At 35.7% G+C, this 268,207-nt stretch overlaps 20 protein-coding genes, 2 long non-coding RNA genes and 6 pseudogenes across 50 annotated transcripts in view; 13 read left to right on the top strand and 15 right to left on the bottom strand.

The window, feature by feature from the left end:
- Positions 1-16,289: 16,289 nt before the first annotated feature.
- On the bottom strand, positions 16,290-16,628 carry LOC147292111 (uncharacterized). Its single transcript, XM_086236129.1, has one exon. It carries the CDS (start codon positions 16,626-16,628, stop codon positions 16,290-16,292), a length of 339 nt encoding a protein of 112 aa, XP_086092255.1.
- An 8,260-nt stretch (positions 16,629-24,888) lies between these two features.
- Positions 24,889-33,894, top strand: PAO1 (polyamine oxidase 1). 2 transcript variants are annotated; one of them, XM_086235589.1, is made up of 10 exons: positions 24,889-24,990; positions 25,118-25,367; positions 25,810-25,944; positions 26,148-26,209; positions 26,489-26,643; positions 29,099-29,242; positions 30,545-30,694; positions 32,103-32,357; positions 33,099-33,180; positions 33,281-33,894. In XM_086235589.1, exons 1-10 carry the CDS (start codon positions 24,939-24,941, stop codon positions 33,502-33,504), a joined length of 1,509 nt encoding a protein of 502 aa, XP_086091715.1. In that variant the 5' UTR covers positions 24,889-24,938; the 3' UTR covers positions 33,505-33,894. The 2 variants fall into 2 exon arrangements, with proteins under 2 accessions (XP_086091715.1, XP_086091716.1); XM_086235590.1 differs by lacking the exon at positions 29,099-29,242.
- An 8,215-nt stretch (positions 33,895-42,109) lies between these two features.
- Positions 42,110-46,378, top strand: LOC147292109 (putative glycosyltransferase STELLO2). The gene is made up of 3 exons (XM_086236602.1): positions 42,110-44,001; positions 45,357-45,483; positions 45,561-46,378. The coding sequence occupies exons 1-3, from the start codon at positions 42,317-42,319 to the stop codon at positions 46,032-46,034; spliced, it is 2,286 nt and encodes a 761-aa protein (XP_086092728.1). The 5' UTR covers positions 42,110-42,316; the 3' UTR covers positions 46,035-46,378.
- Positions 46,379-47,970: 1,592 nt separating this feature from the next.
- Positions 47,971-63,116, bottom strand: CYL1 (alpha-N-acetylglucosaminidase family / NAGLU family). Of its 2 annotated transcripts, none has more exons than XM_086236745.1 (19): positions 62,810-63,112; positions 61,693-61,766; positions 60,246-60,457; positions 59,740-59,861; positions 58,910-58,995; positions 58,608-58,702; positions 58,335-58,416; positions 57,949-58,055; positions 57,119-57,149; positions 56,581-56,698; positions 53,906-53,956; positions 53,155-53,264; positions 52,885-52,987; positions 52,510-52,608; positions 51,371-51,481; positions 50,072-50,304; positions 49,055-49,292; positions 48,503-48,581; positions 47,971-48,419 (listed from the first exon to the last, which is right to left on the bottom strand). In XM_086236745.1, exons 1-19 carry the CDS (start codon positions 63,017-63,019, stop codon positions 48,184-48,186), a joined length of 2,397 nt encoding a protein of 798 aa, XP_086092871.1. In that variant the 5' UTR covers positions 63,020-63,112; the 3' UTR covers positions 47,971-48,183. The 2 variants fall into 2 exon arrangements, 1 of the variants encoding a protein (XP_086092871.1); XR_015121187.1 differs by having other exon boundaries at positions 48,279-48,419; positions 49,059-49,292; positions 62,810-63,116.
- A 10,229-nt stretch (positions 63,117-73,345) lies between these two features.
- On the top strand, positions 73,346-78,051 carry CRR2 (Tetratricopeptide repeat (TPR)-like superfamily protein). Of its 2 annotated transcripts, XM_086237586.1 has the most exons (7): positions 73,346-73,629; positions 74,424-74,537; positions 74,687-74,824; positions 75,182-75,286; positions 75,368-75,490; positions 75,667-75,762; positions 75,919-78,051. In XM_086237586.1, the coding sequence occupies exons 1-7, from the start codon at positions 73,369-73,371 to the stop codon at positions 77,794-77,796; spliced, it is 2,715 nt and encodes a 904-aa protein (XP_086093712.1). In that variant the 5' UTR covers positions 73,346-73,368; the 3' UTR covers positions 77,797-78,051. The 2 variants fall into 2 exon arrangements, with proteins under 2 accessions (XP_086093712.1, XP_086093713.1); XM_086237587.1 differs by lacking the exon at positions 73,346-73,629 and having other exon boundaries at positions 74,436-74,537; positions 75,127-75,286.
- Positions 78,052-82,188: 4,137 nt separating this feature from the next.
- Positions 82,189-87,905, top strand: LOC147292106 (uncharacterized). Of its 2 annotated transcripts, XM_086235227.1 has the most exons (14): positions 82,189-82,278; positions 82,567-82,697; positions 83,207-83,326; positions 83,410-83,445; positions 83,576-83,617; positions 83,927-84,046; positions 84,223-84,368; positions 84,453-84,600; positions 84,714-84,797; positions 85,639-85,754; positions 85,887-85,945; positions 86,805-86,895; positions 87,059-87,282; positions 87,460-87,905. In XM_086235227.1, exons 2-14 carry the CDS (start codon positions 82,616-82,618, stop codon positions 87,503-87,505), a joined length of 1,314 nt encoding a protein of 437 aa, XP_086091353.1. In that variant the 5' UTR covers positions 82,189-82,278; positions 82,567-82,615; the 3' UTR covers positions 87,506-87,905. The 2 variants fall into 2 exon arrangements, with proteins under 2 accessions (XP_086091353.1, XP_086091354.1); XM_086235228.1 differs by having other exon boundaries at positions 87,059-87,905.
- Positions 87,906-89,399: 1,494 nt separating this feature from the next.
- LOC147292105 (phenylacetaldehyde reductase-like) lies at positions 89,400-94,225 on the bottom strand. 2 transcript variants are annotated; one of them, XM_086235230.1, is made up of 7 exons: positions 94,047-94,196; positions 92,960-93,129; positions 91,999-92,190; positions 91,286-91,442; positions 91,112-91,114; positions 90,460-90,640; positions 89,400-89,908 (listed from the first exon to the last, which is right to left on the bottom strand). In XM_086235230.1, exons 1-7 carry the CDS (start codon positions 94,165-94,167, stop codon positions 89,764-89,766), a joined length of 969 nt encoding a protein of 322 aa, XP_086091356.1. In that variant the 5' UTR covers positions 94,168-94,196; the 3' UTR covers positions 89,400-89,763. The 2 variants fall into 2 exon arrangements, with proteins under 2 accessions (XP_086091356.1, XP_086091355.1); XM_086235229.1 differs by lacking the exon at positions 91,112-91,114 and having other exon boundaries at positions 94,047-94,225.
- Positions 94,226-95,102: 877 nt separating this feature from the next.
- Positions 95,103-97,380, bottom strand: LOC147292104 (phenylacetaldehyde reductase-like). The gene is made up of 4 exons (XM_086236128.1): positions 97,345-97,380; positions 96,736-96,936; positions 95,954-96,071; positions 95,103-95,290 (listed from the first exon to the last, which is right to left on the bottom strand). The coding sequence occupies exons 1-4, from the start codon at positions 97,378-97,380 to the stop codon at positions 95,103-95,105; spliced, it is 543 nt and encodes a 180-aa protein (XP_086092254.1).
- A 1,389-nt stretch (positions 97,381-98,769) lies between these two features.
- LOC147292103 (uncharacterized) lies at positions 98,770-102,226 on the top strand. The gene is made up of 8 exons (XM_086236126.1): positions 98,770-98,845; positions 99,178-99,297; positions 99,474-99,619; positions 99,704-99,851; positions 99,965-100,048; positions 100,821-100,933; positions 101,535-101,732; positions 101,896-102,226. Exons 1-8 carry the CDS (start codon positions 98,770-98,772, stop codon positions 102,121-102,123), a joined length of 1,113 nt encoding a protein of 370 aa, XP_086092252.1. The 3' UTR covers positions 102,124-102,226.
- Positions 102,227-104,418: 2,192 nt separating this feature from the next.
- On the bottom strand, positions 104,419-111,299 carry LOC147292102 (phenylacetaldehyde reductase-like). 2 transcript variants are annotated; one of them, XM_086238219.1, is made up of 6 exons: positions 111,140-111,299; positions 107,983-108,152; positions 107,059-107,250; positions 106,275-106,437; positions 105,445-105,628; positions 104,419-104,927 (listed from the first exon to the last, which is right to left on the bottom strand). In XM_086238219.1, the coding sequence occupies exons 1-6, from the start codon at positions 111,258-111,260 to the stop codon at positions 104,783-104,785; spliced, it is 975 nt and encodes a 324-aa protein (XP_086094345.1). In that variant the 5' UTR covers positions 111,261-111,299; the 3' UTR covers positions 104,419-104,782. The 2 variants fall into 2 exon arrangements, with proteins under 2 accessions (XP_086094345.1, XP_086094346.1); XM_086238220.1 differs by lacking the exon at positions 107,059-107,250.
- A 2,605-nt stretch (positions 111,300-113,904) lies between these two features.
- On the top strand, positions 113,905-119,597 carry RAP74 (transcription initiation factor IIF subunit alpha RAP74). Of its 3 annotated transcripts, none has more exons than XM_086238213.1 (11): positions 113,905-114,073; positions 114,216-114,394; positions 114,527-114,706; positions 114,813-114,971; positions 115,322-115,467; positions 115,621-115,988; positions 116,605-116,723; positions 118,034-118,168; positions 118,452-118,655; positions 118,817-119,020; positions 119,332-119,597. In XM_086238213.1, the coding sequence occupies exons 2-11, from the start codon at positions 114,389-114,391 to the stop codon at positions 119,419-119,421; spliced, it is 1,611 nt and encodes a 536-aa protein (XP_086094339.1). In that variant the 5' UTR covers positions 113,905-114,073; positions 114,216-114,388; the 3' UTR covers positions 119,422-119,597. The 3 variants fall into 3 exon arrangements, with proteins under 3 accessions (XP_086094339.1, XP_086094337.1, XP_086094338.1); XM_086238211.1 differs by having other exon boundaries at positions 118,452-118,670; XM_086238212.1 differs by lacking the exon at positions 114,216-114,394 and having other exon boundaries at positions 118,452-118,670.
- A 5,454-nt stretch (positions 119,598-125,051) lies between these two features.
- Positions 125,052-155,392, top strand: LOC147292098 (putative serine/threonine-protein kinase PIX13; annotated as a pseudogene). The gene is made up of 7 exons (XR_015121119.1): positions 125,052-125,120; positions 126,585-126,659; positions 127,751-127,983; positions 153,506-153,641; positions 153,745-153,887; positions 154,403-154,526; positions 154,819-155,392. The product of XR_015121119.1 is annotated as a putative serine/threonine-protein kinase PIX13 (transcript).
- Positions 130,299-140,576, top strand: LOC147292100 (uncharacterized). The gene is made up of 9 exons (XM_086238210.1): positions 130,299-130,405; positions 132,013-132,841; positions 134,033-134,764; positions 135,514-135,632; positions 135,878-136,378; positions 136,772-136,915; positions 137,488-137,728; positions 138,823-139,323; positions 139,892-140,576. Exons 2-9 carry the CDS (start codon positions 132,298-132,300, stop codon positions 140,080-140,082), a joined length of 2,973 nt encoding a protein of 990 aa, XP_086094336.1. The 5' UTR covers positions 130,299-130,405; positions 132,013-132,297; the 3' UTR covers positions 140,083-140,576.
- LOC147292099 (syntaxin-132-like) lies at positions 140,167-151,384 on the top strand (annotated as a pseudogene). The gene is made up of 14 exons (XR_015121017.1): positions 140,167-140,230; positions 146,319-146,396; positions 146,579-146,682; positions 147,001-147,111; positions 147,294-147,350; positions 147,960-148,008; positions 148,610-148,696; positions 148,817-148,890; positions 149,188-149,230; positions 149,332-149,392; positions 149,504-149,529; positions 149,612-149,689; positions 149,923-150,003; positions 151,172-151,384. The product of XR_015121017.1 is annotated as a syntaxin-132-like (transcript).
- An 11,468-nt stretch (positions 155,393-166,860) lies between the features above and the next one.
- Positions 166,861-170,596, bottom strand: LOC147292097 (phenylacetaldehyde reductase-like). Its single transcript, XM_086238223.1, has 6 exons — positions 170,421-170,596; positions 169,518-169,687; positions 168,598-168,789; positions 167,899-168,061; positions 167,365-167,548; positions 166,861-167,228 (listed from the first exon to the last, which is right to left on the bottom strand). Exons 1-6 carry the CDS (start codon positions 170,536-170,538, stop codon positions 167,087-167,089), a joined length of 969 nt encoding a protein of 322 aa, XP_086094349.1. The 5' UTR covers positions 170,539-170,596; the 3' UTR covers positions 166,861-167,086.
- A 3,017-nt stretch (positions 170,597-173,613) lies between these two features.
- Positions 173,614-204,538, bottom strand: LOC147292094 (phenylacetaldehyde reductase-like; annotated as a pseudogene). The gene is made up of 6 exons (XR_015121361.1): positions 204,286-204,538; positions 203,380-203,556; positions 201,357-201,548; positions 200,662-200,824; positions 200,131-200,312; positions 173,614-173,763 (listed from the first exon to the last, which is right to left on the bottom strand). The product of XR_015121361.1 is annotated as a phenylacetaldehyde reductase-like (transcript).
- LOC147292096 (uncharacterized) lies at positions 185,974-189,220 on the top strand. The gene is made up of 2 exons (XM_086238214.1): positions 185,974-187,438; positions 188,519-189,220. The coding sequence occupies exons 1-2, from the start codon at positions 186,229-186,231 to the stop codon at positions 188,560-188,562; spliced, it is 1,254 nt and encodes a 417-aa protein (XP_086094340.1). The 5' UTR covers positions 185,974-186,228; the 3' UTR covers positions 188,563-189,220.
- On the bottom strand, positions 190,319-191,155 carry LOC147292095 (uncharacterized). Its single transcript, XR_015121363.1, has 3 exons — positions 191,022-191,155; positions 190,832-190,906; positions 190,319-190,451 (listed from the first exon to the last, which is right to left on the bottom strand). It is a non-coding gene; the product is annotated as an uncharacterized LOC147292095 (long non-coding RNA).
- Positions 204,539-206,413: 1,875 nt separating the features above from the next.
- On the bottom strand, positions 206,414-212,051 carry LOC147292093 (phenylacetaldehyde reductase-like). 2 transcript variants are annotated; one of them, XM_086238222.1, is made up of 7 exons: positions 211,854-212,051; positions 211,024-211,193; positions 209,954-210,145; positions 209,098-209,260; positions 208,285-208,468; positions 207,706-207,899; positions 206,414-206,614 (listed from the first exon to the last, which is right to left on the bottom strand). In XM_086238222.1, exons 1-6 carry the CDS (start codon positions 211,969-211,971, stop codon positions 207,752-207,754), a joined length of 975 nt encoding a protein of 324 aa, XP_086094348.1. In that variant the 5' UTR covers positions 211,972-212,051; the 3' UTR covers positions 206,414-206,614; positions 207,706-207,751. The 2 variants fall into 2 exon arrangements, with proteins under 2 accessions (XP_086094348.1, XP_086094347.1); XM_086238221.1 differs by lacking the exon at positions 206,414-206,614 and having other exon boundaries at positions 207,623-207,899.
- Positions 212,052-212,723: 672 nt separating this feature from the next.
- On the bottom strand, positions 212,724-216,855 carry LOC147292092 (phenylacetaldehyde reductase-like). Of its 3 annotated transcripts, XM_086238217.1 has the most exons (6): positions 216,714-216,855; positions 216,456-216,625; positions 215,903-216,094; positions 214,831-214,993; positions 213,575-213,761; positions 212,724-213,011 (listed from the first exon to the last, which is right to left on the bottom strand). In XM_086238217.1, the coding sequence occupies exons 1-6, from the start codon at positions 216,781-216,783 to the stop codon at positions 212,873-212,875; spliced, it is 921 nt and encodes a 306-aa protein (XP_086094343.1). In that variant the 5' UTR covers positions 216,784-216,855; the 3' UTR covers positions 212,724-212,872. The 3 variants fall into 3 exon arrangements, with proteins under 3 accessions (XP_086094343.1, XP_086094344.1, XP_086094342.1); XM_086238218.1 differs by lacking the exon at positions 215,903-216,094; XM_086238216.1 differs by lacking the exon at positions 216,714-216,855.
- Positions 216,856-219,547: 2,692 nt separating this feature from the next.
- Positions 219,548-225,010, top strand: LOC147292091 (uncharacterized; annotated as a pseudogene). The gene is made up of 13 exons (XR_015121118.1): positions 219,548-219,573; positions 219,694-219,722; positions 220,951-221,006; positions 221,329-221,382; positions 221,632-221,695; positions 221,896-221,952; positions 222,147-222,253; positions 222,352-222,390; positions 222,612-222,700; positions 222,820-222,898; positions 222,986-223,333; positions 223,497-224,278; positions 224,595-225,010. The product of XR_015121118.1 is annotated as an uncharacterized LOC147292091 (transcript).
- A 5,880-nt stretch (positions 225,011-230,890) lies between these two features.
- Positions 230,891-231,720, top strand: LOC147292090 (uncharacterized; annotated as a pseudogene).
- A 1,546-nt stretch (positions 231,721-233,266) lies between these two features.
- On the bottom strand, positions 233,267-238,640 carry LOC147292089 (phenylacetaldehyde reductase-like). Its single transcript, XM_086238224.1, has 6 exons — positions 238,458-238,640; positions 237,648-237,817; positions 236,278-236,469; positions 235,658-235,820; positions 234,185-234,371; positions 233,267-233,599 (listed from the first exon to the last, which is right to left on the bottom strand). Exons 1-6 carry the CDS (start codon positions 238,573-238,575, stop codon positions 233,464-233,466), a joined length of 966 nt encoding a protein of 321 aa, XP_086094350.1. The 5' UTR covers positions 238,576-238,640; the 3' UTR covers positions 233,267-233,463.
- Positions 238,641-239,073: 433 nt separating this feature from the next.
- LOC147292088 (phenylacetaldehyde reductase-like) lies at positions 239,074-243,212 on the top strand. Of its 6 annotated transcripts, none has more exons than XM_086238231.1 (7): positions 239,074-239,081; positions 239,947-240,062; positions 240,793-240,962; positions 241,414-241,605; positions 242,305-242,467; positions 242,733-242,916; positions 243,068-243,212. In XM_086238231.1, the coding sequence occupies exons 1-7, from the start codon at positions 239,074-239,076 to the stop codon at positions 243,210-243,212; spliced, it is 978 nt and encodes a 325-aa protein (XP_086094357.1). The 6 variants fall into 6 exon arrangements, with proteins under 6 accessions (XP_086094357.1, XP_086094358.1, XP_086094354.1 ...); XM_086238232.1 differs by lacking the exon at positions 239,074-239,081 and having other exon boundaries at positions 239,942-240,062; positions 242,733-242,788; positions 242,867-242,916; XM_086238228.1 differs by lacking the exon at positions 239,074-239,081 and having other exon boundaries at positions 239,942-240,062; positions 242,739-242,916.
- A 761-nt stretch (positions 243,213-243,973) lies between these two features.
- On the bottom strand, positions 243,974-247,130 carry LOC147292087 (receptor-like protein EIX2; annotated as a pseudogene).
- Positions 247,131-257,462: 10,332 nt separating this feature from the next.
- On the bottom strand, positions 257,463-258,384 carry LOC147292086 (uncharacterized). Its single transcript, XR_015121417.1, has 2 exons — positions 258,075-258,384; positions 257,463-257,990 (listed from the first exon to the last, which is right to left on the bottom strand). It is a non-coding gene; the product is annotated as an uncharacterized LOC147292086 (long non-coding RNA).
- An 862-nt stretch (positions 258,385-259,246) lies between these two features.
- On the bottom strand, positions 259,247-263,126 carry LOC147292085 (26S proteasome non-ATPase regulatory subunit 4 homolog). Of its 2 annotated transcripts, none has more exons than XM_086235711.1 (10): positions 262,831-263,126; positions 262,667-262,723; positions 262,186-262,300; positions 261,891-262,100; positions 261,226-261,544; positions 260,946-261,069; positions 260,051-260,154; positions 259,873-259,941; positions 259,626-259,703; positions 259,247-259,545 (listed from the first exon to the last, which is right to left on the bottom strand). In XM_086235711.1, the coding sequence occupies exons 3-9, from the start codon at positions 262,290-262,292 to the stop codon at positions 259,659-259,661; spliced, it is 978 nt and encodes a 325-aa protein (XP_086091837.1). In that variant the 5' UTR covers positions 262,293-262,300; positions 262,667-262,723; positions 262,831-263,126; the 3' UTR covers positions 259,247-259,545; positions 259,626-259,658. The 2 variants fall into 2 exon arrangements, with proteins under 2 accessions (XP_086091837.1, XP_086091835.1); XM_086235709.1 differs by having other exon boundaries at positions 259,247-259,521.
- Positions 263,127-267,711: 4,585 nt separating this feature from the next.
- LOC147292084 (uncharacterized) overlaps positions 267,712-268,207 on the bottom strand; it is a 5,031-nt gene continuing 4,535 nt past the window's right edge. For all 8 annotated transcript variants that reach the window (XR_015121518.1, XR_015121517.1, XM_086238663.1 and 5 more), the window contains one exon: positions 267,712-268,038. Coding sequence is in view for 6 of the 8 variants with exons in the window: in XM_086238663.1 (XP_086094789.1) it covers positions 267,914-268,038 (125 nt within the window). In the remaining 2 variants the exon portion in view is untranslated. The remainder of the gene's footprint in view (positions 268,039-268,207) is intronic.

Raw genomic sequence — 268,207 nt, 5'->3', positions numbered from 1 at the left:
CCTAAACGCTTATTTATCTCATTCATAAACTCTAAAACAACGTGCTTTTAGAGGAATAGGGTACTCTATGAGCAAAGAAGTAGAGGATTTTATTTGTCTTCCCCCACTTTATTTTGTCATCAAACACTAATTATTTCAATAACACTCAAAAAAGGTTCTACATGGCCTACTTTGATTAACGTTTACGTTGCTCTATTGCATACTTAATAATTGTATGCAACGTTAATTTTTCCTGTTTGTAAGAAATTAAGGGTCCGTTTGGTATCATTTCTCAAAAAAAAATTCAAAAATTGAAATACAATCCAAAAATATGAATTTTATTTTGAGTTTTTGCAAAAATTTGATAACCGTTTGGTAGTAAATTTGAAATTGAATTTTAAAAACATCTGTATTAGACAATCTTGCTATTTTCACTCAAGCATTTTATCAAACACCATCTAGATATTTGAACCAACCATCTCCCTTAATCTTCGATGAAAATTTCTGCTGATCCATATGTTAGTGAAAAAGATTAAGAAATTTTATCAGGCCCTAATCGATTCAAGCTCGATACACATCTCCAATCTTCATGCTCTGCATCTTCAACCTTCAAGCTTTGCATCCCAACCTTCAAGCTCACCAAAATTAAAGAGGATGGAGGTCTGGGCGGTTTGTGGAGGGAGATGAAGCAGAGTTGGTGGTGAGGCAGAGAAGACGTGCGACAGAAAAAAAAAAAAAAAAAAAAAAAAAAAAACACCTTTGAAAACAATGTTTAATCATTTTTAGAAAAGGGCTTGTTTTTGAATTTTTTTTTTTAGATATTCATTTTAAAAATAGTCTACCAAACACATTTTAAAATTTAAAAACAATTTTGTGTTTTTAAATACAGAAAATTGTTTTTAAATAGAATACCAAACAGGCAAACACACCCAACTTGTCACTCCTCCACTTGGCCAATTTGATCTATTTAGCTTTTCATTCGGGCATATATATCCGGTTTATATACTGAGAATGTCTTTAAAATATTTCTTTATGATAGATTCATATGTTGTTAAAATATTCTTTTCTCCTCCACATTCTACGCATAGAGCATCAAATTCCAAATTCTGGGTTCAAAGAGACATTATTGTACTTTGTCCCTTAGAAAAAGTGGAAACAAGAGAGAGAAGAACAATTTTCCAATCACAATGAAGGTGGACTCCAGAGAGAGAGAGTGAGATTAGGAGAGAGATGTACATTAATAAAATATATATTAGGTTCTTTTTATTAAGGGATTTTTTAAATAAAAATTATTTAAAAGATTCCTTATAAGGCCTACACCATATAGTATTTTAACGATATGTACCATTTATTTTTTAGGTTTCTCCGTCTCTATTTAAAAATTATTTTTACAAAAAAATTAGATAAATTTAAAACCATTAAGTTATTTAATTTGATCAAATAAATAAACGAACAAAATATTTTCGATAAATACCTAAAATGATGACAATTTAATCAAACAGGTAAATAGTTTCTAATTCAGGTAATTTTTTTAAAGAAATGGTTCTTCAATGAAACATGAAATGTAGACAGTCCAGAAGGTATTAATGAAGAATTCATTATTTAATAGTAAATAAGAAATCATTTATCAGACTTACTCCACATTATACTTTAATGTATAAACTGTTTATTTTCACAAGAAAATAATAGTGGCAATAGTCAAAGCTAACGTAATAGTGGCATAAGAATGCAATCCAGATGGCATATATATCAGTATATGGGCTTCTTAATCAAGAAAGAATGCAATACCAAAATTCGCATGTATTTGGCTATGGACCTATGGTTGTTAAAACCCAAAAGCTGAAGCCAAGTGGTTTAGATTATTAGCAAAAAAGAAAAAACTTCAAGTTGTCTAATTTTAAAATAAAAACTATCTCTTTAAATGTCAAATCAATCATTATTCCTATTATAAGTAAATTCTTTCCACATAAAAATGTACTTGAGCTATGTTAACTTATTTTTTATTTTATTTTTTTACAAAAGAGGATGAGGATTAGGACATGGAAAAGAAGAGAGCGATAATTGAATTATGGGCATGGGTATGGTGTAGGAATAAGTGATCTACCATTCAAACTATAATTTCTTGCAATGAGTTTCTGTAAAATCCATCCGATTTGTTTGGAGAAAACAAAAAAAGCATCATTCTATGGTTGCTTTGGGTTTGAGTTTCGTATCTGTCTTTGTCTAGCAAAAAAGAAATGCGAACAAAAACCCCCTTGCCATAATGAAGTTCACATACGTGTCTGCTTTAATTTGGGATACCATAGTTCCTTTGGAATAACAACGTACCCTCTTTCACCTTCCAAATTTTACAATTTCTTGTTGTTGTGTCCAAGCTCAACTATATCTACGAATTCTATTATTAGATCAAAAGTGTTGATGCAAATTCTCGTAAGGTAGATGCAACAACTTAGATATGCTGATCTGGCTGATCAAGTGCTTTGCTGGATGATGAAGTGGATGCTGGTTGAGATCTTCCTGTAGACAAAAACAAGATCAAAGGAGATGGACCGGTGTGGTACCAGCCAAACACACTCCGATGATGAAATCAGTTGTGGTGTTTGATGGTGGGTGATGAAGAACAAAGGAAGAACTTAGGAGAATGGGAAGAACAAGGCAAATGTTTTGGGTTATTCTCAGCAAGTTGGGTAGGCTCTTTTTGTAGAAGGGAATGCAAGTGTTTTTGCGTGTATATTGGTGGATTGCTAGATGCCTCATTTTGTGCATATCTGGTGTCTTATATAGGCAAAGGAAGACTTAATGATTAAGTTACCTGCATGTCAATGAATGGTTGCCAGAGACCCACGCACCTGGTCAGACCTAGTTGCATGCTCAGCTGCTTGCTTCCTCAGCATTCAATGCTGTATTGAATGCTCCATTAAATGCAAGGTTGGAAGGTTCAGGTAGACTGCTCCAACATTCATGAATGCAGGCCTGATATTCTATCTGTCAGAAGAATGTGTCAGGTGCATTTAAGTGTGGCGGTTCATCCTGGTGTGGCCTTCCTGGGAATGGCGGCGGAGAGCCGAGCCGAGCCGATCCGAACACATGTTCTCATGCGAAGACACGAAGCCCATGTATGGTCGGATCGGACAAGGGATTCCAGGCCGAGCCAGTCCCATAAATTGGGGGTCTTTCCGAGCCCTAACTGGTCGACGCCAGAACTCGAAAGGAGATCATCTCCCGTGCCGAGCCGAGCTGAACCGGGATGATCGTGGGAAGATGGACACTCGATCCCTTGGAAGATCATCGGTTCGGCTCGGACCCGGTAGGGAGATCCGGTCCGAGCTGGCAGAGGCGATGCTGGGTGGTGATGACGTGGAGGTCAAAGTTTTGACCACTGAGAGTCAACTCCGAGGTGGATGTCGACCAGCCACGTGTCGAGCTGTGATTAGCTGTTCGGATTGATGTGGATTTTCCCACAAACAGGAGTCCCCCAACTTCTGATCCGAGCGAGCAGTGGTGGATTGGAAGTTGAAGTGTAAGGACAATCCCAAAGGTAGCATGTTGCTTGATCCGAGCCGAACCTTGCGAGCCCAGGTTCCCGAAGATCCGAACACAAGACGACTTGTGATTAGTCAAAACATCTCAGGGACAGGTGAAGAGACGTTTGATTTCTGCATGGGGGAACGTAAGGGTCACCTCGTTATGGGTATTTTTGAATGCTTGACAGGTGTCAAGATCTGGCATGTGAAGCGCCAGAAATGAAGGGCTGAGATTTGATTTGCATGGGATATAAAAGTTGGCAGTTTCTCTCTCTTCCTCTTCACTCTCCCATTTCCAGTTTTTTCTGAAAAACTCTCTCTCTCTCGCCGCAAATCTCCTTCTCTCACCATCGTCCGAGAAGTTGCCCGATCCCGAATCTGACCACGCACGGCGGTAGACGAGGTGGTTCCGAGTGTGTTTGGGGCGGAAACTTTGGGCGGAGGAAAACCAGTAAGTGATTCTCCTCGCTTTTGAGTTTTTGTGTTTTCAGGTTTTTAGGCGTGTGTTCTTGGTGTTCTTGAGAGAAAACTGCTTTTTGATCCAAAAAGCAAGAGAGAGAAAGGTGAGAAGGTGTTTGTAATGTCTGAGACTGACTCGAGTGGCCGGCTCGGCTCTGGAGAAGCCTTTGAAGGAGATAGTGAGGCCGAGATGAGCCGAAGCCCATCTGCGAATGAGGCCGAGCCGAGCCGAAGCCCACCTGCGGGTGAGGCGAGTTGGGACGGCTTGTCCGAAGAATTGGACGAGGCCGGCTCGGCACTGAATCGCAATCCAGGTGGAGAGCGCCGAGCCCGAGGGGACCAAGAAAACCCCGAGATACTGAGTTCCGATCGGGAACAAGGGACGGCCGAAGGAGGCGACGAAGAGCCTCTCGACGTCGAGCCGATCGCGACTATCCCGAGCAGACTCACTTCAGGCTCGGACGAAAGGGATAGGGGTCACGAGGCGTCGACCTCGGCTCAGGGGGTGACGGGGAGTCCGATCGACCCGGACTTCTATGAGGAACTGGCATGGAAGGCCGATCAGATCCCCAACGAGATGACCGAGTACCATCTCAGGGACTTGAGGAATAGATACTCAGTCCCCGACTCCGTGCTGATGAGGTTGCCGATCGAGGGGGAGAAACCGAGCCGACCCCCGATAGGATGGGTGACCATGTACCCGGAGATGTTTGAGAATGGGGTTCGGCTTCCCCTGCACGCCTTCCTGCAGGACTGGCTCGCGACGATCGGCGCGGCGCCACACCAGCTGAACCCGAACGTATACAGGATCATCCTGTCCATGCATATCTTGTGGCACAAAGTGCACAAGTGTGTGCCACACAAGGATGTCCTGTTCTGCTCTTACGCACTGAGGTCGAAGAACACCGAGCTCGGCTTCTACAACCTGCAGGCCTACTCGGGGCCGTTGTTCTCGGGCAACCCCTCCTCTCAGAAGACCTGGAAGAGGAGATATTTCTTCGTCTCCGGGGATTGGGAATTCTCAGATCCGAGCAGACCCGCCATGGCTCGGGTTCCGAGAGCTTTTAGGATCCCAGGTGGGCAACGGAAGACTGGGGCCGATCCGAGGGCAATTTATATATATTTTGTAGTGATTGTATGTGTATTTTGTGGCTAACTCCTTTTGGTTTCATCCTTGCAGTCAGCTGGGGCAAATACAAACTCCGAGGCGAGCTGAAGGATCAGATCGCCGCGATCAGAGACTCGCCGACCGAATACCTGTCCACCAAGTTCCTGCTCGGACCGACTCAGATCAGTTTGAGTGGGATCTCCTGGTTTGTACCCAGGTGGAATCCGAGAGCGGAGAGAGGTATGAGTTCGGCAGATCTTGAGGCTCGGCTCAGGAAGAAGGCGGCGAAGAGCGTCCAAAGGAAAGCAGCGGGGCGGCCCCCTACCGAGCCGGTTCAGGCTCCTGCCCCAGCGGCAGCCCAGCCCAGATCTCCTGCGCCGAGACCGGTTCGGCAAGCAGAGAAGAGGAAAGCTCCCCAGGCCGAGGCCCCGGTGGAGAAGAGGGCTCGGGCCGAGCCCGGTGGTTCTGGTGCCGGAGCTTCTGGTTCGGCGCCCCTGAAGGCGGTGGAGGTAGACCCCGGCCTCGAGCCGTTCGTCACGGGCCTTAAGCGCGTGATGACCGCGAGGGTGCAGGAGGGGCTGTGGGCCGATCATGGCGAGCCGGGCTTCAGCCACCAGGCTCTGATCGCCTCCCGCCAGGCCATGTTGGTAAGTCTCTTTTACTTCGGGTTTCGTCCATTCGCTCGGTTCGGATTAGTAATGGATTTGTTTTTCTTTTTCTTGCAGCTCGCCATGAGGCAGTTCGAAGCTGCCAAAGCCGCCGTCGATGCCGAGGCGAAACTGGAGAGGTTTCGGGCCCGGATCCTGGAGCAAAGAGAAAAGCTGGCCGAGGCCGAGCGGACGGTCAATGCCGAGCGTGAGCGGTCGGAGGGCCTGCAGTCCAGGCTGGCCGGGAAGGAGGAGGAAGTCGCTCGGCTCGGCAAGGAGCTTGCATCCTCGGAGCAAAAGGTAGCCGACCTGGGGCAACTTGCTGATCAGCTTCAGCAAGATGTTGAGGAGGCGGAGCGAAGGGCGGCTGATTCTCGGCGTCGAGCTGGGACTCCAAGCGCGCAGGCACTGGCTGATGCCCACTTTGATGGGTATCAGGAGCTCTTGGAGGCGATCAAAACGAAGAGGCCGGACTGGGATGTCTCATTCCTTGGCGAGTCCGATGACGATGAAGACACCTAGGGAAGTCAACAGGATGAGCTTCCTCCTTCCAATCGTCAAGTCCGCGCCGAAGTCGAGCCGACTCCAGAAGATCCTCCACTGCCAGCACACGAGCCGACCCCGATTCCCCCAGTCCCCGAATCCGATCCCAATGATGAGATGCAGATCGGCGGGGTTGAGGTGGTGCAGCTCGGGGAGGAGACGCCTGAGGAGTCTACCGAGCCGATCCAGGAGGGCCCTGCCGAGCGATCTGCATGATGGCTGATTTTATTTAACTTTTATGTTGTCTTGTTTTTGTTTTTTGTTCCCGAGCCGAAGTGTGGCTCGGGTTTAATTGTTTTTGGAACAATTTGTATTTGGTTTTATGTTGTTTAATTTTATCAGAATTTTCTTTATATGATACAAGTTGCTGTCAGTTCGGCTCGGAAATTAAGCTAAAGACAAAAACTAATAACACATGGAAAAGAAAATGATAAAAGTGAAAACATAATAAGAACCAAGACATTTTGAGATCGGCTCGGCATGCCGATTAAAATGAAAATGAATGGTGATGATAAATTAGAACTTGTCTTCGGATCTCGGATGGGCTCGGCATACCCATTGAGATATTTAGGAATGCAGTTTTTTGAGAAAAATATTCAAACCTACTTTCAGATCGGCTCGGCATGCACGATGAAAGTTTTGGTTGGAGTGTATATTTTTCTTTTAGAAATATCCTGTTGAACGTTAGGACTGTAGGAAGTCGCTTCGGCTCAGACAGGGATTTTTATAGACCTGATAAGTCTGTACCATGCCGAGCATTGGGCCGAAAGTGGCGCGCTAGTTCGGCACGGGAGTTTATAGACCTGATGAGTCTGTAATATGCCGAGCATCGGGCCGGAAATGGCGCGCCCGCTCGACACATGAGTTTATAGACCTGATGAGTCTGTAATATGCCGAGCATCGGGCCGGAAATGGCGCGCCCGCTCGACACATGAGTTTATAGACCTGATGAGTCTGTAATATGCCGAGCATCGGGCCGGAAATGGCGCGCCCGCTCGACACATGAGTTTATAGACCTGATGAGTCTGTAATATGCCGAGCATCGGGCCGGAAATGGCGCGCCCGCTCGACACATGAGTTTATAGACCTGATGAGTCTGTAATATGCCGAGCATCGGGCCGGAAATGGCACTTCGGCTCGGCACATGGGTTTACTATTTTTTCGAAGGAAACACTTAGATCTTTCCTCTTTGCTAGAAGTGTATAGGAGTAGAGTCCCCAGTGTTTGCTTCGAAAAATAAGAAGAAAAATGAATAGAAATGTGTTCATCTTTTCATTGATTGGAATGGGTGTTAGGTCGGACAGTCCCCGATCCTAACTACATTTTTACTGGTAATAAGTCTTCAAGTGTTCAGCGTTCCAGCTATGCTTGAGAGGCTTACCAGCCAGAGTGGCCAGGTTGTAAGTGCCGGGCTTGACTATGCCCGTGATTCTGTATGGTCCGGTCCAGTTCGGATCGAATGAGCTCTCCTTGATGGCAAGAGGATTCTTTTTCATGACGAGATTGCCCAATCCGAAGCTTCTGGGTCTGACCCTTTGATTGTAGTATTTGGCTACCCTTTGTTGGTAGGCGGCTCGGCAGAGATCGGCGTCGGTTCGCCTCTCCTCGATCATGTCCAGGCCGAGCCGAAGTCCGGCGTCATTGGTCTCGGGATTGTACGTGCCGGTCCGGAATGAAGGAGTCCCCATTTCGACCGGGACGACAGCGTCAGTTCCGAACGCCAACGCATAGGGTGTTTCCTTCGTGGAGTTGCGATAGGAAGTTCGGTAGGACCAAAGTACCTCTGGCAGGAGTTCAGGCCAATTTCCCTTAGCCTTATCTAGTTTAGTCTTGAGGGTTTTCTTGATGATCTTGTTGATGGCCTCGACCTGTCCGTTCGACTGCGGATGGTAGGGCGCGGTGAAGCGCAAGTTGATGTTCAGACGTGAACAAAAACTCCTGAACTTCTTGCAGTCGAACTGCTTGCCATTGTCCGCAATGATGGTGTGCGGCATGCCGAACCGGCAAATGATGTTCTTCCAGACGAAGGTCTCCATCCGTTCGGCTGTGGTTGTGGCTAGGGGCTCGGCCTCGGCCCATTTGGTGAAGTAGTCGACTGCTACCACTGCCATGGTGACTTGCCCTTTTGCCTTCGGCATAGGGCCGATCAGATCGAGTCCCCACTGCGCGAACGGCCAGGGGCTGGATATGGAGGTCAGCAACTGGGGAGGTTGATGGGGAACCGCGGCAAATTGCTGGCATTTGATACAAGCGCGAGACAGATGATCTGCGTCCTTGTTCAGTGTTGGCCAGAAGTAACCCTGTCTGATCGTCTTGTAGGCGAGGGCTCTTCCTCCCGAGTGGTTTCCGCATATCCCCTCATGGATTTCTCTCAGCACATCCTGACCTTCTTGGGGAGTGACACACCGCAAGTAAGGCAGGGAGAAACTCCTCTTGTAGAGCTGACCATCGATCATGCTGAACCGAGCCGACCTCGTTTTGATGAGACGTGCTTTATCCCTCTCTGGGGGAAGGATTCCGGAGACCAAATAGGAGATGATCGGCGTCATCCAGTTCGGCTCGGCCTCGATTTGCATAACTGCGGCCTCGGTTTCGGTAGTGCTAGGTCTGTCCAGGATTTCGACTGGAACATGCCTGGCGGATCCGGTGTCTGTGGCCGAAGCCAGGCGCGCCAAGGCGTCGGCTCTGCAGTTCTCTGCCCTCGGGATTTGGGATATTCTGTATTCGCGGAAGTTCCCAAGTAGCAGACGAGTCTTCTCGAGGTAAGCAGTCATGCTGGGCTCTCGAGTCTCATACTCTCCCAGAATCTGATTGACGATTAGCTGGGAGTCGCTGAAGATGTTTAGTTTGGTCGCGCCGAGCTCCTTTGCCAATCTGAGCCCGGCGATGAGTGCCTCATACTCTGCTTCATTGTTGGATGCTTGAAATCTGAAGCGAAGAGCATACTCCATCACAACTTGTTCTGGGGAGATCAGAACAAGCCCGGCCCCGCTACCCATGGCGTTGGAAGATCCGTCCACATAGAGGGTCCAGGTGAGGAGATCAATCTGGCCGCGTTCGCCGATTGTGTTCGGATCGGCTGATGCGGGCATAGCGTCGGCGCGGGGTGGATCCTCCATCGAGGTGGTCGACTCACAGATGAAGTCCGACATGGCCTGACCTTTGATGGCCGTCCTGGGACGGTAGATGATGTCAAACTCGCCGAGCTCGATTGACCACTTGATGAGCCGACCCGAAGTCTCGGGCTTTGCTAGGATTTGTCTGAGCGGCTGATCCGTCAAGACAACGATTGAATGAGCCTGGAAGTAGGGTCTCAGTTTCCGAGCCGAGCTTACCAGGGCGAGAGCCATCTTCTCGAATTTTGGATACCTGGTCTCGGCATCGGCGAGGGCTCGGCTCGTGTAGAAGACGGGATGTTGTACACCGCCGACCTCTCTCACCAGAACCGAGCTGAGAGCCGAGTCTGAAACAGAAAGGTAGAGGAAAAGTTCTTCACCTTCCTCCGGTTTGGATAAGATGGGAGGTTCCCCCATGTGCCTTTTCAGATCTTGAAAGGCCTGCTCGCATTGGGGGGTCCATTCTATGCTCTTCCCTGCTCCCCTTAAGGCTTTGAAGAAAGGGAGGCACCGGTCAGTGGACTTCGAGATGAACCGGTTCAGGGCGGCGACTCTTCCAGTCAGACTCTGGATTTCCTTGCGTGTCCTTGGGGACTTCATGTTGATCAAAGCCTGGATCTTCTCCGGATTGGCTTCAATCCCCCGTTGGCTGACCAGGTAGCCCAGGAACTTTCCTGACCGAACCCCAAAGACACATTTGGCTGGGTTCAGCCGCATCTGATACTCCTTCAGGACTCCGAACATGTCTGAGAGGTCCTTGACGTGATCGTCCGCCTTGATGCTTTTGACCAGCATGTCATCCACGTAAACCTCTACGGATTTGCCGATGGAAGATCTGAACATGTGGTTGACCAGCCTTTGGTAGGTGGCTCCGGCGTTCTTGAGGCCGAAGGGCATGACCTTGTAACAGTACATGCCGCGATCCGTTATGAAAGATGTGCCTTCCTGGTCGGACTTGTGCATCAGGATCTGATTGTATCCAGAGTAGGCGTCCATGAAACTGAGGAGCTGATGTCCTGCTGTTGCATCGACGAGCTGATCTATTCTGGGCAAGGGAAAACTATCCTTGGGACAAGCCCTGTTCAGATCGGTGAAGTCCACGCACATCCTCCACTTCCCGTTGTTCTTTTTCACCATGACCACGTTGGCGAGCCAGTCGGGGTAGTTGACCTCCCGGATGAACCCGTTGTTTTGCAACTTGGTTACCTCTTCAGCCATGGCGGCGTATCGGACCGGATCGTATGACCTCCTCTTCTGACGGACCGGTTTGCATCCCGGGTCAGTGTTCAGCCTGTGGGTGATCACGTCAGACGATATGCCTGGCATGTCATCGTAAGACCAGACGAACACTTCCGCGTTGGCACGGAGGAAATCAATTATGGCGGAGCGCTGCTCGGGGCTGATCTGAGTCCCCACTCGGACGAGCCGATCCGGTGTCTCGTCAGAGATCGGCACTTCCTCCCAAGCCTCGGCGGGAAGGGGTCGAGAATCTGAGCTCGGCTCGGAAGTGAAGTCGAATGTCTCCGCCCTCGGCCACCTGCCGGAATCGGCGATGGAGTCAAGCTCCTGCGAGTTTGGCAGCTGACCCTTCTGCTTGATTGAAGCGGCGTAGCACGACCGAGCCGAGCACTGGTCTCCCTGAATGACGATGCAGTCGTCGCCCACCGGACATTTGATGAGGAGGTTGGCGTAATGGACGATGCAGTCAAGGTCGACCAGAGCCGGTCTGCCCAGAATGATGTTGTAGGCTGACGGTCGCTTGACGACAATGAAGTACGTCATGCAGGTCTTCTTGATCGGCCCCTTCCCGAGCGAAAGGGGAAGGTAGATGTGTCCGAGGGGCTGAACCACTTCTCCCCCGAACCCGACCAAGGCAGGTGTATCGGTCTCCAGCTTATCCTCGCCGATGCCCATCTGCGCGAACGCAGAGTGATAGAGGATGTTGACTGAGCTCCCTCCGTCGACGAAGGAGCGCGCGATGGTTGTCCCGGCCACCTCAGCCACTATGACGACCGGATCATAGTGGGGGAAGATGATCTCGTTTGCCTCGTTTGGCTCAAAGGTGACCGGTGCCCAGTCCTTCCGCTGTCTTTTGGAAGTGCTGGGCTGACCCGCCTGGATTGACAGGGACTCGTGAGCTTGAGCCGCCTGTCTGACATACTCCTTCTGGGATCGGTTCGAGTTCCCCACGAAGGTTGGTCCCCCCCCGATCGATCCGATGGCAGCATCCTGGACCTCGATGGTGTTGGTGGGCTTCTTCGGCGCGGCCTTGGGTACCCTAGGCCCACCGGCCAGGAATTGATTGATCTTACCCGCCCGGGCAAGAGTCTCAATCCCGTCGCGGAGGGCGTAGCAATCACCCGTGACGTGGCCGTGATTGGAATGGTATTTGCAGAAGACGCCCTCCTTGATTTTGTCTGGGGGTGGTCCCTTGATCTCCCTTGCGACTGGGAGTTGGTCCTTGACCTTGGAGTAGATTGTCTCCAGACCGGCGTTGAGGGGAGTGTACTCCGTGTACTGGACAAACTTGGGTCCCTTGCCCAGAAGTTGGCGTGGCTCCTCGGTCCTGGTCTTCTTGGATTGGACCTGGGGTTTGGGAGTTGCAACCTCTCCCTCCTTCCTCTTGGCCGAGGTCGGCCTGGGATTCAGGGCCTCCACCTGAGCATCCCACTCCTCAGCCCGCGCCCACTTAGTGGCTTCGGCAGAAAGCTCATCGTAAGTGGAGGGAGGATTCCTCATCAAGTGGGAGCGGAGTCCCCCGGCGTGCAGGCCTTGCATGAGGGCATTCTTAGCTGACCTATCGTCGCAATCGTCGCACTTCGTATATTCGATGTTGAAGCGGATCAGATAGGCCTTGAGGCTCTCCCCCTCCTGCTGCTTGATGAGCGACATATCGTTCAAGTTGTAGAGTCGTTCGGATACAACCCGATATCTCGCCAGGAAGGCCCTCCGGAGGTCGGAGAAGGAGTCGATGGAGTTCGGTTGGAGGGTTCGGAACGAACCCCGAGCCGAGCCCTTCAAGGTCGAAGGGAAGATTCTGCACTTCGTGGCTTCAGATGCCTGGCGGGCCTCCATGGCGTATCTGAAGCTGTCAAGATGGTCGTAGGGATCCTTGGTCCCGTCATACTGATCCATCTTGGGGGGCTTGGTGTCGCGGGAGACCTCAGCATCCATGATTCTGCTGGTGTACGGGAGGGGAAGTTCCTCCCCGTGGTCGGTTCTACCGGTATACCCCCTGGAGACCTCGACATGTCCGAGCCGATCGTGGACGCTTCGGATTTGGTCCTGGACCAAAGTCCGAACAAGATTTTCCACATTGGGCGGGGTCGGCTCGGCCACATTCTCCCCTGAGCACTCGGCCTGGTTGCCGAGCCTCTCGCTCACCGGCTGACGAGTGAGCCTCTCGCTCGCCGGTTGTCGATCCGACATGATCATGGTAGATCCCAGTCGGTCGCTCACTGATCGCCTCCCCGAGTGAGCTCCTGATGGGGAAGGATCCTGGCTGGCGATAGGGCCGAGTCTATTCCGAATCGGGCCCCTGGTTTCAGTTGAACCGGCCGGACTGTTGGCCCCCAATCTTGATTGGGCCGGGGGTCGTCGGTTTGTATTCGGGTCGGCACGGTTTCCGCCCGAATTCCTGGGGGCATGCTTCCCGAAAGCCGCCTGTTTTTGCTGAAGAAGACGGTGGGCGTTCAGGCATTCGGCCTGTTCGGCCGGGGGCATGTCTTCGAAGCCCGGGAAGACGTAATCAGGATCCTGCCGATCGGTCTGGTCGTTCGGCTCGGCAGGAATGCTTTGCCGAGAAGGAGACGGTGAAAGGACCTCCTGCTCGGTTCGGGTTCGGCGCGACCGAAAACCCGATCCCCCACTGTTCTCGAGCTGAGCACGATGGCGTGCAAGTTCCCCGGCCAGCTCGGCCTGTTTTGCGAGCAGCTCATTATTCTGCTTCAGGAGTGCATTCTCAGCGGCCAGGTGTCGCTGACTCTCCTTAAGGAGTTTGTGAGCGGCTCGGATTTTGGAGGAACCTTTGGACTTTGGCGTCCTGGGGAGTTGTGCTCCCCTCGTTTTCTCAGGTGTCTCAGGCTGATGTTGTTCATCATTCTGAGACGCTCCTGAAGAAGAACTGGTGTCCCGATAGACGGTAGCCATGATGACTTGTTTGAAGGAAGAGCTTAGCGCTTGCAGTGATGAGCACAACGGCTGAAGTCGATCTTCCCACAGACGGCGCCAATCTGTTGATGCAAATTCTCGTAAGGTAGATGCAACAACTTAGATATGCTGATCTGGCTGATCAAGTGCTTTGCTGGATGATGAAGTGGATGCTGGTTGAGATCTTCCTGTAGACAAAAACAAGATCAAAGGAGATGGACCGGTGTGGTACCAGCCAAACACACTCCGATGATGAAATCAGTTGTGGTGTTTGATGGTGGGTGATGAAGAACAAAGGAAGAACTTGGGAGAATGGGAAGAACAAGGCAAATGTTCTGGGTTATTCTCAGCAAGTTGGGTAGGCTCTTTTTGTAGAAGGGAATGCAAGTGTTTTTGCGTGTATATTGGTGGATTGCTAGATGCCTCATTTTGTGCATATCTGGTGTCTTATATAGGCAAAGGAAGACTTAATGATTAAGTTACCTGCATGTCAATGAATGGTTGCCAGAGACCCACGCACCTGGTCAGACCTAGTTGCATGCTCAGCTGCTTGCTTCCTCAGCATTCAATGCTGTATTGAATGCTCCATTAAATGCAAGGTTGGAAGGTTCAGGTAGACTGCTCCAACATTCATGAATGCAGGCCTGATATTCTATCTGTCAGAAGAATGTGTCAGGTGCATTTAAGTGTGGCGGTTCATCCTGGTGTGGCCTTCCTGGGAATGGCGGCGGAGAGCCGAGCCGAGCCGATCCGAACACATGTTCTCATGCGAAGACACGAAGCCCATGTATGGTCGGATCGGACAAGGGATTCCAGGCCGAGCCAGTCCCATAAATTGGGGGTCTTTCCGAGCCCTAACTGGTCGACGCCAGAACTCGAAAGGAGATCATCTCCCGTGCCGAGCCGAGCTGAACCGGGATGATCGTGGGAAGATGGACACTCGATCCCTTGGAAGATCATCGGTTCGGCTCGGACCCGGTAGGGAGATCCGGTCCGAGCTGGCAGAGGCGATGCTGGGTGGTGATGACGTGGAGGTCAAAGTTTTGACCACTGAGAGTCAACTCCGAGGTGGATGTCGACCAGCCACGTGTCGAGCTGTGATTAGCTGTTCGGATTGATGTGGATTTTCCCACAAACAAAAAGGATTGGTGATTTGGTGAAAAGAAGATATATATAATTAACTTCAATTAAATAAGAAACAAAGATTAAAAAGAAAAAAACAGTTTTAGACAATAAAAAACTTGAAAGTCATCTTGTTACCAACTTAAAACAAGTTGATTCATTTTAAGTCTCCAATGAAATAAAAGCGAATATAGCTAGAGTGTTTGGCAACAAAAAAAAAAGTATATAACTAGAGTGGCATGGACAATAAAAAACATCCAAGTAAATTACACTAATTTCTGTTAAATCTTATTTGCATTACTGTAGTCCTTAACTTTTAATATAACATATTTTACCTCCTAAACTTTTATTAAATTCTGTTAAAATAGTCCTTAACGTGAAATCTGCTTTACTATAAAAAAACGTAACATCTGTGCAATTCTTCATTAAAAATGAAAGAGTATCAAGCATGGAACCACATTTTCAGAAGTATAGCAACCACTCCAAAAAGTTTTAATACCTAGATTTTAAAATGTGCAACTTAATTAACACATTTAGACCTCTTAACGGTCCAACTGTCACTTCAATAAGAAATGAACAAAGATTAAAAAATAAGTTTGAAACATTAAGAATTTAAAAGTCATCTCGTTACCAACTTAACAAATAGATCATTTTAAATTTTTTGCCCAGGTAACAAATAGATCATTAACTTTAGGTCTTCAAAGTGAAATATTAGTTAGAGTTGCATTACGAATCACAAACATTAAAAAAAATTACCCTAATTTCTCTTAAATTTTAGTCCATGTCTCACAAAAATTTATCAATAACTTTTAAAATAATTTGCTTTAACCCTACCTAAACTTTTATTATGTGTTTTCAAATAATCCTTAACGTGACGATTGTAGGATTAACAAAAAAGAAAGTGACATGTGTGAAATTTTCCATTAAAAATAAACATGTGTCGAGCTCATCTTTAAGGGTATAGTGGTCACTCCAGAATCATTTGATGAGCCTAGAGTAAGCAACAAGGGATGACGAGTACCTAGATTTTAAAATGTGCTACTTGATTAACTCATTTACATCTTTTATCAGTGTAATTGTCACTTCAAAAAGAACAAAGGATTAAAACATAATTTTGAAACAAAAAAGAATTCGGAAGTCGGATTAGCAAGATCGTTGAAAGCATCCAAGTAAATTACATTGATTTCTCTTAAATTTTGATTTGTATCCCATTCCTCCATAAATTTCAAAGTAACTTTAGTCCTGTTTGTTTCGCGATTCAAAATCTGTTTTAAAAATTCTCTTCCTTATTTCATTTATAAATGACATATATACATGAAAAAAAAAAAAAAAAAAAAAAAGGTATCCTCAAAGGATATCAAAGACCTTTTACTTTACCTCCCCCCACCGTTAAAATTTTATTAAGTGATTTTAAAATAATATTTAATGTGACATCTTCTTACCATAAAACACACGACATTTGGTATTAAACCACAATTTTAGGGGTATATAGTCACTCCAAGCAAAATCTTTTTGGTAATTATATTTTAAAATGTGCTACTTAATTCACTCATTTAACCTCATAGCAATGTAGTTGTCACTTTTTTTTTTTTTTTTTTTAATGGGGAAAAGGCCCGTAGACAAATTATTCATTAATTTTTTTCTAAACGGTTACATCATGGGTCAAATAAGGTGAAAGCCACAAAGGACTATCTTCTACCCATATTAAGGGCTTGTCAAAATCGATGCTAAACTTAGCCAACTGATGGGCTACAGAATTACAAATGTGAGGTTGATAACCCAAAGAGATTGCATCAAACCCCAAAAGCAACTCCCTAATTTCCCCCACCAATTCTCCCTCAGAATTGAAGCATAAACCATCTTGATGAACCAAACTAACTGCTTCAAGAGCATCACTCTCAACTATTAGGTGACTGAAAGCCGCATCCTTAGCCATACAAAGACCATGTATAATTGCTAAAAGCTCAATGGGATAAGCCATAGCCATCATCAAATCCCCATCATGATTTCGGATGACAGAAACAAAAATTTAAAAAATAGGTTAACAATAAAGGATTTAAAAGTCATCATATTCTTACCAATTCGATCAACAAAGGGGGGAGGGGGGGGCTAATTACAAATAAGTCAATAAAACTTTTCACAATTACATTTTAATTAATGTACTTTTCATAATTTCATTTTAATCACTATTGACCAAAATGAAAAAAATATGAATTACAATAAATTAATAAACATATATTATTATTCATATTTAGATTTGTATTAGGTTTGTATTTAATTGCTATTCAGCAAACAACTTAGGGTTTTCAAAACTCGAGACCTAAACCCTAAGTCATAAGCTCTGGAATCCTAAACCCCATTTCTAAACTCTAAACCTCATTTATATACCATGCACTCCATTTTTATACCCTAAACTAAATTAAGGGCAACGTCAAAATTTTATGCCCATAAATAATGAAAAAAAGGAATGGGCAAATTGGTATTTTTCTAATGCACCAAAATACATGACATCATCAAGTGGATTGAGCTTAGTGACTAAAATGGATTGGGCTATTGACTAAAATATAATTTCTCAAAATATACCATTGACTAATATGAGATAGAAAATTTTGTATTGACCTATTTGTAATATTAAAACTTTTTATTGACTTTTTTGTAATTTGCTAAAAAAAACAAATAGAGCATTAATTTAGGCCTTCAAAGTGAAATATTAGCAAGAGTTGCGTTAAGAATTGCAAGCATCCAAGTAAATTACACTGATTTCTCTTAAATTTTGATACACGTCTCACATTGTTCTATGACTGTTAAAACAACTTACTTTTCATTCCCCCCCCCCCCCCACCAAAAAAAAAAAGAAACTTTTATTAAGTACTTTTGAAATGATCCTTAACGTAACACCTATGAAATTTTCAATTAAAAATAAACATGTCTCCAGCATGTACACACATTTTAAAGGGGATTGGTACCTAGATTTTAAAATGTCCTACTTAATTTTTTGGTATCCTTTAGACCTCATATATGTGTGAATGTCACTTCAATGAGAAATAAAGATTAAATAAATTAATAAGTTTGAAATAATAAAAAATTGAAAAGTCATCTTTTTACAAGCTTAACAAATTGATCATTAAATTTAGGTCACCAAAGTGAAAGATTAGCTAGAATTGAATTAAGAATCACAAGCATATATGTATATTACAGTGGTTGCTCTTAAATTTTTATGTATGCTCACTTAATTTGATACTTGACTATCAAAATTAACTTAGTATACCCCCTTCTAAAAATTTTATTAATTACTTTTAATATGGTCCTTAATGTGACATCGTTTTACTAATAAAAACGTGGCATTTTGTAAAATTTTCTATTAAAAATGAACACGTGTCACACATTTAACCACATTTTAATGGGTATAATAGTCACTTCAGAGTCGTTTAATTGGCACCTAGATTTTAAAATGTGTTACTTTTGTTTTTTGTTACATTGGAAAGAATCAAATATTTGACCTATTTTAATCATAACTCATTATCTCACCCTTCATCACTAGTTGAGATAATTCTGAGGGCTTTAAAATGTGCTACTTAATTCACTCATGTAGTCTTATTTTAGTGTAATTGTTACTTCAATAAGAGACAAAGATTAAAAATAAGTTTGGAATAATAAAGAATTTGAAAGTGACCTTGTAACCAGCTTAACAAAATGATCATTAATTTTAGGTATCCAAAGTGAAAGACTGGTTAAAGGTGCATTAAGAATTGCAAGCATCAAAGTGAATTACACTAATTTCTCTTAAATTTTGATATATATATATATATCTCTTTAATCCCTAAATTTGAAATCCTTTAATTTCACGCCTAAATTATTATTAAATGATTTTAATTAAAATGATCCTAGCGTGACATATGTTTTACTATTCAGAAAAAAAATGCCACATTTGTAAAATTTTGGCTCAATTATAAAATACACCTATCAACTATAGGAGATATTTCAGATTGGTCCATGAACAAAAAAATATTTCAAATTGGTTCATTAACTAATAAAAAACTACAAAATAACATATCCATTATGAATTCCGTCAAAAAATATAGTTAAATGTCACGATAACGTGGGTTTTTTGAATGATGTGGACACCAAATTTGCTCCACATGAATTAATAATGTCATATTGATTAAAAAATAAAAAAAACTAACAAAATTTTTAAACTTTGTAAAATAAAATTAAATATGACATCATTAAACGAGTGGTTTAAATTTGGTGTCCACATCATTCAAAAAATTAATGTCAACACTGCCTACACTGACATTTAATGTCCTTATTAACGGAATTTGTAACAGATATTTTATTTTGTAAACATCTATCAATTAGTGTACTAATCTGAAATATTTTTTTTATTCATAGACCAATCTGAAATACTTCATATAGTTGATGGGTGTATTTGTAATTAATTTTTTCATTAAGAATGAACATGTGTCCAGCATGTAACCACATATTTTAGGGGTACAGTAATCACTCAAGAATCATTTGGTAGCTGAAATTTAAAATGTGCTACTTAGTTAACTCATGACCACGTACTTATCAGTGTAATTCTCACTTCATTAAGAAATAAACTTATATGTGAAGTAAACGACTAAAACGCCAAATATATTATTTTCTTTAGTACTGCTTTCTAAGTTCTAACCCTAATTTTTTTTAGATCAATTCATGTATATAAAAGAAAAGAAAAACTTATTTTGAGGTGATAATAACATTCCCTGTGGAAATTTGAATGCTGTGTTTTATTAGTTGTTTCTTTGGGTGCAAATCTCAAGGACACTTTGACTCTAGGACTGCACCAAGAGCTGAAAAAAAAAAAATGAAAATTTTACTATTTCCAACATTTCGATTTAGGTGAAAAGTCACATCTGTTTTTGTCGAAATAACTTAGTTGGAGGGATCGTAAAATTGGCACCCAAGTTCTTTCCACGTGATAGTCCGGCCATACACCATGCTTTCTTTCCCCTTTTAGTATCGATACCCTACAAATATTATAAACATGCAATCAAACAATACCCTAATATATTAAATTGGTTACACCTTTTATCTTTTCTCTTTTTGACTTCCAAAATAGAATGAAAAGAGAAAATTGAAATTCACAAACATTAACAATTAATAATTTTATTTGTAACTTTAAACACTTTAAATATTATTTATAAGTTTTATATGTTTAAAAAAATTAATGAAAAATCACAACCAGTTCACTCATTACATGTCACAAATATTATTGATAAATTATATATCTCCTTCATTGTTCAGATTGTATATATCTGGATATGGGAATGGCTAAAGTTAGGTGATCATTTGATCCATATGGCTCCAAACTTGCTAAAGAAGAGTTATTCGATCCGGGAAGGCATGTTTCTTCATCATCATTTTTTGAAATTAACTCATTTTGACAAGTCATCGTGGATCGTTTCCGGCACGGTAGAGGGTCAGAGATAGCCTCCCAACATCTATAAATAGGGATTCAACCCCCTATTTTGGGTAACTATCTATAAAGCATTTAATTATTACATTTCTCCCTTAGATGTCTGTCTAATTCTTTCTCTTTTCTTAATTAAATAACTCAGAAAGAATATTCTAATTTACCTAGGAGTCATGATTCTTAATTGTTACAGTTAACCACATTCATAAGGAATCACCTCAGGTCGCCTGTTTGAGTTATTCTAATGGTTAATTTAGAAAGCCATGTGCTTGACAACCTACCATATATATTAAGTCAAATAAAGTCTTCCTATAATAAACAGTCTTCATAATCTTTTACCATTATAAATTTATCATATGTAAATATATATATATAAATAACATAATGTATAGGGCTGCCCATCGGTCGGTTCGGATCGGTATTGAGGCTCACTAAACTAAAACCAAAAAATTTGGTATTTTTCGATTTCGGTATTTTTCAGTTTCGGTATTTTTTTGGTTCGGTAATTTTTGGTAAATTTCAGTTTTCGGTTCATTTTCGATTTACTTCAGTATATTTTCGGTTCATTTTCAGTTTACTGATCGGTATATCTTCGGTTCATTTTCAGTTTAATTATAATAACACTAATTGTTATATACCCATATAAATTAAAATTTAATCAAATATAATGCATAAAATATATATAATGTTTGATGAATATATATTTACACGAGTAGTATTGGTAGTTTAGTATAGTACTAGTATTTTACCCTAGTAATAATATATACTAGTATAATTAGTTTAATAATATGTATTAGTACATATCTTATTTATTTAGTATGTATATATACCGATAAATATGAGTGTATATATATGCATTATTTACCTAAAGATGAGATTTTTATTTTCCTAAAAATAATAACATTTACTTTATTAGAGAATGACTCTATATCTTAACTCACACTTTTGATAATATTAATATGATAACATTATACAATTATATTTTTTATAGTTGTTTAAGATATTAGTAGTTTAATATTTATTGTACCACTAACATAATAGTATTATATAAGCATATATAACTAAATTTCGGTAATTGTTTCAGTTTTTTCGGTATATATTTTGGTTTTTTCGGTAATAATCGATTTGGTTTCTTTCGGTAATCGGTCGGTTTACCAACTTTTTTCGGATATTTTCGGTTTCTGATTTCCGATTTTTGAATTGTGAAAATCGGTATACCAAACCAAAAAAATTTGGTTGGTAGTCGGTCGGTTCGGTGAAAACCAAACCAAAGGGCAGCCCTAATGATGTAGCATCCAAGTTGTATTTGCTTGTTGTAACAAATTGTTTTATTGGCTAGAAGTTGTTATCTCGTTAAATTTTGGTTGAGCTTTTGTATATCAAGCCTACGTACACTAGCAGATGCAAGGTGGGGTCAATGGGGTTAATTGATCCCATGAACCCAAAAATACTGGGCTTGAGGTTGACCTCATGAAGCTTGGGTCTTGGTGGCAGGTGTAGGGGCAAGAATGCAAGAAAGATGTTTGTGTAAATGTCTTAAAGAGAAAAGAAGACCAGAGGAAGAGAAAGAAATGGTGAGTCACGTGAAATGCATTGTGAGCTTTTTAATCTTGACCCCATAACGGTTGATTTTTGAATCTATCACTGCCTACCCATGATATCATGATAAAGAGATACCTTAATGCTTATTGATTGTGTTATTTGTGTCATGCACTAACTTGACATAATTATACACGTCAATAGGTTATATCATTTGCGCATTTTAATATTTAAATTAATTTTGTGTTGAATTCAATTTGTATTGAACATAATCACCCAAATTAGGCAGGTACGTAGAACACAATAACACATGTAGCAAGTTGAATCAGCAGCAACTAGCTAGGGTAATGCTATACCAACTTGTGTTGGATCAGAGTTTGGACTTTGGAATTGTTGATATAGCATAATCTTATGCTTTGTTGATCGAGTTGGTTTTTCCCATTTCCAAGGGAGGAGAATTAAACTAGTTTGGACCTCTCTTTGTTTTGTTTTCACTCTGCCAATCGAACACACGACCAGCTGGGTCTTTAGATTTAACCCAAAGCCATTTCTCTTTAATTGGACCCTCTCTAAGATGTTGGTTAGACATACTATTAAATCAATAGCTAGTTCGTGCCTTATGAAGTAGCACTTACTGAAATAATTTGTGCTATGCAGTTTGCCAACGTGGCACTCTTTAATTAATTAATTAAGAATTGTTCGTACTTCCACACAAGGAATAAAATTTCGGGTTTTGAGGAAACTTCCAATTTCGACGGAAATTTCAAAAATTTTTAAATTTCGACAAAAATTAAATGGAAATGACGGAAATTGCTATAAAAATACGGAAATTTTGAATAAAACTTTACTCTATGTTTATTTAACATGTTATCTACTAAATTGATAAAAAACATTGAAGAAACCAAATTATATAGTAGGTTTCATGTGATAGAAGATGAATATAATGCGCGCTGGAGACAAATACTGTTAAATAAAATTAGTATAATGAATAAATAAAATTAGTATATTATTTATACTCTATAATCTATACACTAAACCCTATATATTTTATAATCTATATTCTATATTGTTTAGGATATGCTATATGATATTAGGGTTTATGCCCTTTAAAGTATTTTAAATTATTTTTTATATAGAAATATATTGGAGCTTACTAGTTTAGGGTTTAAAAACAACTAAACGAAACTCCAAAACGGCCAAACAAAAATCCAAATTATTTTTTTTCTTTACAATAGCCCAAAGGCCCCAAACCCCAATCAACCCTAAACCTTTTAATTTTTTTCTCTTTTTTCTTTTTTTTTTTTCTTCTTTTTCTTTCCTTCTTTTTCTTTTTTTCTTTTCTTTTTTTCTTCTTCTTTTTCTTTCTTTCTTTCCTTCCTTTTCTTTTTTTTTCTTTTTTTTTTCTTCTTTTTTTTTTCTTCCTTTCCTTTCCTTTCCTTTCTTTTCCCCGCGAGTCTCCACTGTTTTCTCCTTCTTCTTCAATTCTTCACTTCTTCTTCATCCCCTCCATCTCTCTCTGCATCTCCATCACCAACCCACCCTTACCCTCACCCCTCCTCTTTCTCCCTCCTCTTTTTCTCCCTCATCTCCCCGCCGTCGCCCCCCTACCGGCCTCTTTCTCCCTCGATCTCCCCACTGCCGCCCCCTGCTACCGCCCCATTTTTCTCCCAAAACCCAGCCTTCCAAAACCCAAAACCAATCCTGGATCTCACCGCCGAAAATTTGGGCGAAATTTCGATAATTTCGTTGAAATTATCCGAAAATTTAACAAATATGGGTTTCGATTTCGACACCCCAAAAAATCGAAATTTAACACCTTGCTTCCACGTTAAATTTTCTTGACGCAAGTAAGAATTAAGAAAATGAATGTTCGTGGTAAGCCAAAAGGGTTTGTAAATCCCAATTTAGTACATTCTAAAAGACCAAACCACCCTCATGCATCTTTCACCACCGGTACGACCACCATCACCCTGCTTACACCATCATCGGCCCAACAACACTTGTTTGTGGTACCGACATCACCTTCACCTTCACCTCCACACCACCCCCAACTGCCATCACCTCGCTTTCACCCCTGGTTATATTTTAGGCTTTTTTTAAGGTTCAAAATAAAAAAGGCATGATAGGCTGGTTCACTTTAATGAGCAGAGCACTCGCCAAATTTTTATTTTCTTATTTTAAAATAATATTATTGTCATTTTATAATAATGACTATCAAATAAACATGTCAAAAATTAATAAACGAATATAAACACAAAGTTTATGTTTATGGAGTCACATTCACTATAATTTCAACATTAACAATAATTGTTTGTTATTCTTTATTACTGTTAAACAATAACTATCTGTCTAGTATGTAAAAAAAATAAAATAAAAAGGATACTTAACCAAGAAGACTAAAATGAGAAAGAAACTTAACTCACAGTCTACATGGCCCAATATTTAACTTTCATGATAAAATTATAACCAAGCACTTGACAGCTGCAGTTGCAGCCTATATCTGCAACCTAAACATGTGCATCTGCATCTTATAAACTACATATATATAGAAGCTCAAAATGCCTTTAAAACTGCAAATGCAATGCATCTCAAAAAAGCTACATCCACCATACCTTCGGCAAGAATGTTGAGCGCTCGACATTTTTTTTTATACTGCCAACCGTGTGATGCAAATTTTAATGTCCTTCGGCTTTTTTTAAGCAGATTTTCAGTTAAGAATTTTACATTTTTTTGTCATTAAAAAAATTCATTAAAAAAAAAAAGACACGCTTTGAATTTGCCGAGTGCCTGCACTATAGCATCAGTAGTTCACATTTATAACGTGGGTTTCTCTATTATACTTAAAGATAGGTGTTAATCTTTTAAACATTGCAAATATTAAGCTTTTTTTTTTTTTTTTTTGGGGCAAGATTGCAAATATTAAGCTAGGAGTGTAATGTGAGTTTATTAATCATTTTCTCCAGATTTTGGATCATTAAGTTTACTCTTTAAAATGAGTTAAATGCCTTGTCCCCAAATCTGGACTTTATTTTCACTACTTGCCCAAGAATTTTCCCCTTACGGTCCACGCGTCAATGCCCGTCAAATAAGAGAGAATGAGAAAAGACGAACGAGTCACATTACTCGTCTACAACTCTCTCTCTCTCTCTCTCTCTCTCTCTCTCTCCCTACCTGAAGAAGCCCAAGAAAAAAACTATATAAACCGACTCCCGCTATTTCTGCTTCTCTGGCCAACTATACACACCAACACTCCCCTCTCTCTCTCTCTCTCTCTCTCTCTCTCTCTCTCTCTCACTCATGGACTTCCCTCATCGCTCCTCCGTCATCATCATCGGTGCTGGAGTTTCCGGTGAGCACCGCAAACACACTCTCTCAAATCAATCACCACCGTCGATTTCAATTACCAACTTCAGTACTCTCATTTCTAATTTCTGCCTTAGCTGTTTTTTCTTTTTAATTTCTTTTCATGAATTAAGGTCTGTCGGCGGCGAAGGTGTTGATCGAGAACGGCGTGGAGGACCTGGTGATTCTCGAAGCTTCCGACCGTATCGGCGGCAGGATCCGAAAACAAGATTTCGGAGGCGTCTCGGTGGAACTCGGCGCCGGATGGATAGTCGGAGTCGGCGGTAAAGAGTCCAACCCGGTGTGGGAGCTCGCCGACAAGTCCAGCCTCCGCACTTGCTTCTCTGATTACAGCAATGCCCGCTACAACATCTACGATCGCAGGTCCATAACGACGCCGTTTCGCTCTTTCATACATTTCGTGCCAGTGCAGGAGCATTTTAGCGAATTCGCTCTGGTTTTCTTTTAAACTACGCCGGAATGATTTTACTGGCGCAAATTAGCTCTTAACTGTATCATTTTATGTGTTTCCGCAAATTGCTACTCTGCGCCGTTGGTGAACGAGTTCCTTTCAGAACTCTCCACCGCAGTTTTAGCTATTCTGGCGCACTTTAGAATTTCTGTTGGGACAGTTTCTGTTTTCTCTATTCTGCGCCTGTGGCGAACTTTTGCTCTGAATTCCAAAACTTAATTCAGAGTGGTTTGTCTCTGCATTTTGGCTCCACCGGCTTAAATTAGCGTTCACATGGCTTTGCTACTAGAATGCGCTGTGGGTGGAGAGTATCATATACATAACTGATCGATGAGTTTTGTTTGTGTGCTGCAGTGGGAAGATATTTCCGAGTGGACTCGCCGCGGACTCGTACAAGAAGGCGGTGGAGTCGGCGATAGAGAAGCTGAGGAAGCTTGAAGCCGACCCTTGCTATGGTGGCGACGTCTCCAAAGTTACCGAACCGCCTTCGTATGCCTCCTTTCTCTCACTTCATTGTTTCGCTTTGGCTTCTTCTAAGTAAATTTATTATATTTATTATTATTTATGGGTGTTTTCTGCGAAATTTACCTTGTAACTGAATACTGTGATTTTCTGGATTTTTAATTATTTTATTTTATTTTGTTGATTTTGGGTTTTGATTTTAGTTTTTTTTTTGGTGTGGTTTTGTCCAGTACCCCGAAAACGCCGATAGAACTCGCTATTGACTTCATCCTACACGATTTTGAGATGGCAGGTCAGTTTTCACAGCTCATTCCGCGGCAAATTCTGTGTTTGGTTGCTGAGAAAGTGTAGGGAGAGTGTAGGAAAAGACAAGAAAAATAAAATTCACAATATTTTATTTTCTGGTCATATCCAAATATTTTATTTTAAGGGGCAGAGTGGAATTTTGCTATTATATTTGGGAAAAAAAAACGAACTTTCTTGTGTTGCCTGTATTTCTCTTTTCTTCTGGAATTCGTTTTAAAATTTGATTATGAAATATGTGAATTTGAGAAATGGGTTTTGTTTGCAGAGGTTGAACCCATATCAACCTATAAAGATTTTGGAGAACGGGAGTTTTTAGTTGCAGATGAAAGAGGGTATGAACATTTGCTATACAAAATGGCTGAGGATTTTCTTTTTACCTCTGAGGGTAAACTCTTGGACAGTCGTCTCAAGCTCCACAAGGTACAAGAATATTTCTTTTATTTTGTATTAATCTTATAAATGTATAGAGAATAATCTTTGTGGTCCAAAAAAGGACGTGGCATATGATTACTCAACTCAAATTATAATACATGCATAATTATTATAATGTAAAATTTTAAATTTTAAATAATATCTTAAAAATTGAATGTATATTATAATTTGAGTGTATTTGTAGAATCACAATACACGTGGTGTTATGATAATATATAATAATTTTTCTTAAATTTGGATATTAAATTATGTGAAAGTATTTCATTAATTTATATATGAATTTCAATTCCGAGTATTTTTTGGTGTTATCAATCACCTATGTTATAATATGTTACTCTAAAAATATAAACTTATTACCAACCTATCTTGTAACACATGAAGTAGAATATCACGTGATGTAACCATTATTACAATTACGAGAACAGAGAACTTGCATGACACGCAGGTGGTATCCCCATCCTTCCTTCTCTCTCTCTATCTCTCTCCTCTCTTTCTTCTCTCGACACCAGCAGACAAGTTTCTTTCTACAATTACACCAAAAGAATTTTCATAGTTCGCTCTGTCCTCATTTATTTTAAAACTACTGCCATCTCATTTAAAATCCAAATTTAATACACAAATTGAGGAACCAAGCAAAGTTCTTATTCTAATATTTTCAAAGGAAAATGTGGCTTTTTTGTTCTTTCTTTAGTTACCCAATCATAGGATGAAAACAAAGGGACAGATATGAGTAGGATAAAGGAACAGAAAGTGTGTGAGGAGAAAAATCCCGAATTCTGTTTTTTGTTTGTAAGCGCTGCTTTCCTTTTGCTGTTTGAGATTGATTGACCCAGCTTTGGACTTTGCAGATAACGACGTTTCTGAAAGCTGTTCTTCTTTTCTTATTATATAACAACTATCATTATTATAAAGCCTATTGCAAAATACACTTTCTTTCTTCAAGGGTCAACTAATACTTTAGTTTTATTTTGTATAGACGAGATTGCATCTTTTTATCTTTGCTGCATTATATAAAATTCCTGGTTGAAATTTGAGGCTTCTTTTTGTTTTAATCTCAAATAAATATAATTACTGGACATCGTTATCGATCCAAAACTGACAAAAAAAAAGTCTTTGGAAAACTTGATAGTGTGGATAATTGCTTTTAAAAAGGCAAACTTATGTTCTTCACTTTTTCGTGGGAAGTGGAAACGTGAAAATTGAAATTTTTTTTTTTAAATAAATAATTGATGGACTTTTTAGCTTATTAATTTGGTTCGGACTTCGGGGAATGTAGGCTTAAAATGAATATGAGCTGAAATTCATTTTTTGTAATCAATGTACAGATTGAGCTGTATTTGGCCAGTGGCCGGGTTTTCTCCCCAACCTACTTATTTTTCTTAAGCTAAACCTATGATTTATCTTCCACTTTCGGGTGGAAAGTTTTGGGTGTTTTACTTTTATGCGAATCTTGAAAGCGAAATTGTATGATCAACTTGAAATGCATTTCTTGCTATTCTTTTTGTTGATTCAATGCATTTGTTGCTCTTTTTTTTGATTCATTGAATTTCTTACTATTGAGATTGAGCAGTATTTGGCATATGAATATTTTCTCAGCATACTTTTTATCACTGTAATATTTTAACCCTATTTGATTAAATTATCTATTTCCTTAAAAGTTGAACCTAAAATTATTCATTCACAAGAAAGTACTAGCAGTAGGTGGTGTGACAATTTTAGTTTGAAATTATCCAGAAAAAAGTCGATCTCAAATTATTTGGGGATGACATTAAACAGAATTGGTAAAAAGGGATCTTTGAGCTTCGTTGCACATCTTGATGTGCTGAGACTCTTTTTTGGTTTTAATTTTTTTGAGTAGCTGAACCCCACTTGGTGGCATACATTTGACCCAGTAACAATAATCCTTGATTTCAATCCGACAGCCATGAAGAGACATGATCCTTGAGACCTTTAAAAGCCCTTTTGCCACTCATAAATTAGTAGGCCCCAAAGTCCAAGTTCCCATCACTCTGCAACAGTGTCCATCCATTAGGAACAAAGAACAATAAAGGTTCACGTGAAATGTCAAATCGGCTCCAAATAGGAACACCAAAAACAGGGAGTCCTTGTCACTTTTCTCCAGTTAATGGCTGTTGCCTTCACCTCCTCAATTGCTATAATTCACTGTGAAATCCCATAAATGGATAATGGGTCTGAATTCGGAACAGATTCTTCTTCAATAAATCTTTTCCCCTTTCATTTCTGAATTTCAGATTGCACAGTTTTTCTTAGTTTGACTGCTCAGGATCTTATGTGGTTGTTGCCTTGAACTCTTCACATATTAATTTTTTTCATGGTCAAATTGTTTTTTCTTTTTTTGGCCAAAAAAAAAAAAATTGTTTTTTCTTTCCTTTCATTTTAACACATTTATTACCAAGACGATTTCATGCATGATTTGGGGCAGGTTGTTCGGGAGTTGCAGCACTCGAGAAACGGCGTTACGGTAATGACGGAGGATGGTTGCGTCTACGAAGCTAATTACGTGATTTTGTCAGTTAGCATTGGCGTTCTCCAAAGCGACCTCATTTCCTTCAGTCCACCCTTGCCCGTACGTCTCTTCTCGTTTTGTTTATTTCATTCATGTCTTTAATTGCCAATTTTGCTATTCTCTATTTGGTGTCACTACCAATTGCCATAACTGCCCTTCTTAAGCATAAGATGTGGCACTCACCTATTGGTTCTCAACTTTTGCTATTCACACTGATTTTTATTTGCATTTAGTGGGAGAATCTTGCCCATTCACTTTGTTTGGTCCAACATAGTGGAATCTGAAGAGCTAGGTCCCTAGGTATGGGTTCTGTAGATGGAGTATCCCATTTTTTTTACTTCGTATTTAAGGTGTGGTCCACGGTATTAATTACAATTTAGTTGTAGTCAGAAATTTATGGATAGATGGGCCTCATTAAATAAGGTTCACTGATTGATGACGCAGGAGAAAGATTTTCGTGCTCTGTTTTTATATGCCAATACCATGGATCATAGAATCCATAGAGTTGTAACCCGCTGTCTTTCCAATAGGATGCTCCATGAGGTGCCTTGCTGGTTGGTTCACTACGTGTAGGTGTTGAATGCGGATCAGTATTTGAAAAATAGTGATTACTGCCCTTCGTATGCATAAACAATGAGATAATTGTAGTCTATAGCTTCTGCCTTAGCTTCTTATGGTTCACTATTCACATATTCTTATAACTTTCCGTTACTAATAGCCAGGAGAAAAAAAAGATGTGAGCAAGAATTTGGGAGTTTAAATTTTAAAACTGATCTTAAAATTTGCCTTACTTTATTTGTTAGTGGCTTAGTAGTGCCTTCATAGTTGGTAAAGTTTTGAAGTGACAATGGTTAGTAATACAAAAATCTCAGACAATTTATGAAAATTATCGAGTTTTGATTGCTTCGGGTTGCGTTTATAATGGTTAGGATTGTATTCAAGTGTTCGCAATATTTGCATAACAAGTGATTGAGGCCTTCGTTCTCAAAAGCATGGTTGAATTGTCAACTGCATGTTTTGTAACATAAATTCTTTTAGCAGCTTCTTTGAGGAGTTAGAAGTAGAAGTTATATGTTGAAAAGTATCTAATCTTAGAGCCGTGGCATAGATGCCCTTGAAGCCCAATGCATATGATTTGTGTATTTTCTCACTGGAGTATAAGACCTATATTTATGCATAGTATGGTCTGTTTTAGGCAGATTCTCTGTGTCGAGGATATAATTTAAACTTAACAAAATTGGCTAATATTGCTTATGATTGTATTTGATGGTAGTCCTTTGAAACCTATTAAAACTCTCTTTGGTATTGTTATTGTACTTCGCTTGAAATCATGCTAACATGATGAATTAATTAATGACACAGAGGTGGAAAACAGAGGCTATAGAGAAATGTGATGTGATGGTGTACACAAAGATTTTCCTAAAGTTCCCGTATGAGTTCTGGCCTTGTGGGCCCGGAAAAGAGTTCTTCATCTATGCCCATGAGAGGAGAGGCTACTACACATTTTGGCAGGTTGGATTAAATATCTTTCCTTATTGATGCCAGCTAACATATATATGAATTTGCCATGTTGCTTCCAGCAGATTAATACATTGAATATGTTGCTTTCTGCACAGAATTTGCTACTAGCCTGTCATATTTTCATGCCATTATTAACTATTTAATTTATTAGATATAACGTCCTCATCAAAGATCAAAAAATGACAAGCAATTGTTAATGTCAAGTCTGTGGTTCACGCACCTTGGGAAAACAATAAAAATTAGGATTGCTCAGTTACAGGATATGTGAACACAACCTTCAATATGTAAAATCTTGTTTTGCGCTGGCTGAAGTCTAGCTGCTTCCCTATCCCATTTTTAGCATAATTTGCATGCTTACATTTTATTTGTGTTGACCATTCTATAAACAATACACTAGGAAAGGAACTTTTTAATCAAATTTCATTGATATTATTGCATGCTCAGGGTATATTGCATCATTGTATATGTGGACCATTTTTGCATGGGCTACATGTATCTGAATCAGGATTTCTAGTTATGGAGTTCTCTTTTCTTGATTTGAAGAGTATTGATATGTCCAAATTATTAACCCATCTTCCTACACTATACAATATACATCAGTAAAATTTTGCTTCTGTGGATGTATTTCATAGTAACAGATGTTGCTTTTGCCAATTGTCATTGATCCCTCATTGTGAAATTAGCTTCATCTATATGACAAACTCATTGTGAAATGGGTAGGATCTTCTCATTTCTTTCAAGAATTGTTCTTATTTAAAGATAGTCAAGCTGAGCAATTAGTTGTTGACATTTTTTTTCTTCTTTTTTTGGGGTATGGACAAATTGCTCAATGATTTAGTAAATGAGGTATGCACCTCTTTGTTTACAGACCTTAAAATTAGTTTTGAAACATGATAACGACCTTGTCCCCAGTATGTTGCGTGTTTTTCAGAGTCAGATTGTAACTACGTACCTACATTTCAAATATGGTAATAAATACTATTTCTTTTTCTTATTGCATTATTAGTTTGAATGGTTCTTTCTTTCATGATGCATTGAGATTTCTGTCACTTTCTTAGAGTTGGAAAATGTTGGTTGCAGAGCTCAATCTTTATCTCAGCTGTTGTTCATTTGTTTTAATATTTGGATGGTGTATACTATAATCAAATCTCGAACCTGTTTTCTATTAAAATCATTTTGTTTCGTTTTATTAGGAAAGAAACCATATATTTTAAGGACCACACGTGGCTTGTTTTGGAGGCATTGGGGGATGTCATTGTCTCATGCATTTACATTAATGCTATTTCTTTGACCTATATATGGATATAGACTCGAAACTTATATTGATAAATTTAATATTGGCGTGGGATTTCACTATATTCTCTCCAAGCTGACTGCTAATCTGTTTCCATGTCATCAGCACATGGAGAATGCATATCCTGGATCCAATATCCTGGTCGTGACGTTGACAAATGGGGAATCTAAGCGTGTGGAATCTCAGCCTGATGAGGATACATTGAAAGAAGCCATGGGGGTTCTTAGGGACATGTTTGGACCCCACATTCCTGAAGCTACTGATATACTTGTACCTCGGTGGTGGAACAATAGGTTCCAGAGAGGCAGCTATAGCAACTACCCCATAATCTCTAATGACCAAGTTGTTCATGATATCAAGGTTTGCCATCTCTCCTAGATCTTATACTTCATCATTAGTAGATCCAATTTCACTTCTCTGTTTCTGGTAGCTTAAAAGATGATTGATTAAATCATTATTGGATGCTCCAATCGCCAATACTTTGTGTTCCCTTCATCTTTGGTAAGGCATAATGTGAGATAAATTAGAGAGTAGACTGGCTTGTGTTAAGGAAAATGATTTCTCTGAAAGGGCTATTACATGAAGGGTTACAAACTGAGCCTTTAGATTTTTGATGGGCATATGATAAATCTGAGTTGGAAACGGTAATTAATCTCTTAACTTCTACAAAATCTATTATCTAGTGGAACTTTTCAAGCTATGCTTACTCTATGATGTGATTGCTTATGTGGATTGCCATGCCTATCATTCTCATCCACCCTTTGCATATTGCACAGCGCAAAATAAGTTGTCTAGCCATGTGGTGTGTCACATGACTTACATCATGGAGTAAGAGTGTAAGACAATTTTGTGAAAAAAAAAAAACAAAACAAAAGCCAAAGAAGTAAATTGTAACTATAGCATTACTCATCTAGGTTCATGTATCTCCCTTTAAAGGTTTTACTATTTGGATTGCAGAGCTGGAGAACATATATATACCTCTTTTTTTAGTTGATATCTCTTTTTAAAAGAATTTCCTTGGATCTATAAAAAAAATGGTCAAGCTTAATTAAAAACTTTGAAAAGAATTCACATTAATTAACTTTTCTTCTTTTGTGTCAGGCCCCAGTAGGCTGCATCTTCTTCAGTGGTGAACACACGAGTGAAAAATTTAGTGGCTATGTCCATGGTGGATACCTTGCAGGTCAGTAACTAATCTGAGGTTATTTTGGAGATTATAGGCCTCCTATTTATAAACATAATTCTAATGTCTTATTCTTGGCATGGTGTTTGATGATCAATAGGTATTGACACTGGTAAAGCTTTGCTGGAAGAAATGGGGAAGGAGAAGGAAAGGAGTAGTGAGAACCAAACATTTTTGTTAGAACCCTTGCTAGCATTGACTGGTTCTTTAACTTTGAAACAGACAGATGCTGTATCGAGTCTCAAATGCGACATTCCCACACAATTATATCTAAGTGGCAAAGTTGGCATCCCCAAGCTATATTATGACTACATGGACCTTTAGACAACCCTCATTGTGATGATGAAAACATGTCCATTGAGAAAGATGGAAAGATGGGTTTGAATCTAGTTTCTATTTAGTCCTTGATGCCATTCATACAGTAGAGAATGAAGTGACATACTACAGGAGCAACATATTGGAGAAAGATCATGTGTGGATGTATGCACTGAATTTTTCTCCATGGTATAATAGGTTGGTAATGGTAGACTAAGGATAAGCATGGAGGTGCTAGGTTTTGGATTTCAAAGGGAATTGGTGTGGGGGCATACATACATAATAGTCCATTGTTGTAGTCATTGAAATTAAGGAGAGAAAAAAGGGCGTTAAAAGTTCATATTGTAATTGTACCTGTACTTAATGTTAACACAAGAAAGAACCTCTCTCTATTTTTTTCTTCTAGTATTTCTATTTGGTTATCTTATTCAAAGATTCTTAGGTTAGATTACGTTTTCTCTAAAAAAAATTTGGGTTGCATTTAGAGGGAATTGAACCCTGGACCTAACCTAATCCTAACATTTACCCCACTAACCCTCACCACTTGGGCTAACCTCAAGCTTTACGTTTTCTCTAATTTTGGTTACTAACTAATGTGACGCATTATAATAGGGCAGTTTCTTGCTATAAACAAAAGATGCATAGAGTGTGTATATGTAACATCTCTTAACAATAAAACTATTAGATATAAAATACATTAAAATATAAATAAATTTAAAAAATTATCAAAATAAATTTAATCATAAATCAAAATTGAACATTTTATGTATTCTAATTATTGCTTATTTCTCCAAACTTGGTCTCCAGGTAGGGGAAAACTTACTCCCTGACTATGGACTTACTCATTTCTTGTATATTGTATAATTGTATATAATGTTGCATGAGAAATCACATAGTTTTTTATTTCCATCTATGGCATGGTTTTGTGATGATATTTGTTGTTGCTATTTGTTAGGATATTTTAATGACTTTAGAGTTAGGGGTCACATAGAGAATGACTTTGGGCTTCGATCCCCTAAACTTTCAGAAGCAGTAGTATAGATAGACTAATCGATTTGTCCGACCTATCGAGAGATTAGTCTATGAAGTACGAACCAAGAATGAATACTCTTACTGCAGTACTGAGTTTTCATTTACAGTAAAAGTAGTTGGCCCTTTGTGTATTCGATAATTAGTTAATGTTTCTTGAACTTGGGATCCCTTTGTGAATTTTATGAAGGTTGTTTGAGCATGCATCATGAAATGTTTTTCAACTGGATGGTTATCGGTAATGGCTATTTTGTTGTGACCCTTTTGAATGGTGTTCAATAAATATGTATGTAGTAAATATTTGAGCTTACTAGCTACTTCCAAACCTACTCAAAGTTCCCTGAGGAGAAGCTATGAACGTATGTGATGCTTACCCCTTACTGTACTTGTGTGTGAGTGCAGACCAACCACTGGTTGATGATCACGACTACTCTGGGCTGCGTGACAATTGATCTTGGTTGACAACTGTCATGTTTCCTTTTTAATGTTTCTTTTGGCTCCATATCATCATGTTTTTTCTATGTTTCTTCATTATCTCATTTGTAAATATTATGAATATCGGTACTGTTAATGTAATGTTTGTAAATTGGCAATAACCTAAGACAAAACACGCTTATGTAAGTAACCTAGATAGGTTAGAGTTTGTGAGTCAAATAGGTCAAAAATGTGTCAAGAAAAGTTTGAAGTGAAGCGTGTTATTCAAGGTTCAAGACCAAGTTGAAATTGAAAGGTGTGATTCGATGTTCAATATTCTTAGGAAAGGTACATTGACTTAGAGACCACATTCATTCTAGGTGGTTAGAATCTTATGTATATGTTTTTATCTTGGATTGCATGTGTGTTGATTGTTAAAAATGCTTTCGGAACAAAAAAGTATGAAAAATCGGGTTTAAAATGAATTTTTGGTCTAGAGGACTGATCCTACACTTTGTTCGATCGATCTTCTAAGTTCTAGAAAATTAGTTTTAAAATTTCAACCCAGAGGATCAATCTTATAGCTGAAAGCATTGATCCTAAGGCTAAGAGGATCGATTTCATGATTGGTAGGTTTGTGTTTATGTCACGCCCCCAAATCCAGTGTCAATATTGTACTGAAATATGACACGTGAATTTGTGACGCGAGTTGAGAAAATAAATTTCTCCATTTTCATAAAAATAAAATTTTGTAAAACTTCATAATACAACCTTTATTTATAATTAAAAGTTTGATTACACATAAACTCTGGAAAAATAGAAATTACACTTGTAGAAAAGATAATACTTCGAATTCTTTTATTTTAAGGAAATAACATTCTTCCCAAAACTTCTCATGAGTCTACTCATTTCCTGAAAAATATAAATGTGTAGCATTATGAGTTACACAAACCCAGTAAGAACTAATAACTTAAACATATTAGTATTACCTCAAACAATCACTACTACAAAACAACTTATTCGTGGCGGTCTTAATTCACCAGCAAAAGCAATTTCCTGGTGGAAAAATAGTAAAATCCGCTAGGATTACCATACACTAGCTGATAACGTCTCTGACAGCATAAAATCCGCAGGGAAAGCAGTTTTCCTGACGGACAGCTGTCTAAATCCTCCAGGAAATTGTTTTCACGCTGACGAGGCTTTAAATTTTATATCCGACGGGAAAAGTATTCGCGTCGGATATATCTGCTAGCATTGGTAGTATTCGCGTCGAATATATCTGCCAGAAAGCCTACTGTGTCGGACCAATCCACCGGCATTGGTAGTATTCTCGTCGGATATATCCTCCAGGAAAAATAATAAAATATATAAATAAATTCTTTAACATATATATCAATTAAATCAAGCATAAATAATTCTTAACATATCTAACAAATTTTAACATATTTCTAGCTCGAGCAAATTTTTAACTACAACACATCAACATACAACCACAAAAACAAATATCAAAGACATAGAAAAACCTTGTTGCCAAATCAAAATCTCCACCCAAACCTTGCTGCACCAAAGGGTTGGCCTGCAAAATAAAACACAAAAAATCATAGTTTAGATCCAAATCAAACACAAAAAATCAGACTCAAATCAAAGGCTAGACTGAAAAATCAACCTAAAAATCAAAAGGATGCACAAAATCAAACACCAATTGATCTTTGTTACACCATTGCCGATCGAACTTGAAAAAAGAGTAAAATTTTGAAAATCATAAACTAATATGCAGCAAATTCGTGGAGAAGAAGAAGAAACGAAGAAGAAAGGGAAAAGAAGGAGAAGAAAAGTCTCACCTGGTTGTTGTTCGGGGAAGAAAAGAAGAAGAAAACGCATAAGAAATAAGATGGAGAAAGAAGCAGAAGAAAGAAGGAGAAAGAGAAGAAGTGGCACGATGAAGAAGAAATAGAAGAGAAAATGAAGGAGAAGAAGAAAGAGAAGGGGAGGTGACATATTAGGTCAAGAGCGATCTTGGCGGCCCAAGCCGCCAAGAGTTAAAGTCATGGCGGTCCAATCCGATAGAAACTAATATCCTGGCAATCCAATTCGACATGATTGATATCCACCTTTCTGATGGTAGGATAATTCTCGCTTACTTATTCCTGGCAGATTGGTCCGCCAGGATTGATCAATCCTGGCGGAATGGTCCGCCACATATGATCAATCCTGGCGGACTAAATCATCCGCTAGGAATTCTTGAGAATTCATGTCGGACAAGTCTAATCCGCCAGCATTGTCCGCCAAAACTAATACTATTTGTGGTAGTGAATACTTAAAATCATAAGGATAAAATAAGAACAATCAAGTATGTCAGTCCCTTTTTTTATTATTTATTATTATTTTTTTATAACGGAAAGCTTCATTGAATTAGTTATTAACATAAATAAGATTATAAACGTTGGTGCATAAAATCATCATAAATCATAAGTATTAAATAAGTTTATCATAAGTCAGAAGCGTTGGTGAATAAGATCATCATAAATTATAAGTATTAAATAAGTTTATTATAAGTCATAAGTGTTAGTGAATAAGATCATCATAAATCATAAGCGTTGTATCCATAACCGAATACGAATTCAGCACACTAGGTTCATAATACCAAAGTGTGTATACCTAGAGGTCCATAATACCAACTAAGTATAATAGTGCACTATCTGTAGGGACATGAGCCCTAATTGATCTTCCAATAGTATTTTATTTAAGCACGGGGGCAGTAACTGCCCGGCTTTATAAGCATAAAGTATAGATAAATATTCAAGTATGTAAATATATAAATATTAACATATATTTACATAGAATCTAGCATAACATAAATACTTTATGAGTGAGAGTTTCTTATTTAGATACTTTCTTTCTGTTTGAGTGATTTCGGGAGAGCTGTTTGGAGTTTGGTATTCTGTTTAAGTGAGGGTCAGAAGTTACTGTTTTATAGGCCAAGTTTTGGGTGTGAACCGAACTAAGATAGATCAACAAGTTGTTCTTAGCAGATAAGCTAGCTAGCTAGGAAATGTAGGGTTCATTATAGGAGTCGGCAATGGGCCCGGCCGGGCTGGCGCGGCCCAAATTTTTCAGGTTCGGGCTGGGCTCGGGCTTGAATTATAGGAGCCCAATAGAGCTTTCGGGCTGGGTCGGGCTGAGCTTGGGCTTTAATACACAAGCCCAAGGCCTGCGCCCATCGGGCTTTGGCTTGCGGGCTTGGAGGGCCGGCCGGGCTAGGCCCGAACGGGCGGCCCAGAATGAGCCCAAAGCCTGTTTAGACACATATATATCTTTTAAAAAAAATATGGGATTTTGGCTCTGTTGTGATTTGAACATGAGACCTCACATAATAAGTTTCAACTCTCAACCAACTGAGCTGACTAGTTTATTTGTTAAGATTGTGAATCATAACATATTTAATAGCTCTTTTGTTTGTTTACTTCAATAAATTATTAATATACTTATTAAATTATTATATAATACTATTATGTTAGTAATAGTGTAATACCATAAATAATAAACTTTTAAAATTATATACAACATTACAACTATAATGAAACATAAATGTACATATGTTTTATTATATATTTTATTACATATTTTTATAAACAAACGATGCAATTGTGTTTTCAACGATCCGAACCGTTCAAATTTTAGTTCTTCACTCAAAGATAATTCGTGCAAAAAATGAGCTCAATCGGAGATGTAAAAGTGACCTAACGGTGGTTGAATTAATGAGTGATCGTGGTTTTCTAATGATAATTGAATGTGTAGATGAATTTCGATTTGGTTGATTTTTTGTAAGGATGATCTTTGACTATGAACATAGAAAATGAACGGGTCAGATTGTTGAAATCACGTTATGGTCTTCATAATTATGGAAACAGTAAGGTTTCAAAGGGAAAGTTATTAGAATTATACTCTTCAAGTGTATTTATATGTAGAATCTCACATATCGATCGTGTTTTCAATGATCCGAACCGTTCAAACTTTAGTCCCCCACTCAAAGAGAATCTTTGCAAAAAATTAGCTCAATCGGAGATGTAAGAGTGACGTAACGGTGGTCGAATTAATGAATGATCGTGGTTTTTCTAATGATAATCAAATTTCAAACGGGTAGATGAATTCCTATTTGGCCGATTTTTTGTAAGGATGATCTTTGACTATCAACATAAAAAATGAACGGTTCAGATCATTGAATTAATGAACGATCGTGGTTTAATAACTTTAATTATAGTTGTATTATAAAAGTTTATTATAATAACTCTAATAACTATAGTTGTAAATTTGTAATGTTGTATATAAGTTTTAAAATTTATTATTTATGGTATTACACAGTTTACACTATTATTATTTACTAACATTATATGATTATAGTATTATATAATAACTTAATAAGCATATTAATAATTTATTAGAGTATACAAACGAAAAACCTATTAAATATGTTATGATTCACCAATTAGACAAATAAACTAGTCAGCTTAGTTGATTGAGAGTTGAAGTTTGTTCCATGAGGTCTCATGTTTGATTCACAACATAGCCAAAATTCTATATTTTTTTATTGAAAATATTTTGTGTGTAAATGGGCTTTGGGGCGGGCCTAAATGGGCGGGCTTCGGGCGGACCTAAGCAAGCCGGGCTTCGAGCAGCCCATGGGCTTCCAAAGGGGATGGTCCAAGCCCAGCCCAATGACTATTCGGGCCAGGGGGCGCAAATTTTGGGCTAGATCGAGCTTCGGACCCAATGGGCCGGGTGGGCTTTAGGCCTTGGGCTTTTTGGTGACCCCTAGTTCATTATTACCTCAAGCATCTGCATGTGCTTTTGACCTTATGTTATTGTAAGCTGACCTCAGCTGGGATAACTTCGGATGTGTTTTCTTCATATTTTGTTTTTACTGTTCTATCCCCTATTTAAAGGATAAATTCTAGTTTCTAAAAAAAAAAGTTAAAAGAATTCATACTTATAAACAATTTCCTAGAGTGGGAAACTCATACATTAAGACAATATTCATGAAGATGTTTAAATGTTTTTAAATGAAATTTAGAGAAAACTACGGTTGAAGGTATTTTGGTAATTTTCAGTAAAAATTCATGAATTCGTAAATAAACAAAATAAATTCTACAATTAGTCACATAAATGAAAGCATGATGTAACATCATTTTCATACTCCTATGTCCTATATAGGTCACATGTTAAGCAACAACAAAAATATAATAATAGTATATGTAGAAGGGTATTTTTGTCATTTAATTCAATAAAAAAATGTTTCAAGGTTCGAGTTAGTACAGTTTACACCCTAGTTTGGCACTAGGCCAGAGTCATGGCCAAACCCAAGATTCTAATAATAAATTCCAACTGTTAGCCCAATTCGTTAAGATCAAGCTCAATAGTCGGGCCCAAGTTCAATGCAGTTTTCAAAGCCCAATGGATAAGCCCAAACTGGAAGTGGTACAATTCTGGAAGTGTCATAGTCAATCTCACCAAGAGTCATTAGTGGATTAGGAGTTCTAAATCAAGCAGTTGACTAAGCCTTAGGCGTGAAACAAGCAAAAGCGTCTAAATGCAACAAGGAAAGTGTTTTCTAGAACTCAAGGGTTTCATCACTATATAAAGAAAGCATAAGTGTTTAGAAGACTTTCCAACACATTCAATAGCCAATCAACACAGCCTACAATATCTCAATCAATTTCCAGATTTCAAGCATCTTTGCGTTCTTCAAGTTCTCAAGCCTCCGAGTTCTTTGTTCTTTGTTTGGCTCTGCTAGGGTTTACTTTGTTCCTTAGTATTGATCTTGTTTAGGTTTTTATTCCTAAATTTCCATGTTTGTTTACCATGAGATTTGTCATTAGAACTACAATTGTTACTCGTTTTCATGATAATCAAATTATTCATACATTTTATATTAAAGTTCATTATGTTTTTGTTCATCCAATCACTTAAGCATATATTGTTCGCACTTACGAATTTGAGCACACAGTCACAGAAACCAACGATGATTAAACCCTAGTATGGTATGAGATGCATGATATGTAGGAATTACACCTAATCTTCTTGTAAGTGTCAACAAATGATCTTCTTCTTCTTGACAGCAACTTGATCACTCATAATGCCTATTTCCCAAAATTAAGACATAGTCTAATTCTATTACGCATAGAGATGATTTTAGAATAGGGAGACGCTAAACCTAAACACTAAGGACCCGTTTGGTTCACGGAATTGATTTCGTGGGAAATCAATTCCTTTGCCTTCTATAGGGGAAAAGGAATGTAAAATTCTCATTACTGTGTTTGGTAATGTTGAGAAAGTAAACCAAGATTTAACTTTTTATTTACATTCCCATGTTTGGTTTGGATATGAATAGGAAATAAAATTTGTCTAGTTTTTCAATTATACCCTCATCTATTACACAAAGAATAAAAATAATGTGAAGAGTTGTTTTGGATAAAACTTGGCTTTTTCAAATATTAGTAGGGCCATATTTGCTAAAAAAAAGTGCAATAAATGCTTCCCCAAGATGGGGGAAAACAAAACCCAAGTTGAAAGGAGGTATTCATTTTCTCGCCTTTGGGTGCATCAGATTCTCATAAATTAGGAAATCATTTCCCTTTCCTGCACTTACCAAACGTGGGAATGAAATTAATTTCTCATTCCCAAGCCTCTAAAATTTGAACCAAACGGGCCCTAAAAACTCAAATGGTTCGACCACCTATATTATCCGTATGTACTTAGATCTATTATTATGTGTGTGATAGGTCTCACTCAATTCTTAGTGTTTATGAAGTCTTTTGTAACTTCATTATTCTGGTGTCTAGGTCTCAAAGTATCAATCCATTCGAGTTGACACAAGAGTACAAGGAGCAATTTTCATAAATTAGTTGACCATTTATTTTTGGGGCAAAGAATGCCGAATAAAACGGTAATTATTTACGTGTTAATGGATAAAATGCTAACGTGTACTAGAATTGCAACGATTTATAAATTACAGGACTAAAATTAGAATAATTAAAACTATAGATACTAAAGTGAAATCTAAATCAAACTTCATGGATTAAAAGTGAAATTTAGTCTAATTCTAATAAAGAAACTTCTAAATTTTGGGCTGAGAGCCTGAGATTCTTCATATGGATCTGTCGGTGGGTAACCAAAACGGAGAATAAAATGATTCTGCTTAGAGCAGACTTTGATCAAACTTGAGTATAACTGTAAAGTAGTAGTATCGAGTGAGAGCAGCACTGAGTTTGAGCCCCGAGTTTGGAACAGCTATTGATCAAACTTCAAACCCATTATCACAAAGCTGAAGTCAAAGAGATTCAAAAGCCTTTTATTCAGATTAGAGGAGTTTTGGATCCAAATGTTGGTCCAAGACCGCTCAACCCCAAAACCCTCGAAACAGGAACAAACCCTTCTCGCAAGTCACTTCCCTCAGCCCGAGACCTTCACTTTCCCCAAATGGATCTCCTTTAATTTGGTTAAGATCACCACCATTTCATTCATAACCCTCTCCATAGCCGCCCTCTTCTTCCTCTACAATGCCAATGACTCACCCACCACCTTCCTCTGCTTCAATTCCCACCCCAAGACCCCCAAACCCATTGATTTTCCCAAACTTAGCTTCAGCTCGATCCAACCCATTTCAGATAAATCCTCCAATTACGCTTCTTTCAGTTCAGATAGATGGATTGTCGTCTCGGTTTCGGATTATCCTTCGGATTCGATCCGAAAACTTGTCAAAATCAGAAGATGGCAAGTCCTTGCAATTGGGAATTCAAGGACCCCATTGGATTGGAGCCTCAAGGGAGTGATATATTTGTCAATGGAGGACCAGGCCAAACTGGGTTTTCGAGTTTTGGACTATCTTCCTTATGATTCTTATGTAAGGAAGAGTGTTGGGTACCTTTTTGCTATCCAACATGGTGCGAAAATGATATTTGATGCTGATGATCGTGGGGATGTGGTTGGTGGTGATCTTGGTGAGCACTTCGATTTGAAATTGTCGAAGGCGGATGTGATGCAGGAAAGAATTTTGCAGTATGGTAATGAAAACCCGAATAGAACAGTTGTGAATCCGTACATTCATTTCGGGCAACGGTCAGTTTGGCCTAGAGGATTGCCTTTAGAAAATGTAGGTGAAGTTGGGCATGAAGAGTACTATAATGAAGTATTTGGAGGAATGCAATACATTCAGCAGGGTATATCTAATGGCTTACCGGATGTGGATTCAGTTTTTTACTTCACTAGGAGGTCGGGTTCAGAAGCATTAGATATAAAGTTTGATGAACATGCTCCAAAAGTTGCTTTACCACAAGGTATGATGGTGCCATTGAATTCTTTTAATACATTGTTTCATTCCAATGCATTTTGGGGTTTGATGCTTCCTGTTTCGGTTAGTACAATGGCTTCAGATGTATTGAGGGGTTATTGGGCACAAAGACTATTGTGGGAGATTGGTGGTTATGTTGTTGTTTATCCTCCAACTATATATAGATATGATAAGATTGAAGCATACCCATTTACGGAAGAGAAGGATCTTCACGTAAATGTGGGTCGATTAATTAAGTTCTTGGTTACTTGGAGATCTACTAAGGTTAGGATGTTTGAAAAAATCTTGGAATTAAGTTATTTGATGGCGAAAGAAGGGTTTTGGACAGAGAAGGATGTGAAGTTCACTGCAGCTTGGCTTGAAGACCTGCTTGCTGTTGGTTATATTCAGCCAAAGCTGAAGGTCGTAAAATTGGATCAGCCAAGACCAACCATTGATCATGCAGATCGTAAGGAATTTATTCCTCGAAAACTACCTTCTGTGCATCTTTCAGTTAAGGAATCAGAGACGGTGAATTATGAGATAGGGAATTTAATTCGCTGGAGGAAGTTTTTTGGAAATGTTGTTATGATCATGTTTGTCAGCGGGCCTGTGGAAAGAACTGCAGTAGAGTGGAGATTGCTTTATGGCAGGGTATTTAAAACTGTGGTGATATTGTCAGACAGTGCTAAAACAGATTTAGCTGTGGAGGAGGCTACATTGGACCAAGTATACAAGTAAGTTATCAGTTATGCCATGGTTTCTTTGTTTTTTTTATGTTTTTTGTTTTCCATGCGTGCACACGTGCGTGTGTGTTTATTTAGATCTCATGATGCATGCTAGATTTTGGCTAATTGGCCCTCCATTTTATCTTGTTTCTTTTTGGTTTTTTCTATTCAATCTGCATCTGAACATGAAATTGATATCAAACTATTGCTTGAATAACAATTGAATAAATCATTAGTTTGGGAATCAACATTATATTTGATAGAAGTTGAGGAAAATAAATCTTATTCAAATTCTATGGAAAAGTCGATCTCTGTTAATGTTTCTTCCCCCATATGGTACCTATCCCTGCCAACTTCTACTAAAGTGCTACAGGAAAATTTCATTAAGCATCTTCCACTTTACTGCGACTTCCTTATTCCACAACATCAAATTTCCCCCTGCTGTAACTTCTATAGAAACCCAACGCACAAATAGATGGCTGAACCTTAAGCTTGGAGAATAAAATTGTCTAAGGTCAGCAATTGTTATGGCCTCATTCTGGATGGTGGGCATGTAGATATAGAGTTACTTTACCTATGGAGTTCATTCTCGTCACAAACTGACAAATTTTTTTTTGGAGTGGGTGCCTCACAATTAACAACTTCTAATCGTAGGTAGAACAAAAATTGTTTGGATAAATATGAGTTCGTCTATGAGGAGTTTTTCAGTGATGAATTGTATCAATTAGTTTATTTTGGATGATAACATTCTCCGGACGACGACAAAAATGCAAACAACTTCTGTGTGCATTTCCTTTTATCTAGATATGACTATCAGATCAGTAGACAATTAAAATGGATCTTTATCTTAGATCTCTAATTCTGTGGGGAAAATATTTCTGAGTAGGAAATGTCTACTTAGCAACAATTAAAAGCAGGGCTTTTCTGATTTTATATTGTTGATGTTTTTATCTATAATAAGGCAAGGAAGGACAAAACTTGTAGAAAACTACAGATTTGGACTAGTGTCAGTACACATTATATATTGAGGAACTTTAAGGGTGTGTTTGGAACTTGGACGTGCTTTAGGTAGTGCCAAAGCAATTTTTACAGTGTTTGGTTAAAATAACAAAAACCACCTTTTGGGGTGAAGCACTAGATGTTCTTCTTTAGGATGTGCTGCTTGGTAGTTTCGCAGGAAGTTCTTGGACTTTGAAGGAAAGTTTTTGTGTGCTACTGATGAAAATCTTTATGAACAAAAGCTCTTCATATTGCACTCCTAAACCAGTCCTTAGCCAAAACCTAACAATGCACCTCTTTGCTTCTTAGCGTTGTTTAGTGTGTTTTCTGCTGCCGTTTTTTAACTAGTCCCAAATGGCATGCAGGTATCTCCCCAAAATATTTGACAGGTTTGCCAGTGCAGAAGGATTCTTGTTCCTCCAGGACAATACCGTTCTCAACTATTGGAATTTACTACAAGCAGACAAAACTAAGCTGTGGATCACTGACAAGGTAATGCAAATCCCAAGTACAACATCCTGGCTTTTAAACAAGCACCGACTGATTCATTCTCTCTCTCTCTCTTCTAGGTGCCTCAGTCGTGGATTACAGTCTCAACCAATGGCAAGGACTCGGAATGGTTTTTGAAACAAGCAGACATGGTAAAGAAAGTTGTCAGCACTATGCCAGCTCACTTACAGGTCAGCTACAAGGAGATTTCTGCAAGGGAGCAGAGACTCATAATCTGCAGCTCCGAGGTATTCTACATTCCTCGACAATTTGTTGGGGACTTTGTAGATCTTGTAGGTCTTGTGGGAAAGTTTGAAATCCATAATAAGGTAGCAATGCCCATGTTTTTCATGGCAATGGATTTGCCTCATAAGTATGACTCTGTGCTCAATACAATGATTTATAAGCCAGAGGCATCATCTAGCAACTCTTCAAACATTTATTCTGCTCAAGTCGCAGCCGTCCACCCATGGACTGTTTCCGGTGAGTCAGAATTCATCGAACTCATAAGAGTCATGGCAACAGGTGACCCTCTCCTTATGGAGCTATTTTAAAGTAAAACACAGATGTTGATCCTTGAAAACCTTGTACCATTCCCATTTTATATACGAGGTGTCTCCAAAGAGAATAATACTTGAAGTGTAGAAAAATAGTCATACTATGTCAACTGTGATATTTACTTTTCAACTTTTTATGTTTTGAAAATTTTAAGGGAGGGGCAAGGATGTCATTCTTTTTGTTCAGTTAGTAGGCTTTTCCTTTTCCTTTTTCTTTCATTTTTTCTTGAATTTATGTCACCTGTATGATTTAGTCATTGATGTAAACTACTCCTGTACAATTGTATTTGTGTTGTGGATATATCAAATGAAAAGCATTTATGAGAAGAATCATTACTCTACTGGTTGAACTTCTGATAACCTTGATGTTGCCTGTAGCTTACCATTTTTTCATTTTTTGGAGGTTCGTTTATAAAGTTGCAGATTTAAGCTGGTGTAGATTGGATGCAATCAACCTGTAGTGCTTTATCAATTTATGCTAATCATTATGGCCATAATTAATATACGTCTAATGATCTAGTACAAAAAGAAAAAAAAAACAAATATCATAATTTTGTTTCCTCTTTGATCACATTTGTACCAAAACAGAAATGCCAGAGTTTCTTATAAAAATGAGGCTGATTTTGGTATTCAATTAGGTTTGCTTTTGCTCCTGCTGCTTGTGCTTGTGCTTCTACATCGTCTTTGTCTGTTTGATCAACCAAATTAGAACTAAGTTAACATGCCACTCGCGACGTTATGGGACGTGGCTCTTCGAACATAAGCTCTTCGACCCTTGCATAGAATTTGTCCTCTCAGAATTCTTCATCGGAATTAGAACTAGAACTAACGTAAGGTTGGTTTGCTTGGATATGTTCCAATTCCTCCAGAACTTTTCTCATGGAAGGTCGAGGATACTGTATTTTTGTAGGGGTAAACAAAAAGAGAGTTACTTCCAACGTAATGTTTCTTTTCCTTCTTCAATGAACTCGTAAATAAGGAATAGTTCTTTATCCTTGAAACAGTATCCCAACAAGTTCACTAAGTTGGGATGAGAAAGGCTTCCTAGAGAGTTTACTTGTTTCTGAATTATCAAATATGACAAGCAACACATATTAATTAGCTTCGAAAGAAAGCATAGTACTGAAAAAATTATTGTTGAAAGAAGAAGAAAATGGGTGACACATACACCAAATCTTATCACAAGTCACAACTAATATACCAATCATTGTACAGATATTAAAATCACACCAAGTACTAGCTAGGATTGGGAAAATTAATGAGTTTACCTCATGAATTTATCAATTCATGACTTATTAATATTTCTTTTGTAATCAGTATATTTGTAAACGAGTAATTTTCAAAACAGTACCTGCCACTCTCGAATTTGTGGGTTCAATTTTTTCCTTCACTACTTGTATCTGCTCCTCCAGATAGAAGCAGTTCAACCATATCCCATAATATTCCCACTTACTATAAAACTGACGTCTACATAAAAAATTACTCAAACTTTCCTTGCATTTTATTTTCCTTCTTTGTGAGAGATATTCAATACTTAGCTCAATCATTTTAAAATATTACATTTCATCATGTTTTGCGTGAAGCAAACTTCTTGGGTGATGATTTATTCCACTCACAGTTATTGCAGCTTTTTGATTTTAATAGATGGAGCTTGCGTTGTAGTCTTGCGTTTTAATTTTACTTCAGTTTCTATATTCCCCCCCCCCCCCCCCCCCAAACATTAATTTGCATGTCAATTTCCCACAATTTGTAAGCTTCGTTTATTTAACTTTTTCATCTCCCATGTTGACTGGCTTATAAAAAAAAAATTTAGCTGCTAAAATCAAGGCTTTTCCTCCAGATATTCCTCAAAATCTTGGCTCCAATACTGCAATGTACTGACAATCCTTGCTAATATCAGTGAGTGGTTCGCGTTTGCTTCAACTTTCCGGAATCACAATTGAAATTCTTCCTGTAATTTCAACTGCCAATATTCTTACATGGTTGAATGATTTCTGTTACATCCATGTTCAAGATAAAACAATGACCAAAGTTTATTATTGATACAACATGCAAAGGGCTCTTAGGGTAGTGAATAAACCTGGGACAGGTTGGCTATTTTACAACATAATTCACTTTTTCTTCTCATAATAAAACCCCATTTTTCTCAACTGAAATACTTTTTATACAATGCTTTAGAAATAGCAAAAGCATCTCCTTTTGCCTTCACTGGGTAAAGCTTAGTACCTGCTTGCCAATTGTTTGAGTACGATATCCATTCTTTTCTCCATTCCTCCAACTCAAAGTCTTTATTTTCTCTCAAGCTCTTTGACAAATAACCAAAATAGGTTGAAGCTCGTGGGAGATAGTAGCTTTCCAATAGACCACTCCAGAATTTATTTGCTGATGACAAGGAGAATTGCTATGTTACAGAAAATAATGACAAAGCTTCAAGTTACATTATATGACCTAGAAATTAAGATTACCATAATCATGAAGCAAGCTCTGGTTGGTTTTCGTGTTATCAAACCACATTGTCACCTGTGTTCTTGCATTCCACTCATACTGAAAAGGAGAATAAGAACTTTCGATCACTCATTTTAACACTACTTTATCTACTACATTAGCACTGCTTTAGAACTTGCTCACAGTATCTTGGAGAAATATCTCACTTGACTTTTTCTGATCAATTTGTAAGTTACATCTATAATTTTTTTATATAAAAAATTGACAATGCACTTTCAGAATGCATAACTTGCGCCAAATTCTTGATGTTTTTAGCAAGGCAATAAAGTGCACCAAACTCAGGAGAGAAGACGAGGTGGCCCTTGCCCTTGATTAAACAGAAGATATAAGCCTAAAATAGATATATTCAAATTGGCAAAAAGGAAAATGTTTAGATTAGCTGACCTCGATACTTGGAGTAAGGTTATGTTGCATCATGTTGAAATGTCTAAATTAATTACACGAGGAGCCATATTACCCCCAAGAAATTATGCTAAAAGCAATAGGCCAAATAGGAAAATATTTGTTCTCACCTGCCTCATTTCTGCAGGATTAACTGCCAGCTTTTTTGCACTTTCAAGCCAGGTTCCAAGTAAAAAATTATCATCAGAAGCAAGAAGTACATCAATATCCTTTATGAGTTGAACAAATTTTTGACTGTGGAGACCATAAGCTTTTGCATCTCTCCTCCGAAAAGCTGTCACTGCATCCACATATACTTGGTTTGCTAGCTTTGACAGTGCTTGCCGTGTTAAATCAACCAAGTCATATCTGTTGCAATGCTAAGAATAATTAGAAATTATCCTATTCTTTATTTCCATTGGCTTACTGGTAATGATTGGATTATTGGAGTCAACTGGAACTATCATAATCTATTACTGTCGTAAGTGTCTTATTCAGCTAAGTTTTCCTTTGTCGAGAAATTAATAGATAAAGCATTTGTATTTAACAAGTTCTGGAAGGAAAGTGAACTTAAAGATTGGTTACCATGAATTCTATGAAGTCAAGGAAATCAAAATATATAGTATTTCAATGAACCGAACCGTCTATTTTTTAGGTCTCTTTTCAAAATTCATCCTCGCAAAAAATTAGACAAATTGGAAACCATTAAGCTATCTAACTTTGATCAAATAAATAGACGAATAAAATATTTTCGATAAACACTTGAAATAATGACCTTTTAATCAAACGGGTAAATGATTTCCGATTTAGCTAATTTTTTGCAAGGATGATCCTTCAACGGAGACCTAAAATGTAGATGATTTCGATCATCAAAATACAATGTGGAGTGGGCCCCACAAGAGATCTCTTATTTACCCTTAAATGAAGGATCCCTCAATGGATATATATAAACATTTAGCTTCATATTAATTTACTAACCAGTTAGTTTTAAAGCATTTTTGTATATCATATATATATATAAACAACCAGGGAACAAGAGATTCATTCAGAAGAACTAGAGTTATCATTTGCTTCATACAGGAATATAAGTGCAGTGGATGAAGAGGAAAACATATTGTAACATAAGACTATTATGTTTGCCCTTTTACCTATACGTAAGGCTTCCAGAAAGATCATTTCCAGCATCAAGGAATAGCCGTAAAGCATAGATCACCTCCTGAGTAGAATACCATATATGTGCCTGAGGTAAATAAGAACTAGTTTCTGAGAGTAGAACTCTTCTCTTTCCATCTAGTGCAAAAAGTTGCATCTGGTGTTGTTTTGAAATGTTTGGTGATGGATCCCAGTCAGGAAATTTGACTATGAAATCTGTGTTATGGTCCTGCAGCAAGTTAATTGTCCATATCATTAGTAGTATTTAGGCAAGCCACAGCCGTTATACACAGGAACCAGACAGTTATTTACAACCGCCCATCATGCCTAGCAAAGGTAATTTATTGCAGTTAAAAATTTTCCCAATTCTGGCAAAAATTACAGCTTTGCCTCATCTAAAACTACTTCAAATGAAAGACAGCAAGAAATAACCAAGGCCTTGAAGTCTCAGCTAACTCAAAATCACTCAATAGGTTCATATCTTTGATTCAATTGAAAAATTAGCAAATTTTCCTGTTTAAGTTCTTCAAAAATGCACATAAAACAGCATTCTTTCGAGTCTTGACCAACGTAAACTGCACGTGAAAATAAGTCCTGGAGAAAATCTAGCCTCGATGATGAGTTTTCAATCTTTCGAAACATGAAAACTTTCAAAAAAATAATATTTCACTTTTTAGGGTAGGAAAAAAGGTATAGACTAAGCAGAAGGTATCAACCTTAAAGTGGCATTTTATTTATTATTTTTAGCCAATTCCTGAAGAGATGGAACAAGGTGTTTGCTTGGTTCAATTTGAAAGGTAAATGTGAAAAGGAAGACTTTGAAATTCTCTTCCAGCATTGAAACATACAGCACATTTCTCAAAGTAGGGTGTATTTTTTTCTCTTAATTTTTATGGTATGAACCGAGTTAAAATTAGAAAGGAAAAAAAAAATAATACTAAGAAAGATGTGTAAAAAACTTAATACATGATATCATTTGCCAAAATAAGTGACTCCTTCAAGAATAAGGACTTTCTTTTGCTTGAAAAAAAAAATAAAAAAATAACAAAAAGAATAGCATTATCCCTTAGCAATATCATGAATTGATAAAGCATGGTTATGTTTTTCCCCTTTTTTCAGCCTGTATAATTCCATAGAAACATTGAAAGACCGGATATAATCATTTCCAAAGGGCAGCACAATGGTGCATCCCCTCTTCATAGTTTGACCATTGTACCGGATTATGTTATGAAGGTTAAAAAAGGTCATATAGGCATATAGGCATTGCATCAATTGAGTTTATTGAAAAAACGTACAGCAATTCTATCTGTACAATTGTATATTGTGTGGTGAAGAATTTCCCAAGCTGCCTCTACTTGATGAAATGCATTACCATAGCGTCTACGGGAATAGGTCTTCAGCCAAGCCTACAAAGGCAATAAAGTTAATTGCATGCACACTGAAAATTAGGTCAGTGATCAATAATCAACATAAGGCTATTTCTGTACTCATCTTAATTACATCATGCACCACTTGTGTGTGCATAGCCTTGCAACAATCTTATGAGGCAGGCTTGAAGGCAGGGAAGTATGGGTATAGCTCTTTAACAGCTATTTACAGAATTGAAGATAAAGATAATTAGACATATATGTATCAAGATCAAAATACCATTTAAATTCGTTTAGGCCCCTAAGTAAATATTGCAAGATTTCCCAGGAAGAGAACATGGGAGAGCAAGCAGAGATTACTTTTGAAGTGTTTAGGATTATTGGAGCATCTCTTGACTCAATCACATTTATAAGCTTTGATTTAGACTATACAGTTATTTATACCTCATCATACAGCAAAATTTGTTTTAAATTGTGAAACATCCATCACTTAACTATATTGTCTGTTTCTGCATAACCATGTTGATGGATGAATTGCGAAACAAAATATGTTGAATGTAAATCATAAAAACCCTCATATATCCATGCATTTCGCCTTATACTTTTAGTAACATAGTGAAGCAAGACTCATCATGCTAATCAGTTATCATTTTTATGAATTCGGTAATTTCTCATACACTACCCTTCAAGTGGGTCCTTTCATATAAAAGATCCATCTAGAACTGTAATGTTTTTATTTTTTCTTTTTTCATAAGCTGAACTTCTCAACTTGTGCAGAACATGCATCAACATTGCTTCAATTACAATGATCTTTGGAATATAAGAGAAAGAATCGTCAACCCTTTCCAGATGTCCACATATAGACACCTGTGTCCATGCTGTAGTTGCATATAGCCAATGTAGAAACTACTTCATTCTAATTAGCATAGAAAAATAAATACTTATGCAAATTATTAAAGGAACTAACTGCATCCAAAACTACTTAAATTATTGCACAGCATTCAAAAATTATAAAGCGTTATATGCAACGATCTATTGACTGTTAATCATGGATCTCCTAGCATTACCTCAACTTGAACCTTCTCACTGCGAAATGCCATTTCAGACATCAATTCATAAATAACTGGATTGTGCTCAATTCCTTCCATGCACATGCCAACGCCAACCTATTATAATATCGACAAGTTAGTTAAGTGTGCCTCAAATGAGTAATTTGTTGCAAGATATGCAAACCATTTATGATTTTCATACAATGTCTAATTTTATAAATAACTAAATATATATTGGTCAAAGAACATCATTTATGGACTGAGCCACTGAGGATAGCAAGATACTGCTATTTTCAACAATCTATACTGGTATTAGAAAGTGCAGAGTAACATAAAAAAAAAATAATGTTGAATTCATGGTAATAGGACATGTATGCAAGGTATATGGCATACCATAGTAGAATTTTCACTAGTTCGGGCATCAACAGGACCTGAAGAAATCGCATCCAATATGCCATACATTTCAATGTTTCCACCAAAATTGTGCAAGAGACACCTGATGTACATTAATAGTTGACCAGGTTAAAAAAAACATTTTACTTCTGTGTTGGAACCTACTTAAAATGAAAGCGGAATTAACAAATTAGTTAAGAGTGATTTCTTGGAAGATTAAAAATCTCAATCAAGATGTAAATAGCAGTTGATAAATTTAGAGCCAGTTACCAAATATAAGGAGTGCCATAAAATTGAGATGATGTTCTCCATATTGGTTTGACATCCGCAAATAGATCAAGAACTATCATTTTTCCAAATGGAACAGAATGTAGAAGAGCCTGCAAAAATTGATAAGTTGGTAAAGAATAACGAACAAAAACAACTAGAAGAATGACGGACTGGAAATATCATATTGCAAGAGAATGGAAAGTTTAAGGTGAAAACATGAAATTTTTCTCATCAAATAGAAAGAAAATGAAATTTGAAGCCACTGAATATTGCATAAAGGAAAAGATCATGCATCCTAATAGCCATTTCCACTCTACAAAACCTGGTGTTAGACTATGGAGGGAGCTTGTTCTTCTATTATCACCACCAATACCAAAACCCTGCTTACTATAGTGCTGCCGTATGCTTTCCATGCACATGGCCGGATCATCATAGCTGATGTTTCATTCAATATATTGGACAGTCCCCAGTTTTTCTGGATGCTATTATTTCTAATTTTTTCCCCTCATTACAGCATTACCAAAATGCTTCAATGTTCCACCATGGTTACTACAAATGCTGGATCAGGAATCAAATATGACTGATTCATGAGGAAATCACTTTCACATGTACATCAAATATTAAATTTTTTTTTTTAAGCCTGCATAATTTTGATAAGCAGAGTTATTTTCTGCTTGCAATACACAACAGGTGATATTCAGTGCATAGCATGCTAAGATACGTATCAACTAGTTACAATCTACATGCATACTTTCATTTGAGGTGGCTTCCAAAAAGCAGAGTCCGAAGAGAAGAGCCAACCCTGAAAAATGGAACACCTGTCAACTTGGAATTATTTTATAAATAACTGAGTAAAATTGCTCATAGACAAACAACTCAACAATACCCACAGATGGCAAACTTAGGATTTTCAAAATCTATAATAAATATATATATTGTCATAATGTGATATCCTAAAACCAAATAGAAACACCATCAACTGAATATCATATGAGCTGGATAATATTTTGGATTATTTAGTTAGAGACATATAGTGGATTAAGTCCACCATGCAGGGTTAAAAGTAAAATAGTCATGTCATAAATATATATCAACAATATAGATGGGTCAAGGATTCTACATGATCCACTTAAATTGGTGTTTCTTCATACTAGCTCTGAGATATTAATCAACCAAAAAAAAAAAAAGAGGCTCCCACCTCATAAATTATTAAAATAACAGGCCAAGCAAAGTACACAATATTACATGAAAATTTGACTTTTCTCAGATAATACTATATTGGGGATGTTCAGATTGCAAGAGCTTGTGTTCTTACAATCATATATTTGGAAATAGCTTTCCTAGGGGAGGACCAGAAGAGTAATACATTGAAGAACCCAAAACATACAGGGATGATCTGATAAAGTGTAGAAGCACGAGTTACGACTCTATTCAATCCCAATTAATGTGTTGACAACAAACATGATGTCTAAGTGTCTAATTAACCAAGAATGTACTAATTATCAGTATCATGATTTCAAGTACATTATTTTGGTTAAATTTAAGAATTCTGCAAATGAATCGTACGTTTGAAAGGTACAGTTACACTTTGGAGAGCATAAGATTCTAGTGAGAAAAAAAAAAATTGTTAGCTTGATATATATTGTTGGCTCATTCCCTAACAGTTTATGCTTTTGGGGTTCAATGTTTGTAAAATATGGTATCAGAACTCTGGTTGTAGGAGGTTTTGGGTACGAAACCTCCAATTCTCATCCCCCATTTATTTGTTGATTTGCAATGTGCACAGGGGTGTTGCACCTATATGTTTCTCCTTTTTCTGCATTTGTTTCTCTCCACATCCAAAAAGAGGCTTCATGTGATGTGAAGGAGTGTGTTAGCCTAATATGCATTGTTGACCTATTCCCCAACAGTTCAAAATTTGAGGTCCAGTGTTGTCTAACAAAAATGATTGTCAGAGATGTAAGGAGGAATATTATTGTTATTATGGGTCTCATTTAGCTTACCCCATTTTCCCCCCAAAAGCATATTTGAGTGGAGATGAGTTTAGTTCAACATACACTGGATAGCAAATTGACAGACAAATTTATCATCAACATGACCAGTAAATCAAATATTTTTATCAGATGCACCACTTGTTGCAAACTTCCTACATAATTGAAATCATGAGGTCCTTCCATCATATAATATAGGGATAAATTTTCAAACAGGACACCTATTTTGGGGTCAATCTTAGTTTAGGACACCAGTTTGAGTTTGTCTTAGTGTAGGACACATATTTAGGGTTTGTGTTAGTTTAGGACAATCCGTCAACTCCGTTAACTTTTTCGTCAAAAAAGAGATAATTTGATTATTTTATATTTTTAAAACAAATAAAAATTAAAGAAAAAAGAAAAAAAACTAAAAAAATCATTAAAAAGTTTAAAACTAAAAATTAATTTAAAATAGATTAAAACTAATAACAAAAAAAAAAGCAAAAAAAAAAAAAAAAAAAAGATGCAGTAGATCTGGTTCACCCCCCTCCCCCCAGCCTCCGCCCCGCCCCGGCCCAGTCACACCCTCCACCGCTAGCCCCCATCGCACCCCCTCCCCCCAGCCCCGGCCCCCGTCGCACCCCTCACCCAGCACCAACCCCCTCCCCCCCCCCCCCCGCCCGCTTTCTTCTTCCCCACCCAAAACCACCCCTTCCTGTCTCTCCCCAACTCAACCCGGTTCGCCCCCTCCCCCCAGCCCCTGCCCCATCACACTCCCCACCACCAGCCCCGTCACACTCCCTAGCCCCAGCCCCCGTCGCACCCCCTCCCCCCAGCCCCAGCCCTCGTCGCACCCCCCACCCAGCACCAGGCCCCCCCCCGCCCGCCCGCCCGCCCGCTCGCTTTCTTCTTCCCCACCCAGAACCACCCCTGCCTCTCTCTCCCCAACCCAACCTAGCCCCTCCCCGACCACCCCCCTTCACCCCAACCCAGCCTGCCCCGCCCCTTCGCAAGCCCCCCCACCCAGCCCCGAGAGAGAGAGAGAGAGTTTAATTCTTTTGTTTTTTTTTTTTCAATTTTAATCTTTTTAGTTTTTTAGTTGTAATTTTTTTTGGTTTTTTTCAGTTTTTATTTGTTTTAAAAATATAAAATGACCAAATTATCCCTTTTTGGACGGAAAAGTTAACGGAGTTGACGGATTGTCCCAAACTAACACAAACCCTAAATATGTGTCCTACACTAAGACAAACCCAAACTGGTGTTCTAAACTAAGATTGACCCCAAAGTAGGTGTCCTGTTTGAAAATTTTTCCCTATAATATACATCAATTAAGTAATGAGTGGATAGGACATAAACGATCATAAATTGTAGAATTATATCATAAAATTTATCATAAGTAGACTCAAACAGGAGAGGGGGGGGGGGGGGGAGGAGTTTGAAGAAGTTAGAAGCATACTTGCATTAACCACACAGCATCCTTATCACCTTTCAACATTGCTTTATACACAGCAGCTCCAAGTGATGAGATATAAGCTGGATCATTTGTAGGTGGGGTATTTTCATTGAAAGTATCACTGCATTAAATATAGTATCATGTACTTAAACAAACTTAGCATGAAAAATTTGAACAATCTAAAAATATTCAAGGAAGATGTTTAACACTTGTTTAGAAGGATAAATCTGAAACAAGAGCTATGTTTCAACTGCTTAATAAAGCTTAAGGAAGATACAGAAAAGGCCAGCCTAAGTCTGGTCTGAAAATTGCAGATCGGTTGTGCATTAAGGTTCAGAGAAACCAAGGGAAACAGCCTAGGCTTGAAGCTAGAACTGGCCTTAGAAAAGTAGATGTATAAAATGCAAAAGATAAAGTAGTTTGAGTTGGAAAGTAATATGTTTAATAATATACTCCAAAATTTCAATATTTTATATATCATGAATAAATGAGATGAGTCCCAAAAAGGACAAAACATAAGGGAATAAATAAGAGAAATTACCAGTTATAGATGTCTGTCACATCCCCATATTCTGTAAGAGATAAATATGAAATGTAAACCAAGTAAATATTTCAAACAACCAGAAAATAAAGCAAGAAACTGGAGACATCATGTATGAGCCAGCCAGTCCAAATCCTCCATAAGCAACTATTTATGTACAAATCAACTTTAACATTATAATTTCGATCAATCATAAATCAATATACTAAAAAAATTGTGCTTTACTTTCACACAACCCTCAAATTAAACAAGAAACTGGAGATACAATGTATAAGCCATGTCAGTCAAATCCACCATCGGAAATTATCTATGCATAAGTGAACTTTAACAAGGCCCCCTTTCGTTTAAACAAAAAATTTAATAATTCAGGTTAAATGATTCATAAATCATACATACCAGGTTGTATCATACGTGTATATATATCAGTTCTGGACAATTTTGGTTGACTATCAAAATTTCATTCTTTTGGAGTTTCCTTTAACAAATGAAAAATAAAGTTGCACTTCCACCTAGACAAATGTACAAATTGAAAAGAAAAAAATACAAGCATACACCTGTCCATGCAAGTACCAACATGAGGGTGCATGTATACATACTAACAAGTGTATATGACGTCCATATGTGTATATATACAAACTGAACATGCATGTACAAGGTTATGTTGGAATCAGATACATGTATAGTTGCCAATTTTAGTAAACTTATTAATATGTCTTTTCTGCTATTAGAAGTCCTGCATAACAAGATAAATGATGCAATACTTGGTTGATAAACTAATGGGAAAGAAACTACAGCATTTTTAAGTAATAATTAATAGACATGAAGCACACCTTCAACTTGTCGCCTAATAAAAGCCGTCCCAATTTCAACAAATAAAGGATCAGAAGGATCAAGCAGGTAAGTACAGCACCAACGAGGATCACCATTAACAGTGTTCCTAATTATAAGAAGAAAAAAGGGAAAACCTCAACAAAACATATAGCAGCTCATAAAAAAAGGGAACTATTTCCAACTTCATAAATTAAAGTCAAAATGAGGTTAGTAAATGAAATGTGAATCCAAATATTTCTTTATTTTTTTCCAAGCATTTCGTTGGATATGAAGTAATGCAGTTAAGGAATTCACAGTCCATTAAAGTCACCCAAAGCTATGTCATACGGGGCCTGTATAAAGTGACATGATGATATTACATGCTGTAAAATAAAACATGGGATACCAGTCTCCAAGTCTGGTTATATTTGCTGAAGGATACATCTTCTTCAAAGTTGCAGGAACATTTCCAGAGAATGATGGCAGCACTGGAGCAAAGAATAGCTTACACATGAGTCATCAAATTATCAATGACATTAAGTTCTGTCACTAAATACAATTATTTAAACAGAAAGTAGTTTGAAAGAAACATGTAAATTAATGTTACTGGTGTAGGTGGAGCATGAAGCAACAACAAAAAATTTTCAATGGGGATTTTCAGTACAGAACTTGAAATCACCTGGAGTCATGCCTAGCTCTAACATCCGAGATAATATCTGTTTCTGCAAAACCAATTGTTGATCCAACCAATTCTGTGATAAAGGCCCACCCCACCTGTGATAAGAGTAATGTCAGGTCCTTCAAACCAAAAGCACATGATCAAGTGTACAAGTAAGATCAAGTAGAGCCTGCTCACTATTGTTTGTTATTAAAAAAATTTAAAATAAAAAAATAAAAAATAAAAAGAAGAAGAAGAAGAAGACTAGTGCACAGAGTAAAATAATCTTGTACTTGAGAGATTCTAAAATCACCTCCACTTACGCATGTAAATTTCCCATGCGAGCCCATGCAAGGAAGGCAGGTCCACCAAAGAAATCATTCAAATCTTCCTTACTAATATTGAAATCCTACAATAAAAATGTTCTAGTCAAAGGATATTGATAGCCTAATGAGAAGAATGATTAGACCGAGAAGGATACTGTTCTTGTGTATTTAGAAGGCATAACCGCATAAGTGCATTGTTTCGAAGCAAAAACTATAACAGAAGATAAAACTAGATCTCAGATATCACAATTAATCATCCATGTAGCAATTATATATTAAAAACTAACAAATTTTAAAAGGTTTTCTTTTGGCTGGAATTTAAAAAGGTTCATGAAAGAGCAAAATGACACATTGTCCTGTTAATTGGACATTTCAGTGAAGCATTAAAGCATACAACTTAAAAAAAAAACCAATGTAGTGTACTAGAATTTTCTTAATAGTACCATTCTTCACTTAATTAGAAGTTAGAACTGAGGGCATAAACTTTTTCTTTAGAAAATTGACCCAACAGTAAGCCCTAAAAACAAAATATAAATCATCTGTCATTACCAAGCAAGAAAACAAAGAACAAGACGAACATATACACAATACATTGTAGCTTAACACACAAATCTAAGCTCTGCAAGTCTCTTGTGTTGGATACTCAAGGTTTTGAGTGCCCTTCTTTTATACATGGCAGACATGTGCTAATGAAGAAATTCATGCTCCTATAAGAAAGCTATACAAGATAACTCTATGTACAAGTCACAACATGATGGAAGACATATAATGTAGAAGCCTACAGCTTGATAAACACCTTCACATATGTAAGATCAATTATCAATTACCATGAAAACTTTCTGCCAAATTGATTCTTGCCCTGTGAATGCTAAAGGCAGGTTAATCCCCTGAAGAGCCATCCAATCTATTTCTTTTTGCCATCTTTCCCAATCCCACCAAACAAAGGAATCTGCAAAAATGTGTCACATCACAAGGCTATTTATCTACCGATGTCAAGATACAAATATCAACTAATGTTAAGAGTATTACAATTTATGTCATTTTTTAAAAATGAAAATTAAGTAGACTTTCTTCATTTCTTAATTAGCTTTACATCCCCTTTTCATGGTTTATTACTCTTAGTGAGGTTTGAGTTGTCAAAACAACCTCTTTAGAAACAAGGGTATTGCTGCGAATGTACTGTCCTTCTAGAATTCGCTTTAGTGAGGTTTGAGTTGTCAAAACAATCTCTTTAGGCACCCTTTTTTTGTCTCTCAATGCCCCATAACCACAGTACAACAGTATATAGACAATCTGATTGAAATGAAAGTGGATACAAAGAGTCACTACTCACAGCTGGATGTAACAACATTTTGGTAATAGTTCCACGGGACAGGCCGTTGAATTTCCAACTTGTCATCTCTTACACGAGGTAGTGATCCTGGATTGGGGATGGAAGCTATCTGAACACCACCGGTCTTGTCCCAAGAAACATGAGCACCACACGAATACTTCAAATACCAATGGAGACCAGATACAATTTCAACTGCTGTGGTTCCCTGAATCCTGGAAGAGAACCATAATATTCATTTAATTACAATTTTGGATACCATCATCTTCTATTTTCTCTCTTTTTCTGTCCTATTTTCTCTTTCTTACTCTCTTTCCATTTCCGATAGACGGTACAGAGGAAAGTTTCAAAGAAAACTTGAGGAAATTTTTAAACCTATAGACCTGTCTATTCCTTAGAAAGAAGAAAGACATTATTCAAGCTATATTGTGCATAGCCTATCCTTAATATCAGAAAATCACAGGAATATAATATTCCAACAAACTTTTGACTTAGCAGTTCTCTGTAAATGAGATAAGTAAGCTAACACAGATGTGTAAAAAAACACGAGGACAATAAAATAGGGTATGAAAATATTCCTTCTAAAGTTGGGGAGGCACCAATTGAGGACAAGATAAGAGGAGCCATTGGGTGGTTCAGATGCAAAAAGAGATATGAACACATTAATAAATGTACATTCATTTAAGTGGAAGGAGCGACAAAGGGTAAAGACAGGCCGACAATGAAATGATAGAAGTTGCAAGGCCGTATAAAATCTGTCAGAATGGATATGATGATTAAGGCTCTAAATTCTAATAGATAATATAGCGTTCAATCTAAATGCCAAAACGGATAATAGTGTTAATATATCTAGCTCTTCGGATTAATACATCCTCCTATACTTTATATGAGATAAATAATACATCCACATTGTCAATGCAAACAATTTACAATATGAGAGCCAAGGTGACAGTGAAAAATGAAAACGTCTAGTCAGAAAACGTTAATCCATCAGTAATTGGTTCTGATGGATAGCATCTTCTTCAATGACCACTCTTGATGAACTTTTAATAAATACATAAGATCCAATCAAATTTCAAAATGCTTAACAAGTTTACAATAATGTTGAGAGCCAAGTATATCCGGTCCTCAAAACTTGCTATGAATTCAAAGAATGGAATGAAAAGAGCTAGAATGTTAACTTTTACAAGTTCAGAAGCTTTTTGGTAACAAGTTTTGAAACTAATTTTAGTCTTTATAGACCGAAACTTCACATGCAAACGCATAAATAAAAGCCAGAACTTTTTTAAGATAAAAATTGGCAGATATAAGCTTAGTATCTGTAATAGAAAATTTGAATGCATATTACAGAAGAGATGTAGCATGTATGTACGTAACAGTTTCTTAAAATTTCGTTGTAAGACTGGAAAAGAAGAAAAACTATATTTTGGAAAGATTAAATTCAACATACTGTATCTCAGGACCGTGTCGGCTTGACAGATTGTAATTGGTTAACAAAAAGCAACTGTGTCCACCACAAACATCCTGGTATTCAAATTTGAAACAGTCAGGATGATTACTTATAAATAAAGCATTTAAATAAAGTCACTGATGAACACAAGGAAAAAACCAAAAAATAAAAAATAGATTTCCGAGCAAGAAGTTGTCGGCAATCATTCATCAGAACATAAAGCAGTTTAAAGGGGGGCAAGTAGTTGTCTAGAACTAAATAGTTCATTACAATATCCAAAAATTTCCAGCTACACTATTTTAGAAATTTATTGTACCAGGTGAGTTAGACTTTGGCACAATAGCACTGGTGATGTTAAAGACAAATTTCTCCTATCTTTCGTCAGCAAATAAAAGGAACATGATAGAGATTGAAAGAGGAAGAAGCAGAAAAAAAAAATTCAGATTGAAAGACACCCTTTCAACCAAAAGAAAGAATACCATAAGGAAAGTAAAAAAAAGGTAGAGTAAATAACCAGAAATTCATTGTTAACTGATAAAAAAATAATAATAATATCTTGGACAGTGAGTTGACTATGAATGATGAAAAACCTTTAGTTTAAAATTTTCTTATGTTCCTATATTTTCTCAACAAGCAAACAGATCGCACTACCTGATAGAGATAGATCATAAACTGAATTATGCATGCACTGATACACATACTTATTCCTTGAAGACTACATCTAAAGTTAAAAGTTCTACTTCTTGTTTTTCTTGTCCTGCTCTCAGAAACCAAACAGAGTTTCAGAAAGAAAAACCAAAAAAATAGGAAATTAGATAAAGGAACAACCAAACAGTGTAGGAGATTGTACAAGAAAGAGGGTAAGCAAACAGAGGATAGACATAAAAAGTGATAATTGAAGAACACCCGGTGAGACATTAATTAAGCAGAAAACCAAGAATAACCCAAAATTAACTAAAAAATGATAGATAAAATATATGACTAAATATCGATTATTCATGTAAAGCCGGTAATATAAATTTTTGAAGACCCAGTTGAAATGAAGCAGGAATAAAACAGAACAGAAAGTCAAACCTAGAGTTCAATAAGAAAAGATTGAGAGAGAAAATGATAGTACCTTGGTGACAATCTTGAAATCGAAACTGTCTACATGGGTAGGAAGCAATCTTTTCAGAACAGCTTTGGCTGCAGCTTCTTGAACTGAAGCAGATGACCGTTTAGAGTCCAGACGACGTAGCAAAGCCTCAATTGCTTCTGGTTCTGACAGAGCTTCTAGTACAAGTACAAGAATCAAAATCAGCAGCAACTGGGTTTTGAAATTGGGCATGGTTTGGTTGGTTTGGTTGTGCTTCAGAGGATGAGCGAGTGATAAACGCTCAATTTTGTAAAATTATTCATTTTGAAGAAGAAATGTGAAAACGCATCGTTTGTTTGCCGGTTTTTTGGTGCCACGTGGGCATTTGTAATGCGGAGTTGCCGATGTAAAGAAAGGTTGATAATTACTATTAGAGTACGGATAGGATTCTATATTTGTATCCTAAATTTAAATCTTAAATATTTGTGCCGGTGTATCATATATTTATATAAAAGATCATTCTACACTCATTTATTTACAATAAGTAAAATACTAACACATGCACTACCATATTATTTAGGATCTAAATTTGTAATATAAATTTAAAATCTATGGCATTATTCATATCGTTTTACAACATTCATCGATTCTTTTATTTTAACAGTTAGCAGTTACAAATTCAATACAACGATGATTATATATTGTTTTACAAATTATTTAGCAACTATGAATTGAAAGGTGATAAACTCAGTTTTCTTCGGAACATTTGGTACTTATTATGGCTAAAAATGTCTCAGCCACATGTCAGATCGAGATTAGCACATAATTTTAAGGCATAAATTCAATTTAGACACATAACTATATATGATATTTCAACAGGGTCCACGAACTTTCAAATATTTCAAATATACACCTGATTTATTATGTAAATTGAAAAATGAAATTTCGTCCATCAATTTATTGAGAGATCAGTTAAATTTCAGCTTGGCTTTTGCTAACGGGGATTAATTGGCGACGTGGCACCAACTCAGCATACATTTCCCGCCAAATGAGCAACACATGTCCACTTGACACGGGCTCACACACCCATCACCTCTTTCCCGCTCGTCGAACGCTCTCCTGACCATTTAGTCTCCAAAAAACATCACGTTTTCCCCCAAATTCGAATATAAATCCCTCACTTGTGTTCAACGAGCGAGAAAGAGATGACGAGTTTGTGGACCCGTGTCAGGGGTTAGGTGGACCTGTGTCGCTCATTTGGCGGGAAATGAGCGACACGGGTCCACCTAACTCCTGACACGGGCCCACAAACTCTCTCTCTCTATTATTATTAAATTGTGGGCCTGTGTCGCTCATTTGGCGGAAAATGTTTGCTGAGATAGCGCCACGTCGCCAAATAATCCCGGTCAGTAAAAGCCAAGCTGTCATTTAACTGATCTCTCAACGAATCAATGGACAGAAACTCATTTTTCAATTTAGATAATAGATCGGGTGCATATTTGAAATATTTTAAAGTTCATGGACCCCGTTGAAATAGCTTATATAGTTATGTGTCTAAATTGAATTTATGCCTAATTTTAAACTCCTTTCTAAATGCAAGTGTGCCCCCAAGCAAGTCTTAACCTAACTTGGAAAAGTATGTTTTTTGTGAATGTTATATCTAACCTTTTGGTTATATTTTGAATTTCAAGTGGTCGCTTGACTAAGAAGGAATTGAACATAATCAAGGTTCTTTTCTTACCTAGCTTGCCTAGGACTTCACTGGTCTACTCTTGTGGTGATGGTGTGTGAGAATTCAAGATTTGGACAATTAGTTGTAACAACGATAGACTCAAATAAAGTAGAATACTTTGAATAAAAATATAAACTTGATTTCATTAATATTAGGCTGAAACAAAATGGTGGTTTTGACCACAAATCTAGCCATTTTCAAATGTTGCTCATTATAAACATAAACAAGGAAATAAAATTGGATCTAAGTGACTTAAAGACAACAAAAATTAATTTAACTATTTGACGAGAGCTTAATAAAAAAAACTATGAGCTATGAAGAATAGAGAACAAAATTGCTTTGAAGAACGCTTAAATATGCATTTTGGCAGTGTGCTTGGGTTTTTGTGTTTGTTGAGGTTGTAGACCATGCTCCTTTTATCTTCTTAGTCAATTATTTATAGTGAAGGCTGGCTCAATGACCTAGATTTTCCCTTTAGGATTGCTAATTGTCTACAGTTAGATTGGGCATGTACGGATTGCTACGAGTGACAGCTTTTGCCAGGTTTCAATCCAAATAACCGTTATTTTTGTCTGGAAAATAGCTCTCGACCAAGCATGATTGAGAAGTTCCTTCGCTTCAGCTAGAATTTATCTTGGTCTAGTCTTTGGGCCTTGTTATCAGTCTTTGCCTTTTGAGCTTTAAAGTTAATTTCAAGTTGGGCTTGTGATGCCAAGTCCATTTCCTTCTTGGGTCATGGGTTTCAAGTTTTATAGGTTGTTTCCCTTTTTCTCTACCCATGCCACGTGGTCGACCCAAATTGTGGAGGTTCGAACATTGCCCCCCCCCCCCCCCCAATTCTGAGGTTCTCGACCGAGATGTGGCCAAAAGCAGAAGAATTGGTTTGTCCTCGACTTCTCTTGTCACTAGTTGTCTTTCAATTTGATTGGATTTTGAAACGTTATGTTTTTTTGACGAAGGGGTCTTGACTAAAAGTAACTGACGTGACCCTTTGATTTGCATCTACTACCCACACAGTCATTTTGCACGCCTCGCCACATGTCATGTCCTAGTTGGCTCTGAGTCTCCTCGTACAATGTTGGCGGTCGGGGCCATGATTACACAACAAAACCCTAGGTTGATTTAGACTATCATTATGTCTATGTGTTTCAATATGCATTAAAAACCTCCTTTTTTTTACCTTTAGACCTTTCATCTTCTCGACTAGCCCTATAAAAACCATACTTGAGTTGCCATTTTCTCTTTACGCTTTTAAATCTTCCCAAAATTCTTACCATTTTCTCTCTATGTTTTTTAGTTTTTTGAGTTGCATGTTCTTGAGTGTGTTTGGGATTTCTTTGAGTTTGATCTTCTATTCCTTCTAAGTTCTTCACATTATCTCATTTATATCATATGGGTTACCTTCGCTCAAGCACTGTAATGAAGAAAATAGAGGTCGAAGCTAACATCCTTTAAATTGTTGTTCATGTGGCGATAGGTGATACTTAGGGATAGGCAATCACCTCTTCCTTTATTTCTTTGAAGGATAATTGAAGAGTTGTGGCTCTCAGTCCCTGCTTCCAAGAAGAAGTCCCTTTTAAGATTGGCGAGGCCTTCCAACTCTTCTACAAGGACTACTCGATGTATGTTCTATCACAGCGGCCATTGGGGAACCTAGACTAGCACTAAATCTCAAACCTTATGGCCTACTTCTTTTGAAGTTTGGCATAAGGGCCAGTTTGAGATTGCTGTGTGGTGAGAAAAAACTGTTGTGAGGTAAAATAGCTGAGTGTTTGGTAAACTGTATTTTTAAAATTGTTGTGAGTGTTAAAAGCAGCATTAAAGTATTTGGTAAATTTTGATGTAAAAATGTTGTGACTATGTATAATGACCAAAATAGACATGATGCTAGAATGTTTTTGTACTTTAATTTTCTTCTACAAACTAGCCTCTTGACTGACATCAAACCTACTTTAGATTAATATTTTTTGTTAATTAAAGGGTAATTATGATTGTTTATATTTTGATAAAGCCTTTTCACATATAAGGAAGGCTTTCCATTTCTTTATTTAGGTATAGTTAATTTTTTAGCTCAATTACAAAAAAAATCAAATTAAAATAACAAAAAAGAAATATGAAAATGAAAAAAATTGGATCTCCCTCGTGGACCCAACCCCACCCCACCTCACCTCTCTCCCTCTTCCCTTATTTCCTCCATTCTCTCGATCTCTTCCCTCATCTAGCTCACCCTTCTTTTGTCGCCTCACCTCTACTTGTCTACCCTCTTCCTCCACCTCTCCGTGGAAGAGTTCTTTATATAGAGAAAAATGGAATGGGTCTTATTTTTCTTTTTCTTCTTGAAAGAGATAAAAAGAAAGAAAGGAAACCCACACAGCTGGGACATGGTTTGGGGATTTGATTGGGTGCTGGTGGTGATCTGACTAGTGGGAAGCAAGAAAAATGAGGACAAAAGAAGAAAGAAGGAAAAGAAGAACAAGAAGGGGTGGAGGGTCTGATCATGGGGCGGGGGTGGTATTTTTAGTTATTATTTATTTTGAGTGAAGGCATTTTGGGTAGTGAGACTTGCTTTTCCTCATAGAAGTTTTAGAAAGCACCCCTCACCTTGCTTATTCTTAACCCTAAAAAACTACTGTCTGCAACCCCCACTTTGAAAATAAGTTGCTTTTACTTTTTTTTACCAAACACCTAAAAGTGCATTGTGGTGAAAATAAGTTACTTATTTCCACCACAAACTCAACCCCAAACTAACCAGGCTGAGAAAAGTGAAGTGTAAGAATCCCTCGGCATCAAGGATGCCATTCTTCTTTCTCTCAAGGCCATGACTTTTGATCGGCTGTTTCTTGCCGCTGCTCTATGTTTTTGGTCTTTGGCTACTAATACCTTCAATCTCCCTAAGGATCACTGCCCCCTACCATTCTTGACATGGCGGCCATTTTCGACTTTTGGCCACATGGAGATCATATCACTCCATTTTATAAACAAGAGGTAGATGATGGTGTTAACGATAAGCTCAAGGTCACTGTAAATTAGAAGGCCAAATTTAAATTTAATATTTGGTCAGCTGGTCGAACAGCTAGCAATTTTGAAACCTTCATTAAGCGATACAGCTAAACTTCCGACGAGATTAATGATGGCGAGCACTTGGTTTTCCTTCTTACTGGCTGAGTAAGTTCGTTTTTTGCTCTAAGGGTCTGTTTGGTTCACATAATTAATTTCCTAAAAAATCAATTCCTATGCATTTTTCAGGGGGGAAAGAAATAAGATTCTCATTCATATGTTTGGTAATGCTCAAAAAGTAAACCAGGAATTACCTTTTTCTTTTCATTCCCATGTTTGGTTTGTGCAAGAACAGGAAATAAAAATTGTTCAGTTTTCCAATTATACCTTTATTTATTATATATATAATGTAAAGAGTTTGTTTTGGATAAAATTAATATTATCAAATATTAAAAAGGGTATAATTGTGTAGAAAAAGTTTAATAAATGCTTTCCCAAGGGGAGGGAAAACAAAACTCAAACTGAGACAAGAGATTCATTTTCCCCCCTTTGGGTGCATCAGATTCTCATGGGCTAGGAAATCATTCATATGCCTACACTTACCAAACATATAGAAATGAAATTATTTTTTCATTCCCGCCCTTCCAAAACTTGAACCAAATAAATTCTAAGAGTAACAAAGTGGTGAAAGAGTTTGCTATTCTGGCTAATGCTTTAGCCCTCGACTGACCACTTGCTCTCAGCTTTTTTGTTCTCGTCCACCTCTATTATTGCTTAAGGGAGATTGTTGTTGGGCGAATGGAGGTTAATGTGGGAGATCTACTTTGGATGTTCCAGGTATGGCTCTAGAATAATTTCTCGTTTATCCGTACCAAGAAAGTCTCACCACTGCCAAGCAAAATTATTTCTGAACATTTGGTTTCACTTCAACTGGCGGACTATATGACCGATCAATGTTTTAAGTTTTTCTTTGCTCAAACCAGCATTTCCTATAAACACATATTTTCTGTAGATCATAAACATCAAGAAACACAAATAATATGATCAATTGAACAAATTAAATAAATACCAAGAACACATACATGATGCCATAATGAACAAGTCTTCTCCTCTCTACAATCCTTAATGCAACTCAATATGGAGCTGAGAATATTTGCAGGGTCATATTGTGAAAGCATGAACTTGTTCTTATATAGTGGTGTTGAGATTAGAGTCCTCCTATAAAGGTGTTACTTGTACATCAAGTACCTCTAACCAAAAACCTACTAGAATAAGAACTCCTAATACATGTCTAATTAGGACTTAGTAAATCCTACTAATCAGACCCTTAATCCTTGTCAAAGTAGAATCACAACTTGACAAGAACATCCAGATTGACTTAGTATAGCCCTTTTCCGAACTATAAGTCATAATGCTTAGTTGATTCCTAATACATCAGTAGTTAGTCCATTAGAAATTCTTGCATTCTCCCACTTGAACTAATTACCAATGATCAACAAGAACATTACAAAAAAACAATCCAAAACTCCTTTGTGATCACACAAGTTATACAAGACAAAACCTGCAACGTGATTTGATCAACTACTGATTTACATGGAACCATAGAAAAATCTTGCAGTACAGAAAAGGCAAGTATCCCATGACCACCAATGTAAAACAAATAATCTCACAAACCACCTGATAGACATGTAACAATGTGCTTGTTCTGAAAAGATTCGTAACCTAATGCACATCTGTCCATTCTTGATGATTCATAACAGAATCTACCTTAATTAATTGCTTCAAAGAAGTCTGTGAGTTCCAAAATGAAACTGCATTTCATACATGTCTTTCAATTAAACTGATTGACACAAATAAATAGCTATTTTCATAAAGTCACAATTCTGTAAATTGAAATAGGAAACAAAGTAAGGTTTCTCAATTATTAAAACCATAACCAAAATCAGTAAACTGACAAATGATGCATTCATCTGAATGTGCACTTAAACATCATATCTGGGAAGTTAATAACCAAAACAAGTTCATAAACCAAAACTCGAAATTATCAAAACAATGTTTGAAAATAAATAACAAACTCCCACTAGTCTACAACATCAAAAGACTCTAAAACTCACATTCTTGTAACATGTTCTTTGAAAACTCATATAGGCATAGTCTTGGTGAAAGAGTCAGCTAGCCTATTGTGTGTCAATGTTGACTACATGGACTTCACCATCCCTAACTTTGTCTCTAAGCCTAAAATTAGATAAGTAAGGTATCAGTCACATAATGAATAAAAGGATTCATTATTATTACTCCACACTTGGCCAGTGAGAAGCACATTGTTCGTGCTCATGCTTTATTTCAATTTTCTATTCTTCCTCATGCACTATTTTACAGATTAGAGTATAGCTCTTTACAATTTAACAAATACTTAGGTTCTTATCAATCCAAGTGTCCTATACCAATCATGTAAGTCATTAATTCTCAAATCAAAGCATGGATAAAACTAAGTCACAAGAGACAACAAATTAGAGTACAACCTCAATCTGGAAGATGACATTATCAACGGCGCCAAAAACTTATTATCATTCTACCTCAAGTGCAATGTTGTTAAGTTTTAGTATGGAAATGGAAGTAGGGGGTTGTCGTACCAAAGAGATTGGATTGAGATTTCAATCACAAGCTAGATTGATTTTAGGGTTATAAAATTAACAAACAACCTACTATGTACTATGGAAATTCAAGACTAAACATAATGGTATGTGCAAATGTGTAGTGTTGAGTTGTTGTTTGGTTGATAGATGATACGTAACACTAGAATTTGAAACTAACAAATGGAAATACAAGCAAATTTAAGTACAAATTAAATTCAATGATGATGAAGGATTTGGGGTTATTAGGGGTTCACACTAACCTTCCCATGTAACAAACAATGCAATTAGTGATTATGCCAAATTAGATAGATTAGATTCCCTCCTAACCTCCGATCAAGGTAAATTAAGGCACATCCTCTTTCATGTAATCAACTATCCCAACCAAGGTGATAGGTAACTACCTAAGATTAATGTCATAGCAAACCCTAGGTGCATAAAGTTCTAAGGATGAGGAATCTAAGCAATTAAAACAATCCAACCAAGGTGCTTTTAAATTATCATGCTCTTATGCAACAAGCTTTAGAAACTAAAGGTTACCAATCTCCAATTTCTACATGATAACATTTCTCATATGCACAAGTGGTAAATTCACACATACAAGTCATGATCTTTAAACTAGCATAAGAGCATATATATCCAAAATGACACTTATATCACAAATCACAAAGTCATTACATGGGTGGGCTATGACTACATATATCCCTAGCCCCAAATCAAGAAACTACTCACTAGCCATAGAAGTCACAAACAACATCGCAAATTGAAACATAAATTGAAACAAGAAGGAAAAGAGAAAACTCTAGATGTTGAAGCCAAGCCCCCAAGGGATGTCACTCCTCCAAGGATGCCCAAAATAGCTTCTTGTCCCAAGTGCCTCCAAGCTCCTTTTGCAATAATGGTGGTGAATATGGTAGATGAGTGTTGTGATGATGTTTGGCTTTTTGGAGAGGAAGAGTTGATAGATGGAAGATGGAGAAAAGAAATGATGAAGATAGATGAGAAAAAGCTAGGGTTTTGAAAGATGGAAGATGAGATGTGTGTTTTTGAGATGAGATAATGAAATGAGTGAAATTAGAGAGGATGGAGGGGGGAGCTCGAAAATGAGAGAGTGTTTTATGGTTTGGGTGAGTTGTTATGTCTAGAATATGTGACTACGATTAAAAGGAAATGAAGGGATAAGGTTTGGTTAATTCAAAAATAAGAATATTTCATCTTATCCTTCAATGGATGATCCTTAAAGAATGTTGAGATAGATAGATGTTCTCTTTGTCTCATTTAGAGCCTTCACATTGTGGTTTCTGAATTTTGCTTAGAACGGGCAAATAAAGGGGAAGGAAAGAGAGCATGTGATAGACAATTACCAAAAATGGAAAGATGCCTTGGAACCACTTTATCCTTTTGCTGATAGGATTTCTGAGCTGTCTTTGGAGAGCAATTTGGAGACATTAACCAACTCAGAAATTTACGTTTTATATATCAATAGAAAGCCCTGGATGTCTTCTTTCCAACCATATATTATATGCCTCAATCCAAGCTCGAACCAAAAAGTTATGCCCCACACAATGCAGCTGATTTAGTTCTCCTCGGGTGCAATTTTGGGCTAACTTTGAAATTCAAAATGAACACCTTAGAAGTCTTCAAATGTTACGAAATTTAACCTGGAATAACTTCAAGGTGTTAGCTTATATTTCCAATTGAATTTATGTTAAATCTATTAAGGAGAATAAATGGTGAAATTTCTCATTTTATTGCTCAGAATCTAAAAACACAAAACTAAATGAAATTTAAAGCTTTTAATCAAATGAACTCACAAAAACTAAGTAAGAGGAATATTAAAGGATGTGAATTTATGAACATATCAGTGCCATTATCTAAAACAATAACAACAAGAATTTAAAACAATTTCTTTCCTTACCCAAGCTCTAAGTAAGTACACTGTAGTGAGTAGGGTCATACTTCTCTTTGTATTTTGGTTCATTCTCCATTTAACCAAAAAGGTTCAGTATTTAACAATCAATAACATGCTCAATATAATACATATGGTAGCCATGTACTTAATGTACACCTATAATTATGAAAAAAGTAAAATAAGACTTACAATATGTCTTCACAAAATGACTTCATGCCTAAAAAGCTGCAAAACTAAACTTATAGAACATGACCTATATGTATTTCCAAAAAAATTATTTCTTTTATGGAAATCAGTAACTTGTGCATAAATTATTGCAAACTTTTTGTGGGTAAAGATTACAATAAATTAATAATTTGTCAAGGAATTAACTTTACAAAGAGACTAGCTAATATATTCAAAAGAATTTCATGATAAATCTATTCATGTTTGGCATAAAATAATTTAATTTATTATCTCATTCTAATTAGTCTAATATCTAATAACCTTACATTAATAATTTGTCAAGGAATTAACTTTACAAAGAGACTAGCTAATATATTCAAAAGAATTTCATGATAAATCTATTCATGTTTGGCATAAAAGAATTTAATTTATTATCTCATTCCAATTAGTCTAATATTTAATAACCTCTCTGTAGGGAAAAGTTACCAATCAAATAACTAATTGCAAATTTTAATCTCCTTGTAATCTTAGATACTGTGGCCATTCTAGAATAAAACATAAATATATCATAAGTACCAAGTATAATACCTTATTCGCACATAAATATTTGGTATATCATGTAAAAACCAAACTTTAGGCTATATGCTCATAAAACTTTATGAGCTATAATATCCATAAATAAAAACAAACTGATATTGCACAAGATAATGAGGTAAGCAATCTTTATTCATATTAGAATCCAGTAACCGAGATTTATTAAGTCTCCTAGAAATAAATCCATTTACTTATTCTGCATGGCTTTATATATTATAATGTTTAGTCTTTAATAATCGGTGATAAGTCCATATATCAGCCCACTTGGACTATTATCAATTATATAATCGATAATAATATCAGCCCAAAACCAGAAAAAATAATCTTAAGTGCACAAATAAGGGTAAAAGGTTAAGTACTAAAAATTTAAAAAAGTAAAAAAAAAAAAAAAAAAAAGAGGAGAGAAATGCGAAAAGCAAAGTACTCACTAAATAGGAGCAAAGGGTTTAAACGTAATCCAAAGGGTTTTAGAAAAAGCCAACGGTTTCTTGTTTACACAAAAACCCTATCAATTCGAATATAATAGTTTCTGAAAATTCCATGCTTCTTCTTCTTCACTAAGAGGCTCATGGCTGCTCTGGCTCACGCCCTGCTATGCATTCCAGCTCGCTGTGGCCTTTGCCGAGCCATTAAACTCAAGGAAGATTACAGGGTCTGCGTTTGGGGCTTTGCCAGAGAAATCAGTGCATCTGGAATCGCCATTTCTGCCGTTTCAAGGAGGAAGGTTGATAATTTCACCGCCCAGTGGGCACTGAATGCAGTTCAGACCCTCGTCGTCGACAATGGTCCAGCTCGTACCACTGTTGAAATTCCCGTTACCTGTTACCAGGTCACGGCTTCATTTAATTATTTATTTACTTATCTGTTATTTTCAGTCTTTCTCTATTTTATCTAGAATATTTGGTAAATTGTTTATTGATTCAGTTGTTATTTGGTGGGCTTTCTGTTTTTTGTAATAATATTCTGTTGTCCAAGCTAAGCTAAGTAATTCAAGAAAGCTGAACATGTGTTTGAAGCAGGAAATTATTCACTTATGAAGTTAGTTTTGGCTATTCAGCTCAGTTGATAAACTGCATTGAAGCTCTAGTAAAGGCTGTGTTTTGGATTTGAACTTTCCCATAAGGAAATATCTTGTCTTTGGTATTGGGTCACAAAATTCATACATGTTACTGGACAATCGGATAATATGTAAATGTATACTCATACGAAATATAATTCATTAGCTAATATTATGAGCTTTGATCTCTTTTGCAATTGTGCAATTGGATGCTAATTGTGTAGCCAATAATGAAATTCATAGAGTTTTTAGATTGAATATGATCCTAACATTTAATTCTCTACGGTGTTATTAGCCTTGTCTGTGCTTGATAGATTTCTAAGTTGATGTTTTTTTCTGCCTACATTTTTAATTTATTCATTCTTTTTCCCCTCTTTCCCATATTCTTTGTGTTTCTTAGCCAATTTTTGGGCAGCACAGAGCTTGAACTATTGAACATGCTCTCATCCTTATAGTGGTTATCAGAGTTTGTGTAGCATATGGAATTTGTGTGATGTCTGCTAGTGGAAACATGATTATGAAATGTGTTCCTTGTGCTAACATATTCATGTTGTCTAAACTTGCAGCTTATTGGTCTTCCTGATCAAGCTGAGAAAGATGAGGTTGTTAAATCAGTACTGGATTTGAAGAGTGCTGAAATTGAAGAAGGTTACACCATGGACACTATTAAATCTCGCAAGGTAGGGAGTAGGGACTTGACAGTGTAATTTTATTGTAAATTATCCTTCAATCTTAAATTCATTTTTCTTTTTTATAACAGGTGGTAAAAACTTTCTTCTAAGTTGTCTTAGTTTCTTTTCATTTTTTTGTCTTTTGGGTTTCTTTGCAGGATCTTTTAATGGATGTGAGAGATAAGCTTATTTTTGAGCCAGAATATGCTGGTAATAGTAAGGAAAAGATCCCACCTAAATCCTTCCTTCGAATCCCTTGGTCATGGTTGCCAGCTGCTCTTTGCCTCCTTCAAGAGGTACAGCTTTGTCGTTGTACAGTGTACTTGGTTTAGTGTAGGCTTATTTTTCAGCTTTTTTGTTTTTGTTTTTTTTAATATCTATTTAATTTTTTAAAAAATGATATTCTCAATCACTAGTTGAAGAGGGACATTTTTTTCGGAAATTCATTTAGTGTAGTTTGTAGTGAAATTCATTTTGACTCTGCTTTTGAGTGTGGATTTGTTTTTAGGCACTCTATCATCTTCGTGTTACATTTATTAAGTGTTATTTTTTCTCTCGTTTGCAATGTTATAGAATTTTTGTTTCTTGTTTTAATTAGAAAGACAAACATTCATGGTTTTGGAAATGGATATTATTGGAATTCTCCGATCCAGGTTGGGGAAGTAAAGCTTGTGCAAGATACTGGTCAGGCAGCTGTTCAGCATCCAGATGCTAAGCCGTATATTCATGATATTCTTCTTTCTATGGCACTAGCTGAGGTAAGGAATGTCAGAAAGTGGTCAGGATCTTGTACCATCCTTTTTGTTGCAGCCTCCTTTTAATATGTGCTTTTATTGAAGTGTGCAACTGCAACGATTGGTTTTGAGAAGAACAAGGTTTCCCAAGGATTTGAAGCTCTTGCTCGTGCTCAGTGTCTTCTAAGGAGTAAAAAATCTCTTGAGAAAATATCATTGCTATCTCAGGTAATGCTCACATCCTCTATGTGCTTTTCCATCAACAAAATTATCTGATTATTTAATAAGGCATTTGTTGGTTCAGTCTACTATAAGCATCTGGTCCATTTCTCCAAATTGGGAGAGAAGAGAGTTGTTGCATATTCTATTTTGTTAACTTCTTCCCTTGTAATATTGTTGTGCAGATTGACAAAGCTAAAACTATATGCGAGTTTCTGATTGCATCAGAGGGTACTGATCCAAAACTTGCAGAAGCTTTTTGCCTGTTCATTCTTGGTCGGGTATGTTTTTCATTTTCCTCTTAATTTTATATGTTTCATAGAAATACTTTTGGGTATCATGCAGAAGCTATGAATTGCCTTCTCCTTTTTATTTTGTTTTTTCAATTTTTGTCTTGTGTTTCCTCAATTGAATACATGGTGATATATTGGCTTCAGGGTAATGAGGCTGCATTTGTTGAAAAGCTTGAAAAACTTGATATAAACAAAAATAAGTTGATACAGTCTTTATGTAAACAAGGCAACCTCAAACAAGCCCTACAACTCCTCCCTCATGAGCCCAACCCCTCCCAACAGACCTACGAGCTCTTAATCCTTTCTTGCACCCGCCAGTACTCTCTCTCCGATGGGCTGGATGTGCATCGTCACCTTGTCGATGGTGGGTGGGACCAAGACCCTTTTTTGGCCACCAAACTTATTGAGATGTACTCAGAGTTGGATTCTATTGACAATGCACGTAAGGTGTTTGATAAAACTCGTAAGAGAACTATTTATATGTGGAATGCACTCTTTAGAGCGCTTACGTTGGCAGGTCTCGGAACTGAGGTGCTAGATTTGTATCGAGGAATGAATACAATTGGGGTTTCATCCGATCGGTTTACGTATACGTATGTACTCAAAGCTTGTGTTGTTTCAGATTGTTTGAGTTCTCTCCTCCAGAAGGGGAAAGAGATTCATGGACATATTTTGCGGCACGGATATGGTGCACATGTTCATGTTATGACCACTTTGTTGGATATGTATGCGAGGTATGGTTGTGTTTCATATGCGAGTAGTGTATTTGATCAGATGCAAATTAGAAATGTCGTTTCATGGAGTGCTATGATTGCATGCTATGCAAAGAATGGGAAGCCTTATGAAGCTTTGGAACTTTTCCGGGAAATGATACTGGAGGCCCATGATTTTCTTCCCAACTCTGTGACAATGGTTAGTGTACTTCAAGCTTGTGCAGCTCTTTCTGCTTTGGAGCAGGGGAAGTTCATCCATGGATATATTCTCAGAAGGGGTCTTGATTCAATCCTTCCGGTAATGAGTACCCTTGTCACAATGTATGCCAGATGTGGTAAGCTTGAGTTGAGCCAGAGAGTTTTTGATATGATGAATAAGAAAGATGTTGTTTCATGGAATTCCTTGATTTCAAGTTATGGCATTCATGGATATGGAAAGAGGGCAATTCAAATTTTTAAAGACATGATCAACCATGGAGTATCACCGAGTCACATTTCATTCGTTAGCGTCTTGGGGGCTTGTAGTCATGCAGGTCTTGTTGAAGAGGGGAAAATGTTGTTTGAGTCTATGGTTAAAGAACATAGATTATATCCCAGCATTGAGCAGTATGCTTGTATGGTGGATCTTCTTGGTCGTGCCAATCAGTTAGATGAAGCAGCCAAAGTCATAGAAAATATGCGGATTGAACCAGGAGCTAAGGTTTGGGGTGCTCTTCTTGGATCATGTAGGATACATTGTAATGTTGAACTGGCAGAGAGAGCAAGCAAAAGGCTATTTGAGCTTGAGCCCAGGAATGCTGGGAATTATGTACTTCTAGCTGATATCTATGCTGAAGCCAAAATGTTTGATGAGGTAAAAAGAGTGAAGAAGCTTTTAGAGGCTCGAGAACTGCAAAAGGTCCCAGGTCGCAGTTGGATTGAAGTTAAAAGGAAGATATATTCGTTCATTTCTGTTGATGAGTTTAACCCACAGATGGAGCAGATCCATGCGTTGTTGGTTGAATTGTCAACAGAGATGAAGGATCAAGGATATAAGCCGCAAACTAAAGTTGTCCTTTATGATCTTGACGAGGAAGAGAAGGAACGAATAATATTAGGCCATAGTGAAAAATTAGCGGTTGCATTTGGACTCATCAACACAAAAAATGGAGAAACCATTCGGATTTCCAAGAACTTGAGGTTATGTGAAGATTGTCATAATGTTACAAAGTTCATTTCCAAGTTTGCCAATAGAGAGATTCTGGTTCGAGATGTGAATCGCTTTCACCATTTCCGTGATGGGGTTTGTTCATGTGGAGATTATTGGTAGTTGCAAGCAATTATTTATTTATTTATTTGTTTTTTTTTTTTTTTTTTTCATAATAACTAAAGGATAGAGGTTTTGGAGATTATAGAGATCTTAAAGATGTATAGTGTATAGTTGGAACTTGGAACACTCTGTAGAATTACACATATTCCTTGCAATCTTCATCAATAAATGTTGTTTGTAACATTTATGATTTAGATTCATAAACTGGTTATTGTAATCTTCTAACTTCATAGTCTTGTTTGTACTCAATTGGACTTGCACAATTATTGATACAAAACTTGATCATGGCATTAAGAAAAATAGTTAACTAATTTTTCACACGGTTTGTATATGTATCTTCCCATGATCTCTTTTTTTAATTTGCATTTTGTGTTAATGATGCCTTTCATTTGATGAGCTAATTCGTACCATTTGATTTTAAATTATAATCATGCTAACTCAATCAAGCCATAAATTTTTCTTATAAAACAGAATTAGGAAATGCTACTTTTCTTTTGGTTTATTTATTTTGTTTTTTTGGTGAATGAGGGCGTTCTTTTGGAATCTTAATGTTTTTAATGACAATATAACATGGCATATTAAACAAAATTAAAAATTGAGTTCAAACTCCAGTATAGCATTAATACCAAAGCATTAGTTATGAGAAGTTTCATATTCTATGCAGATCAGAAAGGTTTTAAATTGAACATATACCACAAAAGGGAGTGGTCCTTTGGGTCTTCTTCTTGCATTCCTTGTGTGCTTCATTCGACACATGCTGACATGTTTGAGTCTGAGTCTAATGACAGACAGAGCCGAATAAATAACTAACAAATGCCCTGCTCCAAATTCTAATGCTCTTCTCTTCCCCTACGATCAAGTATTAAGCATGCATCATTTCATTAAATAGAATTTGTTGGTTATGAAGTCACAATATGAAAGTGAGATTAAATCAACATAAAATTGTTATTATTTGGTGGAAATTTTCTTTCTTTGGTTTTCTCCGTAACCAAACGAACAATAATTCATCAATTCTACAACTCAGTAATGCTAATAAATATCAAATTCATACAGAAGTCAATTTGAGAAAGAGATAGAACTTGAAGCGCTTGTGTAGGCGAGGATAAGCATTACGAGAAACTTGGTAATTAAACGTCAAATAATTATTCTGTATAATCATAATATAATCACGCAAGTGTTATAATATGTAAGAATATTATTTAGGGGAATGCTATCCACCTTCTCTACCGATCTTCTCCTTTATTATTCACACTCCACATTGTATTTTCATGATTGGAACCGTTCATTTTTTAGATCATTTTATGAAGATCATTTTTGCAAAAAATAAACTAAATCGGAAATCATTTGATTGTGTAATTGTGATCAAATAAACAAACGGTTTTTGTAACAGTATGATTTACCGTTTGTTTATTTGATAATGATTAAATGACCAAATGATTTCCAATTTAATTAATATTTTGCATAAATGATCTTCAAAAAATTATCTAATTAAAGAACGATTTTGATCATGAAAGTATACTAAGGAATGAGAATAGTAAAGGAGAAGGTTGGTGAAGAAGGTAGATTAGAGAATGTGGATAGCATTGCCCTATTATTAATACTATACGTAAAAGTATAACTTGTTGTCCACCATTATTTATAACACGTGATTAATCGATTACAGTACGTGGCTGTGTGATGGTTATATACAACTTTTCTTAAACACTACTTCGACTTTAATGGTGCAAGCTTTTGGCCATTGCGATACGTTTTATACTATTTTTGTTAGGGTTGTCCTTTGGTTTGGTTTTTACCGAATTGACCAAAATTTTTTAGTTTGGTAAACTGATTTTTACAATGCGCAAATCAAAAATACGAAAAAAGTTGGTTTGGTTTTGGTAAAAAAAAAATTGGCAAACTGACCGATTATCGAAAATTATTACTGAAAGAAATCAAATCGATTATTACCCAAAAAATCGAAATGTATACCAAAAAAACTGAAACAATTACCGAAATTTAGTTATATATGCTTATATAATACTGTTATGTTAGTTGTACAATAAATATTAAACTACTAATATTATAAACAACTATAAGAACATATAATTATATAATGTTATCATATTAATATTATCAAAAGTGTAAGTTAATATATAGAGTCATTTTCTAATAAAGTAAATGTTATTATTTTAGGAAAATAAAAACTTCATCTTTAGATAAGTAATGCATATATATATATATATATATATACAGGCTCATTCTGTTGAGGTATACCTCAACTTATTTATGTTGATGTATGACCTTGTTGGGGCCCACACGAGTCGTTTTGTGTCGATCCGAACCGTTTGCAAGGATCATCTTCATTGATAGATCATCTTTGCAAAAAATTAGCCAAATCGGAAATCATTTGCCTATCTAACTTTGATAAAACAAATGGACGGTTTCATCGAAAATATTTGGTTCGTCCATTTATTTGATCAAAGTTAGATAGGCAAATGATTTCCGATTTGACTAATTTTTTGTAAGAATAATCTATCTATGGAGATGTAAAAATTGAACGGTTTGGATCGACACAAAACGACTTGTGTGGGCCCCAACAGGATATACCTCAACATAAATAAGTTGAGGTATACCTCAACATAAATAAGTTGAGGTATACCTCAACAGAAGGAGCCTGTATATACAAGAATGCTCTAAAACTAACTAGTTAATAAGTTAATACAAAACTAACCACACTGTTGGGCCCACTGCACAATGTAATTTCAAAATCCAAACCGTTTATTTTTTAGGCCATGCTTCAAAGATCATTCATGTAAAAAATCTTCAAAATCGGAAGTCATTTAGCCATTTGATTATAATAACAACTATTTCTATGCTTTTATCGAAAATACTGATCGTCTATTTATTTGATCTCTATTAGATGACTACATGATTTTCGATTTAGTTGATTTTTTGCAATGATGATTTTTGAAATATGACCTAAATAATTGATGGTTCGGATTATGAGATTAGTGATGTGGTGGGCCCAAAAGCATGGTTAACTTCGTATTAACTTGCTAACTGGTTAGCTTTAGAGCACATATATATATATATATATATAGTGCTCTAGAGCTAACCAGTTAGTAAGATAATATGACGCTAACTATCATTTTGAACCCACTACACTATAATTTTATGATATGGATCGTTTATTTTTTAGGCTTTCATTCAAAGATCATCCTTAGAAAAAAGTAACAAAATCGGAAATCGTTTAGCCAACTATTGGTAAGCTAATTGTGCTCATGTAAATGGACGAACACAAGTTTTTCAATAAAAGATGAAATGATTGTAATGATAATCAAATGACTAAATGATTTCTGATTTAGTTAATTTTTTGCAAAGTTAATCTTTAAATGGAGACCTAAAATATGAACGGTTTGGATTATGAGATTATATTGTGTAGTGAGCCCAAAATGATGGTTAATATTGTATTATCTTACTAACTAGTTAGCTCTAGAGCATTTTTGTATATATATATATATATTTATATATACACAGACCCCTTTCGTTGAGGTATATCTCAACTTAAACATGATGATGTATGGCTCGTGGGACCTATTTCGCATTGTAATTCGATGATCGAAGCCGTCTATTTTTAAGTCTATATATAAGGATCATCCTTGCAAAAAATTAGATAAATCTGAAATCATTTAACCATTCGATTAAAGGGCCATCATTTCAAGTATTAATAGAATTCATATATTCGTCTATTTATTCTATCACAATTAGATGTCTTAATGGTTTCTGATTTACCTAATTTTTTGTAAGGATGATCCTTGTATAGAGACTTATAAAATAGACGGCTTCGATCATCAAATTACAATGTGGAATGAGTCCCACAAGTTATACCTTATCATGTTTAAGATGAGGTATACCTCAACAAAAGAGGCCTATATATATATATATATACTCATATTTATCGGTATATATACATACTAAATTAATAGGATATATACTAGCTGATATACATTACTAAACTACTTATAATAGTATATATTACTAATATTAATATTATTGCAATTAATACCAGTACTATACTAAACTATCAATACTACTCATGCAAATATATATTCATCAAACATTATATGTTATGCATCATATTTGATTAAATTTCAATTTATATTGGTAATTATATCGAAAATGAACCAAAGTAAATCGAAAGTATTTGATACCAAAATTACCACAAACTAAAGTTTATAAAAAATTACTGCACCGAATGTAGACACTGAAATTTCGGTAGAATATCACTAAAATCTCAAATCAAGCCCAAGACTTCCTTTCTCCAACGGAGCCAAACGCTCCAAATTCCAAATAGAGTCAAACGCTCTAAACAACAAATCAACGAGGAAGCCATCAAGCCCAACACAAGGCCGGCTCCCTGTTATCACCTGTCTTATTCAAGATCAAGTGTCTACCACCCTTGAATCAAAATCAAATCGAGAAAGTGATCAAACCCAATACAAGGTTGGCTCTCTCTCAAATATTATTTTGTTCGAGATCAAGTGTCTACCATTTTCGAATCAAGATCAAAACGGATCGAATCAAAAGAGAACCAAAGATTGTAACCTCAAAATCATAAATACAAACACATATACTTTGTATATTTTTCTCTTGTTATCACATTTACAGAAAAATTGTGTTTACACCGAAAAATACCAAAATCTTTTATTTTAGTTTTGGTAAGTCCTACTCCTAATATCTCACCGAACTGACCGATGAGCAGTCCCTAATTTTCCTCTTAAACCGTACCAGATCCAAACGTCGCCGTTTGCACTGGTTTTTAAAAGGAAAATTCAAAGGAATGACGTGCTTTGTTTGGACGTTGGAGGAACCCATTCCTGGTGGCTTAGAGGAGATCTTGGTGGCTGTAGACGAAATTGGAGGTGATGTATTATTTATCTTCTTCTTCTTCTTCTACTTTTTTACTGTTGTAGTGTTGTTAGGTTGGTTTTGGCTGCAATTTTTTTCTTTCTTTTAAATGTTTTGCCGGCAGATTTATGCTCAAACTTATTTTGGGGTTTGCTGCAATTCTGCTTCTTCCGCATATTTTTGTTTCGAAACAAAACAAATGCCCAGACTTATTTTGTTGTGTTGCTAGTGTTGTTTCTAGTGTTTCAAATATTTGTCTTGCTAGAATTTGAAGCAGTAGGTTTTACCTTGTTGTATACAACATGTGTGTGTACTGTGTAGGTTTTACCTTGTTGTATACAACATGTGAGACACACACATGTTGTATACAACAAGGGATAAGTAAGTTTTAGCCTTTAGTTTGTACCAAGTTTCTGTCAGCGCCAAAAGAGAGAGAAAAAAAAAAAATCCAACCCCACCTAAGGCACTATGACTATTTTCCCAAAAGAACTCAACCCTCATTAAGTTTTTCTATGTGTTAGAGATTGGAAGAAGATGAGCAATCTAGCTCATTCTCTTCATGAAGAAGAAGAAGAAGATGACCAAGGCGAGGTTTTCCTTGACGAAGCCGACATCATTCATGAAGTCGATGTGGATGAAGAAGGTCCTCTCACTCTCTCCTTATATTTGTATACAATATATGAAATAATATTTGTTAATTTCTTGGTCATGTGTTGTGGGTTGCAGATCTTCCTGATGCAGATGCAGATGATGAAATTGTTGGTATGCCACTTCACTAGAACCCATTTTCTTCGGCATGTAATTCCTTATGTATGATATGGGTTCTTTTTTTCTTTTCTCATGAATTTTATTTGATTGATTGGTATGGTATGTATGTTTTTATTTGTTTCAGATGAGGCTGATGATTCCATGCACATTTTTACGGGTCACGCCGGTAAGAGCTACCCTTTTTTATGCATTTCACCCGTTGTAACACACACATTATGTTTTCTTAATAGTCAATAGCGACTTCACTACAAGTCATAATAGTCTAAGTGAATTACATTATAGAAGGAAATTGCTAGGGAGACCATCTCTTTGTACCATCTAGTGTACCATCTCTCTAATAGAGGTGGGCCATTATAGAATTGCAGTGCATTGTAGCATTGACTACTGGTTGATGCTTTGCTGCTTAACTCGGGCCTTGCCATGTCTTGGATTACTTAGAAATATAGTGTATCAAGTATCTTCCTTTTCTGGACAGGTGAACTTTACACAGTTGTCTGCAGCCCAACAGATCCTACGTTAGTTGCAACTGGGGGTGGAGATGATAGAGGGTTTCTTTGGAAGATTGGACAAGGAGATTGGGCTCATGAGCTCCAAGGTAGGTGTACATGTATGAGAGAATTGTGTACTTTGCATTGTTATCCATAATTATTTGCTTTAGTATAAACCCAATTTCACCTTAGACCCCTAGCTCCAGAAGTAGTACGCTGTATACATTTATTCGATCATATGTCCACTTTTCGTCAATTTAACTTCTTGGAAGCTGCTCTGCAGGTCATAAGGAATCTGTTTCTGGTTTAGCATTTAGTACTGATGGACAGTTGCTTGCATCTGCAAGTTTGGATGGAATTATTCAAATTTGGGATGTAACATCTGGAAATCTAAAGAGTGCTCTTGATGGTCCGGGAGGGGGGATTGAGGTAAGATTTTGGGCAGAATTTCTGTACTATTGCTATTATACCATAAATTAACGAAAATTTAATATGGACTATGTGACTTCTCAGTGGGTCAGGTGGCATCCTAGAGGGCACCTGGTCTTGGCTGGTTCGGAGGACTCTACGGTTTGGATGTGGAATGCCGACAAAGGTTCCTATCTTAATTTATTTTCAAGTCATGGAAGTAGCGTAACTTGTGGTGATTTTACCCCTGATGGTATGCAACTATTCTTTCTTCTTGATGCTTTTCCCCCTCTTTTTAGTAAACTGTAGTTATTACCCATTTCATATTTAAACTAATTTGAAAAGGTCTTTTGCTGGTTGCTTAAGGTAAAACAATATGCACTGGTTCTGATGATGCAACTTTGAGAATATGGAATCCTAAAAGTGGTGAGAACATTCATGTGGTACAAGGTATGTGTTTGGATTTTCATATAAAATTTTCTATATTGTTCGTCCTTACAAATTAAAGTAGTTGAAGTTTGGGAGCAAAAAGCAATACAGAAAAGGTAGAATGAAAAGTTAAAAATCCAAATCATAATGATGTATTTCCTTGCTTATTGGGAAATAGAATTAAGTTTAAACATTTGAAAGCTAGGCTTTGAAGATGTGGAGAAGCTTGATCTCACTGCTTATTCTATTTATGACCAATTGATGGTGCGATGTTTTCCAACTTCATTAAGAACCCTGCCTTTCCAAAACCCAAAATATGAGGAAGTGGGACAGCCTCTAAACAAAACGAAGATGAGAATGACACACAGGTATTGTTTTAATATATCCAAGGAGAAATATACATCAGGTTCTGCAACAATCATGCACACAAGGTTCAAAATTTCAGCTGGTGTACTCTTATATCAGCCGAAAGTTTATTTTTTATAAGGTGCCAATACCGAAACTTGGGTGGAAGGTCTATCCCTCCACCTTTTCCCCGAAATTGATTATCTATAATGAACTTCTTTCAAATTTTATGTTTTCCTCCTCTCCTAGTTCAATCTGTTTCATAACATAATTTATCCAAAGTATCTTTTCCTGAATAATCTGTTTCATAACATAATTTATCCAAAGTATCTTTTCCTGAATTTCTATCATTCCTTATCTATTGTAAGTTATTCCTTTTGGATCTGAGCATGCTTATGGTTCTATAGTCCTGAGTATTCCAGTTCCATCATCGTACTAGTTTATTTTAAAATGAAGTGACAGAAGATGGTACTTGTTTGTCCTTTGATTGGCAATTTTGACACATTTTGTGTTCTAGGTCACCCGTACCATACTGCTGGACTGACATGCTTAGCAATAAGCTCTGATTCAACTCTAGCTATTACTGGTTCTATTGATGGTTCTATCCATATTGCAAACATAACAACTGGAAAGGTATGATGTATTATTCAATACAACTGGAAGGATGTTTGGTCGTTAGTTCCCTGGTTTAACTTCTATAATTATCAGGCCTTTAATATTTTATTTTATTTTATATTAATTTTATTTTTTTTTTCCAATGAATAGGTCGTTAGTTCCTTGGTTTCACATTTAGATTCAGTCGAATGTATCGGACTTGCACCAAGGTACAATCAATCCTCTCAGATTCTCTCTCTCTCTCTCTCTCTCTCTCTCTTGTTGAGGAGGTTCTATTTATGTTACAACAATAAAAAAGGAAAGAAAAATGGCTTCTGCATTTGATGATGAGCTATAGAAACAACATGGACACTTGAATTTCGCAATAGTGTGTCCAAGTGCCAATTTCAGAAAGACCACCCTTTCATTGGAGCAATTTAAAATTTTCTTCTGCTTGGATCATCTACAAGTCGTTGCGTCAACCACATTTCAAGAATGCATGGTTTTATCAACTATTAGCCTGACCGATCAGGATTTGTGGCACACTTGCGGTGAATTTTTAATAATCATAATGAAAAGTTTCATGTAATTTTTTTGTGAATAACCATGAGTTGTGTTGACCATTCTATGACATCAACAGCTATACATGAGGCATTGGGGAGAATATCAAACTTGGGAGTTTTTCAACTTAAGCCTTGGTTTATTTGGAAACAGTGGAATCAAACCATGCAGATGCAGTTAACTAACTATTTCTTTGTTTATAAGCAAATGTGTGTGATCCCTTTGATCATGGCTGTTTGATCTCAAGATGTGAATAATATGAGTGACTCTTGCTACAATTATCTTTGTGCACATCAATTTAATGAAAGTTGAATCGTTGGATACTTATATTGATCTGTATGGAATGAGTTAAATTCTTAGGTCCTGCAAGAATGGTTTTGAAAAAAAGAAAAAGAAATGTAGTTAAAGAATTTTGAAATTTTGAAGTTAGTGAACTATGTGTAGTTTTTGAATCTTTGCAATCAGTGCGACTCAAATGTAGTATACTGCCATTATACTCATGCCTTGAATTGTATTTGTGTATGACAGCTCCCCTTGGGCTGCAACAGGAGGTATGGATAATAAGCTTATTATCTGGGATTTGCAGCACTCATTGCCCCGTTCCACATGTGACCATGAGGTGTTTTGGAGTTTCATCCTGTATCATTTATTCTTCTTTTTACATATTTCAACTGATTACCAGCTTGTTTGGTTCCAGTCAATGTCAATGTGTTGGCTGATAATACTTCAGGATTTTAAATCTCCGCAACTGGTCTAATGGAAGAAATCTTACTTGTGGTCAGGATGGAGTGACATGCTTGACATGGCTTGGTGGATCAAGGTACCTAGCAACAGGTTGTGCGGATGGGAAGGTTCGATTATGGGATAGTCTCTCTGGTGATTGTGTGAGAACCTTCAATGGGCACAGTGAACACATTCAGTCTCTCTCTGTATCTGCCGACCTGAAGTTTCTTGTTTCAGTATCTACTGATGGAACTGCCCGAGTTTTTGAGATTGCAGAATATGAGTAAGCAAAATAGTCTTCTTATGTTTGTAACAAGGATGGTCTTAGGGTTCTTTATTACATTTTTATGTGAACAATCCAAGATGAAATCAATACATATGCTTTTCTGGTGGCACAATCTGAGAATTCTCCTCCAAGTTGCTGAATGCTAAGCTGAACCAAGTCTTGCAAACTGTATAGGAACTATGGGATTCCGCCAAAGAATAAGACTCTAAGTAGAGGTTAAGAAGAGTAACATGCAGGCAGAGAGAGGACCAGTTAAACAATAAAGACAAAGAATGTCTGTGTGTGTAGACAAGTCAGATTGCAAAAATGTCACTGGGTATGTTGCTAGAGAGCCGCAACAAGAAACCGAAGCACACAGTGACACAGTTGTCTTCGCAATCGGTGAATTGGGGTTGTGCTTGTTTGGCTGTTTGATACAAAAAAGGAAGGAATAGGCTATCCAAGTATCCAAACATAAGTTTTAAATTTTTTTTCATGGTGATTCATTTTTTAAGAGCTGCAAGGTGCTATTTGGAGCTCATTCATAGTTTAGGGTTGATATTTCTCGTTTGGTGCATAGAATAGGATTAGATAGGATAAATAGTTAAATTCATGTGCATTCAAGAAAGAACATGGAGGGTATTTTCTAACTTGAAAGAAGAAGATGAGAAGAACATGAATTATTTAATCTTACATTTTGGGGGGGATTAGAAGGGATAAGTCTCTCCTTATGATTAGTCCATCTTAATACATCTTATTTCTTTAAGTTAGAAATTTCTTATTTGAATATACATGAATTTAGTCATTTATCATATCTAATCATATCCTACTAATCATATCCTACGCATTCAACGAGGCCTTAAAATTTAGGGACTAAACTCCTAGAATAGAGTTTTTTAACGTGGAACTAAGCTTCAAAACTTTTGCTAAATTAGAATCTTCGTTATATTTAAGAGAATGATGTGTGTGTATGAGTTAATTTCATTTGACCCAAAAAAAAAGTACCAAGTTATTTCAATTAATGAACATCACAGTTGGTTAATCATCTAGTCTCTCTCTTGGTTGGTTGGTTATAAAGAATTAGGAGTATGAAGGAGATGGGTTTTGCTATGACAATTTTGATATGATCGTGGGAGCAGAGAAATGGTTTTGCAATATATATGAGAATTGGTTACATAACTAGCAACCTAATATGAAATATATGAGAACAAATTACATAACTTACAAACCTAATATAAAATAGGAAGACTTAGAGTTCAGTCCATTTTATGAGTCTTTATTACACTAAGATCGGTAGTGATTTAGAATTTTTAATTAAGTTCTTTTATTTTTTTTCTTTGACAGTTTTATGTTAGGTTTTGATTCCGAGATTTTTGAAAGAAACTTGCAAACCTAATATAAAATAGGAAGACTTAGAGTTCTGTCCATTTTATGAGCCTTTTTTAGACTAAGACTGGTAGTAATTTAGAGTTTTTAATTAAGTTCTTTTATTTTTCTTATTTGACGGTTTTATATTAAGTTTTAACTCTGAGATTTTGGATACAAAGCCTACTCTATATCCTAAGAGGTGAAATACCCTTCAAATCGCGGAAAAACTTATTATGAATTAAAAGAATTTTTTTATAAATTAAAAAGACTTTATTATGAATTAAAAAGATTTTTGAAGGAAACTTGCAAACCTAATATAAAATATGAAGACTTAGAATTCAGTCCATTTTATGAGTCTTTTTTAAACTAAGACCGGTAGTAATTTAGAATTTTTAATTAAGTCATTTTATTTTTCTTCTTTGACGATTTTATGTTAAGTTTTAACTCCGAGATTTTGGATACAAAACCTACTTTATATCCTAGGAGGTGAAATAACCTTCAAATCGCGGAAAAACTTTATTATAAATTAAAATAATTTTTTTATAAATTTTAAAACACCCACAGTCTCTATGTAAAAACTGTTTTTCTAAATTATCTAAGCCTAATTATCTCTATAAAATATATAATCATATGAAATAATTTCCCATCATTAAACAAGCATAAAGGAGTTATGAGTGAAGTGCCAATTACATCAGGCACTTTTATTGCTACTAAAAGAAAGCAAATAATTATGGAGAATGAATAAGAAAATAAGAGAAAAATTATAATAACACACACAACAACATAATTTATTTATTTTAAGCTCAACAGTGAACTGACTATAAGGTTCAAGTGTATATGCATACACATGGAATCCCCCAGGGCTGGGAGCAATCCCCCATGTATGGGATCCATCCCCATGACTTCCAATGTACACTTTTACTAGTTTGGTAAAAACTCTTTTTATAATTGAGCCATAAAGAGCTGAACGCAACTTGTAAGCATTTGGGGCTTGATAGTATAAATTTAAGAAAGTCTCAACACCAACAATATTATTTTCATCATCTCTAGAGAAATTTAGCAGAAAACACACTTCCAAAGACAACATGCCACCAACTTGTGCAGCAAACAAGTTGCTGTCAGCTGCATAATTCAAACCTTGAGGAAGCCCTTCTCCTTGAGGCCTTCAACGGTGTCCCTAAGACTTACTTCCAATGGAAGGAAAGTAACTCCCAAACCTTTTGCTTTCTCCTGGGATACTTGATATGTTGCGTCAGAAGGTTTGTCATCCTCATATCTGATAACAATGAAATAAATAAAAAAATAAAGAAGATGAATTTTCCTTGGAAATATGCCACATTCAGGGAGTTTTCATTAGTGGCATATTTAACTAATATGAAAATTGGTAATTTGATCTAATGCAGTATTATGAAGAATCGAACCATATATGCTACAAAAAATTCTAAACAACAACCGCAATTAAATTCTTAGCCAACGTAAAATTTCAAGTGAGTTGCAAATGTAAATTAAATTTTATTCTCAGTATATGGAATTCTTTCAAATCCAAATGGCAAAAAAGGGCAATTTGTGCCAGTGTCAATGCATCGTGATATGATAACTAATCTTTTCTTGCTGATTTTACTGTAAACGAGTAAGAAGAGGAGCTCAGACCCTAATAAAGATGCACAACATTTAAACTGAGTAGAACACAGCCTCTAATAGACGAGTTAAACGTGTAAATTGGTGGAATAAAGGAACCCTTTTTTTATTTTGGCCGGGGTGGGATAAAGAAACCTTAATCAATGGCAACAGCACCAATTTGTGGCATCTTTGCAAATGATAACTTACTTTCCAGGAAGGCAAAAAGTGGGATGAAGTTTTTGTAAAATCCTCAAAGCCTCGGAAATGGGTGTAGCATGTCCAACTAAACAATATCGTCCACTAGCTGAAGGAACTTCAAATGCTTGAATATGAGCAGAGGCAACATCTCTAACATCAGTAGATAGATATGTGCCGGTTATTGCTTCATCTGCATTAAAAAATAAACAAAAGACTAAAAACAAATCTACTGCTTGCATAAGAATCATTTCAAACAAAAGGGTTGAAAATATTCTACTGGGCCATTGGAATTTAGTAGGTCTGAAAATTGTTGATGAAGAGGTGGAAAACCAAAATGGATAATGTATAAAGATTAAAGCATTTCTCATTAAGTACCCCCAGGCTCCATATCTTGAAATAAGTTTAACCCAAGCAGTAAGATGACATCAACCTATAAGTTTCAGGCTGCTCTAGATCAAAATGTCGGAGTACTTTTATATTTCTGTGAACTACTCTGTACGGAAAGAGGTTACCATGGAAATCCCAAAGGAAATAAACTACTTATTCTGATAACAAAAAGAGTAGGTAGGAAGTGAATTAAGTAGGTAGGAAGGGATTTAATTCACTTTATCAACTAGAATTGTAGAAGCTCTGGACAGATTAGTTTTATATTTCAAATGACTAACTTTAAACTTTATTTTGTTACTCGAACCAACATCTAGTTACTTTAATTTTGGATAAACATTCCTACTTTAAGCAAATGTTTTGACACATCTAATTTTCTGAAAAATGACCTGACTTGTCATCACCCTCTTCCCTAACCAAGCAAGATAAGAAAGAAGTTGCTGAAATGTACCTAGATTCAGAATCATCTCCACAGAGAGATTAAGAGTTGGCTGCAAGAGTGGACCAATCACATATGGTGGATGTATCGTAACCAAGTCAATCCCATTTCCTTTAGCAAATTTCCAAGCAGCCTCCTCGGCTAAAGTTTTTGAAAGCAGATACCATTGCTGAACAAACAAAAGAGGAAGTTCATACTAAACCAAGATATACTGCTTTGTCTTATGTTATGCTTACCAACAATTTTTGCTTTGACTTTGATTTATATTAGTACAACATGCAACCAACCAATGTTTTTAAGTGAAGAACTAAGATAAATTTTTGGGGTAAGAAAAAACTGGGATATTTATTGCTATATTGCTCTTAGAACAAGAAAAAAGAATGACATTGAATTATAGCTAAAAAGCTGATGAACCAATGATTTGGATGGAAGAAGTGCCTGATTGTATAAAGGCTTTGAGGAAAAACAATTGCAATGATTCTTGCTTTTAACCAAAGTTTAATGATTTCAGTGAAAAAGGAATGCAGAAAAACTTGAAAGCTACTTCTGTAGGAGAAATACGGCAGATTGCACAATTATTCACCTCTTGCATAATTGGACCAAGACATTTGTTAAGTTGACAAGTTAAATTTTGTTTCTAGTAGTCATGGAAAATATAACACAGGATCATGAATAAAAGCTGAAACTTGGAAGAAGATAATCAGTATGTGAACATATATACGTACCTCCAACTTCTCACATACAAGTGGATCCGAAAACCATGTTTCATCAACTACCACATCAGGGGTCAAAGGTCTTCCATTGAACAAAACTGAAGCCATAGAAGATGTTAAAACTACCCTCTTCACAGTAGGAAACTTTACGCATGATTTAAGAACGTTAAGCGTTCCCTTTACTGCAGGGTCAATTAATTCTGCCTGAGATGTGGAGACAAAGAATCATTGCAGTTTTTACAACGAAAAAAAGTTTTGAAAGTATTTTGATTCTCTAATAAAATACACACACGCACACACATTCACATGATTCTGCAAAGATGGAAATAGAATCCGTATCATTTCCCACTTTCAGCAAACCCAATCAAATTCGTCAAGAAACATCTAAAATATTTCTGGGAATTTAATCCCATCCAGTTCTCCAATGAGAAAGATGGGCAAAGTAAAGAAACTGCTAAATTATGAAGACAAAAGATGTAGATCATAGTTTCTGTCAATGGGAAATAAGGGAAAAGATCATAAAAATAGCTCCAAAAAAAATTGAAACAAATAATCTGAGGGTCAGATTGCCACAGAAAGTTAATAAAACGAAAGAAACTGAAGCAGTTGGTTTACATTTCTCATGGTTTAGTGGTTGTAATTCTTAAATGGGTAATGACAATTGCCTCCGTTACATGTCTCTAAAAGTAAATAGAACTGCCTTAGATAAAGATTTTCAGATTCCTGTTCTAAGTTCGTTTTTAGATTGGAGACAATAAAAAAATAATGCTGTAAAATTTTATATCCGCTTGTTGGTAAAGGCTTGACAAAATTTATTTTCAAATGTTTCAGCAATGTCAGTTTGACTTTGATTTATTAACTGTTGGCTCAAGATGCACAGAGTATGATTCATGCCAGATGAATTTACAAAATTATGCAAAAGGCAGTTACAAGAATAGTAGAACATTTGAAGTATGAAGGTAAAGGGATGAACCTGTGGGTCAGTGACTGAAAATAGTACAGGTGATGCTGTATGGAAAACACCTTCACACCCATCAACTACAGTGTCAAATGATCCTTCTTCTAACAAATCTGCTTTGAACAAATGAAGCCTTTCTTTTGCTCCATCAAGTACGAGTAAGTGTTCTGTTTTCTTTGGGTCATCTGTGGCATACATATAAAATCATTTGTAAAAAATTAATAGATCATCATTGCAAAAAATTAGTCAAATCGAAAATCATTTGTCTATCTAACTTTGATAAAACAAATGGACGGTTTAATCGAAAATATTTGGTTCGTCTATTTATTTGATCAAAGTTAGATAGACAAATGATTTCCGATTTAGCTAATTTTTTACAAGGATGATCTATCAATGAAAATGTAAAAAATGAATGGTTCAGATCGATACTAAACGACTTGTGTGGGCCCTAATAAGATATACCTCAATTAAAGAAGTCTATATATATATATATATATATATAGGCCTTAAATCTTATATACATCTTTTGTAAAACGTACAATAACCAAACCAAAACCAAGAAGTTGAAAATATATCAGATTTATGAATTGGAAGAAGTGTTTTGTTATAAGAGGTAATTTGTTATATATATAATTGGAAGGTCTGATTCAGCTTCCGACTGCCACTTAGCCTACATGCATGCAGTCAACACATGTGCAAATTAAATATATTTGAAACTCCCAATATTTAGATAGATCTATGTTCCGAGTATATATATTTCCAAATTTTTAAATCCGAAATTTTGTCTTGAGAGTTGTTTACAAAGATTTCAGACAGAACTGGAATTTCCAATCTATTAACTTGCACCCACCTCTGATTAATATAGAATATATAGGAAAAATACTTAAATTTCAAGAATCACACTACAAATTAAGAGTTGAATATATATATATATAGGACTTAATCTTATATACATCTTTTGTAAAACGTACAATAACCAAACCAAAACCAAAAAGTTGAAAATATATCAGATTTATGAATTGGAAGAAGTGTTTTGATATATAAGAGCAAAGTTAATTGAGAAAAAGAAAAGAAATAGTATCGTAGTGATTATAGTACTGACTTGGGTCACGAACGGTGGCTTTGACGATATAGCCTCTTTGTAATAAGAGCTTCACCAGCCATGATGCTATGAAACCCGAAGCTCCTGTTACACACACAACCTTCTTTGCCCCTCCGCCCATTCTCTCTCTCTCTCTCTCTCTCTCTCTCTCTCTCTGTGTATATATAGATAGAATCAGTGACGGACCAAGTTGTGGGCTAGAAAGGCTATCTTTGCACCAGCTTTTTATTTGACCAAAAAATATAGTTTGTCCCCAGTCCCCACCCCACTTCCCTTTCCTTTCCTCTAATCCTCTCTATTCGCGTTGATTAATCAAATTTGTTGTTGGCTTTATTCTTCACGTGGGCCAGTGAACTGGAGAGAGTTGGAGTCTTGGAGAGGTATGCATGCAGCTTGGGCTTCCTTTCTTGACCTTCTTTATTCTTTGTTTCTTTTTGGGCCACAATTAATTCTTCAAATAAAATAACACACATCAAAATAAAATAAAATCTCAACAACAAATAAAGTAAAGGACACCCTAATTTAGTTAAAACTTAAAATGAAATAAAATCTATGAAATAAAACAAAAACTACTAAAAATCATTAATTAACTAAATAATCAAACCAACAATTAAAATACTAAAAATAATGACTAAAATGTATAATTTAGGGATAGAAAATATGTTATAAATTAAGCCCAACAGTAATCCTATTATACTAATTACTAATAAATCTATTTAAGCTCTTATATTTTATTTTTTTAGCCATTTAGGGATTTAGCTATTTAATTAGGGATTCAATTTTTATGCAATAATTGTAGTATTTCTAATTTACTCTTAAATGTTTGTAAATTGAATGAGAATTAATATTTAATTATCCAAATTGTTCAAAAAGTCAAGGAAAACTCTTGTAATTTGTTGATGTACATTTAAGATTAGACCTATAATTAAAAGAAACACAACATTTCTACTAAGTAGAACTGTAGAAGTAGAACACAACCTGTACGTTATATAATAGTAAAACATGTACATTACTGAAATAAAGTATCCAATTTGTGGCATTTTCGCAAATGATAACTTACTTTTCAGGAAGGCAATATGTGGGATGAAGTTTTTGTAGAATCTTCAGAGCCTCGGAAATGGGTGTAACATGTCCAACTAAACAATATCTTCCACTAGCTGAAGGAACTTCAAATGCTTGAATAAGAGCAGAGGCAACATCCCTAACATCAGTAGGTAAATAAATTGAACTGGTTATTCCTTCATCTGCATATTGAAAGAAACAAAAGACAAAAAACAATCCATTGCTTGCATTACAAGAATCATTTAAAACAAAGGGGTTGAAAATATTCTACTTGCCATCGAAATTGAGTAGGTCTAAAAATTGTTGTTGACGAGGTGGAAAACAAAAATGGATATTTTATAAAGATTATTGCATTTCTCATTAAGTACGTGGCTCACAGGCTCCGTATCATAGAATAAGTTTAACCTATGCAGAAAGTTGACATCAACCTTAAGTTTCAGGTTGCTCTAGATCAAGATGTCGGAGTATTCTGTGAACTTTTCTGTACAGATAATAGATCAACATGGAATTCCTAAAGGAAGTAAACTACTCATTTCTGATAACAAAAAGAGTAGGTATGAAGGGATTTAATCCACACCAGCAACAACTCAACAAGAATTGTCTTAGCTCTGGACAAATTAAATTTATGTTCCAAATGACTACAAATTTATTTTGTCACTTCTCTTCAACATTACTTTTTTTTTTTTGGTCGAATCTGCAACATTACTTTAATTTTGAACAAACATTCCTACTTAAAGCAAATGTTTTGACACATCACACATTATTTGCTAAAAAATGGCCTGACTTTTCATCATACTTCTCCCTAACGAAGCAAGATAAGAAAGATAGTTGCTGAAGTACTGTACCATTTTTGAGATTTAAAATCATATATGTTGGATTTATTGTAACCAAGTCGATTCCATTTTCTTTAGAAAATTTCCAAGCAGCCTCCTCTGCTAAAGTTTTTGAAAGATAATACCATTCCTGGACAAAGAAAAAAAGGAAGTTTTAGTTCATACTAAACCAAGATATAAAGCCTTGTCTTATGTTAAGAAATAAGCATGACTCAATATCAAATATAAACCCAAGTATCAGATGAACAATTTTGGTATATTGTTAAGTGAAAAAGAACTGAGATATTGTTAAGTGAAAAAGAACATGCATCAAACCAATATTGTTAAGTGAAAAAGAACTGAGATATTTAATGCTATATTGCTCTTAGAACAAGAAAAAGAGTGACATCAAATTATAGCTAGCTAGAGAGCTGATGAGACAATGATTTGGATGGAAGAAGTGCCTGACTTTGTGCAGGCTTTGGTGCAAAACAATTGCAATGCTTCTTGATTTGAACCAGATTTCAATGATTTAAATGAAAAAAAGAACACCTAAAAGGAGCCGAAAAAAGAAATATTGAAGGCCACTACTTAGACATCCTGAACTCCAAGATGCAGAAAAACTTGAAAGCTACTTCTGTAGGATATATAAAGGAAATTAGACAGATTGCATACTTATTCATCTCTTACATAACTGAAACTAGACAATTGTTAAGTTGACATATTAAATTTTGTTTCTAGTAGTCATGCATGGAAATATAGCATATGAATCATATGATCATGAATAAAAGGTGAAACGAGTAGCACATACGTACCTCCAACTTCTCACAAACAAGTGAATCTGAAAACCATGTTTCATCAATTACCACATCAGGGGTTAAAGGTTTTCCATTGATCATAATTGAAGCCATAGAAGATGTTAAGACAACCCTCTTGACAGTAGGAAACTTTACGCATGATTTAAGAACATTAAGCGTTCCCTTGACTGCAGGGTCAATCAATTCTGCTTGAGATAGCTTAGAAAATTTTTAAAGTCATAAGAGAACCAACCTTAGAGCGGGGTTGGTTTGACCGAAAAATTGGGAATCGACCCAAAACTGGGTCACTAGATACCTGAAATAACCGGACCGAGTGGGAACCGAAATCGAGACACCAGTTCGTCGCCTGAACCTATCTTCCCAGTTCAGTTTCGATTCCTAGACTTTGGAACTGTCGGTAAATCGAATCGAACCGAGTATATAAATATATAATAAAATTAATATAATTATTTTAATTGAACCATATATTTATTATGTAAAAATGTTGAATAATATATTTTTATAAGTTCTTATACCTTATATATATAATTTATAGTCATGCATGGAAATATAGCATATGAATCATATGATCATGAATAAAAGGTGAAACAAGTAGCACATACGTACCTCCAACTTCTCACAAACAAGTGGATCGAAAACCATGTTTCATCAATTACCACATCAGGGGTTAAAGGTTTTCCATTGATCATAACTGAAGCCATAGAAGATGTTAAGACAACCCTCTTGACAGTAGGAAACTTTACGCATGATTTAAGAACATTAAGCGTTCCCTTGACCGCAGGGTCAATCAATTCTGCTTGAGATAGCTTAGAAAATTTTTAAAGTCATAAGAGAACCAACCTTAGGGCTAGATCGGTTTGACCGAAAAATTGGGAATCGACCCAAAACTGGGTCGCTCGATACCTGAAATAACCGGACCGAGTGGGAACTGAAATCGAGACACCAGTTCGTCGACCGAACTTGTCTTCCCGTTCAATTTCGATTCTCAGACTTTGGTACCATCGGTAAACCGAATCGAACTGAGTATATAAATTTATAATAAAATTAATAAAATTATTTCAATTGAACCATATATTTATTATGTAAAAATGTTGAATGATATATTTTTATAAGTTCTTATACCTTATATATAATTCATAGTTGGTATAAAACTATATACTAAATTTTAAACCCTATATCTTATATCTCATACCCTAAACCTTAAAAAACTATTGTGTTTTTTAAAAAAATTTAAATCCTATACCTTATATCCTATACCCTAAGACTATATATTCATAGTTAGTATATAACTATAGAAATATTTAGGATATGGTATATCATATACCCTATACCCTAAGGTTTATGATATGGTATAATATTATTATTAGGGTATTTTTAATTAGTTTTTATATAGAAATGTATTATATATATTAAAAAACATATAAATTATATGTTTTATATAAATTATAAAAATGTATTATATAAATTATATAGAAAGGTTATATATATACTATAAACCCCAAAACTCCAAACCCCAAACCCCAAAACACCAAAACATTAAACATATATGTTTTATTACTTTATATATAATATAAACTATACTATAGAGGTTTTAAGGTATATAGAAGATGGTTTAATGACAAAAAAAGAGAGTATATAAACTAGTTTATAACTTTTTATGTTTGTTATAGTAGGGTTTATGGTTCATTATATATATGTTTATTATACTAGTTTACATAAACTAGTTTAGGGTCCATTGATTATTATATGTTCATTATAGTTTGTATTAATGTTGGTATTATAGTATTAGTATGCTATTAAAAACTATTTAAATGAGTTGGTATCTATTAAATTATGTATACAATATATGAAATAATATTTGTTAATTTCTTGGTCATGTGTTGTGGGTTGCAGATCTTCCTGATGCAGATGCGGATGATGAAATTGTTGGCATGCCACTTCACTAGAACCCATTTTCTTCGGCATGTAATTCCTTATGTATGATATGGGTTCTTTTTTTCTTTTCTCATGAATTTTATTTGATTGATTGGTATGGTATGTATGTTTTTAATTGTTTCAGATGAGGCTGATGATTCCATGCACATTTTTACGGGTCACGCCGATAAGAGTTACCCTTTTTTTATGCATTCCACCCGTTGTAACACACACATTATGTTTTCTTAATAGTCAATAGCGACTTCACTACAAGTCATAATAGTCTAAGTGAGTTACATTATAGAAGGAAATTGCTAGGGAGACCATCTCTATGGCCCCACCTCTATTAGAGAGATGGTACACTAGATGGTACAAAGAGATGGTCTCCCTAGCACTACCCATTATAGAATTGCAGTGCATTGTAGCATTGACTTCTGGTTGATGCTTTGCTGGTTAACTCGGGCCTTGCCATGTCTTGGATTACTTAGAAATATAGTATATCAAGTATCTTTCTTTTCTGGACAGGTGAACTTTACACAGTTGTCTGCAGCCCAACAGATCCTACGTTAGTTGCAACTAGGGGTGGAGATGATAGAGGGCTTCTTTGGAAGATTGGACAAGGAGATTGGGCTCATGAGCTCCAAGGTAGGTGTACATGTATGAGAGAATTGTGTACTTTGCATTGTTATCCATAATTATTTGCTTTAGTATAAACCCAATTTCACCTTAGACCCCTAGCTCCAGAAGTAGTACGCTATATACATTTATTCGATCATATGTCCACTTTTCGTCAATTTAACTTCTTGTAAGCTGCTCTGCAGGTCATAAGGACTCTGTTTCTGGTTTAGCATTTAGTACTGATGGACAGTTGCTTGCATCTGCAAGTTTGGATGGAATTATTCAAATTTGGGATGTAACATCTGGAAATCTAAGGAGTGCTCTTGATGGTCCGGGAGGGGGGATTGAGGTAAGATTTTGGGCAGAATTTCTGTACTATTGCTATTATACCATAAATTAACGAAAATTTAATATGGACTATGCGACTTCTCAGTGGGTCAGGTGGCATCCTAGAGGGCACCTGGTCTTGGCTGGTTCGGAGGACTCTACGGTTTGGATGTGGAATGCCGACAAAGGTTCCTATCTTAATTTATTTTCAAGTCATGGAAGTAGCGTAACTTGTGGTGATTTTACCCCTGATGGTATGCAACTATTCTTTCTTCTTGATGCTTTTCCCCCTCTTTTTAGTAAACTGTAGTTATTACCCATTTCATATTTAAACTAATTTGAAAAGGTCTTTTGCTGGTTGCTTAAGGTAAAACAATATGCACTGGTTCTGATGATGCAACTTTGAGAATATGGAATCCTAAAAGTGGTGAGAACATTCATGTGGTACAAGGTATGTGTTTGGATTTTCATATAAAATTTTCTATATTGTTCGTCCTTACAAATTAAAGTAGTTGAAGTTTGGGAGCAAAAAGCAATACAGAAAAGGTAGAATGAAAAGTTAAAAATCCAAATCATAATGATGTATTTCCTTGCTTATTGGGAAATAGAATTAAGTTTAAACTTTTGAAAGCTAGGCTATGAAGATGTGGAGAAGCTTGATCTCACTGCTTATTCTATGACCAATTGATGGTGCGATGTTTTCCAACTTCATTAAGAACCCTGCCTTTCCAAAACCCAAAATATGAGGAAGTGTGACAACCTCTAAACAAAACGAAGATGAGAATGACACACAGATATTGTTTTAATATATCCAAGGAGAAATAGACATCAGGTTCTGCAACAATCATGCACACAAGGTTCAAAATTTCAGCTGGTGTACTCTTATATCAGCCGAAAGTTTATTTTTTATAAGGTGCCAATACTGAAACTTGGGTGGAAGGTCTATCCCTCCACCCTTTCCCCGAAATTGATTATCTATAATGAACTTCTTTCAAATTTTATGTTTTCCCCCTCTCCTAGTTCAATCTGTTTCATAACATAATTTATCCAAAGTATCTTTTCCTGAATTTCTTTCATTCCTTATCTATTGTAAGTTATTCCTTTTGGATCTGAGCATGCTTATGGTTCCATCATCGTACTCGTTTATTTTAAAATGAAGTTGTGACAGAAGATGGTACTTGTTTGTCCTTTGATTGGCAATTTTGACACATTTTGTGTTCTAGGTCACCCGTACCATACCGCTGGACTGACATGCTTAGCAATAAGCTCTGATTCAACTCTAGCTATTACTGGTTCTATTGATGGTTCTGTCCATATTGCAAACACAACTGGAAAGGTATGATGTATTTTGTTGTATTCAATACAACTGGAAGGATGTTTGGTCGTTAGTTCCCTGGTTTAACTTCTATAATTATCAGACCTTTAATATTTTATTTTATTTTATATTAATTTAATTTTTTTTTTTTTTCCAATGAATAGGTCTTTAGTTCCTTGGTTTCACATTTAGATTCAGTCGGTGAATTTTTTATAATCATAATGAAAAGTTTCATGTAATTTTTTTGACCATTCTATGACATCAACAGCTATACATGAGGCATTGGGGAGAATATCAAACTTGGGAGTTTTTCAACTTAAGCCTTGGTCTATTTGGAAAGAGTGGAATCAAACCATGCAAATGCAGTTAACTAACTATTTCTTTGTTTATAAGCAAATGTGTGTGATCCCTTTGATCATGGCTGTATGATCTAAAGATGTGAATAATATGAGTGACTCTTGCTATAATTGTCTTTGTGCACATCAGTTTAATGAAAGTTGAATCATTGGATACTTATATTGATCTGGATGGAATGAGTTAAATTCTTAGGTACGGCAAGAATGGTTTTGAAAAAAAAAGAAAAAAAAAAAAAGAAAGAAATGTAGTTAAAGAATTTTGAAATTTTGAAGTTAGTGAACTACGTGTAGTTTTTGAATCTTTGCAATCAGTGCGACTCAAATGTAGTATACTGCCACTATACTCATGCCTTGAATTGTATTTGTACGACAGCTCCCCTTGGGCTGCAACAGGAGGTATGGATAATAAGCTTATTATCTGGGATTTGCAGCACTCATTGCCCCGTTCCACATGTGACCATGAGGTGTTTTGGAGTTTCATCTTGTATCATTTATTCTTCTTTTTACATATTTCAACTGATTACCAGCTTGTTTGGTTCCAGTCAATGTCAATGTGTTGGCTGATAATACTTCAGGATTTTAAATCTTGGCAACTGGTCTAATGGAAGAAATCTTACTTGTGGTCAGGATGGAGTGACATGCTTGACATGGCTTGGTGGATCAAAGTACCTAGCAACAGGTTGTGCGGATGGGAAGGTTCGATTAAGGGATAGTCTCTCTGGTGATTGTGTAAGAACCTTCAATGGGCACAGTGAACACATTCAGTCTCTCTCTGTATCTACCGACCAGAAGTTTCTTGTTTCAGTATCTACTGATGGAACTGCCCGAGTTTTTGAGATTGCAGAATATGAGTAAGCAAAATAGCCTTCTTATGTTTGTAACAAGGATGGTCTTAGGGTTCTTTATTACATGTTTTATGTGAACAATCCAAGATGAAATCAATACATATGCTTTTCTGGTGGCACAATCTGAGAATTCTCCTCCAAGTTTCTGAATGCTAAGCCGAACTAAGTCTTGCAAACTGTATAGGAACTATGGGATTCCGCCAAAGAATAAGACTCTAAGTAGAGGTTACGAAGAGTAACATGCAGGCAGAGAGAGGACCAGTTAAACAATAAAGACAAAGAATGTCTGTGTGTGTAGACAAGTCAGATTGCAAAAATGTCACTGGGTATGTTGCTAGAGAACCGCAACAAGAAACCGAAGCGCAGTGACACAGTTGTCTTCGCAATCGGTGAATTGGGGTTGTGCTTGTTTGGTTGTTTGATACAAAAAAGGAAGGAATAGGCTATCCAAGTATCCAAACATAAGTTTTAAATTTCTTTTCATGATGATTCATTTTTTAAGAGCTGCAAGGTGCTATTTGGAGCTCATTCATAGTTTAGTTTAGGGTTGATATTTCTCGTTTGTGCATAGAATAGGATTAGATAGGATAAATAGTTACATGCATGTGCATTCAAGAAAGAACATGAAAAATATTTTCTAACTTGAAGGAAGAACATGGGAAGAACATGGATTATTTAATCCTACATTTTTGGGGAAATTGGAAGGGATAATTATCCCCTTATGATTAGTCCATCTTAATACATCTTATTCATTCAAGTTAGGAACTTCTTATTTGAATATACATGAATTTAGTCATTTATTATATCTAATCATATCCTATGCATCAAACTAGGCCTTAGAGTTTAGGGACTAAACTCCTATAATAGAGTTTTTTAACATGGAACTAAGCTTCAAAACTCTTGCTAAATTAGAATCTTCTTTATATTTAAGAGAATGATGTGTGTGTATGAGTTAATTTCATTTTACCCAAAAAATAAAGTACCGAGTTATTTCAATTACTGAACATCACAGTTGGTTAATCATCTGGTCTCCCTCTTGGTTGGTTGGTTGGTTGGTTATAAAGAATTAGGAGTATGAAGGAGATGGGTTTTGCTATGACAATTTTGATATGATCGTGGGAGCAGAGAAATGGTTTTGCAATATATATGAGAACTGGTTACATAACTAGCAACCTAATATGAAATATATGAGAACTACTTAAACTTGCAAACCTAATATAAAATAGGAAGACTTAGAGTTAACTCCATTTTATGAGTCTCTCTTAGATTAAGATCGGTAGTGATTTAAGGCTTTTAATTAAGTTTTTTTATTTTTCTTCTTTTTTTATGTTAGGTTTTTACTCCAAGATTTTGGGTGAACATAACTTCAAGATTTTGGGCTTCACCCAAAATTTCGGAGTTAAAACTTAACATGAAGCCTCTACAAAGCCTACTCTATACCCTAGGAGGGGAAATACCCTTAAAATCGGGAAAAGACTTTATTATGAATTAAAAGGATTTTCTTATAAATTATTATAAATTAAAAGGATTTTCTTATAAATTATTATGAATTAAAATAATTTTTTTATAAATTTTAAAACACTCACGGTCTATATCTAAAAACTGTTTTTCTAAATAATCTAAGCCTAATTATCTCTATAAAATATATATAATCATATGAAATAGTTTCCCATCATTTAATCAAGCATAAAGGAGTTATGAGTGAAGTGCCAATTACATCAGGCACTCTTATTGCTACTAAAAGAAAGCAAATAATCAATGAACAAATGGAGAATGAATAAGAAAATAAGAGAAAAATTATAATAACACACACAACAACAGAATTTATTTATTTTAAGCTCAACAGTGAACTGACTATAAGGTTCAAGTACATATGCATACACATGGAATCCCCCAGGGCTGGGAGCAATCCCCCATGTATGGGATCCATCCCCTATGACGATTTTATTTTTCTTCTTTGACGATTTTATGTTAAGTTTTAACTCCGAGATTTTGGATACAAAACCTACTTTATATCCTAGGAGGTGAAATAACCTTCAAATCGCGGAAAAACTTTATTATAAATTAAAATAATTTTTTTATAAATTTTAAAACACCCACAGTCTCTATGTAAAAACTGTTTTTCTAAATTATCTAAGCCTAATTATCTCTATAAAATATATAATCATATGAAATAATTTCCCATCATTAAACAAGCATAAAGGAGTTATGAGTGAAGTGCCAATTACATCAGGCACTTTTATTGCTACTAAAAGAAAGCAAATAATTATGGAGAATGAATAAGAAAATAAGAGAAAAATTATAATAACACACACAACAACATAATTTATTTATTTTAAGCTCAACAGTGAACTGACTATAAGGTTCAAGTGTATATGCATACACATGGAATCCCCCAGGGCTGGGAGCAATCCCCCATGTATGGGATCCATCCCCATGACTTCCAATGTACACTTTTACTAGTTTGGTAAAAACTCTTTTTATAATTGAGCCATAAAGAGCTGAACGCAACTTGTAAGCATTTGGGGCTTGATAGTATAAATTTAAGAAAGTCTCAACACCAACAATATTATTTTCATCATCTCTAGAGAAATTTAGCAGAAAACACACTTCCAAAGACAACATGCCACCAACTTGTGCAGCAAACAAGTTGCTGTCAGCTGCATAATTCAAACCTTGAGGAAGCCCTTCTCCTTGAGGCCTTCAACGGTGTCCCTAAGACTTACTTCCAATGGAAGGAAAGTAACTCCCAAACCTTTTGCTTTCTCCTGGGATACTTGATATGTTGCGTCAGAAGGTTTGTCATCCTCATATCTGATAACAATGAAATAAATAAAAAAATAAAGAAGATGAATTTTCCTTGGAAATATGCCACATTCAGGGAGTTTTCATTAGTGGCATATTTAACTAATATGAAAATTGGTAATTTGATCTAATGCAGTATTATGAAGAAAGATCGAACCATATATGCTACAAAAAATTCTAAACAACAACCCCAAAAAATATTTAGCCAACGTAAAATTTCAAGTGAGTTGCAAATGTAAATTAAATTTTATTCTCAGTATATGTAATTCTTTCAAATCCAAATGGCAAAAAAGGGCAACTTGTGCCAGTGTCAATGCATCGTGATATAATAACTAATCTTTTCTTGCTGATTTTACTGTAAACGAGTAAGAAGAGGAGCTCAGACCCTAATAAAGATGCACAACATTTAAACTGAGTAGAACACAGCCTCTAATAGACGAGTTAAACATGTAAATTGGTCAGATAAAGTAACCTTAATCAATGGCAACAGCACCAATTTGTGGCATCTTTGCAAATGATAACTTACTTTCCAGGAAGGCAAAAAGTGGGATGAAGTTTTTGTAAAATCCTCAAAGCCTCAGAAATGGGTGTAGCATGTCCAACTAAACAATATCGTCCACTAGCTGAAGGAACTTCAAATGCTTGAATATGAGCAGAGGCAACATCTCTAACATCAGTAGATAGATAATTTGTGCCGGTTATTGCTTCAACTGCATTAAAAAATAAACAAACGACTAAAAACAAATCTACTGCTTGCATAAGAATCATTTCAAACAAAAGGGTTGAAAATATTCTACTGGGCCATTGGAATTTAGTAGGTCTGAAAATTGTTGATGAAGAGGCGGAAAACCAAAATGGATAATGTATAAAGATTAAAGCATTTCTCATTAAGTACCCCCCAGGCTCCATATCTTGAAATAAGTTTAACCCAAGCAGTAAGATGACATCAACCTATAAGTTTCAGGCTGCTCTAGATCAAAATGTCGGAGTACTTTTATAGTTCTGTGAACTACTCTATACGGAAAGAGGTTACCATGGAAATCCCAAAGGAAATAAACTACTCCTTCTGATAACAAAAAGAGTAGGTAGGAAGTGAATTAAGTAGGTAGGAAGGGATTTAATTCACTTTATCAACTAGAATTGTAGAAGCTCTGGACAGATTAGTTTTATATTTCAAATGACTAACTTTAAACTTTATTTTGTTACTCGAAGCAACATCTAGTTACTTTAATTTTGGATAAACATTCCTACTTTAAGCAAATGTTTTGACACATCTAATTTTCTGAAAAATGGCCTGACTTGTCATCACCCTCTTCCCTAACCAAGCAAGATAAGAAAGAAGTTGCTGAAATGTACCAGTTTTAAGATTCAGAATCATCTCCACAGAGAGATTAAGAGTTGGCTGCAAGAGTGGACCAATCACGTGTGGTGGATGTATCGTAACCAAGTCAATCCCATTTCCTTTAGCAAATTTCCAAGCAGCCTCCTCGGCTAAAGTTTTTGAAAGCATATACCATTGCTGAACAAACAAAAGAGGAAGTTCATACTAAACCAAGATATACTGCTTTGTCTTATGTTATGCTTACCAACAATTTTGGCTTTGACTTTGATTTATATTAGTACAACATGCAACCAACCAATGTTTTTAAGTGAAGAACTGAGATAAATTTTTGGGGTAAGAAAAAACTGGGATATTTATTGCTATATTGCTCTTAGAACAAGAAAAAAGAATGACATTGAATTATAGCGAAAAAGCTCATGAACCAATGATTTGGATGGAAGAAGTGCCTGATTGTATAAAGGCTTTGAGGAAAAACAATTGCAATGCTTCTTGCTTTTAACCAAAGTTTAATGATTTCAGTGAAAAAGGAATGCCCAAAATGAGCCCAAAAAAACATATTGAAGGCCATTACTCAGACATCCTGAACTCCAGAAGATGCAGAAAAACTTGAAAGCTACTTCTGTAGGAGAAATACGGCAGATTGCACAATTATTCACCTCTTGCATAATTGGACCAAGACATTTGTTAAGTTGACAAGTTAAATTTTGTTTCTAGTAGTCATGGAAAATATAACACAGAATCATGAATAAAAGCTGAAACTTGGAAGAAGATAATCAGTATGTGAAAATATATACGTACCTCCAACTTCTCACATACAAGTGGATCCGAAAACCATGTTTCATCAACTACCACATCAGGGGTCAAAGGTCTTCCATTGACCAAAACTGAAGCCATAGAAGATGTTAAAACTACCCTCTTCACATTAGGAAACTTTACGCATGATTTAAGAACGTTAAGCGTTCCCTTTACTGCAGGGTCAATTAATTCTGCCTGAGATGTGGAGACAAAGAATCATTGCAGTTTTTACAATGAAAAAAAGTTTTGAAAGTATGTTGATTCTCTAATAAAATACACACACGCACACACATTCACATGATTCTGCAAAGATGGAAATAGAATCCGTATCATTTCCCACTTTCAGCAAACCCAATCAAATTTTGTCAAGAAACATCTAAAATATTTCTGGGAATTTAATCCCATCCAGTTCTCCAATGAGAAAGATGGGCAAAGTAAAGAAACTGCTAAATTATGAAGACAAAAGATGTAGATCATAGTTTCTGTCAAAGGGAAATGAAGGAAAAGATCATAAAAATAGCTCCCAAAAAAATTGAAACAAATAATCTGAGGGTCAAATTGCCACAGAAAGTTAAAACGAAAGAAGCTGAAGCAGTTGGTTTACATTTCTCATGGTTTAGTGGTTGTAATTCTTAAATGGGTAATGGCAATTGCCTCCGTTACATGTCTCTAAAAGTAAATAGATAAAGATTTTCAGATTCCTGTTCTAAGTTTGTTCTTAGATTGGAGACCATAAAAAAATAATGCCGTAAAATTTTATTTCCACTTGTTGGTAAAGGCTTGACAAAACTTATTTTCAAATGTTTCAGCAATGTCAGTTTGACTTTGATTTATTAACTGTTGGCTCAAGATGAATTTACAAAATTATGCAAAAGGCAGTTACAAGAATAGTAGAACATTTGAAGTATGAAGGTAAAAGGGATGAACCTGTGGGTCAGTGGCTGAAAGTAGTACAGGTGATGCTGTATGGAAAACACCTTCACACCCATCAATTACAGTGTCAAATGATCCTTCTTCTAACAAATCTGCTTTGAACAAATGAAGCCTTTCTTTTGCTCCATCAAGTGCGAGTAAGTGTTCTGTTTTCTTTGGGTCATCTGTGGCATACATATACACGCAAGTAACGAGTTGAATAAAGAATAGAAGCCCACTTGATGGGACATTAATGAGTTGAATAAGGAATGAGTGGTTATATTTCTCCCCTTTCTTATTTTTCCATCCATATTTAAATAAAATTGATAATGAAAAATTTATCTTTTTGTAAAATGACTTTTAAAGACTTGACTAAAAAAATAAATAAATAAATAAATATACTCTACTCATATATTCTTTACTCACCCACCTTCCTACAACAATTTAAACTCCATAAGCCCTTTAATCTTTTTCTCTTTTTCTCATATCATTAATTCTTTGATTACTGAATATAAAACTATACAATACAAGCTTAGATGATATGACGACCAAAATCTAAGTTGTCAAAAGTCTCATTAGAAGTACCACATAATAAGGATCACATGAACCAAACACAATGAGACAAATGTCTTAATTAAGCTTCTCTATGGCTGCTAGTATCATTTAATTAAGGTTTGTGCCAGTGATTTGTGTTCATAGTAAGCATATACCTACAAACTAAGAAGAACAATTTTAAGATACATAAAGTGAAATCTGCAAACAATGATTCGACTCCTACAATGAAAGCTTGGGCATCGTTGAATAATGTTCTCGATCACTTTAACAATTGCAAAAAAATAGACTTACATCAATCTTATAATTCATCCCTAAACTTTAAATTAAATCCCTAAAATCAATACTCAACTTCTAAATCAAAAGAAACATTAAATTATAATGAATTCTTGATTTAAAACTAAAAAAAATAATTTAAAAAGTAGGATATAGAATAATCATACCTTTTAATAGATGTATATGCATCAACCAAATAGTATCATTGATTTTGTGTTTTTGTGAAAAACTAGGGTTTATAAAAGAAAGAAATTATAAAAAAGATGGGTACGTGGGTGAGGTGATAGTTAAGGGGGTGAGAAGAGTGTTTAGTGGGTGAGTGTTTGAGTTGGTATATCAAAGGGTACAGTAAGAATAATGGAAGGTGGTAAAAGTGTTTTTATATTTTTAATGGGGGTGTAAAAATAAGGTGGGTTGAGAAATAGAATATGAGAGTGAGAATATAAGCACTCTAAAAAATAGAAGCCCACTTGATGGGACATTTGTATACTAGGGTCATCATTGGGGCCTAGGGTTGGTCCCACAGAGAATTATTGGGTTTGGGCTTCCAAGACTGTGTGGGGCTGAGTCGGGTGAGCCTAAGCCACAATACCCAAGTCCAATGTCCACACGGGCCAGGTTGAGCCAGCCCAATTAAAAAGTTGAATTGGACTTGGTTTAAGGCTTAAATATATTTACAGTAATGCTACACTTACCACATTTTTATACCACAATTTCATACCATCTTACATGGCATTCATACATTGGACACTAAAAATTAAAAAAAAAAAACCTAAAAAAAAAAAACCCTTCCATTAAAGTAATGACACATCAGGTGGGATACAAATGTAGGAAAAAAAATATAGGACAACTAGCATTATTGATATATTTATATTATATATAAAATTTGTGGGAAATAATATAAGGCAAGTTTGGTCCTTTTATCACTTAAGTCCATATAGTTTCTAATTTTTTTAAAAAGTCCACAATCCAATTTATATTTTGTTACAATCAAGTTGAAAATTAAAATTTCGTGACTATGAACTCTTTCTTTTGTCAACACGGGGGTTGCAATTATTTGAATTTTATGACTGTTTTGCTTATGAATTCACAAAAAGGCTATTTCTTCTAAAATTTGGATGAAATTTTAATTTTGGATTTAATTGTAACTAAAAGTAAACTATAGGGACTTGGTTGAAAAAAATGAAACTATGGAGACTGACGTGAAATAAGAGACAAACTACGAAGACTAAATTGGTCTTTTTTTTCTTAAGAAAATAAAATTGATTTATATTTTATAATGATTTATAATGTATATTTAAATTAATTTTACATTGTATATTTTAAAAGTAAGTTATACACTATTAGCCCTTTTATGTTCATCCTATCCAATTCCCAACTTTGTTACATCTGACAAGTTGGATAGGTGGATTGATTTTGTACTTAAATATTGCAAATGACTCAAATTATTATAAATTTATTTTTTCTCACATGCCCTTATTATAAAATTAAACATTTAGGTAACATGTGGATGTCATTATTTCTATCTCTCTCATCACGTGTTTTAATACATACGTAATAAAAGAGAGAGATAACCACGTAGATGTATACACCCATAATCATCATGATATGTAAGTTCTCCTCTTAAATTGATTATAATACAGGATTAAAATTAATGTAATCTTCATTTGAGTGGCTAGACATATAGTCATGATGACTCCTATGGCTGCCATTGTGGAGGAATTTTTGGGTCCTACTATAACCCCACATGTACGTGTCATGATCCCATTAGTTGGGAGCGCCACATCAGACTAACAGGTACGTGTCATGGTAACTAACAGGTGATGTTACTGGAGCATCTAAAAAGTTCTCCTAGTGTGTGGTTGGAACTTAATTGGAAGGTCTGATTCAGCTTCCGACTGCCACTTAGCCTACATGCATGCAGTCAACACATGTGCAAATTAAATATATTTGAAACTCCCAATATTTAGATAGATCTATGTTCCGAGTATATATATTTCCAAATTTTTAAATCCGAAATTTTGTCTTGAGAGTTGTTTACAAAGATTTCAGACAGAACTGGAATTTCCAATCTATTAACTTGCACCCACCTCTGATTAATATAGAATATATGGGAAAAATACTTAAATTTCAAGAATCACACTACAAATTAAGAGTTGAATATATATATATATATAGGACTTAATCTTATATACATCTTTTGTAAAACGTACAATAACCAAACCAAAACCAAGAAGTTGAAAAAATATCAGATTTATGAATTGGAAGAAGTGTTTTGATATATAAGAGTAAAGTTAAATGAGAAAAAGAAAAGAAATAGTATGGTAGTGATTATAGTACTGACTTGGGTCACGAACGGTGGCTTTGACGATATAGCCTCTTTGTAATAAGAGCTTCACCAGCCATGATGCTATGAAACCCGAAGCTCCTGTTACACACACAACCTTCTTTGCCTCTCCGCCCATTCTCTCTCTCTCTCTCTCTCTCTCTCTCTCTCTCTCTCTCTCTCTCTCTCTGTATATATCTTTTTAAAAAAATATATATATTATATACACCAGCTTTTTATTTGACCAAAAAATATAGTTTGTCCCCTGTCCCCACCCCACTTCCCTTTCCTTTCCTCTAATCCTCTCTATTCGCGTTGATTAATCAAATTTGTTGTTGGCTTTATTCTTCACGTGGGCCAGTGAACTGGAGAGAGTTGGAGTCTTGGAGAGGTATGCATGCAGCTTGGGCTTCCTTTCTTGACCTTCTTTATTCTTTGTTTCTTTTTGGGCCACAATTAATTCTTCAAATAAAATAACACACATCAAAATAAAATAAAATTTCAACAACAAATAAAGTAAAGGACACCCTAATTTAGTTAAAACTTAAAATGAAATAAAATCTATGAAATAAAAAAAAAACTAGTAAAAATCATTAATTAACTAAATAATCAAACCAACAATTAAAATACTAAAAATAATGACTAAAATGTATAATTTAGGGATAGAAAATATGTTATAAATTTAGCCCAACAGTAATCCTATTATACTAATTACTAATAAATCTATTTAAGCTCTTATATTTTATTTTTTTAGCCATTTAGGGATTTAGCTATTTAATTAGGGATTCAATTTTTATGCAATAATTGTAGTATTTCTAATTTACTCTTAAATGTTTGTAAAATTAAATGAGAATTAATATTTAATTATCCAAATTGTTCAAAAACTCAAGGAAAACTCTTGTAATTTGTTGATGTACATTTAAGATTAGACCTATAATTAAAAGAAACACAACATTTCTACTAAGTAGAATTGTAGAAGTAGAACACAACCTGTACGTTATATAATAATAAAACATGTACATTACTGAAATAAAGTATCCAATTTGTGGCATTTTCGCAAATGATAACTTACTTTTCAGGAAGGCAATATGTGGGATGAAGTTTTTGTAGAATCTTCAGAGCCTCGGAAATGGGTGTAACATGTCCAACTAAACAATATCTTCCACTAGCTGAAGGAACTTCAAATGCTTGAATAAGAGCAAAGGCAACATCCCTAACATCAGTAGGTAAATAAATTGAACTGGTTATTCCTTCATCTGCATATTGAAAGAAACAAAAGACAAAAAACAATCCACTGCTTGCATCACAAGAATCATTTAAAACAAAGGGGTTGAAAATATTCTACTTGCCATCGAAATTGAGTAGGTCTAAAAATTGTTGTTGACGAGGTGGAAAACAAAAATGGATATTTTATAAAGATTATTGCATTTCTCATTAAGTACCTGGCTCACAGGCTCCGTATCATAGAATAAGTTTAACCTATGCAGAAAGTTGACATCAACCTTAAGTTTCAGGTTGCTCTAGATCAAGATGTCGGAGTATTCTGTGAGCTTTTCTGTACAGATAATAGATCAACATGGAATTCCTAAAGGTAGTAAACTACTCATTTCTGATAACAAAAAGAGTAGGTATGAAGGGATTTAATCCACACCAGCAACAACTCAACAAGAATTGTCTTAGCTCTGGACAAATTAAATTTATGTTCCAAATGACTACAAATTTATTTTGTCACTTCTCTGCAACATTACTTTGGAACCGTCGGTAAATCGAATCGAACCGAGTATATAAATATATAATATAATTAATATAATTATTTTAATTGAACCAAATATTTATTATGTAAAAATGTTGAATAATATATTTTTATAAGTTCTTATACCTTATATATATAATTTATAGTTGGTATATAACTATAGAAATATTTATGATATGGTATAATATTATTTTTAGGGTATTTTTAATTAGTTTTTATATAAAAATGTATTATATAAATTAAAAAACATATAAATTATATGTTTTATATAAATTATAAAAATGTATTATATAAATTATATAGAAAGGTTTTATATATACTATAAACCCCAAACCCCAAAACACCAAAACATTAAACCTATATGTTTTATATATTCTATAAACTATACTACTAGAGGTTTCAAGGTATATAGAAAATAGTTTAATGACAAAAAAAGAGAGTATATAAACTAGCTTATAACTTTATATGTTTGTTATAGTAGGGTTTATGGTTCATTATATGTTTATTATACTAGTTTATATAAACTAGTTTAGGGTCCATTGATTATTATATGTTCATTATAGTTTGTATTAATGTTGGTATTATAATATTAGTATGCTATTAAAAACTATTTAAATGAGTTGGTATCTATTAAATTATCTGTTTTAAATTTTAATTAATTTTAATGAAATTTTTAATTCTCTAAATTCCTAAAACTAAAAAAAACTAACTCTAAGTCTCTAACAAACTAAAACAGTTTTTTTTATTCTTTCCTTCTCTCTCCAGCGTTTTCCACCTCAATAATGCTAGTTGTCCCATATTTTTTCTCCCACATTTATATACTATTTGATGTGTCATTACTTTACTGGAAGGGTATTTTTTTTTCTTTTTTAGGTTTTATTTTTTAATTTTTAGTGTCCAATATATGAATATCATGTAAAATATTATGAAATTGTGGTATAAAAATATGGTAAGTGTAGCGTTACTGTTTCCCCACCCCGTCAGTCCATCACATCTCTCCTCTCATTTTCTCTTCTCTCTCTCTCTCTGTCTCTCCCCCCGTGATTCTCTCTTGTCACTCATCTCTTTCTCACGCCGTGAGCTTTCTCCGGCCACTCTCCCCATACCCGTGAATCACCCAGAAACCCGCCGCACTCAACCACCGAATCGAAACTCTAAAGGCCGGCGGCGAATCCAGTGGTGATTTTGGGCAATTAAAGGTATAGTTTCAATCCTCGTAACCTCCTCTTGCTTTTGGGTGGATTGAATTTAGTCAATTTTGCAGGAATTGAAAATGAAACTTTGACTTCTTCGGTAAACCGGTCTCGGCTCGGTAACCGGACCGAACCCACCCTAGTTCAGTACTGTCCAAGCTGACGTAATTACCATATATTGATATTCTTATTCAATTCATCAACCGAAACCAAAAAAGCCCTCTCCTCTTCACCGTAACAAGAAAAACCTCCAAAAACCCAACCAACTCTCAAATCAAACTCATAATCGAAACTCAAACACGGTTCTCAATTTTGTGATATATGAAGGTATTTGAATGATTGAATTGTTAAATTGTTGGCTTAGCTTGGCAATGTTGAAACCCTAATTTTTCCTTAAATGGGTTTAGGATTTTCTCTGAATTGCTGTTTGTTTCGCTGGAAAATTTTGTGGTTTTGAAGGAGGGAAAAATGTCGACCGATTTGTTGCTGAGGCCGTCGTGTGGTGGATGCGGATCGACGTCGGATTTGTACGGAAGTAATTGCAAGCACATGACTCTGTGCCTGACCTGCGGCAAAACCATGGCTGAGAACCATGCCAAGTGCTTTGAATGTGGCGCCACCGTCACTCGCTTAATTCGAGTTCTCTCTCTCTCTCTCTCTCTCTCTCTCTCTCATTACATACATACATATGTACATATATGTTGAAATCAAAGGTTTTATGTGTTTTGAGGTGTTTTTGTAATAGGAATATAATGTTCGTGCGAGTACTGTCAACGAAAAGAACTACTTCATTGGTAGATTTGTGACGGGGTTGCCGAATTTTTCGAAGAAGAAAAATGCCGAAAATAAATGGTCTCTTCATAAGGATGGACTACAAGGACGCCAACTTACTGAAACCTTGAGGGTATTCAATTCTATTTTTACCCATTTGGCTAATAAGTTCTTGGTTTTGACCCTTTTTTTAAGTAGGTCTGGGAGATTGTGTTTCTATAAGTTGTATTGATTATACTTGTAACTCGAATGGTAGCAGCATTTTGGTATGTGCATTGCAATTTGCTACATATGTTGTTACTTGCTACTTTTGGATTTATAACTGGTATTTTGTGATGGTGCCTGATCTTTATATTTTACTTCAAATTAGTCAGTTTGTGAAGCATTTCATGAACTGTATACTGAAAAGTTATTTCATGAACGGAGATTGAGACAGTTTGCCGTGTTCACTGTTTTCTTAGTACATTAAATTTCATTACGTAGGACAAGTACAAGAATAAACCATGGGTTTTGGAGGATGAAACTGGCCAGTTTCAGTACCAGGGTCATCTTGAAGGTGCACAATCTGCAACTTACTACCTACTAATGTTGCAAGGAAAGGAGTTTTCTGCAATTCCTGCTGGTTCTTGGTATGTGTGACCTATCTCTTTTAGATTTTTTTTTTCTTGTTTTTCTTTTTCTTTTCTTCTGTTTGAGGAAAAGCTTACCATAATTGCCATAGATGGTTATAATTTTTTTACCATTTACTTATCATCAAAGGGGTTTTTGATGACATCTCGTAGGTTCAACTTTAACAAGGTTGCACAATATAAGCAGCTTACTTTGGAGGAAGCTGAAGAGAAGATGAAGAATAGGAAAAAGACTGCAGATGGTTATCAAAGATGGATGATGAAAGCTGCAAATAATGGAGCTGCTGCCTTTGGTGAAGTGGAGAAAGATGACAAGGAGAATGGTGTGGCTGGTGGGAGGGGACGCAAAAAAACAACTGGTGATGATGATGAAGGAAATGCCTCAGACAGAGGAGAAGAGGATGAGGAAGAAGAGGAAAGCAGGAAAAATAGACTTGGACTCAACAAAAGAGGTGGCGATGATGAGGATGATGAAGGTGCAGGGATAGGAGATGACTTGGATGATGATGATATCGAGAAGGGTAAGAATTTATCTTTTCCGTACTTTGTTATATAAACAAGTTATCATGAGCATTATTTTCGTTCTTCCTTTCTATGCTCAATAATTGATACACAATAACATTATTTATCGCCACAAATTTCAGAAGATTTCAGTTTGGTCCTACTTTCCGTGGAAAGATCATGCAAATATAGGCCTAGTGGTCGCATCATTTTTACAGTGTTTTTTATGTGTCTCGTACAAGTTTAATGGTCATTATCCATCTCTTTCAGTAAAGTACTTAATTACTTAATAAATCTGGAAATCTCTTTTAGTTCCATGTTACAGTCATTTATTAGAGAAGCCTTATCAATTGGTTACCTTCTGTTTCATGAGAGTGATTTTTATTTCTAGATCTTGCATCTGATGAAGTCCATTGTACTGAGAGATGGGTCTTACATTGTGGTGGGGAAGATTGGCTAAAAACTTGATCATATAATACCTGTGCTATACTGCTATCAGGTGTTAAATGTTATCCGAGTCTTGTCTAGAAATCTTCTTTTGCATGAAAGGCACCTGATGAAGTCCATTGTTAATTATGTCTGCATTTATATCTACATATACCATTCATATATCTTATAATTCTTCCTTTTTTGTAGGTGATGATTGGGAGCATGAAGAAATTTTCACTGATGATGATGAAGCTGTTGGTAATAATCCTGAGGAAAGGGAAGATTTATTGGCACCTGAGGTTCCAGCTCCTCCAGAAATTAAACAGGTTTGCTGCCCACATGTTCTGTAATTAGTTATTTTGGGGTTTCTGTAGTATGTGTTATGTTGCCTTGTATCCTCAACTCTTCTCGTTAAGTTTAGGGCCTACTATTAAGTATATTGTTTTCAAGATATATGTACAGACCCCAATTTTTCTATGGTCTGGTTGCCATCAATTTTATAATAATAATGGAGGAGGCTTACAATAGGAGGAAGATATTTTCTTGGTAGAAAAAGTACCTTAGACAAGTAATGGAAATAATACAACAAACCACCATAGAAGTGTTCCTGGCTCGGCATCTGTTGGGTGCAAAATTTAATTTGGAAAGCCAGAATAGCCAAAAAAAAAAAAAAGGTTGGGGGGTGGGGGCTGGTTGGAGTGGTATTTGATTTATGACAATGTATTAACTAGAATGTACTTTATTGCTACAGACCCTATTCTGATTAAGAGAATAGTTAGAAACTAATGTTCGGCTTTTATCTTCATATTGATTTGAACTTCTCTTTGAGTTTCGAAAAATATGCTGTGGATTTTATTAACAGCAATCAAAATAAGGAATCTGTCCTGATCTTGCATGGTCAATTTGGGGGTGTGTCTATGGTTTTCCTGCTAGTTTCTTCACATGTTGATATACCTTGTGCTATTTTCTGTTCAAGGTTAAGGCTCAATTTTGAGATGATTCTTCTAAATTACAATGCTTTATGATTTTCGTATTCTGTTTCCACATCTATATGCTTTTTCCACCATGTACCTGGTGCTAGAGTGGTAGGGCATGCACTCGTATTTCATTTCTATCCATGGTGCGAAGGCTTTGTAAGTTGTGGTTCTTTGTACAATTTTATCAGGGTCAGCCCTGCACGTACTGCAGTGAGGCAACTACCTCAAGGCCTTTAAATTTTAAAAAGTCCTTGTTAGGCCTAAGTATTGTAAAATTCTTTTTAAAGCTCCAATCCAAAAATAAGAACCAGGTCAATCCAAATACACTTTTCATGGAAAAAATCTCCCCCAAATGTGGAACGATAAAAAACCCCCAAACCTTTCCTAGCTTCCCCACTTTTCTTAATTGTGTAAGCTTAAGCTGTGAGATGAGTAATCAGGAATATTTAAGTGATGCACAATGCTTTGATGCAATTGTAAAATTTTTGTTTGGTGGCATTTTTTTTTTTTACTTTGCTATGTTAGAATCTTGGTTTTGAGTTCTTATAATGATTTTTGTGAGTGCTCGCCAGAAACCAGAAAAAAAAGTGAATGTATATGGAGGGTCTAGGGCCCCAGAAATCCTGAATTTTATGATCACATTGTATAATTTTTCACAGGATGATGATGACGAGGATGATGATAATGAAGTGGAGGGTGGACTAAGCAAATCAGGAAAAGAGTTGAAGAAGCTACTTGGGCGAGCTGGTGGGCTGAATGATTCAGATGCAGACGATGACGATGACGATGACGATGTAGGTTATTTACTTATTCTCTGGGGTACCTAATTTTAGTATATTTTTACAATGTCAACTTAAAGCCTACACTGCCCATTCATTTTGTAAGAACTACACCAATGGTATGATTATATTTTTCTCCTGCACTAAATGCATTCTGAAAAGTCATGGGGCATTTATGTTGAAGATACCTATTTGGTGTATGCATCGGCTGGGACATTTTTGAAGATTTGCTTTGTACTGTAAAATTGTGTTGCAGTTCTTTCTCCACTAATTGGCCCTTTCTTTTGGTTTTTCCCAGATGGATGATGATATTGGCCTTCCTCAAGTTCCGGCACCAAAACAGAAGGATGCACCAAAAGAGGAACCATCTGACAACAGTCCCTTAAAATCAATGCCTTCTGGGTCTGCTCGAGGAACCCCATCTACCACCAAGTCTTCAAAGGGAAAGAGAAAATTAAATGGTGATGACGCTAAGACATCTAACAGTGCACCTCCAAAGAAGGTGAAGGCTGAAAATGTATGTTTTTTGTCAAAAAAAGAAAAAAGAAAAAGGAAAATGCATGTTATTAACTTTTGTTTCTCGATCACTCTTCTTTTTGGAAGCTTTGAAACCCCCCCATGCTGACTAATGATGGTATTCATTTTTTGCTTTATTTAAATCAGGAACAAAAACCTTCTATCAAAGAGGAGCCTGCATCTTCTAAAACTAGTATGCCACAAAAAGGAACTCCATCAGTCAAAGCGGGGTCAACATCATCTGGTGGACCCGTCACTGAGGAAGAAATCAGGGCTGTTTTGATGCAAAAGACACCAGTTACCACACAGGATCTTGTAGCTAAATTTAAGGCAAGACTCAGATTGCCAGAGGTATGATCTATCATTTTTTTTTTTGACTACTTTTCGACTCATTTTCCAGGCATTTCCCTCTTCTGTATAATCCTCCCTGAAATTAACGTGTGACTATTTCCAGAGTGTCCATTGAAGACATGCTCTCTAATTGGTTTGGTAAATTCTAGAGCAATTATTTTAACAGCGTGCATGTGTACTGTTTAAGATATAGCATTTGTGGCTTAGTTTATCTCATTTATGCTCTCATATGTTTGTAGAAACATTAGCCTCGATACTTTGAAGCGTTGTATTGTTATTCATATTTCTTGCGTCTGTTTATGATGGTGCAGGACAAGAATGCTTTTGCAGAAATCCTGAGGAGAATTTCTAAGATACAGAAGACCAATGGATCCAGTTATGTTGTATTGAGAGAAAAATGATTGGACCCACCGTATATTAGGTTTTAAACAATACAGTTGGCCAAACCTTGTGATGAATCACTGCACTTCTACCCTTGAATATTATGTTTGGTGTACTGTATCTTGACCTGTGCAATTGCGGCTCTATTTCTCTACAGTGATTTTGTATATCAATGAAGTTGGGTTTTTAATTTTTTGTCTTTCCAATGCATAGTGGCCTAGCAAGTCGAATTTAATTGATTGCATTTCTAGATTCATGGTAGTTTAATTGAATTAATTTCACTATCTTCCAATCCATATTAAGCAAGATCCAAATTCGTATTCTTCCTTACCTTGTAGGAATTTAAACTTAATACATAGCAAGCATGAATACACTCTCACACTCCTCCCATTGCTAGGAGAGACATCTTTAACCCTCAGCTCTCAAAATAATCTATTTTTTGACCTTTTGGACACTTTTTGGACTAAAATACCCTTTTGACCCTCCTGTTACGCCTCAATCACCAAGAGCATGATCGAGCTAGGCACCCAACAACAAACCTACGTAGCATAACTCTTCTCTTCTCTCTCACTCACTGTGTCCTCATCTCTGTTAGTGCCGCTGTGCCATGCCGGTCTCCATTTTCCTTCCATTTACAACCTCTTCGATCTTTATTTATCTTTATATGGTATTTTCCACGACCAGACTGCAAAACTAGGAATAGGATTGTGCGTTATATATCATCATCTGAGTCCCTCTCTCTTAGGCTCGATCTGTTGGCAACATCAGTCTTCTCAGTTCTCACTGGCCAATTGGAACGTGCTGGAGCCATTTTTTTCAGCTCTAATTTCATATACATATACAAAACCCACAAAACAAAGTAGCCCTTATTATTAAGCAGTAGTTTTTGGGTTTGCAGTAGCTCTTATTTCTATTTTAAGAGTGTAAATATGAAAATACTTGTATTCATATAATTTTACAAGTATATGTGAGGTCGCATCTATGGATTAATTTATAACACTTAAATTTGTATGTAAAAATGACTGAAATTAAAACAAATAAAAATAAATATATCACACAATTCATAATATTTGACGTAAAAGCTTGAGGGCTGTCTGAAATAATTGATGTAGAGTGCTTATTATAAAAGGTCCATTGACTTTATGTACTAAATTATAATGTTTTTTCATTTCAACTACTAAAACATTTATGTCATTTCAGTTTAGGTACTAAATTTCAGCTTAGGTACCAACTTTAAAAAATATAGTTATATCGAACTGATGACTGTCTAACAGTTATAACTTTTTTATTGATTTATTATTTTTTTCAATATTTGCAAGGCTTAAATTTTAATATTTAGTCTTTGGGTTATAGGATTTCATCCCCCAAACCTAAATCAAAAGTATGAAACCCTAAAAATTTTGATTTTTTATAAATTTTAAATAGTCACAACTGTGACTGTTCGACAATTACAACTGTAACTATTCGACAGTCACAACTGTATGACAAACTGATTTGTGACCTAATCCAAAATGTTTTACTCTAGGTTAGTACCTAAACAAAAAAAAAATTAGTGTCTTGCTGCTTTATTAAAAAACTATTAATATTTTGTATTTAATCCTAATTTTCTATATTATAAATGAGGGGGACTTACATGCCCCGGGAGCTGGTATCCTCTCTCTCTCTCTCTCTCTCTCTCTCTCTCTCTCTCTCTCTCTCTCTCTCTCTCTCTCCTTCTCTCTTTCTCTCTCTCCGTTACACAAGCTTGCCTCTATCACAGGTGCAAACAAGTTATTCTCATTTTAAATTGGCCAAGAAGATATCAAATAAATAAGGCTTATTTATTATTCACCCCCTGAAAATAATTTCAGTTTAACTTCACCTCCTAAGGTTTATTTTATGAATAATGCTATATTTACCACATTCTTATACCATATTTTTATACCATCTTACGTGTCATTATTTTACTGGACAAAGTTTTTTTTTTCTTTTTGGATTTTTGTTTTTATTTTTTAGTGTCCAATGCATGAATGCCATGTAAGTTGCCACATAAGGTAGTATGAAATTATGGTATAAAAATGTGGGATGTCTAGCACTACTGTTATTTTATATCACATTACTCCATGAAACTAATTTTAGTGTATCATTTTACCCATTTTTTATTTTTACAAATTTTGAAAATTAATTAAAAATAGCTTCAGACTCAGAAAAATACACGAAAAATTCCTACAAACTCGTCTTGACTACTAATAATTTAAAGTGCTGCTATTTGCACACTTTCTTTTTTCTTTTTGCACACATTTTTCACACTTTTTCTCATTTCATCCCCTCACACTCCTCTCACAATTAAATTTTCTCAAATACACACCCCTCCCAATTACCATAATATCCCTATTTTATCTATTTTCACAAAATTTCTCACCACAACTCATCACCCAACACACCCCCATAACCTCAGACAAAAAAAAAAAAAACACACACACCCCTTCACCAACCCACTTAGCTCCCTCCCCTTCCCTCTCCAGACAACCTCAGTCCAAAAAAATAAAAACACCCAATCCCCCCTTCACCGGACCACCTCCCTCCCTCCCTCCCTCCCCCTGTTTCACCCGACCCACCCATCCTATCTCCTCCTCACCCAACCACCTCATTCCTTCTCGCACCCTCTCCGCACCACCTCCCTCCCTCCCTCTCTCTCTCTCTCTCTCTCTCTCTCTCTCTCTCTCTCTTCCCCTGCAGCACCACCTCCTCGTCATAGGCCATTCGGCATTGGTCGGCCGAAACTGTTAGTTTCGGTTCTGCAGTCATCCGCCGAACGTTTCCTGGTTGTTCGGTGGCTGTTTGCTGAACAAAACTAACCGTTTTGGCGGACCAGTTCTAAATGGCCTGTGACGGGGAGGTGGTGCTGCTTGGGAGGACAGAGAAAGAGAAGGGTGGTGCGAGGAGGGTGCGAGAGGGAAAGAGGTAGTCGGGTGAGGGGAGAGGGGCTGGGTGGGTTGGGTGAAACGGGGGGAGGGAGGGAGGTGGTGCTGCATGTGGGGAGGAGAGAGAAGGATTGAGGAGGGTGGTGTTGCATGCGGGCAAGAGAGAAAGGGATAAGGGTGGTGCTGCATGTGGGGAGGAGAGAGAGGGATGAGGGTGGTGCTGCATGTGGGGAAGGGAGAGAGAGAAAGGGGGAGGGAGGGTAGTGGTTCGGTAAGGGGGGAAGGGCTAGGTGGGTTCGGTGAAACGGGGGGAGGGAGGGAGGGAGGTGGTCCAGTGAGGGAGGGGAATGAAGGAAGGTGTGGGTCGGGTAGAGGTGGTGTGTGTGTCTGTTTTTTTTTTTTTTTTTGTCTAAGTTGATAGGTGTGTAAGGGTTGTCCTTTAATGTTTTTTCCTTTTGTGTTAATTAGATAAATTCACAAATTAAATTATAGGGGTGTGCACAAAGAAAAAAAAAGGGTGTGCAAATAGCAGCTCTCATAATTTACTATGGGGCCAAATTACCAATTTTTCATCCGAGTGTTTCCAAAAAATTAAAATACTCTCTACTCTTCGGAAATTCATAGGATAATCTTTTAAATTCCCAAAAAATACGAGGTTTGCACCATTGGTGTTCTAAACAATATGTCAATAACACTACCTTTCTTTTGAACACTTGCTATCCAAAAGACCTCTTGGTCTTAAAGAAAATTAAATTTCCCTATATAAAATAAATTCTAGAATTTTCATAAAGTCTCGGAAAAATTATCTAAAATAGGTTTCTGGTAATTTCCAAAATATTTTTAAGAATTAATCTAAGACTTCACGGAAATTTTAGAATTTTTATAGAAGGACATTTATTTTAAATTTCTAGAAATAAATTTGAACTTCCCAAATTTTATGGAAACTCTCAGAGGGAAAATTGATAATTTGACCCCGTAGTAAATTAGAACTAGTCAAGACAAGTCCCTAGGAATTTTCTGTGTATTTGTCTAAATCTGGAGCTATTTTTAATTAATTTTTCAAAGTTTGTAAAAATAGAAAGTGGGCAAAATGATATACTAGAATTAGTTTTAGGGGCAATGTGATACAAAATAAACCTTACGAGGTAAAGTGAGACTTGAAGTTACTTTTAGGGGGCAAACTAGTAAATAAGCCAATAAATAAAGGTTCGTTGACTTTAGGTATCAAATTATAATATTTTTTTATTTTAACTACAAAAATGTTTATGTCATTTTATTTTAGATACTAAATTTCAGTTTAAATACCAATTTTAAAAAATATGGTTATATCGAGCTGTGACTGTTGAACAATCCTAACTTTTTTTATTGATTTGTTGTTTTTTCAATATTTGCAAGGCTTAAACTTTAATGTTTAGTTTCTAGATTATAGAACTTTATCTTCCAAGCCTAAATCAAAAGCATTAAACTCTTATAAATTTAAAATTTTTATGAATTTGAAACAGGCACAATTGTATAACCAACTAATTTGTGACATAATCTAAAATGTCTTACTTTAGGTTAGTACCTAAAATAAAATAAATTAGTGTATTGTTGTTTTGCTTAAAAATTATAGAAAATTAGGATTAAATACCAAATATCAATAGTTTTTTAGCAAAGCAGCAAGACATTAAGTTTTTTTAGTTTAAGTACTAACCTAAAACAAAACATTTTGGATTAGGTCACAAATTGGTTTGCTATATAAGGGTTTAATGTTTTTAATTTAGGTTTGAGAGATGAAGTCTTATAACCCATAGATTAAACATTAAAGTTTAAGCCTTGCAAATATTGAAAAAATAACAAATCAATAAAAAATAACCATGTTTTTAAAAGTTGGTACATAAACTAAAATTTAGTATATAAAGTGAAATGACATAAACGTTTTGGTAGTTAAAATGAAAAAACATTGTAATTTGATACTTAAAGTCAACGAACCTTAAAAATTATTAATATTTGATATTTAATCCTAATTTTCTAAATAAATAAGAGGGTCGACTTTTATTGAATTTTATTGAAAAAATCAAGTACCAAGTTACCAACATGTTGAGTCTGATGGATATATGAAATAAATAAGTATGTAGAGTTTGACTGGGTAAATAGTTTCTCTCCTCCAAGAGGATATTACTATATCTCTATCAGCTATGATCACCTAGTGGAGTAGTACTACTATATATATATATGCTCTTTCTATTGAGGTATATTTCAACTTATTTATGTTGAGGTATGACCTTGTTGGGGCTCACACGAGTTGTTTTGTGTCGATCCGAACCATTCATTTTTTACATCTTCATTGATAAATCATCCTTACAAAAAATTAGCCAAATCGGAAATCATTTGCTTATCTAACTTTAATAAAACAAATGGATGGTTTTATCAAAAATATTTGGGGCCCACACGAGTCATTTTGTGTTGATCCAAACCGTCTATTTTTTATATTTCCATTGATAGATCATGCTAAAGCGGAAACTGTTTTCTCGTTTGATTAAGCGATCAAAGTTTAGGTGTTTATAGACGAACTTATTGTTCGTCCATTTGTTTGATCCAAATTAGATATCTCAATGATTTTCAATTTGGCTGATTTTTTACAGAAATGATCTATTAATGGAAATGTAAAAAATGGACGGATCAACTTTCTTGACATATCCGATTGCTTCAGCACGAAGGAGTTGCCTGAAGAGATTGGTGAGCTAAGTCGTTTAAGAAAGCTCAACATGAGACAGTGCTCGAGATTGCAAGAGTTGCCTGTATCTGTTTTGGATCTTGGGCACTTACGGGAAGGGGTATGCGATGAAGACACAAAAAATGTATGGGATCCCTTCAATTCCAGTACCAGAAACATATGCATAACATTGGCCAAAGACAACATTAACTTGGATTGCTCCCCAAGCGTCAATTTTGAGACTCCTGTCTTTCCTCAATAAATGTTGGAGCAACATCTGTGTGATTTGTGTTGCATTTTTTACCTATCATTCTTCTTTTGTTGGATTTTGTGTATGTTTTGTAAAAACAATGTAAGAGTTATCCGGGATTTGTATAGATTGTGTGTTTTTACTGCCTACTGTTTAAATTATCAACAATTCTAGAGTTATCAAGTTTCCTTACCAAATAATCTGTCAAATCTTATTTGTAAGAGATATCAATGTCATGGAAATTACATCCTTATCATCAGGAATAACAAAATATAACCAAGGAGGCCCATTATCGATCCACACATCACATACTGCTATAAGAATAACATATGGAGATAAGCAAGCTTAAATTTACAAACCTACTAATTAGAGAGACTATTTATTCATGTGTAACCTCGTTCAAGCTTTGTTCCATCTAGATTTCAGATGTATGCAATGCCAAATCTAGTGGAAAAGAACATTGACTATTGCAGTGACTTGGTGGAACAATAAGTCTTCCAAGTCTGTCTCAAAAACATTGATGGGTGCTTTTGGTCAATGGAAATTATTGGAAAGAAAGATGCAGGGTGGTTCCAACCAATTTCTAGGCATCATCAATGTTGTAAAACTGTTTCCTTCATTCTTTTCTCTTCTTTATCAAAAACAAAACATTTTAATGGACCACTCGGATATTTCTGTGGAGCTTTCCTCGTGAATTATTAATACATTCTAAAACAGAGCCCAGCAGAGTCTCTGCAACCAACGAACATATAGTTCTCTTTCTCATTAGGGAAATATCCGAATGGACATTATTCTTGTTCTTCTTTTGGGTCTTTCTGATCAGTGATCACCAACAAAGAGAAAATTGATAGCCTCTCATTTTTTTTTTTTCCACATTTTCTAATCTGGCAAGATATTGCTCTGAATTTGGATGAATCTCTTCAGACACTGTGATGTAGAACAAATGACAGAACAGTTCATGCAACAACTTGACCGCCAGAAGGCCAAAAAAAGGAACAATCTTCAGCCCGGCCCAGTGTCAAAAATGGGCCTATTTTGGCCAAATTCCTTCGTTTAGGGCTTCAAATAAGCAATTTAGTATTTTTGAAAAAGTTTCATAAATTATACTTTATTTCCGTTTTGAATTTCGAACGTCTAGGGTTCTGAACGTATTTAAATAACCTTTTTGGCTGTTTGTAACATTCATTATTATTTTTTTCAATCAGAAAACCTTGAGATTTCTCTCATTTCTCTGGTGGATTTCAGATTCTTTCTTAGGATTAACGCTGGTTTTTCCTAATCTCTTTTAATTGCGTGTTACGTTGCGTCACACTGTTACCTATACTAAAAATGCAGGAACCAAGAGATGTGAATGTTGTTCCGGTAAGTAATATAGAGGCTGTGATCAAGCAAATTGAAGGCAGTGGTGTGGTACAAAATCAAATTCAAACTAAAGGGTTGTGTGCAGTACCTAAACCTTCATCGCCTACAGTTCAATTGGATGCACTGGGCATGCAAGCTAGGAACAAGGGATGTGAATGAGGCATCGGTTTTGATAACGAATATTACAGAGGTAGGGGTCATGCAAATTGAAGGGAGTGGTGTGGTACAAAATCACAATGAAATTAAAGGTTGCCAGGTTGGTATACCTTTGAATGAAATGAAGATGAAGCTTCTTAGGTGATGTTTAGTTTAAAGGAATGTGTTCAAGGCTTAACATCATTTGCTTGGGCCTAGGCCCGAAATCTAAGCCCCTCCTAGGCTTACGGGTTTTTAGGCATCGACTTCCTAAGCTCAAAGACTAGCCCTTCCGGGGCTCCTAGCCCTTGACCTCTTAGGCTCCGGCCCCTTAGGCCCTGGCCTCCTAGGTTCCGGCCTCCCAAGCTCAAGCCTCTTGGGCCCCCGACCCGTGTTAACTCACTCGGATCCTCGAGACAGGTGACATGTGGCGCTCCTACAGTGCAAGTCATCACAAGGGACACGTGTCATCACCGGATTGGTTGACACTCTTTCAAAAGTACTATAAAAGAGGTATTTTCTTGTCACAAAAGGATAATTCAATCAATATTATACTATTCACTCACTCTGCTCACAGATTCTCTGAACACTGACTTGAGCGTCGGAGGAGCTTCGGCCAGTACCACACCGGTGCCCTTCCTGCTCACTTTTGTGTACTTGCGCATGGTGCATTGGATATTATTCTCTCTCCACTATTCACTAGTCGGACCCAGCTACCCGTTCCTACCCCACTTCGACGTGTCATCCACTCAGTGGTAGGTCAGCGGATCCACGTGGTTTGACTCGACGTTGATTGCTTTACCATTTTTCAGCATCAACAGAATGGAATGTTATCATTCCTATAAAAAGACCATTACAATGTTTCTCTTTTTCCTTAATCATCAAAATTCATATATGATTTATGCATACTTTGTGTCATTCTCCAGGGGAATCAAGAAATGACAGTAGGAACAGAGTTTCAAACACCAGCAGCAGCGCAGGAAGAAGTCCATTTTTAGAAACAGACTGATGGGAAAGTTTTGGAGAAATCCAACTTAAGAGCTTTCAGTTTTTCAGAGTTGAAGGCTTCTACTAGGAAATTCAGGCCAGAAGCAGTGGTTGGTGGGGGAGGCTTTGGGATGGTTTTCAAGGGTTGGTGAATGAGAAGACACTTGCACCTTCTAAGCAATTCAAAGGAATGATGGTTGCTATCAAAAAATTTAACCCACAAGGTTTCCGAGGTTTCCCTGAGTGGCAGGTACTGTTTTCAATTTTGAGCAGCATTATTGCCTTAGCTTTATTACTAGTATTAGTATTATTACTATTTTCAATTCCATAGGAATGCAGCAAGATATGGGTCTCACTTGAAAAGATCTGTCGTGTTCCTATTGATTACAAATGTTTAATAACGGTTCAATCATCCCAACCTCATCAAGCTATTGGGACACTGTACAGAGAAAGAGGAGCTACTCCTTGTTTATGAGTTCATGCATGCCGAGAGGAAGCTTAATTGGGGAATCAACTGTTTACAAGTACAAAATCAATAACGAAAACAGAGAACTGAGAATAAATTGTTTTTCCTTGTTTACATCACAAAACTATTATGTTGTCTTGATCTAGAATTTTCATTTTGAGTAGGAAGCGCTACCGTTGAACCACTATCTTGGGACAACAGACTCAAAATAGCTATTGAAGCAGCTCAGGGACTGGCTTTCTTGCACACTTTAGAAGAACAAGCTAGTCATATATACATAGGAATATCAAGTCCTCAACCATATTACTTGATGGGGTTTGCTCTTTTTTATCCCAAGCTTTCTATCTCTCATTTAGTAATATGTATTATGCTCTATTTTGTTACTGAGAAGATAGAAACGGTGGTAGTAACTAGTAACCATATAGAAATATAGCTGCCAATTTGGAATGAATAACTATTTAATGATTTCAAATTCCTTCTGGTTTATTCTTTTTTCTTTTTATTTTCTACCAAATACAGCATTATGTCAGACATTACAGAACATATGTAAGAAATAGTGTTATATCCAGCAACATCTTTATGGCTGCATTTATTCCTGATTTTTTTTTTCTCTTTTTTTATAAGACTTGTTGAGAATTGAATAGAGCACTCTTACACTAGAGCAGACTTTTTGGATTAAGAATTTTCAATGTAAATGACATTGATTAAAGTCCTAACCCTAGATTTTCTTCCAATTTTCCTCCACTATTCTTCCAATTTTCTTCCAGTTCCCCATCAAAGCCCTAACCCTAGATTTTCTTTGTTCCTCATCTGATCTCCTCTTGTTCCCCTTATCCTCTGCCCCGTCTTTTACCCCATGCTCTATCTCATCTCCATCTATGTCTTCCTCCGCTTTATTACTCCCCCTCATTTTCTAACTCTGCTTCTTGATCGGGCATCTGCAGTGGCTCCTCCTAAACGTGTGTCATCACGTATCAATTGGAAGGTGTGTAGAGTTTCGACTTGGGTGCGCGCACCACCTCCTTCCTCCATCTGATTCTTTTTGGTTTATGTTGTTGTGGGTTTGTCGTGCCCACAGGTGTTCTTCAAGCAGTGGCTGCCGTTTCTCTTTGATGTTGCGGTGTTAGATTTTAGGGTTGTTCTCTTTTCTTTTGTAGGATTTTCTTTTGATGTTTGGTTCTGCTTATATAGGGTGACCCGTTTTGAATACTGGTTTTAGAATTTTTGTGAGAGTTGTCTTGTTGGATCCTTCAACTAGCGTTCGACTACTGCCTTCGTGCTCATTAGTGGCCGCGTGAGTCTCGCGGCGATGGCTGATGCTCATTGTTTAAGATTAGGGTTTTTTTGGTTGTTTATTTTTAGGCCTTATGTTGGGTCTTTGTATTGTTCTTGTAACTTTACTTTGATCTAATGAAGTAACAAAAGTCTCATTTCAACAAAAAAAATAAGCCTTTTTTTGGGTAAAGCAAATCAGGTGCTCTGTCTCACATGTACACCTTAAATTAAACATGTCATTTGTGTGCGAAGAGCGATGTGTATAGCTTTGGTGTTATGCTGCTTGAAATTTTGACAGGGTTACGAGTAATTGATACAAAACGCCCTAGGGAATAACATAATTCGGTTGACTGAGCTAAACCACTTCTCTTACATAAAACCTATGGAGCTCCACTCGTCAATCGCTTATTAATTTCATACATTTTAATTATAGTTAACACTTGACATCTATAATTAATATGAAATAAGTTTTCACTATTTATCAATTATAACTCCTAATAGTGAATTGGGGTTGGCCTAGTTGGCCGAGGACAAAAGTTCCCCTCTACACACACCCGAGTTCGAACCCTCTCTGTCCCTTGTAATAAAAAAAAAAAAAACAACTTATTACTCCTAATATAGAACCATGTTGAGCCGACCTAAGACAAAAAATGTAAAGCCCATAAAATTTTGGACCAGGCCGACCCATCAGGCCTGGACCATTTTTATAAGCCTACTTTTTTCATATTTCGAACCATCCAAGAAGCTGCTCTGCTCTCTTGTCTTAAATACTTTGGTTAGGAGACAAATTCCTTGTAAAAAGTCCAAACCAAACCAGGCAGCAACACACTAGGCATGCTGTGGCCTGTGGGCAAAACAAAAGCACAGGCCCAAGAGAAAATCTAAAAGGCGCGAAAGAGAAAACGACCAGGAACCTCAGCAGCAGGCAGAGGTAGGGGTCGGCGGGCCGGGCTAGCCCGGCTCAAATTTTTCGGGTTCGGGCCGGGCTCGGGCTTGAATTATAGAAGCCCAATAGGATTTTCGGGCCGGGCCGGGCCGGGCTTGGGCTTTAATACACAAGCCCAAGGCCCGCCCATCGGGCTTTGGCTTGCGGGCTTGGAAGGCCGGGCCGGGCTAGGCCCGAACGGGCGGCCCAAAATGGGCCCAAAGCCTGTTTAGACACATATATATCTTCAAAAAAAATATAGAATTTTGGCTATGTTGTGATTTGAACATGGGACCTCACATAACAAGGTTCAACTCTCAACCAACTGAGCTGACTAGTTTATTTGTCAAGTTTGTGAATCATAACATATTTAATAGCTCTTTCGTTTGTTTACTTCAATAAATTATTAATATGTTTATTAAGTTATTATATAATACTATTATGTTAGTAATAGTGTAATACCATAAATAATAAACTTTTAAAATTATATACAACATTACAACTATATAAAACATAAATGTACATATGTTTTATTATATATTTTATTACATATTTTTATAAACCAACGATGCAATTGTGTTGTCAACGATCTAAACCGTTCAAATTTTAGTTCCTCACTCAAAGATAATTCGTGCAAAAAATTAGCTCAATCGGAGATGTAAAAGTGACATAATGGTGATCTAATTAATGAATGATCGTGGTTTTTCTAATGATGATCAAATGGGTAGATGAATTTCGATTTAGCCGATTTTTTGTACGAATGATCTTTGACTATGAACATAGAAAATGAACGGGTCAGATTTTTGAAATCACGTTGTGGTCTTCATAATTATGGAAACAATAAGATTTCAACGGGACAGTTATTAGAATTATATTCTTCAAGTGTATTTATATGTAGAAGCTCACATATCGATCGTGTTTTCAACAATCCGAACCGTTCAAGTTTTAGTTCCCCACTCAAATAGATTTTTTGCAAAAAATTAGCTTAATCGGAGATATAAAAGTGGCGTAACAGTGGTCGAATTAATGAACGGTCGTGGTTTTTCTAATGATAATCGAGTTGGTAGATGAATTCCGATTTAGCCGATTTTTTGTAAGGATGATCTTTGACTATGAAAATAGAAAATGAACGGTTCAGATCGTTGAATTAATGAATTGACGATCGTGGTTTAATAACTTTAATTATAGTTGTATATACACATATACATTTATGTTTTATTATAGTTGTAATGTTATATATAATTTTAAAAGTTTATTATTTTATTATTTATGGTATTACATAGTTTACACTATTACTATTTACTAACATTATAGTATTATATAATAACTTAATAAGCATATTAATAATTTATTAGAGTAAACAAACGAAAAACTTATTAAATATGTTATGATTCCCAAATTGGGCTTTGGGTCGGGCTTTGGGCGGGCCTAAACGGGCCGGGCTTCGGGCGGCCCATGGGCTTCAAGGGGATGGCCCAAGCCCAACCCAAGAGACTTTCGGGCTGGGCCGGGCCGGCCCAAATTTCGGGCCAAATCGGGCTTCGGGCCTAATGGGCCGGGCGGGCTTCGGGTGGGCTTTGAGCCTTGGGCTTTTTGGTGAGGCCTAGGCAGAGGCCAGTTGACTGTTGAGCTAGTCATGCCCTTCATCTCTGCCTCGCTTGGATCTCTACCAGGAACCTCTGGTACGTCAACCAGGAGAGTGGGGGTCTCTGGGTTTGAGCAAGCGAAGCTCCACAATCCGCCACCCTATTCGGTTCACGAACCACCCACGGCCACCGGATTTGAGCAAAACCGGTCTGAATCCGACGGGTCGCCAATAAGTTTATTGGGTAAAGTTTAGGTTGAGGCAATTATACGTTTTTTCTTTTATTGTTGTGGTGTTGAGTTTTGTTGTAATTATGGCACTGGAGTTTATCGGAGGAACACTGTTCAATCTGCTGTATGATGGCGTCAAGCAAGCAATGTGCAAGAATGCCAAGTTGAAATTCCTCCTCGGAGATCTCAAATCCACGCTAGACTCTTTATTACCACGGGACATCCAACAGATAGGAGATCATAATGTGGAATTGGGTCTCCCGAACGAGGAAATAGAGAGTCTTAAACTGCAAATGGAGGAAGGGGTGAAGCTCGTTCGGAAATTCTCCAAGTTTCGAATGTGGAACTACTACTGCTGCATAAATGATTACACGGACCAAATTGTTGAACTGGATAGGTCTCTTAAGAGGCTGTTGGAGAAACTGAAGCTGCAGGAAGTAAGGGATGTGAAGGAGCTCTTAATCTTGGCGAGGACAATCAAAGACAAACAAGATGAATTGGAGAGAAAAATGGGAGATATACTGAAAATGCAGCAGGAAACAAGGGATGCGATGCAGAGCTTCGTTTCAGGAGGAAGTAATACAGAGACGGTGCCCCGACAAATTGAAGGGAATGGCGTGGGACAAGGTGATCATCTTAGAATTTTGACAAATTATACAGTTTTCTCTTTCTTTTTTTCTCTGGAGTATCAGTATACAAAGCTTGGGTAACTATTCTATTGTTGCAGTAAATATTGTCCAATGCTTTAGTGAAATTTAGAAAAAGAAGAACTTTCATTCCTTTACAGAACTATCAGTTGGAGAAACAGATAGAGAAATTACCCAATAGAGAATCCAAGTCCAAAAACGTATTTTTTTCTCATTGAAGAATAACATATTCTTCTTTGTATTCTCTTGTATGATCACCAAAAAAGTAAGAGAAGAATGAGTCTTGTGTTGCTTGGCTTCAAGTCTGTTGATTTGTTGTTTCTTGGATTCCAAATGACATTAGGTTGCATTTAGATGTGTGGATTTAAAATGAGGGATTTGATTTGACTACTTAGTTTGAATTGATGGCATCAAACGTTAAAAAGAACTTAAAAAGGAGAGTTATATATATATATATATTTATATTTATATACATCAAGAGGAAAATTTATGTTTGAATGATTTGGAGCAAGGATTTGAAATAACACCTTCCTTATTGAGCATTTGAAATCCTTTCTCAAATAATCAGATTTGTATGTGAATTTTCTAAAGTTAAATTAAGCAATTTACACTAGTGCCAAATGCAACCTTAATGCTATTGGATTCTAAAATTAAGAGTTTCTCACTTTTTTCACATTTTCTAGTGACCCAATATACTGCTCTCTTGTTTTAAAGTTTAGATCGGAACAAATACAAATTTTCTGATTGAGTAATGTAGATAAACTAAAACAAATCCCATTTTTTTATAGGAAACTTAGTATTATTGTTCATTATTTTAGTGTTGGCCGGGTGTTGTAATTATGGCAGTGGCACTGTTAGAGTTTGTTGGGGGGCTGGTCTTGAAACAGTATTTTGGGTGCTTCTTCCATTGAAAATTAATATTCCCTTCTTTATCTCAAGAAGCATTTATTTGGGTTTTTGCCTTTTTGCCTTTTTGGTCTTATGTGATCCAACAAATGTAAGAGAGAATTGAGAACTTTTGTATTGCTTTGTTTTAGTTTCATGATTATTATTGTTTTTGGGTTCCAAATGACATTAATTTGTTGGATTCTAAATTCAGATTAAGATTCCCACTTTTTCCGTATTTTCTATGCAAGTTTTCTGATTTTCTGCGTTGTTGTAATTATGGCAGTGGCATCGGTAGAAGGAAGGGCTGCTCTGGGAGCAGTATTTGGGATGCTGTTTGATGTCGTTTTAGGAGTGAAAGACAAGACAATGATGTTTAAACCCCTCCTTGGAGATCTCAAATCCACGCTAGACTCTTTAAAACCAATGATTGAAGAGATAGTAGAACACAACAAGGTATTGAATCGCCCAAAGGAGGAACTAGAACATTTTAGAATACAAATGGAGAAGGGTGTAGAGCTGGTTCACAAGTGCTCCAAGGTTCGTCTGTGGGTCAGCTACCAACAGTATAAATACACAGACAAACTTCTCGGATTGGATAAATCTCTTCAGAGATTGTTAAATACGCTGAAAATGCAGGTAGCAAGAGATGTGAGGGAGACCTTGGTTTCGGTAAGGAATATAGAGGCAATGATCAAGCAAATTGAAGAGAGTGGTGTGGTACAAAATCAAATTCAAACTATAGGTTGGTGTGCAGCACCTGAATCTTCATCCCCAGCACCTGAATCTTCATCCCTAATAATTGAATCTTCATCCCCAGCACCTGAATCTCCATCCCTAGTTATTGAATCTTCATCCCCAGTAATTGAATCTTCATCGCCCACAGTTGGATTGGATGTACCGAACGTGCAAGGAACATGGGATGTGAAGGAGGCATTGGTTTCAGTGAGGAATACAAAGGCAGGGGTCAACCAAATTGAAGGGAGTGGTGTGGTAGAAAATCAAATTGAAAAGAAAGGTTGGTGTGCAGTACCTGAACCTCCATTGCTTACAGTTGGATTGGTTATACCTTGAACAAGAGTCTTAGACTTTGAACCCCAAACTTGAGACTTGGACTTGTGACTCAGGACTATGATGCAGTGCGACCTAGGACCTTGACTTGAACCAACCACTTCAGATCAAGTACCTCAAACTTGGGACTTTGAACAAGGACTCTAGGCCTTAGATCATGGACCAAGAACCTGTGAACTAGTTCTTGTGATCAAGGCTAGAAATCTAGACCCGAACTTGGGACACCAAACCCCAAACCTAGACCCCAGGCCTAAGACTTGGGACCCCTGACCCAAGAACTTGAGAACTTGGACCAAGACCCCTGCACACGACCTCGGACCCAGATCTAGGACTCGAGACCTCGTATGCAGGACTTGGGACCTCAAACTCCAACCCCGTACATAGGACCACGAACTCAGACCCATGACTCTACACTCGGCACTGTGCCCCAAATTCAATCCCAAACTTGATTCCCAGTTGTAAACCAAACAAATTATATTTCATTTTCATTTCCATTCCCATTCCTATTCTCAATCTCATTCCACCAACCAAAACATCTACGTGGTTTCTAAGTACTAAGCATCCTTCTCATAGATGATTTCTTTCTCTTTATCCATGATCTTTTAATGATCTTTCTTTCTTTGTTTTCATTTAATCATCAAACTTCATATAAGTATATATGTGTGTGATTTATGCATAATTTGTGCCATTCTCTAGGGACATCCGGAAATCGCAGCAGGAACACAGTTTCAAACAGCAGCAGCAGCAGCGCAAGAAGAAGTCAATTTTCGGAGGCAGCAAACCCAAGAATGGACAAGTCACAGTCTTATCTCATAGTAGTCTTTTATCTTGTCTTTCTTTCCCGTTCTCTATATCTTTTTTGTCTTCTTTTTTTGGGTCAGATATATCTTCCTTGTCTGTTTTTTTACTTTTTACTTTTATTTATTGTGTCTCTAAACCTCTAAGTGTCTTTAAAGACTGAACAAGAAGAAGAAAGAATTTTTAGGTTATATTTTCAGATTTGGTGCTTGTTAACTATAAATATGGATATTTTTAGAGATGTTGAATTTATATCATGTAGGAGAGCTGGAAGATGGAAAGAACCAGATTAGATTTAAGATTTCATCACTCTGGATCAACACAGACCGAGGAGTCTGCTCTAGATTTGGAAAGGAATTACTGCAGTCATCCTAATCTGCCTTCGTCAAGTCCACCTGCCCTCCAGCCTTTTGCATCAAGTGGTCAGCACTCTGAGACTGCCTACTTCTCATGGCCTACGTTGAGTCGGTTAAATGATGCAGCGGAAGATAGGGCAAACTATTTTGGTAACCTTCAGAAGGGTGTTCTTCCTGAAACCTTGGGACGGTTGCCATCAGGTCTGCAGGCTACAACCTTGCTTGAGCTGATGACCATTAGGGCATTCCATAGCAAGATCTTGCGTCGGTTTAGTCTTGGCACGGCAATTGGGTTTCGGATTCAAAAGGGTGTCTTAACAGATATTCCAGCCATTCTTGTCTTTGTTGCCCGTAAAGATCGCAGGCAATGGCTCAGCCGTAGGCTGTGTCTACCTGCTGCCCTTGAGGTGGAAAATTTCAGTGTCTTTTTGCTATACTTTGATTTTTAGATTTCACATTATATATTTTGCTATATTTAAGGTTAGTTACATATTATTTATTTAATCATAGGTAAATTAATCTATTTTTTCACATCAATCATGTTGCTGGTCAGAATGATAAGATTTGTTTACTTTTCTATTGGTTGAACAAATGCAATTTTGTAAATTGGTTGAGAATCGTTAAACTATTGACTTGTTAAAAACGTGTAAGTTCTTTTAAGAAGAAAATAATTGTCAGGATTTTTTTTTTTATGAGATGGGTGTCAGGATATTAAATGCTTTATTATTCTAATTGCTTATTTTGATCTTTGACTTGGTTCTTGTTTTGTTTGGTTTCTGCATTTAAAAAAAATGGTGCAGGGGCCAGGAGGTGTATGGTGTGATGTGGATGTTGTGGAATTTTCCTACTATGGTTCTCCGGCTCCAACTCCTAAAGAGCAGCTGTACACAGAGCTCGCAGATGGCTTGAGGGGAAGTGATCCATGCATTGGTTCTGGTTCCCAGGTATTTTCTTATGAAAATTGCTGTCATCTTCTGCAGTAAAAGTTCTGTTGTATTCAAACTAATGGCATGCATGTATAAAGAAAACTTTTATAGAATTTAACCAATTTAAAATTGTAAACTAAAATTAATTCAATCTGACGCAATCCAATAATCCACTGTAATTCAAAATAACAATAATTTGAAAAGGTGTCAGATGTATTTTGTTTTTTAAGAGTTAAATGTTTTAAATAAATTTAATGAAGGTCATGCCATGTTACAAATTTCTCAAACTTACGGGGAATATCAACTACTAAAGAATGTCGAAGCGGGAGGTCTTGAGTTCATACCCCTACCACTGCAACCTCTCAATTTATGTTGAATTTCATGTGTTGCACTCTCTAGTGCTAGGGAGGAACAATAGCTGCCCTACACCCCTACAGTTTAAGCTTTTAGGAGTTTCTGGAATAGTGGTAAACTAACAAAACTTATCATGCCCTAAACCTCAAATTTGTTGATGGGACCTATCTATACACTGAGTTATTTATTTTTCAACTGGTTGCTAAAATCATCTAATCTGTTTTTTGCTTGTTTAGGTTGCAAGCCAGGAGACTTATGGAACTCTGGGTGCTATTGTTAAAAGCAGAACAGGAAACCGACAGGTTGGTTTTCTCACAAATCGGCATGTGGCAGTTGATTTGGACTATCCAAACCAGAAAATGTTTCACCCTTTGCCCCCAAGCCTTGGACCTGGGGTGTATCTTGGCGCTGTGGAGAGGGCAACATCTTTTATTCCAGATGATCTTTGGTATGGCATCTTCGCTGCAACAAACCCAGGTAATGCAGTTCCAAATTTGGGTCATCAGTAAAGCTTACATGCATCTAAGTGATGAGATTGTGTTTGGTGTCCGAGAAAATCAAAGAGAAAGTAAAAGGAAGAAAAGCAATGAATATTCTGTATTGCTATTGATTGTGATTTGTGAATACACTGTTGCTTAAAATACAAAGCAGAGCCGACTTATATTTAATATCAGCTAACTAACAAAGCTAACAGACTTACAGTAATAACCAATCAGTAACTAGCTAGCTAACTAACTGACTGACGTGGACAACTAAAGCTGAGCTGGACATATTGAATGGCTTCGCTTATCACTAAGGTGGCAAATAGTCAACAGTTCTTATTTATGAGCTTGAAAGTGTTTCTAGAAGATAGGGGAAAAAAGGACACTAGGAGCTTGCTTGATTTAGGACCACCATTTTGTGAATACAAATGGGATTACTTTGTTTGATGTTTAAATGTATGTATCATGTGCGTTGCACTCGCAAAATAGCCCAATAGTTTTCTGTCGCAATACTTTAGCTTGTGTCTGCATCGTCTAAGAAACTAAAAACAGTCAACTGATCAGTATCAGGAACGCACAACTTGGTACAAAAGTTTAAGGCAGAACTTCATCCGTTTTATAAATAAATGTATAACTGCAATATGTTAAGCCCCCATTATCATTGCTTTCTCAATGATTGCAAGATACTAAAAACAGACAACTAATGTTTAGCTTAAGAAGGCACAGATTGGCTCAAAAAATATAAGGCATGGCATACTTTGGTTCTGGTTGGTGTACAAACAGTGAGCTGGTTCTACATTGATGAATGTTTACCAACTTGAGGTGGTTAAGTTTAAAACTTTGGATAAATTATCTTCCTTGGTCTTTTCACCCTGTGCTGATTTAGCCTTGTTAAGCTTATTTTCCAGTTAAGAAATATCCTTGATTTCTTTGGTTGATTTCCCCAACAGTTGAGTTGAATTTGAGTAGCACTCTGGAGTAAGATAATTATAGTTTCTCATTTGTCTTTAACTTCACACTTGTGCTAATGGGTTTCTCATTGTGTTCTGACCCCCGACACATGCCCATTACGATTTGGTGCCCCTGCAGAAACATTTGTGCGAGCTGATGGTGCCTTCATTCCTTTTTCCGAAGATTTCAACATGAAAAATGTAACTACAACTGTAAGAGGTGTAGGTGAGATTGGTGATGTCAACATCATAGACTTGCAGTCTCCAATCAACAGTCTCATTGGAAGGCAAGTGACAAAAGTTGGGCGAAGTTCGGGCTTAACTACTGGGACCATCATGGCGTATGCCCTAGAGTACAATGATGAAAATGGGATTTGTTTCTTTACCGATTTTCTTGTTGTTGGTGAGAATCAACAGAGTTTCGATCTTGAAGGTGATAGTGGAAGCCTCATTCTATTAACTGGTCAGAATGGGGAGAAGCCACGACCGGTTGGGATCATTTGGGGTGGGACAGCTAACCGTGGTCGCTTGAAATTAAAAGTTGGCCAACCACCTGAAAATTTGACTAGTGGAGTTGATCTTGGGCGCCTTCTTGACCTCCTTGAGCTTGATCTGGTTACAACCAATGAAGGGCTTCAAGGTTCGTGCTTCTGAACAAGCCAATTGATTTTTCCCTCTTAATTGGTTCTGATATTTTTGTTCTGCCACAACTAAGGTGCTACTACTACTACCACTCATGTTTTATGTCTTCATGGTTACTTGTGAGCAAATTTGCTTCATGACTTTCCAAGATATCAGCACAATAAGCAGTATTCATTTCATATAATCATGAAGAGCAAATTTGCTTCATGATTATTTTAAGGATGTTCTTGTATTCATTTCATATATAAATTTATATTCATTTCTTATCAAAACAGTAAAAATTATCAAGATATAGATTTGTAGATTTTATGGTAGTAAAGTGGTCAAATGCTAAGGGCAAAATAACAGAAACAGTTATTTAGCATGCATGCTCCCCCACCTGGTGGGGCCCCAAAAAAAAGGGGAAAGGCTACAGTTGTGAAAAAAGCTACCTCATCATTAAGTCTTAAATCTTCTTTGTGTGTATTCTTAGAAAAAAAAAGGGGATGGAATGCTATGTTTTTGCTGACAGATGGCTTTGTCCAGCATATTTTCCTGACTCATCTGCTAATTTATTGTTAACACAGCTGCAATCCAAGAGCAACGAAATGCTTCAGCAGCCGGGATTGATTCCACAGTTGGAGAGTCATCCCCAGCTGTCCGGGCTCCATCTAAAGATAAGCTAGAAGATAGCTTTGGACCTCTCAGTTTGAATCTTCAGCAAATTCCCTCGCTGCAGTTAGGTGAGCCTGAAGAGATTTCTCTTTTCTGGGAGTAACTGTCATTACAAGGGGCTGCTTCATTTTGGCAAGCCAGGACTCCAAATGCTCAATTACACTTTATTTCAAAGTGTGAAACTGCAATGAACAACCTTGTGTCACAATCTTCTCCTGCATCAGTTGCTATATTCTTTCTGGGATATCTTGGTAAGGGTAAAAAAGTATAGGTTATATATGTGGAGCACACAATGTTTTATAGAGATGTTTAGGTGGTATCCAGTGTTCATTTTTCTTTGATTAGTATCACTTTGGTGAAAGTCCTTATAGCATAAGCACTCTGAAGTGGGAGGAGTATAAGCAGCTTTTGGAATCCCACAGTATGTAAAATGTTATTTTTGGCAAGCCACGTTGGGTTGTTCAGAGCCCAATTGAAGGCCTCTTTTTGATGGTAGAAAAGAAGGGAGCAAGGTGGAGTACACCATCTGTATAAGTCTGTGAACTCACATTGTGGCTATATTTGTAAATGCCGCTTCAATTAAGATATTCTCTACCATATCTTATTTGTTTGCCATGGGGATTTATCTTTTTCCTTCAAAAAATTTTGAATACCCTGGAAACTATAATCCCTCGGTGTTAATTCATGCAATGGCATATGCACTTATGTAGTTATGTCATCTTCACACAAAGTATGGCACAATTTGACCTTTAGATTAATATGTTTCCGATGGCTAAGATTATGTTTGACATGATGTGGGTTATTAGTTTTTTTTTTTTTTTTGCATAAATTCAATTTAGATACATAACTATATATGCTATTTTAACGGGGTTCATAAACTTTCAAATATTTTAAATATACACCTGATTTATTTTGTAAATTGAAAAATGAAATTTCGTCCATCAATTTATTGAGAGATCAGTTAAATGTTAGCTTGACTTTTGCTAACGGGGATTAATTGGCAACGTGGCACCAACTCAGCATACATTTCCCGCCAAATGGGCAACACATGTCCACTTGACACGGGCCCACACACCCATCACCTTCTTCCCGCTCGTCAAACGCTCTCCTGACCATTTAGTCTCCAAAAAACATCACGTTTTCTCCCAAATTCGAATATAAATCTCTCACTTGTGTTCAACAAGCGAGAAAGAGATGATGAGTTTGTGGACCTGTGTCAGGGGTTAGGTGGACCTGTGTCGCTCATTTGGCGGGAAATGAGCGACACGAGTCCACCTAACCCCTGACACGGGCCCACAAACTCTCACTCTCTCTATTATTATTAAATTGTGGGCCCGTGTCGCTCATTTGGCGGGAAATGTTTGCTGAGATAGCGTCACATCGTCAAGTAATCCCGGTCAGCAAAAGCTAAGCTGTCATTTAACTGATCTCTCAACGAATCAATGGACATAAATTCATTTTTCAATTTAGATAATAGATCGGGTGTATATTTGAAATATTTTAAAGTTCATGGACTCCGTTGAAATAGCTTATATAGTTATGTGTCTAAATTGAATTTATGCCTTTTTTTATTTTTTATTAACACACTTTTAAAAATGTGAAAATTAATACTTATGGGGATACCAACTTTTTAGTCCCTTTGAGGCTTTGAATACTGAGGTGATTTTGGTTGTCTCACGTGAATAACACATCCAGATGTCTTGTATGTGACGGTCACGTGCCATTTGGATGGTCAAAATTGTGACCGTGTAATGAGGTTGGTAAAGGCAATTTGTTAGGCCATCAGTTAGTCATTAGCTGGTGGCGATAAAGATTAAAGTCTGACAACAATCGGGTTTTAACTCAATCAGGCCTTAGACAGTTATACCAAGGCCAGATTTGTTTGCTTACCCAAAAAAATCAGTTTTTAGCTAATTTTTTTAGAGGGCTGCTATTTGCACACCCTCTTTTTTCTTTTTGCACACTATATATATACAGCCCCTCCCTTCTTTCCCTTTCTTTTTTCTCTCGTTCACACCCCCTTTCCCCTGTTTTTTTTTTTCTTCTTCTTCTTCTTCTTCTCCAACCCTCCCCCAGCCAGCCCCTCCACCCAACCCACCTAGCCCCTCAACCCCCTCCCCCGACCCACCCACCCTTCCCTCCCTCCCCTTCCGGCCTCCCCCCTCCACCCAACCCACCTAGCCCCTCAACCCCTGCACCGACCCCCTAGCCCCTGCACCACCAAAACAGCCACCACCACTACTACATTCTTCTCTCTCTCTCTCTCTCTCTCTTCTTGCCCAAGAAAATAGCAAAAAAAAAAAAAGGTGGCAGGCGGTTCGGCAGACCAGTGCCGAACCCGTCGGTTTCGTTCGACATGTAACCGCCGAACAAACCTGGTTCGTTCGAGGGGTACCTGCCGAACAAAATAGCCAGGTTCGGCACTGGTCTGCCGAACCTGTAATTTTTTTTTTTTTAAGTTGGTGTTGCGGGGGAGGAGGAGGTGCTGCGAGAAGGAGAGAGAAATACGAGGGTCGGTGCTGCGGGGAGGAGAGAGAGAGAGAGATGGAGGTGGTCGGGTGAGGGAAGGAGAGTGGGAGGGAGGTGGTCGGTGAGGGAGGGGAAGAGAGGGAGGTTGTCGGGGTGGGTGAGGGAGGGGGAGGGGCTGGGATGGCAGAGGCTTGCGGGTGGCTGGTTTCAACATTTTTTTTTTTGTTCTTTTTTTTTTTTTTTTTTTAAATTTAAAAATTCACATTTGGGGTGGGGTATGTAGTGTTTGGATTAGGTGGGTGTGTAGTGAGAAATTTTTGTGAGATTAATGAGGTTGGGGTATTTTGGTAATGGGAGGGGTGTGTAAAAGAGAAATTTTAAATTTTAGAAGATGGTAGGAGGTGTGTAAGAGAAAAATGTGTGCAAAAAAAAAAAAGTGTGCAAATAACAGTTTTTTTTTTTATTGCGTTTTTAGCTAAATTATGGTACTAATTTTCGACCCTTATTCATTTACAAATTTTTCTATTTTTTATTGTTGTGTCACCTTTAAATATATAGAACATTATTGGGTATAAGATATGCACATGGAATCTATGATGTAACATATATAAGTAAGCAGATCAGCATAATCATTTGACTGATAGAGGGTTAATTTTCATCTTTCTACATTATAAAATTGATTCAATTAACTAGCTTTTTATTATATGCATGTCATCGTATAGCATGTGGTAGTTTGAACAAGACCTTGATTTGTCCTTTGACAAGCACCTTAGACTAAAGTAGATAGATGCTGATTAATTGTTCCAAAATGATGTGATGGAGCTTTAACTTTTAATATTCAAATCAGCTGGTTCCAAAAGTAATTAGGTCAAGGATATTAATTCATATTTATAATTTAACTGAGTATCACTAATTCTTATAAGTCGGAGTGTCATTGGGGAATGTCTAAATCTTAAACTACTTTGAATTTGATGGCTAAGGCCCCAAAGCTTTAGTTGTTGAGGGTAGACTTGGACCTTCAGCTGGTGTTTATTAATTAAATCAATAGAATTGCAGAGAAATCTGTACACTTTCCTGGTGGTAGTTAAAACATTAACATCCATGTTTATCGCATCAAAACTACAGTACTGATATGAAGATCACAAATCAAATAAATAAACAATCACTGAAATCCATATTATTAAATTAAGCAGCACTATCAGATCAACCTATAAACAGTATAAGCCCTTTCTAGATGACCCAGGGGTAGATGTGTTCTGAGTTACCATATAATCAGCTACAGTAATTTCTCAAAGAACATATGTTTTCTGAGAACCTGGGTTACCCATTTCTCTTAACTATTATCTAATAAACCTTTAAGTTTCTGTAGCAGACCACAATGTCTGAGGTTTATTTGCCAAGGTTTGAACCTCTGCACCAAAAGAGAGAGAGAGAGAGAGAGAGAGAGAGAAGAAGAAGAAGCCAACATTCTACTGCCACTGTTTTGCCACTTTGGAAAATTGGTGCTCCTCTGATAGGTTGAAAGATACTCTTTGAATCAAACAGTAACAGAGAAATTCATAGTTTTGAAGTTCTTGCATTATCAAATTACATTTGATGCAACCTTACTGCTGGTTTTTTCATATCGACTCCTAGTGCTGAAAATTCATTAATGTATATTTGTACATGGTAAAACTTAAATCGAAAAGCTTCTATTAAAGTACTATAACAAAGCTAATACATGCATGTTAGTGCAATTGGAAAGAAAGGCTGCATAGATGGTAATATATGTATCTCACTTGCAATTAATTAATGTACCAAATTGAAAATGCAGGTATATATGCTATTTTAGATAGTAAGATATTAGGATTAATTTATATATATATATATATATATATATAGACATACATTGACAACTGTTGCTGTCGCTCAACACCTTAATACTGACTTTAGATAACATATGGAACAAATCTAAGTAGCGATCAAGTCATTGTGGTGAAATTAAAGTAAGCAGATTTCACACTCAGAAATCATTTTTATTATGCCAATATGTCCCAAATGCACAATTTATCTTTCTTAAAGAAAGCAATTAAATAGAAGTGTAGCACTTCAATTCATTCTAGATGTTCCTCTAGATGTTCTCAATTAAGAAAATACTGTAGGATTTGACCACTATTGTAAATATTCTAAAATGTATGGGGCAGGATTGGACAAAGAAACAAATTAATAATCATCACTACTTTGCTTGCCTAATCAAACACAAAATGAACATGAGACATGGGATGTTTTGTCATCATTAATTAGTCCACCACCATTCTTACATTAACATAAATACACAATACAACAAACGAAACATTTCTCATAAAATTCTAGCTACCAGGAAAAGATAGGGTAGTAATTAAGGGGTGTGATTTGGATTAGAAAATTCGAATCCAAAAATTTTCAATTTTGAAACGTTCGAATCAAATTCGAAAATGCCGAATTCCGAAAATTTCAAAAGAAATTGGATTGAAATTTGAATGTTTTTGTAAATTCCGATTCAATTCAAATTCCGATTTGAAAAATTCTAAAATTTTTCAAAAGTATTCCGATTCGATATTTTCGAAATTATGCCAATTTATTTCGTATTTACATTAATATTATATCATTTATTTAGTTTTCTATTATATGTTTCATTAATTTGTTATTTGTTTCAAACATACACATACATATATATTAAAAAAAAACTAATACTATTAATATAAACATATGTATATTATAAATATATGTGCATCATAATAACATAAATACTAACAAAAACACTCACATTTTTGTACGTATAATTACTAAATATTTGAGTTTATTATATTTAAAATTTCAAACATGATATATATATATATCATGTGTGTGTGTGTATCTAGTAGTGACATTTATTCTCACCATGTTGGATATATGAAATCCAAAGATGAATCCCCTCCTCTAAATACTATATATGGGCTATTATACTAAAAAAAAAGTAAAGTGAAGATTTCGGTTTTTTATTTGAAAATTTTGAATTTTTATACGAAAGTTCAGAAATGTGATATTCTGAAAAAATTCAAAAATTTCGAATTGGAATAGAAATTTTATTCCGAAATTTTTTAGATTGGAATTAGAACACCTTATTTCCGACCCGATCCGTCCGAAACACACCCCTAGTAGTAATTAAAACATACAATGAGTTAGGGTACATGGTTCAACTAGTAAAGTCGACTAATTCCATACTGGTTGGGCTAGTAAGTGCCTAATTGGTTAATACAATTGCATATGTCTATGAACAAAACCTAAACATGCTATGGTTGATCAGTACTGTTTTAATTGGTTGGATACTTGAATGTTATATCAGAGCTGGTCAGCTTAACATGACAAATCATACATAAAATCACTCTTAGTCACTTAAAGAAGGGTTCTTTTTTCCACGTCTATGACCACCGAAAAGAGGAGTATATACACTACAAGAAAAATTGTAATAGACATCACTTTTTTAATATCAGTTTTTACATTAACCGATATCGTATATTTTTAGATATTGGTTAATTTTGTAGACGATGTCTAAACTCATTAACATATCACCATTTTTTTTTTTCGATATCTTAATTTTTTCCTGTTGATTAAGTTTTTTAAAAAACTGATATGTAAAAATCATATCTGATATCTATATTTCACAAAAAAAAAACACGGGGGAATTTTTTCCCCTGACTTACAAATTTTGGCTAAGTGTTCCAACCTCAGTCACGATATCCACACACACACATTCCCTTCTATGCAGACATCTCCTTCTAGCTCTCTCACCCTCTCAAACACAAACTGAGACACACACTCGATCGCCGCCATTCTCGATCTCTTTTTCTCTCGCGTCTCGTTCTCACTCAGACCTTGCCGTCGAAGTCGAAGTTGTCGTCGGCGGTCAAGTACGAACTATCTCATCCTCCTGGGTTGCGGCGTCAAAAGGTAAGCTCAGTCTCATCTCTCCTGGGTTCTCTCTTTATCTCTGTCCTCTTCTCTCTATCTTTCTGTCCTCTTCTCTCTTGTTGTTGTTTAGGTTTTTCTTCAAATTAGGGATTTTCATAGGTTCGTTTGCTTCTCGAAATTAGGGGTTTTCTTGGTTTTCAATTTCTCTGTCTTTGAAACAGGATATTGTCATGTATTTAATTCACTAGGAGGATCTGTTACTGAGAAAGATTTGCTAGGAAACTATCTTGCGCGCTATGTTTACAAGTTTTGTTCTCAGGGATTTGTATTTTGACTTTGAATGGAAGGAAATATCTGACATAAATGAAATCTAATTTAACAGGGATTGGGTTGTGTATATTACTCGTACACTGGATTTGTCGTTAAAAATTTAATAGTATTCGTACATTTGGTTACATTACATAATTTCAGGTCACAGTTATTTTTATTTTCTATCCTTTTTTTTTTTTAGTTTCTGTTTGTATGTATTTCCATACAGTTCAGTGTTGAAAAGGTCCATGTAATTGAACTCAAGTAATCTGGATTAAGGTATTTTAGAGTTTGGTGTTTTGCTTGTATGTGTTGACCTAATTACTACTTGCAGGATTCTTTTGAGATCCCTCGAGGTCAAGCTTCTGGAATTGGAGATATTGAACTAGGAACACATGCTTCAATGAACTCTGGAGAATTAGGTTTGGAGACCTTCTTCAAAAAGGTGCTTTAGCTTCATTCTTTTTCTTCAATTTCCATTAAATGCATCCAAAAGAAGAAAACATGATTCTTTTCTTTTGCCCTTCTTTTCAATTTTCCTATAGATAGTTATTCTGTATATGGATATTTATAATAACTTTACCATGTGTTCATCCTTTCTAATGCTTTCATGATATTGGCCACCAGATTCAAGATATTGAGAAACAAAATGAGAAGCTAGACAAGCTTCTGAAAAAGCTGCAGGTATTTATGCTTTCCAATATTTTTTCTCTACATTGCTAGCATCATGGAGTTATTTTATTTGTTCCAGCCTGTCTTACTATTTTTGAAACCTGCCCTGGTCTTAGTTCCTAATATGCTTGGGTCCTATTCTTGGTTTGTAAATTTTTATTACTCTTAACTAGTACTCATTTCAGTGTTGCCTCATGAATGAAGCTGTTACACTTAATTGAGGGTCAATTTATTCTTAAGCTTTAGGCTTTCAGTCCTTCCATTTTGGTTCTGTATTGTTATTAAATTTATTTTTTTTCTGGAATTTCAGATGTTCTTGATGCCAATATGTGGTGTTTTCAATGATATCGTTATTGCATTTCTAGTTATCTAGATATGAGGGAGTTTCATCAAATTGAGAATTTTAAGTTATAAGGTGGTGAACAATTATAATTGTGAAGAACTCAAACATATAATATGTCATGTTGCAGTATATAGCACTTAGAATTTTATAGCAACTGGACGAAGCTTATGAGCTTACTTAACATCATAAACAATTAGAAAGTGCTGCATTTGTAATGATACTTTGAGATATCATGTAAAATGCAGTTTTAATCATTTTCTTATGAAATTTGTATGCAGGATGCACATGAGGAAACCAAGGCTGTGACTAAGGCTCCTAAAATGAAATGTAATCTGAAACTCTTTTATTTTTCAATGCAAAGATGTCATGCTTATGCATATATGTTTTAATGATATATATGCATATTTTCTTTCGAGTTTTTATAAAATTAATGCCAGTTATGGATTAGAATGAAGAGAAAAGAAAAATATGCATGCAGTATAGCAGCAAAAATATCAGAAATCTCTAGTTATGTAAATTGTACTCAAGAACATGTTATGCATCAGTCAAATGTTGATTTACTTTTTGTTCCACATTGCATCCCTTGAAAATGCTTTGTACATTGTAGCCTTTGGACTTTTAAGTTCTCTCTTGTTCTTGGTAGATGTTTGGAATATTTATGCGCTATCCTCTTTTTGTGTTTTTAAGTGCTCTCATGTTAAAAAATAGCATATATCAGGTGTTTATTTGTGGATGTATGGGTACCCTGTTTGTGTGTACTCAAACATGGCACTATAGATGACTACTGCATGTTGGAAAAAAAGGAAAAATCACATCTGTAATTTTTGTCATCCACTGAGTTATCTCTTCTGTTTGCATCCATCAACTTAATTTTCTTTTGCTTTCTCATTAACTCAACAAAGATGATGGATCCTTTTATCATGTGCAGCAATCAAGCAGCGGATGGAAAAAGATTGATGAAGTTGGAAAAATTGCTCGTTTTATAAAGTCAAAAATTGAAGAACTCGACAGAGAGGTAAGACATGACTCAACAGAAAGCTGTTTTTTATTTATTTATTTATTATTATTATTTTTTTTTATGTGATTAGCAGTAATTTGGATTGCTTGTCTGACTGACCTTTTCTTTTGGGTCCAGAATTTAGCAAATAGACAGAAGCCTGGGTGCGGAAAAGGAACAGGTGTAGATCGATCCCGAACAGCGACAACCCTGTGAGTTATACTACAATGTTGCCTTCAAATGTCTTTTGCACCCCCCACCCCCTTTCTCTCCTCCCCTCCTCCTCTTTCTTTTTGGCCTCCACTAGATTATGGGATCACAAATGATTTTCACTCAAACATTCTTGTTGGAGAAAACTTTTATTCCATTTCTTTTAACAATATTGCTCTTCTCCTAAATTAGTATAAGAAGATATCTGTCAGTACTCAAACTTGTGATTAATGGGATTGTATTTGTCAACTCAACTGAATCTAACTATGTCAAGTATCAACTGTTATACATTGTTACAGTGCCTTGAAAAAGAAATTAAAGGACAAGATGGCTGAATTTCAGGTAGGTCACACACATACATCTTCTTTTAAGATTAGTGTTTTAATCTTGTTTCTTTCATCTGCTATTTTGTCATCTCAGTTTTAAATTTTTTAAATGTGCAGATCCTAAGGGAAACCATCCATCAAGAGTATCGGGATGTTGTTGAGAGGCGAGTTTTTACAGGTTTGTACCCTTCACTTGTCACTCAGTTGTGGCTATTACTTCTGAAACTTAATTAGATTTACCATGATCTGATTATTAATTTTTATTTCTTCTTCTTTTTGTGATTATCAGTAACGGGCACAAGAGCTGATGAAGAGGTGAAACTTGATGCGCTGTTGAAATTCCGGTATATCTATACCATTGTTAAAGCTCATGTTCTAATTATTTAACAATGTACAGACAATTGACAGATTAATTGAGACTGGAGATAGTGAACAAATTTTCCAAAAGGCAATCCATGAACAAGGGCGAGGCCAGGTTTGTCACTTTTTCTTAAGGAAAAAAATTTCTGACATATTGAACAATTTAATCAAGTTCCTACCTCACCTCCCAAAGTTGGCTTAGTTTGAACCATTAGATTTACTAATTTGGCTTCTTTTTTATTAAAAGAAAAAAGAAAAATTGTAAGATTTTGGAGATATCAAGTCCACTAGGCCAATGGTGATTAAAATTGATCACATCCGGTAATAATCGGTGTATTATATTTGTAGATAATGGACACTCTGGCCGAAATTCAAGAGCGCCATGATGCTGTTAGAGACCTTGAGAAGAAGCTTCTTGATTTACAACAGGTATCTTAGTTTATGCAATGATGGGTACTATTTGATGAAGACGTTACTATATAATGCATATGTCTAGCCTAGGCTTTGGAATTTTTTAAGTTTGCTTTGTAATTTTGTTTTGCCATATTGACATAATAAAATCAAACTTTTGAATCTTTATGGGATTCTGTAAAAATGTGATGGATCAGTTTGATCATGAGGTTGTCTCATGATGTGTTGAGCCTGTGCTTAGTCATGTAGCTCATTAAGCCAAGTTTTTGTCCACTCTTAATGCCATAATTTCATCAAGTCATACCTGAAGAATAGCCAAACAGCCTTGGAAAAGGGCTTTGCATGCCAATTAAATAGAATCTTTGCCAATTGAATGATATCTTGAGGGCGAGCTTCTTGATTTACAATGGTCATCTTGTTAGTTTTGAATCTCTCTTTATGGTATTTTATAAAACTTTAATGGATCAGTTTGATCATGTGCTTGTCTCATGATGTGTTGAGCCTGTGTATCGTCATATAGCTCTTAGAGCCAAGTATTTGTCCACTTTTAATTCCATGAATGGCTTTGGGAAGCCACAGTCTGATAAAAGAGATGCATGTCCACATTTGTTTAAATATTTTGCTATCCTTTGTACAGTTCTAACTTGGGAAACTTGTAAAAGGGAATTACAGGAGGAAGGGATGGCCTAGCTAGGACTTTGTTGCTGGTTTTTAAGACTTTGTTTTCTGGCTTTGCATCTTTTTAATTTTTTCTGTGTATGTGTGTTTGGGTTGGTGCTGTGTGCATTAAAGAGTGTGTTTGGGTTGATGGTCTGCATTTCTTTTCTATTTCCATTATTTTTTACTTGCATTATTGCTGAACTCTAGCTAGGCTGATACTGTGACTACTCATTTATACTTGCATGATCCATTTTTTGAATCATATATATGTGCAGCCATTTGAAAGCCCTTGCTGAATGCACGAAATGTAGGCCATCTGAATTCAATATATCAGATAAATTTAGATGATATATAACTTACATAAGATTGCAGCCATCTAAATTCAATACTTGCTGCAATCTTATTCATGCTTTTGGCCTATATTTTTTTAATGCCCTTTGGGATCCTTGCTGAATGCACTTTTAAATACTTTGGGATCCTTGCTGCAATCTTATTAATTAATGCACTTTTCTTTCTTGTTTTTCAGTGGAGTAACCTGAAGAGCAAGAGGAGCAGTTACACACAGGAACAAATAGATGAAGTCCGGGTTGAATGGGGAGATTATGTTTCCATGAATTTTATTTAGACTAACATGCATGTTTTTGGTAACTTTTTGAGCATTTTGTTGTAGATATGAAGATATATACTAGCTAGTTCACATTCAAATCTTTTGTATAGGCAGAATTTAGGCCTAGCTGAATTGCACTGTTATGCCTTCATTATTTTTGTATATGTTGGCATGTGTTTAATTAGGATCTAGCTAGCTAGAGATGGATAGTGATTTTGGGGTATAAATGATGAGGGCTATCCATAAGTCTATATGGATTTGTAATCTTATTTTGTTAACTTCATTACTGAGTTTGGATGTTGGATTCATTTATATGAATGGAAGAATTTAAGTTGAATTATGGTGTAGAAGCTTAGTAATTGTTGCGTGGATGGATATTTACCAATTAGTTTTTATCAATATCAGAAGCCTATTGCATATCAGATTATGTAAAAATGCAACGATAAGGAATGAAGTTTCAACATCATTTTTTTAAAAAAAAACCGATATCTAAATAATATTTTTATATCAGATTTTAATTACAAAACCGATATGTTATACACCTTTTATATCAGATTTTAATTGCAAAACCGATATGTTATACAACTTTTATATCAGATTTTAATTACAGTCCCGATATGTTATACACATTTTATATCAGATTTTAATTGCAAAACCGATATGTTATACATCTTTTATATCAGATTTTAATTACAAAACCGATATGCTATACTCATTTATATCTGATTTTAAGTACCAAGACGATATTGAATACATTTTGTATATCGGTTTCAAAATTACTAATGATATCATAAGTATCTTACATATCGGAATGTAGTTTTTAAGATATCAGAAATCATTAATATTTGATAACAATGATGGTATATCATATCGGATTATCAAACAAATACGATATCTAATATAATATAGACATCAGTGAATAACCGATATGTAATATGGGAGAATAGATATCGGCACGCATTATATCGGTTGGAAACCTAAATAGATATCGGTTTATCACTGATATATATGAAGGTTTTTCTTGTAGTGATATAGTTCCACGCTAGAGGAGTCTTGAACACTAATCTCACATTGATAATCAGGTTAAGTACCTAATAGCTATATATACTTATTTAGTCTCTTCACTTAATTATAAGCAAGCTTAATGGGTTAATTAGATACTTCGATAATTTATATTACAATTAGAAAATCTAATATTTCTTCTTATTAATGATACATTCGAAAATAAGATAACACTGTAAATCCATTAGATTCCGAGTAGCATGCTTTTTTTTTCCTCTCTAAGGATGGGTGCTATTTACACACAATAACAATTGAACTATCTGCTGTAAAGTTATAACTTTTGAAATAGCTGGCTTACTACGCTTCTAAGCGAAGGCTTCCTTCGTGCCCAAAAGAACCACTTATTGCCATTCATGTTTTGGTGAAGGCTTTGGCTGCAAACAAAATAGCCTCACATTATTGCTACAGGAATGAATATTTCTAAATTACTAAATTGCCATCTTGGGGCATTATTATGTGGTATTACTAAATTACTAAATTCTTTCTTTGGAAAAAATCTTCCTTGGGGCATTATTATTCCATGACAACAAGAACAGATATTGTCATATTTCAGTGTTAAATTAAAAAAAAAAACTATAAAATTAATAAAATAATTATATTATTATTATTTTCAGATCCATTGGAATTCAGCAGAAGAAGATATGCGTCTCATATCTTTGGTGTTCCTATTGATTACAAAATTACTTGTTTAGAAAGATATTAAATAAGTCATGAGGGAAAAGAATGGTTCAATTATGAATTAACCGTCATGCGTTGAATTAGTCAACATTTAGGAGATTCTGTGTCATTTTCCTCATGTAGTTTTCAACTTGGAAACTTATCTTCTTTGTTATCCTTTTCCATAGCACTAATAATATATCTAAATTGTAGTCGCTCACTTGATTAGTATGATGCTCCATTGTGCCTTGCAAACTTAATACCATTTCTGTGTTGAAAGTTTAAATCATTCAGCTTGAGGATTATAATGTTGATATGGCATATGAATCTAATTCATTGGAGGTCATATCATTCTTTAAAATACCAATCCTATACCTGGTGTGATTTTAATGCCGTATTTTGATTTGTATTGTAGTTATTCAATTTTGTGCACATGCTATGCGTAACCCATTTTCTTCTTCCTAGAATTTTTCAGTATTTCGTTTTTTTTTTTTTAAGCTAATTATGCCTTTGTTGTCATATTTGATAATGCAGTCAGAGGTAGTCTTTCTAGGAAAGCTTTCTCATCCTAATCTCATCAAGCTATTGGGATACTGTTGCGAGAAAGAGGAGCTACTCCTTGTTTATGAGTTCATGCCAAGAGGAAGCTTGAGGAATCATCTGTTTAGAAGTATGAAATCAATGATGAAAACAGATAACTGACCATAAAAGATTTTTGTTTGTTTAGCATCACAAATTTATTATTTTGACTCTAGAATTTTCATTTTGAGTAGGGAGCGGCGTCATTGAATCACTATCTTGGAACAACAGACTCAAAATAGCAATTGGAGCTGCTCGAGGCTTAGCGTTCTTACACACTTCAGAAGAACAAGTCATACATAGAGATATCAAGGCCTCAAATATATTGCTTGACGGGGTTTGTTTTTTTTATCCCTACCTTTCTATCTCTCATTTAGTAATATGTATTATATGCTCTTTTTGGTCCTGAGAAGATAGGATCAATGATAGGAACCATATAGGAATTTAGCTGCCAGTTTGGAATAAATTGACTAATGATTTCAAATTCTTTCTTTAAATGTTTTTTGGCTACCAAATACAGCATTATACTAAAGAGACATTTTAGAATATATGTAGGAAACAGTGTTTTCAGCATCATTTTGGTGCTGTATTTATTTTTGATTTTTTGTTTCCTTTTTTTTTTTTCTCCATAAGAATTGAATAGAGCACTCAGTATGCTAGAGCTGACTTTGGGGATCAAGAATTTTTATTGTGTTTATCACCCATACAGACAAGTTGATTGTTTTTTGTTAGTAACAAAATCCAAGGTTGCTTTCTAGATCATATGAATAATTTGATCATCTATTAGTACATGACATTGATTATACCCTCTTTTTTTGTTTTTCCCCCATCTTCTGTATTTATCTTCTGCAGAATTACAATGCAAAAATCTCAGGTTTTGGCTTGGCAAAATTGGGGCCAGCTGATGGAGAGTCACATGTGTCAACTAGGGTTATGGGCACATTTGGTTATCTTGCTCCAGAATACGTGGAAACAGGTAATGATATCTCTAAAAATGGAAGCTATTTTGGAAATTTTATATATGAAGTATGTGTTTTGTTGGTTTTGACAAACTACTAATTTAATTCTCGGTAAACCCCCTTTCTCAAGGGAAACCATAATATTTACTTTATATATATGTTTCTACTAGGGGTATTGATGAATGAGACATCTTTTAGATGCAAATCTTATGTGAACGGGCATTGAAAGCCATAATTAATATAAGTGCAGCATTATCCTCTGTGGTAAAGTAAATCAGCTGCTGTCTCACAAGATGCCATAATTAACAGGTCATTTGTGTGTGAAGAGCGATGTGTATAGCTTTGGTGTTATGTTGCTTGAGATTCTGACCGGGTTACGCCCCACGGAACAGCTTAATTTGGTTGGCTGGGCTAAATCACTTTTGTGTTATGAAAGAAATTTGAAGACCTTCATGGATGTGCGGATGGAGGGCCAATATTCCTTGGAAGCAGCATTACAGACAGCAGATGTTACCCTAAATTGCCTAGCATCAGATTTTAAAAACCGACCTTCCATGGAAGAAGTTGTGGAGGCATTGGAACAGATTCAAGCAATGGAGGAGACTTACGCAAAGTAGCTACTTCTAGTTCTCAATCCTATGCCCAACAACTTCTTCATTTCCAATATCATGGCACTGAATGAAGTAAAATGTCAATTACACACCTCACGAGACAGAAGTGCTAAGATTGGATTCTACAGATTATGTACAGACATTGAATTTAGAATAATCATCTTCTTTTTTGTTCTGTTTTCCATGTTGATTTTTTATTTTTTGTAGCAATTGATGGAATATATAAACAAATTTTGTTCTTGTAGTCACCATTTGTGCAGAATTGAAGGATTGTTTGTTAAACCATACAGCGTCTATCTTTTTTAACTAGCAATCTTTCGGATTCAATTCAGATTTTACAATTGCTGCTGACTTGACTCATTGTGCCAAGTGCCAACCAGAAATTACAGATTGAGTGCTGCAATATCACATGGTACTTTACTAGTTTTTGGTTACTCATGCTGCAATGCATGGGGAGATACAGAAATTTACAATGTGGGTTTGGATGGCGTTTTCCTAATAAATTAACTGCAGAACCTTATTACAATAATCTTGAATCTTGAGCACAGCAGAAATATGACTACTATGAATCTAAAGCTGCAATAGTAAGCTTCAATTTGGTTCAACGAGTGGTGAACTGGTGATACCATTAACAGCACTGGACACTCAAATCATAATCTATGGATAGTTCCTAAGAGTCCACTTAGTTTCACATTTTCTAACTACCCATTACCCAATATAGTGAAGATACTGCTCTGCTCTCGTCTTAAATAGTTTGGTCAGCACACAACTCTTCATCAAAGCCTTAACTAGGCCCACCAACACAGTAGGCCCAAAGAGAGCAGCCCTCTGTGGGCACAACAAAAGCACAGGCCCAAGAGAAAAAATAAAAGGCGCGAAAGATAAAACTACAATATCCAAAGAAAGACGCTCAAATCGAAACAAAAACAAAGAAAGGGGATGGTGGCCAGTTGACTTTTGAGTGCGAAGCTGAAATTCCTGCTCGGAGATCTCAAATCCACGCTAGACTCTTTAGTACCGCGGGACATCCAACAGATTCAGAGCACAACGTGGAATTGGGTCTCCCAAACGAGGAAATAGAAAGTCTTCAAATACAAATGGAGGACGAAACTCCTGGTTGTACGGTGGCTGTCTGCCGAATGAAACTAACCGTTTCGGCGGACCAGTTCCGAATGGCCTGTGACGGGGAGGTGGTGCTGCAGGGGAGGAGAGAGAGAGAGAGAGGAGGGTGGTGCGGGAGGTGGTCGGGTGAAGGGGAGAGGGGCTGGGTGGGTCCGGTGAAACGGGGGGAGGAAGGGAGGTGGTCCGGTGAGGGAGGGGGAGGGAGGAAGGTGTGGGTCGGGCAAAGGTGGTGTGTGTGTTTTTTTGTTTTTTTGTCATTTTGTCAAAGTTGATAGGTGTGTAAGGTCGTTTTTTAATGTCTTTTCTTTTTACGTTAATTAGGTAAATTCATAAATTAAATTATGGGGTGTACAAAAAAAAAAAAAAAGGTATGCAAATAAAAGTTCTCATAATTTACTATGGGGTCAAATTACCAATTTTTCATCCGAGTGTTTTCAGAAAATTAAAATACTCTCTACTCTTTGAAAATTCATAGAATAATCTTCTGAATTTAAAAAAATACGAAGTTTGCACCGTTGGTCTTCTAAACAATGTGTCATTAACACTACATTTCTTGTGAATACTTTTTACCCAAAAGACTTCTTGGTCTTAGAGAAATTTAAATTTTCTTGTGTAAAATAAATTCTAGAATTTTTTTAAAGTCTTAGAAAAATTATCTAAAATAGGTTTTTGGTAATTTACAAAATATTTTAATGAATTCATGTGGGACTTTACGGAAATTTTAGAATTTTTATAGAAGGAAATTTATTTTAATTTTCCAAAAATAAATTTGGACTTCCCAAATTTTATGGAATTATCAGAGGAATAATTGGTAATTTGACCCCATAGTAAATTAGAACTAGTCAAGACGAGTCCCTAAGAATTTTCTATGTATTTGTCTGAGTCAGGAGCTATTTTTAATTAATTTTCAAAGTTTGTAAAAATAGAAAGTCAGCAAAGTGATACACTAGAATTAGTTCCAGGGGATAATGTGATACAAAATAAACCTTAGGGGGTAAAGTGAGACTTGAAGTTACTTTTAGGGGGCAAACTAGTAAATAAGCCAATAAATAAAGGTCCGTTGACTTTAGGTATCAAATTATAATATTTTTTATTTTAACTACCAAAATGTTTATGTCATTTTACTTTAGATACTAAATTTCATTTTAAGTACCAATATTAAAAAATATGGTTATACCGAACTGTGACTTTCTAACAATCCTAACTTTTTTATTGATTTGTTGTTTTTTCAATATTTGCAAGGCTTAAACTTTAATGTTTAGTCTCTACATTGTAGGACTTCATCCTCCAAGCCTAAATTAAAAGCATTAAACTCTTATGAATTTGAAACAGTCACAACTGTATAACAAACTAATTTGTGACTTGATCTAAAATATCTTACTTTAGGTTAGTACCTAAAATAAAATAAATTAGTGTCTTGTTGTTTTGCTTAAACATTATTGATATTTGATATTTAATTCTAATTTTCTAAATAAATAAGAAGGTCGAGTATTGAATTTTATTGAAAAAATCAATTACCAAGTTACCAACATGTTGAGTCTGATGGATATATGAAATAAATAAGTATGTAGAGTTTGACTGGGTAAATAGTTTCTCTCCTCCAAGAGGATATTACTATATCTTTATCAGCTACGATCATCTAGTGGAGTAGTACTACTATATATATATATATATATGTTCTTTTTATTGAGATATACCTCAACTTATTTATGTTGAGGTATGACTTTATTGGAGCCCACATGAGTTATTTTGTGTCGATACGAACCATTCATTTTTTACATCTTCATTGATAGATCATCCTTGAAAAAAATTAGTCAAATCGGAAATCATTTGCTTATCTAACTTTGATAAAACAAATGGACGGTTTCATCGAAAATATTTGGTTCGTCCATTTATTTGATCAAAGTTAGATAGACAAATGATTTTCGATTTGGCTAATTTTTTGCAAGGATGATCTATCAATGGAGATGTAAAAAATGAACGGTTCAGATTGACACAAAACGACTCGTGTGAGCCCCAATAGCGTATACCTAAACATAAATAAGTTGAAATATACCTTAATAGAAGGAGCCTGTATATATATATATATATATATATAAATCAACACCAAAATCAATGAGTGTAGTGGTTATTAACTTGAAATCTTTAATGACTATTTTAATTTGAGAATACAATTCTTTAAGTTTTATTTGGTTTATGATACTTATAATATTTTCATGAGTTTTACCTTCATCATCATGTTCTGAGTTGTCAGAACCATGATGAGAACTATTATGACATTCATGTTCGGTTGTTCCATTAAACTGTTTTAAAGTTTTGCATATTTTGAGGATATTAATATCTTGTCAAAATTGAACCAGAGGACTAAACAAACTTCAACATATGTCAGAACTTTGTCAGAAGACTAAACCCTAAACCCCTAAACCCTAATATCTTGTCAAAATTGTATATATATGTATATATATATATATATATAGCCCCATTCCAATAAGGGATCCTTCATTTAGTGTTAAATGAGAGATCCTCATGTGGGGTCCACACGGGTCGTTTTGTGTCGACCTGAACCGTTTATTTTTTATATTTCCATTGATAGATCATCTCTGCAAAAAATCAGCCAAATCGGAAACTATTTACCCGTTTGATTAAGCGGTCAAAGTTTAGGTGTTTATAGACGAATTTGTTGTTCGTCCATTTGTTTGATCCAAATTAGATATCTTAATGGTTTCCGATTTGGTTGGTTTTTTGCATGAATGATTTATTAATAGAGATGTAAAAATGGACAGTTCGAATCAACACAAAATGACCAATGTGGGCCCCATAGGGGGATCTCTTATTAAAAGAAGTAATGGTGACCTGCCGAAGACTGGAGCCTCGTAACATGTTGACGAAGACCTCCGAACTGAGGGTTCAATCAGTAGAGGGGACGACTTTGCCTCCCCGGAAGAAGAATAGCCCCGTTCTCTAGCCAATTGATCTCGTTGATCATATAACTGGGAGGGGAATGTGTTACATTAGAGGTGAACGATCAGAGGTATCCACTAATTACCACGATGAGGCTGGTCCCTCTTTTAGTAGACTAAGCTTTGAATATTATCCCTTATTAAAAAGAGGCTATATATATGTCTAATTCAGGTGTGGATGTTCGCACCATGCGAATGTCTCATACTGACCCATCGTTCGGCACTGAACCATTGGTCACACACTCATACCCTATTCCATTTAGCAGGGAGGCTAAAAATAAATGTCAACTACCCACGCATGCAAGAAATGTCAAATTTTCCGTGCAAGAATATCACATGTGGAGAAATGCTAATTGCCTTCTTTTTGTGCCATATGTCTTCTCCTGTTAATTTCATAGTGGAGTCTTTTGATCCAAACCAATCATTTTCTAGATCACTAATTAAATATCATGTCTGCAAAAAATGAACCAAATTAAAAATTATTTAGTTTATCAAATAAATAGATAGTAAACTAACTATCACCAAAAGTGTGTATTTATTTGATAACAATTAGATAACAAAACGATTTCTGATTTGATTAATTATATATAGAGATGACCTTTATAAAATGATCTAGAGAATAAACAGTTCTAATCATAGTACTATTCTACTGAATAAAGAGGAGAAGAGAGATGATACAAAGAGAAAATACAAAAGAATAGACAACTAGTATTCCTTGTCTACGTGACCATGCTGGCAACAAATTTGACGAAAAATTAAATTTTTTTCCATCAAATTTAGACACTAACAAACTACAAGGGTATGATTATCGAAATTGAAATTAAAAGTGAAAAAGAAGCCAAACTACAAAAACTAAAAGGGCCATTTGATCTGGCCAAAAATAAAAGGACCATTTGACAATTTTTAAGAGCCTTAACTAAGATTTCTTTAAAAATAGCATTTCCGACTTCAACTTTTATTTATAGTTATTCTGAAACTTCACAAATGATAGACTTGTAAAGAAACATTAAAATGATGGATATGCTAGCTTTACAGGAAGATTGTGTAAGAATTACATGGATTGATGCCTTGTTTTACTCGGAGTCAATATTACACTAATACTTAAGATACAAGTAATAGGTTTATTAATAAGACATAAATCAGCAAGTCCATCTTAAATAGATTACTTATTTGAGTTGGACTAGGAAGACTTAGTTACCTAAAGGCCTTATGCTATAAACAAGGCAATGATCCAGCAAAATCTTTATAGAGTCCTATTAGGATTGGATTCTGGAGTCCTTGATAGGAGGAACTAGGAATCTATGAGTACTCTATATAAGCACAGGTCCTTGGAAACACAGTTAACACTTAGAATCAATAAGCTCTGCCCCATTGTGTGAGAGGTTAATCCATTGTTGTAATGGCTAGAAGACTTGAACATCTTGACTGGAGGTATTTAATTTGCTAGCAGTATGTCTTCATCAGGTTAGTAGTTAATTATATATTACGGTTATATGCTTATCAGTAGAATCATATTGATGTCGAGTTATACTTGTATCTATTGATTTGTGTATGCTACATAATTTATGTTTCAATTCTCACATGTGGTATGTGAGCCTCCATACACAAACTAGAGATCAAGATAAAGTTGTTTCAGTTTTTTGACCACATGGTTTTGCTAATAAGTTAATGTAACTAAATTTATGCTAATGCTTGAAATCAATATAATATATGTAAAAAGCACTGAATAAATAAAGCATGCTATAGTTTAATCAATATAACAAATTTCATCAAATATAATATTATACATATATATTGGTACGGCTTGCATTATTGGGAATTTGGGAAACACCAAAAGGTGCACAGAGATTAAAAGGAAGCACCATGCGGTGGGTTTTGGGTTAATCAAAGAAACACTTTCATTCAGACCCTTTCCCCATTTGTTTTCTTCTTGCGTTTCTTTTAGGTTCTTCGAAGTTCGAACCCATTTTGGGGGTTTCCTCTTTTAATGTTTTTTTTTTGGCACGATTTTGGTTGTTTTAATCAATGGACTTTTATTTAAGATCATTCCAACACCTATTTCATGCTTTATTTCACCAATTTTTATGGTTTTTTCATGAAATTCGAAGGATTCATCAATGTTAGTTATTGGGTTTTTCCAATTTCAATTTTATGGCAGATTTTGAGTGAATCTGGTAGGCACCAGAGGAATAGAGAGGCAAGTTGTAAAAAGAATAAACTGAAAAGGAAATATTTCATTAATTGTTTGCCTTTCAAGGCTACTGTAGCGATTATTTATACAAGGATAAACCTAGTAGAGCTACTGACCTATGTGAGAACAACTAGAAACATATGCAGACAAGACAATCCTCTATAAAATATCTAGCATAAGGAATGGTCCTGAAAGGTGCAGGTCATACTAAGCTAATGGTAACAAAGTAAATGGGTTATTGGGCTTGTAATAGAGAAGGCCCTATCAGCTCCTCCCCCTTGAGAGCAAGCCGGTCCTCAGGATTGAAATGCAGGAAAATGTTCCATGATAGAAGTGGCATTATCCCAGGTTGCATCAGATGCAGGAAGACCAACCCATTTAATAAGCCAGTGAGTAATGGGAGCATTACCACGTTTGAAGATGCCACGTTGCAGAATTTGCTCTGGTACCCAATTAAAAGAAGAGGTGTAATCTGCTGAAGGTAAAACATGGGAGGTAGGAGTAGAGTCACCAACACGTAATATAAGGAGAGACACGTGGAAGACTGGGTGAATCCTTGCTGAATGTGGCAGCTCAAGTTTGGAAGCAACTGGGCCAATTCGAGCCAAAACCTTGAAAGGGCCATAATACCTTGGACTCAACTTATTAGCGGAACGGTGGTGGACAGAGTGTTGCCGATAAGGGTGGAGACGCAAAAATACCCAGTCACCGATTTGAAATTCTCGCTCAGTGCGCTTTTTATCAACGAAGATCTTCATTCGATTTTGTGCAGTAGCCAAATTGGTCTTAAGTCGTCCTAAAAGCTCATCTCGGTCTCTTAGGATACTGTCCACAATCTGAACTGGAGTAGAACCAAGAAGGTAAGATAGGACTGAGGGAGGTGGATGACCATACAGAGCCTAGAATAAGGACATGTTAATGGAAGCTTGATATGTCGTGTTGTACCACCATTCAACCCAAGAGAGCCATTGAACCCAAGTACCAGGTCGATCACCAACAAAGCAACAGAGATAGTGTTCGAGAATACGATTCAACACTTCTGTTTGGCCATCTGATTGGGGGTGATAGGCGGAGCTGCAACATAGCTGAGTTCCCTGAAGTTTGAAAAAAGCTTCCCAAAAATTGCTGATGAAAATAGGGTCGCGATCACTAATGATACTCTTGAGCATACCATGTAAGCGAAATATATGTTGGATAAAGATATCTGCAACCTTAGCAGCTGTAAAGGGATGTGAGAGAGGAATAAAGTGACCAAGTTTAGTGAAACGGTCGACAACCACGAGAATGGAGTTCTTGCCATTAGAAGTTGGGAGTCCTTCCACAAAATCCAAAGAGATATCCTGCCAAGCACCAGATGGAATGGTAATGGGTTGTAATAATTCGGGAGGTTGGATGAATTCATATTTTTTACGTTGGCAAGTGTCGCATGATGCCACATATTGCTTCACATCTTTGCGAGCGCTTGGCCAAAGAAAGTTATGAGACAAGCGCTTAGGAGTGTCATGGAACTCATGCAGGATCTGGCGCCGCCAAGGAGAGAGAGGGGGAACAAAGATGCGATTTTTATAAAAGAGGATATTGTCCCTCATCGAGAATCCAGTTGGAGCTGAACCGTTGCCAGCAAGAGTTGAAATAATGGCCATAGTAGAAGGGTCAACGCAACATATTTGAGAAATTTCATCCATTGCAGTGAAAATTGGAGAAGAGATTCCCATAACTGTGAGCAATTTGTGGCGACAGGATAATGCATCGGGAACCTGATTAAGTGTGCCACCCCTGTATTCAACAACAAAGTCATAACCCAAGAGTTTCAGTAACCACTTTTGCTGTGCTGGGGTGGTAAACCGCTGATCCAAAATATGACTAAGGGTCTGAAAATCTGTAAGAATCTTAAACTGGAGACCAATTAAATATGGGCACCACTTTTGAACTGCAAAGATAACAGCCAACATCTCCTTCTCGTAGATGGAAAAAGAAAGGTTGCGTTGTGAGAGGGGCTTGCTAAGATAAGCGATCAGATGTCGATCTTGGGACAAAACTGCGCCAATTCCGCCACCAGAGGCATCACATTCCAATACGAACTGTTTAGAGAAATCCGATAAAGCCAAAACAGGAGTGGAACTAAAAGCGTTTTTGAGATTGATTAAAGCTTCCTCAGCGGCTGGAGACCAAGCAAAAGCTTCTTTTTTGAGTAAATCAGAGATTGGTTTTGCCAATAGTCCATAATGTTGAACAAATTTACGGTAGCATCCAGTGCGGCCCAAAAACCCTCGTAAAGCCTTGAGAGTCTTTGGTCGTGGCCAATTCACAATGCAAGAGACTTTTGAATCATCCACAGCCACACCTTGATGGGAAATGATATGCCCCAAACAGTCAACTCGTGATTGGGCAAAATAACACTTGCTAAGCTTGGCCTGAAACTGATGTTGGCGCAATGTATGGAGGACAGTGCTATAGACCAAAATGTCGTCAAAAAACACTAGGACAAAAACACATAAAAATGGTCGAAACACATCATTCATAATAGTTTGAAAAGTGGATGGGGCATTGGATAGGCCGAAAGGCATTACCAAAAATTCAAAGCGACCGTCATGAGTACGGAATGCAGTTTTCGAAACATCAGCTGCATGCATCCAGATTTGATGGTAGCCCGAGCGAAGATCGAGCTTGGAAAAATAAGAGGCACCATGGAGGTCATCTAGCAATTCATCAATAACTGGGATGGGATACTTGTGCTTGACAGTAACATTATTAAGAGCGTGGTAATCAACACACATGCGCCAAGAACCATCTTTTTTCTTGACCAAGAGAACGGGAGAAGAAAATGGACTAGAGCTGGGTCGAATAATGCCACTGTCTAACATCTCTTTAACCAAGCTTTCAACTTCATCCTTGTGGAAATGTGGGTACCGGTATGGACGAATGCTAATGGGCTGTGCGTTTGGCTGGAGTATGATGCGGTGATCTTGGGGTCGTTGTGGAGGAAGGTATCCAACAATGACTAGATAGCAGAAGGAATTGACTCCGATGCAAGCTCTGCCATGAAAATGGGTGGATGGGCCGGGACCAACTGAACCATAAGCCCCATATGCTCAGTTTGAAGAAGACGAGATATAGTTGAACAATTCATCAAGGAGGGAAGAGGGGTAACATTCTCTTTTAAGCGATATGAGCAACCATGAACAGAGAATTCCATCACCTTATTTTTAAAGTGCCAAGAGAAAAGACCCAAATATTCTAGCCAAGCAGCTCCCAACTAAATATCATAGCCAATAACAGGGAGAATATGAAAAGGAACAAAGAATGAGTACCCTTGAACCGAAAGCCGTAATTGAGGGATCAATCCTTTGGTAGTGATGGCCCGCCCATTAGCAACTGTGACTTGGTGAACCGCAGAGTTGTCAATTGAGAGATTAAGGTGTTTGACCAAGCATGGGTGAATGAAATTGAAAGTTGCACCACTATCGATGAATAAGTGAACAGAATGAGTGCTAATGGATCCTTGGAGACATAGTTTGGGGATGCTCTTCATCTGTCATTACAGCTAGAATGGTAAGATTGGGATCGGGGATGATAGTAATATCATCGGCTTGGGTATCGAGAGCATTATTTGGTGCTGCTTCGCCATTGGCTGGAACTATGTCAACCATAAAAAGCTGAGGGTGTTTACAGACATAGCCGACCTTATATTTTTCATCACAATTATAACATAAGCCTTTGGCACGCCTCTCGTTCATCCCAGCTGGTGAAAGGTGTTTAATAGGGACAGTGATGGCCGAATGTGGAGGTTTACTGGTGGTTGGAGTTTTGGGCGAAAATGTGGGATTTTTGAAGTGGGTGGGATGAAAGGTAGGCTTTTTGTGGTGAAGTTCATAGATGTAAGCAAGCTCGATGACTCGGGTAAGGGTGGTGGGGTTGTGGGCTTCGACGTCCGTCCGTAAATCCTCATGGAGACTGCCAACATAGATGCCTTTGAGTTGGGTATTAGACCAACCAGAAGCATGACAAGAAAGTTTGACAAACCGAGTTGTATACTCCTCAACAGAACCGAGCTGTATACTCCTCGAGAAGGATGTCTCTCGAGGCCCAAAGCGATTGAGCAGCAAATCAACAAAATCAGACCAAGATGCCCGAGGATAACGGGTATTGAACCACCGCATCCACAAAGCGGCATCGCCGGACATACTCACTGAGGCCACCGAAACCTTATGAACTTCAGGAATAGAATAATAGTCAAAAAAATGCTCGGCCATAGCTATCCAAGTGTGGGGATCGTCGCCAGAAAAATGAGGAAGATCAAATCTCATAGGCTTAAGGGAAGGTTGTTGGGATGGAAAGAACTGGAGCGAGAGAGAGGGATGGGTGGGTGTATATGGACAGTGGGTAGACCATGGAAAAGAAGAAGGTGATGGGGTAGGGGTAGAAAACGGAATCCCCACTGTGGGTGGAGGGATTGCAACAGAAGTAGTCATGATAGTGGAATAAAAGGGGCGGGCGGTGGGAGGGGCAGTGGATGAAAAAAAAAAAAAAAAGAGGTGGAAGCAAGTGTGGTGGCATAACCCAAGATGGGATTTGGGGATGGTAAAGAAAAATGGATGGAACCAAAGGTGAGAGGGGGTTTGGGGGGGCAGTAGAGGAAAAAGGAGAGGGTGGGGTATTAGCACGAAGTGCTTCAAGCAGAGTGTGTTGAAAGGTAGCAGATTGATGTTGAATCGAGGCTTGGAATTCATGTTGGTGGGAGGATAAAGCTTCAATAGCCTTTGTTAAATTAGCTTTTACACCTGCTTCAAATTCTTCCTGTTAGAGTCTGAAAGAGGCCAAAGACTCTTGGACCTACTGCAACTGTGAAGAGGAATCAACATCAGAGGGGCCAATGGTCAGCTCAATGGGGCCCGATTAAGAACAATGCTTGTCCAAGTGGGAGAATGTAAGAATTAAATGGACTAATGCTTTGTTTTTCTCGGAGTCAATATTACACTAATACTTAAGATACAAGTAATAGGTTTATTAATAAGCCATAAATCAGCAAGTCCATCTTAAATAGATTACTTATCTGAGTTGGACTAGGAAGACTTAGTTACCTAAAGGCCTTATGCTATAAACAAGGCAATGATCCAGCAAAATCTTTATAGAGTCCTATTAGGATTGGATTTTGGAGTCCTTGATGGGAGGAACAAGGAATCTATGAGTACTTTATATAAGCACAGGTCCCTGGTCACACAGTTAACACTTAGAATTAATAAACTCTGCCCCATTGTGTGAGAGGTTAATTCATTGTTGTAATGGCTAGAAGACTTGAGCATCTTGACTGGAGGTATTTAATTTGCTAGCAATATGTCTTCATTAGGTTAGTAGTTAATTATATATTACAGTTATATGCTTATCAGTAGAGTCATATTGATGTCGAGTTATATTTGTATCCATTGATTTGTGTATGCAACATAATTTATGTTTCAGTTCTCACAGGTTGAGCCAAAAAAAGAGAGCTGAAAGCAACTAACTAATCAACTCTGGAGCCGTCTGCAGATAACTTTAAGAAAGTCTGAACAAGAACCATATTATTGTCATCATACTGTCTTTGGATTTTAGTGGAAAACAAACAAGTTTAGTTGAAAAAAAAACTCCAATGAGTCAATGACCAACTTGTGCAATAAACAACTGTTGTTGTCAATTTCATAGTTCAACTTCAAACATTAAGCTAGGAAGCCCTTCTCCTTGAGGCTTTCAACTGTGTCCCCAAGACTTACTTCCAATGGAAGGAAAGTAACTCCCAAACCTTTTGCTTTCTCCTGCGAAACTTGATATATTGGACCAGAAGGATTGCCATCCTCACATCTGCCAACAATGACCAAAAGAGGGGGGAAAGAAAACCCTTAAGAATTGAAGATGAGTAGATCAGACCCTATGAACAATATACTCTTAATTAATGGCAATGGCACCCATTTGTGGCATTTTGCAAATGATAACTAACCTTTCAGGAAGGCACAAAGTGGGATAAAGTCCTTGTAAAATCTTAAGAGCCTCGGAAATGTGTGTAACATGTCCAGCAAAACAATATCTTCCACTAGCTGAAGGATCTTCAAATGCTTGAATATGAGCAGAGGCAACATCTCTAACATCAACCAATCTGTAATTTGACGTGGGTATTGCTCCACCTGCATAAAAAGGAAACAAAAACGATTGTTTGCATCACAAGTAACATTTCAAACACAAAAGGGTTGAAAATATTATAATAGACATTAATTAGAATTTAATAGTCCAGAAGATTGTTGTTGAAGAGATGGAAGAGGAAAATGGATACATCATAAAGATTACAGCATTTTTATCATTAAGTACCTTTCAAGCTCCGAATCCTGGAATGCAATACATTAACCCGAGAGGTAAGTTCACTTCAACTAAATTAATTCTAACTGTCGTGCTATTTGCCTCAACTAAATTAATTTTGACTTTCCATCATACTCTGCATTAATCATGAAAGGTAAAAAAGATAGTTTCTGAAGTATACCAGTTATGAGATTCTGAATCACCTCTACGGAGAGATTAAGAGTTGGTTGTAAGAGTGGACCAATCACAAACCCTGGATGTATTGTAACCAAGTCAATCCCATTTCCTTTAGCAAATTTCCAAGCAGCCTCCTCAGCTAAAGTTTTTGAAAGCACATACCATTGCTGGAAAAAAAAAAAAAAAAAAAAAAAGTTCATACTAAACAAAGATATACTACTTTGTCTTATGTTAAGTATACCTCCACATCCAATATAACTCCAGGTATCAGATGAATGATTGGCAGACTTTTGAGTAATATACACATAACATGCATCTAATCCAACTAATATGTTCTTAATTGAAAAACAATTGAGATTTCTTTTCTATTTTTCATTTCTGGGTGACAAGAAAACTGAGATAGTTTAGTGCTGTATTGCTCTTAGAGTAAGAAAAAGAGAGGTATCAACTGATAGCTAGACTGCTGTCTGCAGATGAGCCCATGATTTGGACAGAATGTGGCTGATTGTGTGCAGGCTCTGGGGCATAACAATTGTAACGTTTCTTGATTTTACAAATAGTTCATCTCTTATATAATTGGATCCAGACCAGTTAAGGTGACAAGATTAAATTTTGTTTCCAGTAGACATGGAAGCATAACAAATTAACAATGAATAAAAGGTGATACTTGGAAAAAGATAAGTATGGGAACATAAATACTTACCTTGTACTTCTCACAAAGAAGTGGATCCGAATACCATGTTTCATCAACTACCACATCAGAGGCCAGAGGTTTTCCACTCATTATTAGTGTAGCCATAGAAGATGTTAAAATCACTCTCCTGACAGTTGGAAATTTTACGCATGATTTCAGAACATTAAGTGTTCCCTTCACTGCAGGGTCAATTAATTCTGCCTGAGATATGGAAACAATAAGAATCGTTGCAGTCTTTACATAACAAGTTTTGAAATTATTTTGCTTCTCTAAAAAAATGCAAACATACGTATGATCCTGTAAAGAGGGAAATAGATTCTACATCATTGCCTAAAACAGAATACTAACAAGTATTCTTGATAAGTATTAATCTGTTTCCTTGTGAACCATGTATATATGTTGATTAATTGACATCTAGAATAATCCTTTCAACAAACTCAAATAGCTTTTGTCAGCCAATGGCTAAAGTATCTTGAAAGAATATAAGAATTAAATAATATGAGGTCAGATTGCCACACAGGGGCCAAATGAATGGAAATAAACTTTATCAGTTGGTTTACACTTTTCATCTTGAAATACTAACAATTCTGAAAAGGGTATTAACCAATGCAATTATAAGTTGTCTACATAAGTAAATACAACTGTCTTAGATAGATAATTTTGTTTTTGTATTTCTGTTGTAATTTTGTCTTTCCGCTTGGTAATTAAGACTTGACAAAACTTATTTTTCAAAAATTTCAGCAATGTAGTTTGGTGTTGAGTTATAAACTTCTGGAACAAGAAGCAGAAAGTAAGATTCCTTCCATCTGAATAAACAAAATAAGCATGAATACTACATAAACTTGGGTGAAAGAAGACCTGTAGGCTGTAAGCAATAGGCAATTACAAGAACTGTAGAAAATTTGAACTATGAAAGTAAAGAGATGAACCTGTGGGTCAGTGACTGAAAATTGTAAAGGAGATGCTGTGTGAAAGACACCTTCACATCCATCAACTACAGGGTCAAAAGATCCTTCACCTAACAAATCTGCTTTGAACAAATGAAGCCTTTCTTTTGCTCCATCAAGTGAGAGTAAGTGTTCTGTTTTCTTTGGATCATCTGTGCCATACATAAACTGAAGTAGTGAGTTACACTAAGAATACATCAAAACACTACTATGTGCACAAGGTAAACATTAAGCACAGTTGGTAAGGCCTAATATTTCATTTTAAAGACTTTATTCCTACTAATTAGGAAGCAATATTTATTTCTAATTGGGATTAATATTTGTATGCAATGCCATGTTAGTAGGAAACAAATTTTTTTCAGATTAAGTGAATAGTATTAGTCAGACTCAGACTATATCAATATGATGATGACATGATATGATTTTTCCACACAAGTTTTCTTGTTAACAGAGGGACGCATCAACTATATTAACAACCCAAAAATATTAAATTGGTAATTAGATACGAAGGTTGGCATTCAAACAAAACACTGTCTGCAACTTTACTGTTTTGTCAATTACCACAAGGGGTAGGATAGTAACTTCATTCATGCATAAAGATTTGGCTAATAAGGTTGGTTACCTAAAGAAAGCTAAAAGCCTTGTCTTGTATAACATAACTGGATTTCAAGAACCACTTGAAAGTTGAAACTGAAGATCAAGATTTCAGAACATGACCTCAGACTCTAGCTAAGATCCTAAACTTTTCTTCTGGTAAATAAAACAAAAAAACTCAGAACTTGAAGAATGAAAAATTGAAAATTATGAAAGAACTGTTTGACTTTGATAACTATGAGGAAGCTTAGAAAAAAAGAAAAGAAAAAAAGAATTAAAACTGATACTGACTTGGGTCACGAACAGTGGCTTTGACAGTATAACCTCTTTGTAATAAGAGCTTCACCAGCCATGATGCTATGTAACCAGACGCTCCTGTTACACACACAACCTTCGTTGCTCCGCTCATCCTCTGTATCCCTCTAAGCTCTGAAGCGTAATTCGTTACAGTTGGTGTTTCTAAGGTGATAATGGAGCTGAAGATGTCAATGAAGGCAACTACACTTCAGTCAAAATTTTATATAAAAGTTGACCAAATAAAAGATTATTGAATAGTCTTGGCCAAAAAAAAAAAAAGATTATTGAATAGTGAAACTCAGTATCGTGATGGACAAAAAATACAAGGACAATACATCTAAAAAGTTGGATTACTTCGACTCTATAGTCATTATTCATGAGCTAGACTCTAGAAAAACTATTATTATTAGGCTTATTTACTATTTTACCCTGAAAGTAACTTTTAATCTAACTTCACCCCCTATTTTACCTCCTGAAACTAATTCTCGTGTATCATTTTGCCCACTTTCTATTTTTACAAACTTTAAAAATTAATTAAAAATAACTTCAGACTCAGAAAAATACATGGAAAATTTTTACCGACTCGTCTTGACTAGTATTAATTTCCTATGAGGTCAAATGACCAATTTTCCATCCAAATATTTCTAGAAAATTAAAATATATCTTACTCTTTAAAAATTCATAAGATAATCCCCCGAACTCCAAAAAATACGAGATTTACACCGTTGGTCTTCTAAACAATAACACTACCTCTCTTGTGAACACTTGCTACCCAAAAGACCTCTCCGTCTTAGAGGAAAATAAATTTCCCTTTATAAAATAAATTTTAGAAAATTCTAGAATTTCCATAAAGTCCCGGAAGAATTCTCTGAAACAGGTTTTTGGTAATTTTCAAAATATTTTTGAGAATTCATCCGAGACTTTACAAAAATTTTAGAATTTTTATAGAGGGAAATTTATTTTAATTTTCTAGAAATAAATTTGGACTTCCCAAATTTTCTAGAAACTCTCAGAGGGCAAATTGGTAATTTGACCTCATATTAAATTAGAACTAATCAAGACGAGTCCGTAGGAATTTTTTGTATATTTTTTTGAGTCTGAAGCTATTTTTAATTAATTTCCAAAGTTTGTAAAGATAGGAAGTCGACAAAGTGATACATGAGAATTAGTTTCATGGGTTAAAGTGATACAAAATAAATGTTAGGGGGTGAAGTTAGATTAATGTTACTTTCAGGGGGCAAACTAGTAAATAAGTCTTATTATTATGACAAAGGGTCCGCATATTTTCAAGGTTTGTTTTTTCAATTTTGGTACTGAGTTTTGATCCTTATCCCACTTAATTAGTATCAAATTATTATAGGTCCGTTGATTTTAGATACCAAATTATAATGTTTTTTCATTTTAACTGCCAAAACATTTATGTCATTTTACTTTATGTACTAAATTTCAGTTTAGGTACCAATTTTAAAAAACATGGTTATATCGAGCTGTGACTGTCTAACAGTCATAACTTTTTTATTGATTTGTTGTTTTTTCAATATTTGCAAGGCTTAAACTTTAATGTTTAGTCTTTGAGTTATATGACTTCATCCCCCAAGCCTAAATCAAAAGTATTAAACTCTTAAAAATTTTAAATTTTTATAAATTTGAAACAGTCACAGTTTAATCACAACTGTGACTGTTTGACAATCACAACTATATAACAAACTGATTTGTGACCTAATCCAAAATGTCTTACTCTAGGTTAGTACCTAAACTAAAAAAAATTAGTGGCTTGCTGCTTTATTGAAAAACTATTGATATTTGGTATTTAATCCTAATTTTCTAAATTATTATTAGTCTAAATTCCATATCCAAATTTGGAAAATTTTATTTCAATAAAATCATATAAATAATTGTTATTATAATCAAATGGCTAAAAGACTTTTAATTTGAATTTTTTTTTTTTTACCTATGAAGTGTGGCTTAAAAAATAAATAATTCAGATTATGAGATTACATAATGTGATGGGCCCGAAAATATAATTAATTTTGTGTTAACTCACTAATCAGTTAGTTTTAGAGAATTTATGTATAGATTATATTTTATAATTTGTCAATGTATGCACTTGGAGAAAAAAAAAATCTTTTGTCAAATTAATAGACGGAATGGTCGTGTAAGATGAGCCAACTTTGTCCTCTCATCCCCTCACATAACCCCAATCATCCACCCGTACACACGAGGGGTCAAAATTTCCCTTGCAACTCCATTCCATCAACTAATTTGACAAAAATTTGGGTTCTTTTCCTTTAATAGTAGGCCTGAGTAAATTATAATAAGGATATAATTTTGGGAAAAGTTTTTAAAAAGGACTTAAACTTTGATTCATGTCAATCTAGGATGCGTATGATGAGTTATATTAATATGCCCAAACTTTAATTTTGAAGCCAATTTGCCCCTTATGTTAGTCTAATTACATTTTTTGTCCAAAAAAAGGTTATGTATGTGAAGTGGTTTGACTTCTATGTTCTTGTATTACAAATAGAATGATGAATTTTACCCCTAAAAAAGTAATCACATGTGTGACATATGATCACCTTTGGATGGAATTTACAAACCGAGTTGATGAAAATTGCATTTTGGCATCAAAAGTAAAGTTGAAGGGGCAAATTGGTACGTACAACTCATGGTTCATATCTTGAATTGATACAAGGGTCAAAGTTTAAGTTATTTTTGAAAAATTTTCCTTATAATTTTTAAAAATTATATGGACAAAAGTGAAAAAAGAGTCAAACTATATACATGGACTAAAAGGGTTATTTGGCCAATATTAAAAGAGCGTGAATTAAGATTTTTTTTTTTTTTGGCCACTAATGAATTAAGATTTCTTTGCAATTTCGACTTCAGCTTTTATTCATAATAGTTATTTTGAAACTTCATAAACGATAAACTTGTAAAGAAACACCAAAGTGATGATATGCTTTACAGGAAGATTGAGCCATATATAAAGAGAGAAAGCAACTTCTTAGCATTTGACTAAATCAACTCTCTCGGGATGTCTGCATATAATTTAAGAAAGTCTGGACAAGAACAATATTATTTTCATCATGATCTCTTTTCAATATAGCAGGAAAAAAAAACAAAAACTTCAATTGCCCCAACATGCGACCAACTTGTGCAATGTACAAGTTGCTTCCAATTGCATAATTCAAATATTGAGGAATCCCTTCTCCTTCAGGCTTTCGACAGTGTCCTTAAGACTTACTTCCAGAGGAAGGAAATTAATTCCCAAACCTTTTGCTTTCTCCATGGATAGCTGATACATTTTTGGGAAATAAGGATTGTCATCCTCACATCTACCAAGAATGACACGAAAATAAAACAATAAAAATCCCTCAGAAATTCACCATGTTCAGTGAGTTTTCAAATTCCTAACCAAATGAAATTAATTGTGAAAGGAGAAAAGGGGTTAGGGGTGGCAATTGTACCCATGGGCCGGGTACCCACAATACCTGTACCCGGCCCGCCTATAAAATTGTTTACCCATGTCCGGCCCATACCCGTAACAATGTAAGCAGGTAGTACCCGCACCCTACCCACACCCGCATCAAACCCGTCTCATTTATTGAGGGTAATACCTATACCCGACCCGATTTTTTTCTTAAATAAATCAATTATATTTTAAAATCCCATTTGCAATACATTATCTCCAATGCATTATTTCCCCTACTTGTTTCTACTTTGCGCACTCTAAGCTGGTCCAAATAAAATGATCTTACTCTGTTTTTCCACTATAAATGGTTTATTACATTGTGTAAAAAAAAAAGGCTGTTCTTCAAGATAATCCCACTACCAAAGGACTCTAGCTGCTTCATAACCCACAGAGCTCATGCCTACAGGCACAGTACACAATACACATATTACATGGTGTTATTAATGGCATACATGTTAATTACCAGAGATTAAATACATTTTTCTATTTTAGTGACATGATTAATTACTCATATATCCAGTTAATTCAACAAATCAGAACCCCATTTGGAAACAAATTATTCCAATAAACATATATAGTATATAACTATATATATTACCTGGTAGGTGATGATCAAAAATGAATTAAAATTAAAGTCCTTAGATATGTAGAGAGATGATCAATAAGTAAACACAGCTTAATGTTCCACAACATGAACAATTGAGTACTGAAACCAAATAGACACAGAGTACTGCTGAAATGCCAGAGTACTACTGGAAAACAAAAAAAAAAGAAAAACCTCGATCATCCTCTAATCTAACAAGATCATCTTCCCAAGCATCATATAATGTATCCCACACCCGAAAATTCAGTCGATCAATCTCATCACTTAGGTCTTCAACCTCTCTATATGTAAGAACTCCACAAACCTCACTTTAGTCAGCATCAATGCAAGGCTCCTACAACAAATCAACCAAATATTTCATTGAAAATCACAATAAAAGTAAAGTAAAGCAAACTACTGTAAATCAAATACATTTTTACCTCATCCACATCTCCATCCTCATCAAATGCACTATCTTTAAAACCTCGGATCTCAGTCTACAACCAATCTCGAGCACACATTGATGCCTTAACTGTATTTGAATGTAGGCGACTACAGTGTGGGCTGACAATTCTTCCACCAGTACTAAATGCAGACTCTAAAGTAACTGCGGACACATGAATGGCCAATATATCTCTAGCAATCTCATGCAAAGTAGGATACTTGATCCCATTAGTCCTCCACCAAGAGAGTATATATATATATATCAAATTATCTTGTCCTAGGTAAGACAAACTCTTCCAAATAATTGTGTAGGATGCTTGATCCCATTAGTCCTCCACCAAGAGAGTATATATCAAATTCTCTTGTCCTAGGTAAGACAAACTCTTCCAAATAATTGTCTAAGTCGGACTTACTATATCTTCACTAGTGGAATCAGAAACAAACAAGTCAAACTTTTCCAAATTACTCTACCAAATCATGTGGCCTTGATGAAGATGCAGAAATTGAAGACTAACTCAATTCATGATTAGATGTAGACCTCAATTGATATTCTTTAACCAAGTCATAAGTAAGTATTCGAACCCTTTCAATTTCCAATGAAGCATATATTATCTTGGAAAATTTGATGAAAGTAAATTTCAATCAACTTCGATCATCTTATACCTTGGATCCAACATGGTGGCAATTGTCATAGTCCCATGAATTATATTCCAATACTTGTCAAACTTTGTTGCCATCTTTTCTGCCATTTCTTTCACTAGCTTCTCTCTGATCAGACTCAAGCCACTCATAAATTATCAACTGAATGTCACAAACATGTGGGAAAAATAGGTTGGCTGTAGGATACTTGGTTCCAGAAAAAAAAAACTCAAGTCACTCTATAAAATAATTGCAATTTTTCAGCAATCACCTTTGTCAATGACCAATCAGCATCACTAGGAACACTTCTATATCCACATTGTTTCAAACGAGGAAAAACATCCTTATATATCAATGCAGTGTTAAGCTTAACATATCTGGAGTTCCACCGGTCTTGTTTTGCAATCAAGAACCAATTTCCAAGTGCAGTCAACTTTCAATTGACGAGCTACCTCATCAAATCTTTCCTCTCTTTTTGGGGTGCCTACCCAATTTGCAACACTAGACCGAATAGTGTCAATACTATGAGTAATCACTTCTAAGCCATCTTTAACTATCAAGTCCAAGATATGTGCAATACAACACATGTGAAATAATCTCTCATCCTAGGAAGCATCGATACGCCAATTTTTTGAGGTATTCTGTATCGGATACCATGATAGCACCGATACGCACTAGATACGGGGATACGCATATCCAAAGCATGCTATACGTATCTGTTGACTTTGACTACTCGATATGACGACGATACTCCAGCGATACTTCTCTGATATGGTCAAGATACAGTCTCGATATGTCTGGGGTATTTTTTCAAGTTTTTTGTAAAATTGGGGAGTCTAATCGCAATTTTAGAAACTTTACAAAAATCAGATCATTAGAGCCCTAATTCAAGTATTCAACGCAGCCATCACTATTCATGTGCGAAATAGAAAAGGAAGCCGAGAAACCTGTTTTCGAGCAGCCATCGTCGTCGCGATCTGTGTCTCTGTCGCGGAGGTTAAATATCGTGGAGGTTAGCTTGTTGCTTGCGTAGTTGCGTTGAGTAATCTGGTTAGCTTGCATAGTTGGGTTGGCTTTGTTTGTTTTTTTTATAACTCTGAAATCTAAATAGTATTGGGTTTAGATGATATTTGATTTTTTTTAAAGTTTAAATATATATATTATTTTAATATCCGTATCGGTGCTCTAATTTTTTAGAAATTTACCGTATTGCGTATCGGTGTGGTGTCACGTACGTATTGGTGCCGTACTTGTATCGATGCTTCCTAGCTCTCATCCAACAAAAGTACATGAAGGAGAACTAAGAGTCAATAAGAGCTAGCAAGTCAATCCTTATCATTAGTTGTGCAATCAACTATCTACAGTTAAATTAGACAACTTACGATCAATGTTCCACTTTCTCAAAAAATCCATCAATACCTCAGAAAGTGTTTTAGCATTATGTGGACACAGCACATATACAAACCTAAAATAATAATAATAAAATGATATATAGTCAATAACAAGCATATTGAAATACCAAATTCAATGACTAGTACAATATATAATATAGTCAAATTTCATATTAGTAAAATAATGACAAGCATATCACCAGTGCCGTTCTTGACTTTTTAGAGGCCCCAGAGCGAAAATCTAAAAAGGGCCCTTTTGTATATAAAGAAAAAAATTATAAAATTATGTAGGCATGTTTTTCATTTACTTTTGCTTGAAAATAAAAAATTAAATGATACTTTCATTAAACATGAGATAATATTATAGTTTGTACAAATTTTCAACAAAAAATTTGGGACAATAAATAATTAAAGTTATAGGGCCTTTGGACATACAAGCTTTGAACAAAAAGTAATTTAAAGTTTGAACAAAACCCTAATTTCTTTGGAGACAATGGAGAGGATATGAGGACTAAAGAAGGGATCAAGAGAAACCGATAGTTAATCGAAGAAGAGCATAGAGCTGAAGCCTTAAGAATCGAAAATCTGATCGAATGGATTGTGGAGGAACTTCAATTGAGGAAGAGAAATTAAGTGATTGAGAGTTGAGAGAGTCTGAGATAGTGAGGGAGGGAGAGAGAGAAAAACAAAAAACAAAACCCTTATTCGTTTAATATAAAAAAACCTTTTGACGTTTAAGCTTTTCAATAAAAAAATAAAAGTCTAAAAACTGAATTTAATTATTACTTTAGTTATTATAAATTTAATTTGAGCCTCTTACAAACTTGGGCCTTTTAGATATAAGCCTTGAACACCTTAGTTACTACTTATTAGGCCTCTACATACAATAGCTTTAAATTTAATTTTTTTAATATTATAATATATATATATATAATTGGGCCCCCCTTGAAAGTGGGCCCTGGGTGGGCAGTCGCCCCTCCAGCCCTTGCTCAGGGACGGCTCTGCATATCACAATATAAAATTCAATTACTCATGGAGTTACCTCAAAATTCGACTTTGCAAGATCCATGAATCGTCAATGAAATGTGAAGTGATGGCCATAAATCCCCGGCCTCTTTTGGTTACTTGTTGTCCACATGTCGGTGGTAATTGCAATGCTACTTTTATTCATCTCTATTAACTTCATAGTCTTCTCTTTCTCATATTCAAAAATCTTGAAAATCTCTCTCTTGATTGTGTTTCGAGAAGGAACCTTAAATAAAGGTTGTAAAGCATTACAATACCTCCAAAACCTAAGATGCTCAACTATGGACAAGGGGTACTCATGCAAGATGATCATGCTAGCAAGCTCCTTCTTTGCATTATCTTCATCAAAATTGTAGGCACCAAGTTTAATAGACCCATCTCCCTTTGTGTTTTCTCCTTCTTCCCCTTTTCGTCCAACACATGAAGCAACATGTGCATGCAAAGATCTAGTCCCATTGGTACTCAATCTTTGCACTTAATTTCTTATTACAATGCTTACACACTGCTTTCATATCCTCATTGATTTTTTGTCTTTTGAAATGCTTCCACACGGTCGATTGTAATATTTGTTGGTAGGAGTTTTGATTGAATCTTCCTACAACGATCGACCTGACCCAGAAATTTAAATTTTATTCATTGTGGACTTAAGAAGCACAAAGGAAAGTTGAGTTATGGGACCCATAAAATTTTTCTAAATTAATTTGAAGACAAAAAATAAATGTTTGGGGAATTTCGGAAATTTATTTGAGGATACAAGGATTTATTGAAATTTATTTAAGTCAATTAAGGTCATTTTGGAGTTTAAATTGAGGAAATTAAAAGAGAGACCTTTGTCCCAAAAGTTTTAGACGGTTAAATATATTTTGAGCTCACGAACACGTATGCGAAAAACAGATCACGAATCCGAGTTACGTATGAAAAATTATGTACGGACAACATAAAAAAGAGGGTCGCAATTGAAATTTTAGAAAAAAGCTGGATTTGAAAAGATGCTTGATCAGAAAAGTTGCGCTGGGGTAGGATTGATCCTACAAGAAACAAGCTTACTGGAGGATTGATCGATCCTCTGGTGCAACATTTCAAGGATGGAAAAAAAAAAAAACACGCGTAGGATTGATCCTTCCAGGGGTAGGATCGATCCTCTGGGACCAAAAACTCTTTTTATACATGCATTTTCAAAGATCCTTCTTTAAACCCGAAAATATTTAAATTAATGCTTATGAACATATTTCTAATCACCTAGAATGCATGCATGGTCTCTAAGCCATATTACCTTAATCCTAATAGAAATTGAACATCGAAACTCACCTTTAGGAAGCGCTTCGAATATGTGACTTGAGAATCAACTTTTGTTTCAAACCAACGATCATGTCCATACTTGACTCACTTAAACATTCCTAAGTAGCTTACAACTCGATGATATTTGTCTTTGGAATTTTCCAATTACAAATTTTACACTTACATCCACCTTCTCAATTAATTCTCAGAAATTCAACTTAATTTTAATATATAGCCTCAAATAATTTACTGAAAGCTTCGAAAAATTTCAGAAAAATTGAAAAAAGAAACAACAAGAATACAGATATAATGGGGGTTGGGCTTGGGCTATGAGCAGGCGGCCTATTACAAATTAAGGATGTGATACGGTGGCTGGCCTAATTAAATTGATCGTTTCGTTTTTTGGGATATAAAGCACGTGCAGCATGAGGCATGAAATCAGAAATCAGAAAAACCCTAGAGTAGAGACGATTGGAGATGGAGACGGAGACGGCGGTGGAGATTGAGACTGAGAAGGAGGTAGATGATGATCGATGATAAGTCTCTATATATGTGTAGCACTCAGGATCCAGATTACCGTTACGTTAGAAAATCCAAGATCCAAGCTCTACAGCCACCATGCTTGCCTACTAGATTTCAAGGAAGACTTCAGCATAGGTTTGCCCATCTAGGAGGTCGAAATTTTTTTCTTGTTATTGCCAATTTCACCTCCAAAGAGGAATGCAAGATTGTGAAGACGCGTATTCTGCTCCCAACTTTTGAGTTTTCCTTCTCAAAAAGGGATACAGCATCTTTCTCCACCAAAATACTGGCTTGTCGTACTTTTGAATGCGATTGGCCTCCCGGAAAATCTGATGAGTCCGATTTAAACCTCACCGATCTGCTTGGTTCTTTTCTCTGTAAGTCAGTAACTTCTTTTCCTTTCATCCCTTGGAATTAACCTTTCACTCTTATAACTCTTAATTTGTACCTATCTTTATTTCATCATATTCATATATATATATATATATATATATATAATATATCAAGTACTTTTTAACTTTGCATCATGTGATTCTTTCCATTACAATTATTAAAAACGGTTAATTGGTTCCTATGGGCATTTTCTGCATTGTTAGACTATCAACTAAAATCAATTAGAGTTTGTCAAGTTATGAAGGTTAATGCTTAAGTTGTTCTCTAATAAAAAGACACTTTGTGATTGAGCAGTCATTCAATTAGTAAGTTTTTTTGTTTTTTGTTTTTGTTTTGTAATTATAAAGGGTTAAATGATGCTTGGTTGGATGTGCTTCTTGGATAAGATTGAAGAAAAATGTGGTATGTTGTCAATCCAATACTTCTTTAAATGAGTTTCTGGCCATCACTTCTTCTAGAGGGAGATCATGCACATGTAGAATCCCCATTCACCCACTTATGATACCATGATGATATGTAAAGTTAAAGTTTAATAATTTGTCGTTCGCTAATCCTATTTTCTAATTAACTCTAATGCTAATTTGATATATGACAAGTCCTACAGTTATGTTACTGCAATCTTTGGCTTAGAATATGGTTGGTCCAATTTGGATGGATCAAATCAATTGGATATATAGGAATATTGCTAGTAGTTTAAACTTTTAATACAATAGTGGGCCTTAATACACTGGCATTATAACAATGGCTAAATAAAATAATAAAAAATAAGAATACTCATGTGTATTGTCAAGTCAAACGATTATTTAATTTTCATATGTTACAAGCACTGTGGCAAAAGTGTTGGCCAGATTCCCAATGCTCCACAGGCTGAGTAATTAACCATGGGATCTGTGGTTAATACTTTAAACCCCATAGATAAACTGTGGGTTATAAAATTATAACCTATGAATCATCTTTGCTGTGGGTTATGACCTACTAATTACCACAGAGCTGTGGGTTATGACCTATTAATTACCACAGAGTTTATGCAGTGGGAAAATCACCTATGGTCTATGTCCAGTTTTCTTGTAGTGAATTTGGCAAGATTGCTTTTTCTTTCAAGTTACTAGCACGTACACTTGGTTTCAATTCACCTTGATAATCTATTATGTGTCTCTTCTCAAAAAAAGAAATCTATTATGTGTGCTCACACACACATATGCACACATATGTCTTTGTATCTAATGCTGCTTGACAGGCTAAGCAAAATGGATAACCAACCTGATTATATCCAGTTTGGTTTTAACTTGTGCTAGATGTGGCACTCCCATTTATCAGATTTACATAGGATTAAGTCTTGTCTGTTGTACTTAGGGCCAGTTTGGTCTTGCTATGAGGAAAAACAGTGTGAATTAAAGTCAGCTGTAAAGTAAAATAATTGAGTGTTTGGTAAACTATATTTTCAAAAGTGCTGTGATCGAGTGCAAAAAACAATATCAAAGTGTTTGGTAAATGTTAATGTAAAAGTGTTGAGACAATGTATAATTACTAAAATGGATATGATGCTGAAAGTGCCTTTCACTTATTTGTTTTGTAAAAATAAAATATTTTTTTACTTGTTTTTTAAATTTGTGGCTACAAATTTTATTAACATTAATTTTTTTTAAGAACAACATTATTAAATAAGTATGCCTATTATTTTTTTAGGTATATTATAATTTTAATCGTACAAATAAAATATCATAATTAATTATTACAATATAAAATATAACTAATAATATACATTTTTTTAATTTAAAATAAAAAAATAAAAATTATAGAAATTAAGAAGCGTATTATGGGTAAAATAAAATATTCACTGTTGTTGTGATTCACTACTTGTTTTTTGTTTTTGTTGTAGGGAGTTGAGAATTGTGGAGATAAGCAATTTTTAATTTTTTTTACCAAACATCAAAACTGCTGTAGGTGATTGAGAATTGTCATTCACAGCAGTTTTTGGGTCCTCCACCGCAATCCCAAACGGGGCCTTAGTGAGTGCACTTATAGTCTACTTACATGCCAGGTTGTGATTTATGATTTCTTTTTTTGATCTTACTATTGTTTTACTTGAGGATTTTATCAAGTTATGCTTTTAAATTTTAATTTGAACAGGTAAATTAACAAGTGAATATCTTACTCAAGGACCATGCAGTCAGGAGTCGAGAGAAATGGGACCGTTTTGTAACCTAGCTAGTTAAGTAGTTAATTTGGACTTGTTGGTAACTGTATGTCCAACAGATTTGAATGTGTATATCCTTGCATGTATAACCTAAGTTAATTTGGAATACAGTTCGGTTCGAAGCTTATTTAAATATGTATGTCTAGTTCATCATATGGTTTTCTCAAGGAAAATCAGAAGCAGTGATCACTTGATCTGTATTCAAGACTAGTGTACTCATTGAGTGAGTTTTATATTCATATATATAATTATATGGCCGAAAAGAATGGTTTTGTATTCAGTGGCTAATTTACTAATCACAAATCCCCTTGTCCTCTGCAATTGCTTTGACTCTGTAACATTGAATATAATCATAAACCAAAATTAGAAGAAAAAAATCATGTAAAAAATATATTCTTATTTGATTTGCACTCATGTCGGAGCTTCCATTGAACCCTTTTTGCCTCCCATGCCATTAACCTTTTCTACTTTTTCTCTTTATGCATTTGCGGGCACCCAGATCTTGGTCTCGAGGAGCCCAACAGATTCGGTACCGGTGTTCTTCTTTACGTATTAGAGGACGTACGTACAGTTATATATAATTGGCACATAGAAAAAATTTCAACGAAATATCATGGCACCAATATTTACAAAATCAAAGGCGAGAAAGTGAACCCGAGTTCCAAGAATAACAACATTAAGAGCTTACAGATTGGTTTTGATCATGTATTCTAATTTTCGATGTTAATAACAAGGTTTTTTTTTTTTTTAGGCCGGGGATGTTAATAACAAGGTTTTGTTGTACTAAATACTACCTAGAACCTAGAATATAGGGTCGGCCGTCTAGTTTTCTGTTAAATAAAAAAAATTAAAAAATTCCAAAGTTCCATTTTATCCTTAAGTAAAATTATGAAAAACAAAATCTACTTAAAAAGCGTTTTTACCTTAAGGTGTGTGGTAGTTAGGGGGAGCATAACACTATTAGACATATATGCGCTGTATTCTTTTTTCTTTCTACTAGGTTTTTGTCCCACATGATTTTTTCTAACAAGGTTTTAACGATGCAGCATTATGTTCATCCAACATCATATTAGTGATATTAAAAAATGTTGTACTCTTTTTTCTTTGTTTACATTTTGTTTCACTTATTGGTTTTTCCTAACAAGGTTTTAATGAGACAACTGTTGGTGAACATTCAAAGTGGAGTGTTGTAAATATAGTAACTAGTGAATGAATGTCAACCAAAATGTGTGGATAATGTCCACTAGTTTAGCGGATGAATGTACTACACTACTAAATGTAAGTTTCTATTTGCCTATAAATAGGCATGCATGCTTATGAAGTAATGAAATACACTTGAATCTCTCCCATCTCTTCCATTCTCTTTATTTTTCTCTCTTGTGTTCTCTTAATTTTCATCAATTTTACAACAAATAATATATATATATTTATTTATTTATAGTAGTTACTAAACTCATCAAGGACTATGATAATATTATATCACTTTTTATTATTGATGTTGACAAAATAAATAATTGACCAAACGTGGAAAGAGACAATTCCATTAGAGTTGAATTTTATTGAAAACGTGGAAAAATTGAGCCTAGTTACAACTTAAACACCAAAACAAAAGTAAAGACTTTAAACCTCAAAAGTTACAAATGAGTGTTTGTTATAAAGCGAAATGAAATCGCTAAGTATGGCTCAAGGTTTCTCCTGTTATATATATATATATGAAGCCACAAAATGTGTTTGGTGCATATGGAGATGAAAAACATGAACTTCAAAGTATGCACTCAACTTATTACATTCAATATGGTCTAAATTGTGTTAGTGTAGTCTTTGATAAATAAATTCGAATTCAAAACTAATATCATTGTAACCAGGGTGTTAAATTTCGAAGTTTTCGGTGAAATTTCGCCGAAAATTTCAATTTTTGGGGGTGTCGAAATCGAAACCCATATTTGCTAAAATTTCGGGATGATTTCGTCGAAATTGTCGAAATTATCGAAATTTCGCCGAAATCGTCGAAATTTCGCCGAAATCGTCGAAATTTCGCCGAAATTTCGACGATGCCCATAACCCATTGAATTTGAGATATGGTATTCTGGTTTTGGAGCTGGGTTTTTGGCTTTTTGCAGAAAAATGGAGAGGTGGCAGGGGGGAGATCGAGGGAGAAAGAAGGGTGGCGGAGGGGGAGATCGAGGGAGAGAGAGGCGACGACAGGGGGAGATCAAGGGAGAGAGGCGACGCGGGCGACGGGGCGAGGGCAGGGGGCGACGGCAGAGGGGCGACGGGGCAAGGGCAGGGGGCAACGACGGGGGGAGATGCAGAGAGAGAGAGAAAGAGAGAGAGAGAGAGAGAGAGAGAGAAGAAGAAGAAGAAATGAAGAAAACAGATGGGGGTTGCTGGAGCAGTTGAGCCTCGGGGGAAAAGAAAGGAAAGGGAAATGAAGGAAAGAAAAAGAAGAAAAAAGAAGAAAAAAAAAAGAAAAGAAAAAAAAGAAAAAAAAGAAAAGAAAAAAAGAAAAAGAAGAAAAAAAAAAAAAAGGTTTAGGGTTGTTTGGGGTTTGGGGCCTTTGGGTTAATTGTGAAGAAAAAAAATAGTTTTGAGTTTTGTTCGCCCGTTTTGAAGTTTCGTTTAGTTATTTTTAAACCTTAAACTAGTAAACTATAATATATTTTTTATATAAAAAATAATTTAAAGTACCCTAAAGGGCTTAAACCCTAGTATCATATACCATATCCTAAACAATATAGAATATAGATTATAAAATATATAGGGTTTAGTGTATATATTATAGAGTATAGATAATATACTAATTTCATTTTATACTAATTTTATTTAACAGTATTTGTCTCCAGCGTGCATTATATTTATCTTATATCACATGAAACCTACTATATAATTTGGTTTCTTCAATATTTTTTATCAATTTAGTAGATAATATGATAAATAAACATATGGTAAAGTTTCATTCAAAATTTCTATATTTTGATATCAATTTCCATTATTTCGGTCAAATTTTTGTCGAAATTTAAAAATTTTTGAAATTTCCGTCGAAATTTCTATCGAAATTTCCATCAAAATTTCCTCGAAACCCGAAATTTTATTCCTTAATTGTAACATATTAAATATAAGCTTTTGAAAAACTTATAGAATTATTCTTGAATTGTACGAGGACATGAATGACTGGTTATGCCATCTAGTGTTTAAGGTAAGTTTACAAAGCATGAAATGGGGGAATATGGAGCTTCAGTAATGCTACATTTACTATATTTTTATACCACAATTATATACCACTTTATATGACATTAATATATTAGATACCAAAAATATATATATACAGGCTCCATCTATTGAGGTATACCTCAACTTATTTATGTTGAGGTATGACCTTGTTGGGGCCCACTTGAGTCGTTTTGTGTCGATCTGAACCGTTTGTAAAGATCATCTTCATTGTACAGTAAAATAATAACACATGTGGGATACAAATGTTCGGAAACAATGGTGGGACAATTAGCATTATTTATGGAGCTTAGAGTAGGCTCCGTAGTCTAATAGAGAAATTAGGTAGAATGATCGAGTAATCTAAAAATGTGGTTTGTTATTTGGATAAGAATTCCCAAAAAATAAATAAAAGAAAAGAGAAGAGATATTAAATTGAAATCCAGCCCGGTGTATTAATGGGTGGAGTTGTTGATCTTTCATCAAGGAGAGAGAGATCAGATGAGGTGTCAAAAAATAAATAAAAGAAAAGAAAAGAGAAGAGATATTACAAAGGAATGCAATCCAGCCCAGGTGTAATGGGTGGCTGGCCTAATTAAATTGAAATCGGAAAACCTAGAGTGAAGCTAATCGAGGGGAAAGGGAGGGAGATGGAGTCGGCGGCGGAGATTGAGAAGTCTCTGTATATCTGTAGTACGGTGTTGTTGGATGATGGTCTCCATAGATACGTTATCCACGCCATCAAATTGAGAGATTTATCCATGGATGATGACGACGACGACGATGATGATGATGATGATTCAAGTAGTGCAACAACCAAGTTGCAAAAGTACTCCTCCACGGGGGACAAGTATCTTCCCGCCTGGATGGGTTGCGGTGTCTGGGGCTCACAAATACTTTTGGCGGGGGGCTTCGAGCGCAAACCGGGTGCGTCCGGACGAAATCATAGCAAACAAATACATGTGTTTGAGACTGATTCAACAAAGAATCCCAACCCCAACATCATGTACGATTGCTTTGCGAATTTCCAAAATGGAAAAGCTACGCCCTTTCTTGTTGAGGTGGACGGGAATCTCTATGCACTCTCGGCTGATTGCTTGGACACTGACCATTCTTTTGAGGTATTCCACCGGAATAGCGGGAGATGGTTCACCCTGCAAGACCTTCCATTGAGCCTTTCGTTTCAACCAGACCCAAATTACTCTAATACTTACTTCACTTATGCAGTTGCGGGCACCAAGATCATGGTCTCCAGCCCAAAACATCCGGTGTACTGCTTTGACGTGGCCATGGCCAATCACAACTTGTCCGAATTGCTAAAAGAAGACTGGAGAATGCTCAATTCCATGTGCTCGGGTGGTCCTTTTCCCTTTCAAGGCAGGGCTTTAGTCCTCGACTTGGAGGACGAGGATGAGTATATAATGTTTAGCTATCAATTTGTCAGTGAAGATATAGGTTGGGCTATAGTAGCCGACCGCATCTTCAATGAATCGAGTCAGCGCATCCAAGTTCTGCACCCACCAGAGTTAAGCACCACAGTTTTGCCTGCTCCAGAATTTATGGAACCACTTATGCAGCATAGTTTTGCCCATCTCGGAGGTCGAAAAGTCTGCCTTGTTATTGCCGACTTCACCTGGCGCAAGATCGATCAAAATGTTCCCATATGTGAGAGGGATTGTGGGATGGAGAAGATGCGTTTTCTGGTCACAACATTTGAGTTTTCCTTTTCAAAAATGGCTAAAGAAACTACAGCTCATGCTTTCTCGGCCCAATTCCTGGCTTGTCCTACTTTTGAATACGATTTGTCTCAAGAATCTTCCATAAACATTACAGCCCAACTGCTTGGTTGCTTTGTGCCCAGTAAGTCCATCAGTAACTTCTTTTCCTCCATTCATATTCCATATCTGTTTCATGTCTATTATTAATATTAATTCAGAGCTTTTTTTATTGGGTAATTATAAAGAGTTAACTTATGCTTGGTTGGGTGTGCTTCTCAGTAGAGGATAAGATTGAAGAAAAATGTGGTCTATTTGTGTCAATTTAACGCTTCTTTCAATGAGTTTCCATCACTTATTCTGGAGGGAGATCATGCATATATATGTAGGGACAAGAATCCCCATTGACCCACTTATGATACGTACCATGATAAGTAAGGTTAAATTTTAATTATTTGTCTTTAATTTGCTAATCCTTTTTCTAATTAACTCTAGTGCTAATTGGATATATGGCTAGTCCTAAAGTTAAGTTAATGCAATCTATGGCTTTGAATTTGGTTGGTCCAATTTGGATGGACCAAAAATCAATTGGATGTAGGAATTGCTAGTAGTATGAACATTTTCTAACACAAGTTGAACTCAGTTGCAAATCTAGTATAGAGATCTTTGAACTTAAATTCATTTCGGCAAATTGCTTTTTCTTTCGAGTTACTACGTATACCGCACATTGTTTAAATTCACCTCGATAATTTACTATATTGTACATACACGTACATACACACACATACATCTACACGGGAATTACTTAGGTCTTGAGTTTTGACGACCTTCTCATTCTCAGTACTAATAATTTTATATTATGTGTCAATACATTGAAAGAATAATAGCAATTACTGAATTATGAGATAAACTTATTTAAAAGAAATGACACGTGTTATAAGATTATTGGTACTGAGGATGAAGGTCCTCAAACCTCACGACTGCAAGTATTTCCCACCAACCTGAATATAACCAGCTTGGTTTCAAACTTGTTCTAGATGCGGCCCTCCCATTTGTTAGGTTTATGTAGGATCAAGCCTTGCCTGTTGTTCTTATGATTTATGATCTATGATTGCATAGATGCGGCCCTCCCATTACCAGGTTGTGATTTATGGTTTCTTGTTTTGATATTACTATTGCTTTACTTGAAGATTTTATCAAGTTCTGCTTTTTTATTTTGGAACAGGTAAATTAACAAGTGAGTATCATACTCAAGGACCATGCAGTTAGGAGTCGAGTAGAAATGAGATCCTTTTGTAACCTCCTTAAGTAGTTAATTTGGACTTGTTCATACTGTTTGTCCAACTTATTAAATATGTATGTTAGTGTAGTAAATTTGGACTTGTCTGTGCGGAACTTATTTAAATATGTATGTCTAGTTCATCATATGGTTTTCTTAAGGCAAATCAGAAGTAGTGATCCCTTGATCTATATTCAATGAATAGACTAGTACTCATCCAGTGACCAACCCACTACCTCAGACCTACTCATCTCCGACGACGCCACAGCCACCACGCTCAATTTATCCCATTTCTTCTTATCTTCTTTCTCACAGACCCAAAACTCAAACCTAGACACAAACCCATTTCCATCACTGCATGTTCACTGTTGTACCCTAAATTGAAGATTTATTCTAATTTGAGTTTTCATTCTCAAATTAAAACCACCATCATCTGAACCCCTCTACAGGAAATCACAGGTACGAGATGTATTTTTTTTCAATTTTTTTACTGTTTGGTTTATGCGTTTTTTGTTTAAATCTTTGTGCAAGTTTGTTATTATTTTCTTAAGTTCTCACCACTACAAACGGAACCCCTCTCCACCGAGTCACTAATCCGGCCTCTGAATGTTGAAGATATTTTAGGAAAATTTCAATTTTTAATTTGTGAGTTTTATTAAAAGACATTTCTATTTTCACCTGCATAAATTATTATATTTTCATTGATTAGGTTTGCTCCCTTTGATTTTAAGGTAATTTTTATTTTATTTTTTCTTGCTCTATGTTTGAAGTTTGGTTTTTATGTATTCAAAATTTGGAGATATTTGTTTTTGAGACATATGAGTATATGACTTTGTTTTATTGAAAATTTTGTTTATAAGTGAAAATAAATTAAGTAATGTAGCGTTTCTAGTCCTCTTGCATTACCACATTATCCACTTGCAATACACTACAAGAAAAAACACTTTGGGCGACGAACCTAGTTCCTCTCCCAAAGTTGATTTTCGTTGCCCAAAACTTTGGGCAACGAAACGTGTTTGTCGAGATTTTGGTCGCCCAAACCATGACGCCCAAGAGTTTGGGCGACGAACTTATCAATTTCGTCTCCTAAGGCATGTGGTTTGTCGCCCAAAATTCGTCGTCTAAACATATTTTGGACGACGAATTAGTAGTTCATCTCCCAAAGTATATTTAAGCGACGGAATTTTTCATCGCCTAAATATACTTTAGGCGACGAATTAATAGTTCCTCTCCTAAAGTATATTTAGGCGACGAATTATTTCATCGCCTAAACATACTTTGGGCGACGAATTAGTTGTTCCTCTCCCAAAGTATATTTAGGCAACGAAGAATTCCGTCGCCTAAACCTATTTTATTTTTAAAAAAATTATTATTTTTTTAATTTAATATTTTTTATATCCAAAAATGTATATAACACAAAATTAATAAATTTATATCCAAAATGTATTAATATATTTATACAAAACCTATTTTATTTAATATTTTTTATATCCAAAATGTATATAAACAAAATTAATAAATTTATATCCAAAATGTATTAATAAATTTATACAAAATGTATTAATAAATTTATTCACCCGCTTCGAGTTCAGTCCTTCGAATTGCGTAGATACGGAAGCCGCACCAGATGATGCAGGAGCCGAGGTGCCTATAACTTGACTGTAGTGGTGAGCCGAAGAGGGTTGGACTACAGCATCGGGAGCCGAAAAGGGAGTAGCCTAGACTGCTGCATCAGGAACGGGTGAGGGAGTGGCCTGGACTGCTGCATCAGGAACGGGTAAGGGAGTGGCCTGGACTGCGGCATCAGGAGCGGGTGAGGTATCGGGATCGGGAGTGCATGCCAGCTCGGTGGTCCTAGATGCATGCATTCGCCTTCCACCTTATAATCAAAAAAATTTAACACAACAATTTAACAATTAAACTAAATTCAACAATTTAACAAGTTAACTAAATTTTATAATTACTCTAAATCGCATATTTTACACACGGTGCTGTGCTGCCATCTAAGAGTACATTTTCAAGCTTAAGGTCTCTATGGCAGATTTGCTGCCACAAATGAATTAATTCCTTACTACAATCAACACGTACTACCAAAGATCATGAGGAAAAATAGCAGTATAACAACACATTAACAGAAGAGTTCCAATTTACAGTGGTTCTACAACCAATTAACAACAAAAGAAAAGGTTGGTTAATTCTACATTAGCAATCTACATAGAAGAGTAGCATTTATGGATATACACATAATTCATTACTAACCTCTTTGAATTGAATAATATTTGGATGCTTCAATGACCTGTGGTTCATGATCTCCCTTTGCACATGTTCGACTATCTGCAACACCAAAGAAATGAAAAACAAAAAAACCCAATTCCCAAAAAAATTCCAACATCAAAAAGAAAGGAAAAAAAAAAAAAGGAAGATAAGAGGTGAAGGAGATGAAACAGACCTTCTGGCCTCTCTGGTCCACTTGTCTCCGACCAGCCTTACAACCCCAAAATTCCCAGACCCAATATCCTTCACAATCTCATAAATAAAACCATAAATAAAAAAAATAATAAAAAAAACAGAAAAACCCACAATTTTAAAAAAAAAATTAGAAAACCCACAATCGGGTGGGTTTGCTGCAGGTGGGTTCCGGTGGGGTTGCTGGTCGTGGTGGGGGTTGCTGATGGGGATGGGTTGTTGATGGGGAATCAAGGGAGGCGGAATGGAGAGGGGAGAGAGAAAGAGGAGGCCGAGGAAGGTTCGATAGGGGTGGGGATTGGTTTCGTGGGGATAGGTTTGGTTTCGTGGGGATTTTTTTAGTTTTTGTTAATAATTATTTCATTAATTTTTAAAAGTTTATTTCATTTTTTATTATTATTTTTGTCTATGTGGCATTTTTTTTAAGCCACGTCATTGTGTCACGTAAGCAGTTAATGGCTTAGTGGATGGAAAAGTTGACGGAGGTACCTAAGTGTCAAAAAATGGTAGTTGAGGTACATATATGCAAATTTTTTTTTATTGGGGTACCTAAATGAAAAACAGTGTAAACCTGAAGTACCCACGTGTAATTTGCTCTAATATCACCTGTTGCTACTTGTATTAAAAGCAAAGTATGTATTTAATTTAAAATTAAAAAAAGAATGAGTTTAAAATAGTAATTTAAATCCAATTTGTGATGAATAATCTTAGCGAGAAGCCATCTTCCTCACTAATACTTGAACGTGGCCATCAGTTATAGTGATGAAATGGTAGATTTTAGTGACCAAGATTTTGGTCATTATTTCATGTAACTACTATATCTAACCACCATATTTTAGTGATGAATAGACTTAGTGACGAACAATGTTCCTCACTAAACCGTCATCTACAGTGATGAAATAAGGGTTCTAGTGATCAAAATTTTTTTTTTTTTAAGGATTAAATAGTTCATCACTTATTCAATTCTTTTTAGGGAGGAAAGACTTTGGTCACTAAACATATAGGCTTTAGTCACTTGGTTCTAGTAACGGCGCAGTGACAAATATTTTTTCATCACTCAATTGCTTTAGTGATGAAAAAATGACTTTTAGTGACCAAAATGTTCCATCGTTAGAGCCCAAATTTCGTAGTGAATGGTAGTAAAATGAAAATAAAAAACGTAAATTACTTCAAAAGACAAAAAATCCAAGGTTCTTAACTGGAGATCAACAAAAAAAAATAATTTAAGCTAAAGGTCATTCTATTTGCGTGCGCACATCTAGAGGCGAGAAAAAGGTTACATAGTGCTTAACAAGAATGCTGAGGGCTCAGCATACCAAGCGCTCGATATTTTTGTCGAGAGTTTGGCGGATGCAGATGAACTGCATTTGCAGATTTTAGGTTGCAGATGCATCTTTTTAGGTTATAGATGACATGTTTTAGGTTATAGATGCAACTAATTGTAAATGCAGGTTTTAGGTTGCAGATGCAGGCTGCATCTACAGCTGGCAAGTGCTCGGCAAGAATTTTGTCCTACGACTTAAGTTTTGGGCCGGGTGGACTGTGGGTTAAGTTTATTTCTCATTTTGGCCTTCTTCTTAAATTACCCAAATACAAGTGATAGTAAGAACATCCTATCTCAGACCTACAATTCAATGATAAAAATTATCCATATTTTATTTCGAAACCATTCAAAAATCACTCTTACAAAATATCAGTCAAATTGAAACTGTTTAGCCATTTTATAAACATTAACATCATTTCAATTTTATTTGATGGACTGTATTTGTTTGCACAGTTTCGATGACTAAACAATTACCGATTTAGCTGAGTTTTTGCAAAGATGACCCTTAAGGAGATACTTAAGAAATAGACGGTTCTAATCATTAAATTGCATTTCTGGGTGGTATCTAGAGAGGATATTCTTACTTTTTAAAAATATGAAAATCCTTACTTAAAGCTCCTTAAAAAAAATATATATATATATAATAAGTACCAGTATGATTAAATATCTCATATTTTATGGAGCACTCTGATTTGGTTTTATTGCATGTACATGTACTCGATGGTCACACCCTATTGCATTTAGCAGGCAGGCTAAAAGTTCCTAAATAAGAGTCTCCAGACTCTCCACCTTAATTTATGAAGCACTAATTAATTTAATTAAGTGATTCAAAATATTAATTTGCAAGATTATTAAAGGTCAAATAATCATTTTTGTCCTTATGGTTTTACCAATTATTCAAAATTTTCATTCTTGTCTTTAGTTTCAATTTCGACAATTATACCCTTGTAATTGGTCAACATATGTGCCATTGAAAAATACAATTAATTTTTCAGTGCATGTGAAGGGTAATTTTATCCTTTTGTATGAGGGTTGCTATATGCACTCTCAGCTTCCTCTCATTACACACCCCTCATATTTATTTAGTGAATTGCAATTTAATCCAAAGCCAGATGACCATAAAGGACCGCCCACCCTAACCCAGCCACCACAAATCCTGACCCCACGGCACACCGCCACTATCGCTGGCGGATTTCGGCCTCCCTTTCTCCTTCCCTCTCTCTCCTCTCTCCTTTTCTATATATATGTCTCGCTTCTCTCCTCTATCACTCTCTCTCCGGTCGGCTACAGGGGTCGGGAGGAGAAAAGTGAGATAGAGAAAAAGAGAGAGGGACGGAAAGAAAGAAAGAAAGAGAGGGAAGGAGAGAGATAGGGAGGCTGGCGGGTTGAACCGCCAACAACAATGGTGGTGCACAGTGGGGTCGAGGGTGGGGCGGCTTGGTTTTGTTTTTGTTTTTTTTTTGTTTTTTTTTTGTTTTTGAGTAATGAGGGTATATATTTTAAAAATATTATAGCTATTTATTGAGAAATTAAAAAAAAAAAAAAAAGGGGTGTGTAGTGAGAGGAAGAGGGGTGTGCATATAGCATCCCTTTTTGTATTCCCTTATTGTAATCCGGCCCAACTACCCACACATGCACGAAATGTCAAATTTTCCATGCAAGAATATCTGATGTGGAGATATGCTAATTGCCTTCTTTTTGTGCCATATGTCTTCTCCTGTCAATTTCGTAGTGGAGTCTTTTGATTGAAACCAATCATTTTTTAGATTACCTATTTAAAGATCATGTTTACAACAAATAAATCAAATCGGAAATCATTTAGTCTATTAATTAAATAAATAGACGGTAAACTAAATCACCAAAAACGTGTATTTATTTAATAACAGTTATATGACTAAACGATTTCCGATTTGGTTAATTATTTGTAGAGATACCTTTATAGAGTGATATGAAAAAATGAACGGTTCTAATCATAACACTATACTATTGAATGAAGAGGAGAAGAGAGATGACACAAAGAGAAGGCACAAAAGAGAAGACAACTAGCATTCCTCGTCCACATGATCATGCCATCATCAAATTTGACGAAAAATTAAATTTTTTCCGTCAAATTTAGACATTAACAAACTACAAGGGTATGATTATCGAAATTGAAATTAAAAGTGAAAAAGAAGCCAAACTACAAAAACTAAAAGGGCCATTTGATCTGGCCAAAAATAAAAGGACCATTTGACAAAGATTTCTTTAAAAATAGCATTTCTGACTTCAACTTTTTTTTATAGTTATTCTCAAACTTCACAAATGATAGACTTGTAAAGAAACACTGAAATGATGGATATGCTAGCTTTACAGGAAGATTGAGCCATAAAAAAAGAGCTGAAAGCAACTAGCTAATCAACTCTGGAGCCGTCTGCAGATAACTTTAAGAAAGTCTGAACAAGAACCATATTATTTTCATCATGATGTCTTTGGATTTTAGTGGAAAACTCCAATGAGTCAATGACCAACTTGTGCAATAAACAACTGTAGTTGTCAATTTCATAGTTCAACTTAAACATTGAGGAAGCCCTTCTCCTTGAGGCTTTCAACAGTGTCCCTAAGACTTACTTCCAATGGAAGGAATGATGGATTACTGTAATCATAGAAGCATTTTTAAGAGAAAAATGAAAACAGAGCTGAGAGAGGAAAAATGGAGTAGCTCAATTGCTTACTCACGTTGAGAGTGTGTCCTTATATTCATCATTGTAATTCTGTTACAAAACTGAATGAGATGCGTGAGCCTATTACCTCACTCACTCCACACACACACTTGATCAATCACACAATGCCAACTGTCATACCCTATTACACATTTAATGAAACTCACTAAAATACCACATCAGCACTATTAAGCTACTATGCTAAATCAGACCCGAGAATCAGTGGAAGCTTTACTTCCAACACTCCCTTCTAAAGCTTGCACTGATTTAACTCCAAGTTTGTTTCTCAAGAAAACAAAATGATCCTTTGGAAGAGCCTTAGTGAAAATGTCTGCAATCTGATCTTTGCTTCTGCAGTATAACAAATCTATCACACCTTCCTGCAATGCATCCCTTATAAAATGGAATTTCCTTTTAATGTGTTTCGATCTCTGATGGAACACTGGATTCTTGGTCATAGCTATTGCAGAAGTATTGTCACACATAATGGTAGTTGGTTCCACCTGTTCTTCACCAAAATCTTCTAACACAAACCTCAACCAAATTGCTTGAGTAGTGGCTTCTGCTGCACTTACATATTCAGCCTCTGCTGTGGATAGAGCCACACTATGCTGTTTGACAGAGGCCCATGAGAAAGCTCCACTTCCAAATGAAAAAGCATATCCTGAGGTTGATCTCATGTCATCCTCATCTCCACTCCAATCACTATCACAATATCCAATCAGAATTGGTGAATCCCTTTTCTGATATTGAATGCCATAGTCTAGAGTACCTTTGATGTATCTTAAGACCCTTTTAGCTGTTCCAAGGTGCTTCTCAGTGGGACAATGCATAAATCTAGCAAGCAGGCTGGTAGCAAACATGATATCTGGCCTGGTTGCAGTTAAATATAGCAAACTCCCAATGATTTTCCTATATAACTCCTCACTGGCAGGCTTGCTTCCATCTTCTTTTCTGAGCTTGTCTGAGGTGGCCAATGGTGTTGATACAGATTTGCAGTGTTTCAAACCAAAATTGTCTAGTAGAGTCATTGCATATTTTCTCTGATGAATAAAAATTCCATGCTCTTGCTGAATTACTCCAATTCCAAGGAAATGATGCAGAAGTCCTAAGTCTGACATCTCATATCTTTGCATCATGTCTCTCTTGAATTCTTCAATCAACACTTTATTGTCACCTGTATAGACAATATCATCAACATAGATCGACACCATTAGAGTCCCAAAACTTTCCTTGCATTTCACATATAGTGTAGCTTCACTAGGACTTTTCTTAAAACCACATTCCAGCATATATGCATCTATATTGCTGTACCAAGCTCTAGGGGCCTGTTTTAGGCCATAAAGAGCCTTCTTCAGTTTGTAGACTTTGTGTTCAGCATTTTCAACCACAAATCCATCTGGCTGATCCACATAGACCTCTTCTTCTAATACTCCATTTAGGAATGCTGACTTGACATCAAGTTGATAGAGTTTCCAGCCCCTTTGAGCAGCCAAAGCAATCAAGGTTCGAATTGTGTCAAGCCTTGCCACAGGGGCAAAGGTCTCATTGAAGTCTACCCCTGGTTTTTGAGTGTAGCCTTTAGCTACCAGCCTTGCTTTGTGTTTCTGGATAGTGCCATCAAGGTTCAGCTTGGTCTTGAAGATCCATTTGACCCCCACAATAGGTTTCTCACTTGGTCTGCTAACCAACTCCCAAGTTTGATTTTTCTCTATCATTGCAATCTCATCCTCCATTGCCTTTTTCCATGCCATATCTTTTGCAGCCTCAGCATAGTTCTCTGGTTCAATGACACTGAGTTTGCAGTGTGTAAAAACCTCAGTTAGATTCTTCCACTTCAGTGGTGTGTTGTCATAAGTGTTTGATACTTCAACCTCACTGGTTTCTGTACCTTCAACAACATCTCCTTCTTGATTCTGTGCCTCAGTCTCCATATGTCTACTCTCTGATCTAAGACTTGATCCAGATGAGCTTGGTGACATGGTTGGAGTTTGCACAGCTTGTGTTGGGGTAGAAAACTCAAAAACAGGTTCAATTCCACTTGTCTCATCTTTGTTATCCCAAGGAACAGATACATAGACTGCTTCCTTGCTTTCCCAATTCCACATGCCTGCTTCCTCAAATGTCACACTCCTTGAGACAATAACTTTGTCACTGGCCAAATCATAAACTCTATAGCCCTTTTCCCTGGTCCCATACCCTACAAAGACTCCCTTCTGGCCTGTTTCATCCAGCTTGGACCTTTGCTGAGATGGAATGTGCGTGTAGCAGATAGAGCCAAAAACTCTGAGATGCTTGACACCAGGCTTCCTCCCACTGAACTCCTCAAATGGAGTCTTGTTGTCTAAGGCTTGAGTAGGACACCTGTTTAAGAGATAAACAGCAGTATGCACTGCTTCACCCCAAAACTTCCTTGGCATCCTTTTCTCATGCAACATTGTCCTGGCCATCTCAACTATTGTCCTATTCTTCCTTTCTGCTGTTCCATTCTGCTGGGGTGAGTATGCAACAGTGAGTTGCTTGTCAATTCCCACATCTTCACAGAATTTCACAAACTCATGTGAAGTGTATTCTCCCCCTCTGTCACTCCTCAGTTTCTTCAGTTTGTAGCCACTTTGTAATTCAACCATAGACTTGAATTTCTTAAAAACAGTAAATACATCTGCCTTGAATTTCAGAAAGTACACCCAACACATTCGAGTCTTATCATCTATAAATGTAAGGAAGTACCTGTTTCCTCCCATGGACTCAGTCATAGGGCCACACACATCTGTATGGACCAATTCCAAAGGTTCAGCAGCCCTTCTCACTTGCCCTTTATCAAATGTTGCCCTGTGAGTCTTGCTTGCAGCACACCCTTCACATACATGTATTTTGCCAGTTAACTTTGGCAGACCAATCACCATCTCTTTATCTTGTAATCTTTTCAGACTTTCAAAGTTTAAATGCCCCATTCTTCTGTGCCATTTCCATGTGGAGTCAACAACAGTGGCTTGATTGACCAACATTGGATTGAGACTGTCAAATGAGAAGGGAAAACATCTGTTTCCTTTCATTGGCACAGCAGCAATAAGTTGTTGCAGACTCTCATCACCATAGATTTTAACCATGAAGTCACCAAACACCAACCAATATCCATTCTCCACCATTTGCCCCACACTCAATAGATTTTCATCGAGTCCAGGCACAATCATCACCTCCTTGATGTATCTGACACCACCTTCATGTTCTATGGGAAGAGTACCTTTCCCAGTTGACTTCACCAACTCACTAGTGCCCATTTTCACTTTACATGTCATTGATCTGTCAATATTAATGAGCATAGCCTCATTGCTAGTCATGTGGTTGCTGCAACCACTGTCTAGGTACCAGACCTCTTTGTCCTTGTCAACAGAGGCCTTATGACATGCATAGAACATGGCAGCTGGTTCTTGTACCTGGTTTGCATAATTCACTGAATGTTCCTTCTTAAGTAGATGGCATTCTTTCATCACATGCCCAAATTTACTGCAATTGTGACACCTTACTTTGCCTTTGAACCAACAGTCTCCAAGATGCAGTTTGTCACAGATTCTGCATTTTTGTTTCCCTGCATCACTGTGACTCACTTGCTTTGAGTTTCCTGCAAACTTGTTATCCCACTTCTTGGGCTTGCCTTTCCAGAGCCTTTGATTGTGCTTCCCTCCATCATTGCCATAGGTCCTGCCTTGGCCATTTCGATTTTTGGAACCAATGCTCATGCTAGCAAAGGCCTTTTCAGAATTCTCATCATCCTCTTCATGCCTACTCAGTCTCACCTCATAGCTTTTAAGTGATGCAACAACCTCATGCACAGATACATAATTCATATCAACTGTTCTTTCAATTATCACACACATTGGATCATAGATTTTAGTCAAGCTTATTAAAACCTTTTGAACCAATCTTTGATGTGACATAATCTCACCATACTTTTCCATTCGATTAGTTAGATCAAAGAAACGACTAAAATAAGCAGGAAGAGACTCATTATCTTTCATTTTCATGTATTCAAACTCCTTACGCAAACCTTGTAGCTTCACAGATCTGGCTTGTTCATCCCCATGGTATTCCTCATGCAGCAAATCCCAAGCTCCTTTTGCTGTCTCTTGGTTCACAATTCGAGGGAAAATTGTCTTTGATACAGCTCCCTGAATGATTCCAAGTGCTTTGGCATCTTTCATGTTCTGATCCTCAAGATAGGCACTGATCTCATCGTCTTCATCAGCACCTCCAGCCTCTCCATCTTTCTTCTTCTTCTTAGAGTCAGGGACTGTGATCCCTTTCTCAACCAGCTTCCAAAGTCCTTGAGACTTGAAAATTGTTACCATTCTCACCTTCCAGTAATCAAATTCTGTTCCATCAAACACTGGAGCTCGTAGCTCCATGCTGCCAGATCCAGACATTTCTGAAGGAATCCTTGTGTTTTCTTCAGTTTTTTTTTTTTAAAACTTTCAATCACTCAATCACAGTAGCACGCCCAGCTCAAGATCGAAGCCATGGCTCTGATACCATGATGGATTACTGTAATCATAGAAGCATTTTTAAGAGAAAAATGAAAACAGAGCTGAGAGAGGAAAAATGGAGTAGCTCAATTGCTTACTCACGTTGAGAGTGTGTCCTTATATTCATCATTGTAATTCTGTTACAAAACTGAATGAGATGCGTGAGCCTATTACCTCACTCACTCCACACACACACTTGATCAATCACACAATGCCAACTGTCATACCCTATTACATCATTTAATGAAACTCACTAAAATACCACATCAGCACTATTAAGCTACTATGCTAAATCAGACCCGAGAATCAGTGGAAGCTTTACTTCCAACAAGGAAAGTAACTCCCAAACCTTTTGCTTTCTCCTCCGAAACTTGATATATTGGGCCAGAAGGATTGCCATCCTCACATCTGCCAACAATGACCAAAAGAGGGGGGAAAGAAAACCCTTAAGAATTGAAGATGAGTAGATCAGACCCTATGAACAATATACACTTAATTAATGGCAATGGCAGCCATTTGTGGCATTTTGCAAATGATAACTATCCTTTCAGGAAGGCACAAAGTGGGATAAAGTCCTTGTAAAATCTTAAGAGCCTCGGAAATGTGTGTAACATGTCCAGCAAAACAATATCTTCCACTAGCTGAAGGATCTTCAAATGCTTGAATATGAGCAGAGGCAACATCTCTAACATCAACCAATCTGTAATTTGACGTGGGTATTGCTCCACCTGCATAAAAAGGAAACAAAAATGATTGCTTGCCTCACAAGTAACATTTCAAACACAAAAGGGTCGAAAATATTATAATAGACAATAATTAGAATTTAATAGTCCAGAAGATTGTTGTTGAAGAGATGGAAGAGGAAAATGGATACATCATAAAGATTACAGCATTTTATCATTAAGTACCTTTCAAGCTCCGAATCCTGGAATGCAATACATTAACCCGAGAGGTAAGTTCACTTCAACTAAATTAATTCTAACTGTCGTGCTATTTGCCTCAACTAAATTAATTCTGACTTTCCATCATACTCTGCATTAATCATGTCAAGTAAAAAAGATAGTTTCTGAAGTATACCAGTTATGAGATTCTGAATCACCTCTACAGAGAGATTAAGAATTGGTTGTAAGAGTGGACCAATCACAAACCCTGGATGTATTGTAACCAAGTCAATCCCATTTCCTTTAGCAAATTTCCAAGCAGCCTCCTCAGCTAAAGTTTTTCAAAGCACATACCATTGCTGGAAAAAAAAAAAAAAAAAAAAGTTCATACTAAACAAAGATATACTACTTTGTCTTATGTTAAGTATACCTCCACATCCAATATAACTCCAGGTATCCGATGAATGATTGGCAGACTTTTGAGTAATATACACATAACATGCATCTAATCAATTAATATGTTCTTAATTGAAAAACAATTGAGATTTCTTTTCTATTTTTCATTTCTGGGTGACAAGAAAACTGAGATAGTTTAGTGCTGTATTGCTCTTAGAGTAAGAAAAAGAGAGGTATCAACTGATAGCTAGACTGCAGTCTGCAGATGAGCCCATGATTTGGACAGAATGTGGCTGATTGTGTGCAGGCTCTGGGGCATAACAATTGTAACGTTTCTTGATTTTACAAATAGTTCATCTCTTATATAATTGGATCCAGACCAGTTAAGGTGACAAGATTAAATTTTGTTTCCAGTAGACATGGAAGCATAACAAATTAACAATGAATAAAAGGTGATACTTGGAAAAAGATAAGTATGGGAACGTAAATACTTACCTTGTACTTCTCACAAAGAAGTGGATCCGAATACCATGTTTCATCAACTACCACATCAGACGCCAGAGGTTTTCCACTCATTATTAGTGTAGCCATAGAAGATGTTAAAATCACTCTCCTGACAGTTGGAAATTTTACGCATGATTTCAGAACATTAAGTGTTCCCTTCACTGCAGGGTCAATTAATTCTGCCTGAGATGTGAAGACAATAAGAATCGTTGCAGTTTTTACATGACAAGTTTTGAAATTATTTTGCTTCTCTAAAAAAATGCAAACATACAGATGATCCTGTAATGAGGGAAATAGAATCTACATCAATACCTAAAACAGAATACTAACAAGTATTCTTGATAAGTATTAATCTGTTTCCTTGTGAACCATGTATATATGTTGATTAATTGACATCTAGAATAATCCTTTCAACAAACTCAAATAGCTTTTGTCAGCCAATGGCTAAAGTATCTTGAAACAATATAAGAAGGCTTATTTGCACATTACCCCGACTTATAGGTTTTTTCTCGCTTTGCCCCCTCACATTTATTTGTCTCATATAACCCCCTGAACTTTTATGTCGTTTCCCATACTGCCTAATTCCGTCAACGCTGTCAACACCACCGTTAGAAATGCTAACGTGGTGTCTACGTGGAGGGGTAATTTCGTCTTTTCAGCCACAGAGGACCAATCTTTGCCATGTATGTGCCATGTGGTAATTTGTGGGACCCAATATGCCATGTTGGCAACCCTCCCACATTTTTTAATTTAAAAATATAAACCTGGAATTTTAATTAAATAAAAACTTTTAATTAAAAAGGAAAATTTTCTCTAGATTGTGGGTTTGAGGTGGGGCTGGGGGGCAGGCGGAGGAAGGGGTGTGGGAGGGGCTGGGTGGGGGACGGGGAGGGGTTGGGGGAGGGGCTGGATGGGGGTGGGTCAAGCTGGGGCTGGGCGGGGAGGGGCTGGGCTGGGTGGGGCATAGTGAGGGCAGAGCTGGACTGGGATGGGGCTGGGCAGGGCGAGGCTGGGGCTAGGCGGGGGAGGGGTTGGGCCGAGCTGGGGCTGGGCGGGGCTGGGCTGTGTGGGGCAGATCGAGGGCGAGGCAGATTGGGGGAGGGGGAGGGTGAGGCTGGGCGGAGCTAGGCTGGGTGGGGCAGGGCTGGGGCTTGGCTGCGTGGAGTTGGGGCTGGGTGGGTGTGGTTGGCATGTGCAGGGAGAGAGAGAGAGAGAGAGAGAGAGAGAGAGAGAGGGCATGTGCAGTGGGTGGGGAGGGAGGGGTTTGGTTATTTTTTTTTTTTGTTAATTTAATTGAATTGTAAAGATTTTATTTTTAAAGTATTATTTTAATTTAAAGTTTTATTATTTTATTCATTTAAATATTGTTTTAAATATATTTTACGGCTGAAATGACAAAATTACCCTTCCACGTTAGCATTTCTAACGGTGGTGTTGACAGAGTTGACGGAATTGGGCAATATGGAAAACGGCATAAAAGTTCAGGGGGTTATATGAGACAAATAAATGTGAGGGGACAAAGTGAGAAAAAACCTATAAGTCAAGGGGTAAATGTACAAATAAGCCATATAAGAATTAAATAATATGAGGTCAGATTGCCACACAGGGGCCAAATGAATGGAAAGAAACTTTATCAGTTGGTTTACACTCTTCATCTTGAAATACTAACAATTCTGAAAAGGGTAATAACCAATGCAATTATAAGTTGTCTGTATAAGTAAATACAACTGTCTTAGATAGATAATTTTGTTTTTGTATTTCTGTTGTAATTTTGTCTTTCCGCTTGGTAATTAAGACTTGACAAAACTTATTTTTCAAAAATTTCAGCATGTAGTTTGGTATAGAGTTATAAACTTCTGGAACAAGAAGCAGAAAGTAAGATTCCTTCCATCTGAATCAACAAAATAAGCATGAATACTACATAAACTTGCGTGAAAGAAGACCTGTAGGCTGTAAGCAATAGGCAATTACAAGAACTGTAGAAAATTTGAACTATGAAAGTAAAGAGATGAACCTGTGGGTCAAGTGACTGAAAATGAAAATTGTACAGGGGATGCAGTATGGAAAACACCTTCACATCCTTCAACTACAGGGTCAAAAGATCCTTCTTCCAACAGATCTGCTTTGAACAAATGAAGCCTTTCTTTTGCTCCATCAAGTGAGAGTAAGTGTTCTGTTTTCTTTGGATCATCTGTGCCATACATATAACTGAAGTAGTGAGTTGCACTAAGAATACATCAAAACACTACTATGTGCACAAGGTAAACATTAAGCACAGTTGGTAAGGCCTAATATTTCATTTTTATGACTCTATTCCTACTAATTAGGAAACAATATTTATTTCTAATTGGGATTAATATTTGTATGCAATGCCATGTTAGTAGGAAACAAAATTTTTTCATATCAAGTGAATAGTATGTCAGACTCAGACTATATCAATATGATGATGACATGATATGATTTTCCCACACAAGTTTTCTTGTTAACAGAGGGACGCATCAACTATATTTTAATAACCCAAAAATATTAAATTGGTAATTAGATACGAAGGTTGGCATTCAAACAAAACACTGTCTGCAACTTTACTGTTTTGTCAATTACCACAAGGGGTAGGATAGTAACTGCATTCATGCATAAAGATTTGGCTAATAAGGTTGGTTACACCTAAAGAAAGCTAAAGGCCTTGTCTTGTATAACATAACTAGATTTCAAGAACCACTTGAAAGTTGAAACTAAAGATCAAGTTTTCAGAACATGACCTCAGACTCTAGCTAAGATCCTAAACTTTTCTTCTGGTAAATAAAACAAAAAAACTCAGAACTTGAAGAATGAAAATTATGAAAGAACTGTTTGACTTTGATAACTATGAGGATGCTTAGAAAAGAAAAAAAAAAAATAAAGAATTAAAACTGATACTGACTTGGGTCACGAACAGTGGCTTTGACAGTATAACCTCTTTGTAATAAGAGCTTCACCAGCCATGAGGCCCATGATGCTATGTAACCAGACGCTCCTGTTACACACACAACCTTCGTTGCTCCGCTCATCCTCTGTATCTCTCTAAGCTCTGAAGCGTAATTCGTTACAGTTGGTGTTTCTAAGGTGATAATGGAGCTGAAGATGTCAATGAAGGCAACTACACTTCAGTCAAAATTTTATATAAAAGTTGACCAAATAAAAGATTATTGAATAGTCTTGGCCAAAAAAAAAAAAAAGATTATTGAATAGTGAAACTCAGTATCGTGATGGACAAAAAATACAAGTACAATACATCTAAAAGTTGGATTTACTTCAACTCTATAGTCATTATTCATTAGCTAGACTCTAGAAAAACTATTATTATTATGACAAGGGGTCCGCATATTTTCAAGGTTTTTTTTGTCAATTTTGGTACTGAGTTTTGATCCTTATTCCACTTAGTTAGTATCAAATTATTATTAGTCTAAATTCCATATCCAAATTTGGGAGATTTTTAATTTCGATAAAATCATATAAATAATCCTTATTATAATCAAATGGTTAAGTATAGCTTAAAAAATGAATGATTCGGATTATAAGATTACATATTATGATAGGCCCAAAAAGATAGTTAATTTTGTATTAACTTACTAATCAATTAGTTTTGAAACATTTATGTATAAATTATATTTTATAATTTTTCAATGTATGCACTTGGAGGAAAAAAAAAAAAAATCTTTTGTCTAATTAATAGACGGAATGGCCATGTAAGACCATCCAACTTTTTCCTCTCATTCCCTGACATAACCCCAATCATCCACCCGTACACACGAGGCTAGGGGTCAAAATTTCCCTTGCAAGCATTACCTTTCCATCAACGAATTTGACAAAAATTTAGGTTCTTTTTAGGGTTGTCCGTTGGTCGGTTCGGATCGGTATTAGGGCTTATCAAATGAAAACTAAAAAATTTGGTATTTTTTTATTTCAGTATTTTTTGGTTTCGATATTTTTTGGTTCGGTAATTTTTTGTAAACTTCAGTTTTCGGTTCGATTTTGGTAATTTTGGTATCGGATACTTTCGGTTCATTTTCGATTTACTTCGGTTTATTTTCGGTTTACTTCAGTATATCTTCGGTTAATTTTCAGTTTAATTATAATAATACTAATTATTATATACCAATATAAATTAAAATTTAATTAAATATGATGCATAAAATATAATGTTTGATGAATATATTGGTAGTTTAGTATAGTACTGGTATTAATTGCAATAATATTAATATTAGTAATATATACTAGTATAATTAGTTTAATAATATGTATTAGTACATATCCTATTAATTTAGTATGTATATATACCGATAAATATGAGTACATATATATATATGCATTACTTACCTAAAGATGAGATTCTTATTTTCCTAAAAATAATAACATTTACTTTAGAGTTCATTAATTATAAGATACTAACAAGGTAAAATATTAACCAAAACCACTCAATCTATTTCTATTAACTTGCAGACACTTTCCACCAGCCTAGAATATAACATGCAGACACCTTTTAAAAGACCAGCATCAACGCATCAAAACCAAACCAACTACACAAACAGCCCAAAACTGATCTCCTTCTTTTCTTTGCCAAATCAATTTCTTTCTTCAACTTTACCAAACTGACAATTATTCATCTTCACTCTCAAGCATCCTTCTGCAACTGCTACAACAACAATGAAAAAAAGATATTCAATCTTTACAGTTCCATCTATAGTAATTGCAACTGCAAGCCTGCACCTCCAATAAACTGTAGTTTCACTTGCAATTAGTAACTGCAACTGCAAGTATGCAACTCCAATAAACTATAAGTCTGCAACTCCAATAAATTGCAGTTTCAGTTCACTTGCAGTTAGTAACTGAAACTGCAGTAGTAACTGCAACTCCAATAAATTGTAGTTTCAGTTCACTTGCAGTTAGTAACCGAAACTGCAGCAGTAACTGCAACTCCAATAAACTGCAGTTTCAGTTTACTTGCAATGTTTCAGAAATTGCAGTTTCAGAAACTGAGCTTAAAAAAAAAAAAAATCAAGAACCTTCTACTGATAAGAAATCAAAGTAGGAGTCTAGCACGAGCTGTGATCATGCCCAATCGAGGAGAAGCCGGAGTGGTCAGAGCAGATCTAGAAGGCTTCGTTCGAGCTCGAAGCAGATCTATTGCTTCTTGGTCGACGTTGAGATTTTCAAGGCCGTTGACAGCAGCGCTATTCGTGGTGGTGGTGTTCGTCTCGGAGGTGCTTGCTCTGCAAAGAAGAAGAACAAGAAGATGATGAAGAGGAAAGAGAAGACAGACATAGTGAGGGGAGAAAGAGAGAAGATGAAAGTGAAGAGAGAAGAAAGAGAAAGACAAAAAAGAAATAAAATGGCAATTGACCAAATTTCAAGATAAGTCAGCTAGCTGCAACTTACCTTGTTATTAAATTAAATTAATTGGTGCACTAGAGAGTAAAAACAATAAGTAAAAGATAGCTTAGGATAATTAATTCTTTACTTTATTAGAGAATGACTCTATATCTTAACTCACACTTTTGATAATATTAATATGATAACATTATATTTTTTTTATAGTTGTTTAAGATATGAGTAGTTTAATATTTATTGTACCACTAACATAATAGTATTATATAAGCATATATAACTAAATTTTAGTAATTGTTTTAGTTTTTTTCGGTATATATTTCAGTATTTTCTGTGATAATCAATTCGGTTTCTTTCAGTAATAATTTTCGGTAATCGGTCGATTTACCAACTTTTTTCAATTTTTACCAAAACCAAACCAACTTTTTTCGAATTTTTTCAATTTCCGATTTTCAAATTGTGAAAATCGGTATACCAAACCAAAAAAATTTGGTCGGTAGTCAGTTCGGTAAAAACCAAACCAAAGGACAGTCCTAATTCTTTTCCTTTAATAGTAGGCCTGAGTAATTTATAAGGATATAATTTTTAAAAAACTATATGGACAAAAGTGAAAAAAGAGTCAAACTACATACATGGACTAACACAGGGTGATTTGGCCAATATTAAAAGAGAGTGAATTAAGATTTCTTCACAGTGAAGTTAAGCAATTTCGACTTCAGCTTTTATTCATAATAGTTATTCTGAAACTTCATAATCCATAAACTTGTAAAGAAACACTGAAGTGATGGATATGCTTTACATGAAGATTGAGCCATATATAAAGAGAGAAAAGCAACTTCTTAGCATTTGACTAAATCAACTCTGGGGTTGTCTGCAGAAATTTTAAGAAAGTCTGAACAAGAACAATATTATTTTCATCATGATCTCTTTGCAGTATAGCAGGAAAAAATAAAATAAAATAAAAAACTTCAATTACATGCGATCAACTTGTGCAGTATACAAGTTGCTTCCGATTGCATAATTCAAATATTGAGGAAGCCCTTCTCCTTCAGGCTTTCAACAGTGTCCTTAAGACTTACTTCCAGAGGAAGGAAATTAATTCCCAAACCTTTTGCTTTCTCCACGGATAGCTGAAACATTTTTGGAAAATTAGGATTGTCATCCTCACATCTGCCAAGAATGAAACGAAAATAAAACAATAAAAATCCGTTAGAAATTCGCCACATTCAGCGAGTTTTCAAATTCCTAACCAAATGAAATTTATTGTGAAAAGGAGAAAAGGGATAGTTTGTGCTGGTGTCAATGCACATCAATATGACAGGCTGATAGCTAATATTTTTGGCTGCCATTAGGTTTTGGTATCTGAGCAGAGAAAGCAAAATTTTCTGGCAATGTTTAAGCTGAGTAGATCATGCATAAATATAGTAAACTGGATACACAATCTGCTACAGAATAGTAAAACATGTAAATTGGTGGGGATAAAGTTCTCATAATGGCAATAAGTGGGACAAAGTAATCTTAACTAATGGCTGGCATTTTGAAAATGAAAACTTACCTTTCAGGAAGGCACAAAGTGGGATAAAGTTCTTGTAAAATCTTCAGAGCCTCGGAAATGTGTGTAATGTGACCGACTAAACAATATCTTCCACTAGCTGAACGAACTTCAAATGCTTGAATATGAGCAGAAGCAACATCTCTAACATCAACGAATCGGTAAAATGACATGGGTACTGGTTCACCTGCATAAAAAGGAAGCAGAAACAATAAAATGCTTGCATCCCAAGAATCTAACACAAAAGGAGTTGAAAATATTCTAATGGACATTATAATTTAATATCCCAGAAAATTGTTGTTGAAGAGGTGGAAGAGCAAAATAGATATGTCATAACGATTACAGCATTTATCATTAAGTACCTCCCAGGCTCCGAATCCTGGAATGTAATACAAAAACCCGAGATGTAGGTTCACTTCAACCTATATGTTCCAGGCTGTGTAGATGCCACATACTTTTATATTTTAGTAAATTTTTCTATGTAGGTAAAGAGATTAACCGAGAATTCCCCAACGAGGTAACTCATTATGATAAAAGAAAAAAACAATAGAATGAAGGAATTTAATTCACTCTATCCACCAGAATTGTAGATGCTCTTGACAGATTAATTTATTTGTAACTGGATGCAACATCTAGATACTTCATCTCAGATAAACATTCTTAACTTAAGGAAATGTTTTACACACCTAATTTTGCATGACAAGGCCTTCATCTATACCTGCCATGCTAGCTTCCTCAACTACATTATTCAGACTTTTCATCATGCTCTGCCCTAATCATATGCAAGATAAAAAAAAGGAAGTTGCTGAAGTGTACCACTTATGAAATTCTGAATCACCTCCGCGGAGAGATTAAGAGTTGGCTGTAACATTGGACCAATCACAAACCCTGGATTCATTGTAACCAAGTCAATACCATTTCCTTTAGTAAATTTCCAAGCAGCCTCCTCAGCTAAAGTTTTCGCAAGAAAATACCATTCCTGGAAAAAAAAAAAAAAAAAGGAAGTTCATACTAAGTTCATAGGTCATACTAATCCAAGATATACTGCTTTGTAGTATGCTATATCCAATATAATTCCAGGAATCAGATGAATGATTTGGCAGACTTCAAGTAATATACACATAACATGCATCCAACTAATGTTGTTAATTGAAAAACATTGAGATTTCCTTTCTATTTTTTTTTTTGTTTCATGGCTCTGAGATAGTGTAGTCCTGCATTGCTCCTATAGTAAGAAAAAGAGAGGTATTAACTGAAAACTAGACTGCAGTTGAGCCAATGGACTGGATGGAATAAGTTACTGATTGTGTGCAGGCTTTGGTGCAAAACAATTGTAACGTTTCTTGATTTTACAAATAGTTCATCGGTTTCCAAAAAAAAGAAAATGGCAAAAATGAGCAACGAATATAGAAGACAACCACTGAGACATCTTGAACTCCAGAAGATGCACAACAACTTGAAGTTACTTCTGTAGGATAAGTAAGGAAGAGTTGAAAATAAAAGTAAAGAAGAAATATTGCATATTTTATGCATCTCTTATATGATTGGATCCAGGAACCTGTAAAGGTGACAAGATTGAATTTTTTTTTTTTTTTCTTTTCCAGTAGGCATGGAAATATAACAATTAACAATGAAACATGGAAAAAGATAATAAGTGGGGGAACATATGTACCTTGTGCTTCTCACAAAAAAGTGGATCCGAATACCATGTTTCATCTACTACAACATCAGGGGTCAGAGGTTTTCCATTCATTATTACTGACGCCATAGAAGATGTCAAAACCACTCTCTTGATTGTAGGAAATTTTACGCATGATTTTAGAACATTAAGTGTTCCCTTCACTGCAGGGTCAATTAATTCTGCCTGGGACATGGAGACAATAAGAATCGTTTTAGTTTTTACGTAAGGAGTTTTGAAAGTATGTTGATCTCTAAACAAATACAAACACACACACACACATATATATGATCCTCTACATAGAGAAATAGAATCTGCATAATTGCCTAAAACAGAAAACTGTCAAGTATTTCTTGATAAGTATTTATAAGTTTTCTGGTGAACCAACTATATATGTTGATTAATTGACATCTCTAATACCCACAGCTTTTGTCGAAAATATCCAATTAGTCTTCCAAAGAATGTAGTTTCACCCCCCTCTCCAATGCAAAAATATGAGTGAAAAGCAGCCAATTTCTAAATTATGAAAGCAAAAGATAAAGATCATTGCCGTCAATGGGAATGAGGGGAAAGATCATAGATTGTCTTAAAAATTATAAGAAGCAAATAATGAGGCCAGATTGCTACAGATGGGTCTAATGAAAAGAGAGAAACTTTATCAGTTGGTTTACATTTCTCATGTTGAAGTGCTAAATATTCTGAAATGGTTAATCACCAAAGCCTCCATATGTTGTCTATAAAAGTAAACACAAATGCCTTTGGTAATTTTTCTTTTGGATTCTTGTTATAATGTTGTTCTTGGACTGGACATTTCTCCACAATCATTTGTTGCAGTAAAAAATTTCTCCATACTGGTAAAGACTTGACAAAACTTACTTTCACAAGTTTCAGTATTGTAGTTTGAAGTTGATTTATAAACTGCTGGCTCAAGATGAACAAACTAAGATTCCTAACATCTGACTTAACAAATTATGCATGAATACTTCATAAACAAGGGAGAAAGAAAGAAATAGGCAATTACAAGAATGGTAGAACATTTAAACTATGAAAGTAAAGAGATGAACCTGTGGGTCAGCGGCTGAAAATTGTACAGGGGATGCCGTATGGAAAACACCTTCACATCCATCAACTACAGGGTCAAAAGATCCTTCTTCTAACAAATCTGCTTTGAACAAATGAAGCCTTTCTTTTGCTCCCTCAAGTGAGAGTAAGTGTTCTGTTTTCTTTGGGTCATCTGTGGCACCATAAACAGAAGTAGTGAGTTGAAATAAGAATACTACAAACACACTGGATGGGATATATCATATATGTGTATAGGGTAACAATTAACTACAGTTAATGAGGCTTAAATTTGCAATTCATGATTCCAACTATTTAGGATAAAAATTTATTTCAACTTTAGGAATTATTTTGATGCAATGCTACATTAGTAGGAAAAAAAAAAAACTGTTGTATTCTTTAAGTGGATAGTTATACTCTATCAGTATGACGACGTGCCGACTTATCTTAACAAGTTTTTCTCATTAACAGGGGACATATCAACTTTATTTAAGCACCCAAAAATTCAAAATTGGTGAGATACAAAATTTGGCAATCAAACAAAGCCCTGGCTGCAACTTTTCCGTTTAATCAACCCCCACACGGATCAGACCAACAACAAAAACTGTCACAAGGGCATAAATTTTGGCTAATAAGGTTGGTGCATACCAGCTAACTAAAGGCTAAAGCCATGCCTTGTATAACATAACTGGATTTCAAGAACCACACTAGACACTACTGTTGAATATTTCAGAATATGACCTTAGATCCTAAATTTGTCTTCTGGAGAACAAAAAAATAAAACCCAGAATTTGAAAATGACAATTATTGAAAGAAATTAAAACTAAATACTGACTTGGGTCACGAATAGTGGCTTTGACAGTATAGCCTCTTTGTAATAAGAGCTTCACCAGCCATGATGCTATGTAACCAGACGCTCCTGTTACACACACAACCATCGCTTCTCCGCTCATCCTCTCTCTCCCTCTCTCTCTCTCTCAGCTCCGAAGCTTTGTTACAGAGTTGGTGCTTTTATGGTGAGAGGTGAGCAGAAGATGAGGGTCAATGGATGAGTCAGCTCAGAATAAATTTTATTGACATTTTTTGTAATTGGCCCTCCTTATTTTATTGTGAAGGGGTCGACATCGGGCTGGTTGCATAGAGCCTGAACTCCTTACAATCAATAAGACAATGCATTGCGCAGTCAATGATTCAACAAATAGTTTTCCCATCCCATGCATTCCTAATAAAAAATGAAGAAGAAAATTTGAAGTTGAACTTTCGTCGAACAGTTCACATCCAGTTTTGTTTGGAAAGAAAAGCAAACACTTTATGCGTAAGAAATGGCCGTCAAAAAAATTGGCATTTCGATCCAAAATAAGAAAATGCAAATTGGAAGAGACTAGCTTTATTAGAAAAGAAATCTAATACTATTATTGTAATGCATATTCCGTAATTTACTGTATAATGACAGTTATTTTCTCTTCTTTCCAACTCCAATTCACACTTAGATATCTCTTCTTACAGAACATAAAAAGCAAAATCGCTATATTTTTTTAATCATAACAGAATAGTTAACTGTGATGATGGAATAGGGCAAAGTGATACAAATTAAAGTCCCGGTGGTAAAATGAGACACAGAGATAGTTTGGGGGGCATTGCTAAAAAGAACCCTTTAATCAATTATAGTATTTCTCAAGCTTCTGACAAATGATTTAAAGCAACATTATGGTACGCTTATGAGCAAATTGATGTTATCAGATACAAGTTTGACAAGACAATGATCTCCAAAGCAATAGAACTTAAAAGGTAGAAATATTATCACTATTAAGTTATGAACTATTTCCCTGACTTGCCAACAAGTTCCATGCATGATCAAAATAAGTTCTTCTCCTTCAAACTTTCAACAGTATCCTTCAAAGAAACTTCAAGAGGAGTAAACTTAAGACCCAAACTCTGTGCTCTTTCCTTGGATACCTGGTAAGTTGGCGCGAAAGGTTGGTCATCTGCACATCTGCCCAGAATAGAAACACATTCATTTCTGAAGTTTCAACTTTCAAAACTGAAGTCAATTTTCTGTGTTTTATCTGACTGTATTTAACGTATGACCATTTACTTTCAGAATGTACACCTTAGTTAACAAAAAGGCAAGTTATCAAAAGTATTAGATGAAGTGTTCTTTCATCATAAACCATTCATTTAGCTAATCTATTCGAAAACAGAAGAATCAGATGTCAACTTAAAACAGAACAATAAAAAAGGACAGGGATTCCTTTAGCAAAAATATGTTTCTAGATGATAGGCTTGATCAAATGAACTTCCTCTCTATCTCAAAATACTTAATCTAGGCTTATTACAGATTGTCAAAAGTACACATTGAATCGGATCTCAGTCATGCCAGAAGTAACCCAAATATCGTCAGACGCAAATGTTGCAAATAGTATACAAGAGGGAAATTTTGAAATCTAGACAGAATGGTGCCATTAATGCATACGAAAAACCTATACTATCCTTAGAACTGCCGCTACAACACACGATGGAGTGACATGCAATAAATCGATTGTATTAGCAACTTACTTTTCGGGAAGAGTGAGAGCAGAGAAGATATCAGACAAAATTTTCACAACCTCAGAACAGTGTGCTACTCTTCCAACTAAACAATATCTCCCACTAGCTGAGGGATTCTCAAAGGCTAGAATATGTGCATTGGCAACATCTCTAACATCAACCCATCTATAAGTTACATTTGGAAATGTTTCGGTTCCTGCATAAATTAAAGATGAGAAATAATAATAATAATTTCTTTGCAAATTGTAAGTTATCACAGAGACCATGAGGAAAGCATTTTACAAACATTACCTTCTTAGGATATCCATTTACACCCCACCTCCACGACTTTTAAGTTACAAGTAAACATTATCTATCATCATACTCTTTATTTCAAACAAAGGACTAAATATTCTGAATGATTTTTGTACAGAGTGCAGGAGTTCTAGCAGATCAACAGTGATTTTTCATTTTCGCCATCACAGCTAAAAATGATTTGAAGAATGTATTGTGATCTGAGATTCATCCAATTAACATGCTTGTAAAATTATTACCAAGGAAGTATGGATGTGGATATGGATAGAAGACGTGATCTAAAATATGGTACTTGATATATGCTGACACCACAATTTTTTTTAAAGTAGATATGATATGGCAAAGATGAGTTAATAAATACATAAATTACATATGGATAATAACCTTTTGTTCTATTATTAAATTCTTGAAACTTAAGTTATCAATGCATTCAAAGACTCTTAATTTAAAAATTGTAGTCAACACGTATATCACCTTTAATTTCCTATAACTTGACATACAAATTTAATTCTTCTCTTTTTCAAATATGCTCATATCCTAACATTTGTGGTGTATTTCATACCATAAATATTGAAAAAGTATTGGGTCTGTTTCCATGTTTAAAGATTTTATTGTCGAAATCAAAATATGGTAATCAAGGACCAGATACGTACCGAGTGTATGACAAAACATGGATATAATATTTATACTGCTCCCTAAAAGAAACTAAATTTTCTTAGATATACAAGAGTATAATCTTCAATTCTTCTTTTTATATAGAAAGAGTAAATCTCTAAAATCATGAAATTTCGTATATTTCTATTAGAAGTGTTGTTTAATGAGGGGTAAGTTGAAAAAATATCACCTTTATATTACACTTAAGTATTGGATCATACCCTAAAAACAGGTTGTTTAATATAAATGACTGCATAATTAAATCATGCAATATAATTATGGGTAATGATAACTTTTCAATACTTGCTTCTGAGTACCATTTATGAGTTTCAGAACTGGCTCCACACTTGTGTTCAGAGTTGGCTGTAAGAGAGGGCCAATCACCAATCCTGGATTTAGTGCAACCATATCAATTCCTTTCTCTTTTGAAAACTTCCAAGCAGCTTCCTCAGCTAAGGTCTTTGAAAGCATATACCAAAGCTGATGAAAACAAAAGTCTTAATAAGCAAAATGAACATGTTTTTTGGTATGCAAGCAACAAGATTTAACTTGTATCCAATAATCTTCTTATTACAAAAGGTATGCTAAGAAACCAGACCAAGGCTAAGAAACAAGTACATGAGCACCAATTGTGCCACCATATTATAACTACGTCTTTCAATTTGTCTTTCAAAAGGTGCTCATAAATTCATAATTAAGATCATTAAGATGATGGAATAACAACTGAGGTATTTTAGATAAAGCATGATAAGCAGAAAGTGATTTCTGCAGAGTATGTATATGAATGAACCATTACACACAGGAAAGGAAAAGAGGAAGCTGAAAAGGCAGAAAGAAAAAAAAAAAAAAAAAAAAAAAAAAAAAAAAAAAAGAAAGGGTGGGGATACATATTTGTGCACAAGAATGGATCTCAGATGAAAACAAATATAGGTCAACATTGCATCTCATATTCTATTACATAAACCAAATAGATCTTCATATGAAGCCTTCATCAAGAACTTGTTAGACAACCATTAGACCCCAAATGTTTAAATTGTTAGAGAATGAATTAATAATGTATATAAAGTTAACACTACACCCTAAATGTCTAGTGCAGCCCCATCCTGCACGTTAAGAGACAGACAAATGCAGATAGAGAGAAGAAACAAAAAGGTGCAGCCCCACCCTACACCTTGGAAACCAATAACAAAGTGGGGAAGGGGAGGAACTGAAGGTTTTGAACCCAGAACCTCCTGCAACCAGACTCTGATACCATATTAGGCAACCACTAGACCCCAAAGGCTCAAGTTGTTAGGCAATGGATCATCAAAGTATATCAAGCTAACAAGAGAACTAACAAAAGAGATAGTTTTTCATATTAAAAGAAAAAAGCATATGCAGTGTACAAACCTTTGATTTTTCACAAAAAGCTGGATCTGAAAACCAAGATTCATCAATTATTACATCATGAGAAAGAAGTTTTCCACTAAATGCAACTGCAGTCATAGAGGATGTTATGACCACCCTTTTGATGGATGGAACATTCGCACACGATCTGAGGACATTTAGTGTTCCCTTCAAAGCAGGGTTAATCAATTCTGCCTAACAAAAAAAATTAAAGCTAGCAGCATTATAATTTATAGGGTCTTCATTTTAGAATTGCTGGCAAAATAGAATTGAAGAGTTCATCTACTAAATCCATACGCCATACAAACATATCCAACACGGATTCAGAAATCCAAACCTTACTGTTAAAATGTGATCTCATCATATCTAAGAGATGGAAAAGAGTTCGTATGGCGTACGAATTCCTACTATAGAATTTTCCAGAATTTAGTTATGAACTCTATCAAAGTGTCTAATAGAATTGAATTATATAAACTGAAACTGTTTTCTCAAGGTGCAATAGGCAATTACAAGAATGGTAGAACATTATTTGAACTTTGAAAGTAAAGAGATGAACCTGTGGGTCAGTGGCAGATAATTGTACAGGGGATGCTGTATGGAAAACACCTTCACATCCTTCAACTACAGGGTCAAAAGATCCTTCTTCCAACAAATCTGCTTTGAACAAATGAAGCCTTTCTTTTGCTCCATCAAGTGAGAGTAAGTGTTCTGTTTTCTTTGGATCATCTGTGCCATACCAAAACAGGACTAAATGTTTTGACCAAAGAAATCAACACATTTCCCAAAACAAAAAAACAGTAACGATAATACTGACTTGGGTCACGAACAGTGGCTTTGAGTCTTTGACGGTATAGCCTCTTTGTAATAAGAGCTTCACCAGCCATGATGCTATGAAACCTGACCCTCCTGTTACGCACATAACCTTCTTATTTGCTCCCTCGCTCATCCTCTCTCTCTCTGTCTCTCTGTGCTCAGTTTTGTCAGGCGACGCTTTTATGGTGAGAACTGAGAACACTGAGAACTGAAAGCTTTTACACACAACGTCAGCTAATTACAAATTTACAATAACTATTGGGTGGATTCTTCTGTATAAATTAGGGGAGTGTTATCTGCACAGTTTGTGGAGAATGTTATTTGCAAAGTGCAATCCTGTTACAGCCAAAAATGTGTCGGCCACATGTACGGCCTAAGATTGGCTTATAACTTCGGACATTTTTCTGGCCTTTTAAAATGCAGGCGTGCCACCGAGTAAATTTTGAGCCTGACCCGGAGAGTAAATGTGTGTTGCCTTGACTTCTATTAGGGCCGGGCCCTAACACCGTGTATACCGAAAATTATATTGATTTTATTTTGTTCGGTGTCAATTTCGTGCCGAAAAATGATACCGATGAATATCTCATACTGAATTTGTACCGTACCGATCATCAATGGGATGAAAGTTGTTTCAACATCTCAATCTTATACCATCTTGTACCGTACTGAAAATATTTAATTTAACTTTTTATTTTTTTATTAAGTGTGAACAAAAATTGTATATATTCATTTGGACTTGATATAATAATTCATAAAATTAAATATATTTTATATATCATTCTTTTGGACTTTAACATATTAAAAGTCTAAAAATATTAGTTTATAGTTTATATAGTTTATATTTTATAAAATTTATAGTTTATAACATATAACGTACATATAACGTATACTATATAACATATTGTCATATACTATATAACATATATTACATAACATATACTATATAAGTATACTATATAACATATAACATATATTATATGATAGTTTATAATATTATGATTTATATAAGTAACATATATAAGTATATAACATAAACATATAACATATACTATAGTAACTTTAAACCCCAAACCTCAATTGAGATATATATATAAGTATATAACCTATAACATATATTATAGTAACTTTAATTGAAAGTTTGAAACCCCAATTACATATATTATGAATTTGGGCATTCTATATTTCTATTTGTTAGGTTTGAACTTTAAATTACATTTGATCTGCATATATTCTAGAAATTCTAAGTTGTTAAATTTGAGTGTTGATTGAAAAAAAAAAAAAAAAAGGGTGGTTATATGTTTTTTGGACAAAAAAAAAAGTTTAAAAGGTGGCACCATCTCATATCATCTCGTTCCGTCCCGTATGAATATGGGATGAGATGACACGAGACCATTTCTGAAATGGTCATCCCATCCCGATACCGATACCGATAAAAAACTTTGGGATGAGGTTCATCTTGTTCCATTCCATCCCGTGCCTAGTCCTAACTTCTATTTTGACCCTCGGCTAACTTCTATTTTTTCAGGTAAGTGCTATAGCAACAAGGAATCAAACTTACTCAAGATTATTTTCTTGCCTAGATGGCCTATAATTTCACTGATCTGGGTTGATATTGATAGTGATAGTTGTGTGTAAACTCAAAAGTTTGAACTACTGGCAATAATAATAAGGGAATTATTTGGGTACTGAGGTTTTATGGCGACCAATAAAATTGAGCCATTTGGTTGCTTTTAAAATTGATTAAAGGGCAAATTACACAAAAGTACCTCAACTAACCACCCTATATCACTTGAGTACCTCAATAAAAAAAAGTTGCTCGTAGGTACCTCAATTACTGATTTTGCACACCTAGGTACCTCCGTCAACTTTTCCGTCAGGCCTGCCGTCACTACTACAAAAAAGCTCATACATATCACTACATTAATATCAGTTTTAAAGGTATTCGATATAATAGGGTTTTTAATATCGCTTATGTGTTTTTTTTTCAAAAACTGATATATATAATATTTTATAAATCACCAAGTTTTTCAATATGATATCTTAAGTTTCTCAATTTACTTAACTATTCATTAAAAGTGATATCTAAAATAAAAAACTGATCGCAAGTTTAGTGCCAAGAAAAAAGGCGCTACTGTTCATAGAACTTAATTTCTTTTTTTTGCCTAAAACAGAACTCAAAACACGACCTACACTCACTTCTGTGACTCTGATAGAGCCACATCCAGACACACTCACACTCTCTCTTTCATCGCGACCTCCTTCATCTCGACGATCTCCTTCATCGCTAGGTACTCCTTTCATCGATCTCCTTCTACTCTCTATCTCTCTCTTTTGTTTCTCACTCAAGCCCTTACTCCTCTCATCTCTCTCAGCAAAACCTAGGTCATCCTGATATCAGCTCGTCTCTTTTCTCTGCGAATCCCTGGGGTTAGATTTCTTCCATCTCTCTCTCTCTCTCTTCTCTCTTTCTCTTCTTCTTTCACCGTTTCTTTACTTCCCTCTATATCTCTCCTTTTCGCAATCCTTATCTCTCTTTCTGAAAACCTAGTCAAATCTATATTGCAAGAATTTGAAGCCCTGGTACCTGAGAATAACCTGGAAAGAAAGTGTCGTTCATCATCTCCGGTACCTGCGCCGTCACCCTGAGCTTCAGGTTACTCATCTATTAATTTCTTATTTATTTTCTTTTAGGTTTTGTTGATACGGCCAGGAACATTGGGGTTTTTCTTTGGGGTTTCCATACTTCATTTGTTTTTTATTTTTGTGATTCAATTTGGTTTGTGATTTTATTAGTTAATTTTTCTATTTAATACATTTGAGATTACTTTAGGGTTTATGACTCTAGGCGTGGGAGGACAGAGGTGGTTCCTGTTGAGATTACTTGCATCCTGTAATTGTTTGATCAATGTTCAGCGGGAACAAGCCAAGTTGAAGACAGCATTCACAATGGTTATTACAAGTTGAACAATGCCAAGTTGAAGACTGAAAGTTGGCATTGTTGTCTTCACAGGTAAGCTTACATTTTGTTTAATATAAAATGTCTTGTTAGATCTAGATTGCTGGGATGATATTTTCATATGTTAATTGTGTAAACTCAAAGTTTAATAATCCTCCACTGGTCCATCTTGCCAAGTTCCCATGTTCCTAAGAGGTTGCTTTTACTTTTTGAAGCATTATTCAAATATCCAATGCTACAGCACCAATCAAGTTGTTATGGATCTATTGATATACTCAAGTTGTTATGGACGTAGAATGAAATCAATTTGGTATTTGTTCACGTCATAGAAAGCATTTGGAGCTAATTTGTTTGGTAAATCAACCCCATGCTATGTAGTGTTTAAGCTAGAAAGTACTTCATCATCCTAGATTCCAGCAGTAAATCCATTTCTTATTCTTTGCTAGTAAGATAATTATTTGTGAATGATTTTCCAGTCTGACCTACAAGTTGAATTCCCATGAAAACAAAATAGCATAATTAATTGGGTAGTAATGACTAGTTCTGTTGTTTGTCTCGTACTTCCCCTAACCAAAATAGGAGTGAAAAACAAAAGATAAATGTATTATGTATTAACGTCGTCCTTTACACTTGCTCATGCTTCAGTTTGTGGTCCATTCATTCATTTAAAGCCTAGCCATTATAGAAACTAAAATTCAATTCTCAACCTACTCGAATTGGTCTGGGTCAGCTGTCTCTCTCTCTCTCTCTGTAAGAGATTATTGGGAGGGCCTTAATTTGTCGCGAGTGTACAAAACAGAGAAGCACCCCCTTCAACCAATTGGTAGCATATAAGTACCAAGTGGGAATAATAAGACTGTGATGAGTAGTGACTTGTGAGTAGCCAATTTTGATTCTGAGGCAGGCAGGGCACATGGGTTTCAGACTTTCAGGGTTTGGCATTACCTTTCAACTTATTCTAGAATTATTTCTATGTTTTGTTGGTGGTGGTGGTGTTACAATATGCATATGCTGATGGACTGAGGTGTCCATCACATATATATAATAATAGTAACAATAATATGAAAATGTTTTATTAGAAACAAAATATATACTGACAGAATTATAAACACAACATTTCTTGGGTTTCTTCTGTTGCTCATATATATGTGAATACTAGGGAAGGTTACTTCATATACCATCTATTACTAATATGATGAATGATTGACAATCAACTCTGTCATTATGCCTTCCAATTGTCAGTTTGTAACTGTGTTTCTTGATTTTAAATTGCATTATTAAGGGGAACCCTGCATAAAGGGTCAGTACAAGTTAAGCGCGCATGATGATTTAAAAAAGGTGGGTGTGGCTGTTTATTACTATTGATTACTAAAACAAGTTGATTAGGCAGTGGTTCATAATTAATTCAGTGTGTGTATATTAGAGCCGAGTACAATGCAAGGAATCTGGTGTCATGAACCATGGTGCTTTATCATAGAAAGTTTAAGATGAGGCTCCATATTCTCTAGTGTGAAGTTGAAACACTATGACTAGGTCGATTGTTCTTAAGCTGAAGATAAATTTTATGGTTTTGGACTATGGTAACAATTACAAGCAATTATAGGCCTTCTTATGCAGCTAGTTCATTATTGAGTTTCTCTTCTTTGACTCTCTGGAGCAGCTTTGCGATGGAATGATTTTCAATCACGACCCACCTGGATGTGTTGATTGCTGGGTAAATTTCTTGTCTTCTATGCTGTTATTCTCTTTATGTTGATAGAGAAGGCAATGATACTGTTGCAATTTTGAAATGACCTGCAATTATTTACTTGGTGGACTTAGTTCCTCCCTATATTTGGACCTGTAATAGAGCTGTTGCCCCTGGCTCTCTCTCTCCTCTGCCTTCAAAGACAAAAGAGCGGGCTAGAGAGATTTGACAATTTGAGGTCGCACTTAGATAATGCTTTCTTACTGAACATTGCAGGATTGTGGAGGCCCTTCACGTTGTGGCATGGATTGTAGTGCTCTTGTGGCAAATAACATAGGAGGTATTATATTCTGAGGCTCATAATTGATGTTGTAGCCCCATCATGTTGATAAAGGAATGATAACCCTCACAATATCTCGAACTGTTCTAAAAAAAAGAAGGAGCTCATGAAGGGCCTTTCTCATCTAATTTGGACTAGAAAGTGTTGTATTTTAGAAGATTGTATGTATTCTTCTAAAATGGACCTTGTGATGACTACAGGTTATGATGTGTGCACTACCATTGGGCGTGCCTCGAGCATGGACATTAACATAATTGGTGAGTTTTTTTTTTCTTGCCATCTCCCCCAGTTTTGAAATTGAATGTTACTTTCCGATTTTGATTACTGTAGCTCGATTATGGCATTATGCAAATATGTATAAACATGCATGTTTTTAGTCCTTCTTAAATAATTCTGTTGGGGAATAAAATTTTGGAAGATTTATGATTTCCTTGTTACCACAATATGGCAGATAAGAAGAATCCTGAGATTGGTGTCATTGTTAAGATGTCAAGTAGTGGCGTAAAGCTCAATTGTTCGCTCTCTGTGTCTGTAATTTGTGATCCAAATGGAGTTCAGGCAAGACCTTGTACCCAATGATTTCTGTAATGTGAAAAGATCCTAGGGTTCTTAAATGCATGGTTCATGGCCTAGTTTCTTATCTTTCTATTTTACAGGGCCCACATTCGCTGGAGAAAACGGGGACATGTGACTATGTGAGTGCTTTCAGTTTCAGAAAATCTTTTATTCCTCCATGCTTATTGATATTGTAGACTGATTACATCATAGATTTCAAAATATGGATGTCATGAAGGTTTTGAAATGCGTAGCAATGTTCACTTTTGACAGTTCATTTTGTGACATTGAAAAGTGGATTTACAGTGATTGTATGCATGATTCGTAAAGTTTGTGTTTCATAATCTTCTCTATCGGACAGGCTACAGTGCTAAAGCATCCTTCTGGCTGTGCTAAAGTTGTACATGTTCATGGGAAAGGGTGGGGCTGGTTTGGCACCTTAGTGATCATGTAAGAGTCAATTTTTTTTCCTGTCAAGTTGTTATATTAAATGGAATTTTCTTTTTATGCCTAACAGTTAAAGTTCTATTGTGTCATCTTATTTGACTGATACTTGATCCAGCTTTCAGAGTCTTATGCCTTTTTGGAGCGTATCTGCTGGCTGGTACAGTTTATCGATATTTCAGTCTTGGAATTTGTGGAATAGATGTATGTTTTCTCACTCAAATTGATCTGCTTCTTGGTTTCCAAATTATATAATTATGTTTGATTTTTGTCCTTTCAAATTTCCTGAAGTCTTTTTATGCATAGCTCCATTTGTTTATGAATCTGGAGCCTCATCTTAATTCCTGTTCAAGCCTTCAAGGTTCAATTCTCAGTTGTCATACAGCTCTGTGGCTTCTAATGATGGGACTTCCTCTTAAATTTGGTTATGGACCTGTGGCATTTTTATCTTATTAGCTGGCTTTATCAGTTCTCATCTTCCCTCTCTGTTAATATTACCATCCATTGTCCTTAAATACTATTAATTTACCCTTTTAAAGGCTCTTGTGGTTGCTTGGACTTCCTCTGCTAACCAAGCTTGCTTCAACTAAAAGAATATCCCCTGGTGATTTTACAGAAATATGTCGGACGTTAAAGAAGGTACTTATTTATTTTTAGTTGAACAAACTATTTTCATCTTCCAACCTCAACATTGTCCTTTGTCAATTGCATTTCCAATGTAACAGTACAGCTGATCTACCACATAAATGATTTTTTTATCCTCTACAATCCCTTTCTCTCAATGCCTATCTTTTTCCCGCAGCTCATAACAGATGTGAACATAGCTATTGCAGTTGAAGCCATCTAAGCTATTGGAAATCTTGACAAGGGTTTAAGAACTCATTTTTCTGGGAGTTCACATTTCTATTGCCAGGTTTACTTGTAAGTTTGTTTGCTTACTTTTTACCTTAGGAAAGGAAGGAGCATTTATTGGTATAATTTGTTCTAAGAATTGTATTACAAATTTTAAACCCTCTCCAATGTTTCAACTGTAAAATCAAAGCTCCTATAAAAATCTGTACAAATCAAAGTGATTAAATAAATTGGTGTGTGGTAATTACTGAAGATAAACATTGTACTGTTTGCATAAATGTTTACCGAAGATAAACATTGTTTATATGTACTCTGAGTCACATTTGGGCAAGAGAATGCCGGCCTATGATGGCAGGAAAAGCTTATATACAGCTAGGTCATTGCCATTTGATTCAAAGGATTTTTTGGTTAAGTTACCTGAAAAAGATGGTCATGCTGGGCCATCAGGTTCAAAGAGGTATTTTTCCAGTGAGGTGTCACCGTGTCACTGCTTGTTTGTCTTTTTGTTTTTCTTTACGTATTTTTTTATAGTTCTTTCTGGGTTTTGAACTTCATTGTATTTGATTGCTCTACTCATTTAAACCTGCAGGAAGGATAGAGAGTTTAAGGTGGCTGTCAAATTGGCATCTCTTGTTTCTCCTTGCTTAATCAAATTATAAGATTAAGCACTATACTTTCTGTTTGCCATCTCTTGTTTCTCCTTGCAGTAAAGAAGGGTTCCATCTGAAACTGGTCAGTACCAAAACCACACTTGGCCATTATCATGGTTGTCAAAATTCTGTTTTCTACATGCTATATATTGTTCCTTTCTTATGTAAGCATTCAACTTGTACTAAGTTCTCTTTTGTTTGTCACTAATAATACATCAAACTTAACCATTCTACTGCATGTCTAATTTCTCTTAACCTTTGAAAAGTTGTCTAGCATTTATTTCCCATGGTGTTAGTTATGTGAATTTGGAAAAGCTAGCTGCAAGCATTATTTTAGTATGAGCAAGCTTTAAGCTACCTTCCTATTGAGCTAATGCAATTTTCCTTTGTGTTTTCAGTGGAGCAAATCAAAGATCAAGCAATGCAGTTACACCAAAGACCAAATTGATGATGTTCGAGAAGAATGGGGTGACTTTGTTAACTTGAATTATGTGTAGGCTTAGGTATATGTGGTGATGGCTGGATGTGCCATTTTGTGGATATTATAGAGCTTAGATCAATTAATTTAAATGCTACCATGCCCATATTTTGTAAAGGGGAATAGGGAATTGCATGCCTACTGCCTAGTTTTTTGGAAAAATGCATGCCTAGCCTACTGCCTAATAGTTTTTGTAAAGGGTAGTTTTAAGTGATGCCTAGCCTAGCTAGCTTAGACATATTTGAAGGAAGGGGTAGTTAGAGATGATGAGATCTCCCCCTAATTTTTGTGATATGACAACTTTTGGGTCCTTTGAAATATATGACATTTGATGAATGGAATGGATTGTTGAATGAAATGAATCAGTTTAGCTTATCTATGCAGGTAAAATTGGCCACTAAATAAATATGCTCAAGATGGTTCAATGGTGTTAACCAATTATATCAGTTTTTTTGAAAATAAACCCGATATCAAAACAGGTCACATAACTCTAATTTCGAAATATATTAGATCAATTCTAATATAAAAACTGAAATGCTATAGAGAATATATATCTATTTTGGGAAAATAAACTGATACCAATCATAGCTTCGTAATCAATTATACAATAAAAACACATATAATAGATGTCTACGATATCATTTTTTATCACCAATACCGATATCTATAAAAATATTTATACCAGTTCCATACTTTTTAAACATATAATTCAAATATACGATATCATTTTTAATCACCAATACCGATATCTATAAAAATATTTATACCAGTTCCATACTCTTAAAACATTTAATTCACATATACGATATCAGTTATTATAAAAAGAACGATATCTATGAGAATATAAATATCATTTTTATATCTTAAACACATATAATTCACATATCAGATATCATTTATGAGAACTAATACCGATGTCTATGATACAGTCTATACCAGTTCCGTAATTTAGGAACATATAAGTCTGATCTAAGATATCTGTTCTTATATACAATACAGATGTCTATGGAAATAATTATACCAGTTATACGACTAAAACCCATATTATTAATATATATGATATCAGTTATAAATATAATACTGATATAATATATTATAAATATATCATTTATTGCATTTTTAACCATCCAGGAAGGGAAAATATATCGTATTTAAAAAAGGAACTGATTTAAAAACCTCTATAGAGATCAGTTCAAAACTGATATGTAAACCAATGAGAATAGATATCACGCTTTCCTACAACGAATTTTAGGGGCCTTAGATATCGGTAAATTACTGATATGTATGAGCTTTTTTGTAGTAGTGCGTTAATTGCCTACGTGGCACACTAGAAACATGCCACGTGGACAAAAAAATAAAAAAAATTTTAAAAAATAAACTAATTATTTAAAAAAACTCAAAAAAACAAAAAAAATGGAGTTGCAGGGGCTAGCTCCCAGCCTCCCTCCGCCTCTCACCCCTCCCTCCGAGACCCACCCAACCCAGCCAACCACCCCTCCGACCCCAGCCACCACGCCGCCGACCCACCCTCTCTCTTTCCACGCCTCTCTTCTCTCTCTCTCTCTCTAACTCTCTCTCTCTCTCTAACTCTCTCTCTCTCTCTCTCTCTCTCTCTCTCTCTCCCCGAAACCCCAGCCTAAGCCCAGCCCGAGCCTAGTGACCCACCCCCTCCTCCTTTTGCCTCCCCCAGTGACCCACCCACCTCCCTCCCCTCTCCGGCCACCAGCTTCATCTCTCTCTTTCTGTCATTCTCTCTCCCTTTGTTTCTCTCTCTCTCTCTCTTATAGATTTGAACGAAGGTGGGGCTCAGGGCAGGCGGGTCGGGGCTGGGGTTTCGGGGAGAGAGAGAGAGAGAGTGAGGTAGAGAGAGAGAGGAGATGAGAGGGGAGAGAAAGGGGGTGGGTGGCTCGGTCGGGGAGAGAGAGAGAGCGAGGCAGAGAGAGAAAGTGAGGGGCGAGGAGAGAGAGAGAGAGAGAGAGAGAGAGAGAGAGAGAGTGAGGCAGAGAGAGGAGAGAGGGGGTGAGTGGTCGAGTGGGTCGGCGGCGTGGTGGGTGGATCTGCGGCAGGGTAGCTGGGGTCGGAGGAGGGGATGGCTGGGAGGGGTAGGAGGTGGAGGGAGGCTGGGAGCTAGCCCTTGCAACTCCCCTGCAACTCCATTTTTTTTGTTTTTTGTTTTTTTTTTTTTGAGTTTTTATTTTTTTTGTTTTTTTAAATAATTAGTTCATTTTTTTAAATTTTTTATTATTTTTTTGTCCACGTGGCATGTTTCTAGTGTGCCACGTAGGTAATTAACAGCAGGCCTGACGGAAAAGTTGACGGAGGTACCTGGGTGTGCAAAATCAGTAATTGATGTACCTACGAGCAACTTTTTTTTATTGAGGTACTCAAGTGATATAGGGTGGTTAGTTGAGGTACTTTTGTGTAATTTGCCCTTGATTAAATCTGTTGCCCAACACTACCACTATTCAACCCAGTAGCTCCATCACCACCCACCCCCACTCATTCAACCCAACAGCCCACTGCCCACCCCTCCTATCGTCATTGTCGGAGTCCATCGCCAGTGACCCCCCACCGGCGACCCCGCACTACCGGCGACTACAACTGCAAGTGTTTATTATATGACTGACATGTGTCCAGTTCTTTCCAAGGCTACATAGCAATTTTTTGCAAGCCTTGCAATGGCAGAGGATGGTTACTCTGTGATTTTTGCAAAGGCCAGAAAACGAATGTGAAATCTGACAACAATCGGATCTACCGTCGATGCCTATCTTGCAAAATTGTAAGTCTATAAATTGCAATTTGCAATTTTTATGGAAACCCAATACAGATTGAAGTGAAATATTTGATTTTTGCCAAGGGTGGAGGTCGCCGATGTTGGAGCCTCCACGGTGAGGATGGGTGGTGGTGAGACTGCTGGGTTGGTAGGGTGGGGGGTTGTTAGGGTGTTTGGTTGCATGTTTAAGAAAGATAAAAGCACGTTTGGTTATAAATTTAAGAGTAATACATGGCTCAATTTTATTGGTCCACATAGAACTTCAATACAAGCAGGTACTAACAAAATGCTTTAAATAAAACTGTATTTCATTAACAGTAATGCTACACTTACCACATTTTTATACCACAATTTCATACCATCTTACATGGCATTCATACATTGGACACTACAAATTAAAAAATAAAACCTAAAAAAGAAAAAGGAAATACACTTCCAATAAAGTAATGACACATCAGGTAGGATACAAATGTGAGAAAAAAAATATGGAACAACTAGCATTATTGTTTCATTAATGCTCACTTGATACAAAATGGTGGCACCAATCTAGCCATCTAACATTAAATGAAACATCACCTATGCTAAATAGGAAATTGAAATCGGTGCTAGAATCTAGAAAATAAATATAATAAAGTCTACAATAATTCTACCAAGAAAAGTACGAAATAAGCAAGAAAAGAAGAACAAGAAGCAAAGTGCTCTCCAAAATTATCATAAGGTAGCTTCATATTTGCATTTTGGCAGCATTTATGGGTTTGTGTGTTGATGGGGTGTGTAGAGATCTATTCATTCAATTATGAGCTCTCTTGTTATGGTGGAAATGTGCTTGGTGACCAAGGAATTCCTTTTTCAAATTGCTGACACGTGTACGCCGGGATTATGCAGGAATGGGTTCTACGGCTTCCTAGCTTTTGCCAACTATGTAGTTTTAGTGACCGTTAATTATGGGTGTCGAAAACAACTCTCAGCATGGACTTTGCTCAATGTCAGCTAAGGCCCAAGGCAACCAAGGCACAGGCCTAGGGCCACAAATTTTGAAAGGCCTCAATAGTCTACTACACTACTATTGAAAAAATAATAATTTTATAATGGAACTATGGAAGCCTAAAAGCCTCCATCCTTTTCTTTTTGAAAAAAAAAAAAATTTAGGCCTAATATTTTTGTGGAAGCCTACTAGCCTAGTAGCCAACATGCCTTATGCCTACAATTAATGTTGCACACGGGCACCTCTACAATTAATGTTGATTACTTGATTGAGTGATTGCTGCACTTGCACAGTTGCACGCCTACAATTAAGCATTAGACTCTACATCTTTTACTTGTTGTCTATTCCTTATTCCCATCAGACTCTCAAGCTGTCGTCTCTCTCTCCCTCTTCTCTTAATCTCTTATAGTTTTCTCTATTCTCTTTGTCTCTCTGACTCTCGTCACTCTCAGTCTCTCTCGTCTATATTCTCTAATAGTCTCAACTCTCAATCTTCACAGTTCAAACTCAATAGTCAAGACTCATTGCCTCATTGGATAACTGGTAAGTTTTTGCTAATTTTTGATATTTGTCATTCGATTTTTGGTTTTTGGTTGTTCAAAATTGGAGTGTAAATGTGCAATGATATGATTTTTTATACTAATCAAGATTTTTTTCTTCAAAATTGCAGAGCCTTTTACTTGTTGAAATTGCAGAGCCATTTACTTATGGAAATTGCAGTTGAGAAAGGTTTTATTGTTCTTGTATCTCATTAGTTTTTGTTTGTTACTTTATTGTTTAATTATCAGTATAAATATCAAATATGTCTAGCAGAAAATTTGAATCAGGGTATGAAAAACTTAAGAAGAAAAAAAGAATAGAAAAACTAATTCAATCTCAAAAAGGAGCTCTTGATAAGTTTGTTATTAACAATAAAGAACCAAGCCAATACCCAAATCAAGGACTAAGTCAAGAACCAAATCAAGAGCCAATTCAAGAACACAACCAAGAACCAAGCCAAGAACAAAACCAAGAACCACACTAAGAACCAAGCCAACAACTAGGCCAAGAACCAAGTCAAGAACCAAATGAAGATGTAACAAATATTTATGATCCTTGCCAATGGAAAAACATCTATACAAACATAAGAAATTTATTAGTGGAAAGAGGTCCCATTAAAGACTTTGAATTCAATTTTCCTAACAATGAAAACTCTAGACATTTCTCTACAAGACATTACAATCGGAAATTACCAAATGGAGAAGAACGTGAAAGAACATGGCTAGTTTATTCAAAAGAGTTGGATAGAGTATATTGTTTTTGTTGTAAGCTATTTAATTCAAAGACTAGTAGAAGTCAATTGGCTAATGAAGGATGTAAAGATTGGAAAAATCTTAGTGAAAAGCTAAGAAGTCATGAAGCAAGTATTGAACATGTGACTAATATGGGTAGTTGGATTGATTTAGAATTAAGATTGGAAAAAAATAAAACAATAGATAAAAAATTACAAGAACACATTAACAAAGAGAAAGAGCATTGGAAAAAAGTATTATTAAGAATTATTGCAGTTGTAAAAAATCTTGCTAAAAACAATTTGGCATTTCGTGGAAAAAATGAGAAGATATATCAAGAAAATAATGGAATTTTTTTAAGCTTTATCTAAACAATTGCAGAATTTGATCAAACAATGGAAGAACATCTTGAACGTATAAAAAATGGTGATGTTCATAATCATTATCTTGGTCATAACATACAAAATGAATTGATAGATATGTTAGCATGTGCAATTAAAATTGAAATTCTTAAAAAAGTTAAAGAGGCAAAATATTTTTCAGTTATACTTGATTGCACACCAGATATAAGTCATCATGAACAAATGTCTCTTATATTACGTTGTGTGGATCTTTCAAAAAGTCCAATAACTATAGAAGAATTCTTTTTAGGATTTTTAAAAGTAGATGATACATCAGGAAAATGACTTTTTGATGAACTTATAAGTGAAATAACAAATCTTGAACTTAATATTAATGACATAAGAGGACAAGGATATGATAATGGATCTAACATGAAAGGGAAAAATCGAGGAGTACAAAAAAGATTGTTAGAAATAAATCCAAGAGCATTTTACACTCCATGTGGTTGTCATAGTCTTAATCTTGTACTTTGTGACATAGCCAATTCTTGTTCTAAAACTAAAACATTTTTTGGAGTGTTACAACGTGTATATAAATTATTTTCTTCTTCACCTAAGCGGTGGAAAATTTTTGAAGATAATGTAACTAGTTTAACTGTTAAAGAATTGTCACAAATACGTTGAGAAAGTCGTATAGCAAGTGTCAAAGCAATAAGATACCAAGCTCCACAAATTAGATATGCTTTACTCCAAGTAGCAAAGCTTAGTGACTTAGATCCCATATCAAAAAGTGAAGCCGAAACATTATCAACATATGAGACTGAAAACTTTGAATTTTTATTGGGCATGATTATTTGGTATGACATATTATTTGCTATTAACTCTGTTAGTAAAAACTTGCAATCCAAAGACATGCATATTGATGTTGCCATACACCAATTAAAAGGTTTGATTTCTTTCTTTGAAAAGTATAGGGAAAATGGATTTGAATCTGCTTTGATTTCAGCTAAAGAAATTGCACTTGAAATGGAAATAGATCCTATTTTTCGTGAAAAACGTAAGGTTTATAGAAAAAAACAATTTGATGAGAATGTGAATGATGAAACAACTCAATCAGCTGAGGAGTCTTTTAGAGTTGAGTATTTTTTATATATAATAGATCATGCTATTTCTTCACTTCAAAGTAGGTTTGAACAATTTCAAACATATGAACAAGTTTTTGGTTTCTTATATGATTTGAAAATTTTAAAGTCATTAGTCAATGATGATTTGAAAAGTAAGTGTCTTCATCTTGAAGAGTTTTTAAAAGATGGCAACACTTCTGATATTGATGGATTAGATCTTCTTCAAGAATTAAATGTTTTAAGAGAAATGTTACCAACAGAAACAAAAACTCCAATTGAACTACTCAATTTATTGCGAGGTTTGATTATTTTTCAAATGTTTGGATTGCATATATAATATTATTGACAATACCTGTAACTGTCGCTTCTGCAGAACGGAGCTTTTCAAAATTAAAACTAATAAAAACTTATTTACGGTCAACTATGTCACAAGAAAGATTAAATGGGTTAGCTATGTTATCTATTGAAAAAAATTTGGTAAAACAACTGGAATATAAAAATTTAATCACTAATTTTGCATCTCAAAAAGCAAGAAGATTGATTTTTCAATAATTTTTTTTAAAAAAATATTTTTGAATAATATATTTGGACGGCCTCTTTGTAGTTTCGCCTTAGCCTCACTTTTCATTGAGCCGCCACTGGTAGCAATCTATGGTGATATTTATTTAACTTGACATATGAAGGTCGGGCCTTTTTGTGTTCTATATTTATTTGGTATGCCGTGATATTAGATTATTTGGAGCTTCTTATCTATTTTTTTATACACCCAAAGACAATTTTTGTAAAGTCCTACAATTGCCATATTATTTTGTTTTACATGCAGAATAAAAGTTAGAAAGAGACTAGCTTATCAGTATTGAATTGTCTTAACAAATTCACATTGCAAATTAAGAAGTCATCCAAGGATTCCAAGGCATACTAAGATGCAAATACCTGCCAAGGCATCTAAGTAGCCACGTCATTTCTAATGAACAAAGAGTAAGGAAGTATGCTTATGAACTTATGATGGAGAGAACTCATATGCTTGTTTGGGGGAATTTAATTTTTTTTTTTGTTTTTTATGTTTGAGGTCTATTATAAATTTCATATGCATAAACGGGTAACCTGGTTTTGCACACTGTAGTCATCTAATATTTTCCTTAGTCAAAGATTAATCCATTTCACAAAGACTATGGGTTTTGCATGTTTTCATGAAGTGGAGAAAGAGGTGGTAGTGGGGTTTGATATAAAATCATCTTGCAGAAGCATCCACCTCGTAGCTTGCAGATGCATCCACCTTGCAGTTTGCATATGAATCTATAGAAAGAGAGGCTGGTGTCACGGCAGAGAGAGAAAGAGAAAAGGAGAGGAGAGAGAGAGAAAGGGAGAGAGAGACAAAGAGAGAAAGGAGATCGAGAGACAGAATCTGTATCCACCTTGCAGCTTGCAGATGCATCTTGCTTCTTAATAGTGTTTGAAGTTAAAAAATAAAATAAAATAAAAAATCGTTGCATGTAGATATGTTCATTGATGTTGTTTGAAGCTTTGAAAAAAAATTTACACAATAAACAGTGCGCTTGCATTTGCATGCAACTATGCATCTGCATCTGCATCTGCTTGCATTTGCAGCTACTTGGCATCTGTATGCATCTGCAGTTGCATCTACATTTGCTTGCAACTGCATCTACTTGCATCTGCATCTTCTTGCAGATGCATATGCAAGCGTATGAATTTTTTACTTTTTTTATATTGATGGATATGATTTTTATTTTTAGGGGTAAATTTGTCATTTTACTTGGAATACAAGTCCATAAAAGTCAAACTACTCACATGTCTGCTTTTGGACAAAAAAATATAACTAAACTAACAAAATGGGCAAATTGGCTTCAAAATTAAATTTAAGGGGACATTAGTAAAATCTATAATACGCTTCTGAATAGGCAAAGAGCTCAAAGTTCCAAGTCTTTTTTGAAACATTGTCCCTAACTATAATGTGGTAGAAGCCAGGTACACTTTATTGGCCTTAGATAATAACTAAACAATGATTTTGTGAAGCACTATTAATTGGCTTAACACCATAATTAATCGAATGAATTTTAAGGTCTGGAGGATAACAATATTCAATAGCACTCTCTCTAAACTCTATTAATTATAGTCTCTCTCAAGCTTTTGACAAATGATGTAAAGTACCTATGGTACACTTACGAGCAAATTGATAATTTAAGATACATGTTTGACAGGACTATGATCTCAATAACAAAACAAAAAAAATTAAATGTAGAGATATTATTAATATTTGCTAACGAGTTCCATGATTTAGAAGAAGTTCTCCTTCAAACTTTCAACAGTATCCTTCAAAGTCACCTCCAGAGGTGTAAATTTAACACCCAGAATTTGGGCTCTTTCCTTGGATACCTGGTAAGCTGGTGCGAAAGGTTTGTCATTTGCACATCTGCCAAGAATAAAGACAGTCATTTTAAAGCTTGAACTTCTAAAACTGAAGTCCAAATATTCTGTGTTGGGCAATCAGGCAATTATGGAAAAATGTATATTATCCGACTATATTTAGCATATACCACTTACTTTTAGAACCTACACCAGTGTTAACAAAGGAGCAAGTTATCAGAAAGTATTAAATTGAACAGTTCATTATCTTAAATCATTCCAATAGCTTATCTTTTGTTTCACAACAAAGGTGAAGATACAGATTTCAATAGAAAACAGAACAATAAGAAAGGCCAGGGATCCTTTTGGCAAAAATAGGTTTCTAAATGATAGACTTTACCTAATCAACTCCCTGTCTATCAAAAAATACTTAATCTAGGCTTTAGTACAGATATTGTCAAAAATACACATTGAATAGGATCTTGGCCATGCAAGAAGTAACCCAAATATCTTCAGATGGAAAAGTATGTACGAGGGCAATATTGAAATACACATAGAAGGGCCAAAAGAAACAAACACCTCTGCTATCCTGAGAAGTGCCTCCGAAATACACACAGTGACATGCAATACTTTAATTATATTAGCAACTTACTTTTCTGGAAGACGGAGTGCAGGGAAGATATCATGCAAAATTTTCACAACCTCAGAACAGTGTGTTATCCTTCCAACCAAACAGTACCTCCCACTAGCTGAAGGATTCTCAAAGGCTAGAATATGTGCATTGGCAACATCTCTAACATCAACCCATCTATAAGTAATGTTTGGAAATGTTTCGGTTCCTGCATCAATTAAACATCATTAATAATACTTTCTTCCAGGTAAGTTATGACAGATATCATGATAATTTTATAAATATTTTCAAACATTACCATCCTTGATCTCCATTTACACCTTCATGACCCCCTTTTTTTATACAAAAAAACTTCATATATATATATATATATCACCAACTTTACTTTATACAAAGGATTAAATATTCCAAATATGAAGTGGCATGTCAACATAGTAGTTGCAAAGAATTGCATATTGATGATAACAAAGATAATGGACACGAGTCAAATGACACTATAGAAGTAAATGCAAATGATGTGCTCAAGAATGCCCCAAAACATCATTCAAGATGTGCTCAAGGAACAGTAAAATGGCTCATGGATCAGTACTTATAACAATAACATATGTTCATAACTAATAGCCATGGAGGCAAAATAGTCCACTCTTTTGTACAGAGTGCAGGAGTTCTGGCAGATCAACAGTGATTTTTCATGTTGGCCATCACAGCTTAAATGATTGGAAGAATGTATTGTGATCTGAGATTCATCCAATTAACATGCTTGTAAAATTATTACCAAGGAAGTATGGATGTTGATGTGGATGTGGATATGGATAGAAGACGTTATCTAAAATATGGTACTTGATATATGATGTGGCAAAGATGAGCTAATAAATAGATAAATTTCAGATGGATTATTACCTTTTGTTATATTATTAAATTCTTGAAACTTAAGTTATCAAAGCATTCAAAGACTCTTAATTTAAAAATGTAGTCAACACATATCACCCTTATTTTCCTATAACTTGAATGAAAATTTAATTCTCTCTTTTTCAAATATGCTCATATCCTATCATTTATGGTGTATTACATACCATAAACATTGAAAAAGTATCAGTCTGTTTCCGTGTTTAAAGATTTTATCGTCGAAATCAAAATATGGTAATCAAGGACCAGATCTGAGTGTATGGACAAGTCAAACATGGATATAATATTTATACTGCTCCCTAGAAGAAACTATATTTTCTTAGGCATAAAAAGAGTATAATCTTCATTTCTTCTTTTTATATAGAAAGAGTAAATCTCTAAAACCATGAAATTTTGTATATTTCTATTAGAAGTGTTGTTTAATAAGGGCCGATGGGTAAGTTGAAAAAATATCACCTTTATATTACATTTCTATTAAGTATTGGATCATACCCTAAAAACAGGTTGTTTAATAGAAATGACTGCATAATTAAATCATGCAATATAATTATGGATAATGATAATTTTTCAATACTTGCTCCAGAGTACCATTTATGAGTTTCAGAACTGGCTCCACGCTTGTGTTCAGAGTTGGCTGTAAGAGAGGGCCAATCACCAATCCTGGATTTATTGCAACCATATCAATTCCTTTCTCTTTTGCAAACTTCCAAGCAGCTTCCTCAGCTAAGGTCTTTGAAAGCATATACCAAAGCTGATGAAAATAAAAATCTTAATAAACAAAATGAACATATTTTTTGGTATGCAAGCAATAAGATTTAACTTTTATCCAATAATGTTGTTATTACAAAAAGATATGCTAAGAAACCAGAACAAAACTAAGAAACAAGCACATGAACACCAATTGTGCCACCATATATAAATACATCATTCAATTTACATCCACCACCTAATATGATAAGACAGGCTTAAAGAGTCATAAAAGGTGTTCATAATGAAGCTGCTTAACAAGGTCAAATAGCAACTGAGGCATCTTAGATAAATCATGATAAGTTGAAAGTGAATTCTGCAGAATATGAAAATAAATGAATTAGAAAAGGAAAAAAGAAGTTCCATCTGATTTTCCATTACATAAACCAGTTACACTTCATATGCAGCCATCATGAAGAAGATAAAAAAGAGATAGTCTTAGCATATGTAAACAAACAAACCTTTGATTTTTCACAAATAGCTGGATCCGAAAACCAAGATTCATCAATTATTACATCCGGAGCAAGAGGTTTTCCAGTAAATGCAACTGCTGCCATAGACGATGTTATAACCACCCGTTTGATAGATGGAACCTTAGCACACGATCTAAGCACATTAAGTGTTCCCTTCAAAGCAGGGTCAATTAATTCTGCCTGAAAGAACCAAAAAAATAATAATAATAAATCTAGCAACACTTATAGGATCTTGATTTTAGAATTTGCAGATAAGATATAATTGAATTATTAATTCCAGAAAAGTATCTATTAGAAGACCTCCTTTTTTACTCAAAGTGATACCAAACAAAGACTTGCAGATTTATTTGGAAAAAATTTGTAAGTCTCTACAAGAAATTAGTAAGCATCCTGTGAACAATTTGATGTAGGACAATAGTAAGAGTAGGGAAGAGAAGATAGAGATCCGGATTCACTCCGGCCTTTGGCATCACACCAAAAGTGTATTTGAATCACTCCAATAAAAAATAGAAAAATTCCAGCATCACACTGGCCTTCGGCATCTCACCGAAGGTGGCTTGGAATCACTCCAAGTCAACTCGTGCTTCACACACAAGCAGAAAAATCTGATTTCTTTTCACCATTAACTTCTCTCAAAGGTTACAAACCAGCCCTTTTATAGAGCCTTTGATACATGAACAATAAGACCCACATTAATACGCCTAGGAATTCTAAGAGACATAACTCATAACACTTAATGCCTTGAACAGGTGACATAAAGAGACTCTTCATGTGTAAATTGCATTCATTAAATAAAAAAAGACTCTTCATGTGGTGCTTGGAACTTGGATGGACTGATTTAAAATACATTGAACTTGGCTCCTGCATTAACATTGTTTGGGCATAATGAAATGAATTTTAAAGGTGATAGTTTTGTTCAAATAAATCTTGCAGATAAAACAGAATCAAAATATTAACTTTATAAAAGTGTCTAACAGAAAACCATTGCATTTGCCTCGTTTTTCAATTTACTCAAAGTGATACCAAACAAAGTCTTGCAGATTTAGTTGGAGAAAAATTGTAAAAGAAGGTAGAAAGCATCTAGTGAACATTGTTAAGCAAAATGAAATGAACTTCAAATGAAATAATTCCGTTCCAATATATCTATGAAAGATAGACTTCCACAAGAAAAGCATGGCAAACCAAAATAAATAGCAGAAAAAACAATGTCCATTAAATATTCACAAGACATGAAAGTCCCATCTGCTGTCTGTAAATCCAGAAAAAATGCGTCAGAATGGTCACTTTTTGAAATAATATACAGACATACCATAACTTATGAATAACCAATAAGGTAGTTAAAGTAAGAAGGAATGTACCTGTGGATCATTGACATTGTGATAAAATGGGGATGCTGTATGGAAAACACCTTCGCATCCATCAATTACGGAATCAAACGACCCTTCTTCCAGTAGATCTGCTTTGAACAATTGAAGCCTTTCCTTAGCTCCATCTAGTGCAAGTAAGTGTTCTGTTTTCTTCTTATCATCTGTGTGACATATACAAGAATGAATCCATAAAGCATAAATACAATACCTTACCATATGATCTATTGATACCCATCTAAACATTCCCAATCTACTAGCTTTTTGCAACTATCAAAAAGACTATTTTGTAATTATTATAGATCATCACAAGGACACAAGGGTACTTAAAGATTACAATATATTTGCAAAGCACCAAAGTTTCTTCACTAAATGATGAGGAAAACAGTCAGGACCAGTTTGATGTTATCAATAGTGACTTTAAGTCACTGAACGGGATCAAACATGGCCAACTAACCAAGTTTCCAAGGTCCTAATCAGTCAAGAATCATATTGATCAAAGTAATTTCAGTAACCCACTCAAATTTTCTTGTAAATATACAAACCCACAAGAGAGATTAGTTGATTATTATAACAAATTGCAAGCCTGATACAGTCTTCAAAAAACTAGAATTTGGTCAAATAAAGATTCATATGTATCCTAGGAACACAAAGACCTAAATGATCATCAAATTAATCAGAAAAGGGTCTATGGTGGCACTCAATTCAGCATTGAAAGAAAGAAAAAGTGGGTATTTTATCAAACCCACATGAAGTTTGCAATTAAAGAAAAATCAGAGTAGTGAAGTGAAATTGATCAATGACCTGGGTCACGAACTGAGGCTTTGACAGTATACCCACGTTGCAGCAACAGTTTCACCAGCCATGAAGCTATGTAACCGGACGCTCCGGTTACACTCACCACCTTCTCTGCTCCACTCATACTCTCTGTCTCCGTCTCTGTCCCTCCCTGAAAATATATGATCGTTTACAGGTAATCTACATCAGCAGCTTGGTTCTTTTACGACTTTAAAATTTTGCTGAGCTATCCAAAGTGGGCAAAAAGGTAACTTTAGTGGAGGCTTGTAATTCTGATAGTAAATGATTTTTCTTTTTTGGCCATTTCTGATGATAAATGATTTTTTTTGGCCACTCTGATTTTTTTACTACTTTTAATTCAATAAAAAAGTTTAGTATATTTTGTTTCCCAAAAATTAGTTTATAACTTATATATTAAATTAATAAATTCTGTTGTTTATTAAGATTATTAAAAAAAGATTAATCAAAACAAGCTCAATGGACAGCCATGGTTCGAGTGGTATCGATTCCAAATTGTCACCAAATATGTTGAAGATGGTGACTTGTGAGAATTAATTGCTCAATTTTACTTGATTTGGAGTTGGGATGGTTAGATTAGATAGGATGAGTAGGTGGCTTACTCATGAATTGGTATATGGATTCTGGTGAATATGATATGAATTGTCCTATTGATTGTGGAATTTGGGTCAGTGATTATTCTCATATTTATTATGGAGTTGGCTTAGAGGAGGAGCATGTGCATAGCCCTTTATGGCAGGACACTCCATATGACTCAATTATGTATGACTAATTAAGGCTATTAAGCTAAAGACTCTGCTAAGTACGCTCCTTGTACATTTTAAATCTAAAGGCCTCACAGATCTTTATGTTATTATGATTTCTTCCAATTACATTATACATTTTGTCTATTGTGCTGGAACTTAGTCATTACAAATAGATTTAGAGAAGCTAAAGAGATTAAATAATCAATTCAATAGTGATTTAAGTAATCTATTTTTGAAACTTACTTGGAATGTTGAGTATAGTGAGTACTGAGTATATGACAATATATTATTTGATGTAAGTAGAGCTCAGTGAGAATGTTGGTTTCAAAGAGCAAATTTTCGGCTATAAAAAAAAATCTCCCCTGAATATTTACTCCTACTTATAGATTAAAACTCAAATCTGTGAACTTTTTTTTTTTTTTTTGCCGAACTCTAACGTGGCACCATGTGCATTACATTTTTTGTCTCTATAATTAACTTGATATTGCACTTTTGTGCTTGTAGTTTGTCCTTATTAAAGTGCAAATAACCTTGTAGGGACGTGGAGTGCAAGAGATACGTGGGAAGTGTAATTAATAAAGATTCCCTAATGAACACATAAAACCATCAAAGCTTCAGCTCACATGTTAGTGTTCTCACGATAAAGCACGAAGTGGCAGTTACTCATTGCTGCCAACTGCCAAACCTTCTGAGCAGAGAGAGAGAGAGAGAGAGAGAGAGAGAGAGATGAGTGGAGGAGCAAAGCAGGTCGTGTGTGTAACAGGAGCTTCGGGTTTCATAGCATCATGGCTGGTGAAGGTCTTATTACAACGAGGTTATATTGTCAAAGCTACCGTTCGTGACCCAAGTTAGTTTTAGTTTTAGTTCTTTTCTTTTCTTTTCTTTTAGTTATCAAACTCCAACAGTTCTTTCAATAATTTTCATTTTCGAATTCTGTAGGTTTTATTTTTTGTATTTTTGTTTTCCAGAAGAAAAATTTAGGATTAACTGTGAAGTCATACGTACTCTGAAATCTTGATCTGCAGTGTACATAAAGTGTGGTTCTTGAAATCCAGTTATTTTATATATATATAACTATATAAGCCAAGGCTTTATCTGTTTTTGTTAATGCACCAATCTTACACCTTATGACATTTTCGTTTGATCCGATTCTTATGGTGGTTGATTAAAGGGTAAAGTTGCAGCCAGTGTTTTGCTTGAATGCCAAATTTTGTATCTTACCAATTTGCATTTAGTCGATATGTCCTCTGTCAACGAGAAAAACTTATGTAGAAAAATCATATCATATCATCATGTTGACGAACTAGAAAGGGGAAAAAAAAATATGACCGTCCTACATAAGTTTTTCCTCCTACTAACATAGCATTGCATAAAAATATTTTTTGCTGATTAGAAGGAATTAGGCCATGTGTTGAGTGAAAGTTATGATGAAGTCATGGGTGCTCCGGGTATAACTCTATTTCTAGCCTGCTCAATTGCAAAATTTAAGCCTCACCAACTGTACACAAATATGTCTCATCCACTGTGTTTGTTATATTTTTAGTTCAACTCACTACTTCTGTGTATGTATGCCACAGATGATCCAAAGAAAACAGAACACTTACTCTCACTTGATGGAGCAAAAGATAGACTTCATTTGTTCAAAGCAAATTTGTTAGAAGAAGGGTCTTTTGACACTGTAGTTGATGGATGTGAAGGTGTCTTTCATACAGCATCCCCTGTAGTACTTTCAGTCACTGACCCACAGGTTTGTCCCTTGACTTCATCGGTCAAATTTTTCACCATTCTTGTAATTGCCTATTCCTTATGGGCATATGTACTAAGTATTACAAGGATTGTCACATCAACACCCAAATCATCCACACTTGGTCTGGACAGGATCCTGTACGGAAATCCTTTATGCCAATTCTATACAGGAAGCTTGTTCAGACATGATCCTATATGGGAATCCTTTATGCATGAAAATATTCTTGTATAGGTTTGGCATAAAGGATTCCCGTATAAGATCTCGTCCGAACCATATGTGGATGACCTGCGTGTGGATGTGAGAATTATCCCTATGTTTTTATTCATGCATAATTTGTTAAATCAGCTGGAAGGAACCAAACTTTGTGCATATGTGTGTATATGTTCAGAAAATCAACATACTAAAAAAATGTATATAAAAACTACAATAATTTCTCGTCTCCATATCTCAGGCAGAATTAATTGACCCTGCAGTGAAGGGAACACTTAATGTTCTAAAAGCGTGCGTAAAATTTCCTACAGTCAAGAGAGTGGTTCTAACATCTTCTATGGCTTCAGTAGTAATGAATGGAAAACCTCTGACCTCTGATGTAGTAATTGATGAAACATGGTATTCGGATCCACTTGTTTGTGAGAAGTACAAGGTACATATGTACATTCCTATTCTAGTCTTCTTCCAAGTTTCACCTTTAATTGATTGTTAATTTGTTATATTTCCATTTCTACTGGAAACAAATTAAAGTAAAAGGTGTCTGGATCCAATTATGTAAGAGATGAATAAAATGTGCAATATTTTTCCTTTGCTTGTATTTTCCGCTCTTCTTTACATCCGACAGAAGTAGCTTCAAGTTGTTGTGCATCTTCTGGAGTTCAAGATGTCTTCGTAGTTGCCTTCTATTTTTGCAGCTCATTGTGGGCACTTTTTTTTTTTTTTCTTTTTATGGAACTCGATGAACTATTTGTAACATCAAGAAATGTTACAATTGTTTTGCACCAAAGCCGCCACACAATTAATCAGGAACGTATTCCATCTAAATCACTAGCTCATCATCAGTTATAGCTATCAGTTAATGACTCTCTTTTTCTTCTTACTATAAGAGCAATACAGGACTAAGCTATCTCAGTTGTTCCTTCGTCCTGAAACAAAAAATAGAAAGGAAATATCAATTGTTTTTCAATTAACAACATTAGTCGGATGCATGTTATGTGTATTACGTGAAGTCTGCGAAATATTTCATCTGACATGGGCGTATGCTCAACATAAGACAAAGCAGTATATCTTGGTTTAGTATGATATATGAACTCAGTATGAAGTTCCTTTTTCTTTTCTTTCTTTGGTCCAGGAATGGTACAGGCTTTCAAAAACTTTAGCTGAGGAGGCTGCTTGGACATTTGCTAAGGGAAATGGGATTGACTTGGTTACAATAAATCCAGGGTTTGTGATTGGTCCACTGTTACAGCCAACTCTTAATCTCACTGTGGAGGTGATTCAGAATCTCATAACTGGTATACTTCAGCCGCTACCTTTTTTATCTTGCATATGATAGGGCAGAGTATATATGATGGAAAGTCAGAGTTCGTTTGTTTGAGGCAAGTAGCATGACAGATATAAATGCAGGCCTTCAAGAAAATTAGGTGTCTCAAAGCATTTCCTTAAGATAAATGCTGCAAGCCTTATGATATATCCATTTTGCTCTTCCACCTCTTCATCCCATTGTGTTTCAAACAGTGATGCTGGCTGTTGATTGTGTTATGTTTCCTTTTTGTGCAGGTGAAGCAATACCAAGGTCAAATTACAGATTCATTGATGTTAGAGATGTTGCATCTGCTCATATTCAAGCATTTGAAGTTCGTTCAGCTAGTGGAAGATATTGTTTAGCTGGACATGTTACACACATTTCCGAGGTTCTGAAGATTTTACAACAACTTTATCCCACTTTGTGCGTTCCTGAAAGGTAAGTTATCATTTGCAAAAGGCCACAAATTGGTGCCAAAGCCATTAGTTATAATTACTTTGTCGATAGGTTCTGATGTGATCTACTTATCTTCAATCTTTAAGGTTTTTTTTCTTTTTTTTTTTCTTTTTCTTTTGGTCACTGTTGGCAGATGTGAGGATGACAATCCTTCTGACCCGAAGTATAAAGTATCCATGGAGAAAGCAAAAGGTTTGGGAATTAGTTTCCTTCCTTTGGAAGCAAGTCTTAGGGATACTGTTGAAAGTCTGAAGGAGAAGGGCTTCCTCAGTGTTTGAAGTTGAACTATGGTACTTGTTTATTGCACAAGTTGGTCAAATACTGGTAATTGAAGTTTGTTTTCTCCTAGGCTCCGAAGAGATAATGAAAATAGTATTGTTCTTGTTCAGACATTCTTACACTTTAGCTTCGCGCCAGATGAGATGATGATTAGTGGGTCAAGTCCAGTGGCTTGCCAATCCGTTGAGATTGGTCAACTTTCCTTTTATGTTCAACCGGGACTCCTCATCCCCCGGCGATCAGTCTAGTCTAGTAGGAAATGATTGAAGTTTTTCTATTTGGAATCGTCTTAGGCATTTATCTGCAGACAGCCCCAGATCAAGTTGATTAGTCAAATACTAAGAAGTTGCTTGCAACTCTCTATGTATTGTTCAATATTCCTGTAAAGCATATTCATCACTTCAGTGTTTCTTTACAAGTTTATCATCTATCATTTATGATAGGTGAAGTTTATTGTTATCATTTCTTTACAGACCTATCATTTATGAAGTTTCAGAATAATTATAAATAAAAGTTAAAACTGCTATCTTCATTATACTTCATTATCTTTAAAGAAATCTTAAGAAAGAACCTTCAAGAGAACACGAGTTTGGGTGAGCAATGGATACCTCATACAGGTTCAAGTACAGGCATGATTCTGTACAAAAACATACTTCATTTTTTATGGTACATTTTCAAACATGATAAGAGTACTGAAAGTTAAATTATAAATAGCTCATAAGACTAGAAAATATAAAAAGTTACACCCGAGAAAAAAATCTTAGTGCAGGTGGCGACGCCTAATCCTGTGTTGTACTGCTCTTCTGTTTCTCAAGCATGGTATTCTCTCTAAAACATCGTCTAAGAGATTAAAATAGGCATCACACCAAGATTTTCTGATAGCTAAAATGAAGAAAGGAACCAAAATACCTGCTGCAAATCCCAATCCAACACTCAAATAAAACCACTTATCAATGAAGTTGTTGCCATCACCATCAACATCCGGAAAAGTCCTTCCCTTGTCTGGATCGTCACCTGGACAACTTACAACAAGAGGAGGACCACAAAGGCCTGGATTCCCAGCAAAGGAGGATGCATCAAAAGTTGTCATCTGAGAAGTATATGGGATCACACCAGAGAAGTCATTGTTTGACAAATTCAGATACCCCAAAAATGATAGTGAAGACAAACTTTGAGGAATAGGACCTGAGAGCATATTACTAGAAAGATCAAGTGATTGCAACTGTTGCAACTTTGAAATGCTTTCTTGAATGTGACCACGTATATGGTTTCGGGATAAATCCAGAACAATCAAACCTGACAGTTTAGTTATTTCTTTTGGAAAATCTCCACTCAAATTATTTCCAGAGAGGTCTATGCTGATTACAAGGGAGAGAGTCTTGGTGTACTTCTGAGGCGAGCCTTTTAAGTTCACAACCAAGCTTTCTTCATAAAAAATGCCCCTGTACATCCCATAGAATTGATAGCGGTTTATGTTTTGCACTTGGGCCATAGCTTTGAAATCTCCAAAACTAGCTGGAATACTCCCATTAAACCCATTTTCTGCAAGGTCCAGGACTCGCAATGAACTTAAATTTGATAGCAAGGTTGGAAGTTCACCAGAAAATGCATTTGACCTCAACCTGATGATTTGCAGATTGTCAAAACCTGTCCCAATCCATGGTGGAATACTTCCTGTAAGATTGTTGTTTCCGAGATCCAGTGTTTCCAAACTTGCCAAATTCTGCAAAGCTTGTGGGAGCTCTCCAGAGAGTTTGTTGTCACTTAGGTGCAGTGTTTGAAGCATCTTCAGCTGACCTAAGGAGCTAGGAATATTCCCAGATAGATTGTTCTTACTAAGGTCTAGGGCCTTTAGAAAAGAACAGTTCCCTATGCTTGGTGGAATGCTTCCATGTAATTTGTTATTTGAAAGATCAATGGCTCCAAGATACAGAATATTGCCCATAGAAGCAGGGATTTCTCCTATGAGTTGGTTTCCTGAAAGAGACAGGAAGACCAAGCTTGGTATGGATTCAACTATGTTCTTCGGGATAGGACCTGAAAATACATTGTTGGATAAATCTAGTAACTCGACATCAACAACTGGAAGAGGAATTGGTCCTTCGAAGGAGTTGGAGCTGAAATCAATATCTGCATAGGGAGCAACATTTAATGGATTTGGGAGCTGCCCTCCTAACTGATTGAATGAAATATTTAACAGTGAGAGGTTAGATGAAATTTCCCAAAACCAGTTGGGAATGGAACCTGAAATGCTAGCATTTGAGAAATCAAGGTACTTGACCTCCTTTTGTGATTTTAACCAAGCAGGAAATGAAGGACCCAAATGGCATGAGCCTAGATCGAAATTCCGGACTTGAAATGGGGGGATCCAATTTGAGCTGACATTTAATATTAAAGAGTTGAAAGACAGATGTAAGATTTTCAACTCACTGAGCTCCAAAAAATGTGTTTCGGTTACTAAACCCGTCAAATGATTGGAAGAAACATCAAGCACAGACAGTTTAGAAAGTTTACCTAAACTATCTGGGAGAGTCCCATTGAGATTATTAGACCCAAGACTCAGGTCAGAAATATTTGATAATGACCCTAAGGAAGCAGGGATGGGACCAGAGAATGAGTTACCAAACAGACTCAGCTCAACAAGATTCTCAAGCTGACCCAACCATTCTGGTATTTTGCCAACCAAATGATTGATTGCCAAATCCAAGTACTGCAGTCTTGGCAGTGGATTCCTAGAAATGCAGTTCCCTGTTATCAAGGCTTCAGGTAAAGTTCCTGTTAGGTTATTACCTGATACGCGGAAAAATTTCAGGTTGCAAAGTCTACCTATAGTGCTTGGAATCCCACCGTGGACATTATTGACAAACAGATCAAAATAAGTGAGAGCGGTCATGTTGCCAATGGAAGCAGGAAGTTTACCATGTAATTTATTGGTAGCTAGCATAAGAACTTCTAACTTTTGCCATCTTCCTCTGAAAAGCTGAGAGCAACTTGCTGTGAGATTATTATTCAGAGAAAGATCTAAAACTTTCAAACTTGGCAGTTCACTTAAACCAAGCGGAATCCTTCCATACAAGGAACAACTGCTTATGCTGACAGTTACAAGACTGCTAATATTGACAAGCCAATTAGGTATCTCTGAATTGAAGGCGTTAAAATCAAGTTCGACTACAGCAAGTGAAGTAAAATTGATTACAGTGAGCGAGGGAATAAAACCAGATAAGCCACAAGTAGACAGATGCAACTCAGTTAAGGATGAGAGTTTATTAAGCTTCTCAATCCACTCTGATCCTACCACTGAAAGGTCACCTCTATTCATATTGAGATATTCCAAAGAGGCAAAACCAGTAACCCATTCAAGGTCATCAACAGATAATTTAAAATCAAAGTCGGAGGTGACATCAAGATACTGCAAGCTAGAGAGGTTTCCTAAATGTGGAGGAATTGCACCACTAAACCCAGCATTCGACAGGTTTAGATACCTGCAAATTCTTCAAGGATCCAAAGAATTCAGGAATTGGAATGCCATTGAATGTATTGAAGCTCAAGTCTAAATGTTTCAAGGACTTGAGCATTTTCAAAGAGGGTCTAATTTCACCACTAAGGTTCCAGAATCCGTACCTGGCAGAAGAATCCGAATCCTTGAAAGGATCCAGCGGATGTGGGTTATGGAGATCAACTGCAATAACAGCATCAGTTGTATTATTACAGTATATCCCCCACCACTGGCAGCAGTTGCTTCCTTTCCAGGATGAAAGTCGGTTTTCAGGATCTTCAAGACCATTCTTGAAGTCAATGAGAGCTTCTCGTTCTGTATCTAGGCAGCCTGTCAACTGAGCATCACAATTACAAACGAACTTTGTTATTATAAAGACTAGAAGCAGTAATATTACTCGAAGCACTACAATTGTTTCCATCAACTCAAATCTCAATAGGCTTGCGACTATAAGCCATGAACTATGAGATTTAAATATATAGTCTTAATTTCTGTGCTATGCAAGAAACTAATTTAATTTTCTTCAGAAGAGTTAACAAGGTGAAGTTTCGTGGATAGAACAGAGGAAATTAAAGATCGTAACAATTTGAATTCAAAGCCATTTAAATATTAAATTTCAACAAACCACTTTTTCTGTAGCAGTCTTTTCTGTTTTAAAATTCACATTTTTAAAACATATTAATCAAATTCCTGATTATACAATAATCAGTTTCGTCGAGCCAATCAGTTTTCTTTCAGTTTTGACATGATGCAATCAGGCACTACTCATTACTGACTTTTGAATTAAGTAGGGCTTGGACACCAACTCAATGCAGTAGCCACAAAGAAAGTGTCATGACAAGTGACACGTGACAACTACATTGTGTGTTGAAAAATATAATGCAGTGGAAACAAAAATATAATGGAGTGTTTGTAGAGTGATATGATTATAATTTATACTAATAGAAAAACGTACAACTTACGATTAACATAACGTACAAAGGGATCCAAAGTGCACTTCGAAAACTTAAAAGCATACTCGGGCGTGTATTCAATTAAAATTTTTAAAGAGTTTATAAAAGTCTGGTGGTATTTAATTAAGACTTTTAAAAAGTGTATGATATTCAATTAAGACTTTTAGAGAGTCTATAAAAGTGACATGGTATTCAAAAAGTCATTGACTTTATTAAATGATAGACTTTAAAAACTTTCATGGACTTTGAAGTGTAAATTATGTTATATCAAAGTCAATAATTCTTCAGCGTTCCCCATGCAGATTTCAAATATTAAAAAGCTATTAAAAAAGTGGTATTTATTTATTTTTTTTAAAGAGTGACGCTAAACCCTCTAATCTTATTTCTTCACCCGCCTCTTAATTTATTTTTTTCTAATTACTATATCCTCTTATATTAATTTTCTTTTTCTCTTATATTAATTGACTACTCATCCTAAGTTGGGACCATAAGTGCTGACACACTGCAATATAACATATATCAAGATATTCAAACCAACCACTTTCTAGTCTTTAAGTACTCAATAAAATCACAAGATTATATATTCATAATTTGAGAAATAATGTTCCACCACATCCTATAATGTTCTCAACCTGTCAATTCAATTAGACAAATTCTAACAACTCGTTAAAACACAATATTTGACAGTATAACAACATAAAAACATAAAATTCAGAACACTTTATATTAAATTATGGAACAAAACAATTTTGGTACCTACGTTTTACCCCAAAAACATATTTAGTCCCAACGTTTTATATTGTTTGTAATATTTGGATAATTTTTAACACATGCATCTCAGTCTTTAAGCTCATCCCCATTCCACACACTCACGGAGGACAAAAAAATAAAAAACATATTGAAGAAATCTTAAAATAAACAATAAAAGATTATATCAAAGTTATTAGAAGTCTATAAAAATCAATCAAAATCTATGAGAAAAGTCAAGAAAACTCGATCTAAATAGAATTTTGCCAAAGTCTATGTGGAGTTTATGAAAATCATTAAAAATCCATCATTTCTACCAAAGTCCATTAAAATCTTAATTGAATACACCCTCCTTAAAGTCTCAATACGTACATTATAGAAATATTTTGAAAACTAGCCAAAATTTGAGCCATTTAAAAGACAGTTCGCCCTTTATACGGAGTCTAAAAAATATAACCATCAAGTAGTGCTTGATCTCTCTTCAAATAGTGCCAAAATTCCTCTGAGTATTGCTCGAAACCCAAGGGAATTTGAGCACAAGGACTATGTAATGGTTAAACTATTAAAACTCTTTAAAAAAAAAAAAAAAGCTCAAATATCTATGATAGAAATAATGGCTAGTCCTCTTTTAAACAAACCACTTGTATCACTATATAATCATTAACTTGATGCATTTCAATTCATTTCTTTATACACAAATTGACAACTCTTAAATTGTTTTGGAAAATTATAAATAAATTCCCCGAAACCCACTTTTAGATTAGAAGTTTCCAAATTGAAATTCGTGATTTCACATCATTCATTTCACCAGGAATGAGTTTGCGTCTAGTTCCTAAGTCTTAAAAATCACCTTCAATGCTTGCCTGACCATCATTTCTTGGTTCTTTGGACTTCCTTGCTTTCAGAACAAAATTCTCCAGCTTTTATCAAAGGGGAATGCTGTTCATCTTCTCCACCGATCTTTTTTTTCATTATTCTCATTCCGTAGTATAAATTTATGATCGGAACCGTTCATTTTTTAGATCTAACTATGCAGATCATTTCTGCAAAAAATCAACTAAATCGAAAATCATTTGATGATGCAACTTAATTTGATTAAATAAACAGATGATTTTGGTAATAATTTGATTCACTGTTAGTTTATTTATAACGATTACATGATCAAACGATTTTCGATTTAGTTGATTTTTGTAGAGATGATCTTCAAATAATTATGTAAAAGATAAACGTTTCTGATCATGAAAATATATTGTGGAATGAGAATAATAAAGGAGAAGGTAGATAGCATTTCCGCATGATAAAAGCTGGAGAATTTTGTTCTAAAAGCAAGGAAGTCCAAAGAACCAAGAAATGATGGCCAGGCAAGCATTGTAGATGATTTTTAAGATTTAAGAACTAGACGCAAACTCATAGCTGGTGAAATGGATGATGCGAAATCACGAATTTCAATTTGGAAACTTCTAATCTAAAAGTGGGTTTCCGGAAATTTATTTATAATTTTCCAAAACAATTTAAGAGTTGTCAATTTGTGTTTCAAGAAATGAATTTATCGAGTTATTGGAATTTTTAAGGGTTATGAGGTGTTTACAGGACACAGATTTAGAGCGAGAGCGGGTTGCTTATCTTTCTATGGAATTTCTTCCAAGGCCTTCAAGTCTTCAACATGTTTTTTTTTATTTTTTATTTTTTATTATTTTTTATTATTTTTAAATTAAGCAGATTTTCTCCCCGCATGAGCATTAATTACAAGTGACTAGTCCTGCTCGTTGGCTTTATTTCAACGGTTACAATTAGATTGAAACATAAATTTTAGGACTTAGTGGCGTAAAAAAACAAAAACATAAATTTTAGGGCTTAAAAATAAGGATAAACTATATCCCTGAGTTTTGGTACGAAATCACATTTGATCATCATTCTTTAAATTTTGTCAATTTGGTCTTCAATTAATTCGATAAAACCCATAATCCAAATTTGATATATATTATCCGTTTTTTTTTTGTAAAATATTTTGTTGGGAGATTGAAAGACTATCTTATGGCAATTGTTGGGTAGCCCGGTTGGAAGGGTCATAAAATTACTCACAATGCACCCAAGTTTGATCCCATCCCCCAACTCAAAAAGAAAAAAAAAAAAAAAAAAGATCATCTTATGGGCTTTCCAAAACAAATTTCAATTTCCATTTTCATGTTTATTTGCTAGAGAAATTCAGGGGGGTTTGAAATTTAAATTCGAGACTTCTTTTGAATTTATGTTTGAAAATTAAATTCAAAACTATATATGTGATTTTTTGTTATTCTTCAATAAAAATTGCGAGTTTAAACAAGTTACAAATTGAAAAACTTTAAACCAAAATGCCCAAATTTGACTTCGGTCAAAATTCAGAGACTAATTAAATATGTGGTTTAGCCCTAAAATAAATAGAAAAAATTGGGTGCATTACTAGAGAAGAGATCGAGAGTTTGCAGTTTAAAGCCTATTCATATATATAGGTTCATTAAATTTGTTCATTAAATTCAAATTATATGGTAGTTTTTTTTTTGGTAGTGGAAATGTAATAGTCTTTTATTTATTCATATCTAAGTTAATTCTGGATCTAAACATATATAATATGCATTATTCAGTGAATATATTTGATAAACAAATCTAGTGTCCTTAACGTTATTATTAGCATTCGCCAACTCAATTTAGGCATGTATAGAAATTTTGATAATAGTCTGATAATATAATATTTATGATTAATTATATATATATAATCTGCATAATTAATTTTCTATCACGTCCTTTCAAACTTTAAAAAGACTTTCAGGGTATAGGTCTCTTGATTAATCTAATTTTCATTAAACAAAAACGACCCCTAATTCATCAATGACGTACCTTTTACATATATATTTTTTCAACTTTCTTGAAGTCAATATTACTACAATTGTTTCCATCAACTCAAGTCTCATTAGCAGTAATACTCAAATCTCAGGGTATAGGTTGCACTCAGAAGACTTCCACTTTTATATATATCATGTATAGTACATGGTAATCAGAAGACTTCCACTTTTTCTTTTATCTATTAAGAAAAAAAAAGGAAATGTGTGTGCCTTCTGAGTGGGTTGGTCATCACATATTAATCTAAACAAAAGTAGTCTTATTTTTTAGTAAATCTAAACAAAGTGGACTTCATTTTTTGGTTAATCTAAACAAAAGTAAATAACTAAACCATTCTCTTGTTGCTAGGAAAAACTTGGAAAAGTGAACTTAATTTTGAGCCTTTGAGGGAGAAGACTAACAATCAGCAATTAGCAATTGCTTTTGTATTAATTAATGTGGTGGAACCACACAGTTAAGCATAAGCATGGTGGTGTAAGATCCAAAGTAAAGCAAACTTTAAGGAAACAAATGTGTACGTGCTCCATAATCTCAAACATAGAATTTCTTCCAAGGCTTCACCTTTTCTCTTCTTCTCAAGAGATACAATATATTATTTCTTGCTTTCTCAATTATTGCTTCCTTTTCTTCTTCCTAAGGCATGCATACAATATATTTTTGTTACTTTCTTGTTTTACATAATTCCTTTTCCTTTCCTTTTCTTGTTTTACATTATTGCTTTCTTTGTTGCTTTCCTTGTTTACTTTCTTGCTTCCTTTTTCTTTTCTTTTTGACCTTATTGCTTCTCTTTTCTTGTTTTCGACCTTATTGCTTCTTTTTATATTGTTTTTCTTCCTTTTACTGTTGTTTTATTTCACCTTATTGCTTCTTTTTCTCTGGGTTTTTCACCCAGAGGAAGGTAACTAGAACATCCCAGTACTCCAAGGCAATTCCTTTTTGAGGAGGCTTTATATTGCTTATGGTGAATTAGCAATACAAACTAAACCTTCTTTTTAATTATAAAAAATGGGTTTTCTTAATCCTCTACCTAACACATCCTATCTATAGTCTATAGATTAAACGCTGTTGCCTGTTTACATTTTTTAGTGAAGTTCAGATTTAAAACCCCAGTTCCACGGAAATTTTTTGTGTGTGAAAGAATAAAACAAGCATTACTAGTTGTCCATTAACTAAAAATTGTAACTAGCTACCCACAACACCGAATCACCCAAATCAAAAACCCGAAAATTATTACACCCACGAAATCTGTAACAAGAATTTAGCATAATAAAATAAATTTTTTTTAAGTGAATGCAAATTCCGATTCTAAGGGTGCAAAAACCTTAAACTACCATCTCCTACACATTCACAATCACAGTACAAATTTGCAGAGGAATTGAGGCTATAGTTCTGCTTTCCACACAACCAGAACGTCTCAAATGCACGTTCTTCAAACTTGAGATTTCATTAGTATACCAAAATTTATAAGACCCATGGTAGAACCAACACGTTGTATCTGAGGGTCACGTGACCAATTTATAAGAGCAAAAAAGTCTTTTCTCATAAAAAATAATTATAAAAAAAAAACTAAATAAATTTAAACAAATTTAAAAACAAAACAAAATTCCCTCCATCTCCCACCCTCCCACTCCCTACACCATGTCGACCCAACATTCCCCCCACTCAGCCCAGCCCCACCTCGCCCCTCCCCTCTCCTCTTCTCTCCTCTCCTCTCCTCTCCTCTCTTCTCTCTCATATCTCTGCCTCTCTTATCTTTTTCTTTCTCTCTGCCCCCCAGCCAGCTCCCCCTACACCCTCCCCATCACAGTCACCCATCCCTGCCCCCTCCTCCCCCTATACCATCGCCATCCCTCCCCCCTCCCCCACCCGTCCCAACCCTGGCCCCATCCAGCTCCACCATCCCCACCCAGCCCCGGCCCCGTCGCAAAACCCAGTCACACCCAGCCCCAGCCCTGTCTAGATCAGAGAGAGAGAAAGCGAGAGAGAAAGAGGCAGCAGGGGAGAGAATAGCCGTTGCTGCCGCTGCCAGGGGAGTGAGGAGTCGTCGGCCGTTGGGTGAGGGGGCGCGACGAGAGTGAGAGAGGGTGGGGCGGGGATGGGTTTGATTTTGTTTTAGTTTTATTTGTTTTTTTAATTGTTTTTTATTTATTAGTTTTAGTTTTAGTTTTATTTGTTTACTTAGTTTAGTTTTATTTTTTAATTATTTTTTAGAATAATAGACAGTTTTACCCTTAAAATTGGTCATGTGCTAAGCACATGATCAATTTTTAACGGAAAATTTGATGGAGTTGACGAAATATCCTTGATTGAAACACTTGAAAAATAATAGTCCTTGATTGAAGCAAAGTAAAAACGGGATCCTCAACTGAAAATATGGGTATAGTTATAGTCATTTTGCGAACATTTTCCCTTAAACTAACACCAATTGGTATGTGATTTTGATTTTGTGATAGATTCATGATTTATGGAGTTGGTATATGAATTTGATTTTATTAAAGTCAGTTCTTTTAATTTATGGAGTTAGTATGTGAACCTGAATATGTTGCTCAGTACAATTCATGAATGGGTATGTGATTTTGATTTTGTAACAAAAGAGCAATACTTAGTCATGAATCATTGGAAAGGAAAAACAACATTTTAAGGAAAAGAACCTCTTTCTGCATTATATGACAACAATTGTATTCAATTCAGGTTCCACATATCACTGTAAAGATTGTACAATTCATATACAAATGAATAATTGTGCTAATCAGTAACTACAAAAGAGCTTCAGACCAAAAGAAAAAAGTACAAAAGAGCAAGTGTTGGCTTCTTTGTGCTTGATGGGAAGTAGATCGATATGAGTTTCTCCATTCCAGTGACTCAAAATCTGTGACTCCAAATTTGTGACTCCAAATCTATGACTCCAAACTATGTAGGACAATGAAGATTCGTCAAGAAAGTCTGCAAAAACCGACAAAGTAAACCTCCATTTTCCCTATAATATCTGCATTAAAATTTGCATAAACTAATTAAACAAAGCAAGCCACATCAAAATCAATTCATCCAGATAGACCTCAGAAAATTTAGTAAATTTTTTAAAGAAAGTAAAAAAATCAAGTATCTATGACAAAACAAAAATCCATTTAGCAATATCAAATCTCATGCTCTCCAATCTTCTTTTTCTAACTCCATTTTCTCAACAACTAAATAAGAAACAACCATTCAAGTACCAATTAATGATGAAAACAAGTGTCAAATTTCCATATAATCGAGTTGAGCCGATCTTACAATACAATACATAACTAATTAAGATAGATAAACAACATTGCAAGACTATCTGGAGCTTGTCAGCTCCTTCGATGCTCTTCATTAATCAATTAATTACAGAGATGTTGATCAAAAAAAATTACAGAGATTCAAGAATTACAGAGATGTTGACAAAAAAAAGAAGTCACACATCTAAAGCAGCACAATTCTTTTCACACACACACATGTACAATGGGAGCTTCTATAATGACTGCAGGCATAGAATGCCTGCACCAAAAAAAAAAAAAAAAAAAAAATAGAGAACCTGCTGAACTGGTAAACAAGTTTTACCATTTTTTTGATGCATCCCTCAAGATAATGGTAACTCTTGATCAAGATGTGGTAACTTACCATATTCTTGATCCAAGTTACCATTTTCTTGAACCAAACATCAAGAAAATGGTAACCAAAACCTTGCCTCAAACCAAGTTACCACTTTTTTGATCGTTCGATCAAGAAAATGGTAACTTGGTTCAAGAATGTGGTAACCAAGCCCAATCATGACCAAAATTACCATTTTTTTGATTTTTTTCCTCAAGAAATGGTTACTTGTTCTCAAGAAATGGTAAGTTACCATTTTCTTGATCAAAGTTACCATATTCTTGAACCAAACATCAAGAAAATGGTAACAAATTAGTGAGGCAAAAAACGTTACCACTTTCTTGATCGTTCGATCAAGAAAATGGTAACTTGGTTCAAGAATATGGTAACGAAGCCCAATCTTGACCAAAGTTACCATTTTCTTGATTTTTTTCCTCAAGAAATGGTAACTTTTTCTCAAGAAATGGTAAGTTACCATTTTCTTGATCCAAGTTACCATTTTCTTGAACCAATCCTCAAGAAATGGTAACCAAATCAGTGGGGGAAAAAACGTTACCACTTTCTTGATCATTCGATCAAGAAAATGGTAACTTGGTTCAAGAATGTGGTAACGAAGCCCAATCTTGACCAAATTTACCACTTTCTTGATTTTTTTCCTCAAAAAATGGTAACTTTTTCTCAAGAAATGGTAAGTTACCATTTTCTTGATTCAAGTTACCATTTTCTTGAACCAATCCTCAAGAAAATGGTAACCAAATAAGCCAAGCAAAAAACGTTACCACTTTCTTGATCGTTCGATCAAGAAAATGGTAACTTGGTTCAAGAATGTGGTAACGAAGCCCAATCTTGACCAAAGTTACCACTTTCTTGATTTTTTTCCTCAAAAAATGGTAACTTTTTCTCAAGAAATGGTAAGTTACCATTTTCTTGATTCAAGTTACCATTTTCTTGAACCAATCCTCAAGAAAATGGTAACCAAATCAGCCAAGCAAAAAACGTTACCACTTTCTTGATCGTTCGATCAAGAAAATGGTAACTTGGTTCAAGAATGTGGTAACCAATCCCAACCTTGAACAAAGTTACCATTTTCTTGATTTTTTTTCTCAAGAAATGGTAATTTTTTCTCAAGAAATGGTAAGTTACCATTTTCTTGGTCCAAGTTACCATTTTCTTGAACCAATCCTCAAGAAAATGGTAACCAAATCAGCCAAGAAAAAATCGTTACCACTTTCTTGATTGTTCGATCAAGAAAATGGTAACTTTGATCAAGAAAGTGGTAACCAAGCCCAACCTTCACCAAAGTTACCATTTTCTTGATTTTTTTTCTCAAGAAATGGTAACTTTTTCTCAAGAAATGGTAAGTTACCATTTTCTTGATCCAAGTTACCATTTTCTTGAACCAAACATCAAGAAAATGGTAACCAAATCAGTGGGGCAAAAAATGTTACCATTTTGTTGATCCAAGTTACCATTTTCTTGAACTAAACATCAAGAGAATGGTAACTTCATCACTGGGCCAAAAATCATTTCGCACTGCAACTGTGTATAGACGAAAGGGCAATTGCATTCGCATACTACTAAATACAAGCTCCTGTTTGACAATCAGGTTTTGACATGCAATCCAAAATTCTGAACAAAATTGCTTCTATAGTTATATACCAAATTACCAACTATGAAATATAGGGTATTGGGTATAGGGTATTGGGTAAGTTATAGGATTTAAAATTTTAAAAAAACACAATAGGATTTAGGATATATAATATAGGGTTTAAGTTTAAGTTTCTAATTTAACCAAAACCCAAACCACTCATATTTATACATTTAGACAGTAACTGTGGTTCCTACTAATATATTTTGGCGGAAGCCTTTTAGCTCATTTCTCTTACAATTTGATTCCCTACATGTACTTAACTTTTTCGTGGAGATGTGAGTTTGTCTAGTTTCATAAAGACTATAAATTTAATTGATCCCCTTGTAATAGTTTTGACTTAATAAACAAGCAATGTTAGAATCAAGCATTTACATGTTGCTGAATATCACTGGGCCAAAAAAAGGTTTCGCACTGCAACTGTGTATACACGAAAGCGCAATTGCATTCTCAGAGTGCTAAATACGAGCTCCTGTTTGACAATCAGGTTTTGACATGCAATCAAAAATTACACAGTTTGACTAGTCTGGAAACGCGCCAGAGGCAGCATCTGTTGAAGAATCTGCCTCCTTCTTGGACACATGGAACTCTGCATGGGATTGAATGATAGGTCTACTGCATCCTCGTGCACAACTAGGGTTCCTATAAGGCATATTATTGCAGAGGCAAGCCCCTGCCCATGACATTATGTTTTTCAGCATCTCTTCTTAAATGAATGTATTTGTCTAGTCTAACATACCCAATTATCCTCTGCTAGTTTAAATTGGAGTGCCTGAATATTTACTAACGAACATGAACTTATTAACGTCTCAATAACTTAATTGTCATAATTTTCAGGATGCACACCGATACGTCATTTATTTACCAAACAATGCAGCCACGTATTCATATATACACAGTCACATTACTCACATCCATAAACAACAGAACGAACAAAATGCATAAAATAAAATGGCCAAGTATACACTTCATCCATAGTACTTAGATTGAGTCTTAGTACAACAATAACCAAGCAGATACCCAAGAAGCAATTCTCACAACATGAAAACTGCAAAATTAATCAAGAGTAACAGCAATCTTCCTGATTGTAGCCTGCCAAGTTTAGTGACGTCACAACCAGTTTTGCACATTATAATTACATTTGTTAATACGGGGAGTAAATTTCATCAGGATCAGGTGACCACGATGAGTCAGATGGCCACCATGGACGCTAATTGGCAGGGGTGCAGTCTGGCGATGACTCTGAATGATAGTCGTTCCCAGGTTCTTCATCCACCAAATCCAGGGGTCTGGACTGTTGAGATAAATCAGGGGCAGCTGACCCTTGTGATGAATCCGCGACATTTGACACTCCGGTATCTTTGGGTGGTTGTGATGCCGAAACATTGGTGAATCCACAGTTCTTGTACTCATCTACCCATATCCAGCCATGGCAGTCAGCCTTACCCTAATACAAAACACATGCATTATGACATTTCAATGTTTTGGTTGCACAAATGGTCGGCCAAACTTAACAAAAACGTTCACTTACATTAGTCCCTTTGCATCCCCAGGCTGGGCGTTGATTACCTTCAAAATTGGCAATATATTGCATCGAACCATTGTTGTCACAGTACAAAAACATGACTTTAATTTCTGAACTTGAGCTATTTAGACATCAATGCATTACTAGATTTATTTCCTATTACAGTGAAATTGAAAAACAACAACAAAAAATACCAAGACGTTAATTTCTCTTACCTTCACAACTTTTGACACCATCACCTTTAAACCCAGCAGGACACTTGTATTTGACCTCTCCATCATCATGTTTAGAGAAATAATAGGTTTAAAATAAATATATTTTCCAAGAGCAGAATGTTTTGTTTTGTTTTTTTTTTTTTAAAAAGGGAACACATAAAGATCACTTACCGTACAAGCAAAATATGCATGTCCATCTTGAGCTTCATGCCAACCACCTCCATTGTTTACCATACAAGAGAATGCATGGACATGTATGGGGAAACATACCCCTCATGTGAATGACCCACCACTTGAGGTAATACTCAATCAGTCCCACAACTTGTGGTGTGGATCATTTGTTTTCTAGGATCTGAGTTTATAACCCTCACAAATATATATGCTCAATGTACGGTTTGGTCATGAATAATATGACCTGATTTTGATGCCACCCAACAAATTTCAGCTTCTTTCAAATGGAATTACTTAGAAGTGGTGCACATTGATGAAAAGGCATCATGGTCCACCCAACAAGAGAGTAGCCTTTTTTCAAGCAATGATATAGAAAACTCTTCCCTCAGCCACATTAGGCCAAGTATATAACTCTCAGCAAGTTCGAAAAGCAAAAACAAATGAAGCCACATATGATTTTCATGCCAAGCTAAACAGCAAATATAGGTAATGCAGCCTGTTTATGTCACCCAAGAAGGTCATTCTTGGTGGCCGGATTACCTTTTAAACTTTTAAGACTTTCCCTTTCTTGATAAGGCATTGCAATACCACTACATGATTTTCATTTGTTTTTTTTTTTTTTACTGCACTAGGAAATTTTCATTAGCTGTGAATGTGTGATACAATGGTGCAGATTTGATTGAATGTGTGATACAATGGTGCAGATTTGATTGAATGACGCCTGAATGATTGAACAACCTATTAGGCAGACTATATCACAAGGAAAAAAGGACCAAAGGGAGGAGGGAGAAATCATTCAGAAACTTCGAGGACAATAAACATTAAATTCAAAGCATCACAAATCTATTTGTTCTTTCCTCCTTTTAATTGAATAAAACAGCCATAAATGATGCCATGAAGTTTGGCACAGTTCATGCCATTGTTTACATTCCCTGCAACATGAGGTAAAATGCAGCATATTTTGATTAACTTGTAATTTAATCTCTAAAATCCTGTTCTGCATCTGTTTTTGTATCATCCTCCCACGAAATAAAGAAGCCTTCCTCTAAAACGAACAGCTCTGTGGTCTGCAAAAGAGGAACCAGATGGTTCTAAGGAAATCAATATAGGTCAAAACAACCAAGGCATTCATTATCAAAGTTGGAATTGAATTCTTAATTTGACTCCTTACTTTGAAGATACAGAAGCAATTCTGATCACATTTTCATTTATCCTCATTTGAAGGTTCTTCTTCATCCTTTTGTTGGGACTAGAATACCAGGAAAGGAAAAACATTTAAAAGTGGGAAATATATTGTAGAAATTTGGTACTGCAAAAAGAGATACTAACACCACAGGAAAATGAGTTTTATAACAAACAAAAACAGAAGCATATCCAGTCACCCAATAAGTTTTCATGTGTAAGGTTTGTGAACACACCTCAGACTGATTCTTCAGAGATGCAAGAAGATCTTTCACTGAAGGATCATTGGGGTCAACTCCTGGAAGCTGTAAGAAAAATAAAATATCAGGTCAACAGCAACATAATTATACATGGAATACAACAGGACACGTTCAATTACATACAGGCCAAAAAAACAGGTTCAATTACGCATACAGATTCAAGGATAGATGACAGAAAAGACTGATCCTCCAACACCTTGCTCACATCTGACTGGGATGATGGCTCTCCTGTACTTTCCTGCATGGACATTTGAAGAGCTGCATGCAGCAAAGAAATAATAAGCATGCAGGAAGGAACCAGATATTATCAAATCTATCTGTCAATGTTCAGAAGCTTGGCAAATCAATTAACCAGACAAAAATTAAATATAAAGCAAAACAAAAGGCCACATTGATAGGTGTTCAGATTTTGATGTCCAACTTCAGCACATTAATAAATAGTTAACATTGATTTTACAACGATTAATAGCTTACTTTTAACTGAGAATTTTAAAAATAAAAAAAACATAAAATCATGAACAAGTTTACACATGACAAGCATACAACAATGTAAGAAAAGAGCAAAATAATGATGCAGGTTTGGGGCAGCTAAGCATCCATGGCTGTGAGTATGAATTATGTGAATCCATGACTCATAGGTATGGAATTCAGCAATCCATACCACTAGTGACAAAAGTCCAAAGTGAAATGTATGCAGCAAATGGACCAGTAATTTACATGTACATAAAAAAGAACTACTAAATGTAAACCTATGATTGGTATATTCTTCTGACGGCATTTCTTATCAAGAAAAGAAAAGAAAAAAGTATGGCTATGAAGTCCAATAGTTGTAGAGATGAACTAGATGCTGCTGAAATGAAAGGAATGTGATCTTCCAAAGTCAAACAAGGATACAAATCTCATGTTAAACTACTGTCCATGCAACAGAACAACAGAAGCATCTTGTAAATAATTTTCCACATGTAAAAAGTAATCAAATAAAAGAAGCTCAAGTTACCACCCAGTCACCTACCCCTTAATAATTAAAAAAATGGAATCAAAGAACACACCTAAAGCCAACTCCTGATCCGCACTAGTTGCCTCTGACATCTCAGCATCACCCGCTGAATTAGCAGATCCAGAGTTACTCATCGACATTGCAAGAGCCTGCTTTAGTAAGTCATTGTCATCAACCTATCACCATAACATACGCCAAGGCCAATTCAGGTTACAGGAGTTCTTTGAATGATAACAAATGATGAGAGAAAAACCAACACAATAAAGACTTCATGAACTACAAAAAGCTACATGCAAACACAAACACACATCACGATAAGAACTGACACCAACCATATCATCAGAAAGTTTCTTATCCTCGTTGAGAGATGAAGCATTAACATGTTCGGTCATGGTTGCATCCTCTGATTTGGATGACAGTTCCTCTCCTTTTTCTTGTCTAGCAGCTTCCTCAGCAGATCTTTTGGCAGCAGCTTCTTGCCTTGCCCTTTCCTCTTCCATGGAGACTCTAAGGGCAAGAGCAAGCTCAGGATCGATATTGGGATCTACACCAAAATCATAGCCCGAACCACCAATAGCAGCAGCAACTGCTGCTGCTGCTGCCCCTGCAAAGCCACTTCCTCCTTCTCCATCGCCAGTGAATACAGGTGTACTGCCAAGTAAAACGAAAAACAGGTGAAGATAAAAATGAAAGTAGAAATCCTGTTATAGTTCATATAATTTGGTAAACAATATTTTGATCGTAAAGAGGATATTTTTCAAGATTCGCCTTTATCTTTCTAATATCTATTATTCTCACTTTTATGTTCTTTCTCCGTACTAACATATTGTTTTTGATACACTTGAGTCATTTCCTACTTTCTTTATGTTCTTGACTTGTAAATGAAATGGTATGAATCTAAACCTTACATTCCAATTAGTTCCAGTGATAAATAACTTTAAATTTGGCATTATAAGCTTTTCTATAAACAGACATGGACAAACACCAAAGATGGTACCTTATAAGAACATCAGATAGAGCATTTGGACCAGGAGGGACATGTACTAAATGACTGCTGTCATTATTATTAACAGCAGAAAGAAGGGTCTCCAGCTTCTCTGGCTTCCCATCATCTTCTTCACCAAAATCAACAATATCAAGAGCAACACTGTTCTTCTTCAGTTTCTTCCCAATCATTTCCAATACCTTCTTTTCATATTTAACAGGACTGAACACACAGAACAAATTTTAGATGTCAACAACAAAAAAAGAAAAAAGGAATGGGCAAGTAGACAGAACTTAGCATTATCTACCTTCCAGCAAAAACTATAATCCGCTGTTGCTGATTTTTGTTTTGGCGATGCTTAAGAGCCAATTGAGCTACCTGGATTGCAGCTGTTATGTTCATCTCACCCCCCATTTCAAGACCTATATTAAAGGAATTAGAGAATTGCACATAAATTAACAAGAAAAAGGAAAGTTTGATACTTTGATGGACATCAAGATGGAAAAATAAGAAGAGATAAGAAAGCACCTATTAAAATAACAAAAGCCAGCATGCAAAATAAAACCAAAGCTAAACAAAACCTTGATAAGCAGAAAATGGGAGACTCCAGTGTCGGACGAAGGTGTAGTTAATTTGAAGAAACAAACAAACCTAAGAAAACCCCTAATTTGAAGAAAATCATAAACCCCAAAAAACCCCTAATTTGAAACCTTATTTCATAAAGAAGAAACCCAAGAGGATGAGGTAGAGAGAATGCTAAAAAGCGAAAGAGAGGAGGAATAGCTTACCGAGAGAGTGAGAGACTGTCTTGGCTTCAGTTAAATTGCTGCAAGTGCCTGTTGAGCCTGCATAAATTAGTTCAAAATCCAAATATTAAATTCATGAAAGAGATAGAGAGTTTGACATATGAATAAATCTACAAAATCAAATGTAAACAAATCGAAGCCCTAACCTGGGTGAGAGAGACAGAGTCGGAGTTTTATAGTTTCTGAGAGATCGAAACTCGGTGAGAGAGAGAGTCTGAGTGAGTTTTCTGGGTTTCTAGGTTTCGAAACTCAGTGAGAGAGGGTCTGAGTTTTCTGGTATGATGGGCGATGGACGTGCTAGGATGGGTTTCTGAGTTTTCTGCGTTTTTGGTGGGAGGATGGCGAAAGGGTGGCGACAGCCAGGATTGAACGACAGTGCCAGGACGGCGAGAGAGAGTCGAGGGCGGCGAGAGAGGGTCTGGGTGAGGCTACGTTATTTATTTTGAATGGAGAGTGAAATGAGCGGAAGATCTGTGTGATTTGAGTTTTACCACTTTTTTGATGCATCCCTCAAGAAAGTGGTAACTCTGTCAAGATTTGGTTACTTACCAAATTTTGACTATGAGTTACCACTTTCTTGAGGGATGCATCAAAAAAGTGGTAACTTCACAAAACTGCTTAAAACCCAAGTTACCACTTTCTTGATCTTAAATTCAAGAAAATGGTAAATTCATATCAAGAATGTGGTAACCACCTACGCATGCAACTGTATATAGATGAAAAGGCAATTGCATTCTCTGAGTATTAAAAACTAGCTCCTGTTTGCCAATCGGGTTTGAACATGCAATCACAAAATTATATCTTGACCAAACTTACCATTTTCTTGATTTTTTTTCTCAAGAAATGGTAATATTAGCTCAAGAAATGGTAAGTTACCACATTTTTTATCAAAGTTACCATTTTCTTATACCAAACATCAAGAAAATGGTAACCAAATCAGCCAAGCAAAACACGTTACTACTTTCTTGATCAATCGATCAAGAAAATGGTAACTTGGTTCAAGAAAGTGGTAACTCAGCCTAAGCTTGACCAAACTTACCATTTTTTTGATTTTTTTCCTCAAGAAATGGAAACTTTAGATCAAGAAATGGTAAGTTACCACATTTTTGATCAAAGTTACCATTTTCTTGAACCAAACATCAAGAAAATGGTAACCAAATCAGCCAAGCAAAACACGTTACTACTTTCTTGATCAATCGATCAAGAAAATGGTAACTTGGTTCAAGAAAGTGGTAACTCAGCCTAAGCTTAACCAAACTTACCATTTTCTTGATTTTTTTCCTCAAGAAATGGTAACTTTAGATCAAGAAATGGTAAGTTACCATTTTCTTGATCCAAGTTACCATTTTCTTGAACCAATTCTCAAGAAAATGGTAACCAAATTAGCCAAGCAAAAAACGTTACCACTTTCTTGATTGTTCGATCAAGAAAATGGTAACTTTGATCAAGAAAGTGGTAACCAAGCCCAAGCTTGACGAAAGTTACCATTTTCTTGATTTATTTCCTCAAGAAATGGTAACTTTTTCTCAAGAAAAAGTAAGTTACCATTTTCTTGATCAAAGTTACCATATTCTTGAACCAAACATGAAGAAAATGGTAACCAAATTAGCCAAGCAAAAAAGTTACCACTTTCTTGATCGTTCAATCAAGAAAATGGTAACTTGGTTCAAGAATATGGTAACCAAGCCCAAGCTTGACCAAAGCTACCATTTCCTTGATTTTTTTTCTCAAGAAATGGTAACTTTTTGTTAAGAAATGGTAAGTTACCATTTTCTTGATCCAAGTTACCATTTTCTTGAACCAAACATCAAGAAAATGGTAACCAAATCAGCCAAGCAAAACACGTTACCACTTTCTTGATCGTTCGATCAAGAAAATGGTAACTTAGTTCAAGAATGTGGTAACTAAGGCCAATCTTGACCAAAGTTACAATTCTCTTGATTTTTTTCCTCAAGAAATGGTAACATTTTCTTAAAAAATGGTAAGTTACCACATTTTTGATCGAAGTTACCATTTTCTTGAACCAAATATCAAGAAAATGGTAACGGAATCAGTGAAGCAAAACACGTTACCACTTTCTTGATCAATTGATCAAGAAAATGGTAACTTCATTCAAAAAAGTGGTAATCCAGCCCCAGCGTGACCAAACTTACCATTTTCTTGATTTTTTTTCTCAAGAAATGGTAACTTTTTCTCAATGAATTGTAAGTTACCATTTTCTTAATCCAAGTTACCATTTTCTTGAACCAAATCTCAAGAAAATGGTAACTTCATCACTGGGCCAAAAAAACGTTTCGCACTGCAACTGTGTATACACGAAAGGGCAATTGCATTCTCAGAGTGCTAAATACAAGCTCCTGTTTAACAATCAGATTTTGACATGCAATTCAAAATTACACTATTTGACAAGTCTGGAGACGCGCCAGAGGTTCATTTTTTTTTCAACTTGGGTGGGTTAATTTTATATTTTGGGCGAGGATGGAATTTTTTTGGTTTCAATTTCAATATTTTGTGTTTTAATTTTTTTGTTTTAGTGATTTTCAGTTTTAGTTTTTTGAATTTTAAATTTTGTAGGGGGTTTTTTTTAGATCAAATTTTTTAAGGTATTAAGTATTAACAAGTTTAATTAAAAACCTTATACTAAAAGTCTATAACTATATACATTACACATTTACATGTGTTTTACATTTTTAATCAATATTGTATCAAAATGTTTAGGCATTCTTGAGTTGGGTAAAATTTGTTGAATATCAAGTACCCAAAAGTGCCAATACATATTTTGCCAATACACATGCTTGTATTTTGCTGCCCCTTTATGTATTAACCAAAATCTTTTTCTGTTTTTTAATCATTGAATAATGCTGTTATAATTGGGATCCTGAGCAGTCCCTGTCGAATCGTTTAAAATCATTTAAACAGATCAAACGCAATGGATGAATTGTCAAAAGAACAAAGCAAATGCCATTTGTTTTTTCAGCCCAACTGATATCCAAAACAAGATTGGAAATCGTAATCAAGTTTTTTCGATGTATAAAACCTCCTGAAATATATTGTGATCAAGATTGAATATATTGTGCCCTGGAAGAATTTCATGCTCATATATTGTCTGAACACCCATGCCCAAAATTTTTAACCATGGAATAGATTTAGTCTCTAGTTGTTAAAGTCAAAAGCGGCTGCCAAGTCCATGCAAAAAGTCTGAATTACTAGTGACCTTCCCATTTCTTAGAAAAAACTCAGATGAAGGGCCTTCGTTTTCTCTTCTCTACCTCTCTACTCCAATTTTTAGTCATGAATTTGACCCGTGCAGCTGATACCGGTTGTTTTTGTACATGGTTCGGACTCCATTTTTTTGTACATGGTTCGGATTCCTTTTTTTTTTGTACATGGTTTGGCTTCCTTTTGTACATAGTTGGGATTCTTTTTTAACATTGTTCAGATTCCTTTTGTACATGATGCGGAGTCCTTTTGTACATGGTTCTGATTTATTTTGTACATGGTTCGAATTCTTTTTGTAAAGTGCACATGACATACTAAAATATTTTCAGAATATTTTGCATAATCGAAGCACTAATTTCTGAAATTTCTTTTTTGGCCACTGCACCCATTTCTTAACTTCCCTTCATTTATATAACACAATCTTTAATGTTGAAAAAAAATTAAAATGTCTATACGTGTTTCATATACCACGCATGCAACTGTATGCAGACAAAGAGGCAATTGCATTATCGGGCTATTACAAACAAGCTCCTGTGTACCAATCCGGTTTGGAAATTCAATCACAAAATTAAATTTTGCAGAACAACTAAAAAAATTACCCATGTTGTAAGTGACCATTTTCTTGATCCACAGTTACCATTTTCTTGAGATTTGGATCAAGAAAATGATAACCAAATCCATGCCTCAAACCAAGTTATCACTTTCTTGATCATTAGAATTGGTTCAAGAAAATGGTAAATTGGACCAAGAAAGTGGTAACCAAGCCCAAGATTGACCAAAGTTACCATGTTCGTGATTTTTTCCCTCAAGAAATCATAACTGTTTCTCTAGTAATGGTAAGTTCCCATTTTCTTTCTTCAAGTTACCATTTGCTTGAACCAATTGTCAAGAAAATGGTAACCAAATCAGTGGGGCAAAAAACGTTACCACTTTCTTGGTCCAATTATCAAGAAAATTGTAACTTGAATCAACAAAGTGGTAAACAATCTCAAGCTTGACCAATGTTACCATTTTCTTGATGTTGTTCCTCAAGAAATGGTAACTTTTTCTCAAGAATAGGTAAGTTAAGATTTTCTTGATCCAAGTTACCATTTTATTTAACCAATCCTCAAGAGAATGGTAACTTCATCACTGGGCCAAAAAAAGGTTTCGCACTGCAACTGTGTATACACGAAAGGGCAATTGCATTCTCAGAGTGCTAAATACGAGCTCCTGTTTGACAATCAGGTTTTGACATGCAATCAAAAATTACACAGTTTGACTAGTCTGGAAACGCGCCAGAGGCAGCATCTGTTGAAAAATCTGCCTCCTTCTTGGACACATGGAACTCTGCATGGGATTGAATGAAAGGTCTACTGCATCCTCGTGCACAACTCGGGTTCGTATTAGGCATATTTTTACGGAGGCAAGCCCCTGACCATGTCATTATGTTTTCAGCATATCTTCTTCGTAGAATGTAGATGTTTAGTTTCATACCTCATTTTTGGGAGGGGAAGCAAATTTGGGTTCAATTTCAATATTTTTTTAGGGGGTGGGAATGAATTTTGATTTCCATTTCAACAAACTAGGGTGGGAAAAAGTAAATTTCATTGGAAGCCTCAGTCATCGCACTATCTACCATATCAACTAGCTCTTACGAAAAATAACTGAGACAATGTATTAGAGGTCAATATTGGTACTGCATAACACTGAAGTTGGAACATTTTTTCGTCTATCACAAAAGCTTTCACTAGTAAAACAAATTAGCCCTGTAATGGATATAGACTTGTTGCAATCATTTAATTTAAAATACAAGAAACAGCAGTAGATACAGTAACACTCGTTTAAAACAAAAAACTGGGAAACAAGGGACCCAACTATAATTACTTTCTTGCTGAAGGCGGACTCACATTTGTATTCAGCATTCACTATACCCGTACACTTAGGAACTTAAACTCACCCCAGACAGTATCAAAGAGGTTTCAGACTTGACTCAATAATTGACAACAGCACAAATCAATTGACATCAATTCACATGAACCATAATTCAATGAAAACAAAAGAAATTATAAAAGCAACAACGTTTCTCTCCAATATAATCCTATGCAAAAGGATTCCCTCCAATAGATGCAACAGGTCCATGCGTTGGGACACTCCTGCAAAATAAGCAACTCCACATTGGTTTCAGGAAAAGTTACAAGCATACAAAATAACAGAATGCAACAGCAGTATGTCAAGCATCAATCTCTTCTCTAACACCAGGCAACTTGAGTTGCCAAACTCTATGTAGCATCTTCATAATGTAGTTCCAGATATTCAGATTGT

Source organism: Dryas octopetala, chromosome 3 (assembly GCF_963921425.1).
Source record: "Dryas octopetala chromosome 3, drDryOcto1.1, whole genome shotgun sequence".
In the NCBI taxonomy this organism is placed as follows: domain Eukaryota; kingdom Viridiplantae; phylum Streptophyta; class Magnoliopsida; order Rosales; family Rosaceae; genus Dryas; species Dryas octopetala.
Note: the sequence above shows the minus strand (reverse complement) of the source record. Positions and strands in the feature narration are given on the sequence as shown.

Excerpts from the sequence above, each read along its gene's own strand:
- LOC147292085 (XM_086235711.1), bottom strand. The coding sequence starts at position 262,292 with ATGGGGGGTGAGATGAACATAACAGCTGCAATCCAGGTAGCTCAATTG. Across the intron at positions 261,070-261,225 it reads AGAAACTTTCTGATGATATG|GTTGATGACAATGACTTACT; the intron begins GTTGGTGTCAGT and ends TTATGGTGATAG. Across the intron at positions 259,942-260,050 it reads TGTCATCTATCCTTGAATCT|CTTCCAGGAGTTGACCCCAA; the intron begins GTATGCGTAATT and ends TTTTTCTTACAG.
- LOC147292089 (XM_086238224.1), bottom strand. The coding sequence starts at position 238,575 with ATGAGTGGAGCAGAGAAGGTGGTGAGTGTAACCGGAGCGTCCGGTTAC. Across the intron at positions 236,470-237,647 it reads ACAATGTCAATGATCCACAG|GCAGAATTAATTGACCCTGC; the intron begins GTACATTCCTTC and ends TGGTTCTTTCAG. Across the intron at positions 233,600-234,184 it reads GCACTCCGTCTTCCAGAAAA|ATGTGCAAATGACAAACCTT; the intron begins GTAAGTTGCTAA and ends TATTCTTGGCAG.
- LOC147292100 (XM_086238210.1), top strand. The coding sequence starts at position 132,298 with ATGGCACTGGAGTTTATCGGAGGAACACTGTTCAATCTGCTGTATGAT. Across the intron at positions 136,379-136,771 it reads GTCTACCTGCTGCCCTTGAG|GGGCCAGGAGGTGTATGGTG; the intron begins GTGGAAAATTTC and ends AAAATGGTGCAG. Across the intron at positions 136,916-137,487 it reads GCATTGGTTCTGGTTCCCAG|GTTGCAAGCCAGGAGACTTA; the intron begins GTATTTTCTTAT and ends TTGCTTGTTTAG.
- CYL1 (XM_086236745.1), bottom strand. The coding sequence starts at position 63,019 with ATGCCCAATTTCAAAACCCAGTTGCTGCTGATTTTGATTCTTGTACTT. Across the intron at positions 60,458-61,692 it reads CGACACGGTCCTGAGATACA|GATTCAGGGAACCACAGCAG; the intron begins GTATGTTGAATT and ends GTTCTCTTCCAG. Across the intron at positions 53,957-56,580 it reads ATGCTGTGTGGTTAATGCAA|GGTTGGCTCTTCTCTTCGGA; the intron begins GTATGCTTCTAA and ends TCCATTTTTCAG.
- LOC147292092 (XM_086238217.1), bottom strand. The coding sequence starts at position 216,783 with ATGGCTGGTGAAGCTCTTATTACAAAGAGGCTATACCGTCAAAGACTC. Across the intron at positions 216,626-216,713 it reads AGCCACTGTTCGTGACCCAA|ATGATCCAAAGAAAACAGAA; the intron begins GTCAGTATTATC and ends GGTATGGCACAG. Across the intron at positions 216,095-216,455 it reads TATCTGCCACTGACCCACAG|GCAGAATTGATTAACCCTGC; the intron begins GTTCATCTCTTT and ends TTTTTTTGTTAG.
- RAP74 (XM_086238211.1), top strand. Across the intron at positions 114,972-115,321 it reads AACTTACTGAAACCTTGAGG|GACAAGTACAAGAATAAACC; the intron begins GTATTCAATTCT and ends TTCATTACGTAG. Across the intron at positions 116,724-118,033 it reads CTCCTCCAGAAATTAAACAG|GATGATGATGACGAGGATGA; the intron begins GTTTGCTGCCCA and ends AATTTTTCACAG.
- PAO1 (XM_086235589.1), top strand. The coding sequence starts at position 24,939 with ATGGACTTCCCTCATCGCTCCTCCGTCATCATCATCGGTGCTGGAGTT. Across the intron at positions 30,695-32,102 it reads GCTACTACACATTTTGGCAG|CACATGGAGAATGCATATCC; the intron begins GTTGGATTAAAT and ends CCATGTCATCAG. Across the intron at positions 32,358-33,098 it reads AAGTTGTTCATGATATCAAG|GCCCCAGTAGGCTGCATCTT; the intron begins GTTTGCCATCTC and ends CTTTTGTGTCAG.
- LOC147292096 (XM_086238214.1), top strand. The coding sequence starts at position 186,229 with ATGGAGTCGGCGGCGGAGATTGAGAAGTCTCTGTATATCTGTAGTACG. Across the intron at positions 187,439-188,518 it reads GCTTGGTTGCTTTGTGCCCA|GTAAATTAACAAGTGAGTAT; the intron begins GTAAGTCCATCA and ends ATTTTGGAACAG.
- LOC147292088 (XM_086238231.1), top strand. Across the intron at positions 240,963-241,413 it reads TTTCAGTCACTGACCCACAG|GCAGAATTAATTGACCCTGC; the intron begins GTTTGTCCCTTG and ends TCCATATCTCAG. Across the intron at positions 242,917-243,067 it reads ACTTTGTGCGTTCCTGAAAG|ATGTGAGGATGACAATCCTT; the intron begins GTAAGTTATCAT and ends CACTGTTGGCAG.
- CRR2 (XM_086237586.1), top strand. The coding sequence starts at position 73,369 with ATGGCTGCTCTGGCTCACGCCCTGCTATGCATTCCAGCTCGCTGTGGC. Across the intron at positions 74,825-75,181 it reads CTCTTTGCCTCCTTCAAGAG|GTTGGGGAAGTAAAGCTTGT; the intron begins GTACAGCTTTGT and ends TCTCCGATCCAG. Across the intron at positions 75,287-75,367 it reads TTTCTATGGCACTAGCTGAG|TGTGCAACTGCAACGATTGG; the intron begins GTAAGGAATGTC and ends CTTTTATTGAAG.
- LOC147292106 (XM_086235227.1), top strand. The coding sequence starts at position 82,616 with ATGACGTGCTTTGTTTGGACGTTGGAGGAACCCATTCCTGGTGGCTTA. Across the intron at positions 83,446-83,575 it reads TGCAGATGATGAAATTGTTG|ATGAGGCTGATGATTCCATG; the intron begins GTATGCCACTTC and ends TATTTGTTTCAG. Across the intron at positions 84,601-84,713 it reads TGGTGATTTTACCCCTGATG|GTAAAACAATATGCACTGGT; the intron begins GTATGCAACTAT and ends TGGTTGCTTAAG.
- LOC147292103 (XM_086236126.1), top strand. The coding sequence starts at position 98,770 with ATGGTATGTATGTTTTTAATTGTTTCAGATGAGGCTGATGATTCCATG. Across the intron at positions 99,298-99,473 it reads TTGGGCTCATGAGCTCCAAG|GTCATAAGGACTCTGTTTCT; the intron begins GTAGGTGTACAT and ends GCTGCTCTGCAG. Across the intron at positions 100,049-100,820 it reads GAACATTCATGTGGTACAAG|GTCACCCGTACCATACCGCT; the intron begins GTATGTGTTTGG and ends TTTGTGTTCTAG.
- LOC147292093 (XM_086238222.1), bottom strand. The coding sequence starts at position 211,971 with ATGAGCGGAGAAGCGATGGTTGTGTGTGTAACAGGAGCGTCTGGTTAC. Across the intron at positions 210,146-211,023 it reads TTTCAGCCGCTGACCCACAG|GCAGAATTAATTGACCCTGC; the intron begins GTTCATCTCTTT and ends TCCATGTCCCAG. Across the intron at positions 207,900-208,284 it reads ACTTTGTGCCTTCCTGAAAG|ATGTGAGGATGACAATCCTA; the intron begins GTAAGTTTTCAT and ends CATTCTTGGCAG.
- LOC147292097 (XM_086238223.1), bottom strand. The coding sequence starts at position 170,538 with ATGAGCGGAGCAACGAAGGTTGTGTGTGTAACAGGAGCGTCTGGTTAC. Across the intron at positions 169,688-170,420 it reads AGCCACTGTTCGTGACCCAA|ATGATCCAAAGAAAACAGAA; the intron begins GTCAGTATCAGT and ends TGTATGGCACAG. Across the intron at positions 168,790-169,517 it reads TTTCAGTCACTGACCCACAG|GCAGAATTAATTGACCCTGC; the intron begins GTTCATCTCTTT and ends TCCATATCTCAG.
- LOC147292104 (XM_086236128.1), bottom strand. The coding sequence starts at position 97,380 with ATGGTTTTCGATCCACTTGTTTGTGAGAAGTTGGAG. Across the intron at positions 96,072-96,735 it reads TTGTTTGTGAGAAGTTGGAG|GAATGGTATTATCTTTCAAA; the intron begins GTACGTATGTGC and ends TTCTTTGTCCAG. Across the intron at positions 95,291-95,953 it reads GATTTTAAATCTCAAAAATG|ATGAAGGAATAACCAGTTCA; the intron begins GTACAGTACTTC and ends TTCAATATGCAG.
- LOC147292109 (XM_086236602.1), top strand. The coding sequence starts at position 42,317 with ATGTTGGTCCAAGACCGCTCAACCCCAAAACCCTCGAAACAGGAACAA. Across the intron at positions 44,002-45,356 it reads ACATTGGACCAAGTATACAA|GTATCTCCCCAAAATATTTG; the intron begins GTAAGTTATCAG and ends AATGGCATGCAG. Across the intron at positions 45,484-45,560 it reads AGCTGTGGATCACTGACAAG|GTGCCTCAGTCGTGGATTAC; the intron begins GTAATGCAAATC and ends TCTCTCTTCTAG.
- LOC147292105 (XM_086235230.1), bottom strand. The coding sequence starts at position 94,167 with ATGGGCGGAGGGGCAAAGAAGGTTGTGTGTGTAACAGGAGCTTCGGGT. Across the intron at positions 92,191-92,959 it reads TTTCAGTCACTGACCCACAG|GCAGAATTAATTGACCCTGC; the intron begins GTTCATCCCTTT and ends TCCACATCTCAG. Across the intron at positions 89,909-90,459 it reads ACTTTTTGCCTTCCTGGAAA|ATATGAGGATGACAAACCTT; the intron begins GTAAGTTATCAT and ends CATTGTTATCAG.
- LOC147292111 (XM_086236129.1), bottom strand. The coding sequence starts at position 16,628 with ATGGCTTATCCCATTGAGCTTTTAGCAATTATACATGGTCTTTGTATG.
- LOC147292102 (XM_086238219.1), bottom strand. The coding sequence starts at position 111,260 with ATGGGCGGAGAGGCAAAGAAGGTTGTGTGTGTAACAGGAGCTTCGGGT. Across the intron at positions 106,438-107,058 it reads TTGTATGTGAGAAGTTGGAG|CAATGGTATATGCTTTCAAA; the intron begins GTACGTATATAT and ends TTGTTTGTTCAG. Across the intron at positions 104,928-105,444 it reads ACTTTTTGCCTTCCTGGAAA|ATATGAGGATGACAAACCTT; the intron begins GTAAGTTATCAT and ends CATTGTTATCAG.